Consider the following 243,972-nt stretch of genomic DNA (forward strand, 5'->3'; position numbering starts at 1 on the left):
CCGTTTGAACTTTTGGTGACAGTTCATACAGCGATGACTTCTGAACGATTCGTTTAGTAATTACTATTTCGCTGCCCATTACAAATTGAACGCAGTCTGTGGGATGAGAAACGCTGTCATAGATTACTCAATAAAATGATCATCGATCAACAATCACTTGCATCGAGTACAGTTTTTACAGACTGGTTTATTTTTTATACAAAATCCATATAAAATACGAGGTTTGGGGCTCCGTAGCACGTGCACCTTATAAATACGTTATTATTTACATTGCATTATATTATATTATATTATATTATATTATATGTATATTTATATATATAAATCGTGTTTTTGGGCCGTCAAAATTTTTCGAAAATCTTGCCGCCTCCTGCTTGTGGGGTAAAGTAGTCCGTTCATTGTGAATTCATCTTCTCAGTCTGTTTCAAACAGCCGCATAATTCTCAAGACAAGTATGTTAAATAATTACTGTACAGTGTTTATTTCGTAAGTCATCGTGACTTTTACGTAACGAAGATAATCGCGATCGCGATCGTCAAGAATGCCGTGAGATCCGCGAACGAGATTCTCGTCGAACCGGATGGAATTCCGATCTCCTTGCACGTCGTCTCGTTCACTTCCGGCAGAGCCGTGTAATTCGGGAACGTCTGAATATCCGCTGGCTGCGAATAAAAATACCAATCAGGTTAGATCAGACACAGCGATTGCATAGAATCGTTCAAAGTTCAATTTACCAGGGCTAATTTGTCGTCCCTTTTCCTGCAGAAGGTCATATGCCTTCCGTGATAAAGGCTCCACTCAATGGACCTCGAAAGAAGCTCTTCGGTCCAAGGTAACGCCAATATATGTTCCGCCAGGGTTCGACCTGTTCGAACGATCATAACTTGATAATAATTTCAATCGACTACGTGTTTGTATTTATTCAACCGGATACAAAACTAAATTCTTAAAATTGATGATTAAGATAAATGTGAATTTGAGAGGACGAAGAAAGTCTTTGTTACGAAAGAAGTTCTTCGGTCCAAGGTAATGCCAATATATGTTCCGCCAGGGTTCGACCTGTTCGAACGATCATAACTTGATAATAATTTCAATCGACTACGTGTTTGTATTTATTCAACCGGATACAAAACTAAATTCTTAAAATTGACGATTAAGATAAATGTGAATTTGAGAGGACGAAGAAAGTCTTTGTTACGAAAGAAGTTCTTCGGTCCAAGGTAATGCCAATATATGTTCCGCCAGGGTTCGACCTGTTCGAACGATCATAACTTGATAATAATTTCAATCGACTACGTGTTTGTATTTATTCAACCGGATACAAAACTAAATTCTTAAAATTGACGATTAAGATAAATGTGAATTCGAAAGGATAAAGAAAGTCTTCGTTACTTGCCTCTGAACTCTTCAGGTTCTTCGATGACGAGTCGAGTGAAAACATTATCATTTTCGTGTTCCACCGTGTAGTCCCTCATCGCTCTCAATGCTGACTTTGCTTCTTTGAGAAGATCCTCGTCAACTTCTTCGCTAGGCCTTGTCGCAGAGTAAATTGGCAATTGTTGCTGGCCAGTCGATGCTATCGTTGGAGCATCCGTTCTGAAACAGCCACATATATCAGTTCATTAATTGTATTAATCATTTGATACGATTGTATTGATCAACGTACTATAGTGTCACCTTTTTCCTAAAATACAGAGTGTTCCGTAGCATGTAGGAATCGCTTCAGTAATTTCAATAATTGATTTCGCATGAAAAGTAACAATAAAAAATACGCATGCAAACATATCTTCTGTTTTGACCCTGTCTTCGAATCGCAATGTGTTTTATGTTGGAATAATTCTTTCGTTAGATGAAAATAGTCGAGTTATCACATCTAACTTTTTAAAAACAGAACACGATATCAGACGGTGAATTTTATATTCTAATTCTGTAAACGCTTACTCTCGCAAGGATTTTTATGCGAATAACCTCACAAATAAAATTTAGTTTTTCACTGGCTCTACGGAAACCTGTAAATATTCTATTAGATTTGTTTTGTGACTGTTAATGGAAGGTTTATATTTGCTTATTTCGTATACTGTTTATATTACTTCTATCAGATTTGCAATTGTGCATTACTTGCCCGTTACTTTGATTAAAAAAGAGAACTCGTTATAATTCGCAAAGAAAATTCAATATATGTTTGATATTATCGCTGAAGTTGTTCTCAGATGCTACGGGATGTCTTGTATTGTAAATGTACGAATCCCTCACCTGGTAGTTAGGAACAATTTCTCCAAGTGATCCATGGTGACGCCCTTGAAGCTATATACACCGAGAGTTTTGAATAGATCCTTTACAGGTGTCATGCTGTAGCAGGTTGCCAGAGGCGTTCTTGGATAATGCACAACGAAAGCTAGGCACATCTCTTGCGACGCAGCGTATCCTCCTAAAGTTGGTTTCGTCCTGTCCAAGGTACCGTAGACGCACTCTGCAACTAACTCATCGCCCGGAAGGATCTTCACTTCCTTCTCGAGTGTGTGAGCCTGTTGGTACTCGAAGTCGAAGTGATTGTCCTGGACAATTCGGGGCAATTCCTGGCCCTGACGTATGTGCTTCAGGCTCAAACGACGACCAGCCAGATGGGAGTGCAACGCCACGGAAACCACATTTATTCCAGTTTCAGGGAACATCTACGAGAAGAACATTTTACAGTTCAAAAAGATTCATCGAACGACAACTTTCAGATGTCATAATCAACATACTTCGTATTCACTTATTCGAATTACGTAACATTTGTATTGAGTAATGCATTGCAAATCACCATTGGAGAGATACACAGTTGCTCAATGCTCGTTGATATTATTAAAATGTTCAACTCGAACAATGTTTCGACCAACAGAATTTGCAATTTACTGTTTAGTGAAAAGCTTCGAAGCTATTGATAAGAATCCCAATTTATCGATTTTACAACATTCTCAAACATTTGACATTTCGCAGACTTCTGCGTAAATTCTGATTTTATTAACACTTTACCGACCGGTAGCGGTTGATTAATCGGCTATCGGTCGGTAAGCGTTGGTCGGTAAAACAGTTGATTGATAGGCTCTCAGCCGGTAAGCGTTGGTCGGTAAAACAGTCAATTAATAGGCTATCGGTCGGTAATGTGTTAAAAAAATTAACCTCAACGACGAAGTTCATTTTTGGATGGATGACTTGTACTCATCAAACATTACTGTGTGGTGTGATTGGTTGGTGGAGTTATGTTTTGATTTGCCCGAAATGTAGTTTTAACAAAACGTTAAAAACAATTTTATTTTATGAAAAATAAAAACCAACGTCCCTTTTGAATTTTTCAAGCAAAATGGGGTAGCAATGTTGCTTGGAAATTTTGTAAAATTTAATTTCTGGACCAGCAAAAGGATATTTTTTGTTGCTGGAAATTGATCAAATCTAATTTTTGGTCAATCAACAGAAAATTCGTGAATTTTTTTTTTGTTGGAAATTTAATGAAATTTAATTTTTGAACAAGTAAAAGAACTTTTTGTTGCTGGAAATTTAGTGAAATTCTATTTTTTGGAGAAGCAAAAGGTTATGTTTTGCGAATTTATTGTTGCTGGAAATTTGGACAAATTTAATTTTTGCAAAAACAAAAGAACGTGTCTTGTGAATTTTTTGTTGCTGGAAATTTAATGAAATCTATTTTTTGAATAAGCAAAAGGATATGTTTTGCGAATTTATTGTTGCTGGAAATGTAGTCAAATCTAATTTTTGCAAGGACGAAAGAAAAGGGTTTGTGAATTTTTTGTTGCTGGAAATTTAGTGAAATATCTTTTTTGGACATGCAAAAGGATATGCTTTGCGAATTTATTGTTGCTGGAAATTAGTCAAATCTAATTTTTGGACAATCACGGAATGTGTTTCTTGAATTTTTTGTTGCTGGAAAATTAATGAAATCTAATTATAGGACAATCGATAGAATGTGTTTTGTAAATTTTTAGTTGCTGGTAATTTAGTAAAATCTAATTTTTGAACAAGCAACAGAATGTATTTTGTGAATTTTTTGTTGCTGGAAACATGCTACACTTCTGCTGAAACTATTGCTTCATTCAGATTAACACATTACCGACCGATAGCCCATTAATCGACTTTTTTACCGGCCAACACTTACCGACCGATAGCGTATTAATCAACTTCTTTACCGACCAACGCTTACCGACCGATAGCCGATTAATCAACCGCTACCGGTCGGTAAAGTGTAAAAATTCAATGAAAAGATTATTTCGAGGAATGTAGCTGTCAACTGTTTGCCAATATCTTGCAATTTGACGCCATAAGACAAATTTTTTACAAATAATGTATATGTATCGTGATAATTAAAAAACTACAAGAAGTACAATCATCATTATACGTGGGCTGATTATGCTTAAAGTTTAATCAGATCGTGAAATGAGAACGTAAAACTAAAATGTAAAGTTTCATTGAATTCATTCAAACTTTTAGACGTAATCATGTTAACACTGTACCGACCGGTAACGGTTGATAAATCGGCTATCGGTCGGTAAGCGTTGGCCGGTAAAACAGTTGATTGATAGGCTCTCAGCCGTGTAAGCGTTGGTCGGTAAAACAGTCAATTAATAGGCTATCGGTCGGTAATGTGTTAAAAAAATTAACCTCAACGACGAAGTTCATTTTTGGATGGATGACTTGTACTCATCAAACATTACTGTGTGGTGTGATTGGTTGGTGGAGTTATGTTTTGATTTGCCCGAAATGTAGTTTTAACAAAACGTTAAAAACAATTTTATTTTATGAAAAATAAAAACCAACGTCCCTTTTGAATTTTTCAAGCAAAATGGGGCAGCAATGTTGCTTGGAAATTTTGTAAAACTTAATTTTTGCACCAGCAAAAGGATATTTTTTGTTGCTGGAAATTGATCAAATCTAATTTTTGGTCAATCAACAGAAAATTCGTGAATTTTTTTTTTTGTTGGAAATTCAATGAAATTTAATTTTTGAACAAGTAAAAGAACTTTTTGTTGCTGGAAATTTAGTGAAATTCTATTTTTTGGAGAAGCAAAAGGTTATGTTTTGCGAATTTATTGTTGCTGAAAATTTGGACAAATTTAATTTTTGCAAAAACAAAAGAACGTGTCTTGTGAATTTTTTGTTGCTGGAAATTTAATGAAATCTATTTTTTGAATAAGCAAAAGGATATGTTTTGCGAATTTATTGTTGCTGGAAATGTAGTCAAATCTAATTTTTGCAAGGACGAAAGAAAAGGGTTTGTGAATTTTTTGTTGCTGGAAATTTAGTGAAATATCTTTTTTGGACATGCAAAAGGATATGCTTTGCGAATTTATTGTTGCTGGAAATTAGTCAAATCTAATTTTTGGACAATCACGGAATGTGTTTCTTGAATTTTTTGTTGCTGGAAAATTAATGAAATCTAATTATAGGACAATCGATAGAATGTGTTTTGTAAATTTTTAGTTGCTGGTAATTTAGTAAAATCTAATTTTTGAACAAGCAACAGAATGTATTTTGTGAATTTTTTGTTGCTGGAAACATGCTACACTTCTGCTGAAACTATTGCTTCATTCAGATTAACACATTACCGACCGATAGCCCATTAATCGACTTTTTTACCGGCCAACACTTACCGACCGATAGCGTATTAATCAACTTCTTTACCGACCAACGCTTACCGACCGATAGCCGATTAATCAACCGCTACCGGTCGGTAAAGTGTTAAAATTCAATGAAAAGATTATTTCGGGGAATGTAGCTGTCAAGTGTTTGCCAATATCTTGCAATTTGACGCCATAAGACAAATTTTTTACAAATAATGTATATGTATCGTGATAATTAAAAAACTACAAGAAGTACAATCATCATTATACGTGGGCTGATTATGCTCAAAGTTTAATCAGATCGTGAAATGAGAACGTAAAACTAAAATGTAAAGTTTCATTGAATTCATTCAAACTTTTAGACGTAATCATGTTAACACTTTACCGACCGGTAACGGTTGATAAATCGGCTATCGGTCGGTAAGCGTTGGCCGGTAAAACAGTTGATTGATAGGCTCTCAGCCGTGTAAGCGTTGGTCGGTAAAACAGTCAATTAATAGGCTATCGGTCGGTAATGTGTTAAAAAAATTAACCTCAACGACGAAGTTCATTTTTGGATGGATGACTTGTACTCATCAAACATTACTGTGTGGTGTGATTGGTTGGTGGAGTTATGTTTTGATTTGCCCGAAATGTAGTTTTAACAAAACGTTAAAAACAATTTTATTTTATGAAAAATAAAAACCAACGTCCCTTTTGAATTTTTCAAGCAAAATGGGGTAGCAATGTTGCTTGGAAATTTTGTAAAATTTAATTTCTGGACCAGCAAAAGGATATTTTTTGTTGCTGGAAATTGATCAAATCTAATTTTTGGTCAATCAACAGAAAATTCGTGAATTTTTTTTTTGTTGGAAATTTAATGAAATTTAATTTTTGAACAAGTAAAAGAACTTTTTGTTGCTGGAAATTTAGTGAAATTCTATTTTTTGGAGAAGCAAAAGGTTATGTTTTGCGAATTTATTGTTGCTGGAAATTTGGACAAATTTAATTTTTGCAAAAACAAAAGAACGTGTCTTATGAATTTTTTGTTGCTGGAAATTTAATGAAATCTATTTTTTGAATAAGCAAAAGGATATGTTTTGCGAATTTATTGTTGCTGGAAATGTAGTCAAATCTAATTTTTGCAAGGACGAAAGAAAAGGGTTTGTGAATTTTTTGTTGCTGGAAATTTAGTGAAATATCTTTTTTGGACATGCAAAAGGATATGCTTTGCGAATTTATTGTTGCTGGAAATTAGTCAAATCTAATTTTTGGACAATCACGGAATGTGTTTCTTGAATTTTTTGTTGCTGGAAAATTAATGAAATCTAATTATAGGACAATCGATAGAATGTGTTTTGTAAATTTTTAGTTGCTGGTAATTTAGTAAAATCTAATTTTTGAACAAGCAACAGAATGTATTTTGTGAATTTTTTGTTGCTGGAAACATGCTACACTTCTGCTGAAACTATTGCTTCATTCAGATTAACACATTACCGACCGATAGCCCATTAATCGACTTTTTTACCGGCCAACACTTACCGACCGATAGCGTATTAATCAACTGTTTTACCGACCAACGCTTACCGACCGATAGCCGATTAATCAACCGCTACCGGTCGGTAAAGTGTTAAAATTCAATGAAAAGATTATTTCGAGGAATGTAGCTGTCAACTGTTTGCCAATATCTTGCAATTTGATGCCATAAGACAAACTTTTTACAAATAATGTATATGTATCGGGATAAATAAAAAACTACAAGAGGCACAATCATCATTATACGTGGGCTGATTATGCTCAAAGTTTAATCAGATCGTGAAATGAGAACGTAAAACTAAAATGTAAAGTTTCATTGAATTCATTCAAACTTTTAGACGTAATCATGTTAACACTTTACCGACCGGTAACGGTTGATTAATCGGCTATCGGTCGGTAAGCGTTGGTAGGTAAAACAGTTGATTGATAGGCTCTCAGCCGGTAAGCGTTGGTCCGTAAAACAGTCAATTAATAGGCTATCGGTCGGTAATGTGTTAATAGTGTGTAGCCCTGTGGAAAAAGATGGAAAAGGAAAGGAATGGATATTTTCAAAAAAATCAATCTTTTTTATTTCATTTTTTGAAAATATATATACTTAAGAATATTCTTTTAAATTTTGCCTGATAAATGTCAAGTATTATTGTAGGTTTACAGGATTATTATAGGATTCACCGGATTTCCAATGTTACCAACAGTACTTATTGGGAAACTCAACGGTAAAAAAACTATGACCTAATAGAATAATTGTTAGTGTTGCGACGCAACAAACTAAAATTCAAAGCAAACTAATGTATTTTGAAGGATGTTCGACAAATTTCTTTAACACTTATTTACACTTCAATTAAAGTATTGACTGTACAGATGGCGTGGTTGAGTTCTGAGTATTTCTTAAGCGTTGTTTGTTTGCTCGCTGACTGTTCTTGAGTTCTGCGTGATGGAATTGTGTTTGCTTGCTCGAGGATTCAGTTAAGGATGTAATCGATGGATGCGAGTTTTGGGGAAAGGTAAACCGTATGAATTTTGATCGTTACCCTCGTAACACAACCGATTGGGGGTGTGTTGGGGCGAGGCTTAGTTATTTAAACATTCTGAGTAATGTTGGGTAGCTAAACTGGCAGTTAATGGTTTATTGCAGTGACGTGCAGATGTTGAGATGTTCTGGTCTTCAAACTTTGTAATTGCAGAGCCTAAAACTGCTCTATCGCTGCGAGCATTTTGCAGCTACTTGCAATGGATCTTAATGTAGTTAGAGAACATAGTTTACCGTATTTGTGCAATGAGGTGTGCAGTATCCAGCCGTGGCGTACTCCCTCTGTCTCGGAGGTATCAGATGCAGAGGACTCACAGCGACGCCAGCGACAAGAATGCCCGCTTCTTCGGGACGATGTTTCGGTGTCAGGTGGAGTCTCACTCCGCTACTATCCATCACCTCCTTCATGCCCGGGTTGTTGTAATGTATCTCCAGCATATAATAAGAACCCTCGCTGTGTTCCGCGATGGGAATACCGACGTGTTCCGGGAGCCATTCTCCTGCAAATACGCATCACGCCGTGTAGTTCGCGCTCTCGCCGTCCGCGTCGCGCTTAGCGTTATTGCGAACTTACCCGTACTGCCGCGAGCCCAAGCCAGCACCGGCTGCAAACAGGACTCCCACTCTCGGGGCATCGTAAGACTGTAACAAGGCGCACCGACGATTCTAGCGTGACGTCCCAAAATTGGCAGAGTTGACGCGCACTCGTACAATATTATGTGGTGGACCAGGTCCTCGTTTGCCTTCTCCACCAACGGTGTATACTGAAACCAAAATTTTGTGAAAATATCTAGCTTTCGCTGGGTTGGTATGAATGATGAGTTGGTATGATTGGTGGGAAGAAAAAAAATGTGTGCGCGATTGGACAAAATAGAGAAGGGTTTTTGTAAGCGAGGTGCGATGTACCAATTACAATAAAGAAATCCAACAAATTTAGACAAAATTGAAATTATGATCGCCCATTACAGTATTTCCGGGTTTATTGTAACCTTCTTTCCTTCTAGTAATTGTAACGTTTTCGTCTCTTTCTCCAGACTACTTCCTCGAATCCAGTCGAGTCGACCATAAATTTATCAAAGCGATTTTTATTTTCCATGAAAATGGTATTAACAGACAGATGAGGTTCTTACGATAAAAATGACTCCAAACACGATCATATTCGGACAAAGTGCACACGTACTGCTATTTTAACACATTACCGACCGATAGCCTATTAATCAACTTCTTTACCGACCGATAGCGTATTAATCAACTACTTTACCGACCAACGCTTACCGACCGATAGGTCGTTAAAGTCGGTAAAGTACAAAATAAATTATAAACAGTCCGTACTAATTTTTTATATTTGTAATAATTTTCGTGTCAGGAAAATTATGCAACAACTGTAAACAGGCTTTCCTCGCCTTGTGATTTGCAAAATTTTGTAGAAGTTAGGCAAGTTTTAAGTATTAATAAATATAGGCAGCCCTCCTACAACACGGGATCCTGTAACACTGAATTTCTACAGCACTGGATAGCATGATTTTTGCTTAACACTTTACCGACCGACTAGCGTATTAATCAACTACTTTACCGACCAACGCTTACCGACCGATAGGTCGTTAAAGTCGGGTAAAGGTTAAGGTCGGTAAAGTGTTAATACAAATTTTCATTTCTTTCGTTTTCGGTTGGAATGTTGAATAATTCCGCTTGCACAGATAACTCGATATATGTGTATTTGGTTATCACACATAATACAAATAATAAGCATCAAATTTTTTAATTTTGTCTAAAAACCTACTCGGTACCTACTCGAATTTTTTTCTCGAAAGTGGGTAGGATTTCGAGGTTATGTCTATTCACCAAAAATGATTGCAATTGAGCCCCGCATCCAAAAATATTTTTTACTGAATGATTTGAAATTTTTTAATAACTTTTTAATTAATCCTCCGTGAAGAAATTGATAACAATTAATGAACACCCTGTATAGACGCAAACTCAAAACCGTTTACAGAATGTGATGTGAATTAAGATCTCATTGTTCCTGTGGCGCCATCATCGCCCTCTATTCGATTCATCGCGGATAACCATCTCGTAGAAATTCAATTCGCGGAAGAAAAAGCATCATGGCGCCGTATACCATTAGCGTACGTTATTTGATGGAATTTTCTTCTCAGGAGATACCTTCCCGATTCGATTGACAATCGGGGAACGTTTCGGACACGGAATGACATCATTCGGAGGCCCTTCTTTATTCTAATGACGTCTGTCTACACGTTGCCACGTCCGGCATGGATAACCGTGATTCGTGGAGCACATACGAATCAGGCCCAACCTCGCGGCATTCCTGCGCAGTGCGGCCAGATTTGGCATAATTTAGCGCATCGACGGCGAACGCTAGTAACGACAAACTTAGCTCGTAACAGAATGGCGGGGGAAAGCAGACACATGCTACTGCGCATGCGCATGTACCGTGAACTTCACACTTCGTGCAACTTCGGGGAATCACGAACGGTGAAGGAAAAAAAAAAAAAAAATAAAAATAAAAAATTTCGAAAATATTTATCAACGAAAATACACGTTTTAAAACCTTTTGATCATATTGTGACTATTAGAAACCAAAAAATTTGGTTATCTTGTCTATATATGTACGCAATACATACGTGTATATGTACGTATGTTATTAACATGATTGTGTCTAAACAGCTGAATCAACTTCAATAAAACTTTATATTTAAGTTGTACGCTCCAATTTCAAGGTTTGATTAGACTTTGATAGACTTCGATTAAACTTTGTATTTAAGTTGTACGCTCTAATTTCAAGGTTTGATTAGACTTTGATAGACTTCGATTAAACTTTGTATTTAAGTTGTACGCTCTAATTTCAAGGTTTGATTAGACTTTGGTAGACTTCGATTAAACTTTGTATTTAAGTTGTACGCTCTAATATCAAGGTTTGATTAGACTTTGATAGACTTCGATAAAACTTTGTATTTAAGTTGTACGCTCTAATTTCAAGGTTTGATTAGACTTTGATAGACTTCGATAAAACTTTGTATTTAAGTTGTACGCTCTAATTTCAAGGTTTGGTTAGACTTTGAGCAAAATCAGTTCATCGATAATGATGATTATACCTCTTGTAATTTTGTATTATATGTAGTTTTTCAATAACCATATCAATTTGTTGCGCAGAATCAAATATGTATATTTGACTTAACGAAATAAAAAAGTATTCTATATATTGAACCGCAGAGATGATTGTTGAAGTTTTCAAAGACATCGGGCAAGATCCTGATATTTTGAAACACATGTGCCGTTCAGTCGATGTTCTGTAGTTAATAATTCTTTTGTTTGAATCATATCTTCAAAAAATATTTGCTATTGAAGGTTATTACAGCGTGCTCGGTGCTAAGAGTGAATTTTCATTTTAATAAATTTTACTTGTTTTCAATTTCTAAATATTTATTTCTTAGATTAACTTTTGCGAGTGAGACTGCTTCGAGCAACATTATTCTAAAATATTTATGGTATTTTAACACATTACCGACCGATAGCCTATTAATCGACTGTTTTACCGACCAACGCTTACCGACTGATAGCCTATCAATCAACTGTTTTACCGGCCAACGCTTACCGACCGATAGCCGATTTATCAACCGTTACCGGTCGGTAAAGTGTTAACATGATTACGTCTAAAAGTTTGAATGAATTCAATGAAACTTTACATTTTAGTTTTACGTTCTCATTTCACGATCTGATTAAACTTTGAGCATAATCAGCCCACGTATAATGATGATTGTATTTCTTGTAGTTTTTTAATTATCACGATACATATACATTATTTGTAAAAAATTTGTCTTATGGCGTCAAATTGCAAGATATCGGCAAACACTTGACAGCTACATTCCTCGAAATAATCTTTTCATTGAATTTTAACACTTTACCGACCGGTAGCGGTTGATTAATCGGCTATCGGTCGGTAAGCGTTGGTCGGTAAAACAGTTGATTAATACGCTATCGGTCGGTAAGTGTTGGCCGGTAAAAAAGTCGATTAATGGGCTATCGGTCGGTAATGTGTTAATCTGAATGAAGCAATAGTTTCAGCAGAAGTGTAGCATGTTTCCAGCAACAAAAAATTCACAAAATACATTCTGTTGCTTGTTCAAAAATTAGATTTGACTAAATTACCAGCAACAAAAAATTTACAAAACACATATCTATCGATTGTCCTATAATTAGATTTCATTAAATTTCCAGCAACAAAAAATTCCAGAAACACATTCCGTGATTGTCCAAAAATTAGATTTGACTAATTTCCAGCAACAATAAATTCGCAAAGCATATCCTTTTGCATGTCCAAAAAAGATATTTCACTAAATTTCCAGCAACAAAAAATTCACAAACCCTGTTCTTTTGTCCTTGCAAAAATTAGATTTGACTACATTTCCAGCAACAATAAATTCGCAAAACATATCCTTTTGTTTATTCAAAAAATTGATTTCATTAAATTTCCAGCAACAAAAAATTCACAAGATACGTTCTTTTGTTTTTGCAAAAATTAAATTTGTCCAAATTTCCAGCAACAATAAATTCGCAAAACATAACCTTTTGCTTCTCCAAAAAATAGAATTTCACTAAATTTCCAGCAAACAAAAAGTTCTTTTACTTGTTCAAAAATTAAATTTCATTAAATTTCCAACAAAAAAAAAATTCACGAATTTTCTGTTGATTGACCAAAAATTAGATTTGATTAATTTCCAGCAACAAAAAATATCCCTTTGCTGGTCCAAAAATTAAATTTTACAAAATTTCCAAGCAACATTGCTTGCCCCATTTTGCTTGAAAAATTCAAAAGGGATGTTGGTTTTTATTTTTCACAAAATAAAATTGTTTTTAAAGTAACGCTTTAACGTTTTGTTAAAACTGCATTTTGGGCAAATCAAAATATAACTCCACGAACTAAACAATCACACCACACAGTAACATTTTACGAGTACAAGTCATCCATCCAAAAATGAACTTCGTCGTTGAGGTTAATTTTTTTTAATAAAATCAGAATTTACACAGAAATCTGCGAAATGGCAAATTTTTGAGAATGTTGTAAAATTGATGAATTAGGATTCTTGTCAATAGCTTCGAAGCTTTTCACTAAACAGTAAATTGTAAATTCTGTTGGTCGAAACGTTGTTCGAGTTGAACATGAAGTTGAGACTGCTTCGAGCAACATTATTCTAAAATATTTATGATATTTTAACACATTACCGACCGACAGCCTATTAATCGACTGTTTTACCGACCAACGCTTACCGGCTGAAAGCCTATCAATCAACTGTTTTACCGGCCAACGCTTACCGACCGATAGCCGATTTATCAACCGTTACCGGTCGGTAAAGTGTTAATGTGGCGTTTTTAAAGTGGGTTATGTTGATATGTAATGCATAAGATTTTGATTAATTTTGTCTTTTCTAGAAAAGATAGAGAAAAAGTTTACTCGATCTTAATCCTTCTTAAGATTCATATGAAACGTTTTAAAATTTTTTTATAAATAACGTATATGTATGCAAATGAAAAAGAAATTCCTCTGTTATTTCCATGCGATTTTGTATTCATATTTTGGGTATATGATGTATAAATCTGAAAACAGGAGAAAGCACATGCTTTATTCTAAATGTACCGAAATCTGCCATAATAGCCCATTGTGACCTAAAAGTTGCAAAACTGCTCTCACCTAATCTAGAAAAATTATTCGTTCGTATATGCCGGAGAAAAAATTCAAAGCAACTTATAACAATATTAGTTTGAACAGACATTTAAGATATGTGTTGACAATATACCAGCATTCTTTGCTGACGATATCACCATATATGTCCATTCTTTTGATACAATAGTAACAACGAAACAAATACAAACACACATCAATAGTTTGAAGAAATACTACGGCAAATGCAAAATAAACATAACTCTGGAACAGAATCATAATCTTTAGCAAAGAAAGCTCATAGTAATATATTTATCTCAACAGTTTATACAACGCCAGTAGAAATGTGTGAAATACTTTGGAGTTCGCCTTGATTCTAAACTAACCTACCAAAATTATATTACACGTGCACTCATAAAATCATATTCAGTTTTAAAGAAAGTATATTCGCTTATGGTTAAAAACCTAGTACAAATTAAAAACAAAAAATTTATGTAATACAGCCATTCGAAGATCAATATTGATGCATGTTGTTTTTGTTTGAGGCTTATACTAAATATAGATGGATACGCAAAAATAACAGACTGACACGAACCATCGCAACTACCATTAATATCAAATTATATAGATAAAATAGCTCAAGAGATTTAAACATCAAAATTGTACAATTGAAATAATGAAATGAGATCACGTAACGAACCATTTAGTCTTTCGTTATTCCATACTGAATTACGATACATTTCCCAATGCTTTGTCAAAACATGTTACCTATGTAAACTGTGAAAACATTACGATGAAGTGAGTTTAAGATTTATCAAAATTTTAACATCATTTCTTGAAAGAACGATCAAGTTCCAACCTTCATTAAGTTTCCTTTGACATTTTTTATTCTCTTGATGGGTGGAATACGATGCAATTATAAAAAAACTTTTATCTTCAAAACCTTAAAAAACTCAATCAAAGATAATTTTGTGGGTAGTTTTTTATCATGAGATAGATGTAGAATCACGCTACGGTGGTTGCGACATATAATTTTTATACACCCTGTACAAGTATACATAACATAGTTATGAGTAAAATGGTACCGAAATCAACATTTTCAATAAGTACAATTCTTAAAAATTGGTTCGTTTAACTAGAAGTAAAACTAGTTTTACTTTGTTAAATAGAACATATATAGTTTTGGATATCACGCTGTGATAATTTAAAAAAAAATAACATATTTTTGTCTACATTGTTGTTGAAAAGTGGAGTTCCTACGTGTTGGGCCTAAGTTCAAATCTGAGGCAAATGGACAATTTTTTTCAATTCTTTCTTACTTTTTATCAATGTTTTATGTGTAAAGATAAATAATGAAATGCACTTATTAGAATACTTATAAAAACTTTGTTCGTCGTAGTCATTCGTACAAGTATCGAATATATTTATTACAAAATAATGCTTGCGCAGTAAGAACGAGATTGAATTACCTTACATTGAAAAGTAAGACCAGAATAGCGATTATTAACTTGATTTGTATGTTTGGATGTAAACAAAAACAGTATAAATTTTGTTTAATGAATCGATAACCAAGGAACCATGTAGTTTTATTTGACAACGCAATAAATGGAAAGTCACTGTGCTTTTCTTATATTCTTTTTGTGTAACATTGTCATTATTTTGTAATAAAAACTTTTATAAGTATTTTAGTAGAGATATTTTATTTGTAATATCCATTATGTATTTTTATATGTTAAAAATTGATGAAAAATAGAAAAAGTCATCGCCATTTGCCTTGGATTCGAATCTGGGCCCAATAGCGTAGGAAGTCTGACTCATTGTTAGGTTAGGTGATCATCTCGAACAAAATCGTATTTATGGAATGATGAATCTTTAATTGCAAATATTTGATAAACTACAGGGTAATAGTGGTCCATATAACCACATATAGTTTCGTAAAAGGAGGACCAAAAATATCAGTCTGCAAGATTTTTACCAAATCGATATTCCCAAGGCCTTTTATTTATAATATCCATTATGTATTTTTATATGTTAAAAATTGATGAAAAATAGAAAAAGTCATCGCCATTTGCCTTGGATTCGAATTTGGGCCCACAGCATAGGAAGTCTGACTCATTGTTAGGTTAGGTGATCATCTCGAACAAAATCGTATTTATGGAATGATGAATCTTTAATTGCAAATATTTGATAAACTACAGGGTAATAGTGGCCCATATAACCACATATAGTTTCGTAAAAGGAGGACCAAAAATATCAGTCTGCAAGATTTTTACCAAATCGATATTCCCAAGGCCTTTTATTTATAATATCCATTATGTATTTTTATATGTTAAAAATTGATGAAAAATAGAAAAAGTCATCTCCGTTTGCCTTGGATTCGAATCTGGGCCCAATAGCGTAGTAAGTCTGACTCATTGTTAGGTTAGGTGATCATGTCGAACAAAATCGTATTTATGGAATGATGAATCTTTAATTGCAAATATTTGATAAACTACAGGGTAATAGTGGCCCATATAACCACATATAGTTTCGTAAAAGGAGGACCAAAAATATCACTCTGCAAGATTTTTACCAAATCGATATTCCCAAGGCCTTTTATTTATAATATCCATTATGTATTTTTATATGTTAAAAATTGATGAAAAATAGAAAAAGTCATCGCCATTTGCCTTGGATTCGAATCTGGGCCCAATAGCGTAGGAAGTCTGACTCATTGTTAGGTTAGGTGATCATCTTGAACAAAATCGTATTTATGGAATGATGAATCTTTAATAGCAAATATTTGATAAACTACAGGGTAATAGTGGTCCATATAACCACATATAGTTTCGTAAAAGGAGGACCAAAAATATCACTCTGCAAAATTTTTACTAAATCGATATTCCCAAGGCCTTTTATTTGTAATATCCATTATGTATTTTTATATGTTAAAAATTGATGAAAAATAGAAAAAGTCATCGCCATTTGCCTTGGATTCGAATCTGGGCCCAATAGCGTAGGAAGTCTGACTCATTGTTAGGTTAGGTGATCATCTCGAACAAAATCGTATTTATGGAATGATGAATCTTTAATTGCAAATATTTGATAAACTACAGGGTAATAGTGGCCCATATAACCACATATAGTTTCGTAAAAGGAGGACCAAAAATATCAGTCTGCAAAATTTTTACTAAATCGATATTCCCAAGGCCTTTTATTTATAATATCCATTATGTATTTTTATATGTTAAAAATTGATGAAAAATAGAAAAAGTCATCTCCGTTTGCCTTGGATTCGAATCTGGGCCCAATAGCGTAGGAAGTCTGACTCATTGTTAGGTTAGGTGATCATCTCGAACAAAATCGTATTTATGGAATGATGAATCTTTAATAGCAAATATTTGATAAACTACAGGGTAATAGTGGTCCATATAACCACATATAGTTTCATAAAAGGAGGACCAAAAATATCAGTCTGCAAAATTTTTACTAAATCGATATTCCCAAGGCCTTTTATTTATAATATCCATTATGTATTTTTATATGTTAAAAATTGATGAAAAATAGAAAAAGTCATCGCCATTTGCCTTGGATTCGAATTTGGGCCCACAGCATAGGAAGTCTGACTCATTGTTAGGTTAGGTGATCATCTCGAACAAAATCGTATTTATGGAATGATGAATCTTTAATTGCAAATATTTGATAAACTACAGGGTAATAGTGGCCCATATAACCACATATAGTTTCGTAAAAGGAGGACCAAAAATATCACTCTGCAAGATTTTTACCAAATCGATATTCCCAAGGCCTTTTATTTATAATATCCATTATGTATTTTTATATGTTAAAAATTGATGAAAAATAGAAAAAGTCATCGCCATTTGCCTTGGATTCGAATTTGGGCCCACAGCATAGGAAGTCTGACTCATTGTTAGGTTAGGTGATCATCTCGAACAAAATCGTATTTATGGAATGATGAATCTTTAATTGCAAATATTTGATAAACTACAGGGTAATAGTGGTCCATATAACCACATATAGTTTCGTAAAAGGAGGACCAAAAATATCAGTCTGCAAAATTTTTACTAAATCGATATTCCCAAGGCCTTTTATTTATAATATCCATTATGTATTTTTATATGTTAAAAATTGATGAAAAATAGAAAAAGTCATCGCCATTTGCCTTGGATTCGAATCTGGGCCCAATAGCGTAGGAAGTCTGACTCATTGTTAGGTTAGGTGATCATCTCGAACAAAATCGTATTTATGGAATGATGAATCTTTAATTGCAAATATTTGATAAACTACAGGGTAATAGTGGTCCATATAACCACATATAGTTTCGTAAAAGGAGGACCAAAAATATCAGTCTGCAAAATTTTTACCAAATCGATATTCCCAAGGCCTTGCAATCTCTTTGTAAGTATTATTCCAAGAACCGTAGACCTTAGGAGAATTTTAATCGGTTCGAATGCTATTCAAAGCCATAGAATCTTTGAAAAGGACTCGATACGTGAAAGGATCGAGTAAGAAAGACCTCCCGTCGGTTGCACCGTCGAGGGGAATTCTTTAATGCCGCCTTGGCTGTCACAGAGGGCGCGACAGTATTCAATGAAAGTACCGAATGGACTGAAATAGCGGGGGACTTCCGTTCGTGAATCTTCTTCTCCTAACCGAGTCGATTCTTTCTCACGATAGACCTTAATACTAGGTTTACGGACAGTCATTGCGCATATTTTTATTGCAATTCGCTGTGTTAACAGTTACATTAAAATGCAATTTTTCTTTTGATCAGAGTGTATATTCTTATCATTACATCAATTAAATCAAACATAAATTGCTAACAAATAATATTTATGAGTTCTGTAACGTTAGATTTAGAATCTTAATGCGTCAAATTTACGTATTCCGTAAATCTAGTGTTAAATACCTCGATGGGACCGAAACCAGTTTGCGTTTCGCACCAGATTTGTTAATTTACGACAAAGACGCCGCACAGCGGGCCAGATAAAAAATTCTAGTGACATTTTAGTGACATTTTAGTGACATTTTAGTGTAACTTTTGAACCATTAAAGATATAGTGCGGTTTGCACAGAAAAATATTACGAAATTCTCACGCTTTAATAATGTATAGAATATTTTGTAATTACTCTTACTAGGTCTAATTAATTTTATATTTATGTTTATTTCATTGGTCTTTGCAATGTTTTGAATGTAATTGTAACTCACACAAATGTAACAAAATAAACCAGAAGTGTATTCCTTATTTTCTTAGATAATTTCTATTGGAAAACAATTAGTTTTTGGATTATGTAGAAATATAAAATTCAATATTATTAAACACTGTAACAAAATGGCCGAACGTTTGAAGTCCCGCCCTTACTGAATTTTTTTCTCGAAAATGCGTAAGATTTCGGGGGTATGTCTGTTCACCAAAAACAATCGTAATTGACCCCCGCAATCGACAATAATTTTTCCAGAACGATTTGAAATTTTTTTCTTTTCGTTGAAAAATTTAAGCATTTAATTGGATTTTCGGTAAGGAATTTTTTTCTCTAAATTGCATAAGATTTCGAGGGTATGCGTAATGACCAGAAATGATTGTAATTAACCCCCGCAACCAAATATAATTTTTCCAGAATTATTTGAAATTTTTCAAATTTCTCGAAAAATTTGTCCACCTGTTCGAATTTTTTTCTCGAAAGTGGATAGGATTTCGAGAGTATGCGTAATGACCAGAAATGATTGCAATCGACCCCCGCAAACGAATATAATTTTTCCAGAATGATTTGAAATTTTTCAATTTTGTCGAAAAATTTGTCCACCTGTTCGAATTTTTTTCTCGAAAGTGGATAGGATTTCGAGGGTATGCGTAATGACCAGAAATGATTGCAATCGACCCCCGCAACAGAAAATAATTTTTCCAGAATGATTTGAAATTTTTCAATTTTGTCGAAAAATTTGTCCACCTGTTCGAATTTTTTTCTCGAAAGTGGATAGGAATTTCGAGGGTATGTCTATTCACCAAAAGTAATTGTAATCGACCCCCGCAACAGAAAATAATTTTTCTTACCCCGATCATGTGGTGTTTCTCTTTGTAGGGCGCCTTGAAGATCTTGCACCAGTAAGTCGTGTCCGCGTTCTGCGACACCGGGGGCTACACACGTGAAAACAGAATGTAATCAATCACGACAAATAACGGGGATCATTTGGAAAAATAATCCGTATACTCGGGTAGAACCTACTTGATGCAATTTTACGTCCCAGTGTTTTATATCCTGCGTGTATCGCGGCGGTGAATGGGGCGCGGCAGTTTTTAGCCTCAAGGCTCTGCCACCGCGCTTGTCCCCGGGCCAAATCGCAGTGTTTAGTTCGGGATCGGTCTGGTGCAACGCCCAGAGGACTCTGATGGTGTCTCCCTGGAACAACAAACGATATTTCCGGTGTAGCGTGTCGCGTTACTTTTTTTTTTTTAACGAACGTTTATTGTGCCAAGAAAACAGTTATAAATATATATACAAAGGGGTACAATAAACCTAAACGTACAAACGGCTAACTTATAACCAGGACTACGATTTAGACTAATGGCTCGACATAGAGCTCGCGTAATCTTAACATTAAATAATGTCCGTCGCACTTAATGCTACTTTCAGGATATTTTTAAGAACAGTTCCTTATACCAGGGGCAAAATTTAATATTTTGTATATGTAAGGATCACTTTCTAATTCAGCTGGGTGGAATAAATGCTAACACATGTGGATGTAGTTTCACAACTGAATCCACAAAATTGTCGATCTTCAGTCTCTTTATTATTTAACCTTTCATACACTGCTCTCCTCTACACTTATTCTCGAGCGTTCTCCTAACCTCACCTCACCCGTCGCTGCGCATCAGTCGCTCCCCTCCGTCTTCCCATGTGACTCCCGTCACATGGTCAGTTTGGCGGGACCGTTCAAACTTACATATAGAAAAATGGCACCAAAAAAAACTATACAAAGCGAAATTTAATCCAGTTACATCCAGAGGGGGAGAATGTTTACGATTAAATAAAAGATGATATACTTGAGATACTGGGGATCATTTAAGTTCCCTGCAACCACCAGTACTTGCCAATGTTGAGTCTATTGTTTATCTTTTTCGTCGATGCTTGAGAGTCTGTAGTGGTTGACGTATGTTCGCGTTATCTTGTGATAAGTTTCTGTCGTAGAGTATTGTCTTGTCGTTTTTGTTTCGTCATATATTAGTGTTATATTAGTGGGATGTTGTCTTTATTCTGTATACAGGGTGTTCGGCCACCTCTAGCAAAAATTTTAATGAGCGATAGTAGAGGCCAAAATAAGACGAAAATCAAGAATACCAATTTGTTGATGGAAGCTTCGTTAAAAAGTTATTAACGTTTAAAGCGCCGGCCTTACTGAATTTTTTTCTCGAAAATGCTCAAGATTTCAGGGGTATGTATATTCACCAAAAATGACTGTAATCGAACCCTACAACCGAAAATAATTTTTCCACAACGATTTGCAATTTTTTAATTTTCTCGAACAATTTCACACCTTCTCTATTTTTTTTCTCGAATGCGGGCAGGATTTCGTGGGTATGTCTAATGACAAAAACTGATTGTAATTGACCCCCGCAACCGAAAATATTTTTTTCAGAATCTTTGAAGTTTTTTAATATCCTCGAAAAATTTAGGCACCCTACCCCTGTCGATTTTCCTTGTTTTTAATTTTTATTAATTTTGTTTGACGCCCTATAGAAAAGTTATCTAATACTTTATCGTAGATACGCATGAACTCTACTTTAGAAAAAAGTTTCATTTAAAGATATCCACCCTTGTAGGAATTATGGCAGTTTGAATATTGGACCATTTTTATGGAGGTTTTTTTAACTTTACGGGGTCAAGAAACAACTTCTTCAATATTCTTAGAATTTCTATATATTCTTTATCAAACTACTCGCTGTTTGCCGCTTGAAACATTAAAATCCTCTGATCCGTTCAGAAGTTATGATATTTTAAAGATTCTAAGACTAAGGAATTTTTTTCTCGAAAGTGAGTAGGATTTCGGGGATATGTCTGTTGACCAAAAATTATTGTAATTGACCCCCGCAGGCGAACATAATTTTTCCAAAATGATTTGAACAATTTTTTTTCGTCGAAAAATTTCAGAATTTTTCTCGATTTTTTTCTCGAAAATGGGTGGGATTTTGGGGGTACGTGTAATGACCGAAAATGATTGTAATCGACCCCCGCTACCGAAAATAATTTTTTTTAAACGATTTGAACAATTTTTTATCGCCGAAAAATTTCAGCATTTACACGATTTTTTTTCTCAAAAATGCGTAAGATTTCGAGGGTACGTGTAATGACCGAAAATGATTGTAATTAACCCCCGAAACCGAAAATATTTTTTCCAAAATTATTTGAACAATTTTTTTTCGCCGAAAAATTTCAGCATTTACATGATTTTTTTTCTCGAAAATGCGCAAGATTTCGGGGGTATGTGTAATGACCGAAAATGATTGTAATTGACCCCCGCAACCGAAAATAATTTTGTCCACAACGATTTGCAATTTTTTTTCTCCGTTGAAAAATTTAGGCACCTAATTGGATTTTCAGTAAGGAATTTTTTTCTCGAAAGTGCGTACAATTTCGGAGGTATGTGTAATGATAAAAAATGATTGTAATTGATCCCCGCAACCGAAAATATTTTTTTCAGAATCTTTGAAGTTTTTTAATATCCTCGAAAAATTTAGGCACCCTACCCCTGTCGATTTTCCTTGTTTTTAATTTTTATTAATTTTGTTTGACGCCCTATAGAAAAGTTATCTAATACTTTATCGTAGATACGCATGAACTCTACTTTAGAAAAAAGTTTCATTTAAAGATATCCACCCTTGTAGGAATTATGGCAGTTTGAATATTGGACCATTTTTATGGAGGTTTTTTTAACTTTACGGGGTCAAGAAACAACTTCTTCAATATTCTTAGAATTTCTATATATTCTTTATCAAACTACTCGCTGTTTGCCGCTTGAAACATTAAAATCCTCTGATCCGTTCAGAAGTTATGATATTTTAAAGATTCTAAGACTAAGGAATTTTTTTCTCGAAAGTGAGTAGGATTTCGGGGATATGTCTGTTGACCAAAAATTATTGTAATTGACCCCCGCAGGCGAACATAATTTTTCCAAAATGATTTGAACAATTTTTTTTCGTCGAAAAATTTCAGAATTTTTCTCGATTTTTTTCTCGAAAATGCGTGGGATTTTGGGGGTACGTGTAATGACCGAAAATGATTGTAATCGACCCCCGCTACCGAAAATAATTTTTTTTAAACGATTTGAACAATTTTTTATCGCCGAAAAATTTCAGCATTTACACGATTTTTTTTCTCAAAAATGCGTAAGATTTCGAGGGTACGTGTAATGACCGAAAACGATTGTAATTAACCCCCGAAACCGAAAATATTTTTTCCAAAATTATTTGATCAATTTTTTTTCGCCGAAAAATTTCAGCATTTACATGATTTTTTTTCTCGAAAATGCGCAAGATTTCGGGGGTATGTGTAATGACCGAAAATGATTGTAATCGACCCCCGCTACCGAAAATAATTTTGTCCACAACGATTTGCAATTTTTTTTCTCCGTTGAAAAATTTAGGCACCTAATTGGATTTTCAGTAAGGAATTTTTTTCTCGAAAGTGCGTACAATTTCGGAGTTATGTGTAATGATAAAAAATGATTGTAATTGATCCCCGCGACCGAAAATAATTTTTTTAGAACGATTTGAGAAATTTTTTTTCGCCGAAAAATTTCAACACCTACTCGATTTTTTTTCTCGAAAGTAGATAGGATTTCGGAGGTATGTGTACCCACCAAAAATGATTGCAGTTGACCCCCGCAACCGAAAATAATTTTTCCAGAACGATTTGAAATATTTGAATTTAATTGTTAATAACTTTTTAACGAAGCTTCCATCAACAAATTGGTATTCTTGATTTTCGTCTTATTTTGGCCTCTACTATCGCTCATTAAAATTTTTGCTAGAGGTGGCCGAACACCCTGTATAGCCTTCGCTGTCTAGGTGGATGAATGATTCTGGGGGATGTATCGCGTTACTGGTCGCATGGCGGATTCGAGGTTGGTTTCGTCAAGAAATATTTTGATAGTTTAGTATGCGTGAGTCGAGCCTCGCTGCGGATGGGAAATCTCGGAGACGCGTTAGGGTCGCGGTTGGCATGCTAAACGCCTAAATATCGCCGCGGGAATTCGGCGGGTCTCTTCGTGCCGAGCATAAATCGAAGACAACCTCTCTGCGAATTCTACGGGCCACCTAAATCTACACTATAAATCTTCTCGAGTATTTTTGATTCCCAGACTCTGCAGGTATATTGGATATTCGATAGTCTAATCATTTAAACCAGAATTATCGTCGAAATTATTCACGATGCATGGTGGACAATGGACAAAGGTCGAGAAATGGATGTCAATGTTTTATAAATTCCTGTATCTCAAAATACTCGTAAAGGAATATAAATTTTAATATCATCGATCATTTTTACTGAATATGTCAATTATCATCGAAATTATTCACGATGCATAGTGTGTCGCTCGATGGACAAAGGTCGAGAAATGGATGTCTATGTTTTATAAATTCCAGTATCTTAACACATTACCGACCGATAGCCTATTAATCGACTGTTTTACCGACCAACGCTTACCGACCGATAGCCGATAAATCAACCGCTACCGGTCGGTAAAGTGTTAAAATACTCGTAAAGGAATATAAATTTTAATATTATCGATCATTTTTACCAAATTTGTCAATTATCATCGAAATTATTCACGATGCATAGTGTGTCGCTCAATGGACAAAGGTCGAGAAACGGATGTCTATGTTTTATAAACTCCTGTATCTTAAAATACTCGTAAAGGAATATAAATTTTAATATTATCGATCATTTTTGTGTTAGAGGCATTTTTAATGAAAATAACTAACCATAAACACTTATAATATTAAAAAATTTGTTGTCCATTGTTTGTCCAGTTCGTAAACACTCCACGTAAGAGCAAAATAGCCTCACAGAGAATTTCATGGTATTTTAATCGGCGCTGAATGTGTTCGCGCAAAACTCAAGACCTATTGAACCGATCTTCCTCAAATTTTGACACGTTATTTCTGCATACTCTAGGACGGGCATAGGCTATGTAGCATGTCTCAGAAGCGCGTTATTAACATGTAATTTATATGCAAAGATTTCATGTGTACGACTGTTTGGCAGACCGCGCGACCCCTGTATACGACAGTCTACTTGCGCGCGCATGCGCGTATTCGGCCCGCGCGATACCTCGCCCGTAATGGAATAGAAACTGCTCCATAATTGTTTTTGCAATATATTTTAGTTGAAAATATTTTTTAAATATTAATAAACAAATAGTTTTTCACTGTCGTTTAGTTAGAAATTGAAAAAAAAAACAAAATTAATATAATAAAAAAAATGTACTTTAGCAGGGCGCGAACGCGTATCAAAAAGATTGCAGCAGTCTCACAGTCAAGCATCTTAGTTACTGCACCATCGCAACTCTTGAAACTACCGTTGATACTTCTCAATATATCGCGCATAGCACTTTTTTTTCGTGACTTATTTTTGCTTTTCTTCTTGTATACAATGTTCTGCTCAACAAAGAAATGTTTAAAACCATACGATATAGTTATTTATTAAAGAGAATACAAAAATTCAAAGTATAAGATGCTTTTTCACGCGAAGAAACGTCGAAAAAATCGGTTTTTGATTTTTCCTACTACGGCGCACCCTACCAAAAAATCTGAAAAAATTCAGGGACATAACCAATGACAATACGCATTTACAGTAATTATATAAATCTGGTGTCTCGAAATCTTCAATACGAAATTCGTATTTTTCTGTGTTTTTTTGCGTTTTCAATTTTTCACACCTAGGATTTGGAATCGAAAAATCGGAAAAAATTCTTAAACACGTATCTCGATAACCACAATGCACCAGATTTTTTTCATAATTTTTCTACTCGATTAAATAGGGGAAATAGGCAGAAATTCGTTAATCCGAATTTTCTGAATAACTACCCTTCCAAACAAGATAGAGGGTTAAAATTTGGCACAGAACGTTTTTTCTTGATGCTCTGTCGATGGATCCATCGTATGTCTCATTTCGTTCAAGGGCACATTTGACCCCCTTATTCGGTTATACCCTTTCCTTCTACAATTTTATTTTGAACAAACAAACGTATATATGTACATATGTTAATTATACCTATGTTGTATCTATGTTCGTATACCTATTTATATAAAACTATCGGTATCTATTCGTAACTATCGATGGCTGGTGACCCAACAATCGAAAACTATCGATGGTGTCAACTATCGATAAATCTCCACCACTAGCTGGAACGCGCGCTAACGCTCGACGCCTCTCTTCTCGCCCCGCTCCCCCGGAGAGCCAGGAGCTACTCGATCCACCCATGGTGCTCGCGGGGTCTGAGGGGGAGAGGCGCTGAGCCCGCGGCAGCGCACGCGCTGTCGGTCAACCCGGTGACATTTATTTAAGTTATGTACAGTTCGGTAAAACGTTAATAAAGCTATATATCGTCAAATGAGTAAATTAACTGTTACGGTAATTTAAGAGAAAAGGAGAATTCCGATGAAAAGTGAGTTTATTTATACTGCTTTGTAAATACAACCGCTCGCTATCGCTTTTGAAAAAGAAGCGACGAATATTAAGCAGACGTCACGCGCTCGTCGCGCTCGGAATCGCGTTGCCCCACTTCCTTGGAAGAGTTCGCGCGCGGAATTAGAACGTTTCGGACCCTTTTTTCTCTCAACATTAACCAAACCCGAAACCACAATGATTGAAACCGTCTACAACAATTAGTAATTTCCAATGTAATTACCATCGATTACCTGTTTTCTAATAAACGTATCATAACTTCTCTTTACCTTCCTCTTTCAAATTTCAAAATCCTTTTCAAATTTTACCGCCATAATCTCGAGACTTCCATCTTCCTATCGACATCTACTTGTCTCAGCAAATTGCTTTAACCGTTTGACTGCGGCGCGTCCTAGGAAGAATCCATCAACATAGATGGCGCGATCGTCACATGCCTGTCGCTGCGACTGGTGACCAAACCAGTACCCGGAGATTTAAGAGACCATTCTTACGGTTTAAAAAAATAACAAATGCAAATAAATTAAAATATCCAATTTTTATCCAATTCCATATCGAATCAATTGGTAAAACAGTAAAAGGTGTTATAGTAAAAAAAAATGCAGAGGGCGTAAATTTACGTCTTTCGTATATATTGATAGACTTGTGAAAGCGTATATATACACCGTTAGCAATCAAAGGGTTAATGCACATTATTTCGGGTATTCAAGTTTGCATACGTAAGTAATACGTTCCGCTTACCGTGAGCCGATGATCCTGCGGATCGCAGGTTTGCCAATTCCGCGAGAACACCACGCTAGTGTGCGTCTCGTTTTGCGAACCTCCGAGCACCTTGACGTCCTGGGACGCGTCCGTGACCAGAGTCGCGTCTGGCTCCCCGATCCCGTGCGAGTCCTGCAAGACAGAGAGAAAAAAAAAAGAATTGAAATCGCTAGTAGGGTCAACGGACGCGGGAAAGAGGCGGAGGTCCCGAAATTCGCCGCTGGGCGATCGAGAACGAGGAGTTTATCAGGTCAGATGAGCGCCAGGTGTTTGTGTTCGAAACTTTCTGTACAATTCGTTCCCCTCCCTCCCCCTCTGTACTTTCTCTTATACCTGCGGATCAGTCGAGACGTAGCACGCGATCCTGCGAATTCACGCAGAGATTCGAGCATAATGATTCCCGAACGCGTATCGTCAAGTTTAACACTTTGACTGCCACGTCACCCATATTTGGAAGAACTTTTAACAGTGGAACTAAAACAATGAATTATCAAGTTTAAATGTCAAAGAAAATCAATTTTAATTGGCTTCGTAAATTTTAATGAGGTTAGAAAAGTAACTGTTACAACTTTTATGTTGTGCAGTTTAGGTTTGGGTTAGGTCTGGATTAAGTCTGGGTTAGGACTGGGTTAGGTCTGGGTTAGGTCTGGATTAAGTCTAGGTTAGGACTGGGTTAGGTCTGGATTAAGTCTGGGTTAGGACTGGGTTAGGTCTGGATTAAGTCTGGGTTAGGACTGAGTTAGGTCTGGATTAAGTCTGAGTTAGGACTGGGTTAGGTCTGGATTAAGTCTGGGTTAGGACTGGGTTAGGTCTGGGTTAGGTCTGGATTAAGTCTGGGTTAGGACTGGGTTAGGTCTGGATTAAGTCTGGGTTAGGACTGGGTTGGGTCTGGGTTAGGTCTGGATTAAGTCTGGGTTAGGACTGAGTTAGGTCTGGATTAAGTCTGAGTTAGGACTGGGTTAGGTCTGGATTAAGTCTGGGTTAGGACTGGGTTAGGTCTGGGTTAGGTCTGGATTAAGTCTGGGTTAGGACTGGGTTAGGTCTGGATTAAGTCTGGGTTAGGACTGGGTTAGGTCTGGGTTAGGTCTGGATTAAGTCTAGATTAGAACTGGGTTAGGTCTGGAATAAGTCTGAATTAAGTCTGGGTTAGGTCTGGATTAGGTCTGGGTTATTTTATTCTTTTATATATATATATATATATAGATATATAACACCGGTGTTAAACGGTGTTTACGAATAAAATCCCATCCCTTCTAATCGTTATTCGTAACCTAACCCAGACTTAATCCAGACCTAACCCAGACTTAACCCAGACTTAATTCAGACCGAACCCAGACCTAACCCAGACTTAATCCAGACCTAACCCAGACCTAACCCAGATTTAATCCAGACTTAACCCAGACCTAACCCAGTTCTAACTCAGACCTAACCCAGATCTCACTCAGACCTAACCCAGACCTAACCCAGACCTAACCCAGACCTAACCCAGACATAACCCAGACCTAACCCAGACTTAATTCAAACTTATTCCAGACCTAACCCAGACTTTATTCAAACTTATTCCAGACCTAACCCAGACCTAACTCAGACTTAATCCAGACCTAACCCAGACCTAACCCAGATCTAACGCAGACCTAACCCAGACCTAACCCAGATTTAATCCAGACTTAACGCAGACCTAACCCAGACCTAACCCAGATTTAATCCAGACTTAACCCAGACCTAACCCAGATCTAACTCAGACCTAACCCAGATCTCACTCAGACCTAACCCAGTCCTAACCCAGACTTAATCCAGACCTAACCCAGACATAACCCAGACCTAACCCAGACTTAATTCAGACCTAACCCAGACCTGACCCAGACCTAACCTAGACTTAATCCAGACCTAACCCAGTCCTAACCCAGACTTAATCCAGACCTAACCCAGAGCATAACCCAGACCTAACAAACCTAACCTGAGAGATCGTATTATCGCTAAGTGTAATAGAAGAACAGTTTAATAAATCATCATTGTCATCTACAAACACTTAAATATCGACTAAATAAGAAAATGGTAAAATGTAAAAAATGTCAGACGATCTTTAGACAATTAATGAAATTATATTCATAGACGAAATAAGGTGAATATATGAATTTAACTACGATTAAGAAATACTGTTTGTTACAAATACTAAAACAAATTGTACTTTTTAAGAATAGACTAATATCGCTAAGTGTAATAAAATAACACCGGTTACATTCAGAAAATGTCGCGATGTAAAAACGGTCGTCATTTTGAATTTTTCAAGTAACTAAAAGCATTCCAATATTAATAAAGGAATCATGATTTCCTAATAACGTCGAAATTAAAATATCTCAAAACTAATGACTTTTTAACGTAAATAGGTTCATACTTTTTTGTAAAGAATATAAAGGTGTATCAACCGATGCAATAAAAGAATACACATATGTAAGGAAGGCATCCTTAGTCTGTTTGAATGTGGCGCGTGAGTAGTATGTCGCGATCTCCGTAGGTGGCGGTAGAGTGCCGAGTCGAGGGAGATGTGCCACGTGGGTAAATGCGACATTTATTTGAAAGACTGATTAGTGTACAAGAAGGGTGCGAATAAGAACATCGAATGTTGTTTCTTTGTTTTTACAGGTAGAATTGACTGTCAATTCATTAACTAGTCATATTGCATTGCGTTGTATTTAATAAAAGTCTTTGTTTTTACAGAGAAACACTTCTACTTATTTTACACCACCAACCTACCGATAAATAATACATTATACATATATACATACAATGACCTTTATATATTCTCTGTTCAACTTCGTCCGAAACATTTATCGCTACGCGTAATAGCAATGGCGGAAATCTACTACGTGACCCAACTTGCATATTAATATATCATCACACATGTTGTAAATGTATAAATAAATCGAAAATATCGAAAATATCTTATGTATCACAGTAACTTAATGTAAAAAGCGTAAATTAGTCAATGATTTGATAACTTTTTAACGAAGCCTCCGTCAACAAATTTGTATTCTTGTATTTTCGTCTTATTTTGGCCTCTGGAATCACCCATTACAAAACACCCTATATACAAAACAAGAACTTCCTTATCACTGGAAATAGTTGATATAATTAATTAAGACGCGAGTAAACACTTGTACAGAATTCACAAAGTATAGACCAGAATTTTTATTTTCACCTAGCCAGTTCCTCTAGTTAACTAACAGTCTTGGACACTTACGGTTTTTCGTTCAATTTTTCCGCGATGCGTCCAATTTCATTGCCATTTCCTCTTTGCACGTGCTCGTTACAAAACACAAAGCGAGCATGACGACGCACGACCAATTATTTTGATTCATTACGAGCAGGAAGGGAACTTCCCTTGGTATCTTACGAACTTTACCGCCCGACCATAATCGGAATCCAACGAACCCAAACGCCTGCGGCCCTCTACACTTCATGGCGACGGTCCCATCAGATACGGAACATTTTAAGACATTACTATCATTATTATTATCGAGTCTTTATTATGCATATTAAAAGAAAGAACGTGTATCGTAATAGAGGGATTATCTAATCGCGTAAAGGCGAGGTATAACTGCAGGTTGCTTTGAAACCTAACCTAAATGACTACCATTATTCAATATGGCTTCCCTTCTTACATCTCTTGCTGATATTTCAAACAGTTTAAGAAATAAATAACATGTACATAATAAACGTATTGATACAATAACTGTTTCGTGTTTATATGAGACTATGACTTAGAAATACACATACAGGGTGTCCACGGTAAAGTGTGCAAGTCGCGATATTTCAATAACTATCGACGATACGAAAAAATTGTTTATATGTAAATTGCAGGATAAAATGGGATCTCTATTTTGGCACAAACGAAAATTTTATTTATGTTATTAATTCAGACGATATGATGGTGAAGTTTCGTTTTTTTAATGGAACTATATATTTTTCTTTTGGACCACGAGATAGTGCTTCTCAAGACGAATTCATTAAGTTGCAATTTATTCACTCGATTTTTATTGGTTTTCAAGATATAACGAAAGTTAGTCCAAAATTTCATGCGAATCTTTAAAACGTCATAACTCCTGAACGGATTGGACGATTTCAATGTTTAAAAATGCAAACGACGCGTATTTTAACCTAGAATATGTAGAAATTCCAAGAATATTCGAAAACTTGTTCCTCGACCACGTCATGCGAGAAAACCCCCATAAAAGTGGTCCAATATTCAAACGACCATAACTCCTACAATAGTGAGTATATTTCAATAAAACTTTTTTGTTAAGTAAAGCTGATGAGTATCTACAAAAAAGTACTGAACAAAATTTCCGTTGGACGTAAAACAAAATTACTAAAAATAAAAAACGAATTTTTAAGAAAAATCGACAAGGTGACTAAATTTTTCGGCGAAAAAAAATGTCAAATCGTTCTGGAAATATTATTTTTGGTTACGGGGATCAATTACAATCATTTTACCAAATTTTCCAATTGAATTTTAATTTATTTTATTCCATTCTTCTTTTAAAGAGTTACTCAACCTGGGAACTGAGCTATGCTTCAACAGAGACTTCAACAGTGAGCCTGGGATCGTATTGAAACGCAAAATTGACTCCAAACAATCGTAGTCCAAATAGAAATGCATTCTTTCGTAGGATTTCTAAACACATTTCTTTACTTTGTTTCTTTTCGAACTTTAAAGGGTTAAGAAATAGGGTCTTTTTTTCTTAATGAAACTGTATTCAAAATGTTTATTATAAATATCGTTATCATGGACGTCTTTAAACGTACACCTAACGCTATCCTTTTTAATAATACCTACAAATCTAAACAATCTTCACTTTCTTTATCAAGAGGGCCCCCCAATCGTTCTTCAGCTTTAACACGTTGACTGTCAGTCTAAATTCCTAATATTAAATAATAACCCAGACCTAACCCAGTCCTAACCCAGACTTAATCCAGACCTAACCCAGTCCTAACCCAGACTTAATCCAGACCTAACCCAGACCTAATCTAGACTTAATCCAGACCTAACCCAGATCTAACTCAGACCTAACCCAGACCTAACCCAAACCTAGGTTTGTTAGGTTGGGTTAGGTCTGGGTTAGGTCTGAGTTAGATCTGGGTTAGGTCTGAGTTAGATCTGGGTTAGGTCTGGGTTAAGTCTGGATTAAATCTGGGTTAGGTCTGGGTTAGGTCTGCGTTAGATCTGGGTTAGGTCTGGGTTAGGTCTGGATTAAGTCTGAGTTAGGTCTGGGTTAGGTCTGGAATAAGTTTGAATAAAGTCTGGGTTAGGTCTGGAATAAGTTTGAATTAAGTCTGGGTTAGGTCTGGGTTATGTCTGGGTTAGGTCTGGGTTAGGTCTGGGTTAGGTCTGGGTTAGGTCTGAGTGAGATCTGGGTTAGGTCTGAGTTAGATCTGGGTTAGGTCTGGGTTAAGTCTGGATTAAATCTGGGTTAGGTCTGGGTTAGGTCTGCGTTAAGTCTGGATTAAATCTGGGTTAGGTCTGGGTTAGGTCTGCGTTAGATCTGGGTTAGGTCTGGGTTAGGTCTGGATTAAGTCTGAGTTAGGTCTGGGTTAGGTCTGGAATAAGTTTGAATAAAGTCTGGGTTAGGTCTGGAATAAGTTTGAATTAAGTCTGGGTTAGGTCTGGGTTATGTCTGGGTTAGGTCTGGGTTAGGTCTGGGTTAGGTCTGGGTTAGGTCTGAGTGAGATCTGGGTTAGGTCTGAGTTAGATCTGGGTTAGGTCTGGGTTAAGTCTGGATTAAGTCTGGGTTAGGTCTGGGTTATGTCTGGGTTAGGTCTGGGTTAGGTCTGGGTTAGGTCTGGGTTAGGTCTGAGTGAGATCTGGGTTAGGTCTGAGTTAGATCTGGGTTAGGTCTGGGTTAAGTCTGGATTAAATCTGGGTTAGGTCTGGGTTAGGTCTGCGTTAGATCTGGGTTAGGTCTGGGTTAGGTCTGGATTAAGTCTGAGTTAGGTCTGGGTTAGGTCTGGAATAAGTTTGGATTAAGTCTGGGTTAGGTCTGGGTTAGGTCTGGGTTAGGTCTGGGTTAGGTCTGGATTTATAGATAACCTTATTCCCCCAGGGAATAGATTTATTTTGTTTTAAATAGATTTAACCCAGACCTAACCCAGACCTAACCTAGACCTAATCCAGACCTAACCCAGACATAACCCAGACCTAACCCAGACCTAACCCAGACTTAATCCAGACCTAACCCAGACCTAACTCAGACATAACCCAGACATAACCCATACCTAACCCAGACCTAACCCAGACCTAATCCAGTCCTAACCCAGTCCTAATCCAGACTTAATCCAGACCTAACCCAGACATAACCCAGACATAACCCAGACCTAACCCAGACATAACCCAGACATAACCCAGACCTAACCCAGACTTAATCCAGACCTAACCCAGACCTAACTCAGACATAACCCAGACATAACCCAGACCTAACCCAGACCTAACCCAGACCTAATCCAGTCCTAACCCAGTCCTAATCCAGACTTAATCCAGACCTAACCCAGACCTAACCCAGACATAACCCAGACCTAACCCAGACATAACCCAGACTTAATTCAGACTTATTCCAGACCTAACCCAGACCTAACCCAGACCTAACCCAGACCTAATCCAGACCTAACCCAGACATAACCCAAACCTAACCCAGACATAACCCAGACCTAACCCAAACCAGGTGTCTACGCGACGGTCTGTAATCATTTACATAATCTCCCCGCGGTGATCAAGGCGTTCCCGCGCGTTGGCGTAATCCGTTTGGGGAAAAGGGAAGTTTCACGTGTGTTCGACCAATATAAATTACACGCGCCGGCAATTAAAAGTCGACTTCGACGAGTCGATTCGTCGGTACGTGAAATCACCGCGGAATCTACGACTTTTCTTTTTAATCGCCATCCAGCAATGCCAGGGTCGTGCTAATTAGCACGGCGACGATGAGAATATCCGGGTGCCATGAGAAAACCCCCGCGAACTTCGTGAGAACACGACTCGAACCCCACCCGAATAACAAGCAGCGAACGATCGTGATTAACAAGTCGGCTGCCAGACCAAATCCCTCGAATTGTCTACGAAAAGGATAATTTTACTCTTTTTTTGGATAATTGGAAACCAGCGTATCCACGATTTGTCATGGAACTTATTTTTACAGGATCGTTAAAATTTAAGTGTCCTGTCAAGAATTTATTTCCTTTAACGTGTAATCTTGAGAAATAATTTTTGTTAGCTGATCGATGAAAATTCATGTCACCCATATATGGCAGTCAATGTGTTAAAAAAGAGCAATCGTCTGGTGTTTTTATTTTCTGTGGCAACTAGCAGGCCAACATAGGGTCCTCTGAAGAGTTTTGAGTTTAACATTGAAACTGTTAGGGAATAATCTTCCAGTCCTAACCAAGACTTAATCCAGACCTAACCCAGTATTAGAGGACCAACCCCAGACCTAACCAAGTATTAGAGGATGGAAAATTAAAAAAAAAAACGAAATAATAATAAAAACAATAATAATAATAATAACAATAATACAAACGAAATTTCATTATTTTTTCAGTGACTGAAAGATAATAAGGCCAAATCAATAACAATTCTTTCAAACTTGTAGTCATTAAAATTTTTTTTTATTGGGACATTTAAAGTCTGTGAAGGTTAGGAAATATTTGAAAACGTAAAAGATAAATTGGCAAGAAAATGTGGAAATGTTCAAAAGGAAACTCAGAAAAAAGTGAAAAATGAATGCTACAACAAATTATTGCACATAATTGCTTTTTGTATAAATCAGGATTTGGAATCGAAAAATCTGAAAAAATTCAGGGACATAACCAATGACAATACGCATTTACAGTAATTATAGCAATCCAGTGTCTCGATAGCTTCAATACGAAATCGGTATTTTTCTGCGTTTTTAATTTTTCACGCCCAGGATTTGGAATCGAAAAATCTGAAAAAATTCAGGGACATAACCAATGACAATACGCATTTACAGTAATTATAGCAATCCAGTGTCTCGATAGCTTCAATACGAAATCGGTATTTTTCTGCGTTTTTAATTTTTCACGCCCAGGATTTGGAATCGAAAAATCTGAAAAAATTCAGGGACATAACCAATGACAATACGCATTTACAGTAATTATAGAAATCCAGTGTCTCGATAGCTTCAATACGAAATCGGTATTTTTCTGCGTTTTTAATTTTTCACGCCCAGGATTTGGAATCGAAAAATCTGAAAAAATTCAGGGACATAACCAATGACAATACGCATTTACAGTAATTATAGAAATCCAGTGTCTCGAAAGCTTCAATACGAAATCGGTATTTTTCTGCGTTTTTAATTTTTCACGCCCAGGATTTGGAATCGAAAAATCTGAAAAAATTCAGGGACATAACCAATGACAATACGCATTTACAGTAATTATAGAAATCCAGTGTCTCGATAGCTTCAATACGAAATCGGTATTTTTCTGCGTTTTTAATTTTTCACGCCTAGGATTTGGAATCAAAAAATCCGAAAAAATTCTCAAACACGTATCTCAATAACCACAATGCACCAGATTTTTTTCATAATTTTTCTACTCGATTTAGTAATTTTTTATGTTTCTTCAAAATCGAAGTCTCCATTACTTCGATTTCCATTTCTGTGAATATGCAATGTTTTCAGTAAAAGTTTCTTGCAATTTGTCTGGTAAACGCTGTTGAAAGTAGACCGTCTAATAATAGTGATTGTACCAGTCGTTCAACAGTTCGATATCCTTGGATGAAGCGGGTCGCGGATGCATGAGAAAAGAAGCACACGTGCGTGGATGCGGAAAATTAATTCGACGGATGTGACGTCATGGATCGGTACTCGCGTTTCCTGTGGGAGTCTCCTGAGAAACCTGTACATTTCAGAAAGACCCTTGCTATATCCCTTCCGATGAGCATTCATTAAGCGTTGGCCCGAACACGAACGAACCGCGATCCTGTGCAACGCGACTCGAGAAATGGCGGACAGAGAAACACATTAAGGTAAATGCACCAGTAATTGACCTCGTATCAGAAGTTGACCACTTTTCACTAAAGTTTGTAACAAAGACTAGAAAATTTATTCGTGTAATAAATATTGCAATATTTGATACAAACTAATAACTAACACTTTTATTTTATTTTTTTCTCGAAAGTAAGTAGGATTTCGAGGGTATGTCTAATGACCAAAAATGGTTGTAATTGACCCCTGTAACGAAATATAATTTTTTTAGTATGATTTGAAATTTTTTAATTTTGTCTAAAAATTTTAGGATCTACTCGAATTTTTTTCTGGAAAGTGGGTAGGAATTCGAGGGTGTGTCTAATGACCAAAAATGGTTGTAATTGACCCCTGTAACGAAATATAATTTTTTTAGTATGATTTGAATTTCTTTAATTTCGTCTAAAAATTTCAATATCTACTTGAATTTTTTTCTCGAAAGTGGGTAGGATTTCAGGGGTATGTGTATTCACAAAAAATGCTTATAATTGACCCCCGCAACCAAAAATAATTTTTCTCTGTATGATTTGAAATTGTTTAATTTAATTTTTTAATAACTTTTTAATGAAGCCTCAGTCAAGAAATTGATATTCTTGATTTTCGTCCTATTTTGGCCTCTAGAATCTCCTATTAAAATTTTTCCCATAAAAATAAATATTGCACTATTTGATACAAACTTTCCGAACATGATTATTAAAACATTGTTTTTGCGATGACTATTAAAAGACAACGATACATTTACGAAAAATAATTCATACTATATGCGGTTTTTTCTATATTGATTATTTATAAACTTTTATTTGTTACTTTCATTTCAATGGGCCTCAAAATATTTCAAATATCTTGAAGTTTACGAATATATTTTAGTTTTCACTAAAATTGCAATTTAAACTGCAAGTTGCCACTACTTATTACTCATGACGAATATACTCGTCATAACACATAATTTTGCATTTTTATTTCATGGCCTCAAAATATTTCAAATATCTTGAAGTTTTCACTAAAATTGCAATTTAAACTGCAATTTGTCACTACTTATTACTCATGACGAATATACTCGTCATAACACATAATTTTGCATTTTTTTCATGGCCTCAAAATATTTCAAATATCTTGAAGTTTACGAATATATTTTAGTTTTCACTAAAATTGCAATTTAAACTGCAAATTGTCGCTACTTATTACTCATGACGAATATACTCGTCATAACACATAATTTTGCATTTTTATTTCATGGCCTCAAAATATTTCAAATATCTTGAAGTTTACGAATATATTTTAGTTTTCACTAAAATTGCAATTTAAACTGCAAGTTGCCACTACTTATTACTCATGACGAATATACTCGTCATAACACATAATTTTGCATTTTTTTCATGGACTCAAAATATTTCAAATATCTTGAAGTTTACGAATATATTTTAGTTTTCACTAAAATTGCAATTTAAACTGCAAATGGTCACTACTTATTACTCATGACGAATATACGCGTCATAACACATAATTTTGCATTTTTATTTCATGGCCTCAAAATATTTCAAATATCTTGAAGTTTACGAATATATTTTAGTTTTCCCTAAAATTGCAATTTAAACTGCAAATTGTCGCTACTTATTACTCATGACGAATATACTCGTCATAACACATAATTTTGCATTTTTATTTCATGGCCTCAAAATATTTCAAATATCTTGAAATTTACGAATATATTTTAATTTTCACTAAAATTACAATTTTAACTGCAAATTGTCGCTACTTATTACTCATGACGAATATACTCGTCATAACACATAATTTTGCATTTTTATTTCATGGCCTCAAAATATTTCAAATATCTTGAAGTTTACGAATATATTTTAGTTTTCACTAAAATTGCAATTTAAACTGCAAATGGTCACTACTTATTACTCATGACGAATATACGCGTCATAACACATAATTTTGCATTTTTATTTCATGGCCTCAAAATATTTCAAATATCTTGAAGTTTACGAATATATTTTAGTTTTCACTAAAATTGCAATTTAAACTGCAAGTTGCCACTACTTATTACTCATGACGAATATACTCGTCATAACACATAATTTTGCATTTTTATTTCATGGCCTCAAAATATTTCAAATATCTTGAAATTTACGAATATATTTTAATTTTCACTAAAATTACAATTTTAACTGCAAATTGTCGCTACTTATTACTCATGACGAATATACTCGTCATAACACATAATTTTGCATTTTTATTTCATGGCCTCAAAATATTTCAAATATCTTGAAATTTACGAATATATTTTAATTTTCACTAAAATTGCAATTTAAACTGCAAATTGTCGCTACTTATTACTCATGACGAATATACTCGTCATAACACATAATTTTGCATTTTTATTTCATGGCCTCAAAATATTTCAAATATCTTGAAGTTTACGAATATATTTTAGTTTTCACTAAAATTGCAATTTAAACTGCAAGTTGCCACTACTTATTACTCATGACGAATATACTCGTCATAACACATAATTTTGCATTTTTTTCATGGCTTCAAAATATTTCAAATATCTTGAAGTTTACGAATATATTTTAGTTTTCCCTAAAATTGCAATTTAAACTGCAAATTGTCACTATTTATTACTCCTGACGAATATACTCGTCATAACACATAATTTTGCATTTTTATTTCATGGCCTCAAAATATTTCAAATATCTTGAAGTTTACGAATATATTTTAGTTTTCACTGAAATTGCAATTTAAACTGCAAATTGACACTACTTATTTTTCATGTCGAATATACTCGTCGTAATACAAAATTTTGCACTTTTTACACGACTTTTAAGCGTCGAGTAGTGAATGATATTATTCATTAAAAACTGTCTGCCTTTATCCTATCGTACACTTATTTAGAAGCGAGGATGTAAAGTTAAGTGAAACTGGTAATGTTCGTATGCAGGCAGCCTATCGGCGTGATCTATCTTGAGAAATAGTTTCCGATCTATATACACCGGGCAAAAAAGAAACGGTTCCCTTTGTGGCCATGGAGAATCGTCGTGGTTCCCATAGGCCCCGAGTTCCGACGAAAAAGAGAGAAATTCTCTCATGAGGCGCCACTAGGAGAGGACGATGCTTGCCAGGTGTTTTGGAGGTAGCCTTCCTCCCCTCACCTCCGACCCTCCTCCAACGAAGCATTTGGCCCGTATTCCTTTCCCTTTTTTCTCCATCCTCCTTCCACGCCTCGCTTCTTCTCTCTCGCGGTTTTTTCTCGTCTCTTTCCAAGCGGCACGTCGAGAAACCCGACCACTCCAGTCCCCCTCCGCTTCCTCTGTCTCTTCCTTCACCAGTCGTTCTAGACTACCTCACTCTCTCTCTCTCTCTCCCCTCTTTCTAGTGGGCTCTCTTTTTTACCACCTGGTAGAACAGCAGCTGGTAACGCAAGAAGATCCCTCGAAGGGGATAAAGGACCTTCCTATCGTCCTCAGGGAACTCCGAGGAACTACCTACCCGGTCAATGAAAGAGAATCGACCGAACAGTCCCGCCGAGTCCGACGTCCACGTCCCCCCTAATCGCACAGAAAATGTTTGTATACCGAAGCGCGTGTCCTTATTAACGTCGTATACTGTGTCGAACAAATAGTTTCTTGAGACGTACGAAAGCTTGCTAATTGTCTTCGTTAGGACAAGAACGGTTCACAGGCTACGGTACGGCGATGAATAAGATGTAGAGGTTAGGGTGGAACGAAATATAGGGGCAGACTTTTTATGTAGAATTCATTACTTTTGATAGGAAGCAAAAGTTTTATTTTAGAATGGTATTTCAGATCTCACGATCTAAACTTCAGGTCTCAAATCATTCAAACATTATTTTATAATTTTATTATCGTCTGAAATTTCTAACCAGATAACTGTTTCTAACGAGAATACTCGTCGTGAAAAAAGTGCAAAATTTTGTATTATGACGAGTATATTCGTCATGAATAGTAGTGACAATTTGCAGATTAAATTGCAACTTTTGTGAAAACTAAAATATATTTGTAAACTTCAAGATATTTGAAATATTTTGAGGCCCTGAAAAAAATGCAAAATTATATGTTATGACGAGTATATTCGACATGAAAAATAAGTAGTGGCAATTTGCAGTTTAAATTGCAATTTCAGTGAAAACTAAAATATATTCGTAAACTTCAAGATATTTGAAATATTTTGAGGCCCATTGAAATGAAAGGAACAAATAAAAGTTTATAAATAATCAATATAGGAAAAACCGCATATAGTATGAATTATTTTTCGTAAATGTATCGTTGTCTTTTATTAGTCATCGCAAAAACAATGTTTTAAAAATCATGTTCGGAAAGTTTGTATCAAATAGTGCAATATTTATTTTTATGGGAAAAATTTTAATAGGAGATTCTAGAGGCCAAAATAGGACGAAAATCAAGAATATCAATTTCTTGACTGAAGCTTCATTAAAAAGTTATTAAAAAATTAAATTAAACAATTTCAAATCATACAGAGAAAAATTATTTTTGGTTGCGGGGGTCAATTATAAGCATTTTTGGTGAATACACATACCCCTGAAATCCTACCCACTTTCGAGAAAAAAATTCGAGTAGATACAGTAATTTTTAGAAGAAATTAAAAAATTTCAAATCATACTAAAAAAATTATATTTAGTTACAGGGGTCAATTACAACCATTTTTGGTCATTAGACATACCCTCTAAATCCCACCCACTTTCGAGAAAAAAAATCGTGTAAATGCTGAAATTTTTCGGGCGAAAAAAAATTGTTCAAATCATTTTGGAAAAATTATGTTCGGTTGGGGGGGTCAATTGCAATCATTTTTGGTCAACAGACATATCCCCGAAATCCTACTCAGTTTCGAGGAAAAAATTCCTTAGCGAAATTATAATTTCTGGCCCAGAAATGTCTGCTCGAATTTTCATGCGAATCTTTAAAATATCATAACTTCTGAACGGATTAGAGGATTTTAATGTTTCAAACGGCAAACAGCGCGTAGTTTGATAAAGAATATGTAGAAATTCTAACAATATTGAGAAAGTTGTTCCTTGACCCCGTAAAGTTAAAAAAAACCCCATAAAAATGGTCCCAATATTCGAACTGCCATAATTCCTACAAGGGTGAATATCTTTAAATGAAACTTTTTTCTAAAGTAGAGTTCATGTGTATCTACAATAAAGTATTAGATAACTTTTCTATGGGGCGTCAAACAAAATTACTAAAAATGAAAAACGAATTTTTAAGAAAAATCGATGGTGCCTTTTCTCGACGAAAGTAGAAAATTTCAAATGGTTCCGGAAAAATTATTTTTGGCTCTGGGGGTCAATTACAATCAGTTTTGGTCATTAGACATAACCCCGAAATCCTACGCATTTTCGAGAAAAAAATTCAGTACGAGCGGAACTTTAAACGTTAATAACTTTTTAACGAAGCCTCCATCAACAAATTAGTATTCTTGATTTTCGTCTTATTTTGGCCTCTAGAATGTCTCAGTAAAATTTTTCCCAGGGGTACCCGAACACCCAGTATAGGATGCTTCACGCATGCGCATAATTTCCAATAATGCATTGCACAAAAAAATTTCGTTTAAAATAGTTGCGTGGTTTGCAAGAGTACGCTATATATGTATAGTGCAATTGTTTCTATCATTGGTGATAGCATTTCGAAGATCGACGCTAAACTTTGTTATTTTTAATTGTAATACTATATTTTTTTATATCAAATTCTGAGTAAAATGAACTTGGAGATCGCTATTCTTAATCCTTAATTCTAAGATTTCCCGCTATCGAAAGATTAATGAATGCACATGTCACTAAATGATAGTTTACATTCGCGTTTTCTCGAACGGTTGACGCCATCTTTTATTTTCATAAAGGCGTGCAGGTATCTTTCAGCGTGTCAAGGTGCAAGTCGATCCGGTTCTCACGTGTCTTGGTCGTCGAGAAGGGTTCGCGGTTACGCGTAATTACGCTCGCTGGCTCGTTACAGCTCATCGTGCCCCGTTTTACGATCGTACGCGGAATAATAATCGAATTAAAACGTAGTAGAAACGCCGATGTCAAGGCCCTGTGCTTCTTCGCCCTCAGAGGCGAAATAAAACACAATTTCTTATGAAGCCTTAACGACATCCCACACTTGAACGCTTCGATTCTTTCTGGTTCCACGCTAATCAATGAGAAACTTCAAAAGGATCTCGAATTGCATTCGTATGTTTGCACAATGCGTTTAAACATTCCACGCAAAACGAGCTTCTTCGTTGCATACACGCTCAGATTTCAAATAATGATCGTTTCTATGAGAGCTCTCGGAATCTCAACAACGATCACTACGGCGGGAATATCTATAAAAAATCAAGTTTTGTTTTCATTTGCTGAAAAATTGGAGGTTAGAAAATACTTTCCTTTTTATTTAAATCTGACAGAAATGACGAAGCTATACTTTCCGTGAATTAATAACGAAATTATAAACGCGATATTTTGAAATCATGTTTTCCAAAACAGTACAATCAATCGACTTAAAATTTTAGGAGATAGTTCGTTATATATGTAAATATTGTCAGTGTCATAAGTATTATATTTATAACCTCGCTTAAATCGACTTGAAATTTTAAGAGATAGTTCGTAATATATGTAAATACTAGCATACCCCGTCACGGCTTCGCCCGACCTTGTGCAAAAGCAATTTTTGACAAGACGATCGTCCTGACATATATGTCCGCGATAATGCAATTCTCTCGCGGGAAAGCGTTCGAGAAGCTTCGCCACCTGGCGGTAACATCGCAGGTACTGCTACGGGCGAGGTATCGCGCGGGCCGAATACGCGCATGCGCGCGCAATAGACTGTCGTATACAGAGGTCGCGTGGTCCGCCAAACAGTCGTACACATGAAATCTTTGCATATAAATTACATGCTAATAACGCGCTTCTGAGACATGCTACATAGCCTATGCCCGTCCTAGAGTATGCAGAAATAACGTGTCAAAATTTGAGGAAGATCGGTTCAATAGGTCTTGAATTTTGCGCGAACATAAAAATCGGCTCTCCCTTTATATAATATAAGAAAAAAAATACATTTTATGTAGGGAAAACACACCATCGTAAAAGTGCGCGTATGACGCATATTCGTAGAAATTTTTCGATGTTTTTTTTTTGTAAATCATCAGTGAAAGTAGACCTTTCCAACGCATGTACTCGTTTGAAAATCGGTTGAGTGGTTCTCGAGTCATAAAATCACGAACATAGGACAACTTATTTTTATATATATAGATTGTCAGTCTCATAAGTATTATATTTATAACCTCGCTTAAATCGACTTGAAATTTTAAGAGATAGTTCGTAATATCTGTAAATATTGTCAGTCTCATAAGTATTATATTTATAACCTCACTTAAATCGACTTGAAATTTTAAGAGATAGTTCGCAATATATGTAAATATTGTCAGTCTCATAAGTATTATATTTATAACCTCGCTTAAATCGACTTGAAATTTTAAGAGATAGTTCGTAATATATGTAAATACTAGCATACCCCGTCACGGCTCCGCCCGACCTTGTGCAAAAGCAATTTTTGACAAGACGATCGTCCTGACATATATGTCCGCGATAATGCAATTCTCTCGCGGGAAAGCGTTCGAGAAGCTTCGCCACCTGGCGGTAACATCGCAGGTACTGCTACGGGCGAGGTATCGCGCGGGCCGAATACGCGCATGCGCGCGCAATAGACTGTCGTATACAGAGGTCGCGTGGTCCGCCAAACAGTCGTACACATGAAATCTTTGCATATAAATTACATGCTAATAACGCGCTTCTGAGACATGCTACATAGCCTATGCCCGTCCTAGAGTATGCAGAAATAACGTGTCAAAATTTGAGGAAGATCGGTTCAATAGGTCTTGAGTTTTGCGCGAACATAAAAATCGGCTCTCCCTTTATATAATATAAGAAAAAAAATACATTTTATATAGGGAAAACACACCATCGTAAAAGTGCGCGTATGACGCATATTCGTAGAAATTTTTCGATGTTTTTTTTTTGTAAATCATCAGTGAAAGTAGACCTTTCCAACGCATGTACTCGTTTGAAAATCGGTTGAGTGGTTCTCGAGTCATAAAATCACGAACATAGGACAACTTATTTTTATATATATAGATTGTCAGTCTCATAAGTATTATATTTATAACCTCACTTAAATCGACTTGAAATTTTAAGAGATAGTTCGTAATATCTGTAAATATTGTCAGTCTCATAAGTATTATATTTATAACCTCACTTAAATCGACTTAAAATTTTAAGAGATAGTTCGCAATATATGTAAATATTGTCAGTCTCATAAGTGTTATATTTATAACCTCACTATTTATAAAAGAAATTTGTTGAAATCATACGCTGCGTTTAAGATTTTGTATCATATTTTTTATTATAAATGGATATATATATATGAAGATTATTTATACGAAATTTTGATAAAATTGAATAACAAATAATGAAAATATTTGAATTTTAATTCACATGGTACAATTTTATTTTGTTTAAAATTATTGTTTCAATCGATGATCACTGATATAGGTCATGTTCGATTGAATCAGTCTCAGCGATCTTTATTCAATTAAAAACTTTGTCCAAATGACACTAATAATTAGAAACCAGACGAAATAAGTCGCAGATTAGTATTTGGGAAGTACAGAAATGAAATTAATATGTTTTGACAAAATTAATTTTCTTTTGTCGAAATTAGATATTTTTCGATGCAACGGAACAGGAAAAATTTGATGAAAACCGAACAAAGAAATAGAATTAAAAAATTCATATTGGCTGTATTAGTTTAATGTAGATAATTAGTTTAATATTAGCTTATACGACAAAATTCAAATTGTTAGCAAAAAAAAATAGTTCCAAATCAATTTAAATGGAAGATTTATTATTAAAAATTTCATTGAAAACATTTTATCACGTATACACTCTGTTTTTAAAATACATTTAGCAAATTTTTCCCCAACGATGGCAACCCTACGTAATTAGATGTAAAATAAATATCAATTGAAATGCCTTTCACAAATAAATATTGAAATTATCTTGGCGGACCAAATTATTTGACAAAAAATTGATTTTACAAAAGTATATTACTTCACCAAAATGCTCCGTTTCTTTTGGCCTCGGCTAATTAATATATTAACAAGATCGAACATGAATCTTTACGCATTAGGTGTTTCTAGAACTCTCGCAAGAACTTTGTTCATGTAAATCATAAATTTGATGCGTTTAAAACAATTAATCGTTGAATCATTTTTTGAGTTTAATTGACCTTTCGCAAATAAATATTGAAATTATCTTGGCGGACCAAATTATTTGACAAAAAATTGATTTTACAAAAGTATATTACTTCACCAAAATGCTCCGTTTCTTTTGGCCTCGGCTAATTAATAAATTAACAAGATCGAACATGAATCTTTACGCATTAGGTGTTTCTAGAACTCTCGTAAGAACTTTGTTCATGTAAATCATAAATTTGATGCGTTTAAAACAATTAATCGTTGAATCATTTTTTGAGTTAAATTGACCTTTCGCAAATAAATATTGAAATTATCTTGGCGGACCAAATTATTTGACAAAAAATTGATTTTACAAAAGTATATTACTTCACCAAAATGCTCCGTTTCTTTTGGCCTCGGCTAATTAATATATTAACAAGATCGAACATGAATCTTTACGCATTAGGTGTTTCTAGAACTCTCGCAAGAACTTTGTTCATGTAAATCATAAATTTGATGCGTTTAAAACAATTAATCGTTGAATCATTTTTTGAGTTAAATTGACCTTTCGCAAATAAATATTGAAATTATCTTGGCGGACCAAATTATTTGACAAAAAATTGATTTTACAAAAGTATATTACTTCACCAAAATGCTCCGTTTCTTTTGGCCTCGGCTAATTAATAAATTAACAAGATCGAACATGAATCTTTACGCATTAGGTGTTTCTAGAACTCTCGTAAGAACTTTGTTCATGTAAATCATAAATTTGATGCGTTTAAAACAATTAATCGTTGAATCATTTTTTGTGTTAAATTGACCTTTCGCAAATAAATATTGAAATTATCTTGGCGGACCAAATTATTCGACAAAAAAATTGATTTTACAAAAGTATATTACTTCACCAAAATGCTCCGTTTCTTTTGGCCTCGGCTAATTAATATATTAACAAGATCGAACATGAATGTTTACGCATTAGGTGTTTTTAGAACTCTAAATAAGTACCCTGGTAACGCTGAATAATCAGCTAATTAATTATAAAAGTGAAACTTACAGAGTGCGCTAAATTACACAACAAGAGGCGCAGTTAGAAAAACTATTTTATTTTTGTTAAACTGCAAAAATATTGAATATAGATGTAATTTAAATAATTTAATTCGGATTAGGGGTCGTTGATAGATTAATGAAATCTTAAAAGAAATGACATTTTACATTCAATCCTATAAACGTTTTAATTAGGGATTTGTTGGATCCCGTGTTGCGGGATTAAGAACAACACTTTACCTATCACTGGGATGTTTTGTGTAACGATGATTCTAGCGCGGTATCTATGTTGGCTTATGAGTTGGTCATACAACAGATTTATGCGATATTTTTGTGATTAAAAATTCTCGAAACCCAGGCAAACAATAATTTGTATAAATAATGTACGAGACTCTATTAAAGGTATAACACTGATAGCAGTGCGTGGTTTAAAGGTATAACCCGAATGGTGTAACAAAAAGTATAGCACCGACAAAACTTTATTATATGCTGGAACACAAGAAGTACGCAAAGAGACAATACCGTAAAAGGCGCACGCATCATAAGACCCGCAGACTAGCATGCGTTGCCAGCTCACATGTCTCAACAGACTCTTACAATTATATGAATTTATTTCTATTCGATTAATAATAATGGAATCGAGTTTGTATTTAAACTCACTTTAATTGGTACAATTTTACCAATAATATCGAGAAAAAAACTCAAAAGATATGTAATTCAAATTTTATTTTAGTCATTTTTAAATTCATACCTGGCGGCCATTTCTCCACAACTCCTTCCAATGTTGGATTTGTTGCCGATAATTATCTTCGGTTATTCATTTATTTACATTATAACTAACGTTTAATTATCACGTAATTACACCGAATAAATAATTGAATTTTATTAAACAAATTTCAAGAGTTTCGAGAATGTTGAAATCGTGAAGTCGATGAAAGTTTTCGATTCAAGTTTTGCAAAGCTAAAAATCACGGTTCGAGCAATCTCTAGACTTGATTATTTGCTTAAAATGCCGTTGTAAGAACTGTTAATAAATAAATTTAAGATTGTAGAAATTAAGGTGGAAAAGAATACTTTTACACGAGGCTTCTGGGTCCAGGTCCGCCCTTGTCTCTTTGGTAGCCATGGAAACTCTTTAACCCTTTGGGCTCCACTGGCGCCGCAATGGCGACAAACATAATACGTAAGTACCATAGCTCGATTAAAGTTTCATTTAAGATGACATGAACTGAATTTAGAAAATATATAAATAAAATTTAAATTATAAGTATTCGTATAGATGTTTGTGGAAAGAAGAATATTTTTTTAGTTTTAGAAATCACAAAAATTTAATTTGGTATTGCTGGTCGTTCATGTTAATAAATACTCTCGGAGTACAAAGGGTTAAACGAAGAGAGGCGAAGCGAGCGTATGCGTGGCGAGGCGAGGCGAGGCGAGGCGAGAATAGCGAGCGGGCAAGGCATGTAGGTTAAGGCTAGGTTAAGAGTAGGTTATGCGGAGGGAAGGAGAGGGGAGGATGGGGTGAAGATAGAGAATAAGATAGTGTAAGGAGGAATTGTAAGGGAAAGGAGAGGAGATATGTAACCCTAAGGGGAACATTAAATACATACTACTACCACTACTACAAAGGGTTAAACGTTCCAATAATCGTCAATCACTAAGTTTGGCACCAGTGTAAGTAAGTACTTGGATACGCAGGCAACGTCTCAATACTTGGATAATTGCATTCCGGTAAAAACCGTTTCGTGAGAATTCAATTCGAGAGAAACTCGCCGCTACCGCGCGCTGCTGTCTGCTCAAGTAACCCCAAACAGGGTAAGTTCATCAATAATGTATCTCGAAATTTGTTGACGATAGGAATACACTGTAGTAGTGTCTTATCCGTCGGAGTCGGTTTACAAGCAGGAGAAAACGCGGAACGGTATCGCGAGGAAAGAACGATTGCAAGAAACGTCAGGTATACGTGGTTATGAACTCTCTCGAGCTTCCACCGAATAAATAATATGAACGATACCCAGTATAACGTCCGTGACACTTAAAAAAACGCAACAGTATTTTTACAATATAACCTTGAACTCAAATTAATTTATTCTATTTTTCTACAATAATAAGCTCCATTTAATGAAACTATTGATGCATTTGTTTTGTACAATTATTTAGTATAAACATAACCATGTTCTATAGAAGAACGCATGAATTCTTGCGACACTACAATAAAGTGAGTTATACGTCATTCGATTCGTCTAATTCAATACATTATTGATATGCATTTCATTATCTGCGGAAATTCGTTATTTTTTTATTAACTTGTCGTAGAGTTACGGTAAAAAAGTAAGGTTAGGTATATTTTGACAAGTCCACAGGTGGAAACAAGCGACTGTCGTTACTCTGTTCAAAATGCTAGCTAGTCGAATGCTAATTTGTTAAACATTTGTCGAATGAAATTTCTACTATTTCTGCTAATATTTCATCGAATAAATCACCATTTTTCTGTTAGGTACATTTACTAAATACATAACGGCTCAGGCATTCGATGAAGTTACTCTTCTTAAAAATATAAAATATCGATAGTATTATATGTTATAAAAAAGATTAAAAAATGTGTAGCATGCCTCCGAGTGGTTTCAATTTAATTCGTGTAAGCATCGGTAATGGGATCTTCGAAACTGACGCCGTGATTAATTTTCAAGCGACCTCTGTGATATTTTCTACGACAAAATGTTGATTCATCGATCTCGACGATCTACTCTACTCTTCCAATCGCTGAGCAGTATTTTTATTTAATTTTAGTTATATAATAATATGACATTGCTCATAATTATATGTTAGTATATATGTTAATTTTAAAACATCTACAGCTGAGTTTGTTTTTAGAAAACCCACGTTCTTTGCTTTGCAAATATCTTTATATTACGATGTCTTTTACGTTTAGTTTGATCGACAGATCCTGGAATAGTTATCCTGCATTGCCAATTTTCATAACATTTTCACATCACAGATAGTACAAGAAACAGAAGAAAAGCAGAAATTGTTTCAGTAATCATTTGTTTCGACTGTCATTTCTGATTTTCTTCTATTTCTTGTACTTTATGAATTTTGTTCAACTGTGCTATAAAAATGACCGAATCAGTAGTTCCAGATGTGTGGACCTTATTTAAATTGCACGAATTTTGTAAAAATAAAGAAACTTTATTAAAATTTTTGCAAGATAAAAAGTTGATTGCCAAAAATCTTAATTGTGCACTGTTATATCTAATCCAGACCTAACCCAAATCTAATCCAGATCTAATTCAGACCTAACCCAGATCTAATCCAGATCTAATTCAGACCTAACCCAGATCTAATCCAGATCTAATCCAGACCTAACCCAGATCTAATCCAGATCTAATCCAGACCTAACCCAGATCTAATCCAGATCTAATCCAGACCTAACCCAGATTTAATCCAGATCTAATCCAGACCTAACCCAGACCTAACCCAGACCTAATCCAGACCTAACCCAGATCTAATCCAGATCTAATCCAGACCTAACCCAGATCTAATCCAGATCTAATCCAGACCTAACCCAGACCTAACCCAGACCTAACCCAGACCTAACCCAGTTCTAATCCAGATCTAACCCAGATCTAATCCAGATCTAATCCAGACCTAACCCAGACCTAACCCAGATCTAATCCAGACCTAACCCAGATCTAATCCAGATCTAATCCAGACCTAACCCAGATCTAATCCAGACCTAACCCAGACCTAACCCAGATCTAATCCAGACCTAACCCAGATCTAATCCAGATCTAATCCAGACCTAATCCAGATCTAATCCAGACCTAACCCAGACCTAACCCAGACCTAACCCAGATCTAATCCAGATCTAATCCAGATCTAATCCAGACCTAACCCAGATCTAATCCAGATCTAATCCAGATCTAATCCAGACCTAACCCAGATCTAATCCAGATCTAATCCAGACCTAACCCAGACCTAACCCAGATCTAATCCAGATCTAATCCAGACCTAACCCAGACCTAACCCAGATCTAATCCAGACCTAACCCAGATCTAATCCAGATCTAATCCAGACCTAACCCAGATCTAATCCAGATCTATTGATAAATTGCAATTTCTCAATAAGCTAAAGTAGTACTTGTTATTCGAATCTTTATGCAGTGATACTTGTTCTAACAAGTTGTTTATTTTATTTCTGCGCCCTAAATTCGTAATATTATAACATAATATTAAAAATTAATTTTAAACAAATTTCTTTACACATTAGTTAGTCTTTCACAATGCAGTCATTTTGACTGCTTTTGGGCAATATAGGTATATACTAAGTTTCAGTCTTTCTAGCGTTAATTGTCCACAGTGTGGAAACGTAATGAAATTAGACAATGAAAATTGGCGTTGTAGAAAAACAATTGCAGCATCTCTTAGTGCTTGCAAACGAAAGCGAACTTGTGATGCAAAAATATGTGTAAAACGTGGAACGTGGTTTTCAAAAACAAAGCTTTCTTATGAAATGGTATTAAAATTAACTTACATGTTAGTCCATAATTTTGATCAATATCAGATTGTACGAGAATTACAATTGAATAAAAATACTGTTTCTCGATGGAATTATTTTGTAAAACAAGTTATGACTGATTGGCTACAACATTCGTGCGAAGTACTTGGCGGACCAGGCAAAATAGTAGAAATAGACGAATCTAAGTTCGGACGAAGAAAATATCACAGAGGTCATCGTGTAGAGGGACAATTGGTTTTTGGAGGAATAGAAAGAGGAAGTGGAAAAATATTCCTGGTGCCTGTTGAAAGTAGGGACACAGAGCCCCTGCTTTCAATAATTAAACAATGGGTGTTGCCTGGCACATCAATTATTTCAGATTGTTGGAAAGCCTATAACATCTTAGAGAAAGAGGGGTACAAACATCTTACCGTAAATCACAGCTTACATTTCAAAGACCCAGAAACAGGCGCTCATACAAATACGATAGAAACTACGTGGAGGCATAGTAAACACTTTTTTCCTGAATATTGTCGGTTAGTATTTGTAATTTTGCACGTTTTTAAATATTTTCTGTAACATACAATACCATAAAATTTTCTATTTTTAGCAAAAAGGATAATTTCATTGGGTATTTAAGCCACTACGTATTTTACAAATTTTCCAAGCAAGGAAAGGATGTATTTAACCAGCTATTAAAAGAAATTGCAGAAATTTCATTTGATTCTACGGAAAACCAAAATATACCAGACCTAGATGATAATGAAATTTAACATTCGGCCATCTTTGTGAAAAATTGTAATGGGAGATTCTAGAGGCTAAAATAAGACGAAAATCAAGAATATCAATTTGTTGATCGAGGCTTCGTTAAAAAGTTATTAGTTATTTTTTCTCGAAAATGCGCAGAATTTCGAGGTTATATCTATTCACCAAAAATGATTATAAGTGACCCCAACAACCGAAAAGAATTTTTTCAGAACGATTTGAAATTTTTTACTTTTGTCAAATAATTTCACATCTTCTCGAATTTTTTTCTCGAAAATGCGTAGGATTTCGGGGGTATGTGTAATAACCTAAAATGATTGTAATTGGCCCCCGCAACCGAAAATAATTTTTCCAGAACGATTTGAAATTTTTTAATTTTGTCGACAAACACAAATAATTCCTAATAATTTTAAACTTTTTAATAACATCAATGGCATTGAAAATACTGTAAAATAATAAATACACCATGAAAATATCGACGGTGTTGTACCTATAATTCTTTCTGTACATTTTGCATTTTTGTTTTTTCTGATTAGAGTCGTTAAATAAAAAAACAAAATGTATATATAAAAAAGGAAGAACAGCGACGATAAGTGTACATATGTACTTCGAGAAGATAACAAAGGTGAAAACCATCAGTCGAGTAAATACGACGATTATGAAAGAAAGAAAGTCATCCAGCGCAATTTAAACGCAACGTTTTTACAACTTTTTGTTGTTGATAATTCGCTGGCGGAGAATGGTCCGTTAACTTGGCGAACATTTCTTTGATTTCTCACGAGAAGTTTCACCGTGTTCGACGGCACAAGTAGTCAGTTTCTGAGGACCGTGAATACGCTTATTAACCGTGAAAGAGGCTTAGAAAGCGCTTGTAAAAAGAGAATGACCTACGAACTACGACCTGCAGTTGCACAATGGGGATATGCGTCGCCGAGACCACGGGACTAATCTCAATCCGTGAAATATTCTCCGTGCTCGGCTGAAATCGCGCTTCCACTTCTCTCTTGGTCTGCACATGGGGAGGGAACGATAGTTCACTCGTGGATCGAGACAAAGTGGTAAAACCACTTCGAGGAGTCGGGGAACGGAGGAAAAGCTGTATGATTTACGCGCGAAGGCGCAACAGCGCGGTCGAATTTTTTACCTCGTGAAGACATCGACACCTTTCCCAGAACTTTGAAAAAGGGTATAGCCGAATAAGGGGGTGAAATGTGACATACGATGGATCCATCGATAGAGCATCAAGAAAAAACGTTCTGTGCCAAATTTTAACCCTCTATCTTGTTTGGAAGGCTAGTTATTGAGAAAATTCGGATTAACGAGTTTGTGCCTATTTCCCCTATTTAAACGAGTAGAAAAATTATGAAAAAAATCTGGCGCATTGTGGTTATTGAGATACGTGTTTGAGAATTTTTTCCGATTTTTCGATTCCAAATCCTAGGCGTGAAAAATTAAAAACGCAGAAAAATACCGATTTCGTATTGAACCTTTCGAGACACTAGATTTCTATAATTACTGTAAATGCGTATTGTCATTGGCTATCTCCCTGAATTTTTTCAGATTTTTCGATTCCAAATCCTGGGCATGAAAAATTAAAAACGCAGAAAAATACCGATTTCGTATTGAAGCTTTCGAGACACTAGATTTCTATAATTACTGTAAATGCGTATCGTCATTGGTTATCTCCCTGAATTTTTTCAGATTTTTCGATTCCAAATCCTGGGCGTGAAAAATTAAAAACGCAGAAAAATACCGATTTCGTATTGAAGCTTTCGAGACACTAGATTTCTATAATTACTGTAAATGCGTATTGTCATTGGTTATCTCCCTGAATTTTTTCAGATTTTTTGATTCCAAATCCTAGGCGTGAGAAATTAAAAACGCAGAAAAATACCGATTTCGTATTGAAGCTTTCGAGACACTAGATTTCTGTAATTACTGTAAATGCGTATTGTCATTGGCTATCTCCCTGAATTTTTTCAGATTTTTTGATTCCAAATCCTAGGCGTGAGAAATTAAAAACGCAGAAAAATACCGATTTCGTATTGAAGCTTTCGAGACACTAGATTTCTATAATTACTGTAAATGCGTATTGTCATTGGCTATCTCCCTGAATTTTTTCAGATTTTTCGATTCCAAATCCTGGGCGTGAAAAATTAAAAACGCAGAAAAATACCGATTTCGTATTGAAGCTTTCGAGACACTAGATTTCTGTAATTACTGTAAATGCGTATTGTCATTGGTTATCTCCCTGGTATGTCTGATGACCATAAATGATTGTAATTGACTCCCGCAACCGAAAATAATTTTTCCAAAATGATTTGAAATTTTTTTTTTTTCGATTTTTCGATTTTTCCTAAAAATTAGTTTCTCATTTTTAGTAATTTTGTTTGACGGCTTACAGAAAAGCTGTGTAATACTTTTTTGTAGGTACCCATGGGCTCTGCTTCAGAAAAAAATTTCAGTGAGACACCTTCACTATTGCAGGAGTTATGGCGGTTTGAAAATTGCATCAGTTTTAGAGATTTTTCCTCGTTTTACGGTGTCAAGGAACAACTTTTTCAATATTGCTAAAATTTCTATATATTCTCCGCTAAAATACGCGTTGTTTGCATTTTGAAAAATTAAAATCCTCCAATCCGTTCAGGAGTTATGGCCGTTTGAAAATTTGATCAATTTTAGGGATTTTTCCTCACTTTACGGTGTCAAGGAACAACTTTTTCAATATTGCTAAAATTTCTATATATTCTCCGCTAAAATACGCGTTGTTTGCATTTTGAAAAATTAAAATCCTTCAATCCGTTCAGGAGTTATGGCCGTTTGAAAATTGGATCAGTTTTAGAGATTTTTCCTCGTTTTACGGTGTCAAGGAACAACTTTTTCAATATTGCTAAAATTTCTATATATTCTCCGCTAAAATACGCGTTGTTTGCATTTTGAAAAATTAAAATCCTCCAATCCGTTCAGGAGTTATGGCCGTTTGAAAATTTGATCAATTTTAGGGATTTTTCCTCGTTTTACGGTGTCAAGGAACAACTTTTTCAATATTGCTAAAATTTCTATATATTCTCCGCTAAAATACGCATTGTTTGCATTTTGAAAAATTAAAATCCTTCAATCCGTTAAGAAATTATGACGATTTAAAGATTCGCATGAAATTTTGGACTAACAATTCTGGCTAGAAATTATATTTTCGGTAAGGAATTTTTTTCTCGAAAATGGTTAGGATTTCGAGGGTATGTCTAATGACCAAAAATGATTGTAATTGATCCCCACAGCCAAAAATAATTTTTCCGGAACGATTTGAAATTTTTTTTCGCCGAAAAATTCAGGCACCTTGTCGATTTTTCTTAAAAATTCGTTTTTCATTTTTAATAAATTTGTTTTACGTCCTACGGAAATTTTGTTCAGTACTTTTTTGTAGATACTCGTGAGCTTTACTTAGCAAAAAAGTTTCATTGAAATATATTCACTATTGTAGGAGTTATGGTCGTTTGGAAATTTACGAGTGACATTTCTGGCCCAAAATTACATTTCCGGTGATGTAACGTTCGGGTATGTGTAATGACCAAAATTGATCGAGTTAGAAATTGTTTAATTTAATTTTTTAATAACTTTTTAACGAAGCCAAGAAAGTTAGCGAGGTCAAGAAATTGATATTCTCGATTTTCGTCTTATTTGGGGCCCCAGAATCACCCAGGGGCGGCCAAACACCCTGTATAACGATAACGGTGAGCCTCGAAGAATTACAAGAGAGAGAATCAAGAGACAAGAGAGAATCTCAAGGGGGATGAAGTTGGCTCGCTCGCGAACGAAAACTGGATGTGTTGGGTAGAAAAAGGACAGGCAGGATATGTCGAAGATAATGAGAAAAAAATCACGGCGAAATGAACGACGGGAGATGTGTGCGCCTAAGTCTATGCACGCACTGGTCGTGCCTGTGTCTCGGATGGGGGCTTCACGGGCCACGGGGATGGACGGATCGCAGATTACCTGCATTTCAGATTCACTTTGCGAAACGCGCTCCCCTGGCTGTAATAAATTACGATCGTAATCGCCGTACGTGCGCATCCCGTTCAACGCGGTGAATATCTTACGCGTTGCTAAATTTTCTGCGCTTTTGTCATTCGGGGATATTCGTTCGGTGCGCATTCTACTGCGCATTCTACTGCGCATTCGCAATAACTTCTGCCTCGCGAAGGAAATCGATATTCTTTACGTTACATACAGTTAAGGACAGAAGTTAGAGGACAGATGATAGTTACAGATTCGAGCTTTATTTAACATTTATGTAAATAACATATGAAATAAATATTAATTATCTATGCAAACCGAAATTAAGTTTAAACGAAAAATTAAACAATTTCAGAGAGACAGAAGTAAGTGGACATTGAGTTGATATATTTTCGTGAGATAAGAAATGTATACAAACATTATATTGTAAGATATTTTCCCTTCAATATCTAAATTCAATGTTTTGTACAGAAAGCTGGCTCGAAACGTAACTAAATTATTATTAACAAACGATTAACTAATAAAATGAACAACTTCTAATACATACTTCACGCGAAACACACACACATAGTTGGCAATGCCTTCGATCGAAACTCTCACATAATATAACCGCATTCATTCATTACAAACAAAACTCACTAACGATCTTACGAGAAACAGATCCCTGCAGAAAAGTTTTAAACTTCTTAAAAGACATCAATGTATACCAATTGCTCTAAATATGATTAGCCCCACTAAGTAACCCAACTGTGGTCACTAATAACCTAAAAGGTGCATGTGACCTAAAACGCTCAATAAAAAAAAGAAACTTAAAGGTTGCTTACAATATAATTATCGAACTAATTTTCCAGGAATTGTTCAGGCATTATACAAGTAAGATTAAGCGTTGAACAATAGAAAAATGCCAAAAATGGCAGAAATTTCATATCAATGGACAAAAGTCAGAAAATTAAAGTCTATGCTTTATAAATTCTTATATCCTGAAATATTCTATCTTTTCTGGATTGGCTTCCATGATATCTCAAGATTTACACGGCCGATTTCATTCTTTCAAAAAAGCATTTCTGGCCGGATATTATATTTTCAATAAAGAATTTTTTTCTCGAAAGTGGGTAGGATTTCGAGGGTATGTCTAATGGCCAAAAATGATTGTAATTGACCCCTGTAACTAAATGTAATTTTTTTAGTATGATTTGAAATTCTTTGATTTCGTCTAAAAATTTCAATATCTATTCGAATTTTTTTCTGGAAAGTGGGTAGGATTTCGAGGGTATGTCTAATGACCAAAAATGATTGTAATTGACCCCTGTAACTAAATGTAATTTTTTTAGTATGATTTGAAATTCTTTGATTTCGTCTAAAAATTTCAATATCTATTCGAATTTTTTTCTGGAAAGTGGGTAGGATTTCGAGGGTATGTCTAATGACCAAAAATGATTGTAATTGACCCCAGTAACTAAATGTAATTTTTTTAGTATGATTTGAAATTCTTTGATTTCGTCTAAAAGTTTCAATATCTATTCGAATTTTTTTCTCGAAAGTGGTTAGGATTTCGAGGGTATGTGTATCCATAAAAAATGATTGTAATTGACCCCCGGAACCGAAAATAATTTTTTCAGAATGATTGGAAATTTTGTTTTTTTCGCTGAAAAATTTCGCAACTTTTCAAATTTTTTTCTCGAAAGTGCGTGGGATTTAGAGGGTATGTCTAATGGCCAAAAATGATTGTAATTGACCCCTGTAACTAAATGTAATTTTTTTAGTATGATTTGAAATTCTTTGATTTCGTCTAAAAATTTCAATATCTATTCGAATTTTTTTCTGGAAAGTGGGTAGGATTTCGAGGGTATGTCTAATGACCAAAAATGATTGTAATTGACCCCAGTAACTAAATGTAATTTTTTTAGTATGATTTCAAATTCTTTGATTTCGTCTAAAAATTTCAATATCTATTCGAATTTTTTTCTCGAAAGTGGTTAGGATTTCGAGGGTATGTGTATCCATAAAAAATGATTGTAATTGACCCCCGGAACCGAAAATAATTTTTTCAGAATGATTGGAAATTTTGTTTTTTTCGCTGAAAAATTTCGCAACTTTTCAAATTTTTTTCTCGAAAGTGCGTGGGATTTAGAGGGTATGTCTAATGGCCAAAAATGATTGTAATTGACCCCTGTAACTAAATGTAATTTTTTTAGTATGATTTGAAATTCTTTGATTTCGTCTAAAAATTTCAATATCTATTCGAATTTTTTTCTGGAAAGTGGGTAGGATTTGGAGGGTATGTCTAATGACCAAAAATGATTGTAATTGACCCCTGTAACTAAATGTAATTTTTTTAGTATGATTTGAAATTCTTTGATTTCGTCTAAAAATTTCAATATCTATTCGAATTTTTTTCTCGAAAGTGGTTAGGATTTCGAGGGTATGTGTATCCATAAAAAATGATTGTAATTGACCCCCGGAACCGAAAATAATTTTTTCAGAATGATTGGAAATTTTGTTTTTTTCGCTGAAAAATTTCGCAACTTTTCAAATTTTTTTCTCGAAAGTGCGTGGGATTTAGAGGGTATGTCTAATGACCAAAAATGATTGTAATTGACCCCAGTAACTAAATGTAATTTTTTTAGTATGATTTGAAATTCTTTGATTTCGTCTAAAAATTTCAATATCTATTCGAATTTTTTTCTGGAAAGTGGGTAGGATTTCGAGGGTATGTCTAATGACCAAAAATGATTGTAATTGACCCCAGTAACTAAATGTAATTTTTTTAGTATGATTTGAAATTCTTTGATTTCGTCTAAAAATTTCAATATCTATTCGAATTTTTTTCTCGAAAGTGGGTAGGATTTTGGGGGTAGGTCTATTCATCAAAAATTATTGTAATTGACCCCCGCAACCAAAAATAATTTTCTCAGAACGATTTGAAATTTTTTCATTTAATTTTTTAATTACTTTTTAACGAAGCCTCAATCAACAAGTTGATATTCTTGATTTTCGTTTTATTCACAAATTTTTACAACGAGAAATAGTCAAAATTAGTGGCAATACAAAGCCTCATGATTCCAGCTGTTTGTCAAAAGATTAATTAGAATACATTTTTCTATATGAGATACTAAAAGAACAGGAAAAAATTGATAATTTAAAAAAAAATGGCAGCATTTTGAAGTTGAAAAAAATTGAAAGAATAATGATTTTGACTTCATTCTAGTACGATCTATAGCGACGCATATATCGAAGCTATACACGTTACATGCAAATGTTTAAAAAATTATAACTTCTGAACGGATTGGAGGATTTCAATATCTCAAAAGCCAAACAACGCGTATTTTAGTGAAAAATATGTAGAAATTCCAAGAATATTCGAAAAGTTGTTACCTAACACCGTAAAATGAGGAAAAACCCCATAAAAATGGCCCAATCTTCAAACGCCCATAACTTCTACAATAGTGAACGTATCTCGATGAAATTTAATATGGAAGTAGAGCTCATGGATACCTACAAAAAAGTACTGAACAAAATTTCCATAGGACGTAAAACAAATTTATTAAAAATGAAAAACGAATTTCTAAGAAAAATCGGCAGGGCCTAAATTTTTCGGCGCAAAAAACATTTCAAATCGTTCTTGAAAAATTATTTTCGGTTGCGGGGGTCAATTACAATCATTTTTGGTGAATACACATAACCCCGAAATCCTACTCATTTTCGAGAAAAAAATTCGAGAAGGTGTGAAATTTTTCAATGGGAAAAAAAAATTTCAAATCGTTCTGGAAAAATTATTTTCGGTTGTAGGACTCAATTACAATCATTTTTGGTCATCAGACATACCCTCGAAATTCTACTCATTTTCGAGAAAAAAATTCGAGAAGGTGTGAAATTTTTCAATGGGAAAAAAAAATTTCAAATCGTTCTGGAAAAATTATTTTTAGGTTCTTGGGTTAATTACAATAATTTTTGGTGGATACACATACCCCCGAAATCTTACGCATTTTCTAGAAAAAAATTCGAGTAGGTGGACTTTGTCTTCAAAATTAAAAAATTTCAAATCGTTCTAAAAAAATTATTTTTAGATTCTGAGGTCAATTACAATCATTTTTGGTCAACAGACATATCCCCGAAATCCTACTCAGTTTCGAGGAAAAAATTCCTTATCGAAATTATAATTTCTGGCCCAGAAATGTCTGCTCGAATTTTCATGCGAATCTTTAAAATATCATAACTTCTGAACGGATTAGAGGATTTTAATGTTTCAAACGGCAAACAGCGCGTAGTTTGATCAAGAATATGTAGAAATTCTAACAATATTGAAAAAGTTTTTTCTTAACCCCGTAAAGTTAAAAAAAACCCCATAAAAATGGTCCAATATTCGAGCTGCCATAATTCCTACAAGGGTGAATATCTTTAAATGAAACTTTTTTCTAAAGTAGAGTTCATGTGTATCTACAATAAAGTATTAGATAACTTTTCTATGGGGCGTCAAACAAAATTACTAAAAATGAAAAACGAATTTTTAAGAAAAATCGATGGTGCCTTTTCTCGGCGAAAGTAAAAAATTTCAAATGGTTCTGGAAAAATTATTTTTTGCTGTGGGGGTCAATTACGATCAGTTTTGGTCATTAGACATAACCCCGAAATCCTGCGCATTTTCTAGAAAAAAATTCAGTACAGACGGAACTTTAAATGTCAATAACTTTGCAACGAAGCCTCCATCAACAAATTAGTATTCTTGATTTTCGTCTTATTTTGGCCTCTAGAATCTCCCATTAAAATTTTTCCCAGGGGTTGATACCTCGCCCGTAGCAGTACTGCGATGTTACCGCCAGGTGGCGAAGCTTCTCGAGCGCTTTCTCGCGAGAGAATTGCATCATCGCGTATATACATGTCAGGACGATCGTCTGGTCATAAATTGCTTTTGCACAGGGTCGGATAAGGTTATATTTTTGCATATTAAGTGCACTTTGTAGTTTTTGGAAAATTATAAAATTACCCATAAATGCATAAACATCCGTAGTCTAGTTTATCAATAATTTAACTGTTCGATCGAACGATCGAGTGAACAACGTAAACATTTAATGAAATCGTGGTCAAGAAACAATAAACCAAAAAAAGTCAACAATTGGTAAACATCTGTCAAAAAAAAAAGGTAATTTCCGAAACAACAGAAAGCGAATCAATTTCACAATTTCGCGTAAATTCTTTACTGGTGCATTTCCGGACACCGGATGGGTTCCCATGCTCAAAATACTTGCCTATGAGACCTCCTCTATTTACCCTATGATTTTTGCCAAAGTTATCGTTTACACCCTGTATAAAGTGGTTGGATGGAAAGCGAAGAGAGGATCTCGGATGTAAATTTATCACGACTTTATCTCGGCCGCTGGAACGCCTGGACGGTTCGTTAATTTTCTACCAGCCGTTCCAAACCGCCTCTTCTCCCACCTGCCTTCGCCATTCGGTTGCGTTCGGGCCGTTTCTTTTTGTTCGTCGTCGCCGTGGACAAGGGCCAGGTAAGCCCGAATAACTGGCGTCTCGTTCCCTCCGCGTCGGCGGTTTAGATTTCAAATAATTGCCAATTTGACTTTACGACGGAGCGCAGCCATCTTTCAAGTGGCGACTGATTTACTGAAATTCTTCGCTCTATTTATCTGTCTGCCCCCAAGAAGGTGAACCAAACTCGATTCTTTCTCTGTTGGTCTCTAGACATTGAGAACACCTGTGATAGTTGACTCATTTTACAACTAATTCCCCTCTAATGGCCTCTGAAGCTTTGATGTCAGATTTTTTAGGCGTCCATTAGATCCTCGATCACGTCTTCGTTTAGAAATCGCGAGGACCACATAGAGCGTTCTTTATTTTAAGCACTAGATAGTGGAAGTTGGACAAAATTCGAATAATAGATGAAGAGTGAAGACATGAGGGCACTAATTTGATTCTGTGATCAAAATTCTAATTTTTATGTAACGATTAATGTTGGAAGGTCTATTCAAAGTGCGCACGCGCCTGTAGAACTTTCTGGCACGTTCCATCCGTTGGGGCCCTCGTGGCCTGCGCGCGCTGGTGTGTTCGCTCTCGGCCTGCGCGCGCATGTGTCCGCTCTCGGCCCGTCCGCGCAAACCGCACGTTAACTACACGCGATATTACAAATGTAATCCATATATATTCTTAAGTAAACGTATCCATAGTTCTATAACCACGCTCTGCTACCTTCATTGCTTTACCCTCACCCCAAATAAACAATTAACACGTTCAAACTTGGGTTTTTTTCCGGTTATTCGGAATTATTTTTTCAGACAAGAATATTGTCGATCTTGAAAAACTTAATTTCGTGACTCTGTATCGAAAATTTTTGTACAGCAAAAATGTGGATACATATATTAGGTTGGGGAAAAAGAAATCCATTACTTTTGTCGGTAGATGTATGTAGTGATCGATATCTCGTAAAGTATCGATCAAACAATTTTAGATTTATGCTCTTCGCAAGGTGACATTTCACACTAAAAAATTTCTTTTGTTGTTTTTTATTTGGTCTGTTCAGTTGTGAGTTACAGGGTGTTAAAAATGGAAGTCAAGAAAGAGAAAATTCGGTAGATTTTAAGCTAAACTTACAAGGAACCATCGCGAACGGTCCGGCTTCGATTTTGATGAAACTTTGTACACTTATAAAGCAGCCAAAAATAATCGACACGTATATTTTTTTAGCTGCGGTAACTCGAGTTTAAGGGGTGAAACCACCCCTTGAAGTTTCGGCTCGAAACGGCTATCTCGAAAACGGAAAGACATAGAAAAAAATTGTTAATGGGCGAGGTTGATGGTTTTTTATGTACAATAACATGGTGTTAAAAAATTTAAAAAAATACAATTTGTTTATAACAAAAAAAAATTTATTAACTTAATTTTTCATTTTATTGAAATTTTCATAATGACAAAAAATGACGAGCATTTTATTCCAAATCCACTGGTATGCGATTTTTTCAAATTGCCTCCTACATTTTTGCAGATTTTGATGATTTACATCTTGCGCGCACATCCATTATGGTAGTAGCCGTTCTAACTTTGATTTTAATGAACCACTGTAGGCTTGCACTACTTCTAGAGGAGAAAATCGGGAAAAATACAAGAATACCAATTTGTTGATGGAGGTTTCGTTAAGAAATTATTAACGTTTAAAGTTCCGCCCGTACTGAATTTTTTTCTCCGAAATGCCCAAGATTTCGGGGGAATGTGTAATGACCAAAAATGATTGTAATCGACCCCTGCAACCGAAAATAATTTTTTCAGAATGGTTTGAAATTTTTTAATTTTGTTGAAAAATTTCACACATTCTCGAATTTTTTTCTCAAAAGTGTGTAGGATTTCGGGGGTATATATATTGACCAAAAATGATTGAAATTGACTCCCGCAACTGAAAATAATTTTTTTAGAACGATTTGAAATTTTTATTTTCGCTGAAAAATTTAGGCACCTACGCCCTGTTGATTTTTCTTAAAAATTCGTTTTTCATTTTTAATAATTTTATTTGACGCCCTACAAAAAAGTTGGCCAATATTTTTTTGTAGGTACCTATGAGCTCTACTTCAGAAAAAAGTTTCATTGAAATATATTCACTATTGTAGGAATTATGGCTGTTTGAAGATTGGACCATTTTTATGGGGTTTTTCTCATTTTGCGGGGTCAAGGATCAACTTTTTGCATATTTTTGCAATTTTTACATATTCTTCATCTAAATACACGTTGTTTGCCGCGTGAAACATTAAAATCCTTCAATCCATTCAAAAGTTATGACGTTCCAAAGAGTGACTTTTCTAGCCTGAAATTATATTTTCGATGAAGAATTTTTTTCTCGAAAATGGTTAGGATTTCGAGGGTATGTCTATTCACCAAAAATGATTGTAATTAATCTCCCTAGTTAAAAATAATTTTTTTAAAACGATTTGAAATTTTTTTTCGCCGAAAAATTTAGGCACTTGACAATTTTTCTTAAAAATTCGTTTTTCATTTTTAACAAATTTGTTCGACGTCCTACGGAAATTTTGTTTAGTACTTTTTTGTAGGTACCTATAAGCTCTACTCCAGAAAAAAGTTTCATTGAAATATATTCACTATTGTAGGAATTATGGCTGTTTGAAGATTGGACCATTTTTATGGGGTTTTTCTCATTTTGCGGGGTCAAGGATCAACTTTTTGCATATTTTTGCAATTTTTACATATTCTTCATCTAAATACACGTTGTTTGCCGCGTGAAACATTAAAATCCTTCAATCCATTCAAAAGTTATGACGTTCCAAAGAGTGACTTTTCCAGCCTGAAATTATATTTTCGATGAGGAATTTTTTTCTCGAAAATGGTTAGGATTTCGAGGGTATGTCTATTCACCAAAAATGATTGTAATTAATCTCCCTAGTTAAAAATAATTTTTTTAAAACGATTTGAAATTTTTTTTCGCCGAAAAATTTAGGCACTTGACAATTTTTCTTAAAAATTCGTTTTTCATTTTTAACAAATTTGTTCGACGTCCTACGGAAATTTTGTTTAGTACTTTTTTGTAGGTACCTATAAGCTCTACTCCAGAAAAAAGTTTCATTGAAATAGATTCACTATTGTAGGAATTATGGCTGTTTGAAAATTGGACCATTTTTATGGGGTTTTTCTCATTTTGCGGGGTCAAGGATCAACTTTTTGCATATTTTTGCGATTTGTACGCGTTCTTCGTCTAAATACGCGTTATTTGCCGTTTGCAACATTAAAATCCTCCAATCCGTTCAGAAGTTATGACGTTTTAAAGATACGCATGAAATTTCAAGGTACCATTTCTGGCCTCACAATAGATTTTCCGTAAGGAATTTTTTTCTCGAAAATGCGTTGGAATTCGGGGATATGTATAATGACCAAAAATACTTGTAATTGACCTCCGCAACTAAATATAATTTTTTCTACGCATTCTTGATTAAAATACGCGTCGTTTGCATTTTTGAAAATTAAAATCCTTCAATCCGTTCAGAAGTTATGACATTTTAAAGCTCCGCATGAAATTTTCGGACAACATTTCTGGCCATAAATTACATTTTCGATTAGGAATTTTTTTCTCGAAAGTGCGTAGGATTTCGAGGGTATATGTATTGACCAAAAATGATTGTAATTGGCCCCCGCAACCGAAAATAATTTTTTCCTGGAGGATTTGAAATTTTTTAATTTAATTTTTTAATAACTTTTTAACGAAGCCTCCATCAACAAATTGGTATTCTTGTATTTTTCCCGATTTTGTCCTCTAGAAGTAGTGCAAGCCTACAGTGCTTCATTAAAATCAAAGTTAGAACGGCTACTACCATAATGGATGTGCGCGCAAGATGTAAATCATCAAAATCTGCAAAACTGTAGGAGGGAATTTTAAAAAATCGCATACCAATGGATTTGGAATAAAATGCTCCTCATTTTTTGTCATTATGAAAATTTCAATAAAATGAAAAATTAAGTTAATAAATTTTTTTTTGTTATAAACAAATTGTATTTTTTTAAATTTTTTAACACCATGTTATTGTACATAAAAAACCATCAACCTCGCCCATTAACAATTTTTTTCTATGTCTTTCCGTTTTCGAGATAGCCGTTTCGAGCCAAAACTTCAAGGGGTGGTTTCACCCCTTAAACTCGAGTTACCGCAGCTAAAAAAATATACGTGTCGATTATTTTTGGCTGCTTTATAAGTGTACAAAGTTTCATCAAAATCGAAGCCGGACCGTTCGCGATGGTTCCTTGTTAGTTGTATCCAGGGAAGTCCCGAGATTCAATTTCGATATTCATTTGTTATTTCTGATGGAAGTTTGTCACACATCCCGGGTAGCGTGCGCGAGTGAGTATGCGCAGAGTAGTGTGCGCGCATGAGCGTTACGTCGCTTTCCCACCGAGTTCGTTGCGTGGTCGTCGGTGCGTTGTTGCGTGCACCAACATGTATCACTTCTGTATCGTTCATTATTATTAAACCGTTATATATATATGTATCCAACAATCTAACAATTTCTTACCAAGTTTGCCTGTAACAAAGCGAACAACAGAACGATGTATCGAAAAGCACGAGAAACGACAATTTCAGAGAGAAAAATTCTATTAAAATTATCAAATGATACACCAATTAACGTACGACGCGTGAGAATAATCGATGATCGAACCGGTGAAGTCTATTAGCCGGGTGTCGATCGCGTGGGAAGGACTCGTTTCAATCTTATCGATCCTATCCTTGATTTCTCAAGCATTTTACGATTCTATTAATATAATTCGCGACAAATCTTGGAGTACAGTCACGAAATTAAGTTTGAAAGTTAAGTTCTTGTCTGAAAAAAATAATTCCGAATAACGGAAAAAAAACCCAAGTTTGAACGTGTTAATTGTTTATTTGGGGTGAGGGCAAAGCAATGAAGGTAGCAGAGCTTGGTTATAGAACTATGGATACGTTTACTTAAGAATATATATGAACTACATTTGTAATATCGCGTGTAGTTAACGTGCGGTTGCGCGGACGGGCCGAGAGCGGACACACATGCGCGCGCAGGCCGAGAGAGCGAACACACCAGCGCGCGCAGGCCGAGAGAGCACACACCAGCGCGCGCAGGCCACGAGGGCTAAATCTTGGAGTCCAGGCGTTCTCCGTGGACGAGATGATATTTAATGGACTGGCAAGTTTTTCGCGATAGTTCTCCCCCCCCCTGGGGATCCAGACAGCCGGGAGATCTATCGACGTGGGATCCCCGTTGTCGTGAATCGAGCGAAGAAAAGAAGGGAACGCGAAGCAAGGGGGGCAGGGATCGAAAGAGTACAAAAAGGTGGGGGGCAACAAAGAAGACGACGACGAAAAGGAGGGACGAAAGAAACCGGGATGAAAACGGAGCGAAAGAAACGAAAAGCCAAGGAATTAAAGGAAGATTAAGAAGACAAAAAAAGGAACAGCGGTCTGAAGGACCTGCGAGAGCTGAAGGAAGGACGAGCCGGATAAGAAAAACAAAAGGGGCTATCGAACCCTTCTTCTGCGAGAGGGAACGACGAAATCCTGCACGCTTCGGTTCCATTCGCACGATCCGTATTAACGAGGCTCGTTTAATTAACGGCGTCGTGAAAGATCCGAGTCGATTTCCCTCTCGTCGCGATGCGTAATGGCTAACAGGATCTCCTAACATTTTTGGACCCATTCTCGACCATTTGCCTATTCATGATTCCGTCAATCTTGACTCGGATATCGCATAAATTAACAACGGGAGATAACTTTGTTAACCATGGGAAGAAACTCGGGTGTATTTCAGGGACGAAGAGACGCAACAAGGGGATTAAAAGGGAACTGGTTATAGGAACCTGATCCGTTCCGCTTCTTCGAATTCCTAATCTTAATTAAATTTATATCCACCGAGGCGTCCGACGATTGTTTATGGGATTTCGTCGAACGACTGGATCAAGTTTAGACTTCGAATCGAATCAAAAGTTCGATCGAGTAAAGTTGATTCGTTTGGATTTTAGGTTAATAGCGAATGGTCAGATTGGGGGGGAGTTGGGTCACTGTTTACCCACGTTTACAGGTTTAACAACGAATATTGTATTTTTATATTGAAATACTCATATTTAGGAAATATAAATATACAGAATTATAACTTTGAGTTTAATAGCGAATTGTTTTTTAAACAATTTGAAATTTTTTAATTTCGTCTAAAAATTTGTCCACCCATTGAATTTCTTTTCTGAAAACTGGATAGGATTTCGAGGGTATGTCTATTCACCAAAAATGATCGCGATTGACCCCCGCAATCGATAATAATTTTTTCAGAACGATTTGAAATTTTTTTTATTCGTCGAATTTAGGCACCTAATTAGATTTTCGGTGAGGAATTTTTTTCTCGAAAATGCGTAGGATTTCGGGGGTGTGTGTAATGATAAAAATTGATTGTGAAATTTTTCAATGGGGAAAAAAAAATTTCAAATCGTTCTGGACAAATTATTTTCGGTTGTAGGACTCAATTACAATAATTTTTGGTGGATACACATACCCCCGAAATCCTACGCATTTTCGAGAAAAAAAATCGTGTACATGCTGAAAGTTTTCGGCGAAAAAAAATTGTTCAAATCATTTTGGAAAAATTATGTTCGGTTGCGGGGGTCAATTGCAATCATTTTTGGTCAACAGACATATCCCCGAAATCCTACTCAGTTTCGAGGAAAAGATTCCTTAGCGAAATTATAATTTCTGGCCCAGAAATGTCTGCTCGAATTTTCATGCGAATCTTTAAAATATCATAACTTCTGAACGGATTAGGGGATTTTAATGTTTCAAACGGCAAACAGCGCGTAGTTTGATCAAGAATATGTAGAAATTCTAACAATATTGAAAAAGTTGTTTCTTGACCCCGTAATGTTAAAAAAAGCCCCATAAAAATGGTCCAATATTCGAACTGCCATAATTCCTACAAGGGTGAATATCTTTAAATGAAACTTTTTTCTAATGTAGAGTTCATGCGTATCTACAATAAAGTATTAGATAACTTTTCTATAGGGCGTCAAACAAAATTACTAAAAATGAAAAACGAATTTTTAAGAAAAATCGATGGTGCTGTGGTATCGGGAAGATAATGACTCCGCTCTGTTCCGTTCCGCACAATTTTATTGTTGCTGTCGTACAACGACGTGACTCGTGGTGCGGGTTACGCTCGACTCTCTGGTACGATCATCGCCACCGTACCAAGAGGCCTTCAAAAACAAAAGACGGTCAGAGACGACGACAACGGCTTTTCGGCTCACGCGGCTCTGGTCGTCTCGTGTGCAACCATCGTCTCGTGTGCAACCATACATTGTAGCGGCTTCGAACGGCTAAGGCGTATGTGGTGCCTTGGCCGCCACACTACCCCCCTGCCAGTAATTGGCACAATTACGAAAAATTGACCGACTACATTACCACTACCATTTACTCTATTATATAAAATACGTTATCCTAACTAAGATTTACATTACAGTATTTGAACAGAGTTGAAAAAAAAAGGAATTTACATGGAGTTTAATATATAATACGTAATACCTAAAAATACATGAAAGTACATAAAAGTGATGGAAAAAAATAAATGGTATATGATACTTATTATAATAATGCGCAAGCCTTAAGTACTACCGCGTAATTTGAAATCGCTCGGGAAAACGTACGCGTCTACCTGAACGCGTGACACGTTGCTGTATAACCGGCGCATTGTCAGGTACGTTTGTTTGTGTGACCGGCTGATTTTCTATGCTCACGGGATCCGGTCTGTTTTCTGCTAGCATATAAGCAGGCTTTAGCCTTTCAATTGATATATTTATTTCCTTACCTCTAATGTTTATTGTAAATGTTTTTTCGCCTCGGCGCACTACGGCGTATGGACCTTCATAAGCGCGTTGTAAAATAGTTTTGGCTGAATCTGTTCGGATGAAAACATGTGTTGAACTGCTAAGATCTTTGAAAACGAATGTACGATTAACGGAATGGCGTGATGCATTAGAGGGACTCAATTTAGAAAAATGGTTGCGTAGTCTATTAGTAAAATCGGAAGCATTTTCTGTGCCTTCCGCTGAATGCGAAGACAAGAACTCTCCCGGTAATCTTAATGGCTCGCCATAAACTAATTCCGCTGAGGTAGCGCCGAGGTCTTCTTTCCAGGCGGAACGAATACCGAGTAGAACCGTCGGAAGTATTTCTGTCCACCTGTCGGATCCGTGGCACCTTATAGCCGACTTGAGCTGTCGGTGAAAACGCTCTACCATCCCATTGGCCGCTGGGTGATACGCCGTTGTGCGAAGGCGTGTGGATCCAATTAAATTGTTCAGCGCAAAAAATAATTTGGATTCGAACTGCCTACCCTGATCGGTGGTAATCCGTACGGGAGCACCAAACCGCGCTACCCAACCGTCATAAAAGGTTCGAGCTACGGTTTGGGCCTCCTGATCGACCATGGGGAAGGCTTCCGGCCACCGCGTATATCTGTCTACACAGGTCAGACAATACCTGAAACCTTCGGACACCGGTAAAATTACTATGTCTAAATGAATGTGTTCGAATCGCGCAGAAGGTTTAACAAATGTAGCCAATGGTGCAGTCACATGACGGGAAATTTTTGATCTTTGGCACGGTATACAGCAACGTGTCCACGTGCGAACATCTCTTTTAATCGACGGCCAAACATAACGTTGCGTTATGAGCTTGATCGTCGCGTTAATACCTGGATGTGATAATACATGTAACATATTAAAAACTGCACGTCGGAAAGGAGGGGTGACATAAGGTCTTACATTCTTAGTCGAAATATCGCAAAAAATTTCGGAAGACGTGCCAGGCAACGAGACTTTGCGTAATTGCAGGCTAGATTCGCTATTCAACAACCGCTGCAACTCCTCATCCTGGGCTTGCGATTTTGCCAATTCTTCGAAATTAATCGAGTGGTTAACCGTTTCCACTCTGGACAGTGCATCGGCAACGACGTTGTCTTTACCGGAAATATGTTGAATATCTGTAGAGAATTGCGCAATGTAATCTAGGTATCGGAATTGTCGAGGAGAGCATTTATCTAATTTCTGTTTGAAAGCGAAAGTTATGGGTTTATGGTCTGTAAAAATCGTGAAATGTCTGCCTTCGAGCATATGTTTGAAATGTTTTATTGCTAAATAGATAGAAAGTAGTTCCCGGTCGTAAGCTGAATACTTCTTTTCGGCAGATCCTAATTTCTTAGAAAAGAATGCTAATGGTTGTCGTTCGTTGCCGACGCACTGATGTAAAACAGCTCCTACGGTGTAATCAGAAGCATCGCAGGTAACCGACAATGGAGCGTTGACCGCAGGATGAGAAAGCAGGGTTGCGTTTGCTAAACTATTTTTGGTATTTTCAAAAGCCTGACGCGCTTCCGAAGTCCAGGCTATCGAGGTCTTGCCCTTTAAATTGCCGGCTAGAAGGTCGTTCAAGGGTGCTTGAAAGCGAGCGGCATCTGGGATAAAACGGCGGTAAAAATTAAGCATTCCCAAGTACTGCCTCAAATCCTTCGCGTTTTTCGGAAGGGGAAATGACTTTATGGCTTGTACCTTGCCGGGCAAAGGTTGAGTGCCGCTTTCATTTACCCGATAGCCTAGAAATTTAACTTCTTCCTGTCCGAACGTGCATTTATTCGGATTAACAACAATGCCATAATCTTTTAATCGTTTAAATAATAATTCTAAATGGCGCAGGTGATCGGCTTGGGATTCTGAGGCGACCAAAATGTCGTCTATATACGCGTAACAAAAATCGAAACCGCGTAAAATTTCGTCGATAAAGCGCTGAAATGTTTGCGCGGCATTTCGTAACCCGAACGACATGTACGGGAATTCAAAAAGCCCGAACGGCGTTGTAATGGCCGTTTTTCCGACGTCTTCCGACGCAACCGGAATCTGATTATAAGCTCGGACGAGATCTATTGTGGAAAATACCTTTTTGCCACTCAGTTGTTGCGCAAAATCCTCAATGTGACGCACGGGGTATCGGTCGGGAATTGTCCGTGCGTTTAACGCTCTATAGTCACCGCAAGGCCTCCAAGCTTCTTCGCCCTTCTTCGGAACCATATGAAGGGGTGCTGACCACGCGCTCTTCGAAGGACAAGCGATGCCCATCTTCACCATCGCGTCGAACTCCTTCTGGGCAGCCCTGAGCCGGTCCGGTGCAAGCCGCCGCGGCTTGCTGGAAACGGGTGGTCCAGGGGTTGTCTCGATGTAATGCACCGTTTGGTGCGTAGTCCTCATCGGGGTGCCGCTAGGCCGTGTAAGTTCCGGCATCTGCATCAGGAGCTGGTGGTAAACGGTAGTCCCTGCTACTGTCTTCACCGACGGCGTTTCATCCTCGGCTCGTGTTCCGCGGACCGTTAACGACGTGGTCCGATCGACGAGGCGACGATTGCGGATGTCCACCATAAGATCGAAGTGATCGAGAAAGTCTACCCCGATTATGGGTTTTGTAACATCCGCAACCACGAATCGCCACACGAAATCCCGTCGTAGGCCGAGGTGCAGGTTTAACGACACTGTCCCGTAGGTGTTAATTACACTCCCATTCGCCGCCGCCAGCTGGTACTCCGATCTTTCTCGCAATCCGCCTAGCAGGCGGCGCGGAAAAACGCACAAATCGGCCCCGGTATCCACTAAAAATTCCGTCTTCGAGCTGTTGTCTAAGATGAAGAGGCGGCGTGATGCTGGATTTGTGTCGCTGGCCGCCATCAACGACTCCCCAGGTCGTTTCCCTGATCCGTGGCGTTCCAATTGCACGGTGCAACGCACCTCTGCGCGGCCGGACCGAACCGCCAATGGTACCAGCATTTCCCTAGATGGTCCATTTGTCCTCCCGCGGGCCGCTCTCGCGATCGCGATAGAGATCGTCTGCGGTAGCGCGAGTTTGGATGATTTCGGTGGGTCCACCTGCGACGGGAAGATTGCCCCTGGTCCACCAAGGATTCACGGATGGCAGAAATTTCCTGCCTCAAGGAAAGAGCCAATTGCGACATTTTAATGTTTAACATGGCCTCGATGCTCGGGCCCGGCGGGGGTATTTGGCAGGATGCAGATACGCCCGTAGTCGCGGCCTCCGTGACGTGTACCCGCGGTGTCATCGTATCCGCGACAGCGTCTGCCAACTCTGCTACCTTATCCAGCGGGGTGTCCCGCTGCGTGGATAAAATCACCTGCATATTAGCAGGTAGTCGGCCCATCCAAAGCGTCCGCAATACACCGTCCGAAAAAGCCGTACCGGCCAATCCGCGCAGGTGACGAAGAAATTGGGACGGTTTTCTGTCCCCGATTTCCTCGTGTTCCAATAACCGCCGCGTTTTCTGTTCCTGCGACGCACTAAGCCGGCGAATGAACTCATTTTTTAGCGTCGTGTACGGATCCGCGGCCGGGGGATTCATGATAATGTCTCTTACTTCCGCGGCGTGTCGCGCACTTAACGCGCCGAGAATGTACCCGAATTTCGTGGTCTCCGACGTTACATTGGATACCTCAAAACTTCTCTCTACCATTGAAAACCACATCTCCGGGTCTCCCGGACAAAACTCGGGTATCCGTACAGCGACGCGATCAACTGCCAACGGCACACCCGCGGATGTCCCTGCGTTAACGTTAGGGTCAGTCATTTTACCAGTCTTGGTCACAAAAAAAAATAGTTTCACCGCACACACACACCGCGCTTACTATTTGTCAGACCGTGTCCTTTTCTTATGTCCTTAACACTATACACTTATTTCTCTACCCTAACTAATATTGTCCGTATACGAAAAATGTCCAAATTTTCTTAAAAAAACTTTACTTGCGCGGCGAGATCACGTCGGGGTCACCAATGTGGTATCGGGAAGATAATGACTCCGCTCTGTTCCGTTCCGCACAATTTTATTGTTGCTGTCGTACAACGACGTGACTCGTGGTGCGGGTTACGCTCGACTCTCTGGTACGATCATCGCCACCGTACCAAGAGGCCTTCAAAAACAAAAGACGGTCAGAGACGACGACAACGGCTTTTCGGCTCACGCGGCTCTGGTCGTCTCGTGTGCAACCATCGTCTCGTGTGCAACCATACATTGTAGCGGCTTCGAACGGCTAAGGCGTATGTGGTGCCTTGGCCGCCACAGTGCCTTTTCTCGGCGAAAGTAAAAAATTTCAAATGGTTCTGGAAAAATTATTTTTGGCTGCGGGGGTCAATTACAATCAGTTTTGGTCATTAGACATAACCCCGAAATCCTACGCATTTTCGAGAAAAAAATTCGAGAATGTGGACTTTGTCGAGAAAATTAAAAAATTTCAAATCGTTCTAAAAAAATTATTTTTAGGTTCCGAGGTCAATTACAATAATTTTTGGTGGATACACATACCCCCGAAATCCTACGCATTTTTTTAGAAAAAAATTCAGTACAGACGGAACTTTAAATGTTAATAACTTTGCAACGAAGCCTTGATCAACAAATTAGTATTCTTGATTTTCGTCTTATTTTGGCCTCTAGAATCTCCCATTAAAATTTTTCCCAGGGGTGATACCTGTAAACGTGGGTCAACAGTGACCTGACTCCCCCAATCTGACCATTCGCTATTAAACTCAAAATTATACCTAATTAGAAATTTTCTTTTACTTTGAATTTCAAGCAAATGCTAGAAATATTTTCAATTTTGAAATATCTTCAAATATACCTAATTCGTTGTCTGCCATACGTAATAATCATTCATCTTTCGCGTGGTCACGGATTGGAAATCACCGGACCGAATTAGAGGACGCAATCTATTTTTTTTTTCTGTCTCGGAGCCTATCGATCACCGATCGAAATACCTGCGTCGTCCAGGTCCCCATCGATCACGAAGATCAAGATCGAACGTAAGAAAAAGACTCACCAGTAGATAGGCAGTGTGCGTGTGATCGTCCACCCAGGCGAGAAGGATATCAGCCCCCTTCATGTGGTTCTTCTCGTTGAAGCCAATGCTGACGTAGCCCAAGGTCTTCGCGGTGACTTTGAACGTGACCATCTCCTCGTCCGAGGGATCCCATTCAAGGATAACCTCGCCATCGTCGTCGAGCATCTCGTATCTGGTGAACTTTGGCTCCCCGACGCTTCGTTTGGGCCTGTTGTTCACGATCTCATCAGAATCTAAGTATTTAAACCCTCGAAACAGCTTCACCAGCTTGTCCATGGGGGGAACATACTTCTTCGGGACGCGATCACGCGTTTTCGGGATCCTTTTCAAAATGGGATCGTCTGGGAGGCTCGGGGGCACTGTGTCGGGGTCACCAATCATCTCAAACTGAGAATTTCCTTCAATTTCAACGTCACTTTGGAGATCCTCCGTCTCTTGGGGCTCCTTTCTAGACTCTAGAACAGTTTCCAAACTTTGTCTATCAGTTATTAACACAGTATCGTTGGATTTGGATGATTCTTCTCTAGAGAGCTCAATGTCGAACATGTCTAACCCTGAGTCTAACTCTGAGTCTGAGTTTGAGCCCAAAGTCTCGTTGCTCCTCGTTATTGACATCGTCGTTTCCTCGGGATCTTTGCTAGAAACGCGAGTTCCGTTCTTCAGGAACTCGTAGTGGTTCGGGTTGAGGTTCTCCTCCCTAGAATTCGGGTAGTCGAGACCGTCTTCTTTGTAAGGAATCCTCCTTTTGGTCTTCCATTGCGCGTACCAGTCCTCGTCGACGTCCAAACGTTGTTTCTTGAACGTGCCTACTCTGAGCACAGGCTCTTCACGTAAACTTCTTTTCACTTTGGACGCGATGTTCCTCGGGTGATACCTGTTCCTGTAGGCCAGGGTCCTCATTGTCTCGTCCATGTGCTGGACGTAGAGGTCCAGCAAGTCGCACCCGGCCATCCAGCAGACGGTCAACGTCACTATCAGCCTCAATATCAGCATCTTCCACTTCTTCCGCTATTTCTTGCTCCCTGAACCTTCATACGATTGCTTGGGGGCCAGATTTCCCCTAGTTCGTCAGCAGTCCATTCGAGCTTCTCTTTTTAACACTGAAGATTCAACTTGAACAACTGTGATGCATAATTATAGAGTCCTCGCGAAACTAATACAATTGATTCCCTCAAAAGTGGACTGTTTTCATGGTTTTCGCTTTCACGCTTCGTTAACAATTATTCTGACCACGTTTGATGAAAAAGAAATAACGATTGATGAATATTTGTTTCTGTTACTGAATTTCTCACTCGATGCGCGCAGGACTCGCGAACGAACTCCTTACATGTTACGCGAACGACAGTTGTGCCGGGACTAATTTAAGCACGCGGTTGCTGTTGCCCCTGCGGACGCTTGCAGCTGCTTGTTTGCCCCGGGGCCCCCTTCCACGGGCCCTCGCTCAGGCCCGTATCGACTCTCCACGGAGGCCCTTTCATAAATATTCTTCGAACAGGTAATATTCCAAATTTTTTCTTTGTAAGTGCTCAAATATTATCTTTGAATATTTTGTACAACGATGTGGGATATTTATTAACCCTTTTAGTGACGAATATATCGTTGTGTATGCGATGGTGTCTTATTCTTCGTGTTAGATGAAATTAAAATATTTAAAATCGCACTGAAAAAATTATATTCAGTTACGGGGGTCAATTACAAGCATTTTTGGTCATTAGACATATACCTGAAATCCTACGCATTTTCGAGAAAAAAATTCAGGAATCTGGACAAATTAATCGTCGGAATGGAAAAATTTCAAATAATTCTGAAAAAATTAGTTTTAGTTAGCGAGGTCAGTTGCAATCATTTTTTATTATTACACATATCCCCGAAATCCTACGCATTTTCGAGAAAAAAATTCGAGTAGGTACTGGAAATTTTTAGATGAAATTAAACTATTTAAAATCACACAAAAAAAATTATATTTAGTTACAAGGGGCAATTACAAGCATTTTTGGTCGTTAGACATACCCCCGAAATCCTACGCATTTTCGAGAAAAAAATTCGAGTAGGTACTGGAAATTTTTAGATGAAATTGAAATATTTAAAATTACACTAAAAAAATTATATTCAGTTACAGGGGTCAGTTACAAGCATTTTTGGTGAATAGACATACCCTCGAAATCCTACTTACTTTCGAGAAAAAAATTTGAGAAGTTGTGAAATTTTTTAACGAAAAAAACAAAATTTCAAATCATTGTAGAAAAATTATTTTCGGTTGTGGGGGTCAATTGTAATCATTTTTGGTGAATATGTATATCCCCGAAATCCTGCGCATTTTTGAGAAAAAAATTCGAGAAAATACTAAACTTTTTAGATGAAATTAAAATATTAAAAATCACACTAAAAAAATTACATTCAGTTACAAGGGGCAATTGCAATCATTTTTTATCATTACACATACCCCAGAAATCCTACGCACTTTCGAGAAAAAAAATCATTACTGTAAAATCTAATGTGAGGCTTTCCTGAAATTTCATGCGTATCTTTAAATTGTCATAACTACCGAACGGATTGCAGGATTTTAATTTTTCAAAGTGCAAACAACGCGTATTTTAGTGGAGAATATGTAGAAATTCTGACAATATTGAAAAAGTTGTTCCTTGATACCGTAAAATGAGAAAAACCCTGTAAAAATGGTCCAATTTTCAAACGACCATAACTCCTAGAATAGTGAATATATTTTAATGAAATTTTTCCCCGAAGTAGAGCTTATGGATACCTACAAAAAAGTATTAGAGAACTTTTCTGTAGAGCGTCAAACAAAATTACTAAAAATCAAAAACGAATTTCTAAGGAAAATTGACAAAAGTACCTAAATTTTTCAGCGAATAAAAAAATTTCAAATAGTTCTGAAAAAATTGTTATCGATTGCGGGGGTCTATTGCGATCATTTTTGGTGAATAGACATACCCTCGAAATCCTATCCAGTTTTCAGAAAAAAAATTCAATAAGTGGACAAATTTTTAGACGAAATTAAAAAATTTCAAATTGTTTAAAAAAAATTATATTTAGTTACAGGGGTCAATTACAATCATTTTTTATCATTACACATACCCCCGAAATCCTACGCATTTTCGAGAAAAAAATTCCTTACCGAAAATCTAATTAGGTGCCTAAATTCGACGAAAAAAAAAAATTTCAAATCATTCTGAAAAAATTATTTCCAGTTTCAGGGGTCGATTACAATCATTTTTGGTGAATACACACACCCCTAAATTCCTACCCAGTTTCTAGAAAAAAATTCGAGAAGGTGTGGAAATTTTTCAACGGGGAAGAAAAAAATTTCAAATTGTTCTGGAAAAATTATTTTCGGTTGATCCGTTCCACTGAACTCTTCTCTCATTATACATACATTTTTCGTTAATAATTCAAAAACTCCATCCGACATTTTTGCAAAGGAAATTGTTGCTCAGAATCGTCTCAGCTACCCCCCATTTCCGGTTCTTATACTATTTACGGGACACCCTGTATATCGGAAAAAATTTCAAAGATACAAAACAATCGAAACATATTTTTAATTGAAATTTTTCAATTTACTTTTGTCAGTCGCGAATTCGGAATAAATTAATGGTCCGGAAGGGGAGGGGGGGTGAAGAGGTTTAACCCTTTGCACTCCTTTGTCGAGTCCCATTCGACAGTTTTTCAAATCCAAACCAGAGAGATATCTTGAAAATTACAAAATGCAACAACCAGTGTAAATAAAACAGATAAATTTCAAATAAAACACTTAAAAGCGTTGGGGTGCTGCTGGTAACAAAATTGAAATATAATTCGGAGTGCAAAGGGTTAAGAGTCGTTTGGTATAATTTATTTATTCCAAAAGATATTAATAAAGAGTATCGTAACGAATTAAACGAGTTGTACAAAGTGTGATTTCACTTACGTTCCGGTGACATCTGCCTTTTTCTCATTCGCGATGTATCAAGGAAAATTCAGATGCTTTATCCTCCCTTCCAATCAGCCCCTAGTGCAACGCCTGTGGAGGGGGAAACCGTGTTATAGGAGTGCAACCGTCACTGGAGGACGTTAGAGAAAGTATCCGTTTTTGCAGGTAATACTTTCTCTCGAGTTCGAATTCGAAGGTTTATGGTAGGGCTGTGTGCCCAGCAGATGTGAGAATTTTGACCTTGCACGCGGTCGAACGATATTTGCCCTGCCATAAACCTAGCCTAACAACGATTCTACGCGGCGAACTGCTACTGCGCACAACGCATGCGCAGATGGTATAGAAACGATCTTGACACAAGTAAACCAAGTGTTTTAAAATCACATTTAATTCGAAATGAACGTTTAAAATGGAAAATTATTACGAATCTTACAATGATTTGAAATTTTGTTTTTTTCGCTAAAAAATTTCACATTTTCTCAAATTTTTTTCTCGAATGTAAGCAGGATTTCGAGGGTATGTCTAACGACCAAAAATGGTTGTAATTGACCCCTGTAACTAAATATAATTTTTTTAGTGTGATTTTAAATATTTTAATTTCATCTAAAAATTTCCAGTATCTACTCGAATTTTTTTCTCGAAAATGCGTAGGATTTCGGGGTTATGTCTATTCACCAAAAATGATTGTAATTGCCCCTTGTAACTGAACATAATTTTTTTAGTGTGATTTCAAATAATTTTGAACCGCTACTGCGCACAACGCATGCGCAGATGGTATAGAAACGATTATATCGTCCAATCTTGACGCAAGCAAATCGAGTGTTTTAAAATCACATTTAATTCGAAATGAACGTTTAAAATGGAAAATTATAACGAATTTTACAATGATTTGAAATTTTGTTTTTTTCGCTAAAAAATTTCACATTTTCTCAAATTTTTTTCTCGAATGTAAGCAGGATTTCGAGGGTATGTCTAACGACCAAAAATGGTTATAATTGACCCCTGTAACTAAATATAATTTTTGTAGTGTGATTTTAAATATTTTAATTTCATCTAAAAATTTCCAGTATCTACTCGAATTTTTTTCTCGAAAATGCGTAGGATTTCGGGGTTATGTCTATTCACCAAAAATGATTGTAATTGCCCCTTGTAACTGAACATAATTTTTTTAGTGTGATTTCAAATAATTTTGAACCGCTACTGCGCACAACGCATGCGCAGATGGTATAGAAACGATTATATCGTCCAATCTTGACGCAAGCAAATCGAGTGTTTTAAAATCACATTTGATTCGAAATGAACGTTTAAAATGGAAAATTATAACGAATCTTACAATGATTTGAAATTTTGTTTTTTTCGCTAAAAAATTTCACATTTTCTCAATTTTTTTTCTCGAATGTAAGCAGGATTTCGAGGGTATGCCTAACGACCAAAAATGGTTGTAATTTACCCCTGTAACTAAATATAATTTTTGTAGTGTGATTTTAAATATTTTAATTTCATCTAAAAATTTCCAGTATCTACTCGAATTTTTTTCTCGAAAATGCGTAGGATTTCGGGGTTATGTCTATTCACCAAAAATGATTGTAATTGCCCCTTGTAACTGAACATAATTTTTTTAGTGTGATTTCAAATAATTTTGAACCGCTACTGCGCACAACGCATGCGCAGATGGTATAGAAACGATTATATCGTCCAATCTTGACGCAACCAAACCGAGTGTTTTAAAATCACATTTAATTCGAAATGAACGTTTAAAATGGAAAATTATAACGAATCTTACAATGATTTGAAATTTTGTTTTTTTCGCTAAAAAATTTCACATTTTCTCAAATTTTTTTCTCGAATGTAAGCAGGATTTCGAGGGTATGTCTAACGACCAAAAATGGTTATAATTGACCCCTGTAACTAAATATAATTTTTGTAGTGTGATTTTAAATATTTTAATTTCATCTAAAAATTTCCAGTATCTACTCGAATTTTTTTCTCGAAAATGCGTAGGATTTCGGGGTTATGTCTAGTCACCAAAAATGATTGTAATTGCCCCTTGTAACTGAACATAATTTTTTTAGTGTGATTTCAAATAATTTTGAACCGCTACTGCGCACAACGCATGCGCAGATGGTATAGAAACGATTATATCGTCCAATCTTGACGCAAGCAAATCGAGTGTTTTAAAATCACATTTGATTCGAAATGAACGTTTAAAATGGAAAATTATAACGAATCTTACAATGATTTGAAATTTTGTTTTTTTCGCTAAAAAATTTCACATTTTCTCAATTTTTTTTCTCGAATGTAAGCAGGATTTCGAGGGTATGCCTAACGACCAAAAATGGTTGTAATTTACCCCTGTAACTAAATATAATTTTTGTAGTGTGATTTTAAATATTTTAATTTCATCTAAAAATTTCCAGTATCTACTCGAATTTTTTTCTCGAAAATGCGTAGGATTTCGGGGTTATGTCTATTCACCAAAAATGATTGTAATTGCCCCTTGTAACTGAATATAATTTTTTTAGTGTGATTTCAAATAATTTTGAACCGTTACTGCGCACTACGCATGCGCAGATGGTATAGAAACGATTATATCGTCCAATCTTGACGCAAGCAAACCGAGTGTTTTAAAATCACATTTAATTCGAAATGAACGTTTAAAATGGAAAATTATAACGAATCTTACAATGATTTGAAATTTTGTTTTTTTCGCTAAAAAATTTCACATTTTCTCAATTTTTTTTCTCGAATGTAAGCAGGATTTCGAGGGTATGCCTAACGACCAAAAATGGTTGTAATTGACCACTGTAATTAAATATAATTTTTGTAGTGTGATTTTAAATATTTCAATTTCATCTAAAAATTTCCAGTACCTACTCGAATTTTTTTCTCGAAAATGCGTAGGATTTCGGGGTTATGTCTATTCACCAAAAATGATTGTAATTGCCCCTTGTAACTGAACATAATTTTTTTAGTGTGATTTCAAATAATTTTGAACCGTTACTGCGCACAACGCATGCGCAGATGGTATAGAAACGATTATATCGTCCAATCTTGACGCAAGCAAATCGAGTGTTTTAAAATCACATTTGATTCGAAATGAACGTTTAAAATGGAAAATTATAACGAATCTTACAATGATTTGAAATTTTGTTTTTTTCGCTAAAAAATTTCACATTTTCTCAAATTTTTTTCTCGAATGTAAGCAGGATTTCGAGGGTATGTGTAATGACCAAAAATGGTTATAATTGACCCCTGTAATTAAATATAATTTTTGTAGTGTGATTTTAAATATTTCAATTTCATCTAAAAATTTCCAGTACCTACTCGAATTTTTTTCTCGAAAATGCGTAGGATTTCGGGGTTATGTCTATTCACCAAAAATGATTGTAATTGCCCCTTGTAACTGAACATAATTTTTTTAGTGTGATTTTAAATAATTTTGAACTGCTACTGCGCACAACGCATGCGCAGATGGTATAGAAACGATTATATCGTCCAATCTTGACGCAAGCAAACCGAGTGTTTTAAAATCACATTTGATTCGAAATGAACGTTTAAAATGGAAAATTATAACGAATTTTACAATGATTTGAAATTTTGTTTTTTTCGCTAAAAAATTTCACATTTTCTCAAATTTTTTTCTCGAATGTAAGCAGGATTTCGAGGGTATGTCTAACGACCAAAAATGGTTGTAATTGACCCCTGTAACTAAATATAATTTTTGTAGTGTGATTTTAAATATTTTAATTTCATCTAAAAATTTCCAGTATCTACTCGAATTTTTTTCTCGATAATGCATAGGATTTCGGGGTTATGTCTATTCACCAAAAATGATTGTAATTGCCCCTTGTAACTGAACATAATTTTTTTAGTGTGATTTCAAATAATTTTGAACCGCTACTGCGCACAACGCATGCGCAGATGGTATAGAAACGATTATATCGTCCAATCTTGACGCAAGCAAATCGAGTGTTTTAAAATCACATTTGATTCGAAATGAATGTTTAAAATGGAAAATTATAACGAATCTTACAATGATTTGAAATTTTGTTTTTTTCGCTAAAAAATTTCACATTTTCTCAAATTTTTTTCTCGAATGTAAGCAGGATTTCGAGGGTATGCCTAACGACCAAAAATGGTTGTAATTGACCCCTGTAACTAAATATAATTTTTGTAGTGTGATTTTAAATATTTTAATTTCATCTAAAAATTTCCAGTATCTACTCGAATTTTTTTCTCGAAAATGCGTAGGATTTCGGGGTTATGTCTATTCACCAAAAATGATTGTAATTGCCCCTTGTAACTGAACATAATTTTTTTAGTGTGATTTCAAATAATTTTGAACCGCTACTGCGCACAACGCATGCGCAGATGGTATAGAAACGATTATATCGTCCAATCTTGACGCAAGCAAACCGAGTGTTTTAAAATCACATTTGATTCGAAATGAACGTTTAAAATGGAAAATTATAACGAATTTTAAATCAGTAATTTAACTCTTAAACTCTTATAGAAAAGAGTTCAGTAAATATGCGATATTTTATCATTGTAACCTATAATAAGTAGACTGCGGATCTTTATGCAAATTCATATTTTTATTAGAGACTAACTATTCTTATTATTGAATAACTTTTTTTTATACCGTAAGGCTATTTCATAAGAATTTCATTGTGATTCATTTTGAGATATGACTATAGTCAATTTTTACTATCCTATTAATAGAATTGATGAAATCAGAGCTTTATAGAACTCCGTCTGAACCCTTAACCCCTTAACGCTCATATTTTTCGGGTTAACCAACAATGATCAGTTTTCTTTTATGGATTTGTTTCTAAAAATACGGTCTTTGTTAATTACAATGTTGTATCTAACGTATAATTTAAAGGAAAGCAAATATTATCATCCCTTAAACCGTTGGGCTAAACAAATATTGTTTTTCAAAGCAGTCAGGCTCGGGCATGAACGTTAAGGGGTTGAATATAGTAATTCGTATCTTACTTTAAGTATTTCTTATATTTTTGCATATTAAGTGCGTTCTGTAGTTTCTTGAGAATTAATATTCCCCACAAATGCATAAACATCCGCTACTAATAAGGTATGAAAGTGTCGAAGCTATTTTATACAAAAATATTATCAAAATGGTGGCCAAACTGTTAGAATATATAAAAAATAGATCAGATAATAAGGTATGAAAGTGACGAAGCTATTTTATACAAAAATATTGACAATATGATGGCCAAACTGTTAGAATATATAAAAAATAGATCAGATAATAAGGTATGTTAGTGACGAAGCTATTTTGTACAGAAATATTGACAAAATGGTGGCCAAACTGTTAGAATATATAAAAAATAGATCAGATAATAAGGTATGTTAGTGACGAAGCTATTTTGTACAAAAATATTGACAAGATGGTGGCCAAACTGTTAGAATATATAAAAAATAGATCCGTTTACGCTTGTAATTATTCTTTTGCTTATCGAAACAATGAAAAAATAAAAGAATACTATTTATGAATGAAAAGTAATGTCAATCATTCGTTTCAGTATAATATTCAAAATTAAAATTATATTTCGTTATAGGGGTCAATTACAACCATTTTTGGTAATTACAGATACCCCCGAAATCCCACCCACTTTCGAGAAAAAAAATCGTGTAAATGCTGAAATTTTTCGGGCGAAAAAAAATTGTTCAAATCATTTTGGAAAAATTATGTTCGGTTGCGGGGGTCAATTGCAATCATTTTTGGTCAACAGACATATCCCCGAAATCCTACTCAGTTTCGAGGAAAAGATTCCTTAGCGAAATAATAATTTCTGGCCCAGAAATGTCTGCTCGATTTTTCATGCGTATCTTTAAAATATCGTAACTTCTGAACGGATTAGAGGATTTTAATGTTTCAAACGGCAAACAGCGCGTAGTTTGATAAAGATTATGTAGAAATTCTAACAATATTGAAAAAGTTGTTTCTTGACCCCGTAAAGTTAAAAAAAAACCCATAAAAATGGTCCCAATATTCGAACTGCCATAATTCCTACAAGGGTGAATATCTTTAAACGAAACTTTTTTCTAAAGTAGAGTTCATGCGTATCTACGATAAAGTATTAGATAACTTTTCTATAGGGCGTCAAACAAAATTACTAAAAATGAAAAACGAATTTTTAAGAAAAATCGATGGTGCCTTTTCTCGGCGAAAGTAAAAAATTTCAAATGTTTCTGGAAAAATTATTTTTGGCTGTGGGGGTCAATTGCAATCAGTTTTGGTCATTAGACATAACCCCGAAATCCTACGCATTTTCGAGAAAAAAATTCAGTGAGGGTGGAACTTTAAACGTTAATAACTTTTTAACGAAGCCTCCATCAACAAATTGGTATTCTTGATTTTCGTCTTATTTTGGCCTCCAGAATCCCCCATTAAAATTTTTCCCAGGGTTGATACCTCGCCCGTAGCAGTACTGCGATGTCACCGCCAGGTGGCGAAGCTTCTCGAGCGCTTTCTCGCGAGAGAATTGCATCATCGCGGATATACATGTCAGGACGATCGTCTGGCCATAAATTGCTTTTGCGCAAGGTCTAACGAAGAACGATTAGAAGTTTTTGAATTTAATTGTTAATAATTTTAACAAATTCAACAAATTGGTATTCTTGATTTTCGTCTTATTTTGCCCTCCAGAATCCCCCATTAAAATTTTTCCCAGGGGTGGTCGAACACCCTGTATGTAACACGTTCGTAACTTATCAGAGATTTTTTTCCATATAATGTTGAGGCAATGAAACTCAAATTTTATCCCATAAATACTTGTATATTATTGCTTACATTTAATCGCGTGAATGAAGTTTAATACATTCCAAAGATATATACTGAAAAGTTAAGCCCATGTAACCACAATGAAACGTAATAACAGTCTATCGATAATTTTGTGTCTTCTGGCCGAGGTAGCCACGAAATACACACTTTTATAATCTGAATATAAAGGTATATTTAACACTAGATTTACGGAAGCCGTCAATTTGACGGATTCCATATTTAAAATTGCAGAACGCGTAAATATTACTTTTTAACAACTCATGTTCAATTTGTTCGATGCAATGGCACGAATACATATTCCAATTAAAAGAAAAATCGCATTTTAAGGTAATCGTCAACATGAAAGGTATCAATAAATATGCGTGCGATCAGTGCTCGTAAATCTAGTGTTAAACTCGAAACACAATTAATTATTCAACTTACAACGGACAAGACATAACCTAAACAGTTGCTACTCTGCTAACCGCCATATAGCACACTGCTTGGCTCTACTCCCCCCTCCCCGCCGCCCCCCAGGCGTTGCCAGATTCTTGGCAGTGTTGCCAATGAAAACAATACAACGAAGTCGTAGCTAAAATCGTTTATCGTTTAGGTGACAGTAATTGGTTAGGTTATTTCACCGTGGTAACAGAAGGACGTTTTCTGTGCAAAAACTTGCAGAAATTCCAAAGAAAATAATGATTGAAACTGCTATGGTGGACAGTTAGTCGCGAATTGTGTGTCGATTTTTGGAATATTCAATTTAAGGTTAGATTTCGTTCCGTGTGTGAGCACGTTTTAACAAAAATACTTTAACGATACAAATCGACTGCTGAAGCGAGGAGAAACAGGAATAAATAATTAATAAGATTATTTATGCATACCTCGCGCACACGCTCTCTCTTTCTCTCCTTCTCTTCGCGTGCGCGCGCACGCGTTGCTACACGGTACATATGCATTTATCCCGCCACAAAAACTCAAATTTTTGTTTAAGCTATTGATGTTACGGCAAAAATGTATTGGACTTTTGTGCTCCCCTCTTCGAGACCTACAATTTACGTCGATCCGACAACTTCGAAATTTTAAACTTTAAGGCCATTTTTTTAACAAAATGGCTGGCCATAAACGTCTAGTATTTTACAGAATGCGTTTGGACATCAGCCCCAATAACTCTGCCAAATTTGGTTGAAATCCCAGGTTGACAGGGTATGACCTCCCCTTGTTAGTCTCTAATCGCGCGAATATTCAAATTGTTCGTTCGCAGCCTTTCGCCACACGCGAGTGGTGAATTATTTTCGTATCGGGAAGGAAGTAAACGGAACGATCGCGAAGGCTTGGGTACTGCTTCCTGCGGAAGCCTTTTTTTGAAACCCGGAGACGCATTTATCAATTGTGGTGGTGGTAGTGGTGTTCCAGAAAGAAACGAGGGGCTGTGAAAACAACTGCGGCAGATGTGGACTCTTGGCACGCGCCCTTCTGTTCATCAGTGGTGCTCATTCCTCCGCAGGAGCCACGAACTACGTTTACTTCGAGGTAAAATCAACAAAATTATTATTATGTTGACTCCAAGTTCTCTGTACAATGGTTTATGCATTTACGTGGGCACGAAAATGTATGTTAAACTTTTGCAAAACACAGCATCACGGTATTATTTTTTTTTTTTTTTTTATTGATATTAAATTACATTTACAACTAGCTTCATTGAGCTAACCAGCAAAGGGTATAGCCAAATAAGGGAGTCAAATGTGCCCTTGAACCAAATGTGACATACGATGGATCTATCGATAGAGCATCAAGAAAAAACGTTCTGTGCCAAATTTTAACCCTCTATTTTGTTTAGAAGGGTAGTTATTGAGAAAATTCGGATTAACGAATTTCTGCCTATTTCCCCTATTTAATCGAGTACAAAAATTATGAAAAAAATCTGGTGCATTGTGGTTATCGAGATACGTGTTTGAGAATTTTTTTCGATTTTTCGATTCCAAATCCTAGGTGTGAAAAATTGAGAACGCAAAAAAACACAGAAAAATACCGATTTCGTATTGAAGCTTTCGAGACACTAGATTTCTATAATTACTGTAAATGCGTATTGTCATTGGCTATCTCCCTGAATTTTTTCCGATTTTTCGATTCCAAATCCTGGGCGTGAAAAATTAAAAACGCAGAAAAATACCGATTTCGTATTGAAGCTTTCGAGACACTAGATTTCTATAATTACTGTAAATGCGTATTGTCATTGGTTATCTCCCTGAATTTTTTCCGATTTTTCGATTCCAAATCCTGGGCGTGAAAAATTAAAAACGCAGAAAAATACCGATTTCGTATTGAAGCTTTCGAGACACTAGATTTCTATAATTACTGTAAATGCGTATTGTCATTGGCTATCTCCCTGAATTTTTTCCGATTTTTCGATTCCAAATCCTGGGCGTGAAAAATTAAAAACGCAGAAAAATACCGATTTCGTATTGAAGCTTTCGAGACACTAGATTTCTATAATTACTGTAAATGCGTATTGTCATTGGCTATCTCCCTGAATTTTTTCCGATTTTTCGATTCCAAATCCTGGGCGTGAAAAATTAAAAACGCAGAAAAATACCGATTTCGTATTGAATCATTCGAGACACTAGATTTATATAATTACTGTAAATGCGTATTGTCATTGGCTATCTCCCTGAATTTTTTCAGATTTTTTGATTCCAAATCCTGGGCGTGAAAAATTAAAAACGCAGAAAAATACCGATTTCGTATTGAAGCTTTCGAGACACTAGATTTCTATAATTACTGTAAATGCGTATTGTCATTGGCTATCTCCCTGAATTTTTTCCGATTTTTCGATTCCAAATCCTGGGCGTGAAAAATTAAAAACGCAGAAAAATACCGATTTCGTATTGAAGCTTTCGAGACACTAGATTTCTATAATTACTGTAAATGCGTATTGTCATTGGCTATCTCCCTGAATTTTTTCAGATTTTTTGATTCCAAATCCTGGGCGTGAAAAATTAAAAACGCAGAAAAATACCGATTTCGTATCGAAGCTTTCGAGACACTAGATTTATATAATTACTGTAAATGCGTATTGTCATTGGTTATCTCCCTGAATTATTTCCGATTTTTCGATTCCAAATCCTGGGCGTGAAAAATTAAAATCGCAGAAAAATACCGATTTCGTATTGAATCATTCGAGACACTAGATTTCTATAATTACTGTAAATGCGTATTGTCATTGGTTATCTCCCTGAATTTTTTCCGATTTTTTGGTATGGTGCGCCGTAGTAGGAAAAATCAAAAACCGATTTTTTCGACGTTTTTCGCGTGAAAAAGCATCCTATACTTTGAATTTTTGTATTCTCTTTAATAGATAACTATATTGTATGGTTTTAAACATTTATAATTATATATCTAATTATACTTCAAAGTATAAGTTGCTTTTTCACGCGAAAAACGCCGAAAAAATCGGTTTTTCATTTATGCTACTACGGCGCACCCTGCTAAAAAATCTGAAAAAATTCAGGGACATAACCAATGACAATATGCATTTACAGTAATTATATAAGTCTAGTGTCTCGAAAGCTTCAATACGAAATCGGTATTTTTCTGCGTTTTTTTGCGTTTTTAATTTTTCACACGTAGGATTTGAAATCGAAAAATCGGAAAAAATTCTCAAACACGTATCTCAATAGTCGCAATGCACCAGATTTTTTTTCATAATTTTTCTACTCGATTAAATAGGGGAAATAGGCAGAGATTCGTTAATCCGAATTTTCTCAATAACTACCCTTCCAAACAAGATAGAGGGTTAAAATTTGGCACAGAACGTTTTTTCTTGGTGCTCTATCGATGGATCCATCGTATGTCACATTTGGTTCAAGGGCACATTTGACCCCCTTATTCGGCTATACCCTTTGATGAAAATCAACAAAATTATTATTATGCTCGATGGTGACCCCAAGTTCCCTTTACAATTGTTTATGCATTTACGTGGGCACGAAGATGTATGTTAAACTTTTGCAAAACGCCAGTATCACAGTATTATTATTTTGTAGTTGTAATTTTTAATAGTGAAGTTTTAATAATTATAATAATGAAGGCACTACGAAGCACATTTCTTATGTTATCTCATTCTTGTTTCTTAACACGTATTCTGTGCTACATGTACTTACGTATGTCAGCGCTGCTGCCGTTCGATGGGTTTATATACAACGTGATACAGTACTATATCATAACATAATTTTAATTCTTACTTCAACACATTACACGTGTTAATTTATGGGAAAATTGATTTAACACGGGACGGTAACTTTTTGGTAACTTTCAGCGCTCGTTGCTCGTAAGTCGAAAACCAATCGAGTAAAAGTGTCTTATTTCGAATCGAGGAGATATTAGATTCCTCCATTTTGATATCTTGCAGTTTTTTACTTCAATGTTTAACGTGGTAACGGAGAATTAATTCACAGTAAAACAGTGGATCTCAGTTAAATTGGACCACTTAAATATTTACCTTGTTTATTATCATTTGGAAAAATTTTTTAGGACAAAGTTGTAGTATTTCGAGCGGCATATACGTACGTATAATGACGGAATTAATTTTTTCGCGAGATTATTTTTCAAGGTTATCGGAATTTTACATTTATTTCGACATACAGCATAAATAAACAAATTTGAGCTTAATAATCGTATACTTTAAATATCGAAAAATGAATTACAAACTCATGATAAATTGTTGTATTAGTTCTACATATATTAACTTATTATATTACAGTAGAACGTCGATTATCGAAACTAATAGGAAAACTTTTTCAGGCAAACCAAAATTACAACTATGAAATAAAATAATTTTGATTGTATGAAAGAACATATAACAACATAACAGCAAACATAATATAAAAAGTAAATTAAGAATTCTTGAATTTATTTAAGTTTTGTATTACTTGTAAAAGAAATATTTGAAAGGCTATACTATATTTCTTTTATTTTTTTCGATCTAATTGTTTGTTCTTTGCTGCTAATAACAAAATTGAAATATAATTCGGGGTGCAAATGGTTAAATTGTTGTTGCACTGAGAAACACAGAAACAGATAAGAAACGAAATTTGTTTACATAGATTATTACACATTTTTACATTTTACATATTCTGTCATACGCTTATATTAATCTATTTAATTTAATAATATTCTATACATATATATATACAGAATTGTTAATGCTAAATGAGTGTAATCATAGTTTCTCACTGTTCTACGATTGTATTCACTGTATAAAGTTTCGGTTGGTATCACAGGATGTAACTCGATACAGTTGACTTCCGCGCACGCGCGTGGACGCTCGGGAATAATAATCTGTTGCGCGCGCAACCATCGACCGATCGAAATTCAATAAATGAAATGAAAAACAAACGATTCCTTCAGGCAAAAGTGGTCAGAATTTTATTCGAACCATAAACGATGAATAAATAACTCACTTTAGCAATTTATTCGCAATTTTTATCCAATCGAACAATTATTCATTATTGGAACAATTTTTATTTTTAGAGATGCGTTGAAGCCTGATTTTTAGCTTCGTGAAGGTCGAATCCAAAACTTTGCAGTCTCAAAATTCTTGAAATTCGAAATTCCCAAAACACGGAATGCTTATTTTAAAAATTCTTTTCTAAAGAGTATCTTGTATTTTATCAGGAATAAATAACTCACTTTAGCAATTTATTCGCAATTTTTATCCAATCGAACAATTATTCATTATTGGAACAATTTTTATTTTTGGAGATGCGTTGAAGCCTGATTTTTAGCTTCGTGAAGGTCGAATCCAAAACTTTGTAGTCTCAAAATTCTTGAAATTCGAAATTCCTGAAACACGGAATGCTTATTTTAAAAATTCTTTTCTAAAGAGTATCTTGTATTTTATCAGGAATAAATAACTCACTTTAGCAATTTATTCGCAATTTTTATCCAATCGAACAATTATTCATTATTGGAACAATTTTTATTTTTAGAGATGGGTTGAAGCCTGATTTTTAGCTTCGTGAAGGTCGAATCCAAAACTTTGTAGTCCCAAAATTCTTGAAATTCGAAATTCCCAAAACACGGAATGCTTATTTTAAAAATTCTTTTCTAAAGAGTATCTTGTATTTTATCAGGAATAAATAACTCACTTTAGCAATTTATTCGCAATTTTTATCCAATCGAACAATTATTCATTATTGGAACAATTTTTATTTTTGGAGATGCGTTGAAGCCTGATTTTTAGCTTCGTGAAGGTCGAATCCAAAACTTTGTAGTCTCAAAATTCTTGAAATTCGAAATCCCCGAAACACGGAATGCTTATTTTAAAAATTCTTTTCTAAAGAGTATCTTGTATTTTATCAGGAATAAATAACTCACTTTAGCAATTTATTCGCAATTTTTATCCAATCGAACAATTATTCATTATTGGAACAATTTTTATTTTTAGAGATGGGTTGAAGCCTGATTTTTAGCTTCGTGAAGGTCGAATCCAAAACTTTGTAGTCCCAAAATTCTTGAAATTCGAAATTCCCGAAACACGGAATTTAACACTTATTTTAAAAATTTTTTTCTAAAAAGTATCTTGTATTTTACCAAGAACTAAAATCTTAACAAAGTAAAATAATTACACAAAAATTAAATGAAAATTATAATGTAAATGAACGAGTAACCAAAGAAAATTTCATGCAATAATTATTTTCAACAAATCCAACATTGTCAAAATATCTTATTTTCCTAGATAACCAAATATAGCGGATGTCAAAAATATTACAGCAGTCAATTCCAATAAAAACTTTATAAAACTTCGTTTATATTCGTTTCATATTCTCAGAAATTTCATTAAAAATAAATTGTTTATTTATATTTTCTATGAAAATATTAGCAAAAGTCTTGAATGTGTAATAACTATTCGTTACAAATAAATTAAAAAATTTATATGAAAAATATGACTTACAAATTGTATTTTGAGACTGCAATAGTTTAATCTTATTTTTAAACTTGCAGTATGTGTTTTTGAAATATACATCGATTTCTTAATGATTACAACATCCACCGTATTCACCGGATCTAGTGACTTTTTTTTTTTATTTCCAAACTTTAAAAAATGGCTCGTCACCGCCCAAACAGATACCCATTTTGAGGGCTTTCCAGAAATTTTATTTTTCAGATGGCTCAAAACAGTTGTAAAAACGCTTAAAAAACTATATACAACTAAAAGGAAATTACGTTGTAAAATAACGAAAAAAAATCTACCTAAAATAATTTGATTCAGTGACTTTTTTTTATTTCCAAACTTTAAAAAATGGCTCGTCACAAACAGATGTCCATTTTGATAACCTCCAAAAATTTTATTTTTTAGATGCCTCGAAATAGTTGTAGAAACGCTTAAAAAAAGTGTATAGAACTAAAAGGAGATTATGTTGTAAAATAACAAAAAAAAATCTACCTAAAATAATTAGTTTCTCTATCTTTTTCTAGGGATTTCTTAAACGACCCTTGGTATCGAAACGCGCATGCGCCATCAGTTTCTGGACCGCGAGCGTAGAATTTAGGTAAGTGCTTCTTAATAACCCATAAATCGGATCATCGCCTGCCGCGATGTTTTCTCTTGATCGAATTAATTGGCCCTCCTCCGAAAACCAGTTTCACCGGATGGGCGTCGAGTTCGCGTCGAATTCTACTCGTTGGTCCTCCGTGTATACATATACATATACATATACTTCTTCGATAAAGACATTTTTTGAAAATATCTCGAGATCTGATAATTTTTTTGCCATGGTACCCCAATCATTTTTTACGCAGAATGAACGGAAGAATCGATCTGTGTAAAAAAAAATATGCATTTCTATTTAAAGAAATGATGCAATTGTTAATTGCACATGCATCGCTGCATTTGAAAAAAATTTAAAGGCCTACGGATGTAGTGCTCTTCGAACCATTTATCTTTCTCCTTTTGGAATTTTTTCGTAAATGCAATAATAACGGGGTTATGACTTGAAACAATTGCGTGGACCACCCTATACATATAGATATACTTCTTCGATAAAGACTTTTTTTTTAAATATCTCGAGATCTGATAATTTTTTTGCCATGGTACCCCAATCATTTTTCACGCAGAATGAACGGAAGAATCGATCTGTGTAAAAAAAAATATGCATTTCTATTTAAAGAAATGATGCAATTGTTAATTGCACATGCACCGCTGCATCTAAAAAAAATTCAAAGGCCTACAGATGTAGTGCTCTTCGAACCATTTATCTTCCTCCTTTTGGCATTTTTTCGTAAATGCAATAATAACGGGGTTATGACTTGAAACAATTGCGTGGACCACCCTATACATATAGATATACTTCTTCGATAAAGACATTTTTTTTAAATATCTCGAGATCTGATAATTTTTTTGCCATGGTACCCCAATCATTTTTTACGCAGGATGAACAGAAGAATCGATCTGTGTAAAAAAAAATATGCATTTCTATTTAAAGAAATGATGCAATTGTTAATTGCACATGCACCGCTGCATCTAAAAAAAATTCAAAGGCCTACAGATGTAGTGCTCTTCGAACCATTTATCTTTCTCCTTTTGGAATTTTTTCGTAAATGCAATAATAACGGGGTTATGACTTGAAACAATTGCGTGGACCACCCTATACATATAGATATACTTCTTCGATAAAGACTTTTTTTTTAAATATCTCGAGATCTGATAATTTTTTTGCCATGGTACCCCAATCATTTTTCACGCAGAATGAACGGAAGAATCGATCTGTGTAAAAAAAAATATGCATTTCTATTTAAAGAAATGATGCAATTGTTAATTGCACATGCACCGCTGCATTTGAAAAAAATTTAAAGGCCTACGGATGTAGTGCTCTTCGAGCCATTTATCTTCCTCCTTTTGGCATTTTTTCGTAAATGCAATAATAACGGGGTTATGACTTGAAACAATTGCGTGGACCACCCTATACATATAGATATACTTCTTCGATAAAGACATTTTTTGAAAATATCTCGAGATCTAATAATTTTTTTGCCATGGTACCCTAATCATTTTTCACGCAGAATGAACAGAAGAATCTATCTGTGTAAAAAAAATATGCATTTCTATTTAAAGAAATGATGCAATTGTTAATTGCACATGCATCGCTGCATTTGAAAAAAATTTAAAGGCCTACGGATGTAGTGCTCTTCGAACCATTTATCTTTCTCCTTTTGGCATTTTTTCGTAAATGCAATAATAACGGGGTTATGACTTGAAACAATTGCGTGGACCACCCTATACATATAGATATACTTCTTCGATAAAGACTTTTTTTTTAAATATCTCGAGATCTGATAATTTTTTTGCCATGGTACCCCAATCATTTTTTACGCAGAATGAACAGAAGAATCGATCTGTGTAAAAAAAAATATGCATTTCTATTTAAAGAAATGATGCAATTGTTAATTGCACATGCACCGCTGCATCTAAAAAAAATTTAAAGGCCTACGGATGTAGTGCTCTTCGAACCATTTATCTTCCTCCTTTTGGCATTTTTTCGTAAATGCAATAATAACGGGGTTATGACTTGAAACAATTGCGTGGACCACCCTGTATACATATATTTCAACATTGAGCAGGAAATCGTACAGAGGAGTCAATTTTCTCGGAATTCCCGTCGTTCAGGTATCGCGTATTGTCGGAGCGACGAGAATTCTTTTATACGAAAAGATACGCGCGTACAGATGCAACCGTCGTCCAGGTCGCTGCATTATTTCTTTGTTCGCGAGAATCCAAGGATCGATAGGGATTCGTGCCAAAAGGGACCTTCCGTTTTCTACAACAATAAATTGTAAATTCCTCGGGAACGACTAGAATGGCGAAAACACGCTGGCCGCCATTTTGTAGGTTTCTAAGGTTTTGCGTTCTGGTCGGAATACTTAATGGTTGTACAGGGTGTTGCAAATTTGGTTCGAAGTTTTGAGAAGTAATTAGGTCGTTAGATACCATTTCATTGTTGTTATTTTGTTATTAAATGCTTTGTTACTTGAAACGTTCTATTTCTATTGTATGTTGAGCACATAACCTTGTTATTATAGACGGTGAACAACACTTTGTTATTATATGTATAAAGAAAAAATCTTCATAACAGTGACCTTGACAACACATTTCAAGGTCATCGAAATCGGTGAAGAAAATATTTTCCACTTCTTTTTCGTGCAATAATAGCTAAATTGGAATAAATTAAAAAAGTACATAAATTAAAACATGTATTGTAATGCCTTTTACAAACACCAGAACAGATTGAAACAACAATAACATAACCTTACAAACGTGATTCAAAATGGAGGGAAGGCATCCACCAAATACATGTCGAAACGAAAAGATATTTTTTTCCTAACCTAGATACGACGTCAGTTTTTAACTGAAATAAACTCTAAATAAGGAACATTCTTTCAATTTTTAGTCGTTTTTACTTAAAAATCTGAGACCCAAAGAAGAGCAAAATTTTATCTAACCTTATTCTTATTACAATGTATGTATACATCACATTCATCATTAAAAATTTTAGGTTAAATCGTTATTTACTCATTGAAAAATATTTAACTCCGTAATGTAAATTTTCGTTCTTATTCGTTGAGTAACGGATAAATAAATGTTGATTGTAAATAGGAATCAACAATTCTAAACTTGAAATTAATTGTAATTAATCGCCCTTTGTTTCTTATTCTAAATATAATGTTTCTATTATACGTATTGATGAGATATTTACTGCAAAATTGAAATAAGAAAAATAAAATAAATTGCTGTATTATTTTCTTTTCAATTGCAAATTAATTAACAGTTATAACAACTACTTCAAATAACAATTGTAAATTGAAACTCATAAACAACTAAAAACAGATCTTCCACACTCGTTACCATACGTTGTTGTTATACTTATTTTACATTGCATTCAATACTTCATCGTTCAAAATACACTTTCAAATGCAAGAGCGTTGCTAGTATGACTTTGTCAGATACTGAACGTGAGAAACATTTTGTTAGAAACTTCTACGGTGGACTTTTTTGCATGTAGATTTAAAAATTATGCAGGTTTGCAAGTATTCATATAACGTACCAGGTACGAGTTGGTCCACAAACATAGCAACTAACGTATCTTGCAACTTTCCAGCACTGACTGTGATACGATTCAGTAGTTGTTCCAATCTTTTACGTTTATCAAACTTTTGATCATTTATTTGTTGAATATAAATATACTTTCCTATCGTAAATGTGTATTTTAAGGATGACTTTTGTAGGATTTAACGAAAAAGAATTGTATTTGGAAGAAATGTACAAATAATATAACTAAATGAATTTTAAATATAACAAGCACGCAATCTTTTTACACAAATCAAAATCTCAATTATCCACACAAATTCAAATCACTCGTTACTCTCTCTCCGTTGTCTCGCTGTCCCTGGCAACCCCTTCTTTTTTAACAAAACGCTCTCAACCCTTTTGCGCATAAGTTAACATTACTCCAAACTACAGCGTTACACAAATATCCTACATATATCAACCGCCTCCATATTGACTTTCTTCGCTAACAAATGCAAGGATATCGTCTAATCGCAACATAAATTACATTAAAAATTCATTTGTTTTTATTGTAACTTTGTGAAATTGTAAAATCGTACACTGTTGGTAACATTGGGAATCTGGTGAATCCCCAATTGTGTTTTAATTTGATCTATTTGATCTAGCAGCATTCTGACTGTTATATACGTTGTTCTGCCACAAAATCAATAAAAAATTTAATCTCAAACTTAAACACAAATCTCCGAACCAAACTACAGCGTGACACAAATATCCTACACTTTGTAGCATTTCTGTCAGGTCAGCGCTTGATTAATAGCATTAATAACATTGTAGTCGACTAGTTCTTCTAAACTTGGGAAATATCGAGGACTATTCTGCAATCAACATGGTCGAGACGCATAACAGGGTGAAACAAAACATAGGGGGAGATGTTTCTTGTATAATTTTATAATTATACTTTTTTAGATATCGTAAGTCATTTAAATATTAATTCTAATATTTTATAACTCCATTTTCTCTTTTAGAACTAATTGAAACGTCGAACATGAAATATTTTATTAAGAACTGTTTGCTTTAAACTGTTTCTCTGTTTCAAAAGCAGACGTCAGTTTTTCTGATTCGATTATAAATTATAAAATTAAATTGATGAAGTTTTACGATTCTTTCTACCACTCGAGTATGGTGAATCCATTAATTTTACAAGGAAACATGAAGCATGATTATTTTTAATCATTACTTTCAGCCTTAATACAAAAATTAGTAGATAAAATATTTAAAAAATGTGTTTAAAATAGAAGAAAATTAAAACTTCAAAGTTTCTGCGCCATCTCAAAAATTGTTAAGACAGAAACCAGCTTTTGCCAAGCCTAATTTAAGAGAATAAAAATAAGTTTTGTTCGCTGTTCATGAACAGTTAGAGAATTTTTATTTCTTCGTTTTAGTTTAATGTACTGTGTGTTTTATTCAAATGTGAGTAGTACATTTCGTAAAAAAATTTAATTTAATTTGTATACATTAGCAATAAAAATTGAATTTTAAATAAAATTCACATCTAAATCCACCCATCAATAATCAGTTATTTTGTTGCTGGATTTTAGACAACTATTCCATAAACATATTTTTAAACAAATTCCTTCGTGACAGAAAAAATTCAAATTTTGATTGCAAATCAATGATTTTTAAACATTTTGGGAAAAATATAAAAAAAAAAAAGAATTTTTAAGGATCCACAAAGAAAACATATTTCTTACGTTTATTTTAATTAATTTGCAATTACGATGTATTTATGAATCAGTAAATTTTTATTTTCGTTCCTTGAGGCCAAATAAAATTATTATTATTATTTTTGAGCTGTAAAATTTCTCAAATAAACATATAAATGTCATTCATTCGGATTATCGTTTAGCGAGTTAATGAAACGGTAAGAAAAATTCTTTTTTTTATCATTTTGGTTCTCAACATAATCACGATCATACTAATGAAAAATTCTTTTGATTTTTTCGTTTCAGATAAGCAGCCAGCCAATGGGGACGGTTTTTCTTAAAAATAACATCGTTCAATTACGTGTAATTAAGTAAGCTTTGATTATTGAAAAAAATTTTGAAAAAAATTTCGTAAAACATGAATAAATATGCAAAATGTCGAAATTGAGTTCGTAAAACATAAATAAATATGCAAAATGTCGAAATTAAGTTATATATAAGATATATATATAACTAATAATAATAAATAAGACGAAAATCAAGAATACTAATTTGTTGATGGAAGCTTCGTTAAAAAGTTATTAACAATTAAATTAAAAAATTTCAAATCGTTCTGGAAAAATTATTTTCGGTTGCGGGGGTCAACTACAATCATTTTTAGTCAATATACATATCCTCGAAATCCTAACCATTTTCGAGAAAAAAATTCCTTACTGAAAATATATTCTGTGGCCAGGAATGTCACTTCAGCGAATCTTTAAAAAATCATAACTTCTGAACGGATCGGACGATTTTAATGTTTCAAACGGCAAACAACGTGTATCTTAGTGAAGAATATGTACAAATTCTAACAATATTGAAAAAGTTGTTCTTCGACCTCGTAAAATTAGAAAAACCATCATAAAAATGGTCCAATTTTCGAACAGCCATAACTCCTACAATAGTGAATATATTTTGATAAAACTTTTTTCTGAAGTTAAGCCCATAGGTGCCTATAAAAAAGTATTAGTCAAAATTTCCGTAGGGCGTCAAACATAATTAATGAAAATCAAAAACCAATTTTTAAGAAAAATCGACAGTCTAAATTTTTCGGTGAAATTGAAAAGTTAAAATCACTCTGGAAAAATTATTTTCGATTACAGTAGTCGCTTATAGTCATTTTTGGTCATTAGACATACCCTCGAATTCTTACAAACTTTCGAAAAAAAAATTCGAGAAAGTGTGAAATTTTTCGACAAAACTAAAAAATTTCAAATCATTCTGAAAAAAAATATTTTTAGTTACAGGGGTCAATTACAATAATTTTTGGTGAATAGACATACCCACGAAATCCTACGCATAATCGAGAAAAAAATTCGAGAAGGTATGACATTTTTCGACAAAATTAAAATTTTCCAAATCGATCTAGAAAAATTATTTTCGGTTGCGGGGGTCAATTGCAATAATTTTTAGTGAATAGACATACCCCCGAAATCCTACGCATAATCGAGAAAAAAATTCGAGAAGGTATGACATTTTTCGACAAAATTAACATTTTCCAAATCGATCTAGAAAAATTATTTTCGGTTGCGGGGGTCAATTACAATAATTTTTGGTGAATAGACATACCCCCGAATTCCAACCCATTATCCAGAAAAAAATTCGAGAATATGTGAAATTTTTCGACAAAATTGAAAAATTTCAAATAATTCTAGAAAAATTATTTTCGGTTGCGGGGGTCAACTACAATCATTTTTGGTGGGTACACATACCTCCGAAATCCTATCTACTTTCGAGAAAAAAAATCGAGTAGGTGGTGAAATTTTTCGGCGAAAAAAAAATTTTTCAAATCGTTCTAAAAAAATTATTTTCGGTCGCGGGGATCAATTACAATCATTTTTTTATCATTACGCATACCTCCGAAATTGTACGCACTTTCGAGAAAAAAATTCCTTACTGAAAATCCAATTAGGGGTGCCTAAATTTTTCAACGGAGAAAAAAAATTGCAAATCGTTGTGGAAAAATTATTTTCGGTTGCGCGGGTCAATTACAATCATTTTCGGTCATTACACATACCCCCGAAATCTTGCGCATTTTCGAGAAAAAAAATCATGTAAATGCTGAAATTTTTCGGCGAAAAAAAATTGTTCAAATAATTTTGGAAAAATTATTTTCGGTTTCGGGGGTTAATTACAATCATTTTCGGTCATAACACGTACCCGCGAAATCTTACGCATTTTTGAGAAAAAAAATCGTGTAAATGCTGAAATTTTTCGGCGATAAAAAATTGTTCAAATCGTTTTAAAAAAATTATTTTCGGTAGCGGGGGTCGATTACAATCATTTTCGGTCATTACACGTACCCCCAAAATCCCACCCATTTTCGAGAAAAAAATCGAGTAAATTCTGAAATTTTTCGGCGAAAAAAAATTGTTCAAATCATTTTGGAAAAATTATGTTCGCCTGCGGGGGTCAATTACAATAATTTTTGGTCAACAGACATATCCCCGAAATCCTACTCACTTTCGAGAAAAAAATTCCTTAGTCTTAGAATCTTTAAAATATCATAACTTCTGAACGGATCAGAGGATTTTAATGTTTCAAGAGGCAAACAGCGAGTAGTTTGATAAAGAATATATAGAAATTCTAAGAATATTGAAAAAGTTGTTTCTTGACCCCGTAAAGTTAAAAAAACCTCCATAAAAATGGTCCAATATTCAAACTGCCATAATTCCTACAAGGGTGGATATCTTTAAATGAAACTTTTTTCTAAAGTAGAGTTCATGCGTATCTACGATAAAGTATTAGATAACTTTTCTATAGGGCGTCAAACAAAATTAATAAAAATTAAAAACAAGGAAAATCGACAGGGGTAGGTGCCTAAATTTTTCGAGGATATTAAAAAACTTCAAAGATTCTGAAAAAATTATTTTCGGTTGCGGGGGTCAATTACAATCAGTTTTTGTCATTAGACACGCCCACGAAATCCTGCCCACTTTCGAGAAAAAAAATAGAGAAGGTGTGAAATTATTCGAGAAAATTAAAAAATTGCAAATCGTTGCGGAAAAATTATTTTTGGTTGTAGGGTTCGATTACAGTCATTTTTGGTGAATATACATACCCCCGAAATCTTGCGCATTTTCGAGAAAAAAATTCAGTAAGGGCGGCGCTTTAAACGTTAATAATTTTTTAACGAAGCTTCCATCAACAAATTGGTATTCTTGATTTTCGTCTTATTTTGGCCTCTACTATCGCTCATTAAAATTTTTGCTAGAGGTGGCCGAACACCCTGTGTACAAGTTTCTATCGTTACAACAGGTGGCCATCTTGAATAATACCATTATTTGTTCATTCGTCATTCGCAGTGAAAATAAACTCAGACAAATTAAAAATTTTGCTCACAAAAGAATAAAAAGCATGAAAGTAAAAATCGTTATTTAATATTTGACTTTTATATTTCGAAAAATGCACTTTGGTTACCAAAGCACCCAAACTTAATGAACAAAAATTAGATTAAATTAAATTTAAAGCGTACTTCCTTCTTGCTGTGCAGTGTAACGAATTTGTAAAATTCTATTGTAAAATAGCGAAAAATACTTGGTAAAAAGATCGTGCTAAAATACTTGGTACTCCCATCGCGAAGAACTATGGCGCCCGGCAGGAAATTAGACGGAAGAACTCGACTGGCGTTTTAGTATTCCAGCAGCGAAATTATTCGTCCTCTGCGTGGGTTATTTACCAGAAGAGACACACACACACACACACACACACACACACACACACACACGGTATCGGCTTAGAAATCTCGTCGTCCTGGGAAAAACCAAAGCCACGCGATGTGTACGAGGCATAAGAAGCGAAACGAGTAATTTTTATCGCAAGCACGAACTACGTGCGCCTGTACAGTGACCGTAGTGAGGAATCGTGGATTCCGGGCTCGTACGACTCCGCGATTGAGATTCAATGCGAACCATTTAGAAACGTTTTACAGTTATTACCGTCGATATGTAACGCCTGTTTCCTCGTTGCTTGTCTCCTCTTTCACGGTCTCGACATTTTCGGGCTCGACACGTTCACTGCCGGATGAAAACTGTACAATATTCTGCAAGATTAACATTTTGATTTTAAACCATCGTAAGCTACATAACCTAAAATTTGTTTCACTACTTACTTTCGTAACCTCGTAAGCTACATAACCTAAAATTTGTTTCAGTACTTATCTTCGTAACATTGTTAAAATTCACAAACTATTCAAATCCATTTCCCTCTTAACTTGAGAATTAATATTTCAAGTATCATAATGGGTAAATCCTGTCACCAATATATGGTAAAATAACACTCTTATTTCAGACCATCGTAAGCTACATAACCTAAAATTTGTTTCTCTATTTATTTTCGTAACCTTGCTAAAATTTTGATTTTACGCCATTGTAAGCTACATAACCTAAAATTTGTTTCGTTACTTATTTTCGTAACCTCGTTAAAATTCACAAATTCCATCCAAATTTATTTCCCTCTGCGTCTTAACTTGAGTATTAATTTTTTCAGTGTCATAGTGATAAATCCTGTCACCCACATATGGGTGACGTGGCAGTGAATGTGTTAAAAGCGACAGAAGCGATACGTGGTCGCTGCGTTCACCTGTCGCGTGCTTCGCTACACCTGCTAAGTGACTTTCCATTACGTCCACGCCATCTGCCTTTTCAAGTTTCGCTGCCCGATTGGCAGATGCGACAAGTTAACCGGTTAAAAATGTTCGTGCGACTGTCTAGCCGCGTTGGTTGCGGGCTCTAGGTTGCTCGAACAGGGCAGATGGTTCGAATTTGAACGAAACACGTTCGAATAATTTCAATCTTACTTCGTCTTTGTTAAAACTTTTTTATTAGGTTTTTATTATTTTAGGCGACAAGCAAATTACTTTGTTCCTGTTACCAACGGCTCACGCTTTACTTCGAGAGCATTCCTCGCGACGCGATGCATATTTATATGCATACATACAAGCATACATACATACATACATACATGCATACATACATACATACATACATACATACATACATACATACATACATACATACATGCATACATGCATGCATACATACATACATACATACATACATGCATGCATACATACATACATACATACATACATACATACATACATACATACATACATACATACATACATACATACATACATACATACATACATACATACACATACATACATACATACATACATACATACATACATACATACATACATACATACATACATACATACATACATACATACATACATACATACATACATACATACATACATACATACATACATACATACATACATACATACATACATACATACATACATACATACATACATACATACATACATACATACATACATACATACATACATACATACATACATACATACATACATACATACATACATACATACATACATACATACACACATACACACATACACACAGACACACATACACACAGACACACATACACACAGACACACATACACACATACACATACACACATACACCCACACCCACACACACACACACACACACACATGCACACATACACACATACATACACACATACACACACCCACACATGCACACATACACACATACATACACACACCCACACATGCACACATACACACATACACACATACACACATACACACATACACACATACATACACACATACACACATACACCCATACACACATACATACACCCATACACACATACATACACACATACACACATACACACATACACATACACACATACACACATACATGCATACATGCATACACACATACACACATACATACATACATGCATACATGCATACATACATACATACATACATACATACATACACACATACATACATACATGCATACATACATACATACATACATACATACATACATACATGGCAGATATATTTGGACAATAGATGTCACGAGTCTGTTTATTTCGTGCGTAGATCGCGTACTGCCTTACCGATTTCAGTTATTCTCAACAGTCTTGACTTTAAAGGGGCTCTATAATTTTTCAAAACCGACAAATCTTTAACAAAATAAGAATGAAGTAGAATCTGACATTGCAATCAGTAAAATATAAAATACGAATGAAAAAGAAAGTTGTGCATCTGTGACGAGTGAATAAAGTCACCGAACGTATGTAACAATGATTTCAGTGTATTATTCCAGTCGTGCACGCGTACCGGAGATGCGTTGGCATGCGAACGTCGCTGAATCGAGCTGGAAATTCCCGTGAATAAGAAACAACCAGGCTCGCTCAAGGTTCCTGTCGTTTAATTAGAATACGATCCAAACAAAAGAATTTCAATAAGTATAGTAGCAAAACTTTAACCAACGGAGTGCAACTAAAAATTAATCGCTCGACGTACGATTTAACACTTTGACTGCGATGTCACCATATATTGGTTTAGGGCTAATAAAGTACAACACTTTTTTCCTTGGAATTCGATATTATTTCATATTTCGATATAAAAAATTTTAATGGAAGATTCCAGAGGCCAGAATAAGACGAAAATCAATAATATCAATTTCTTGACGGAGACTTCATTGAAAAATTATTAAAAAATTTCAAATCATTTTGAAAAAATTATATTTAGTTGCAGAGGTCAATTACAAGCATTTTTGGTCAATAGACATACCCCCGAAATCCTACGCATTTTCGAGAAAAAAATTCGAGTAGGTATAGAAATTTTTAGACGAAATTAAAAAATGTCAAATCATACTAAAAAAATTATATTTAGTTGCAGAGGTCAATTACCAGTATTTTTGGTCATTATACATATCCCCGAATTCCAACGCATTTTCGAGAAAAAAATTCCTTACAGAAAATCTAATGTGAGGCCCAGAAATGGTACCTTGAAATTTCATGCATATCTTTAAAACGTCATAACTTCTGAACGGATTGGAGGATTTTAATGTTTCAAGCGGCAAATAACGCGTATTTAGACGAAGAACGCGTACAAATCGCAAAAATATTCGAAAAGTTGATCCTTGATACCGCAAAATGAGAAAACCCCCATAAAAATGGTCCAATTTTCAAACGACCATAACTCCTAGAATAGTGAATATATTTGAATGAAATTTTTGTCTAAAGTAGAGCGCGTGGATAACTATAAAAAAGTATTAGACAACTTTTTTGTACGACGTCAAATAACATTACTAAAAATCAAAACCGAATTTGTAAGAAATTTAATTTTTCGACGAAATTGAAAAGTTTCAAATCAGTCTCGAAAAATTATTTTCGATTGTAGGAGACAATTACAATCATTTTTGGTTAAGAGGTATATCCGCGAAATCCTAACCATTTTCGAGAAAAAAATTCGATGAGGTGCCTAAATTTTTCGACGATATTAAAAAGTTTCAAATCATTTTGAAAAAATTATTTTCTGCCGCGAGGTTCAATTACAATCATTTTTAGTCAATACACATACCGTCGAAATCCTAACCATTTTCGAGAAAAAAATTCCTTACTGAAAATATATTCGATGGCCAGAGGAATGTCACTTCAAAATTTCATGCGAATCTTTAAAACGTCATAACTTCTGAACGGATTGGAGGATTTTAATGTTTCAAACGGCAAACAACGCGTATTTTGGTGAAGAATATGTAGAAATCGCAAAAATATTCGAAAAGTTAATCCTTGACCCCGCAAAATGAGAAAAACCCCATAAAAATGGTCCAATTTTCAAACGACCATAACTCCTAGAATAGTGAATATATTTCAATGAAATTTTTGTCTAAAGTAGAGCTCGTGGATAACTATAAAAAAGTATTAGACAACTTTTTTGTACGACGTCAAATAACATTACTAAAAATCAAAACCGAATTTGTAAGAAATTTAATTTTTCGACGAAATTGAAAAGTTTCAAATCAGTCTCGAAAAATTATTTTCGATTGTAGGAGACAATTACAATCATTTTTGGTTAAGAGGTATATCCGCGAAATCCTAACCATTTTCGAGAAAAAAATTCGATGAGGTGCCTAAATTTTTCGACGATATTAAAAAGTTTCAAATCATTTTGAAAAAATTATTTTCTGCCGCGAGGTTCAATTACAATCATTTTTAGTCAATACACATACCGTCGAAATCCTAACCATTTTCGAGAAAAAAATTCCTTACTGAAAATATATTCGATGGCCAGAGGAATGTCACTTCAAAATTTCATGCGAATCTTTAAAACGTCATAACTTCTGAACGGATTGGAGGATTTTAATGTTTCAAACGGCAAACAACGCGTATTTTGGTGAAGAATATGTAGAAATCGCAAAAATATTCGAAAAGTTAATCCTTGACCCCGCAAAATGAGAAAAACCCCATAAAAATGGTCCAATTTTCAAACGACCATAACTCCTAGAATAGTGAATATATTTTAATGAAATTTTTTTCTGAAGTAGAGCTTATGGATACCTACAAAAAAGTATTAAACAACATTTCCGTACAGTGTCCAACAATTTTTCTAAAAATCAAAAACTAATTTGTATGAAAAATCAGCGAGGGGCTAATTTTTCGGCGAAAAAAAAATTTCGAATCGTTCTAAAAAAAATATTTTTAGGTTCTGGGGTCAATTGCAATCATTTTTGGTGAACAGACATACCCCCTAAATCCTGCGCATTTTCGAGAAAAAAATTCAATACGAGCAGAACTTCAAACGTTAACACATTACCGACCGATAGCCTATTAATCGACTTTTTTACCGACCAACACTTACCGACCGATAACGTATTAATCAACTTTTTTACCGACCAACGCTTACCGACCGATAGCCGATTAATCAACCGCTACCGGTCGGTAAAGTGTTAATAACTTCTTAACGAAGCCTTCATCGACAAATTGGTGTTCTTGATTTTCGTCTTATTTTGGCCTCTAGAATCTGACTGCCATACCGACCTGAAAATTCGGAGCTGCTTTTAGCGACCTCTTCTCATGGATGGCGGTAAATTGAGAAACTATTCGCTGAATTAGCATTTATAGGCAGCAGCTGTAGTGTGTGCGTGCGCCTTCCTCTCTCGACTCCCACGAGGCGGTCCGAACTTACTTCGGGCAGCTTCGGAGAATCGAGAGAGAGCGCATGCGTCAGTTTGCCTTCGTCGACTCACCGAACCTCCACGAGCTCACGCATGCGTGATCTGGCGTAGTGTGAGTAGGGCACCGTCGGTGCTTTTCTGGCACCTCTGAACGCAAAGCCAATTTACTATCGCTTGACTCGTGCTGCCACCAATTACATACTGGCTCCCACATGCAATTTCCAAGCATGGTATTACAGTTTTCATGCTTATCCACCACGGTTTGCTTCTGGAATAAGTTCGGAAAATGATAATTACATAAATTGTAGTATTTTTTAACGGAATGAAAGCTACAAGACCCAGAATTGAGCATCGATCGATTAATCTCATTGGAGTAATCAATCGATTAAGATTACTTAAAGATTTCAAGGTTAGGTTGGAATGTATAAGGATGTATCTCATTGATACGTACACCGCAAATCCTTTATTTTTTATTTTAAATAGTAATACATCATTTATTTAAAAAATAACTCGACAGTCAGATTGTGTCATCATATACCTAGTGTGTGTTTCGCTTAGCATCAAAAGAAAAACGGTAGCTTGGAATGTTTGTTGTAATTCTTTTACAATCGCGATTCCTACCTAGAATAACATCGACAAGAATTTTTTTCTCGAAAATGCGTAAAATTTCCAAGGTATGTGTATTCACCAAAAATTATTATAATTGACCACTGCAACCGAAAATAATTTTTTCAGAGTGATTTGAAACTTTTCAATTTCGCCGAGTAATTTAATCACCTACTCTTGTCGATTTTTCTTGGAAATTTATTTTTGATTTTTAGTAATTTTGTTTGACGCCCTTCAGAAAAGTTGTCTAATACTTTTTTGTAGGTATCCGTGAGCTTAACTTCAGAAAAAAGTTTCATTGAAATATATTCACTATTCTAGGAATTATGATCGTTTGAAAATTGGACCATTTTTATGGGGTTTTTCTCAATTTGCGGTATCAAGGATCAACTTTTCGAATATTTTTGCGATTTCTACACATTCTCCACCAAAATACGCGTTGTTTGCCGTTTGCAACATTGAAATCCTCCAATCCGTTCAGAAGTTATGACGTTTTAAAGATTCGCATGAAATTTTGAAGTGACATTCCTCTGGCCATCGAATATATTTTCAGTAAGGAATTTTTTTCTCGAAAATGGTTAGGATTTCGACGGTATGTGTATTGACTAAAAATGATTGTAATTGAACCCCGTGGCAGAAAATAATTTTTTCAAAACGATTTGAAACTTTTTAATTTCGTCGAAAAATTTAGGCACCTCATCGAATTTTTTTCTCGATAATGGTTAGGATTTCGAGGATATGCCTCTTAACCAAAAATGATTGTAATTGTCTCCTGCAATCGAAAATAATTTTTCGAGACTGATTTGAAACTTTTCAATTTCGTCGAAAAATTAAATTTCTTATAAATTCGGTTTTGATTTTTAGTAATGTTATTTGACGTCGTACAAAAAAGTTGTCTAATACTTTTTTATAGTTATCCACGAGCTCTACTTTAGACAAAAATTTCATTGAAATATATTCACTATTCTAGGAGTTATGGTCGTTTGAAAATTGGACCATTTTTATGGGGTTTTTCTCATTTTGCGCGGTCAAGGATCAACTTTTCGAATATTTTTGCGATTTATACGCGTTCTTCGTCTAAATACGCGTTATTTGCCGCTTGAAACATTAAAATCCTCCAATCCGTTCAGAAGTTATGACGTTTTAAAGACTCGCATGAAATTTTGAAGTGACATTCCTCTGGCCATCGAATATATTTTCAGTAAGGAATTTTTTTCTCGAAAATGGTTAGGATTTCGACGGTATGTGTATTGACTAAAAATGATTGTAATTGAACCCCGTGGCAGGAAATAATTTTTTCAAAACGATTTGAAACTTTTTAATTTCGTCGAAAAATTTAGGCACCTCATCGAATTTTTTTCTCGAAAATGGTTAGGATTTCAAGGATATGCCTCTTAACCAAAAATGATTGTAATTGTCTCCTGCAATCGAAAATAATTTTTCGAGACTGATTTGAAACTTTTCAATTTCGTCGAAAAATTAAATTTCTTATAAATTCGGTTTTGATTTTTAGTAATGTTATTTGACGTCGTACAAAAAAGTTGTCTAATACTTTTTTATAGTTATCCACGAGCTCTACTTTAGACAAAAATTTCATTGAAATATATTCACTATTCTAGGAATTATGATCGTTTGAAAATTGGACCATTTTTATGGGGTTTTTCTCAATTTGCGGTATCAAGGATCAACTTTTCGAATATTTTTGCGATTTCTACACATTCTCCACCAAAATACGCGTTGTTTGCCGTTTGAAACATTAAAATCCTCCAATCCGTTCAGAAGTTATGACGTTTTAAAGATTCGCATGAAATTTTGAAGTGACATTCCTCTGGCCATCGAATATATTTTCAGTAAGGAATTTTTTTCTCGAAAATGGTTAGGATTTCGACGGTATGTGTATTGACTAAAAATGATTGTAATTGAACCCCGTGGCAGAAAATAATTTTTTCAAAACGATTTGAAACTTTTTAATTTCGTCGAAAAATTTAGGCACCTCATCGAATTTTTTTCTCGATAATGGTTAGGATTTCGAGGATATGCCTCTTAACCAAAAATGATTGTAATTGTCTCCTGCAATCGAAAATAATTTTTCGAGACTGATTTGAAACTTTTCAATTTCGTCGAAAAATTAAATTTCTTACAAATTCGGTTTTGATTTTTAGTAATGTTATTTGACGTCGTACAAAAAAGTTGTCTAATACTTTTTTATAGTTATCCACGAGCTCTACTTTAGACAAAAATTTCATTGAAATATATTCACTATTCTAGGAGTTATGGTCGTTTGAAAATTGGACCATTTTTATGGGGTTTTTCTCATTTTGCGCGGTCAAGGATCAACTTTTCGAATATTTTTGCGATTTGTACGCGTTCTTCGTCTAAATACGCGTTATTTGCCGCTTGAAACATTAAAATCCTCCAATCCGTTCAGAAGTTATGACGTTTTAAAGATACGCATGAAATTTCAAGGTACCATTTCTGGCCTCACAATAGATTTTCCGTAAGGAATTTTTTTCTCGAAAATGCGTTGGAATTCGGGCATATGTATAATGACCAAAAATACTTGTAATTGACCTCCGCAACTAAATATAATTTTTTTAGTACGATTTGACATTTTTTAATTTCGTCTAAAAATTTCAGTACCTACTCGAATTTTTTTCTCAAAAGTGCGTAGGATTTCGGGCATATGTATAATGACCAAAAATACTTGTAATTGACCTCCGCAACTAAATATAATTTTTTTAGTACGATTTGACATTTTTTAATTTCGTCTAAAAATTCAGTACCTATTCAAATTTTTTTAGACGAAATCGTACGCCATTGGGGTGAGAACGAATTTCAGTTGTCCAAGAGCGAGAACGCAAATGCGTGCCTTTCTCTCTCGACGCCCACGAGTCGGTCCGAACTTACTTCGGGCAAGTTCGTAGAATCGAGAGAGAGCGCATGCGTCAGTTCGCCTTCGTCGACTCACCGAACCTCCACGAGCTCACGCATGCGTGATCCGGCGCAGTGTGCGTAGTGCACCCGGTGCTCGATCTGGCACCACTGTTTGCGTTTGTAAACGAAAGGAAGTTGCATCGTGTATTTCGTGATAAAATTGGGAAGGAAACAGAGATACATGTTCCTGTAATATAGACTGTCAAGTGTTAACGATAATCGCTTGCGATTAAATAGTACCTAGCTAGTCATGGTTCGAAGTAGCGACAAGTAAGTGTAACACCGTAGTTGATTATTATTCTAGGTTAGCTTTATTACGTTTACTCTCACGATTCCTATATTTACACTTGCTAATTATTCGGTGTTGTATGCAATATATGCGATTGTAATTTGTTTTCCAGGGACAGGCATCACAGAAGGCGATCCAGATCCAGATCGAGATCGCGGTCGGCCACGCCGGAGAAAAAACGTCGCCGATCTAGGAGTAGAGATAGAGACAGGGAAAGGGATAAGGGACGTCACAGAGAAAGAAGAAGTCGTTCCAGGGAAAGGGACAGAGAAAGGAGCGACAGGAGGGACCGGTCCGAAAGGGACAGAGATCGTGACAGGAAACGGTACATTATAATTTAAAATAAATTATTTTCTAGGTGCGTGCGTTTTAAAACGCAGCTTAGAACGTACCGTCTTGACATTATTATAACAAAATTTTCAGCTTATGAAAGAATATCGTCGGTTATCTTTTTAAGAAATCATCGAAATGTGGGTTAATATGTTAACGTTGATTGTTCTCGGTAAACTAGTGGAGACAGTAAAGAAAAGCGTCTTACAGGATCGAAGTCTTCCCGTTCAGGCAAAGATCGGTCGAACAGATCACGATCGAGAGAGCGCAAGGAGAAGGAAAAGGGTGACAGCGATGAACTGCCGTTCGACCATACTAAGCTGGACAAGGTAATTTGCAAAGCATTTCATATGAACTATTTAGACAAACTTTGTAATATAATTTTTACAGGAGGAGGAACAAAAGAGATTGGAGTTAGAAATGCAGAAGCGAAGAGAAAGAATTGAGCGGTGGCGCGCAGAAAGGAAAAAGAAAGAGATGGAGGCAACGAAGAAGGATGGTAAAGCGTCCATCTTGGCGAACCTTCAGCTGCCAATGAAAAAGTGGTCCCTGGAAGATGACAGCGACGAAGAGACACCTGTTGTTCAGAACAGCAACAAAGAAATCAAAGAGGAAGGAGACGTGAAAGAAGAAGTCGAGGAAGTTAAGGAAGAAACTAAAGGCGAGGAAGAGGAAGAAGTGGATCCGTTGGATGCTTTTATGGCAGAGGTGTGTACGCAGATTCTATTATAATTATTCTTCCAATCGATTACAAAATTTGTTACCGTAGGTTCAGGAAGAAGTACGCAAAGTGAACAAATTAGATAACAAAGGTGCAAAGAGTGCGAACAATGGTACAGGTACAGGTGGTACGCAAAGTGGAGGTGTCGTTATAGTAACCGGCGTGGCCAAAAAGAAAGTTCAAAAACAGAAGGGAGAGTTGATCGAACAGAATCAAGACGGTTTGGAATATTCCAGCGAAGAGGAGGGTGAAAATTTGCACGAAACAGCCGCTGGTATAGCGAACAAACAGAAACGGGAACTAGCCAAAGTTGATCACGCGACCACCGAATACCAGCCATTTAGAAAATCATTTTATGTCGAAGTACCTGAAATTGGTAGGATATTCGCTAAAATTCTTACTAAAATTCAAGCATGTTATTTCTATTTTTCATGTTTCTTTTACATTCGCAGCGAGAATGACATCCGAAGAAGTGGAGGCGTACAAAGAGGAATTGGAAGGGATTCGCGTGAAAGGGAAGGGTTGTCCCAAGCCTATCAAGTCGTGGGCACAGTGTGGCGTGACGAAGAAGGAGCTGGAAGTGTTGAAGAAGCTTGGTTATGAGAAACCAACTCCCATTCAGTGCCAAGCTATCCCAGCGATCATGTCTGGTCGTGATCTGATTGGTATAGCGAAGACAGGCAGTGGAAAAACGTTAGCATTCCTATTACCGATGTTCAGGCACATCCTCGACCAACCACCACTGGCAGACGGCGACGGTCCAATCGCGTTGATTATGACGCCGACCAGGGAACTGTGTATGCAGATTGGAAGGGATTCGAAGAAGTTTACGAAGTCGTTGGGATTGTCGCACGTATGTGTCTACGGTGGAACTGGTATATCTGAACAAATAGCGGAGCTGAAGAGAGGCGCTGAGATAATTGTCTGCACGCCGGGAAGAATGATCGACATGCTCGCTGCCAACAGCGGAAGAGTGACAAATCTACGCAGAGTGACCTATGTAGTGCTCGACGAGGCGGACAGAATGTTCGACATGGGTTTCGAGCCCCAAGTGATGCGCATCATGGAGAACGTCAGGCCCGATCGGCAGACTGTTCTGTTCAGCGCGACGTTTCCCCGACAGATGGAAGCACTGGCCAGAAGAATCCTGACCAGACCAGTGGAAGTCCAAGTCGGGGGACGGTCCATCGTTTGCAAGGATGTCGAGCAGCACGTGGTGGTGCTCGAGGAGGACCAGAAGTTCTACAAGTTGCTAGAGATACTCGGCCATTACCAAGACAAAGGTTCCACTATAATATTCGTCGACAAACAAGAGAACGCTGACACTCTTCTGAAAGACCTTATGAAAGCTTCCTATTCGTGTATGTCCCTTCACGGCGGTATCGATCAATGCGACAGAGATTCGACCATATTAGACTTTAAAGCTGGCCGGACGAAATTATTGGTCGCGACGTCCGTTGCTGCGAGAGGTTTGGACGTGAAACAACTCGTACTCGTGGTGAATTACGATTGCCCGAATCATTACGAGGATTACGTGCACAGATGCGGACGAACGGGAAGAGCTGGGAACAAAGGGTAAGTTTTCATGTAATCAAGTAAGTTTTTCAATGTAAATACGCCTTGCAAAGAGGTTTACAGCGTAAGGGAGGCGCGAAAATACTATAAATTGTTCTTAAAGTTTAGTAATCGTAGGACATATCGTCCTTTACATCCCCAATCTTGCTGCAGTCCGCTGATTGGCTGTCGCCGAGCTTCGACACAGTTTTCGACCAATAGCTGCGAGTCAGCGGACTGTATCAGGAGTGGGGATGTAAACGCGATGTGTTTTCTCGTGGAAGAATGATAGGTAAGTGATATTTCATTCGAATAAAATGAAACGTGTAACGATATATTCGTGATGTTTATTAGATTCAATATTTACTTCTAACCTCAATGCTTACGACGCTTTTCGTCAAAAATGGAACAACACCGTGGAAAAGAATCGTACACTGACTTTTAGAGAGTTTATTAGAAAGAGGAAGCTTCTATCTTAACACTTTACCGACCGGTAGCCTATTAATCGACTGTTTTACCGGCCAACGCTTACCGATCGATAGCCTATTAATAAACTGTTTTATCGGTCGGTAAGTGTTGGCCGGTAAAACAGTCGATTAATAGGCTATCGGTCGGTAATGTGTTAAAACTTATTATGGGTTCGTGAAAAATGGTATATTCCTAGCAAACGGCCCGTTCACCGATCGGGGTGAGTTATACGTCTAATTCAATACATTATTGATATGCATTTCAGTATCCGCGGGAATTCGTTATTTTTTTATAAACTTGTCGTAAAGTTACAGTAAAAAAGTAAGGTTAAGTATATTTTGACAGGTCCACAGGTGGAAACAAGCGACTGTCGTTACTCTGTTCAAAATGCTAGCTAGTCAAATGCTAATTTGTTAAACATTTATCGAATGAAATTTCTACTATTTCTGCTAATATTTCATCGAATAAATCACCATTTTTCTATTTGGTACATTTACTAAATACATATTGGCTCAGGCATTCGATGAAGTTACTCTTCTTAAAAATATAAAATATCGATAGTATTATATGTTATAAAAAAGATTAAAAAATGTGTAGCATGCCTCCGAGTGGTTTCAATTTAATTCGTGTAAGCATCGGTAATGGGATCTTCGAAACTGACGCTGTGATTAATTTTCAAGCGACCTCTGTGATATTTTCTACGACAAAATGTTGATTCATCGATCTCGACAATCTACTCTACTCTTCCAATCGCTGAGCAGTATTTTTATTTAATTTTAGTTATATGATAATATGACATTGCTCATAATTATATGTTAGTATATATGTTAATTTTAAAACATCTACAGCTGAGTTTGTTTTTAGAAAACCACGCTCTTTGCTTTGCAAATATCTTTATATTACGATGTCTTTTACGTTTAGTTTGATCGACAGATCCTGGAATAGTTATCCTGCATTGCCAATTTTCATAACATTTTCACATCGCAGATAGTACAAGAAACAGAAGAAAAGCAGAAATTGTTTCGGTAATCATTTGTTTCGACTGTCATTTCTGATTTTCTTCTGTTTCTTGTACTTTGCGAATTTTGTTCAACCGTGCTATAAAAATGACCGAATCAGTAGTTCCAGAAGCGTGGACCTTATTTAAATTGCACGAATTTTGTAAAAATAAAGAAGCTTTATTAAAATGTTTGCAAGATAAAAAGTTGATTGCCAAAAATCTTAACACTAGATTGCCCAAGGAAGACATTTTGACTGCTTTTTAATTTCAATTAGAAAAACAATTATGTATATGATGACACAATTTCTTAGAATTTTGTGACTTTTTGCGCAACATATAAATGCGTTTATTAATAATTGTAGTTACCTCCCCCTCCTTCATTTCCGGTATATGTGTTATACCTATATTGGTCAAAAGCAGTCATTTTGACTGCTTGGGAAATTTTAAATAATCAAATCACTCTTATTATTGAATTGAGTAAATTTCTTATATGACCAGTTCGACTCTGTATTGAAATAACAGTTTTCATTTTTTTTCGATTACCAACACATGATAACATACAAGTACATGATAAATTGTCGATTTGGGCGTACCTAACCCAGACATAACCCAGACTTATTCCAGACCTAACCCAGACTTAATTCAGACCTAACCCAGACTTAATTCAGACCTAACCCAGACCTAACCCAGACTTAATTCAGACCTAACCCAGACCTAACCCAGACTTAATTCAGACCTAACCCAGACCTAACCCAAACTTAATTTAGACCTAACCCAGACTTAATTCAGACCTAACCCAGACCTAACCCAGACTTAATTCAGACCTAACCCAGACCTAACCCAAACTTAATTTAGACCTAACCCAGACTTAATTCAGACCTAACCCAGACCTAACCCAAACTTAATTCAGACCTAACCCAGACCTAACCCAGACCTATTGATAAATTGCAGTTTCTCAATAAGCTAAAGTAGTACTTGTTATTCGAATCTTTATGCAGTGATACTTGTTCTAACAAGTTGTTTATTTTATTTCTGCGCCCTAAATTCATAATATTATAACATAATAATAAAAATTAATTTTAAACAAATTTCTTTACACGTTAGTTAGTCTTTCACAATGCAGTCATTTTGACTGCTTTTGGGCAATATAGGTATATACTAAGTTTCAGTCTTTCTAGCGTTAATTGTCCACAGTGTGGAAACGTAATGAAATTAGACAATGAAAATTGGCGTTGTAGAAAAACAATTGCAGCATCTCTTAGTGCTTGCAAACGAAAGCGAACTTGTGATGTAAAAATGTGTGTAAAACGTGGAACGTGGTTTTCAAAAACAAAGCTTTCTTATGAAATGGTATTAAAATTAACTTACACGTTAGTCCATAATTTTGATCGATATCAGATTGTACGAGAATTACAATTGAATAAAAATACTGTTTCTCGATGGAATTATTTTGTAAAACAAGTTATGACTGATTGGCTACAACATTCGTGCGAAGTACTTGGCGGACCAGGCAAAATAGTAGAAATAGACGAATCTAAGTTCGGACGAAGAAAATATCACAGAGGTCATCGTGTAGAGGGACAATGGGTTTTTGGAGGAATAGAAAGAGGAAGTGGAAAAATATTCCTGGTGCCTGTTGAAAGTAGGGACACAGAGTCCCTGCTTTCAATAATTAAACAATGGGTGTTGCCTGGCACAACAATTATTTCAGATTGTTGGAAAGCCTGTAACATCTTAGAGAAAGAGGGGTACAAACATCTTACCGTAAATCACAGCTTACATTTCAAAGACCCAGAAACAGGCGCTCTTACAAATACGATAGAAACTACGTGGAGGCATAGTAAACACTTTTTGACTGAATATTGTCGGTTAGTATTTGTAATTTTGCACGTTTTTTAATATTTTCTGTAACATATAATACCATAAAATTTTCTATTTTTAGCAAAAATGATAATTTCATTGGGTATTTAAGCCACTATGTATTTTACAAATTTTCCAAGCAAGGAAAGGATGTATTTAAGCAGCTATTAAAAGAAATTGCAGAAATTTCATTTGATTCTACAGAAAACCAAAATATACCAGACCTAGATGACAATGAAATTTAATAATAAAAAAAAGTTAATCCAACGCACTGCATACAATAGTAATTTATTATATTCTCTACCCGTAAACACTGTTTGGGGGGGGGCAACATTTTTTGCTCTTGCTGCGTACACTGTCTACCTACAAGTACTGTCTGAGTTGGTCTGCATTATATGGAATTGTTGCGGCACATATTGTCTACCTGACCGACTCATGCAAAGTCTATCCGTAACAAAATGATTTTTATGCATACGCATTCTACAAATTCCCGGTTCGGCAATGTAGCATTATCAAATTAGATCAATCATTTATATTTGTAACATGGACATAGCAACGATAGTCACTTCTATCTGTGAACCTGCCAAAAAATGTACCTAACCTTACTTTTTTTACTGTAACTTTACAAGTTTATAAAAAAATAACGAACTTCCGCAGATAATGAAATGCATATCAATAATGTATCGAATTAGACGAATCGAATGACGTATAACTCGCCCCGATCGGTGAACGGGCCGTTTGCTAGGAATGTTCCAAAAAACCATTTTTATTTTCTCACATTTCTCCAAGTGTAAAAAGTCACTTGAAAGAAATGAATTTAAGAATACGAAAGTATAAAATTCAACCTTTAAAATGACTCTATAAATGTTGTATGATTATCTTGTACGAAGTTATCGTAGTTTAAAATTTGTGAACTTTTCAGTTTAGCGTTTGAATATTTATGATCGTTAATGCATCAAGAGGGTATATACAGGGTGTAGTCTAATAAAAACATGTATTCTATTTGATCTTGTTTCCAAGTTACCTCCATTTTTATACTCTTAGTAACGGGGCAACTTATCTTTATAGAAAGTACTTAAAATATAACTTTTGGTCCGTAAGCAAGTCTGCAATCATCGTGTCGTAGATCTTCTCGGTCTTTCGTAGATTACAAAAATGAAAATCCATAGAATTTAATAATTTTAGCAAGTTCTAGCATAATCTACTTATTTATTAGTAGACTGCGGATGTTTATGCATTTATGGGAAATTTTAATCCTCAGAAAACTACAGAATGCATTTAATATGCAAAGATATAAGAAATACTTAAACTAAGATACGAATTATTATATTTAGGGCTCTGCGAAGCTTACGTTTCATTAATTCTATTAATAAAACTGTGAATTTGCATAAAGATCCACAGTCTATTTAATAAGAAGTCGTATAAGAAGTTTCACTCTTTTAATTTACTATTTACGTATATTTATAAGTAGAATAACTAAAAAATAAATTGCGAAGCCAATACGACACAAAAATATTTCGTAACACTGATTAATTCACCGATAAAAAGGTTAATAAATTAATTTCTAATTTTTTATACGAGAAGGTTATACAAATATGTTATTTGGATTTTTGTGACTTTTAATTCGACCAGAGGTTTCATTTAAGTAACCTTTTATATTCAGCGAGCAAAAATTAAATGTATCGTAATCAATTGAAACAAACGTAACAAACCTTTTGTGCCGAGTGCAGAAATTCTGTCCTTTTGTCAGCGTAACACCTTCGAAGAAACTTAGAACCAATTGTTCGACAGCTATAAAATGTACACAATTTTTTTACAGCTACGCATACACATTCATCACATCGGAACAGGAACGATATGCTGGCGACATCCTTCGTGCCCACGAACTGGCTGGAGTCCCCGTACCAGAACCACTGCGCCACCTTTGGGAGGGTTACAAAGCCAGACAAGCAGCCGATGGGAAGAAAGTGCACACAGGTGGTGGTTTCAGTGGCAAGGGATTCAAATTCGACGAGTCGGAGGCAGCCCTGGCGAACGAGAAGAAGAAGTTCCAAAAGGCAGCTCTGGGACTGCAGGACTCCGACGACGAGGACATAGAAAACGACATAGATCAGCAGATAGAGAGTATGCTGGCGCCGAAGAGAACCGTTCGCGAGATCGCCAGACCATCCACCGCAAATATCGCTGTGCCTGGCCAACCAGTGCCCAGTGCAACCGACAAACTGGAGCTGGCCAGACGATTGGCGTCCAAGATCAACATAGCCAAGAACTTGGGGGCCGAAGCGAAGGGCGCGACCCAACAGGCTGCTGAAGCTATTCTGAAAGGAGCTGGACCCACCAATCTCATCACAGCAAAGACTGTCGCCGAACAACTGGCTGCGAAGTTGAATACCAAGCTGAACTATCAGCCTCGCGAGGAAGATCTCGTGGAGAGCGACGCAGAGACTGGCGAGCAGACGTTCCGCAAATACGAGGAGGAATTGGAGATCAACGACTTCCCGCAGCAGGCTAGGTGGCGCGTCACTAGCAAGGAAGCCCTCGCACAAATCTCCGAGTACTCCGAAGCTGGTCTCACCGTCAGAGGAACTTACATTGCCCCTGGCAAAGCTCCACCGGAAGGCGAGAGGAAGTTGTATTTAGCCATAGAGTCTACCAGCGAGCTGGCGGTGAGCAAGGCCAAGGCGGAGGTCTCGCGGCTCATCAAGGAAGAGCTGATCAAGTTGCAAGCGTCGGGGACCCATACCGCGTCACGCGGCCGATACAAAGTTTTGTAAAGACGCTCTCCGTTTTCTCCGTTGTACATGCAATCTTTACCGCACTACATTGATTTCACCGAAACTGCGTTAAAATTTAGAGATTTATTATTAAACTTACAAATGACTATACAAAAAAAAAAAAAACACTTTGTATTTAACGATACAATAACGAAGTATACTTAACGCTTTATGGAAGTATCGATCCTGTCAGTAATTCGTCCGCGAGCGATTCAAATTTCGCGCCGCGTCGTTGGTTCCAGTTTCGAGCTACAGAGGGCGCGCGCGCGGCGCGAAATTTGGATCGCTCGACAAGAGCATTTTCCATCGACTAATTTGTATAAGAATACACAACGGGAGATTCGGCGGACACGTTGTTTGGTAACATAAGTTAGGAGGACTTTTTATTTACAACTCGCATAATCATTTACAAGCGATTGTGCGTTTTTTTTTTTGTACACGTTCCACGTACTCCCCTTTTCTTTGGCAATATTAAAAGATCGACGAGAATACATTCTACTTTCCTGTATATTACGTAGGCACTAGAAGAATCACAGTCATGAAATTGGCGGCGCCGGACGGCGCCTTTAGGTAAATGAACAATGCTCTCTCGGCACCTTTGAAAATACGCGCGATCGAGGATGTCTCGCAATTGGGCCTCATAATTGGGTCCCATAATTGGGCCTCATAGTTGGGTCTCATAATTGGGCATCATAATTGGGTCTCGTAATTGGGTCTCATAATTGGGTCTCGTAATTGGGCCTCATAGTTGGGCCTCGTAATTGGGCCCCATAATTGGGTCTCATAATTGGGCCCCATAACTGGGTCTCGTAATTGGGCCCCATAACTGGACCTCATAATTGGGCCCCATAACTGGGCCTCATAATTGGGCCCCATAATCCCATAATTGGGCCCGCGTACCTCTCACCTTCCCTTTTCTCCATTACAGTTCTCACGAGATAAGTGTACGGACAAGGGTAGCAAGGAAGACCTTCGCGAGACATCCTCCAACCGTGATGGCACTGGATACGTAACTATGAGCAATCTCCGCTCCCGTGAGCGCTCCCAAGGGCACCTCGATCGCGATCTTAGGGCTCCTCTCCAAAATTCTGGTAACTAGCTTCTCAGTCTCCGTCACGCATGCGCGCAGCTGCAAAGTGGAAGGTCTCTTCGACGTGGGCTGAACGACGATGAACACGTCACGGTCAGGCGTCATCATTCCGCGAAGCGCGCACTGCGCCACCTGGATTTGTCGCCCCAGAGCGGTCAGCAGGGCCTCCAACGTGACGGAATCCTTGTCCACCTCCTCGTCCATCGTGTAGTATATCCTATCCAGCTGTAAACCGAAAAGAACAGTGTTTGTGATGTTAGAATGTTGACGAAACAGCGTTCCATATAGAAGAAAGATCGCGTACCTGTTTCTTGGAGTAGAACAGCTTCGCCGCGCCTGCGCAGACCGGACAACAGGCACCTGGCGGTGTCACCGCGACGCAGTAGGGCTTTATCAGCTGGGGGCACTGCACGAGATCGCCGCAACGAGACTTGGCTTGCTCGTCGATCAAACCGACAGCGACGCAAGGGCCAAAGTAATCGACGACGGTCCTCTCCGCCCAGGCGGCGCACTCGTTCGCGTAAACTTCGCCGTTCGCGCCGCAGACAGGACCCCTCAAGGTACATCCCTCCAAGCAGCGCCCTCTGTAGCCTAACGTGGCTCCAGCGCGGATCATGGCGCACACCGAGCGATGCTGACGGTTCTCTCTGTCGCAAACCGGCCTGCCGGACTCCTCGCGAGGATCACAGTCCAGAGGAACGCATTCGTACTGGCGACAGGGCTTGTGGAGCCTCGACAAGCATACTCTCGTCTTCCGGACGCACTTCTCCGTGCTGTCGCAAGTATTGGACGCGCATGGGTCGCGGGAAGAGCAGCTGCCAAACTCCACTTCGTTCGCTGACAGGTCTGCGCACTTCGCTAGACAGCCTGAGGCGAATGTGAAGCCCAGTCGTCCGCAGACAGGCACGTAGTGGGCGGGACAGTCGCAGGGCAGCGAGGGAACCCGTACTTCCCCGCAGCTCCTCTTAGCGCACGTGAATTCACCCTCGAAACAGTGACAGGGATTGCATTCCAGGTAGAAGTTGGCCTTGTGAGCGATGAAGCGATCGTGCACCCAGCAGGAGTGAAATTTGAAGCAGTTCAGCGTCTTGCATCCCACCATACCGCGCGGAGAGCACTGACAGATCCTGAGACATCCCTGCTGATCAAACCTAGGTATCTGCACCCAGGATCCAACCGGTACCAACTGCTTCGACATTTCCCCCAGGGAACAGCCTGGCACGCACCGGTAGATCTCACGCCCGTAGGGGAGCAGCTCGCAGACCTCGCCCTGGGCGCAGGGATTGCTTCTGCAGGGTGTCATGATGTCCTCCTCGAGGCGTATGGGTACAGACTCGTTCTCCTGAGGATCCTCCAGAAATGGCCTTAAGGAGACGCATGGAGCGTCCGATCTACCCGGTGACAACTTCGCGCACAGCGTGCTGGCTGTATGAGGACCTGTGATGGCGGACCAGTCCACGCAGCTGGCCATCAACTCCAGACAGTCCTCACGACAGAGTCTGGTCTCGTGGATCCTGGTCTCGCAAGGTCTCAGCTGCAGCAGACAAGCAGCTACGCGTAGCGTCTCTGGTGGGCAAGAAGCTGCAGCGCGGACAGGCACACCCAATCCTCGAACGATTCCTCCTCTGGACCAGTGATCCGCTTCCCATTTGGCTGCTTCGTCAGCTGCTGCTGAACAAGTCCTGGAAAAGAACGCAAAATGAGAGATAGAGATTACAAAAGTAGACAGGGTTGCATCGTTGCCCATGGAGTTGAGTCTCCAGTGAACATCTGGGCATTTTATGGCGAAGCAAGAGGTTACGGAGTGGGGATCAATTGTAGCAGTGGGCGATACAGGACATATACAAGGTGTATCTTGTGGGATTAATGATAATTTGAAGACTTTACCTAACCTAGACTTTGAGAATAGCAGTGGGGGGATTTGTCGATGACTTTTCTTTTTAATTTTCATAGTTGTCGGTACGGGGTTTGAACTGACCCAGACTTTGTACTCGATTAGTTCATGTTTGGTGATACGGTGGAAACGAATACGTGGACTCTGTGAATTTCAATAAAAATAATAGAATTATGGAGACGATTCGATGAAGTATGGTCCATATGGGATAACACATACGATACGGGACATATACAAGGTGTATCTTGTGGGATTAATGATAATTTGAAGACTTTACCTAACCTAGACTTTGAGAATAGCAGTGGGGGATTTGTCGATGACTTTTCTTTTTAATTTTCATAGTTGTCGGTACGGGGTTTGAACTGACCCAGACTTTGTACTCGATTAGTTCATGTTTGGTGATACGGTGGAAACGAATACGTGGACTCTGTAAATTTCAATAAAAATAATAGAATTATGGAGACGATTCTATGAAGTATGGTCCATATGGAATAACACATACGATACGAGACATATACAAGGTGTATCTTGTGGGATTAATGATAATTTGAAGACTTTACCTAACCTAGACTTTGAGAATAGCAGTGGGGGGATTTGTCGATGACTTTTCTTTTTAATTTTCATAGTTGTCGGTACGGGGTTTGAACTGACCCAGACTTTGTACTCGATTAGTTCATGTTTGGTGATACGGTGGAAACGAATACGTGGACTCTGTGAATTTCAATAAAAATAATAGAATTATGGAGACGATTCGATGAAGTATGGTCCATATGGGATAACACATACGATACGGGACATATACAAGGTGTATCTTGTGGGATTAATGATAATTTGAAGACTTTACCTAACCTAGACTTTGAGAATAGCAGTGGGGGGATTTGTCGATGACTTTTCTTTTTAATTTTCATAGTTGTCGGTACGGGGTTTGAACTGACCCAGACTTTGTACTCGATTAGTTCATGTTTGGTGATACGGTGGAAATGAATACGTGGACTCTGTAAATTTCAATAGAAATAATAGAATTATGGAGACGATTCGATGAAGTATGGTCCATATGGGATAACACATACGATACAGGACATATACAAGGTGTATCTTGTGGGATTAATGATAATTTGAAGACTTTACCTAACCTAGACTTTGAGAATAGCAGTGGGGGATTTGTCGATGACTTTTCTTTTTAATTTTCATAGTTGTCGGTACGGGGTTTGAACTGACCCAGACTTTGTACTCGATTAGTTCATGTTTGGTGATACGGTGGAAACGAATACGTGGACTCTGTGAATTTCAATAAAAATAATAGAATTATGGAGACGATTCTATGAAGTATGGTCCATATGGAATAACACATACGATACGGGACATATACAAGGTGTATCTTGTGGGATTAATGATAATTTGAAGACTTTACCTAACCTAGACTTTGAGAATAGCAGTGGGGGGATTTGTCGATGACTTTTCTTTTTAATTTTCATAGTTGTCGGTACGGGGTTTGAACTAACCCAGACTTTGTACTCGATTAGTTCATGTTTGGTGATACGGTGGAAACGAATACGTGGACTCTGTGAATTTCAATAAAAATAATAGAATTATGGAGACGATTCGATGAAGTATGGTCCATATGGGATAACACATACGATACGGGACATATACAAGGTGTATCTTGTGGGATTAATGATAATTTGAAGACTTTACCTAACCTAGACTTTGAGAATAGCAGTGGGGGATTTGTCGATGACTTTTCTTTTTAATTTTCATAGTTGTCGGTACGGGGTTTGAACTGACCCAGACTTTGTACTCGATTAGTTCATGTTTGGTGATACGGTGGAAACGAATACGTGGACTCTGTAAATTTCAATAAAAATAATAGAATTATGGAGACGATTCTATGAAGTATGGTCCATATGGAATAACACATACGATACGAGACATATACAAGGTGTATCTTGTGGGATTAATGATAATTTGAAGACTTTACCTAACCTAGACTTTGAGAATAGCAGTGGGGGGATTTGTCGATGACTTTTCTTTTTAATTTTCATAGTTGTCGGTACGGGGTTTGAACTGACCCAGACTTTGTACTCGATTAGTTCATGTTTGGTGATACGGTGGAAACGAATACGTGGACTCTGTGAATTTCAATAAAAATAATAGAATTATGGAGACGATTCGATGAAGTATGGTCCATATGGGATAACACATACGATACGGGACATATACAAGGTGTATCTTGTGGGATTAATGATAATTTGAAGACGCAGAAACAGTGAAAGAAGTTTGTATAAACGTGTGTTCTATTTAACCTTGTTTCCATGTTAAGACAGTTTTGTAGCCCGATAATGTGCTATTATTTAGGTACCTCCACAGATGGCGCTTTAAAATGTAGCCAAAATGCATGTTTATAGATGTCCTGTCGCATAGTTTATTAATATTCAAATACTCCAGGTATTTTGTCAGATTTGTAGCAACCTTATCGAATACAGTCATATATTTACATTTTAATAGGTTTTGGAACAGTCGACGTAAATAAAGGAAGTACGTACAGTGGTCCCTCGCTAATATTATCTATAACTCGCAATCATTAATGATTGCAACAACGAATAAATCACCAAAAGAACAAAAACAAAATTGTTATACTTTCCAAGTCATAACTATCAAATTATTTTAATCGCTTAGCTGAACTTGACACCAAACAAGGCCATGTTTGTTTTCACGGTTAAGAATTAGAAAAGGAATGGAATTATATACTCTTTACGATAGTAATATAAGTAAAATGAAAACTACTAACTATAAATAACATTATTTTTGATAATAATAACCTATCGAAGCCTTGAAAACACTCTTAAAACCAGTACGAATGTATGAAATTCGTACCGAATGGGTTAAATAGTTGAATTCGTTGTTCGGCTATCATAATAACCGTGTCACACTTTTTTCTGATTCTTCGTTAGATACACGTTACATATTCAACTCAAAATCATTGAAACCTGTTTGCGTGTTGGTATTAGTTTCATATCTCGTACATTTGATCGAGCCAGTGTTATAACGATAAGCCACCAGAAATATAGGACCAAACGTTAATTGTGAAAAAGAAATTGTTTCTTAATTTTATACAGGAAGTAAAATCATAAACTACTGTTTCTTACAATTCACCATTTTAAATCATTATCCACTGTTTTCCATTAGGTCAATATTAATTTTTCTGTGATTTGTAACTTTACGTTACTTAAGGAATTTCTTGTAAAATTTTAAACATATTTTGAAGGGACCACAGACGTGAAGATTTATTGTACAATTAGTTTGTACAACTATCATTGCACCTCGTTGCATCGACTTTTTATATAACAAATAGTCACGTTTGTAACTATTTTTATTAATTTTATTCGCTATGATTTCCTTAATTTTACTGTCATATTAACCCTTTGCGGTCGTATGTCTACTCTCAGCCACCAAAGCCTTTTTACAGCAAGGAACTATACGAATCGTATACCGTACGCATTCATGTATCAGTTTACACTTTTCCTATACGAACCTCAATGCCTGAAGGACCTATTCACGAACCAATACGATGCTCCATCAATTGGAGATAACGTAATCTAATGTACACAAAAGTTGTAACTCGTCGTGCAAGACGCAGTGGCGAGTCAGTCGTCTTTTGAACGTAGTGAAATCGACAACGTTCGACGATACCTTGTAGAATTCCAAGGAATATTTTATAAATTGTATTTAACAGCAATTAGACATTCTCTCTTCTTAAAATATTCGAAAACAATTCCCCAAAATGCGATACATGCACTCGAAAACCTGGGGCCTGCATGTTGGAGAGTGTTTTGAAAAATATCACAACGAAGGAGAATTATAAAACATAATTTTTATAGAAAAACATATCGCAAGATGAGTGTATCGAATAAAGATATATCTAAAGTTCACAAAAGAATTACTAGAACTCGTTTATACATCGTAAACTTGCGTGTTATGTATCCCTGCTCTATCGACGGGAATTAATTCCGACCAGTACCGATACCCATCTCCAAATTTAATCCGACCGCAAAGGGTTAAGTGTACAACTTCGCTTCCGCCATTTTTTCCCGTGGCTTTGTGGCGTTTTGAAATGGCTTGTTGAGTTACTCCCAATGATTGTGCCAATTCTTCTCGAGTTTGACAGCGAAATTGATGAAATTGTTTCGATATTAATATACACGCGCGAGAGACTCAGCGACCGCCACTTGGAAGGGAATTCCCCTACGGTCGACCAGTGCTCTCGCGTAAAGCGCCATCTTGCGGCCACATGCGCGCCATCTTGCGGTCACCATTCTTGAAGCGTTGAGACCACTCGCGACACGTTCGTTCGCTAAGATTTCTTCATATCGAAGCAGAAAATCAAAACCTCCCGTGAATAACAAAAATTTGGCTCGTAAATTGACATTTTCGATCGGGAATAACTTTACGACACAGACACAAATCGACCAATATTTCTATGGGGTTATAAAGGTTCTATGATCAAGTTAATTACTAACACTTATGATCCATTTATTTCGACCACCATGTACCACTAAAACCAGCTATTGGAAAACAGCGGAAGCAAAGTTGTACACTTAATAGTCAATCATGTCAATTATTTTGATCAATTAGTAGATGTACAAGTATTCAAACTGTCAGACTGCGTCAAACATCGCTTTTGCATTCTTAAGAAAGTGTCTGTACAGGCAAATTTGGAGCGAAGCAAGAAAGGAACATGTGAAATTGAATTTAAATTTCATTCGTAGAGACTTTACCTAAACAGTGTTGTCGATCTGTCGTTGAATCGAGCGCAGTACGAGAGTCCGGAGCAGCCCATCTCGCAGGGGTCCTCTGCATCCTCGAGACACCTTCTCAACTCTCCCTCCATGTTGGAAGACAGACATTCCGCATCAAGCTGTACCCAAGCGAACTCCCAATCGGCCTGGAACGCTCTCCAGCACAAATTCTGGCAGGACGGTTTGGTTGCCTTCGTGCAGCATGACAGCTTGCCTGCGTCCAGAGGCAAACGTGCTGGTTTCGAGGATCCTGACTTCAACAGACAACTCCAGATCGGCGTCTGTGGCAAAACTGGTCTACACTTCTCCGACAGAGCATCCATGATCTCCTGCTCTGTCGTCGCAGTGTGGAGGACCCTTTTGCAAGTCTCCAGGCATGCCGGTGTCATAGCTTCGTTGCAGCAATGCAAATCTGTCGTGGAAAGGAACTTATACTATTCGACACGATGAAGATGCTGCTTAACTTCTATTTACAAGGGATTTTAATCATTTTTGCAGGGTTTGAACAGTTAAAAATGTTATAATTGTTACGAATATATCGGTTCTAGCCTATATTGGTTTCAGTTACGGTTTTGTAATCGTTATTCTTCAGTTCTAGTTCGTAACGGTTCGTGGTTCTTGTTGAATTTGTGAAAATGTTAATGCGTAGACATAAAATGTTATAAGTGTGATGTTAAATGTTATAAAAGAATTTATGTTTTAAAAATGAATTCTTAGTTATTTATAATTTTGTTATAATTTAATCTTATGTGTTAATAGTTACATTTTTACATGATCTTTTCATTCTGAAGCATTTCACGTTACTAATATATTTAAAATCATTAAGATTTTGAATTATTATATTTAGGGCTCTGCGAAGCTTACGTTTCATTAATTCTATTAACAAAAATGTGATTTTGCATAAAGATCCGCAGTCTACTTTTGCGCAATTGTACAAATGATTTTATAATGATAATAACGTTCCCTTAAATGGGTAAACAATGCATTTATTATTTAATAAAAATTTCATCCATCTCTGGTTTCACTTACGTTGTTTGGGATCTTCTGCGTGCTTCACCTCGGCGACAGTTTTCAAGCACTTTGGAACCTGATGGAAGCAACCTTTGCTGCTGTACATCTTCAGGTTCGAGATCTTCCCGGGTTTGTAGAACAAATCCCTGCATATGGACCTGCAGGTGTCGTTGGACACATTGTTGCAGCAATGTTCCGCTTCTGCTCGCCTCTCCAAGCACGAGAAGAATTCTGGCTCGTCGCTTGGCCTACAAGACTCGCTCAGGTGTCTTCTGGATCCTGATATAGCGCACGTGGATCGACATATAGGGTTAAGCGCCAAATAACAGCAACCCCTTCCTGTCCAATTCCCATGTTTCCTTATCTCTGCAAGAGAGGCAACGTTGGTTAAATATATATAATTGGAAAAAAATCGGGAACATTCCTAGCAAACCCGTTCACCGATCGGGGTGAGTTATACGTCATTCGATACGTCTAATTCAATACATTATTGATATGCATTTCATTATCTGCGAAAATTCGTTATTTTTTTATAAACTTGTAAAGTTACAGTAAAAAAGTAAGGTTAGGTACATTTTTTGGCAGGTTCACAGATAGAAGTGACTATCGTTGCTATGTTCATGTTACAAATATAAATGATTGATCTAATTTGATAATGCTACATTGCCGAACCGGGAATTTGTAGAATGCGTATGCATAAAAATCATTTTGTTACGGATAGACTTTGCATGAGTCGGTCAGGTAGACGCATGTGCTGCAACAATTCCCCCCCAAATATAACCCAGACCAACTCAGACAGTACTTGTAGGTAGACAGTGTACGCAGCAAGAGCAAAAAATGTTGCCCCCCCCACAAACAGTGTTTACGGGTAGAGAATATAATAAATTACTATTGTATGCAGTGCGTTGGATTAACTTTTTTTTATTATTAAATTTCATTGTCATCTAGGTCTGGTATATTTTGGTTTTCTGTAGAATCAAATGAAATTTCTGCAATTTCTTTTAATAGCTGGTTAAATACATCCTTTCCTTGCTTGGAAAATTTGTAAAATACGTAGTGGCTTAAATACCCAATGAAATTATCCTTTTTGCTAAAAATAGAAAATTTGATGGTATTGTATGTTACAGAAAATATTAAAAAACGTGCAAAATTACAAATACCAACCGACAATATTCAGGCAAAAAGTGTTTACTATGCCTCCACGTAGTTTCTATCGTATTTGTACGAGCGCCTGTTTCTGGGTCTTTGAAATGTAAGCTGTGATTTACGGTAAGATGTTTGTACCCCTCTTTCTCTAAGATGTTACAGGCTTTCCAACAATCTGAAATAATTGTTGTGCCAGGCAACACCCATTGTTTAATTATTGAAAGCAGGGACTCTGTGTCCCTACTTTCAACAGGCACCAGGAATAGTTTTCCACTTCCTCTTTCTATTCCTCCAAAAACCCATTGTCCCTCTACACGATGACCTCTGTGATATTTTCTTCGTCCGAACTTAGATTCGTCTATTTCTACTATTTTGCCTGGTCCGCCAAGTACTTCGCACGAATGTTGTAGCCAATCAGTCATAACTTGTTTTACAAAATAATTCCATCAAGAAACAGTATTTTTATTCAATTGTAATTCTCGTACAATCTGATATCGATCAAAATTATGGACTAACACGTAAGTTAATTTTAATACCATTTCATAAGAAAGCTTTGTTTTTGAAAACCACGTTCCACGTTTTACACACATTTTTACATCACAAGTTCGCTTTCGTTTGCAAGCACTAAGAGATGCTGCAATTGTTTTTCTACAACGCCAATTTTCATTGTCTAATTTCATTACGTTTCCACACTGTGGACAATTAACGCTAGAAAGACTGAAACTTAGTATATACCTATATTGGCCAAAAGCAGTCATAATGACTGCATTGTGAAAGACTAACTAACGTGTAAAGAAATTTGTTTAAAATTAATTTTTAATATTATGTTATAATATTATGAATTTAGGGCGCAGAAATAAAATAAACAACTTGTTAGAACAAGTATCACTGAATAAAGATTCGAATAACAAGTACTACTTTAGCTTATTGAGAAACTGCAATTTATCAATAGGTCTGGGTTAGGTCTGGATTAGATCTGGATTAGATCTGGGTTAGGTCTGGTTTAGGTCTGGGTTAGGTCTGGGTTAGGTCTCATTTACACTGTTGTTGTATTTTGTAATTTCCAAGTGTATGATTTGGTTTGGACTCGAAAAAATGTCGAATGGGACTTGACGAACAATGCTTTTAAGTGTTTTATTTGAAAATTACCTGTTAAAATAATTGTTTTATTTACACTGTTGTTGTATTTTGTAATTTTTAAGTGTATGATATCTGTTTGGTTTGGACTTGACAGAATGTCGAGTGAGACTTGACGAAGGTGCTCCTGCGATCAAAATTGATGTCGAATCACACTCGACATAGGAGTGCAAAGGGTTAAGATAATTTGAATTATTAACTAACCCAGACCTAACCCAGACCTAAACCAGACCTAACCCAGATCTAATTCAGATCTAATCCAGACCTAACCCAGAGCTAACTCAGATCTAATCCAGACCTAACTCAGATCTAATCCAGACCTAACCCAGACCTAACCCAGACCTAACCCAGACCTAACACAGATCTAATTCAGATCTAATCCAGACCTAACCCAGAGCTAACTCAGATCTAATCCAGACCTAACTCAGATCTAATCCAGACCTAACCCAGACCTAAACCAGACCTAACCCAGATCTAATTCAGATCTAATCCAGACCTAACCCAGAGCTAACTCAGATCTAATCCAGACCTAACCCAGACCTAACCCAGACCTAACTCAGATCTAACTCAGATCTAATCCAGACCTAACCCAGATCTAGGGTCTGGGTTAGGTCTGAGTTAGGTCTGGGTTATGCCTCGGTTAGGTCTGGGTTAGGTCTGGATTAGATCTGGGTTAGGTCTGGGTTAGGTACGCCCAAATCGACAATTTATCATGTACTTGTATGTTATCATGTGTTGGTAATCGAAAAAAAATGAAAACTGTTATTTCAATACAGAGTCGAACTGGTCATATAAGAAATTTACTCAATTCAATAATAAGAGTGATTTGATTATTTAAAATTTCCCAAGCAGTCAAAATGACTGCTTTTGACCAATATAGGTATAACACATATACCGGAAATGAAGGAGGGGGAGGTAACTACATTTATTAATAAACGCATTTATATGTTGTGCAAAAAGTCACAAAATTCTAAGAAATTGTGTCATTATATACATAATTGTTTTTCTAATTGAAATTGAAAAGCAGTCAAAATGACTTCCTTGGGCAATCTAGTGTTAAGATTTTTGGCAATCAACTTTTTATCTTGCAAACATTTTAATAAAGCTTCTTTATTTTTACAAAATTCGTGCAATTTAAATAAGGTCCATGCTTCTGGAACTACTGATTCTGTCATTTTTATAGCACGGTTGAACAAAATTCACAAAGTACAAGAAACAGAAGAAAATCAGAAATGACAGTCGAAACAAATGATTACCGAAACAATTTCTGCTTTTCTTCTGTTTCTTGTACTATCTGCGATGTGGAAATGTTATGAAAATTGGCAATGCAGGATAACTATTCCAGGATCTGTCGATCAAACTAAACGTAAAAGACATCGTAATATAAAGATATTTGCAAAGCAAAGAACGTGGTTTTCTAAAAACAAACTTGGCTATAGATGTTTTAAAATTAACATATATACTAACATATAATTATGAGCAATGTCATATTATTATATAACTAAAATTAAATAAAAATACTGCTCAGCGATTGGAAGAGTAGAGTAGATTGTCGAGATCGATGAATGAACATTTTGTCATAGAAAATATCACAGAGGTCGCTTGAAAATTAATCACGGCGTCAGTTTCGAAGATCCCATTACCGATGCTTACACGAATTAAATTGAAACCACTCGGAGGCATGCTACACATTTTTTAATCTTTTTTATAACATATAATACTATCGATATTTTATATTTTTAAGAAGAGTAACTTCATCGAATGCCTGAGCCGTTATGTATTTAGTAAATGTACCAAATAGAAAAATGGTGATTTATTCGATGAAATATTAGCAGAAATAGTAGAAATTTCATTCGATAAATGTTTAACAAATTAGCATTTGACTAGCTAGCATTTTGAACAGAGTAACGACAGTCGCTTGTTTCCACCTGTGGACTTGTCAAAATATACTTAACCTTACTTTTTTACCGTAACATTACGACAAGTTTATAAAAAAATAACGAATTTCCGCGGATAATGAAATGCATATCAATAATGTATTGAATTAGACGTATAACTCACCCCGATCGGTGAACGGGCCGTTTGCTAGGAATATACCAAAAATCGTTCGAGATCTCACCGTTCAAAGTAGAGTTGGCGCAGGCCCAGAATTCCGTCTGAAAAAAAAACAGAACAGAGGCGTGGAATAGATAAAAAGTGAAAACCGAGGCGGAACGTAAGAACGTATCGTCAAGAGTCTCTCGTAACGCGAGCCCATTGAACCTCGTCCCTTTCATCGAACCGCTTAAAAGTATTGTCGGCGGATGACGGCTCCGCTTGTCAGGCTCGAATACGGATTAAAAGGATCGATTAAAGGCGGCTTACCAGCTCCAGGGAACAGAACTCCATCAGCCGTCGTGTCGCGTTTTCCCTCGCCTCCGCTTCTGCGCCCAGCGCGACCAACGAGATCTGAAAGCAATCATTTTTTTTCTCTCTTTTCAATTTTCGCTCGAACGTCGATCTGGCGTAAGAAAAGCCGTTGGCACAAAAAAAAAAAAAAAAAAAGAAAAAGAAGGACCCGTAAGGTATAAAATATAAAATGGCACAGCTGTGTATCTCCACCGATGGGAATTTCCACGATTTCGAATGCGTGTCGCGACGCGTTCGAGGTTATTAAGAATCAAGGACGCGAGTACGCCACCGTCAACGATTTCCTGTTGCTCGTCGCTGAATGACAATAGACCCCGCGCGGATATCGACTGCTCGGCCATTTGGGGGCTTCATTTTCGATTCGATCAGCGTCCACGAGGACGCGTTCATTCCGTACTCTCGTCACGATCGCGAGTTACGACCATCCCATCGGGGTCTGTGCGCGGTGGGTCCTGTTAGGTCTTCGACGTTCTTGCCTCGGGTCAGAGGTAGCTTTCGTTTTAACCGAATAATAATTTACAGAGCTGGGTGAAATAGTATTTTCAATAGTAAATAGTAAATAATCCTATTTATTTTAAATTATAAGCACAACTTTACGAAAAATAAAACATTTTATTCGATGCTGTAATTTTTTAAAGTACAGGTAGCCCTCCTATAACACGATTTAAAAATTGCGAGAACCTTTCTACGACACTGTACTTTTACAGCACTGGATAATATGATTTCTAACATATTTATAAACTAAATTACCTCAAAGTATATAATTTATTGAATTAACGTTGTGTTCAATTAAAATAATATCTTTTGTTTTTTTTTTTAGCGTTTTAGGTTAAATGCACCTTTTGTTGGTTATTAGTGAGCACAATTAGGTTACCTAGTGGAACTGATCATATTTAGAGCAATTGGTATACTTTAATGTCTTTTAATAAGTTTAAAATCTTTTCCCCCATGAGTCTATTTCTCGTAGGATCGTTAGTGAATTTTGTAGCGTTGGTCGGTAAAGAAGTTGATTAATACGCTATCGGTCGGTAAGTGTTGGTCGGTAAAAAAATTGATTAATAGGCTATCGGTCGGTAATGTGTTAATATTGTATTTAGGGCAAATTGTCGTTTTGTGTTATACTGTTGTTATATTGGAATACAATGTTGGTACCACTTGTATGTCGTTATATCGAAATACAATGTTGGTACCACCTGTATGTTGTTATATTTGAATACAATGTTGGTACCACTTGTATGTCGTTATATCGAAATACAATGTTGGTACCACCTGTATGTTGTTATATTTGAATACAATGTTGGTACCACTTGTATGTCGTTATATCGAAATACAATGTTGGTACCACCTGTATGTTGTTATATTTGAATACAATGTTGGTACCACTTGTATGTCGTTATATCGAAATACAATGTTGGTACCACCTGTATGTTGTTATATTTGAATACAATGTTGGTACCACTTGTATGTCGTTATATCGAAATACAATGTTGGTACCACCTGTATGTTGTTATATTTGAATACAATGTTGGTACCACTTGTATGTCGTTATATCGAAATACAATGTTGGTACCACTTGTATGTCGTTATATTTGAATACAATGTTGGTACCACCTGTATGTTGTTATATTTGAATACAATGTTGGTACCACTTGTATGTCGTTATATCGAAATACAATGTTGGTACCACTTGTATGTCGTTATATCGAAATACAATGTTGGTACCACCTGTATGTTGTTATATTTGAATACAATGTTGGTACCACTTGTATGTCGTTATATCGAAATACAATGTTGGTACCACCTGTATGTTGTTATATTTGAATACAATGTTGGTACCACTTGTATGTCGTTATATCGAAATACAATGTTGGTACCACCTGTATGTTGTTATATTTGAATACAATGTTGGTACCACTTGTATGTCGTTATATCGAAATACAATGTTGGTACCACCTGTATGTTGTTATATTTGAATACAATGTTGGTACCACTTGTATGTCGTTATATCGAAATACAATGTTGGTACCACCTGTATGTTGTTATATTTGAATACAATGTTGGTACCACTTGTATGTTGTTATATCGAAATACAATGTTGGTACCACCTGTATGTTGTTATATTTGAATACAATGTTGGTACCACCTGTATGTTGTTATATTTGAATACAACGTTGGTACCACTTGTATGTCGTTATATCGAAATACAATGTTGGTACCACCTGTATGTTGTTATATTTGAATACAATGTTGGTACCACTTGTATGTCGTTATATCGAAATACAATGTTGGTACCACCTGTATGTCGTTATATCGAAATACAATGTTGGTACCACCTGTATGTTGTTATATCGAAATACAATGTTGGTACCACCTGTATGTTGTTATATTTGAATACAATGTTGGTACCACTTGTATGTCGTTATATCGAAATACAATGTTGGTACCACCTGTATGTTGTTATATTTGAATACAATGTTGGTACCACTTGTATGTCGTTATATCGAAATACAATGTTGGTACCACCTGTATGTTGTTATATTTGAATACAATGTTGGTACCACTTGTATGTCGTTATATCGAAATACAATGTTGGTACCACCTGTATGTTGTTATATTTGAATACAATGTTGGTACCACTTGTATGTCGTTATATCGAAATACAATGTTGGTACCACTTGTATGTCGTTATATTTGAATACAATGTTGGTACCACCTGTATGTTGTTATATTTGAATACAATGTTGGTACCACTTGTATGTCGTTATATCGAAATACAATGTTGGTACCACCTGTATGTTGTTATATTTGAATACAATGTTGGTACCACTTGTATGTCGTTATATCGAAATACAATGTTGGTACCACCTGTATGTCGTTATATCGAAATACAATGTTGGTACCACCTGTATGTTGTTATATCGAAATACAATGTTGGTACCACCTGTATGTCGTTATATCGAAATACAATGTTGGTACCACCTGTATGTTGTTATATCGAAATACAATGTTGGTACCACCTGTATGTTGTTATATTTGAATACAATGTTGGTACCACTTGTATGTCGTTATATCGAAATACAATGTTGGTACCACCTGTATGTTGTTATATTTGAATACAATGTTGGTACCACTTGTATGTCGTTATATCGAAATACAATGTTGGTACCACTTGTATGTCGTTATATTTGAATACAATGTTGGTACCACCTGTATGTTGTTATATTTGAATACAATGTTGGTACCACTTGTATGTCGTTATATCGAAATACAATGTTGGTACCACCTGTATGTTGTTATATTTGAATACAATGTTGGTACCACTTGTATGTCGTTATATCGAAATACAATGTTGGTACCACCTGTATGTTGTTATATTTGAATACAATGTTGGTACCACTTGTATGTCGTTATATCGAAATACAATGTTGGTACCACCTGTATGTTGTTATATTTGAATACAATGTTGGTACCACTTGTATGTCGTTATATCGAAATACAATGTTGGTACCACCTGTATGTTGTTATATTTGAATACAATGTTGGGTACCACCTGTAAGAGTGTCAATCTTGACATCACACATTTGTATTTTTCATCAAAATTAAGTTGCTCATGTAGAATTGAAAAAAAATATTTGTTTTTAATCAATTTTAGGAACGTAACTCCACTTTTTGTACTGGCTTTGGGTCTCATATAACACGGTTTCACACAACACGGTATTTTCTGGGAACCTATCTACCGTGTTATAGGAGGGTTATCTGTATTTTAAATAGTAAATAGTAAATATGAGTACAACTTTATGAATAGAATATTTTATTTGATGCAGTAATTTTTGAAAGTACAGGCAGCCCTCCTATAACACGGTTTCGCTATAACACGATTCATAAATTGCGAGAATCATATACATACATTTGTATTTTTCATCTATACATACATTTGTATTAGGCTTTGTCTATTCACTAAAAATGATTTAGAACAATTTCAAATTTTTTTTTTTCACCGAAAAATTTCGCACATTCTCGAATTTTGTTTCTAGAAAGTGGGTAGGATACCGGCAGTATGTCTATTGACAAAAAATGATTGTAATGGAACCCCGCAACTAAAAATATTTTTTCCAGAACGATTTGAAATTTTTTTTTTTTCGTCAAAAAATATAGACGTCCGAATTTTTTTCTCGAAAGTGCTTAGGATTTCGGGGGTATGTCTATTCACCAAAAATGATTGTAATCGACCCCCGCAACTAAAAATATTTTTTCCAGAACGATTTGAAATTTTTTAATTTAATTTTGTTAATAACTTTTTAACGAAGCCTCGATCATGAAATTGATATTCTTGATTTTCGTCTTATTTTAACCTCCGGGATCTCCCATTAAAATTTCTGGAACCTTTGAAAGAATAATTGTCTTCTCTTATCATTGATATATTTAACAATAAATCGTTTCAAAATTCCAAGTATTCGTGGTAGTCAAAATTTTGTGCAAAACGTTCAATTTTCTTCTTGAGCTTCGAAATATCTTGACACGGTCGGAATACGTTTTCTACGGACCACCTTGTGAAAGGAAATCACGTAGAAATGCTCTTTACCCAATATTTCATGTGTCGAAGCGACAGGCGTCGGTGGAATGTGACGTATAATACAACTTCGAGGTGCAGAAACAGCTCGAAAAAGGCTGTCTGGTCGTCTTGACTACCGGATGAGCTCCTTTGTGAATTTAGAAGCAAAGTCACCGGAAACGTTAATGTGGAACCCTATGTTTAACACACTGTGCCAACAATATTTTCCACGAATGAACATACTTTCAGTTTTTTAAAGTCGCTGAATCGGTAGATCGTAATTTTTCATTTAAATTTGTTGCTTTTGGGACGAGAATTTCTCGATGTTAACACATTACCGACCGATAGCCTGTTAATCGACTTTTTTTACCGGCCAACGCTTACCGACCGATAGCGTATTAATCAACTTTTTTACCGACCAACGCTTACCGACCTATAGCCGATTAATCAACCGCTACCGGTCGGTAAAGTGTTAAGTATTGGCTCAGAGTACTTTCTACTTCATTAATATGCAGCATCCGATGAAACATGATCCTGACCTTTTATGTAACACTATTTGACACGATTTGCCAATAGATCTTCTTTTTAAATTGAGAACCACTTTATAAAATACACAAATTTGTACAAACTTGCAAGTATTTTAATAAGTGAAGCTTTATGGATAAATTTAACACCGAAAAATAAAAGAAGTTCATATAAAGGTATGATTTACTTTGCTTAGTTCCTGAATTATAGTCAATTTTATGTTCTAATGATTAAGTTTAGGAACGTCATTTTATATTTCATGTATGATCTTGCTAACAAGTAGAAATGCTACCTCGTAGTGTTCTACGAGAATTGACAATTTCTTTCCTTCGGAAGGACGCAGTTTAGTTATGTAACTGAATAATTCTCTAATGACCAATTTGTTGACAAATTGAATACGTCATGCAGACCTTATTGCTTCATCTACTTAACCTCTAGATTTGGGCATTGAAACACTTTGTTAACGTAATCAACATGTTAATTAAAATAATTTTTGGAATTGTCGACTGCATCTTAACACATTACCGACCGATAGCCTATTAATCGACTTTTTTACCGACCGATAGCGTATTAATCAACTATTTTTACCGACCAACGCTTACCGACCGATAACCGATTAATCGACCGCTACCGCAGGGAAATTTTCGCGAGAAAAATGCAACCCCTTCAAGATGGCGGCGGGTACGCATACCTCCCAGAATACACCGCAACAGAAATACATGCGTCGTCTCCTCGGTTCGGTATCGTTTTCTCCCTTAAAGTTTACGACAATTCAACTGAAAAGTTTTATCATCGATCATTATTATTATTTTATTTTTTATAACATTTATTCAAACATTCAAAATTCTTAAAACATTCAAACTCGAACAAATGCAACCGTTACATCGACAATTCTTATAAATCAAAAATTGTTTTACATTTTTTAAATGTTTAATATATATATGATAACCGTGAGTATTTTGGTTATTGAAAGCAACTCAAAGCTATACAGGGTGTTCGGCTACCACTGGGAAAAATTTTAATGGCAGATTCTAGAGGCCAAAATAAGACGAAAACCAACGATACTAATTTGTTGTTTGAGACTTCGTTAAAAAGTTATTAAAAAATGAAATTAAAAAATTTAAAATCATTCTGAAAAAATTATTTTCGGTTGCGAGGGTCAATTGCAATAATTTTTGGTGAATAGACCTACCCCTGAAATCCTACCCACTTTCGAGAAAAAAATTGAAATAGGTACTGAAATTTTTAGATGAAATTAAAAAATTTCAAATCGTACTAAAAAAATTATATTTAATTACAGAGGTCAATTACAAGCATTCTCAGTGAATAGACATACCCCGAAATTCTACGCACTTTCGAGAAAAAAAAAATCTAACGAGAGGCCAGAAATGCTTCCCTGAAATGCTAATGTTTAAACAGCCATAACTCCTATAATAGTGAATATATATTATTGAAATTTTGGGAGGAAGTAGAGTTCATGGATACCTACAAAAAAGTATTAGACAACTTTTTTGTAGATAGTCAAACAAATTTATTAAAAATGAGAAACAAATTTTTAAGAAAAATCGACAAGGGGCCAAAAAAAAATTTTCGAATCGTACTAAAAAAATTATTTTTAAGTTCTGGGGTCAAATACAATCATTTTTGGTGAATAGAGATACCCCCGAAATCCTGCCCATTTTCGAGAAAAAAATTCAGAACTTGTGGAAAAAGATCAGTACGGGTGGAATTTTAAACATTTTACTATATTTCCTATTAAAATATCAATTTAAGATTTTAGAGGCCAAAATAAGACGAAAATCAAGAATACCAATTTGTTGATTAAGGCTTCATTAAAAAGTTATTAACGTTTAAAGTTAAAGTGTGCAGCGCGCACGGTTCCCGTCTCACAGACGCAACTATAAACGTTAATAACTTTTTAAGGAAGCCTCCATCAACAAATTAGTATTCTTGATTTTCGTCTTATTTTGGTCTCTAGAATCTCGCATTAAAATTTTTCCCAGGGTTGTCCGGAACACCCTGTATATATTCTTGATTTATTTGAAAATTTGCAAGCAAAAGTATCCAAGTACCATCACTAATGGTACTTGATAGTTCATCGATGGTAACGCCAGCAAATTCCATGAAAATTGATACCGATGAGGCTCATCAATTCCAGCGTTAAAGACCACGGAGGACCACCCTGTTTCCAAGCGATTCGTCGACGATTTCGATGGAATTTCATAGAGACAGAGGCTTCGATCTACAACCTCTTAGATCTTATGAAAAGTAGAAGTTCGCATTCTCAGCTACAAATTGCAAGGAAACACGATATCATTGATACGGTGCTCGCTTCACCGGAGTGGAGTGCGTCAATTCGTAACATTTGCGTATGAATGAGCTTACCGGGGGCCTCCCCCCAGAGGGGGTCCCGCGTAAATCTCTCAGCGGGCCCCAGTGTCTCCGATATTATCTCGAGAGGGGCCCCTGCAGCCACTTTTAAAGAAGCTACAACCACGCGTGCGCCCCAGGTCGCTCCGTCGAAAAACCAATGTGCTCCCTCTCGTTTCTTCTCCTCTCTCTTCTCTTTCTCTCCTTTCACCTTCGCCCCGCCGTTCCATCCTCGCCGCGCAGTTTCCTTTTTATCCGCAGAGAGATCCTAATATATCCGTGGACACGGCATATTTTGTACCCTTTATCGTTCCCGGGGTCGGGCCACCGATATTTATCAGCCGTGCGATATTATATTCCCTCGAAATTGTCTTTTTAAAATTCCCACGATGATCCTCAGCGCTCATAATTAATAGATATAGCAGAACGATTGTTATCCAGGCGATTCAGAGAGGACAACTTGACTCGATAAATCGATAATAACGCGTAACGACCGTCAGCTTTTTAACACGTTCATCCTAATCAGAAGGTTAGGGAAAACTGAATCGTTGCGTTCTCGAGAAATCAATTAAAACGATCAATTTTATCATCGATCCTTTTATATTTATTTCTGCAGCATGCAATTTCTATTATACATTCCTTAAGTTAAAATAAATGAATCGTTGGAATATTCAGGTTTAAATTTCGCGCCTTTCTTTTTGTTATTAAGCAACGCCGCTAGGTAGCACCGTGATAGGTTAAGTTTTTTTCCGCCCTTTCTTTTGTTTTTTTTTTGTCCTGAACGAATTGGACGATTTTAATGTTTCAAACGGCAAACAACGCGTATTTAGACGAAGAACATGTACGAATCGCAAAAATATTCGGAATGTTGATCCTTGACACCGCAAAATGAGAAAAACCCACATAAAAGTGGTCCAATTTTCAAACAGCCATAACTCCTACAATAGCGAATATATTTGAATGAAATTTTTGTCCAAAGTAGAGCTCATGGATAACTACAAAAAAGTATTAGACAAAATTTCCGTACAGCTTCGAACAAATTTATTAAAAATGAAAAATGAATTTATAAGAAAAATCGACAAGGGGTGTCTAAATTTTTCAAAAAAAGTTTCAAATCACCCTGGAAAAATTATTTTCGATTGTAGGGGTCGATTACAATTATTTTTGGTCAATAGACACACCCCTGAAATCCTACGCACTTTCGAGAAAAAAATTCGAGTATTTTTCGACAGAATTAAAAAATTTCAAATCGTTCTGGAAAAATTATTTTCGACTGCGGGAATCAATTACAATCATTTTTGGTGAATAGACATACATTAATAACTTCTTAACGAAGCCTCCATCAACAAATTGATATTCTTGATTTTCGAACTATTTTCTTTCTCAAAAATGCGCAGGATTTCAGGGGTATGTCTGTTCAACAAAAATGATTGCAATTTACTCCCGTATCCAAAAATAATTTTTTTAGATCGATTTGAATTTTTTTAATTTTGTCGAAAAATGTCACATCTTCTCGAATTTTTTTCTAGAAAATGGGTAGGATTTTGGGGTTATGTCTATTGACCAAAAATGCTTATAATTGTCCCCCGCAACCGAAAATAATTTTTCCGGATCGATTTGAAATTTTTGAATTTAATTGTTAATAACTTTTTAACGAAGCCTCCATCAACAAATTGGTATTCTTGATTTTCGTCTTATTTTGGCCTCTGGAATCTCCCATTAAAATTTTTCCCCATTCTCGTTTCTAATACATATATAGTAATATATTAATTTATAGTTTAAATCAAACTTCTTTGTTTCAAGTTGAACGTCATCACAATATAGTGGATCTTCATTACTAAATTTAGAACAAGGTATTCTATTTTCTAGAAAAAGTGTTCATTACATTCCACTTCATTCGAAACAAAGTTCTTGGTCGCATTGGTGACCATTTTTACTAAATTTAAAACGGTTCGTTTCATTTTATTTTTTTCTAGAAAATGGGTAGGATTTTGGGGTTATGTCTATTGACCAAAAATGATTGTAATTGACCCCCGCAACCAAAAATAATTTTTCTAGAATGGTTTGAAATTTTTTAATTTTGTCGAAGAATGTCACATCTTCTCGAATTTTTTTCTAGAAAGTGGGTAGGATTTTGGGGTTATGTCTATCCACCAAAAATGCTTATAATTGTCCCCCGCAACCGAAAATAATTTTTCCGGATCGATTTGAAATTTTTGAATTTAATTGTTAATAACTTTTTAACGAAGCCTCCATCAACAAATTGATATTCTTGATTTTCGTCTTACTTTAGCCTCTGGAATCTCCCATTAAAATTTTTCTCCATTCTCGTTTCTAATACATATATAGTAATATATTAATTTATAGTTTAAATCAAACTTCTTTGTTTCAAGTTGAACGTCATCACAATATAGTGGATCTTCATTACTAAATTTAGAACAAGGTATTCTATTTTCTAGAAAAAGTGTTCATTACATTCCACTTCATTCGAAACAAAGTTCTTGGTCGCATTGGTGACCATTTTTACTAAATTTAAAACGGTTCGTTTCATTTTATTTTTTTCTAGAAAATGGGTAGGATTTTGGGGTTATGTCTATTGACCAAAAATGATTGTAATTGACCCCCGCAACCAAAAATAATTTTTCTAGAATGGTTTGAAATTTTTTAATTTTGTCGAAAAATGTCACATCTTCTCGAATTTTTTTCTAGAAAGTGGGTAGGATTTTGGGGTTATGTCTATCCACCAAAAATGCTTATAATTGTCCCCCGCAACCGAAAATAATTTTTCCGGATCGATTTGAAATTTTTGAATTTAATTGTTAATAACTTTTTAACGAAGCCTCCATCAACAAATTGATATTCTTGATTTTCGTCTTACTTTAGCCTCTGGAATCTCCCATTAAAATTTTTCTCCATTCTCGTTTCTAATACATATATAGTAATATATTAATTTATAGTTTAAATCAAACTTCTTTGTTTCAAGTTGAACGTCATCACAATATAGTGGATCTTCATTACTAAATTTAGAACAAGGTATTCTATTTTCTAGAAAAAGTGTTCATTACATTCCACTTCATTCGAAACAAAGTTCTTGGTCGCATTGGTGACCATTTTTACTAAATTTAAAACGGTTCGTTTCATTTTATTTTTTTCTAGAAAATGGGTAGGATTTTGGGGTTATGTCTATTGACCAAAAATGATTGTAATTGACCCCCGCAACCAAAAATAATTTTTCTAGAATGGTTTGAAATTTTTTAATTTTGTCGAAAAATGTCACATCTTCTCGAATTTTTTTCTAGAAAGTGGGTAGGATTTTGGGGTTATGTCTATCCACCAAAAATGCTTATAATTGTCCCCCGCAACCGAAAATAATTTTTCCGGATCGATTTGAAATTTTTGAATTTAATTGTTAATAACTTTTTAACGAAGCCTCCATCAACAAATTGATATTCTTGATTTTCGTCTTACTTTAGCCTCTGGAATCTCCCATTAAAATTTTTCTCCATTCTCGTTTCTAATACATATATAGTAATATATTAATTTATAGTTTAAATCAAACTTCTTTGTTTCAAGTTGAACGTCATCACAATATAGTGGATCTTCATTACTAAATTTAGAACAAGGTATTCTATTTTCTAGAAAAAGTGTTCATTACATTCCACTTCATTCGAAACAAAGTTCTTGGTCGCATTGGTGACCATTTTTACTAAATTTAAAACGGTTCGTTTCATTTTATTTTTTTCTAGAAAATGGGTAGGATTTTGGGGTTATGTCTATTGACCAAAAATGATTGTAATTGACCCCCGCAACCAAAAATAATTTTTCTAGAATGGTTTTGAAATTTTTTAATTTTGTCGAAGAATGTCACATCTTCTCGAATTTTTTTCTAGAAAGTGGGTAGGATTTTGGGGTTATGCCTATCCACCAAAAATGCTTATAATTGTCCCCCGCAACCGAAAATAATTTTTCCGGATCGATTTGAAATTTTTGAATTTAATTGTTAATAACTTTTTAACGAAGCCTCCATCAACAAATTGGTATTCTTGATTTTCGTCTTATTTTGGCCTCTGGAATCTCCCATTAAAATTTTTCTCCATTCTCGTTTCTAATACATATATAGTAATATATTAATTTATAGTTTAAATCAAACTTCTTTGTTTCAAGTTGAACGTCATCACAATATAGTGGATCTTCATTACTAAATTTAGAACAAGGTATTCTATTTTCTAGAAAAAGTGTTCATTACATTCCACTTCATTCGAAACAAAGTTCTTGGTCGCATTGGTGACCATTTTTACTAAATTTAAAACGGTTCGTTTCATTTTATTTTTTTCTAGAAAATGGGTAGGATTTTGGGGTTATGTCTATTGACCAAAAATGATTGTAATTGACCCCCGCAACCAAAAATAATTTTTCTAGAATGGTTTGAAATTTTTTAATTTTGTCGAAAAATGTCACATCTTCTCGAATTTTTTTCTAGAAAGTGGGTAGGATTTTGGGGTTATGTCTATCCACCAAAAATGCTTATAATTGTCCCCCGCAACCGAAAATAATTTTTCCGGATCGATTTGAAATTTTTGAATTTAATTGTTAATAACTTTTTAACGAAGCCTCCATCAACAAATTGATATTCTTGATTTTCGTCTTACTTTAGCCTCTGGAATCTCCCATTAAAATTTTTCTCCATTCTCGTTTCCAATACAGATATAGTAAATTACTTCGTTCCATTTTATTTTTTCCAAGCGCGTCTGGGAATCGCGTGTCGTTCTAATTGTAGCTCATTTGGTGTCGTAGGTCGAATTCTTAGGGAAGCATACCTTGGAGCAGAGACTGCGACAAGACCCGGCCGCCAAAGAACAGCAGGACATCTCTGGAACAAATAAAACACAGATACTTTAGAGGTCTTTCGTTCCATGCAAAAACACATGGGCGACTAGAAAACCCCCCTAAGACAGGACGCACATTGCACGGGGGGAGGGATCCTTTCTCCGATTTTCTCTAGACACGAAACAGACGCGTGTCCTGTGTTACATCAGTTACGTGTAGGAAGAGAAAGGGGCCGCCTTTACGGGGCCGGATGAGGGTACGCGGGACACGTCAAAACTGAAGGACCCCCTCCAACCATTTTTTTTCCAGCCCCCTTTTCGTGCAAGAAGAATGGGAAATTTATGGGAAAAGTCTTGGAAAGTCCAACTCGAAGATAATTGGTAGCAGCGAATTATGCAACATTTGCAAGCGAGCGCCGTGATTGGTTAAATTTTTTAAATCGAAATCATGAACTTGTAATTGCGGTAATCGACTTTCTAATTTATCGATAAAAGCTATCGTTTCTAAATTGAATTTATCGGTATTGGTTGAATCTATTTTCATTTTTTACTTGAAACATATACAATGGCTGAAACCATGAAAACCACGAAACGATGTTTTTTTTTTTTTATTTTACCACGTCCTAGAACATAATGATCAATTATTAATATTTTACATTGAAAAAGTTTGTATATAATTTGACAAATGGCAATAAATATTTTTGAGTTATAGAAATAAAAAAAAGTCGTATAATTCCCTGTTAAAAAATGATAAAAGAGACCTAAAAATAGGCGTTTTACAGTAGAATGCCCCCTAATGAAATTATTAACTTTACGTAAAACGGAAAAGAGGTAATTTAAAAGTTAAAAGATTACCAAATACACATCCGACATTTTTGCAAAGGAAATTGTTGTTCGGAATCGTCTCAGCTACCCCCCCTATTTCCGGTTCTTACACTATTTACGGGACACCCTGTATATTGTCTCGACAAAGGTGATTTTTCGTATTTAAACTTTAAAACGCCATATTTCTGGTTCTGTATTGACGTAAAAAGTACCGCAGGATTTCAATTCTTTATTTAAAAAAAAAGTAATAAATTTCGAAGATATATGGTATAATATAAAAATTGAAAAAAATGTAATTTTTCAACTAATTTTCACTGTTCTACAAAATAAAATATATTCAATTTAATATCATCAATAAAATCGTTTCAATAATTAACTTATTTTGCCGTCTTAATTCAAAATTTCAGTATTCATAAATAAACATACCTAAATGATAAATCTCTAATGAAATTAGACACCCTGTAGACAAAAAATTAACGTTGGGATGACACATTATGGTCTTTCATGCCCCCTAGAATAATTTTCTATATAAACAAATAGAAAATAGCTTGTTTTATGAAGTTGTCATAATTTTTGTAAAAAAAATTTGGTATTAATATACAGTGACGTGCAAACGTATCTAGATTGTTTTTTTTCGCTTTTTTTCCAATAGTGAAGCCTAATAAAGCTTTTATTATTGTTAATATGTGAAAGTAGTTTAATTGAAAAATTACAGGAATAACATTTTCAAGACTTTTCCAGCCAGTTTCTGTTTGAAGTCGTTAGACAATGTCTGTGTACGAATAATGTCACACAAAATGATTGCAATTGATTGATATTAAGAAATATAAAATTTAATGAAGCTGTTGTGAAAACAGTAAATGATAGGACTAAAATAATTAATGTAAAATGAACGGTCCCGGAAGGCAAAATAAAGAATCGGTTGCTTTATTGAGCATAATTCAATTGCAGATCCAAAAAAGATTTGTTGATGGAAGCTTCGTTAAAAAGTTATTAACAATTAAATTCAAAAATTTCAAATCGATCCGGAAAAATTATTTTCGGTTGTGGGGGACAATTATAAGCATTTATGGTGGATAGACATAACCCCAAAATTCTACCCACTTTCTAGAAAAAAATTCGAGAAGATGTGACATTTTTCGACAAAATTAAAAAATTGCAAACCATTCTAGAAAAATTATTTTCGGTTGCGGGGGTCAATTACAATCATTTTTGGTCAATAGACATAACCCCAAAATCCTGCCCATTTTCTAGAAAAAAATAAAATGAAACGAACCGTTTTAAATTTAGTAAAAATGTTCACCAATGCGACCAAGAACTTTGTTTCGAATGAAGTGGAATGTAATGAACACTTTTTCTAGAAAATAGAATACCTTGTTCTAAATTTAGTAATGAAGATCCACCATATAGTGATGACGTTCAACTTGAAACAAAGAAGTTTGATTTAAACTATAAATTAATATATTACTATATATGTATTAGAAACGAGAATGGAGAAAAATTTTAATGGGAGATTCTAGTGGCTAAAATAAGACGAAAATCAAGAATATCAATTTGTTGATGGAGGCTTCGTTAAAAAGTTATTAACAATTAAATTCAAAAATTTCAAATCGATCCGGAAAAATTATTTTCGGTTGTGGGGGTCAATTACAATCATTTTTGGTCAATAGACATAACCCTAAAATTCTACCCACTTTCTAGAAAAAAATTCGAGAAGATGTGACATTTTTCGACAAAATTAAAAAAATTCAAACCATTCTAGAAAAATTATTTGCGGTTGCGGGGGTCAATTACAATCATTTTTGGTCAATAGACATAACCCCAAAATTCTACCCACTTTCTAGAAAAAAATTCGAGAAGATGTGACATTTTTCGACAAAATTAAAAAAATTCAAATCGTTCTAAAAAAATTATTTTTGGATACGGGAGTAAATTGCAATCATTTTTGTTGAACAGACATACCCCTGAAATCTTGCGCATTTTTGAGAAAGAAAATAGTTCGAAAATCAAGAATATCAATTTGTTGATGGAGGCTTCGTTAAGAGGTTATTAATGTATGTCTATTCACCAAAAATGATTGTAATTGATTCCCGCAGTCGTAAAATAATTTTTCCAGAACGATTTGAAATTTTTTAATTTTGTCGAAACATACTCGAATTTTTTTCTCGAAAGTGCGTAGGATTTCAGGGGTGTGTCTATTGACCAAAAATAATTGTAATCGACCCCTACAATCGAAAATAATTTTTCCAGGGTGATTTGAAACTATTTTTGAAAAATTTAGACACCCCTTGTCGATTTTTCTTAAAAATTCGTTTTTCATTTTTAATAAATTTGTTCGACGCTGTACGGAAATTTTGTCTAATACTTTTTTGTAGTTATCCACGAGCTCTACTTTAGACAAAAATTTCATTCAAATATATTCACTATTGTAGGAGTTATGGCTGTTTGAAAATTGGACCACTTTTATGTGGGTTTTTCTCATTTTTGCGGGGTCAAGGATCAACTTTCCGAATATTGTTGCGATTCGTACATGTTCTTCGTCTAAATACACGCTGTTTGCCGTTTGAAACGTTAAAATCGTCCAATTCGTTCAGGAGTTACGATGTTTCAAAGATTCGCTCGAAGTTTCGAAAAACTATTTCTGGCCAGAAATTAAATTTTGGGTATGAATTTTTTTCTCGAAAATGCGTATGATTTCGGGGGTATGTGTAATGACAAAAAATGATTGTAAATGACCACCTGCAACGAAAATAATTTTTCTAGAACGATCTGAAATTTTTGAATTTTTGAAAAATTCCACACCTTCTCGAATTTTGTTCTCGAAAGTGGATAGGATTTCGGGGGTATGTGTATTCACCAAAAATGATTGTAATCGACCCCTACAACCGAAAATAATTTTTTCAGAATAATGTGAAAGTTTAAAAAGTATTGCAATGCATTCGTCCCTGTTAATTGTTCGTTATTCGTGAATTTTGGTCAGCTGAACGAAACATTTTGTTGGGGTTTTGAATAATTCCACTTGCACACATAACACAATATACAGGGTGTCTCACCCGATTTTGACATCTTGATTTTCTCGCTATTCGTGGACGCGTAAAGATCTTATAAAGGTCAACTTTGTTTTTTTAAATGGAATGAGGTATTTTTTAATACATCGATCGATTCAGCTGGACAATCGTTATAAAAAAGTACTAACAATGTAACGTCGAAAAATTAGTAGTTCAGGAGATATCTCAATTTAAATAATTCTAAAGCGCCATTACTGTTGTACTAAGACTTTAAGCGTTTATTTACAGGAATTGTTCAACGTAACGACCATTTACATCACGGCATTTTTTAAATCGATCAAATAATGACTGGTTTACGTTGTATTTGCTAGTCTAACGTTGGTAAACAGAGCTAACGTCTTAGCGCGGTAGTAATGACGCTACAGGACGCAGATACACGTCATCGTTTGGGGCTCTAAATTTTCAGCAAAAACATTGTTCCGACACCGAGACCTCTCGCATAATGTCTTTAAGGCTTCAAACTATTGTTTAAGCCAAGAAAATCGAATTTTTCAATATTCTAGTGTTACCAGACCCCTTAAGAATTTAAATAATTTAAATTGCAATATCTCCTGAACTACTAATTTTTCGACGTTACATTGTTAGTACTTTTTTTATAACGATTGTCCAGCTGAATCGATCGATGTATTAAAAAATACCCCATTCCATTTAAAAAAACAAAGTTGACCTTTATATGACCTTTACGCGTCCACTCACGAAAAAACTGATAACATCAGGATATGCTCCGCTCGATACCATTCAAGACTCCGCTGAAACATTTTTTGTTTACGAGTAACAATAGCGGGAAAATCAAGATGTCAAAATCGGGTGTGACACCCTGTATATTTAGTTATCACGCACAATACAGATATATAATAAACATAAGAAATACAAACTGAAAATAAGCGTACGCCTGGGCACGACTACACGTGGGCGCGTACAAAGATGGCGCTGCGGTGGTACGGGCAAACGAACTTCACATTTTTATCAAACGGTCGCATGACGGAGACGTAAACACGCGGACGGGGCGTCATATTTTTGTCCCCGGCAGCTTCTCGAGTAAGTGATCTTTTACGACTTCACGGGCATAATATGCGGGTCCAGTCAAACTGGCTTTTCGACGGGGAGAAAAATTGCGAACGCCCGGCCACAATGAACGCGCCGGGGCACAGAGAGAAAGAGAAACCGGAGACAAGGGGTCTCGAAGCGTGTTACAATTAAGTTAATAGATACCATTCAGGCACAAATTGCGGCTGACTATGTTTCTCTGCGCGACTCGGCTCGTGTATCGTCGTTTTCCATCGCAGTCTGGCCGCTGCGATCGTTTTACGATTTAAAATTCTAATTCACATTATCTTGTTTGGTTTTAATAATGGAAATATCGTATATTATTCTTCGAAATGTTTTCCGAAACGCTCTGCAAACATCACATAAACATTTGCTTCTCTAATAAGTCAATTGTAACTGCAAATCGAATAATTTAGAAAAATATTTTACAAAAAAAAAAATCAAATAAAAATCGAAAGGTTTTGAAATTACTTAAAATCAATTTAAATATAGATAAATCTATTTTTATTCTTTTTTTTTGTTATTCAATAATTTTCTTTAATTTTTTTACAAAAAAAAAGCAAATAAAAATCGAAAGGTTTTAAAATTACTTAAAATCAATTTAAATATAGATAAATCTATTTTTATTCTTTTTTTTTGTTATTGAATAATTTTTTACATAAAAAAATCAAATAAAAATCGAAAGATTTTAAAATTACTTAAAATCAATTTAAATATAGATAAATCTATTTTTATTCTTTTTTTTTGTTATTCAATAATTTTCTTTAATTTTTTTACAAAAAAAATCAAATAAAAATCAAAAGGTTTTAAAATTACTAAAAATCAATTTAAATATAGATAAATTTAATTTTATTCTTTTTTTTTGTTATTGAATAATTTTCTTTAATTTTTTTACAAAAAAAAATCAAATAAAAATCGAAAGGTTTTAAAATTACTTAAAATCAATTTAAATATAGATAAATTTAATTTTATTCTTTTTTTTTGTTATTGAATAATTTTCTTTAATTTTTTTACAAAAAAAAAGCAAATAAAAATCGAAAGATTTTAAAATTACTTAAAATCAATTTAAATATAGATAAATCTATTTTTATTCTTTTTTTTTGTTATTCAATAATTTTCTTTAATTTTTTTACAAAAAAAAAGCAAATAAAAATCGAAAGGTTTTGAAATTACTTAAAATCAATTTAAATATAGATAAATTTAATTTTATTCTTTTTTTTTGTTATTGAATAATTTTCTTTAATTTTTTTACAAAAAAAAATCAAATAAAAATCGAAAGGTTTTGAAATTACTTAAAATCAATTTAAATATAGATAAATCTATTTTTATTCTTTTTTTTTGTTATTCAATAATTTTCTTTAATTTTTTTACAAAAAAAAATCAAATAAAAATCGAAAGGTTTTGAAATTACTTAAAATCAATTTAAATATAGATAAATCTATTTTTATTCTTTTTTTTGTCATTTAATAAACGTTTTGAGAGAGAAAAAATATTTATTACAATCAACTGAGTTGATATGAAACGTGAATAGTGTAAAATACACCTTTTTTATTTTTATTTTTATTTTTCACAGTGTTGTGATTAGAAACGTAACATTCAGACGAAACGAAAATTATTTCTGACTTTTGTAGAGCAAAAATTTGTACAGTTGCGTTTTAAAAACAATAATAATACGGTCCCATACATGTTTCAATTTTAAAAATTAGATTATTAGCTTTGAACCATTTGGACTTAAAATTTCGCTACAATTTTCGATTGAAACGTCGTGTATATTGCTAAAAATAATTAAAAAATCTTGAAATCAACAGTAAATATTCTATTAAATTAATAAAAATGTTTCGAATTCATTTTTGAATCACAAATTTAAAGATACCAATTTCCAACGATTAAAAATTCTTTCAAAGGACCACTTTTGGTTATTTTGTTCTTTACTTAGGTGCTTGGAAAATTCTGATGTAATAATAAATATTCTATGAACTGATAAAAATGTTTCGAATTCATTTTTGAATCACAAATTTAAAGATATCAATTTCCAACGATTAAAAATTCTTTCAAAGGACCACTTTTGGTTATTTTGTTCTTTACTTAGGTGCTTGGAAAATTCTGATGTAATAATAAATATTCTATGAACTGATAAAAATGTTTCGAATTCATTTTTGAATCACAAATTTAAAGATATCAATTTCCAATGATTAAAAATTCTTTCAAAGGACCACTTTTGGTTATTTTGTTCTTTACTGAGGTGCTTGGAAAATTCTGATGTAATAATAAATATTCTATGAACTGATAAAAATGTTTCGAATTCATTTTTGAATCACAAATTTAAAGATATCAATTTCCAATGATTAAAAATTCTTTCAAAGGACCACTTTTGGTTATTTTGTTCTTTACTTAGGTGCTTGGAAAATTCTGAGACTCAATTTATTTCATTTTCGAAGCTACTGTGAGAGCTCGTGTCGTGAAATTCGCAGTGGGAAGTGACTTCTCTCGCGAACGACACAAAAATAGCCGACGTCGCGGCCATTAGACTTTTACCCCGATCTAAGCGGTGAAGTCCCCTTAATTTCATCCGTCCGGATGAAATGAAACGACCAGGACCTCCTTTCGTCTCTTTGAACGCGTTATTAAAAGCAGTTCAAACGTTTCCAGACGTATCTTTGCGTACGCACTTCAAATACATTTCTGAAAATCTTCGTCAATAAGAAACTGTTTGTCGTCGGAAACGGGGGAAAGAAGAAAGCTTCTGCGGGAAATCAGACGTAAAACTACACTGTGGAGCATAACTATAGCACCACTATAAATTTCAAGAGTTTTGTAGTTGTAACTAACGATTTCTAAATGTTAATAATACCACGTGAAAAGGACTAGAAAAAAATTTTTTCGGCGAAATTAAAAAGTTTCAAATCACCCTGGAAAAATTATTTTCGAGTGTAGGGGTCAATTACAATTATTTTTGATGAATACACATACCTCCAAAATCCTACCCATTTTCGAGAAAAAAATTCGAGTAGATGGACAAATTTTTCGACAAAATTGAAAAAAATTCAGATCGTTCTAGAAAAATTACTCTCGTTGCAGGGGTCATTTACAATCATTTTTTGTCATTACACATACCCCCGAAATCATACGCATTTTCGAGAAAAAAATTCATACCCAAAATTTAATTTCTGGCCAGAAATAGTTTTTCGAAACTTCGAGCAAATCTTTGGAACGTCATAACTCCTGAACGAATTGGACGATTTTAAAGTTTCAAACGGCAAACAACGCGTATTTAGACGAAGAATATGTACGAATCGCAAAAATATTTAGAAAGTTGATCCTTGACCCCGCAAAATGAGAAAAAACCCCATAAAAGTGGTCCAATTTTCAAACAGCCATAACTCCTACAATAGTGAATATATTTGAATGAAATTTTTGTCTAAAGTAGAGCTCACGGATAACTACAAAAAAGTATTAGACAAAATTTCCGTACAGCGTCAAACAAATTTATTAAAAATGAAAAACGAATTTTTAAGAAAAATCGACAAGGGGTGTCTAAATTTTTCAAAAAAAGTTTCAAATCACCCTGGAAAAATTGTTTTCGATTGTAGGAGTTAATTACAATTATTTTTGGTCAATAGACACACCCCTGAAATCCTACGCACTTTCGAGAAAAAAATTCGAGTATGTTTCGACAAAAATAAAAAATTTCAAATCGTTCTGGAAAAATTATTTTCGACTGCGGGAATCAATTACAATCATTTTTGGTGAATAGACATACATTAATAACTTCTTAACGAAGCCTCCATCAACAAATTGATATTCCTGATTTTCGAACTATTTTCTTTCTCAAAAATGCGCAGGATTTCAGGGGTATGTCTATTCAACAAAAATGATTGCTATTTACTCCCGCATCCAAAAATAATTTTTTTAGAACGATTTGAATTTTTTTAATTTTGTCGAAAAATGTCACATCTTCTCGAATTTTTTTCTAGAAAATGGTTAGGATTTTGGGGTTATGTCTACTGACCAAAAATGAAATGAAATTAGGAACAAAATAATAAAAACTGTTGGAATTATTAAATTTTTCTAATATGATGTTAAAAAGTAATAAAATGTAATACGATTAATGAAAGGAAAAATATAAAAAGATAAATAATACATGTCATGGGATTCAAAACCCGGGACAAAATATTACTCGTTAAACCGATCTTTTCAAGCATTGCACTTATTTATTTCATAATTAACTGGTCATTCGCGGCTATAACTTCGGTTACGATTGTTGTACATGAGAATCTACCTGCAAAGTATCATTAAAATCGATGAGGATCGGATCTGATATTCTCCTTGGAAAACATACACAGTTCTCGATATATATAATTTTTTCTTCAATTATTTTTTTTTATATCACGGAACCATAAACTATTTACGTACCGAGAGCGAAGACGTCCTTGTAGTATTTACAGGCACAAAAAACTTTCACGTTCTTTTTTTAATTAGGTTCTAAGTAATATACTCGTTATGAATTTATCGTGGACTGGAGTGTCCTTTGTTTCCCATAAAAATTTTAATGGGAGATTCTAGAGGCTAAAATAAGACGAAAATCAAGAATATCAATTTGTTGGTGGAAGCTTCGTTAAAAAGTTATTAACAATTAAATTCAAAAATTTCATATCGATCCGGAAAAATTATTTTCGGTTGCGGGGGACAATTATAAGCATTTTTGGTGGATAGACATAACCCCAAAATCCTACCCACTTTCTAGAAAAAAATTCGAAAAGATGTGACATTTTTCGACAAAATTAAAAAATTTCAAACCATTCTAGAAAAATTATTTTTGGTTGCGGGGGTCAATTACAATCATTTTTGGTCAATAGACATAACCCCAAAATCCTACCCATTTTCTAGAAAAAAATAAAATGAAACGAACCGTTTTAAATTTAGTAAAAATGGTCACCAATGCGACCAAGAACTTTGTTTCGAATGAAGTGGAATGTAATGAACACTTTTTCTAGAAAATAGAATACCTTGTTCTAAATTTAGTAATGAAGATCCACCATATAGTGATGACGTTCAACTTGAAACAAAGAAGTTTTATTTAAACTATAAATTAATATATTACTATATATGTATTAGAAACGAGAATGGAGAAAAATTTTAATGGGAGATTCTAGAGGCTAAAATAAGACGAAAATCAAGAATATCAAATTGTTGGTGGAAGCTTCGTTAAAAAGTTATTAACAATTAAATTCAAAAATTTCAAATCGATCCGGAAAAATTATTTTCGGTTGCGGGGGACAATTATAAGCATTTTTGGTGAATAGACATAACCCCAAAATCCTACCCACTTTCTAGAAAAAAATTCGAAAAGATGTGACATTTTTCGACAAAATTAAAAAATTTCAAACCATTCTAGAAAAATTATTTTTGGTTGCGGGGGTCAATTACAATCATTTTTGGTCAATAGACATAACCCCAAAATCCTACCCATTTTCTAGAAAAAAATAAAATGAAACGAACCGTTTTAAATTTAGTAAAAATGGTCACCAATGCGACCAAGAACTTTGTTTCGAATGAAGTGGAATGTAATGAACACTTTTTCTAGAAAATAGAATACCTTGTTCTAAATTTAGTAATGAAGATCCACCATATAGTGATGACGTTCAACTTGAAACAAAGAAGTTTGATTTAAACTATAAATTAATATATTACTATATATGTATTAGAAACGAGAATGGAGAAAAATTTTAATGGGAGATTCTAGAGGCTAAAATAAGACGAAAATCAAGAATATCAAATTGTTGGTGGAAGCTTCGTTAAAAAGTTATTAACAATTAAATTCAAAAATTTCAAATCGATCCGGAAAAATTATTTTCGGTTGCGGGGGACAATTATAAGCATTTTTGGTGGATAGACATAACCCCAAAATCCTACCCACTTTCTAGAAAAAAATTCGAAAAGATGTGACATTTTTCGACAAAATTAAAAAATTTCAAACCATTCTAGAAAAATTATTTTTGGTTGCGGTGGTCAATTACAATCATTTTTGGTCAATAGACATAACCCCAAAATCCTACCCATTTTCTAGAAAAAAATAAAATGAAACGAACCGTTTTAAATTTAGTAAAAATGGTCACCAATGCGACCAAGAACTTTGTTTCGAATGAAGTGGAATGTAATGAACACTTTTTCTAGAAAATAGAATACCTTGTTCTAAATTTAGTAATGAAGATCCACCATATAGTGATGACGTTCAACTTGAAACAAAGAAGTTTGATTTAAACTATAAATTAATATATTACTATATATGTATTAGAAACGAGAATGGAGAAAAATTTTAATGGGAGATTCTAGAGGCTAAAATAAGACGAAAATCAAGAATATCAAATTGTTGATGGAAGCTTCGTTAAAAAGTTATTAACAATTAAATTCAAAAATTTCAAATCGATCCGGAAAAATTATTTTCGGTTGCGGGGGACAATTATAAGCATTTTTGGTGAATAGACATAACCCCAAAATCCTACCCACTTTCTAGAAAAAAATTCGAGAAGATGTGACATTTTTCGACAAAATTAAAAAAATTCAAATCGATCTAAAAAAATTATTTTTGGTTGCGGGAGTAAATAGCAATCATTTTTGTTGAATAGCCATACCCCTGAAATCCTGCGCATTTTTGAGAAAGGAAATAGTTCGAAAATCAAGAATATCAATTTGTTGATGGAGGCTTCGTTAAAAAGTTATTAATGTATGTCTATTCACTAAAAATGATTGTAATTGATTCCCGCAGTCGAAAATAATTTTTCCAGAACGATTTGAAATTTTTTAATTTTGTCGAAACATACTCGAATTTTTTTCTCGAAAGTGCGTAGGATTTCAGGGGTGTATCTATTGACCAAAAATAATTGTAATTGACCCCTACAATCGAAAATAATTTTTCCAGGGTGATTTGAAACTTTTTTTGAAAAATTTAGACACCCCTTGTCGATTTTTCTTAAAATTCGTTTTTCATTTTTAATAAATTTGTTTGACGCTGCACGGAAATTTTGTCTAATACTTTTTTGTAGTTATCCACGAGCTCTACTTCAGACAAAAATTTCATTCAAATATATTCACTATTGTAGGAGTTATGGCAGTTTGAAAATTGAACCACTTTTATGGGGTTTTTTCTCATTTTGCGGGGTCAAGAATCAACTTTCCGAATATTTTTGCGATTCGTACATGTTCTTCGTCTAAATACGCGTTGTTTGCCGTTCGAAACATTAAAATCGTCCAATTCGTTCAGAAGGTATGACGTTTTAAAGATTCGCATGAAATTTTGAAGTAACATTCCTCTGGCCATCGAATATATTTTGAGTAAGAAATTTTTTTCTCGAAAATGGTTAGGATTTCGACGGTATGTGTATTGACTAAAAATGATTGTAATTGAACCCCGTGGCAGAAAATAATTTTTTCAAAACGATTTGAAACTTTTTAATTTCGTCGAAAAATTTAGGCACCTCATCGAATTTTTTTCTCGTAAATGGTTAGGAATTCGAGGATATGCCTCTTAACCAAAAAATGATTGTAATTGTCTCCTGCGATCGAAAATAATTTTTCGAGACTGATTTGAGAATTTCAATTTCGTCGAAAAATTAAATTTCTTATAAATTCGGTTTTGATTTTTAGTAATTTTATTTGACGTCGTACAAAAAAGTTGTCTAATACTTTTTTATAGTTATCCACGAGCTCTACTTTGGACAAAAATTTCATTCAAATATATTCGCTATTGTAGGAGTTATGGCTGTTTGAAAATTGGACCACTTTTATGGGGTTTTTTCTCATTTTGCGGGGTCAAGGATCAACTTTCCGAATATTTTTTGCGATTCGTACATGTTCTTCGTCTGAATACGCGTTGTTTGCCGTTCGAAACATTAAAATCGTCCGATTCGTTCGGGAGTTATGACGTTTCAAAGATTCGCTCGAAGTTTCGAAAAACTATTTCCGGCCAGAAATTAAATTTTGGGTATGAATTTTTTATCTCGAAAATGCGTATGATTTCAGGGGTATGTGTAATGACAAAAATTGCTTATAATTGACCCCTACAACCGAAAATAATTTTTCCAGTACCAGATTTGAAATTTTGTAATTTAATTTTTTAATAACTTTTTAACGAAGCCTCAATTAAGAAATTGGTATTCTTGATTTTCGTCTTATTATGGCCTCTAGAATCTCCCATGAAAATTTTTCCGAGAGGTATACCACACATATCGCGCAACAGTGTCGAGACGTATGGAGCGAGGGAGTGCAGTATAGTTGCTTATAAAAGGACCATGACTGCGACTACGGGTCGCAGCTGTGCCTCGCAATGGCGTATCGTGCGCGAATGGTGACATCCACGTCGCTGCACTCGTAAAACTCGCGCGATTGTCCCACGCCTCGCGATAGTAATCCTTCTTCCAGATGCAAGATAAGCCAGGAAGTCGGAAAACGTTCCGCGAATTCGCGACGGACCACATGCAACGAGTAAGAATTCGAATCACTGAAATTCAAACGAACACCTCAACAACTGTGTTGGAAATGTTTCTCATTCTTATGTTGTCAAACATGCACCTATTAGAGGTTTTTCTTCTACCTCGTTGGCAGGCGTGCGCGGCGTCTTTTGTTTTTAGTATTTTAGTATTGGTATTATGTATGCAACGTGGCGTTCCCAGATAAATAAAGTAACCTGAAATACATGTGTCGTTCGTTGTCTAATCCTATAACCCTTTGCAACAAACTGATTGTGAAATGGTAAAATACAGAACAAAAGACATAAAAAATGACCAAAACTTTTTAAACTCGTCGAGCACTGTTTAAAGTATCTGTCCCAAAAACGATTTAAAACGATTTTAAACGTCTTTATCTTTAAATTTGTTCATTTTCATATTTGCAAAACCTGATTTGTTACAATTTAATCAATTGAAATTGTCCTAACATTATTCTAAAGGGACAAAACTATCTTAATTATGTTGGAATGTTCAAAATTTAGCGCCATTCAAAAGAATTCGTGAGCTCTTATGTTTTCGTTTTTGTACGGTAGGCGGCGCGACAGTCGAATAAGTGTAACTTGGTTTTTGCTATTTTTCAATGCTATTTTGTAAGAATTAATAAATAAAATACCTTTGTTACTCAAGAAATCTATCAAATTAAAAAAATATTGATCTTTGAAATCTTGGACTCCTAAAATTCAAATAATCGTTTATTTCTACAAACGAATAAGTAAAATTAAATAGCAGACAAGATTAAAAGTCATACTATAGTTAATCAATTTTCATTTGGACAAATAAATATTACTATTTTTAAACATTGATATTTTCAACAATTAAATTGATCACATTTTGATGCATAATATAATACAAATATTTAAACGTCTAAAAAGATGTAATTTCCATTAAAAAAGGAAAGAAGTAATAATTTTTTAAACGAAACTAGTATACAATCGAGTGAACAAGTTTTAAAAGTAGATAGTAACTTGAAACGTGTTATTAATGGTCGCGTAGCCTCAACGATAACCATAACCTGTTCCTTTTTCTCCGAGCATACATATTTACGCCAGAGCTTGTCCAAAACAAACTAAAAACTATACCATCGACAATTTCTAAAACATATAAACATAGTTTAATTTAACTTAATCTCTGTGTCTGGCGTACCTTATATTTCTATGTTAAACGTATAAAATTCATTTTGTTAAAACAAGTGGATGTATGGTAAACACGAGCGAACGCGAGAAGACGCGAGCGAACACGAGAAGACGCGAGCGAACACGAGCGAACACGAGCGAACACGAGCGAACACGAGAAGACGCGTCGTCGGTTTTTGATTTTTCCAACATTGCTCCCCCATTTCTAAAAATCTGAAAAAATTATAGACCAATAATCATAACAAGACACTAACGCTGTAAAAATATAAACGTGGTCGTTTAATAATTTCTATTAAAAAAAAATATTTTTATAATTTTCGAATTTTTTAAAAGTCCATTTCGCGGTGAAAAATTCTGAAAAAATTCACAAACACGTACGCCGTGGAGCGAAATACCCCCAATTTTTTTTTCAAAATCTTTGATACAATACAACAAAAGATATACAGCTTAAACTGAAAATTGCGTTACGCCCTGCAACTACCCTCTGAGTAAGGGTACGGGGTTGATATTTTACACAAATGGTTTTCTTTTAATGGTCTATTAACTGATATGTTCACTGATCAGTTTGGCTCAAGGGCACTTTTTACCATCTTATCCGGCTATACCCTTTCAATGCAATTTACATCCCTGATCAATTTTACAATCGAAATCCTTCGTGTTTACAAATAATAATATTCATTTGTAAATGTACAATATTCACTTGCTTGTACGATCAAACTTTAGTGTTTATTAAAACGTATAAACAAGCAGTTGCCAATTGAAGAAAATTATGAATGTAGTAATAGGTGAATCATTGGTTAGTTTAGGAATTACAATTGACAGCACAAGACGAAAGAATGTCACGCCGGACTTAAATTGCCAGAACTTATGCTTCTAGTTATGTATAACGATTACACAAAATGGTTGCTGTAATATTCTATGCATTACTATATCGCGTGTATATTTTCCTCGTTATCGAATATTTAAGATTTTTGGTGGCTTCTAATGTAATTTATAATGTTTCTTTATTTGATACATAACAACAATATAAAACAACCTTTAATAGTAAATAGTAAAAAATAAATAAAATTTTAGGTTATTTATTGAACTTAGCTGTCAGTAAAAATCGTATAAAGGAAATAGGATAGTTCTACTTCGATTAATAATTTTACTAATTTCATTACAACTTTTCTTGTTTTTATAGTGATTTTGAATTTTTTATTGATTCTGTGGCAGAACAACGTATATAACAATCAGAATGCTACTAAATCAGCTGGATTTAATTAAAACACAATTGGGGATTCACCAGATTTCCAATGTTACCAACAGTGTACGATTTTATAATTTCACAAAATTACAATAAAAACAAATGAATTTTTAATGTAATTTATGTTGTAATTAGACAATATCCTTGCATTTGTTAGCGAATAAAGTCAATATGGAGGCGGTTAATATATGTAGGATATTTGTGTTGAATATTTGTGTCACGCTGTAGTTTGGAGTAATGTTAACTTATGCGCAAAAGGGTTGAGACTGTTTTGTTAAAAAAGAAGGGGTTACTAGGGGCAGCGAGACAACGGAGAGAGAGTAACGAGTGATTGGAAAAGACAGACGTGAATTTGTGTGGATAATTAATGAGATTTTGATTCGTGTAAAAAGATTGTGTGCTTGTTGGATTTCAAATTCGTTCATTTAGTTATATTATTTGTACATTTGTTTCAAATACAATTCTTTTTTTTAAATCCTACATTTTTATTTTTATTTTTATTTTTATTTTTGTTGTGCTGTGTGCTGTGTTTGTGCTGTGTTGCGCTGTGTTGTGCTGTGTTTGTGCTGTGTTGTGCTGTGTTTGTGCTGTGTTGTGCTGTGTTGAGCTGTGTTTGTGCTGTGTTGTGCTGTGTTGTGCTGTGTTATGCTCTTGGCTTTTGGCTTTGTAATTTATCCACGCTTTCTCAGGTCCAGCGTGGGAATTTCATCTATTATCAATTTGTCACGCAACTGTTTAAATACTTTCGCGCGCAACTGTACATGTTCAAAATATGTTGAAATTTTTCACACCCAGGATTTGGAATCGAAAAATCGGAAAAAATTCAGGTACATAACCAATGACAATATGCATTTACAGTAATTATAGAAATCTAGTGTCTCGAAAGCTTCAATACGAAATCGGTATTGAAGAGATTTTGATTCGCGTAAAAAGATTGTGTGCTTGTTGTATTTCAAATTCGTTCATTAAGTTATATTATTTGTACATTTGTTCCAAATAGAATTCTTTTTTTTAAATCCTACATTTGTATTATTATTTTTGTTGTGCTGTGTGCTGTGTTTGTGCTGTGTTGCGCTGTGTTGTGCTGTGTTTGTGCTGTGTTGTGCTGTGTTTGTGCTGTGTTGTGCTGTGTTTGTGCTGTGTTGTGCTGTGTTGTGCTGTGTTGTGCTGTGTTATGCTTTTGGCTTTTGGCTTTGTAATTTTATCCACGCTTTCTCAGGTCCAGCGTGGGAATTTCATCTATTATCAATTTGTCACGCAACTGTACATGTTCAAAATATGTTGAAATTTTTCACACCCAGGATTTGGAATCGAAAAATCGGAAAAAATTCAGGTACATAACCAATGACAATATGCATTTACAGTAATTATAGAAATCTAGTGTCTCGAAAGCTTCAATACGAAATCGGTATTGAAGAGATTTTGATTCGCGTAAAAAGATTGTGTGCTTGTTGTATTTCAAATTCGTTCATTAAGTTATATTATTTGTACATTTGTTCCAAATAGAATTCTTTTTTTTAAATCCTACATTTGTATTATTATTTTTGTTGTGCTGTGTGCTGTGTTTGTGCTGTGTTGCGCTGTGTTGTGCTGTGTTTGTGCTGTGTTGTGCTGTGTTTGTGCTGTGTTGTGCTGTGTTTGTGCTGTGTTGTGCTGTGTTGTGCTGTGTTTGTGCTGTGTTGTGCTGTGTTGTGCTGTGTTATGCTTTTGGCTTTTGGCTTTGTAATTTTATCCACGCTTTCTCAGGTCCAGCGTGGGAATTTCATCTATTATCAATTTGTCACGCAACTGTTTAAATACTTTCGCGCGCAACTGTACATGTTCAAAATATGTTGAAATTTTTCACACCCAGGATTTGGAATCGAAAAATCGGAAAAAATTCAGGTACATAACCAATGACAATATGCATTTACAGTAATTATAGAAATCTAGTGTCTCGAAAGCTTCAATACGAAATCGGTATTGAAGAGATTTTGATTCGCGTAAAAAGATTGTGTGCTTGTTGTATTTCAAATTCGTTCATTAAGTTATATTATTTGTACATTTGTTCCAAATAGAATTCTTTTTTTTAAATCCTACATTTGTATTATTATTTTTGTTGTGCTGTGTGCTGTGTTTGTGCTGTGTTTGTGCTGTGTTGCGCTGTGTTGTGCTGTGTTTGTGCTGTGTTGTGCTGTGTTTGTGCTGTGTTGTGCTGTGTTTGTGCTGTGTTGTGCTGTGTTTGTGCTGTGTTTGTGCTGTGTTGTGCTGTGTTGTGCTGTGTTGTGCTGTGTTATGCTTTTGGCTTTTGGCTTTGTAATTTTATCCACGCTTTCTCAGGTCCAGCGTGGGAATTTCATCTATTATCAATTTGTCACGCAACTGTACATGTTCAAAATATGTTGAAATTTTTCACACCCAGGATTTGGAATCGAAAAATCGGAAAAAATTCAGGTACATAACCAATGACAATATGCATTTACAGTAATTATAGAAATCTAGTGTCTCGAAAGCTTCAATACGAAATCGGTATTGAAGAGATTTTGATTCGCGTAAAAAGATTGTGTGCTTGTTGTATTTCAAATTCGTTCATTAAGTTATATTATTTGTACATTTGTTCCAAATAGAATTCTTTTTCGTTAAATCCTACATATATGCACAGAAATTTAATAACATATCCATAACTTTATTATTTTATGAAACGAAAACATTTGCTTATCAAATGAACGGTTAATCAAATCTTTAATTTGGCACCAGATTCGTAACCAACCATCTTGAAAACCCTGATATACTAATTTTCATACAAATAAAATCACACTTTTCTATTTTTCTATATTTGGTTATGTGTTTTATATTTTATTTTTATATTTTGATACGTTTAAACACACCATTTTGCAAATCGCTATTTTATACCGGTTTGATCGCTTCTGAGAAACAAAGGACACTCCAGTTCACTACTTTTTTTGTTTTTATAGTGGTAAATAACGAATTCACGCTCCGCCATTGTTGTTCGTGGCACTTTAAGTCTTTTTCATTGATTTTGTGGCAGAACAACGTATGTAACAGTCAGAATGCTGCTAAATCAGATAGATTCAATCGAAACACAATTGGGGATTCACCAGATTTCCAATGTTACCAACAGTGTACGATTTCTAGTGACAGTTAAGTTTCATACGTAACCTCAAATTTTATTCAATTTACTGAGCACTGCTAAAGGCTTTTCTGTATTGTTGTTATATATCAAATTGATGGAAGTTTGACACACACCCGTAGCGTGCGCCTGTGTGTATGCGCAGAGGAACATGCGCGAGAGAGAACGCGCGCACGAGCGTTGCGTCGCTTTGCCATCACGTTTTTGTCGCGTGTACCATGTATCAATTCTGTATCATTAATCATCATTAAACATTTACATATATATGTTCCAACAATCCAACACAAATGAAGAAATATTACACTATATACGATTTGCAATAATTCAGTACAATTTTCATCGTTTTATTGAAAAAATAAAATTGTTCCAATAATTACATTTTACTCTTCCATCGATGTACGCACAAACGCCTCGAACAATCCACGAATCAAATTGATCAATTACTGCTTTCTATTCGCTTGGAACCTGCTGGCCCAATTAACTTGGTTCACTCGTCGTTTTTCTTCGAAGCGAGGATCCTCGGTGGTTCGATACGTCGTTACGTCACACTTATCGCGCACCACCAACCGGCTTTCGTCACACCACGCTGGATAACATCGGTCCAAGAATGTTTCCGTTGTACGCCGTGCGCGCGCAAAAAAAAGCACGCGTATCGCGTAGGTTGATGAGAACGTAATTACACAGCGCTCGGCACGAAAAACGGTGGAAGGAAGCCGGCAAGGATACTGTATTACACCTAATTAATACAGTCATCAAACTTACGAGCGGTGTGCCTGCGTCGGAAGCCGGTGTATTTCACGGCGCATGCGAGTGACAAGGAAGGAACGCGCGATAGAGGCGATTGGGAGAAGGACAGACGATTGTAGAAAGGGGGCGACACCGTCGACATGTTTTTACCCGGTGTTGAAGCTGTCACGCCGTTTTATGTGTTTATTTATTGCTCGACTCTCTCCACACGTCGCGAACATGTGTCGGGGACCAGATTCTACGCGCATTTTCACGCACGAGACACTGTCGATTAAAAGTTACGTTCTCCTTTAACCCCCCTCGACCGTTACCCCCCTTTTCTCACGATTTACGGGCGACTAGTAATGGATTTCATTGAAATTTAATTTGGAAGCAAAGCTCGTGGATACCTACAAAAAAGTATTAGACAACTTTTCTGTGGGAAGTCGAACAAAATTACTAAAAATCAAAAACGACAGACAAAATTGAAAAGTTTCAAATCGTTCTGGAAAAATTATTTTCGGTCGCGGGGGTCAATTACAATTATTCTTGGTGAATAAACATACCCCTGAAATCATGCGCATTTTTGAGAAAAAAATTCAAGACTGAACTTTTTCGACAAAATTGAAAAGTTTCAAATCGTTCGGGAAAAATTATTTTTGACTAGGGAGGTCAATTACAATCATTTTTGGTGAATAGAGATACCCCCGAAATTCTGCGCATTTTCTAGAAAAAAATTCAAGAATGGAAATTTTTCGACAAAATTGAAAAATTTCAAATCGTTCTGGAAAAATTATACTTAGTTGCAGAGGTCAATTACAAGTATTTTTGGTCGTTATACATATCCCGGAATTCCAACGCATTTTCGAGAAAAAAATTCCTTAGAGAAAATCTAATGTGAGGCCAGAAATGGTACCTTGAAATTTCGTGCGTATCTTTAAAACGTCGTAACTTCTGAACGGATTGGAGGATTTTAATGTTTCAAACGGCAAACAACGCGTATTTTGGTGAAGAATACGTACAAATCGCAAAAATATTCGAAAAGTTGATTCTTGATACCGCAAAATGAGAAAAACCCCATAAAAATGGTCCAATTTTCAAACGATCATAATTCCTAGAATAGTGAATATATTTTGATGAAATTTTTCCCCGAAGTAGAGCTTATGGATACCTACAAAAAAGTATTAGAGAACTTTTCTGTAGAGCGTCAAACAAAATTAATAAAAATCAAAAACTAGGAACATCGACAGGGGTAGGTGCCCAAATATTTCGACGATATTAAAAAATTTCAAATCATTCTGAAAAAATTATTGTCACTTGCAGGGGCCAATTACAATCATTTTTGGTGAACAGACATAACCCTGAAATATTACGCAATTTCGAGGAAAAAAATTCTGAACCGAAAATATAATTTCAGGCCAGAAATGGTTCCTCGAAATTTCATTGATATCTTTAAAATATCATAACTTTTGAACGGATTGGAGAATATTAATGCTTCAAACTGCAAACTACGCGTATTTTGGTCAAGAATATTTAAAAATTCTAAGAATATTCGAAAAGTTGCTCCTGAGCCTCGTAAAATTCGAAAACCCCCATAACAATGGGTACAATTTTCAAACAGCCATAACTCCTACAATAGTGAATATATTTTAATGAAACTTTTTCCCGAAGTAGAGCTTACGGATACCTACAAAAAAGTATTAGAGAACTTTTCTGTAGAGCGTCAAACAAAATTAATAAAAATCAAAAACTAGGAACATCGACAGGGGTAGGTGCCCAAATATTTCGACGATATTAAAAAATTTCAAATCATTCTGAAAAAATTATTGTCACTTGCAGGGGCCAATTACAATCATTTTTGGTGAACAGACATAACCCTGAAATATTACGCAATTTCGAGGAAAAAAATTCTGAACCGAAAATATAATTTCAGGCCAGAAATGGTTCCTCGAAATTTCATTGATATCTTTAAAATATCATAACTTTTGAACGGATTGGAGAATATTAATGCTTCAAACTGCAAACTACGCGTATTTTGGTCAAGAATATTTAAAAATTCTAAGAATATTCGAAAAGTTGCTCCTGAGCCTCGTAAAATTCGAAAACCCCCATAACAATGGGTACAATTTTCAAACAGCCATAACTCCTACAATAGTGAATATATTTTAATGAAACTTTTTCCCGAAGTAGAGCTTACGGATACCTACAAAAAAGTATTAGAGAACTTTTCTGTAGAGCGTCAAACAAAATTAATAAAAATCAAAAACTAGGAACATCGACAGGGGTAGGTGCCCAAATTTTTCGACGATATTAAAAAATTTCAAATCATTCTGAAAAAATTATTGTCACTTGCAGGGGTCAATTACAATCATTTTTGGTGAACAGACATAACCCTGAAATATTACGCAATTTCGAGGAAAAAAATTCTGAACCGAAAATATAATTTCAGGCCAGAAATGGTTCCTCGAAATTTCATTGATATCTTTAAAATATCATAACTTTTGAACGGATTGGAGAATATTAATGCTTCAAACGGCAAACTACGCGTATTTTGGTCAAGAATATTTAGAAATTCTAAGAATATTCGAAAAGTTGCTCCTGAGCCTCGTAAAATTCGAAAAACCCCATAACAATGGGTACAATTTTCAAACAGCCATAACTTCTACAATAGTTAATATATTTCAATGAAACTTTTTTCCGAAGTAGAGCTCATGGATATCTACAAAAAACTATTAGACAATTTTTCTGTAGAGCGTCAAACAAAATTACTAAAAATCAAAAACAAATTTCTAAGGAAAATCGACAAGGGGCCAAATTTTTCGGGAAAAAAAAAATTGCGAATCGTTCTAAAAAAATTATTTTTAGGTTCTGGTGTCAAATACAATCATTTTTGGTGAATAGAGATACCCTCGAAATCCTACCCATTTTCGAGATAAAAATTCAGTAAGGTTGGAACTTTTAATGTTAATAACTTTTTAACGAAGCCTCCATCAACAAATTAGTATTCTTGATTTTCGACTTATTTTGGCCCCTAGAATCTCCCATCAAAATTTTTCCCAGGGTTGTCCGAACACCTAGAACCTACTGATTTAAAGAAAAAAGTTTCCAAAGGAAATAAACAAAATGGCCGTCTAGACTCATTATGATTATCATCGCCATACTAAACGATACGACAAAATTATTACGATATATGGAGGAAGAAGTCCGGATCGTTAAACTGAAACTCTGCTCGTAAATGACTTGGAAAATAATATTTCAGGGTTCTGCTAATTGTCGATTGGTGTAATTATACCGTCGTCATTGAATCGAGCGTATTGCCGTTGACTTTCGATCATAAATGCCTATGCTTGCGTAGTTAAAAATTAATAAAGACGATTTATTGTGTCTCGGTTCATAGTAAATACAAATATGGCGTAATTTATGCTAGTACAAATATCATGATGTAATTAAAGAGTCAGGGATTACTTTGAATAAATAAAAAGTTGAAAAAAGTCCAAAAAAGGTTTATTATTGTGCATTTAAAAATTGTTATTTGTTATATCCCGTTATATGTACCATTTCATTCCTAATTTTCTAATTCCTTATTTTGTATTCCTAATTTAATAAGTATTTCTTGCGAAATTAGGTTATGTAACATATATTTTAGATACATTTCACTTTTTATTTTTTGCTTTTCTCCTTATTACTGTACGCACTTATATATATATATATATATTTTTAAAGAAATTGTTTCTATTCATGTATTAGAAAATCCCCATATGGTAAACAATGTACCCTATATGTATTGGAAATTCTATAATTTCACAATTCTACAATTCATATAATTTTGACTGATCAAACAATTTTCACGAGTTTGGTATGTTATTACAAATGGTCATTTTTATTATACATTTATTTTGTGTTTTTAAACCTTCCATTTCTCGCAAATCAATTATAATTAACAATTACAGATATTAACAATTATATCTGATAATATAAACACTGTAAAAATCGACGAATACGCGGAGAAGTATCGAGCGGACACCCATCCTGCGCTGCACGCGACCCAATGATGCTGCACGTCGATGATCGAACAAGAACCGTCGTTTCCAACGTAGCAACACACCACTGTCTCGATATTTTATTATAATATTCTATAAAATGGTAAATATTGCATACAAATAATTTAGTGAAATCTTTTACTAACAGAGTCTCCAATTTAGAATTATTGGAATCTAAAAATGGTTATAACTTCGTCCAAATAATTCGTACAATTGATCACTCGAGCAACAAATTATAACACTGACCAGTTAATCTAACATTAAGGAAAAGAATAGTTTAGTTTATCATTAGAGCCCTCTATGGCTGTGACGGTTAGACGCTTGTCTTCGATTCTCGAGGTCTCGAGTTCGATCCCTCAAATCTGAAAAAAATTGTTTGTTCATTTTCTTTGGATTTATTGAACCGTAGATGGTTTTCTTGATATAAATTATATAATAAGCGTGTGTGTGTGTAATTATTATATATAATTTAGAAATTAAATATTGAAAGAGGTTTGTATATATAGAAAATCAATCTAGTTTATGATTATAAATTGGTATAAATTGGGAAGGTCAAGAAGGTTATATATTTACATGAATTTTTTTTTCATTGTTTTCGTGTCTATATTTTGCTGTTTCGTGTTTATATCCTTTCTCAATTGTATCATTGCGATTCATAATCAAAACGATTAATTGTATCCATGCGATGGGGACGTAAAATAACGATAAATAAATGAATAAAACTTGTCAGCTGTTAATAGGTTTGACCTAACCTCAATCTTCGTATACCTTGAGGAACCATTGTGCTTTCGAGTGACATTACGTTCGGAGTCGGAGAGATTGGACGTTTTAACGAGCTTCTGAGAATTCCAAAGCGAACCCAATTGGAAGAGAATGGGGTTAAAAGGTAGCAAGACGAAAGGACGACACACAGTTGGAATATTTGCATTCGAAAAGTAGAAAAAAAATCATTCATTTCAACGTTCCCCCAAAATGAACAATTTTCATTATTTTCTATGATCTTTTTTACTATTTCTTTACTAAGGTTAGGATTACACAGCTTTGAAATAATTATCTCCAAATCATCAGGAATTTATAATTGTTTTTTTTACATTCAAAGTGATGAGCGAGTTTCTTAACATAACCTCAAATAACTCTTAAGGTATTCGTTGTACGAAAAAATGTTTCAAACAAAAGTTGCATGGTATTAAGGGGTACATACACTGCTCTAATCTGTTTTTTATTATCTTGCTTTTTTATCGAGATATTAGGCTAACCTTCGGTTTTTTAAACGAAATGACTAATATTTTTTTTCGAATTCGGATAGATCGTCAAATTTTGCGTAAAAAAGTATTATACAATGTGGGACTTTAAATGAGTAATTACTGAGATTTAGAAGCTTCCTTATTTTTTGGGGTGTCTCCTAACATAACCTCAAATAACTCTTAAGGCATTCGTTGTACGAAAAAATGTTTCAAACAAAAGTTGCATGGTATTTAGGGGTACATACACTGCTCTAATCTGTTTTTTATTATCTTGCTTTTTTATCGAGATATTAGGCTCACCTTCGGTTTTTTAAACGAAATGTCTAATATTTTTTTTCGAATTCGGATAGATCGTCAAATTTTGCGTAAAAAAGTATTATACAATGTGGGACTTTAAATGAGTAATTACTGAGATTTAGAAGCTTCCTTATTTTTTGGGGTGAGTCTCCTAACATAACCTCAAATAACTCTTAAGGCATTCGTTGTACGAAAAAATGTTTCAAACAAAAGTTGCATGGTATCTAGGGGTACATACACTGCTCTAATCTGTTTTTTATTATCTTGCTTTTTTATCGAGATATTAGGCTCACCTTCGGTTTTTTAAACGAAATGACTAATATTTTTTTTCGAATTCGGATAGATCGTCAAATTTTGCGTAAAAAAGTATTATACAATGTGGGACTTTAAATGAGTAATTACTGAGATTTAGAAGCTTCCTTATTTTTTGGGGTGAGTCTCCTAACATAACCTCAAATAACTCTTAAGGTATTCGTTGTAAGAAAAAATGTTTCAAACAAAAGTTGCATGGTATTTAGGGGTACATACACTGCTCTAATCTGTTTTTTATTATCTTGCTTTTTTATCGAGATATTAGGCTCACCTTCGGTTTTTTAAACGAAATGACTAATATTTTTTTTCGAATTCGGATAGATCGTCAAATTTTGCGTAAAAAAGTATTATACAATGTGGGACTTTAAATGAGTAATTACTGAGATTTAGTAGCTTCCTTAATTTTTGGGGTGAGTCTCCTAACATAACATCAAATAACTCTTAAGGTATTCGTTGTACGAAAAAATGTTTCAAACAAAAGTTGCATGGTATTTAGGGGTACATACACTGCTCTAATCTGTTTTTTATTAACTTGCTTTTTTATCGAGATATTAGGCTCACCTTCGGTTTTTTAAACGAAATGACTAATATTTTTTTTCGAATTCGGATAGATCGTCAAATTTTGCGTAAAAAAGTATTATACAATGTGGGACTTTAAATGAGTAATTACTGAGATTTAGTAGCTTCCTTAATTTTTGGGGTGAGTCTCCTAACATAACATCAAATAACTCTTAAGGTATTCGTTGTACGAAAAAATGTTTCAAACAAAAGTTGCATGGTATCTAGGGGTACATACACTGCTCTAATCTGTTTTTTATTATCTTGCTTTTTTATCGAGATATTAGGCTCACCTTCGGTTTTTTAAACGAAATGACTAATATTTTTTTTCGAATTCGGATAGATCGTCAAATTTTGCGTAAAAAAGTATTATACAATGTGGGACTTTAAATGAGTAATTACTGAGATTTAGTAACTTCCTTATTTTTGGCGCTCATTGTGATGCAAATTATGATTTTTTATTAAACCAAAATTAAGCTGAGAATTTACAAAAAGCTGTGAAACAGAAATAGAAGAAAGACGAGATTCTCCCAAAATTTTCAGTTTTATTGGTATATTTCGTCAATATAAATTTTCTTTTCTTTGTTTAATTTTTTATGTGAAAACAAAAATGAAGGAAAAACAGATGAAATTCCGTTTCATCTCTGAAACAAATGAATTACTTTGATTGTTATAAATAATATTGTAAGTTTTCAATTTTGTTTAATTTTTTATGTGAAAACAAAAATGAAGGAAAAACAGATGAAATTCCGTTTCATTTCTGAAACAAATGACAGTTACTTCGATTGTTATAAATAATACTAGTTTTTAATTTTGTTTAATTTTTTAGTTAAAAAATGTGTTTTTAAAATGGTATTTTTTATTATTTTACATCATATATTGACTATATAAGATACCAAGAATTAATTATAACCTCAAAATAAAAGACTATATAGGGTTTTTGTCGTTACACGTTTTTCCCGTTTTTTTTTTAGGTTAGAATACTGTGCAACGTCGTCGATTAATAATCTGGGGGCTTTTTTTCTCCGACGAGCGACCAGTGAAATGCTCGCGATTAATTAACAAGATCAATCTCTATCGATGTGTGCTCAAAGTGTTGCCATAAATCGCTTACGCAATCCGCGTTCCGATTTCCAGCTGAAAGACAGGCGAAATTGCATACGCGTGACGGGGAAAGGATTTACGCGCGTGGAACGGGCGTTAAAATTACTATGATCCGCTTAGTTTCGCGTATTAACGCGGTCATACGGCAGAATACACAGGACAATGTCCTTTTACCTTCAATCTCGTCCTTGACAAATTATTTCGTGGCCCACGATGACGATTCATTAACCTCGAAATCATTGCAATCGAATATCATCGTAAACATCACGAAAAACACCTAATTTCAACCTCTATTTCGACTGGAAGTTTTCAATTTTATTCTTCCATTTTCTAAGAAATAAAATTTCATATCAACTTAATGGAAATTGTTAGGGAATAATCTTCCTGTAAGTTGGCAATGATGCGGAAGTGAAAAAGTGTAAAAGAGAGTACTGGAAGAATTCAAAAGAAAGGAGAATGTCACTTGAAATTGTTTTTTTGTATCAATCAAGTTCATTGAATTTAAATAAAGTATTATTTGTGTTAAAAGATAATTCCGGGATCTGTAATTATTTGAACCACGTGCTAACGCAACAGAAATAATTTATTTTATTTAAATTTGTTGGGAATGTTGGCAAACATGCATGCGTTGGAGGGATTTTATTTTTCCTTCGTTGGCAGGCATGCGCAGTTGAGAGTATCGTGTACGAAAATGATCCATGTTATATAGAAATAAACATAACCTTAAAAACGTATGTGTCGTTGGTTGTTTTAAACTCTGTAACCTCTGGTACAAAGTTACTAAAGAATTTTATGCATTTTTTAACGGAGTATTTTTGTTTTAGTTTTGATTTTTAGTCGAAGACTCATATGTATGTATTTTTTGGTTTAATTAATAACAACCGTAAAAAAAGTGGTGTAGAATCGTGTTGATGTTTGGTTTATGACTCAAAAACGATTCATCAACCTCGAAATTATTGCAATCGAATAGCACATCGTACACATCACGAAAAACCCCCATTTTTGTGTAATAAATTGACCATTTCCGACTGGTTGGTTTCAATTTTATTCTACCATTTTCTGAGAAATAAAATTTCATATCAACTTAATGGAAATAATTTATTCTATTTAAATTACTAAAGAATTTTATTATATATATATTGAATTTTTTCCCTGAAAACTGGATAGGATTTCGAGGTTATGTCTATTCACCAAAAATGATCGCAATTGACCCCCGCAATCGATAACAATTTTTTCAGAATGATTTGAAATTTTTTTTTATCGCTGAAAAATTTAGGTACCTTTGTCAATTTTCCTTAGAAATTCGTTTTTGATTTTTAGTAATTTTGTTCGACGCTCTACAGAAAAGTTCTCTAATACTTTTTTGTAGGTATCCGTAAGCTCTACTTCGGGGAAAAATTTCATTAAAATATATTCACTATTGTAGAAGTTATGGCTGTTTGAAAATTGTACCCATTGTTATGGGGTTTTTCGAATTTTACGAGGCTCAGGAGCAACTTTTCGAATATTCTTAGAATTTTTAAATATTCTTGACCAAAGTACGCGTAGTTTGCCGTTTGAAACATTAATATTCTCCAATCCGTTCAAAAGTTATGATATTTTAAAGATATCAATGAAATTTCGAGGAACCATTTCTGGCCTGAAATTATATTTTCGGTTCAGAATTTTTTTCCTCGAAATTGCGTAATGTTTCAGGGTTATGTCTGTTCACCAAAAATGATTGTAATTGACCCCTGCAAGTGACAATAATTTTTTCAGAATGATTTGAAATTTTTTAATATCGTCGAAAAAATTTGGGCACCTACCCCTGTCGATGTTCCTAGTTTTTGATTTTTATTAATTTTGTTCGACGCTCTACAGAAAAGTTCTCTAATACTTTTTTGTAGGTATCCGTAAGCTCTACTTCGGGGAAAAATTTCATTAAAATATATTCACTATTGTAGAAGTTATGGCTGTTTGAAAATTGTACCCATTGTTATGGGGTTTTTCGAATTTTACGAGGCTCAGGAGCAACTTTTCGAATATTCTTAGAATTTTTAAATATTCTTGAACAAAATACGCGTAGTTTGCCGTTTGAAACATTAATATTCTCCAATCCGTTCAAAAGTTATGATATTTTAAAGATATCAATGAAATTTCGAGGAACCATTTCTGGCCTGAAATTATATTTTCGGTTCAGAATTTTTTTCCTCGAAATTGCGTAATACTTCAGGGTTATGTCTGTTCACCAAAAATGATTGTAATTGACCCCTGCAAGTGGCAATAATTTTTTCAGAATGATTTGAAATTTTTTAATATCGTCGAAAAATTTGGGCACCTACCCCTGTCGATGTTCCTAGTTTCTGATTTTTATTAATTTTGTTTGACGCTCTACAGAAAAGTTCTCTAATACTTTTTTGTAGGTATCCATAAGCTCTACTTCGGGGAAAAATTTCATTAAAATATATTCACTATTGTAGGAGTTATGGCTGTTTGAAAATTGTACCCATTGTTATGGGGTTTTTCGAATTTTACGAGGCTCAGGAGCAACTTTTCGAATATTCTTAGAATTTTTAAATATTCTTGACCAAAATACGCGTAGTTTGCCGTTTGAAACATTAATATTCTCCAATCCGTTCAAAAGTTATGATATTTTAAAGATATCAATGAAATTTCGAGGAACCATTTCTGGCCTGAAATTATATTTTCGGTTCAGAATTTTTTTCCTCGAAATTGCGTAATGTTTCAGGGTTATGTCTGTTCACCAAAACTGATTGTAATTGACCCCTGCAAATGACAATAATTTTTTCAGAATGATTTGAAATTTTTTAATATCGTCGAAAAAATTTGGGCACCTACCCCTGTCGATGTTCCTAGTTTTTGATTTTTATTAATTTTGTTCGACGCTCTACAGAAAAGTTCTCTAATACTTTTTTGTAGGTATCCATAAGCTCTACTTCGGGGAAAAATTTCATTAAAATATATTCACTATTGTAGGAGTTATGGCTGTTTGAAAATTGTACCCATTGTTATGGGGTTTTTCGAATTTTACGAGGCTCAGGAGCAACTTTTCGAATATTCTTAGAATTTTTAAATATTCTTGACCAAAATACGCGTAGTTTGCCGTTTGAAACATTAATATTCTCCAATTCGTTCAAAAGTTATGATATTTTAAAGATATCAATGAAATTTCGAGGAACCATTTCTGGCCTGAAATTATATTTTCGGTTCAGAATTTTTTTCCTCGAAATTGCGTAATGTTTCAGGGTTATGTCTGTTCACCAAAAATGATTGTAATTGACCCCTGCAAGTGACAATAATTTTTTCAGAATGATTTGAAATTTTTTAATATCGTCGAAAAATTTGGGCACCTACCCCTGTCGATGTTCCTAGTTTTTGATTTTTATTAATTTTGTTTGACGCTCTACAGAAAAGTTCTCTAATACTTTTTTGTAGGTATCCGTAAGCTCTACTTCGGGAAAAAGTTTCATTAAAATATATTCACTATTGTAGGAGTTATGGCTGTTTGAAAATTGTACCCATTGTTATGGGGTTTTTCGAATTTTACGAGGCTCAGGAGCAACTTTTCGAATATTCTTAGAATTTTTAAATATTCTTGACCAAAATACGCGTAGTTTGCCGTTTGAAACATTAATATTCTCCAATCCGTTCAAAAGTTATGATATTTTAAAGATATCAATGAAATTTCGAGGAACCATTTCTGGCCTGAAATTATATTTTCGGTTCAGAATTTTTTTCCTCGAAATTGCGTAATATTTCAGGGTTATGTCTGTTCACCAAAAATGATTGTAATTGACCCCTGCAAGTGACAATAATTTTTTCAGAATGATTTGAAATTTTTTAATATCGTCGAAAAAATTTGGGCACCTACCCCTGTCGATGTTCCTAGTTTTTGATTTTTATTAATTTTGTTTGACGCTCTACAGAAAAGTTCTCTAATACTTTTTTGTAGGTATCCGTAAGCTCTACTTCGGGAAAAAGTTTCATTAAAATATATTCACTATTGTAGGAGTTATGGCTGTTTGAAAATTGTACCATTTTTACAGGGTTTTTCTCATTTTACGGTATCAAGGAACAACTTTTTCAATATTGTCAGAATTTCTACATATTCTTCGCTAAAATACGCGTTGTTTGCACTTTGAAAAATTAAAATCCCGCAATCCGTTCGGTAGTTATGACATTTTAAAGATACGCATGAAATTTCAGGAAAGCCTCACATTAGATTTTCGGTAATGATTTTTTTTCTCGAAAGTGCGTAGAATTTCGGGGGTATGTCTATTCATCAAAAATGCTTGTAATTGACCCCTGTAACTAAATATATTTTTTTTAGTGCGATTTTAAATATTTAAATTTCATGTAAAAATTTCCAATACCTACTCGAATTTTTTTCTCGAAAATGCGTAGGATTTCCGGGGTATGTGTAATGATAAAAAATGATTGTAATTGACCCCTGTAACTAAATATAATTTTTTTAGTGTGATTTTAAATATTTTAATTTCATCTAAAAAGTTCAGTATTTTCTTGAATTTTTTTCTCGAAAATGCGTAGGATTTCGGGGGTATGTGTAATGACAAGAAATGATTGTAATTTACCTCTGCAACGAAAATAATTTTTCTAGAACGATCTGAAATTTTTTAATTTTGTTGAAAAATTTGTCCATCTACTTGAATTTTTTCCTCGAAAATGCGTAGGATTTCGGGGATATGTGTAATGACCAAAAATGATTGTAATCGACCCCTGTAACTAAATATATTTTTTTAAGTGTGATTTTAAGTACTTTAATTTCATCTAAAAAGTTCAGTATTTTCTTGAATTTTTTTCTCGAAAGTTGGTAGGATTTCGGGGTTATGTCTAATGACCAAATATGCTTGTAATTGCCCTCTGTAACTAAATATAATTTTTTTAGTGCGATTTAACCGCCAATATAACGTATCGAATTGACTTATTTTGACTTTTGGGGCCCCTTTTTCAGAAATCCCCTCGATCGTACATTTGCAGAGTGCAAATTGACTCTGGAGGTAAAAATGAGTTCACCACGACTGCTATAAACGATGCTTTACAACGGCTACCAACCGTCCACGGAGCTTTTCCGTGATTTATCGCGGCGGGTTTAACAGCGACAACTTTCACGATCGCGCGCCTAAGTGTGTATCGTTGACAGAGATAAGCGGCGTGAACCGAGATACATCGAAACACGAACGCCGTTCGAACCGAATCGACGCCTTTCGATCGCCGATAGAGCCGAGATACGCTGCTTGTCTAGCGCATTAGCATTGTATGGCATAAATATCGGAGCTGGTTCCGCGGCAGCGAGAACAACGTTTAACATTCATTCTTGAGTCTTGCAACGATACACGCGCCAGATTGATCGACGACGGAACATCGAAGCTTCCGGACCCATTCAACTCGTCCATTTTTCTCGAATCCACTTGCAAAACTCAACTTCGAAATATGGCTTTTTCATGTGATTAGTGATATAGTTTTTCTTTAGGTAACAAAGGTATTTTATTTATTAATTGTTGGAATGTTAAAAATTTAGCGCCATTCAAAAGAATTCGTGAGCTCTTATGTTTTCGTTTTTGTACGGTAGGCGGCGCGGCAGTCGAATGCGTGTGACTTGGTTTTTGGTTGTGCCGCATGCACCCAATGCTATTTTGTAAGAATTAATAAATAAAATACCTTTGTTACTCGAGAAATCTATCATTAATTCTTACACAAGTGTAAGAAATAGTGGATACATGTGTGTGTGTGCGTCCGGAGAGAGCGGAAATGACCGAAGGTGGTCGAGAGGAGCCGAGCGGAAAAACGACGAGCGGAAAAAAACGAAGAAGGGAAAAAGGATTGAAAAGGAAAGCGTGCACTTCATTAATTTCAAAAGTTTTGCCGTAAGATTTTGCAGATATATTTTCCAAACTATAGTTTTCAAGAAAATACAAAAACCATCGTTTTTTCTTTAAAGGTTCACACTAGAATACCCTTTTAATAACATTGGACTTAGGTGTCAGAAAAACATTCAAATACTTTGATTCCAATCACATTCGGTAAACTTTAATTGTACGAGTATACAGGGTGTTCAAAAATAACACGAAAATCAAGAATACCAATTTGTTGAAGGAGGTTTAATTATAAAGTTATTAACATTTTAAGTTCCACCGGTACTGAATTTTTTTCTCGAAAATGCGCAGGATTTCCGGGGTATGTGTAATGACCATAAATGATTGCAATTGACTCCCTTAACAGAAAATAATTTTTTTCGAACGATTTGAAATTTTTGAATTTCGTCGAAAAATTTCACAAATTTTCGAATTTTTTTCTTGAAAATGCGTAGGAATTCGGGGACATGTGTATTCACCAAAAATGATTGTATTTAACCCCAAAACCTAGAAATACTTTTTCCAAAACGATTTGAAATTTTTTTTCGCGTCGAAAAATTTCACACATTTTCGAATTTTTTTCTAGAAAATGGCTAGGATTTCCGGGGTATGTGTAATGACCAAAAACGATTGCAATTGACTCTCGTAACTGAAAATAATTTTTTTCGAACGATTTGAAATTTTTGAAATTCGTCGAAAAATTTCACAACTTTCGGAATTTTTTTCTAGAAAATGGGTAGGAATTCGGGGGTATGTGTAATGACCAAAAATGATTGCAATTGACCCCCGCAAATGAAAATAATTTTTTTCGAACGATTTGAAATTTTTGAATTTCGTCGAAAAATTTCACTTTTCGAATTTTTTTCTAGAAAATGAGTAGGAATTCGGGGGTATGTGTAATGAACGAAAATGATTGCAATTCACTCCCCTAAATGAAAATAATTTTTTTCGAACGGTTTGAAATTTTTGAATTTCGTCGAAAAATTTCACAAGTTTTCGAATTTTTTTCTAGAAAATGGGTAGGAATTCGGGGGTATGTGTAATGACCAAAAATGATTGCAATTGACCCCCGCAAATGAAAATAATTTTTTCGAACGATTTGAAATTTTTGAATTTCGTCGAAAAATTTCACTTTTCGAATTTTTTTCTAGAAAATGAGTAGGAATTCGGGGGTATGTGTAATGAACGAAAATGATTGCAATTCACTCCCCTAAATGAAAATAATTTTTTTCGAACGGTTTGAAATTTTTGAATTTCGTCGAAAAATTTCACAAGTTTTCGAATTTTTTTCTAGAAAATGGGTAGGAATTCGGGGGTATGTGTAATGACCAAAAATGATTGCAATTGACCCCCGCAAATGAAAATAATTTTTTTCGAACGATTTGAAATTTTTGAATTTCGTCGAAAAATTTCACTTTTCGAATTTTTTTCTAGAAAATGAGTAGGAATTCGGGGGTATGTGTAATGAACGAAAATGATTGCAATTCACTCCCCTAAATGAAAATAATTTTTTTCGAACGGTTTGAAATTTTTGAATTTCGTCGAAAAATTTCACAAATTTTCGAATTTTTTTCTTGAAAATGCGTAGGAATTCGGGGACATGTGTATTCACCAAAAATGATTGTATTTAACCCCAAAACCTAGAAATAATTTTTCCAAAACGATTTGAAATTTTTTTTCGCGTCGAAAAATTTCACACATTTTCGAATTTTTTTCTAGAAAATGGCTAGGATTTCCGGGGTATGTGTAATGACCATAAATGATTGCAATTGACTCCCCTAACTGAAAATAATTTTTTTCGAACGAATTGAAATTTTTGAATTTCGTCGAAAAATTTCACAACTTTCGGAATTTTTTTCTAGAAAATGGGTAGGAATTCCGGGGTATGTGTAATGACCATAAATGATTGCAATTGACCCCCGCAAATGAAAATAATTTTTTTCGAACGATTTGAAATTTTTGAATTTCGTCGAAAAATTTCACTTTTCGAATTTTTTTCTAGAAAATGAGTAGGAATTCGGGGGTATGTGTAATGAACGAAAATGATTGCAATTCACTCCCCTAAATGAAAATAATTTTTTTCGAACGGTTTGAAATTTTTGAATTTCGTCGAAAAATTTCACAAATTTTCGAATTTTTTTCTTGAAAATGCGTAGGAATTCGGGGACATGTGTATTCACCAAAAATGATTGTATTTAACCCCAAAACCTAGAAATAATTTTTTCAGAACGATTTGAAATTTTTGAATTTAATTGTCAACAACTTTTTAACGAAGCCTCAATTAAGAAATTGATATTCTTTATTTTCGTCTTATTTTGGCCTCTAGAATCCAGGAGTGGATATAAATGGATATCTCATCATACAGATATAATTGCATATCTCATCAAACATCATAACTTCCATAATGCCAAATAAAAATTGATCAACTATACCCCATTGTCCCTAACACCCGGTTAAAACGTTAAAGCAATTGTTTATCTCAATATTTAGATTTCTAACCTCAATTCCAGGTGCCTTTCTGCGAGAAACAGCTGTTCGATCGAGAATTTCATATGAAAATTGAATCTTTTTGTCGCGCGGACTCCGTGAGAACCAAAGTCCTCAATCGTACGAGCATACTTCGCGCGGAAGCATGATAGCCAAGCCTCGTCCCGCGTCTCGAGTGCGACGATAACGCTCGAGAAGGGAAAGCATTAAGATCGCCGCGCGAATCGAACGCCGGGAGGGGGGGCGGAAAAAAAGCGAACACAAAAGCGACGGGAATTAATGCGGAACGAGAGAGAGAGCGAGAGAGAGAGGGGACGAAGAGGGCAGAGCGCACATGTGGCCCAAGAAGTTGTCGTCGATATCTTCTCCCGTCGGATGACAAAGACCCGTGGCGACTGGCGTGGACGAATCCGTTCCACGAGCTTGTATTTTCGCGACAAAACGATCGGTTGGCATCGGGCATTTTAAAAATAATCGCTGCTCGGTCGACCGCCACGATAAGGGACCGGGGTCTCGAGACGATGTCGCCATTTTTTGTCAGAGATGTCTGTTAGGCTTGAAATATTTACGTTACTTGAAATATATGGCAAAATTGATTTTTTTCAAACTGAGTCGAGTGTTTTATTATGCTAGTGTATTATAAAGACAAAATTCATTATTTCAAACTAAGTCAAATATTTGATTATCCCACAAGCTCGAATATTATAAAGGCAAAACTCATTATTTCAAACTGTCGCGCAGCGAAATCATTTTTAAGAACGGGATATTTTATAACAACGAATATTTGCGTCCAACGCAGGTAGCTTGGAAAAGGGTCGCCGTAAGCAGACCATAGAAGCAAGGCAATTAAGCATTTTAGCGACTAAAACCGTCCCCATAAACATAGACTCCTCGACAGCTGCACCTCACGTGCAAACACCCCCAATAAACCATACCTGCCCCAACGACAAACATTTTCCCAAAATATTTAAACATTTAAGACACGCCTCAAGAACATTCCTGATACACCCTCCTACCAAGCACCACCAATAAGAAGCCATCCATCTCGCCCTTTCCACTAATGAATCCAACCAACCACAACTTCACCGAGTCGAAAAGCGCTAAAAGATACCACTGTTAGACAGATATCAAGCAACGCTCAGTCAGAATACAACTCAAGAGTCTCGTCATCTACTTGTTTCAAAATAAAGACTTAACGAACAACCATCGTCTTTGCTTCTGTAAAGCACCCTAAATACTCACACAATTTTAAGTAGGCGTGTGAGGTATGCGTACAAAAAGGCAAACGCGCAAATAGTTACGCGTACAAACACAAACTAAGTTAACTATTGGATTAAGTGTTGGGAAACACGCACTTTTGGCTCAGAACGGTAGGCGTAGCTCGCTGGAGAGAAAACGTATGGAATCGGTGACGAAACGAAATTACAGGAAAAGAATGATTCGCGACTGGTCACTGGCCTGACCACGTGGACGGAGATTCACGTGCTTCGAAATGTCCCTCTCGATACTAATTACTTTCTATCTATAGGTCACGCCTTATCTCATTTCTGGTTACAGATTGAAAGGAAGCTGTAAAAGAAACCGTCTTTAATTTCACAGAAAGCCACGACTGGTAACTGCAAGCCTAGAAAGAGTTACATAAATCTAACGCTGTAACGGTTAAAGGGTTAAAGGGTTAACGAGAACACTTGGAAAAAGGTCACTCAAAGGGGAAGTGTTTTCTTAGAAACTACATTTAAGTAACTATTTTTCTCGATAATATAAAACTTGAGAAACGTAACAACTATTGCAATCCAAACCTATGAGACAAAAACTCTATTCGAAATTTAACATCGATTGATGAGAAACAAATTATTTGCTTTTTCGTAAACACTTATATAGTTTAGCAATATTAACACTAGATTGCCCAAGGAAGTAATTTTGACTGCTTTTTAATTTCAATTAGAAAAACAATTATGTATATAATGACACAATTTCTTAGAATTTTGTGACTTTTTGCGCAACATATAAATGCGTTTATTAATAAATGTAGTTACCTCCCCCTCCTTCATTTCCGGTATATGTGTTATACCTATATTGGTCAAAAGCAGTCATTTTGACTGCTTGGGAAATTTTAAATAATCAAATCACTCTTATTATTGAATTGAGTAAATTTCTTATATGACCAGTTCGACTCTGTATTGAAATAACAGTTTTCATTTTTTTTCGATTACCAACACATGATAACATACAAGTACATGATAAATTGTCGATTTGGGCGTACCTAACCCAGATCTAATCCAGACCTAACCCAGACATAACCGAGACATAACCCAGACCTAACCCAGACCCTAGATCTGGGTTAGGTCTGGATTAGATCTGAGTTAGATCTGAGTTAGGTCTGGATTAGATCTGAATTAGGTCTGAGTTAGCTCTGGGTTAGGTCTGGATTAGATCTGAATTAGATCTGGGTTAGGTCTGGGTTAGGTCTGGATTAGATCTGGGTTAGGTCTGGATTAGATCTGAATTAGATCTGGGTTAGGTCTGGGTTAGTTCTGGGTTAGGTCTGGGTTAGGTCTGGGTTAGGTCTGGGTTAGGTCTGGATTAGATCTGAGTTAGGTCTGGGTTAGGTCTGGATTAGATCTGAGTTAGATCTGAGTTAGGTCTGGGTTAGGTCTGGATTAGATCTGAGTTAGCTCTGGGTTAGGTCTGGATTAGATCTGAATTAGATCTGGGTTAGGTCTGGGTTAGGTCTGGATTAGATCTGAGTTAGGTCTGGGTTAGGTCTGGATTAGATCTGAGTTAGATCTGAGTTAGGTCTGGGTTAGGTCTGGATTAGATCTGAGTTAGCTCTGGGTTAGGTCTGGATTAGATCTGAATTAGATCTGGGTTAGGTCTGGGTTAGGTCTGGATTAGATCTGGGTTAGGTCTGGTTTAGGTCTGGTTTAGGTCTGAGTTAGGTCTGGGTTAGGTCTGGATTAGTTAATAATCCAAATTATCTTAATAAAATTATCTTTTACAAAATACAACAACAGTGTAAATGAGACCTAACCCAGACCTAACCCAGACTTAACCCAGATCTAATCCAGACCTAACCCAGATCTAATCCAGATCTAACCCACACCTAACCCAGATCTAATCCAGATCTAATCCAGACCTAACCCAGACCTAACTCAGATCTAATCCAGACCTAACCCAGATCTAACTCAGATCTAATCCAGACCTAACCCAGATCTATCTCAGATCTAATCCAGACCTAACCCAGACTTAACCCAGATCTAATCCAGATCTAATCCAGACCTAACCCAGATCTAATCCAGATCTAATCCAGACCTAACTCAGATCTTATCCAGACCTAACTCAGATCTAACCCAGACCTAACCCAGACCTAACTCAGATCTAACTCAGATCTAATCCAGACCTAACCCAGACCTAACCCAGACCTAACCCAGACCTAACCCAGATCTAATCCAGATCTAATCCAGACCTAACCCAGACCTAACCCAGACCTAACTCAGATCTAATCCAGACCTAACCCAGATCTAATCCAGACCTAACCCAGACCTAACTCAGATCTAATCCAGACCTAACCCAGACCTAATCCAGACCTATTGATAAATTACAGTTTCTCAATAAGCTAAAGTAGTACTTGTTATTCGAATCTTTATGCAGTGATACTTGTTCTAACAAGTTGTTTATTTTATTTCTGCGCCCTAAATTCATAATATTATAACATAATATTAAAAATTAATTTTAAACAAATTTCTTTACACATTAGTTAATCTTTCACGATGCAGTCATTTTGACTGCTTTTGGGCAATATAGGTATATACTAAGTTTCAGTCTTTCTAGTGTTAAACTTCAAATAACCTGTTGAAGAATGCCTCTGTCATAACCCGAAACGTCGACCAATAAATCTTCGTTATTTCGCTCGATAATATAAAACTCGAGGAAAGCAACAACTATTTCAAACGAGACAAGAACTCTATTCGAGATTTAACATCGATAGATTTGATGAGAAACAAACTATTTGCTTTTTCGTAAACACTTATATAGTTTAGCAATATAACGTCGATAAATTTGATGAGAAACAAATTATTTGCTTTTTCGTAAACACTTATATAGTTTAGCAATATTAAACTTCAAATAACATGTTGAAGAATGCCTCTGTCATAACCGGAAACGTCGACCAATAAATCTTCGTTATTTCGCTCGATAATATAAAACTCGAGGAAAGCAACAACTATTTCAAGCGAGACAAAAACTCTATTCGAGGTTTAACATCGATAAATTTGATGAGAAACAAATTATTCGCTTTTTCGTAAACACTTATATCGCCAACACTTCTATAGTTTAGCAATATTAAACTTCGAATAACCTGTTGAAGAATGCCTCTGTCATAACCTAGAACGTCTCGCAATAAATCTTCGTACGGCTCTCACGGCCGTAAGGAATTATTACTTTCTTAGTATCCTCTTACTTTCCACTTAATACGCGAACATATAAATTACAAGTCCAAGCTTACTGAATTATGTTTTATCGTTACCTTGCGCTGCGTCGAGGAAAGGATTGGCGACGACGACGATCGCGTACAACGCCGTCAGCAGGCCCACAGACAGCATGGTTGATAACCCACAGGTTCTATCGGATCTCGGTTAAATCCTGATTATTCACACGACCGGAGTTGACATGTCGAACTCGCGCGAGAACGATGCGCAGTGGAGCGCGGTCCGCGAGCGACTGAGCTTTCCGTGCCTCCGTTAAGCTTTTTACTCGAGTGGGCGAGACGGAGACGGAGCGCCGCGCGTGAGAGGGAGAGGGGTGGGAAAGACAGGGGCCGAGAGATTGCGCGTGGGTGGAGGGAAAAGACGCGTGGCGCGTTGTCACGCAGTGCAACTGCTATTGTGACATCTTCGAGCGTACCCACACGTTTCTCGGTATGCCTTTTTTCCTCCGTCTCCGTCTTCCTCGCCCGTAGCTCCCTCTTTATCGTCCCGTACGCCACCGGGAACGTTGCAAGCGTGATTTCAAGCGTTTCGTGAAATATTTCTACTTTGCTGCAACGTGACTATGTGCAAGTTTCTTCAGAATAAATCGTTGACATTTTTGCGGATATGTTTCGTTAAATATTTTAGAAACAACGGTAAACCTACCGCGACCGGTCAAATGACCATGTCAAATTTCGTTTAAAATTTCGACATTATCTAAGCGCCATCTAACTTCATGACTTTTTTTTATGGGATACGTGTAATATATTTTTCAATATTTACTTCTTTTCTTATTGTTGTCTGTCTTACCAACCACGAATATGTTTTTGTAAGAAACTGGACTATTAAATTTTGGTTAGCCTGCAATGTATTATAAATAGCATATAACAAAGATGAAAGATGTTGTATTGGGTTGGAAAATAGTTCTCTCTGTAGCGTGCCACGTACTGAATAATAGAAGTGTCTTTAATTGTAATTATAAAGCAATGCATTAACTCTCCCTCGTTTATGCACACGCTTCCACTCGCTTGTCCGTCTAACACTGCCACTGCGCAACTCTGCTTGCGCATCCCCGCTTCCCGCTCTCTTGTTTTCTCACGCGCGCGCAGAAGAGAATCTTCAGTTCCATTTTGGGAGTTACTACGAAATTAGTGAAAGAATAAAAATAGTCATATCATTCCTAAATAAAAGAAACTATATTTTTTTACCCGTCAAATTGCCTATTATCTATACAGGGTGTCCCGTAAATAGTGTAAGAACCGGAAATGGGGGGTAGCTGAGACGATTCTGAACAACAATAATATTCTATATTATGAAATATGTGTTTCTTTGAAAATTGATTATGGTAAAAATGGATAGATATACAGGGTGTGTTGACAAGTTTGGTATTAAAGGGGGATTTTCATGTAGCTGATTAAAAAAATTGATTTCTCGTTATGTAAATTAAAAATAAGCTACCAACAATTTCATCGAAATTCAAAATAATCGAATTTCGCAAAAATTACAGAATTATGAGCTATTTTGTAGTATGTATACCTTGAAATTTTGTTAAAATTTTTGAACATTTTTTTTTAAACCACATTCTTCGAATTGGAGTCTAAAATAATTAAACATCGATTAATTTCAAATCGATAGCTTATTTTATTCGTTATACGTATGAACCTAAAATTATAATTTTTATTTTCATAAAAATAATGTAATATCTTTTTCCGGTCGATATAAAGTTTATTTAAGGAAAAAAGTGTGTTTTCTTTCAAACACTGTACACTTTACAATTGTTTATTTTTTTTAATTTAAAAACAAGTTTAATACTAGAATGAATTTTCTAATTACGAGGAAATTGTTTTTTGTGATCGAATGAATGTGACATATGCTACATTAAATGCAAAGGTTACAACAAAATTGAAAATTGAATAATAAATAATAAAACAAATCGAAATACAAAAACCGTTTTTTGCAAATTTAGAGGGTTTTCTGATCTGTAGTGGGTAGGATTTCGAGGGTATGTTTAATGACCAAAATTGATTGTAATTGACCCCCACAGCCAAAAATAATTTTTCCAAAACGGTTTGAAATTTTTCAATTTTGTCGAAAAATTTCACATTTTCGAATTTTTTTCTCGAAAGTGGGTAGGATTTAGAGGGTATGTCTAATGACCAAAATTGATTGTAATTGACCCCCACAGCCAAAAATAATTTTTCCAAAACGGTTTGAAATTTTTCAATTTTGTCGAAAAATTTCACATTTTCGAATTTTTTTCTCGAAAGTGGGTAGGATTTAGAGGGTATGTCTAATGACCAAAATTGATTGTAATTGACCCCCACAGCCAAAAATAATTTTTCCAGAACGGTTTGAAATTTTTCAATTTTGTCGAAAAATTTCACATTTTCGAATTTTTTTCTCGAAAGTGGGTAGGATTTAGAGGGTATGTCTAATGACCAAAATTGATTGTAATTGACCCCCACAGACAAAAATAATTTTTCTAAAACTGTTTCAAATTTTTCAATTTTTTCGAAAAATTTCACACCTCGAATTTTTTTCTCGAAAGTGGGTAGGAATTCGAGGGTATGTCTAATGACCAAAATTGATTGTAATTGACCCCCGCAACCAAAAATAATTTTTCTAGAACTAGATTTGAATGTATTTCATACTTTTGGAAAAAAATCATTTTCATTTTCTCACATTTCTCCAAGTGTAAAAAGTCACTTGAAAGAAATGAATTTAAGAATATGAATGTATAAAATTCAACCTTTAAAAGTGACTCTATAAAGTTTGCTGTGTGATTATCTTGTACGAAGTTATCGTAGTTTAAAATTTGTGAAATTTTCAGTTTTGCGTTTGAATATTTATGATCGGTAATGCATCAAGAGGGTATATACAGGGTGTAGTCTAATAAAAACATGCATTCTATTTGATCTTGTTTCCAAGTTACTACCATTTTTGTACTCTTAGTAACGGGAAACTACTTATCTTTATAGAAAGTACTTAAAACATAACTTTTGGTCCGTAAGCAAGTCTGCGATCATCGTGTCGTAGATCTTCTCGGTCTTTCGTGGATTACAAAAATGAAAATCCATAGGATTTAATAATTTCAGCAAGTTCTAGCACAATCTATTCATTTTTCAATAGACTGCGGATGTTTATGCATTTATGGGAAATTTTAATCCTCAAAAAACTATAGAATGCATTTAATATGCAAAGATATAAGAAACTACACCTTATGCAAAAGCAATTTATGACCAGACGATCGTCCTGACATACATATCCGCGATGATGCAATTCTCTCGCGAGAAAGCGCTCGAGAAGCCTCGCCACCTGGCGGTAACATCGCAGTACTGCTCACGGGCGAGGTATCGCGCGGGCCGAATACGCGCATGCGCGCGCAAGTAGACTGTCGTATACGGGGGTCGCGTGGTCCGCCAAACAGTCGTACACATGAAATCTTTGCACATAAATTACATGTTAATAACGCGCTTCTGAGACATGCTACATAGCCTATGTCCGTCCTAGAGCATGCAGGAATAACGTGTCAAAATTTGAGGAAGATCGGTTCAATAGGTCTTGAGTTTTGCGCGAACATAAAAATCGGCTCTCTCTTTATATAATAGTATAGATAGATAGATATCGGGGGTATGTAAATTCACCAAAAATGATTGTATTTGACCTCAGAACCTAAAAGTAATTGTTTTAGAACGATTCGAAATTCTTTTTTTTGCCGAAAAATTTAGCCCCTTGTCGATCTTTCGTAAAAATTCGTTTTTTCATTTTTAATCAATTTGTTTGACGCTGTACAGAAAAGTTGTTTAATACTTTTTTGTAGGTACCCATGAGCACTAGTTCAGAAAAAAAATTTCATCGAAATATATTCACTGTCGTAAGAGTTATGGCTGTTTTTATGGGGTTTTTCTCATTGTACGGGTTCAATCTATTGTCATTGTTGCGAATGTAAACTTCTGAACCGAGTAAACTTGAAAACTATGGTTCGTACGGTTCCCAGTGAGGAATGTAACGGGGAAGGCGACGGCTGGCATTGTTAATGCAGATCGTTGTTGACAAAGGACATTCCTTTGGCACGATGCAGACGGATTCCCGCGAGAAACTCGATTTCCAGCGACGCATGCGCAGCGGACGCGCTCTGCGATCGTAGCCCTCAATTTCTGCCGCTGTTCGATACCAGTTCATTGGCATGCAGCCGACGATTGACGGAGGATGCGACGTTCACGGAACTATTTCGTCTTTCCCCTTGGTCGCGTGCTCGCTCTCTCGCTCTCACCATTCGGTTGAAGGGTGCGTGAGTCAAATACTTGAAGCGTGCATGCGCGGAAAATAAATCGCCCGCGAATTTATGTCAACGACAAACGCCTCTACGCGTTTCCATGATAATCGATACGTTTTGCAACGGCAGACAAATGGATTTACGGGGATCGTTTGAAAAATTTTGAGCCTCGACGCGAAGGTAGATAGGACAAAAATTAAGAATACCAATTTGTTGATTGAGGCTTCGTTAAAAAGTTATTAAAAAATTAAATTAAAAAATTTCAAACCATTCTGAAAAAATTATTTTTGTTTGCGGGGATCGATTACAATCATGTTTGGTGAATACACATATCCCCGGAATCGTACCCACTTTTGAGAAAAAAATTCGGATCGGTGCTGAAATTTTTTGGGAAAAAACAAATTTGTCAAATCGTTCTAAAAAAATTATTTCTAGGTTTTGGGGTTGAATACAACCATTTTTGGTGAATACACAAATCCCCGAAATCCTACGTGCTTTCAAGAGAAAAATTCAGAAAGTTGGACAAATTTTTCGGCGAAAAATAAAATTTCAAATCGTTTTGGAAAAATAATTTTCGTTTGCGGGGGTCAATTACAATCATTTTTGGTGAATAGACATACCCTCGAAATCCTGCACATTTTCGAGAAAAAAGTTCAGCAAATGGACAAATTTTTCGATGAAATAAAAAATGTTTTCGGGCTATAAATCTTTTGAGTTTGTCTCGAATGTTTCGTTGCGACGAGCGACCGTCGCATTACATCGTTACATGCCCAACGGAATGTTTGTGTACAGCCATATTTTTGCTTTTGTATAAATTCCTATTTTGTTCGTTTTTGTGCCCGAGTTTATTATTTTATATCCTGACCTCATCAACAATATACAAAGCGGGAACATTGTACTACGTGTGGCTGAAACTCTGATCGTCGGAGCACAGACGTCGCTCTCCGTTTAAACGATGCCCTCCTCCGGATAATTAATAACCATTGCGACTACTTGAATGAGTTAAGCCGGGTCGAGCGAAGTCCTCGTTGTAAAACTGCTTCTGACCACGATCTTGTCGCGTTGGAAAGCAACGTTGCGATTTCTGAAGCATTTGAGAAGACCTGACGAATTCAATCGTTATAATCTGGATGCAAATTGAAATAGTAATTTATTAGACACGGTAGTATCTTCAGAGGGCGATTATAAAAGCGTACATTATTCCTATAGTCGATGAGTCTACGTTAATGTTAACACTTTACCGACCGGTAGCCTATTAATCGACTGTTTTACCGACCAACGTTTACCGGCTGAGAGCCTATAAATCAACTGTTTTGCCGGCCAACGCTTACCGGCCGATAGACGATTTATCAACCGTTACCGGTCGGTAAAGTGTTAAAAGTGCTACGTTTGGATCATAGTCATCCCCAAGGTAATGTCATCACTCGTACATTTTGCAGGCTAGTAACGTTAATAATAATGCACAATGGCGGATCTATACTTACGAGTACTTGTTAAGGTTGGATTTTGTTGTTAGTAATTAAACATAGGAAAAATATAAATTAATTAGTACTACGTTTTTAACATACATATACATATTTAAAAAATGCGAGATATTTATTGATAAACTTAAATTTTAAACAAGATAACAATAATTAGAGTCTTTTTCGCGTTTCGTCTTTACGGATATTATACTTACAAACAATACATGGTGTTCGGCTATTTCTGAGAAAAATTTTAATGGGAGATTCTAGAGGCCAAAATAAGACGAAAATCAAGAATATCAATTTGTTGATGAAGGCTTCATTAAAAAGTTATTAACGTTTAAAGTTAAAGTGTGCAGCGCGCACGGTTCCCGTCTCACAGACGCAACTTCAAACGTTAATAAATTTTTAACCAAGCCTCCAACAACAAATTAGTATTCTTGATTTTCATCTTATTTTGACCTCTAGAATCTCCCATTAAAATTTTTCCCAGGTTTGTCCGAACACCTTGTATATTTACAGGAACTAAACATATTATATTTATCAACGTTTAACTGGAAACTGGTTCCCTGCATTAATAATTCGACGAATTTTCTCAACAAACCTTCGCGTTTTCCCTTGAAGGCTTCGAGAATCGTCTTTAGGGCAATAATTACGCCACGATATGCGTCGTGTGATAATCGACGGTGAAATTGTTGGAGCGAAGGACGATCGATGGTGTCGATTGCGCGTATCTACAACGAAATAACAAGGCTGCTCTAAGAAAAAACGAACGAGAGGAAGAAAGTGGATAATGACGCAGAGGCAGAGACTCGAGTATCATTCGTAACGTACGTGCGAACTGAGCAAGATTTATCGTACGGAATAAATTAATAAATTACACGTTCATCGAGCCGATTGACAATAGCAATGGCGAGGACGCAGGGCTCAGCGGTCTCAGATACGAAATCAAAATTTCTAGAGAATTTTCGTCTGATCTAGTAACTTTAGATTTCTCATTTTTGTTTCGTCGATGCTGGATATCGTGTTTCGCAAATTCGATTAGCTTGCACGCCTACGCGAATGCAACCTGATCTGCTCATATTGTACGGAGAGTTGCATTATAAATAGAGAGTCGTTTTTTATGTTCGCGCAAAACTCAAGACCTACTGAACCTATCTTCCTCAAATTTTGACACGTTATTCCTGCATACTCTAGGACGGGCATAGGCTATGTAACATGTCTCGGAAGCGCGTTATTAACATGTAATTTATATGCAAAGATTTCATGTGTACGACCGTTTGGCAGACCACGCGACCCCTGTATACGACAGTCCACTTGCGCGCGCATGCGCGTATTCGGCCCGCGCGATACCTCGCCCGTGGCAGTACTGCGATGTTACCGCCAGGTGGCGTAGCTTCTCGAGCGCTTTCTCGCGAGAGAATTGCATCATCGCGGATAATGTATGTCAGGACGATCGTCTGGTAATAAATTGTTTTTGCACAAGGTCAGACGAAACGGCGCGTTCTAGTATCATATATAAAGTAAAATAATATACTTTTTACAAGCAAAGGACCATTCACAGATCTTATAGAAAATGGCCCCCCGGTTAAGTTAGCTAAAATTTTGATATGATTAGGTTCATAATGTTTTGATGAAAATATCCAAAGGATTCAAACTCGTAAATTGGTGCTCAAAAGTCAACAATAGTGCACCTTATTCTAGACTACCCCGTTTAAGTATATTTAAGTATAAAAAGCACTATTGTACACTGTCCATTTATTTGACTATTCATCCACGACCATTTTGTCCATTAAACTTATCACGATAACTGTTCAATCGAATAAACTTTGACGATACATCAACAGACAGTATTTTCGTTCATCATCATTTGAAAAAAATTTGCCTATCATTGCGTAATACTACTCTTTTCCTTGTATTGCTCATTTCGTAACGTGCATTACAACGTCAAAGTTAATATGATGTATACACGACGGTAAAAAAAACTTTCACTCCACGGGCATACACCTGTGCACTTACTGTGAGGTCATGGGTTATAAGAAACACATAAGTCCCATCTTGTATATTTTTCTCGCTTGTTATTAAATAAATACAGTTATGTATTTGGTTTTGCAATGAACGCTCCATCCTTCTCGAAAGCCTTCTCCTCTTTCACTTTAAACGCAAAAACATATGTATTATACATATACGTTACATAGAAATGTATTCAAATTGTTTGAAACGTGTTAAGAATGACACAAAAACATAATTAATTTGACCAATTATTGATTTAATGGATTTTTAATTATTATGGATTTTTTTGCAACAAAGATACGTAATCTCAATATTAAGAAGCCTCCAAGATTGAACAGAAAACGCGATAATTAGAAATAAACATTTTATTGCATTAATGGGCGTGTCAAGATATGAATTTAATATATTTCAGTTTGCAAACAGGGAATTAGAAGAAAGTCGAAAGGGATAGATTTTTTTAAAATAAAAAATAATACAAAAGTCATATAAAACAAAAGGCATATAAAAATTCAAATTTTACCAAAAGTGTTAGATTGTTGGATACATATATATATATATATATAACGGTTTAATAATAATGAACAATACAGAAGTGATACAACGCACGACGACCACGCAACGAACTCGGTGGAAAGCGACGCAACGCTCATGCGCACACTCCTCTGCGCACACTCCACTGCGCATACTCACAGCGCACGCTACGGGATGTGTGACAAACTTCAATCAAAAAGTATGCATATGTACCATTGATACATACTATTATTCCTGACTACTGATTCATTTTGATAATTTATGCATAGTGAAACTGATATTGAATTTGAAATACATCGAACTCACTATTAAATACACCTATTGATGCAACACAATTTTTACTTTTAATTATTACATTCAATATGATATAAAATTACCATATTACGTCATGAATACATGTATGTGGATCATTCCAAATCGATCACTTCTTTCTCCAAATGTTTGGGATTTTATTCAAAATTGAATATTGTAATTAGTCTACGCGATATTCGTAGTACTTTAAGTCATTATTTTACTAGTTTCGAATTTGTTTGAGAAATACAGGCCCCTGAAATTTACGTCTTTTTATCGTAATTTATTTATTTTTATCGAAATGCATTTTGTTCGAGTTTTATTAGAAAAGGATTGACTTTTCTGTAATAAATTTTGCCCCGAATGAAAAGTAAATTTTACAACGCCCGAAAATTATAAATGAATTTTTATTTTTTAAATACAGGTTCGAGGTTGTATTAAAACTGTGGGGGGAAAATATTATCGTATTTCTTGGATTTTTCTCATAAAATGGTACAACACTTATTAACACTTTACCGACCGATAGCCTATTAATCGACTGTTTTATCGGCCGACGCTTACCGACCGATAGCCGATTAATCAATCGCTACCGGTCGGTAAAGTGTTAACACGTTCACTGCCAGATGAAAACTGTATAATATTTTGCGAGATTACAATTTTGATTTTGCACCATCGTAAGCTACATAACCTAAAATTTGTTTCGGTACTTATTTTCGTAACCTCGTTAAAATTTTGATTTCACACCATTGTAAGCTACATAACCTAAAATTTGTATCTCGAGAATTACATGCAGTTGCTCCCACTCGTATTTGCACAATATAATGATAATTTATTATAAACGATGAGAAGCTTGTTTCTTACGAATTGCTCTTAAAACTGGTATACGTCCATTTTGTTACACATTGAGACACAAGATTAAGAATAAATTGAAAAAAGAAACTTGTCAAGGGTTGTGTCGCGTTGAAAACATCGCTTCTCCTTCGATCATCGACGTTAAGCTGCATTGGTCGCGGTCAGTGCTAGGATGGGTGACCGTTTGGGGAAAACGCCACGTATTGTTGATTTCTTTCTATACTATTTGCATTATTTACACCTCTCTATCAGTTTTCTAATTACTTACTATTAAAAAAAAGAGCAAAAACAAGCTACACTTCGTAAATAGAGAAAAATAACACAGTGAAATATAAAACAGAACATTTGGTAGAAATAAATAGAAAAATTCATAAGAAACACACAACTCTATGTTCGTTTATAGCGAATCACTGTATTCTAGTGTACAAATACGAAGTAACTGTAACACGAAATAACAAAATAATAATAAAAATTCAAATACAGATACACAACACAGTTTCAAGAGACAGGAACCGAAAACATTCCACAAGAAAAACACAATCAACGCTTGTCTGTTGATTCTTGTTTCTTACGAATTTGGTCTTAAAACTGGTATACGTCCATTTTGTTACACATTGAGACACAAGATTAAGAATAAATTGAAAAAAGAAACTTGTCAAGGGTTGTGTCACGTTGAAAACATCGCTTCTCCTTCGATCATCGACGTTAAGCTGCATTGGTCGCGGTCAGTGCTAGGATGGGTGACCGTTTGGGGAAAACGCCACGTATTGTTGATTTCTTTCTATACTATTTGCATTATTTACACCTCTCTATCAGTTTTCTAATTACTTACTATTAAAAAAAAGAGCAAAAACAAGCTACACTTCGTAAATAGAGAAAAATAACTCAGTGAAATATAAAACAGAACATTTGGTAGAAATAAATAGAAAAATTCATAAGAAACACGACTCTATGTTCGTTTATAGCGAATCACTGTATTCTAGTGTACAAATACGAAGTAACTGTAACACGAAATAACAAAATAATAATAAAAATTCAAATACAGATACACAACACAGTTTCAAGAGACAGGAACCGAAAACATTCCACAAGAAAAACACAATCAACGCTTGTCTGTTGATTCTTGTTTCTTACGAATTTGCTCTTAAAACTGGTATACGTCCATTTTGTTATACATTGAGACACAAGATTAAGAATAAATTGAAAAAAGAAACTTGTCAAGGGTTGTGTCGCGTTGAAAACATCGCTTCTCCTTCGATCATCGACGTTAAGCTGCATTGGTCGCGGTCAGTGCTAGGATGGGTGACCGTTTGGGGAAAACGCCACGTATTGTTGATTTCTTTCTATACTATTTGCATTATTTACACCTCTCTATCAGTTTTCTAATTACTTACTATTAAAAAAAAGAGCAAAAACAAGCTACACTTCGTAAATAGAGAAAAATAACACAGTGAAATATAAAACAGAACATTTGGTAGAAATAAATAGAAAAATTCATAAGAAACACGACTCTATGTTCGTTTATAGCGAATCACTGTATTCTAGTGTACAAATACGAAGTAACTGTAACACGAAATAACAAAATAATAATAAAAATTCAAATACAGATACACAACACAGTTTCAAGAGACAGGAACCGAAAACATTCCACAAGAAAAACACAATCAACGCTTGTCTGTTGATTCTTGTTTCTTACGAATTTGTTCTTAAAACTGGTATACGTCCATTTTGTTACACATTGAGACACAAGATTAAGAATAAATTGAAAAAAGAAACTTGTCAAGGGTTGTGTCGCGTTGAAAACATCGCTTCTCCTTCGATCATCGACGTTAAGCTGCATTGGTCGCGGTCAGTGCTAGGATGGGTGACCGTTTGGGAAAAACACCACGTATTGTTGATTTCTTTGTATACTATATGCATTATTTATACCTCTCTATCAGTTTTCTAATTACTTACTATTAAAAAAAGAGCAAAAACAAGCTACACTTCGTAAATAGAGAAAAATAACACAGTGAAATATAAAACAGAACATTTGGTAGAAATAAATAGAAAAATTCATAAGAAACACGACTCTATGTTCGTTTATAGCGAATCACTGTATTCTAGTGTACAAATACGAAGTAACTGTAACACGAAATAACAAAATAATAATAAAAATTCAAATACAGATACACAACACAGTTTCAAGAGACAGGAACCGAAAACATTCCACAAGAAAAACACAATCAACGCTTGTCTGTTGATTCTTGTTTCTTACGAATTTGGTCTTAAAACTGGTATACGTCCATTTTGTTATACATTGAGACACAAGATTAAGAATAAATTGAAAAAAGAAACTTGTCAAGGGTTGTGTCACGTTGAAAACATCGCTTCTCCTTCGATCATCGAGGTTAAGCTGCATTGGTCGCGGTCAGTGCTAGGATGGGTGACCGTTTGGGAAAAACACCACGTATTGTTGATTTCTTTGTATACTATCTGCATTATCTATACCTCTCTATCAGTTTTCTAATTACTTACTATTAAAAAAAAGAGCAAAAACAAGCTACACTTCGTAAATAGAGAAAAATAACACAGTGAAATATAAAACAGAACATTTGGTAGAAATAAATAGAAAAATTCATAAGAAACACGACTCTATGTTCGTTTATAGCGAATCACTGTATTCTAGTGTACAAATACGAAGTAACTGTAACACGAAATAACAAAATAATAATAAAAATTCAAATACAGATACACAACACAGTTTCAAGAGACAGGAACCGAAAACATTCCACAAGAAAAACACAATCAACGCTTGTCTGTTGATTCTTGTTTCTTACGAATTTGCTCTTAAAACTGGTATACGTCCATTTTGTTATACATTGAGACACAAGATTAAGAATAAATTGAAAAAAGAAACTTGTCAAGGGTTGTGTCACGTTGGAAACATCGCTTCTCCTTCGATCATCGACGTTAAGCTGCATTGGTCGCGGTCAGTGCTAGGATGGGTGACCGTTTGGGAAAAACGCCACGTATTGTTGATTTCTTTGTATACTATCTGCATTATCTATACCTCTCTATCAGTTTTCTAATTACTTACTATTAAAAAAAAGAGCAAAAACAAGCTACACTTCGTAAATAGAGAAAAATAACACAGTGAAATATAAAACAGAACATTTGGTAGAAATAAATAGAAAAATTCATAAGAAACACACAACTCTATGTTCATTTATAGCGAATCACTGTATTCTAGTGTACAAATACGAAGTAACTGTAACACGAAATAACAAAATAATAATAAAAATTCAAATACAGATACACAACACAGTTTCAAGAGACAGGAACCGAAAACATTCCACAAGAAAAACACAATCAACGCTTGTCTGTTGATTCTTGTTTCTTACGAATTTGCTCTTAAAACTGGTATACGTCCATTTTGTTACACATTGAGACACAAGATTAAGAATAAATTGAAAAAAGAAACTTGTCAAGGGTTGTGTCACGTTGAAAACATCGCTTCTCCTTCGATCATCGACGTTAAGCTGCATTGGTCGCGGTCAGTGCTAGGATGGGTGACCGTTTGGGGAAAACGCCACGTATTGTTGATTTCTTTGTATACTATATGCATTATTTATACCTCTCTATCAGTTTTCTAATTACTTACTATTAAAAAAAAGAGCAAAAACAAGCTACACTTCGTAAATAGAGAAAAATAACACAGTGAAATATAAAACAGAACATTTGGTAGAAATAAATAGAAAAATTCATAAGAAACACGACTCTATGTTCGTTTATAGCGAATCACTGTATTCTAGTGTACAAATACGAAGTAACTGTAACACGAAATAACAAAATAATAATAAAAATTCAAATACAGATACACAACACAGTTTCAAGAGACAGGAACCGAAAACATTCCACAAGAAAAACACAATCAACGCTTGTCTGTTGATTCTTGTTTCTTACGAATTTGCTCTTAAAACTGGTATACGTCCATTTTGTTATACATTGAGACACAAGATTAAGAATAAATTGAAAAAAGAAACTTGTCAAGGGTTGTGTCGCGTTGAAAACATCGCTTCTCCTTCGATCATCGACGTTAAGCTGCATTGGTCGCGGTCAGTGCTAGGATGGGTGACCGTTTGGGGAAAACGCCACGTATTGTTGATTACTTTGTATACTATATGCATTATTTATACCTCTCTATCAGTTTTCTAATTACTTACTATTAAAAAAAGAGCAAAAACAAGCTACACTTCGTAAATAGAGAAAAATAACACAGTGTAATAAAAACAGAAACATTTGGTAGAAATAAATAGAAAAATTCATAAGAAACACACAACTCTATGTTCATTTATAGCGAATCACTGTATTCTAGTGTACAAATACGAAGTAACTGTAATTTCGATAATTATCAGGATTTGTTTGTTTAGATCGTTCGAGCGGAGAATTGCGGACCAACCAAACGTGGAATGGCGCGCATGCGCGGTCACCGCGACGAGCTGAACGCGCATTAATGCTCGCTGTGTTTTGCAATTTGGATAATACGGCATGTCGATCCTCTCTTCACGCTCGCCGACTTGTCATTATGGAAAACTGCAACGTACAGGGACAATAGAATACAATGAGAGAAATTGGAACGCACCGAGCCAGCAATAAGTACCACTCGAAAAATTAGACGTTGGTTCGAGACTTTCCACGAAGTCACGGACGGAGAAAACGTCCATTTTGAAAGGTCAATAAATATGATCATCGAATAAGATTATTGGCAAAAGATTTTTTACCCGAATACTACTGTGTTACAAAATGTCGATAAACTTCCGAAAAGGACATATATACCTCCTATTTTTTTTATACTTCCGATTCTTACGTATGCTGATTACGAGTATGATAGTGAAAATAGGCGTAAATTTTATTTTCATAGCGAACACCATGAAAACATAAGAATTTAAGTTTTTTTTATTTATTTCTGTAAATAATGGGAATTTTGAAAAATACTTCGGATAAAGGTTGTAGACCTCATCAAAATACACGTTTCATGTTCTATTGAATTTTGTCATAGAGACAGTAGTTTTTGAGAAAAACGATATCAAATGTTCGAAACTTAATTAAGTACGATTTTTAATTTTTTAATTTTGTCAACAAGTTTCTCCTGAAATTTGAAACTTGAATTTGAAAAAAAAATGATTGTATTTGATCCCTGCAATCGAAAATAATTTTTCCAGAACGATTTGAAATTTTTTTTTTCGTCGAAAAATTTAGGCACCTATCCATATTTTTTTCTCGAAAGTGGGTAGGATTTCGGGGGTATGTCTAATGACCAAAAATTATTCTAATTGACCCCCGCAAGTAAAAATAATTTTTTCAGAATTATTTGAAATTTTTCCATTTCGACGAAAAATTTGTCAACATTCCTGAATTTTTTTCTCGAAAATGCGTAGGATTTCGGGGTTATGTCTAATGACCAAAACTGATTGTAATTGACCCCCACAGCCAAAAATAATTTTTCCAGAACCATTTGAAATTTTTTACTTTCGTCGAGAAAAGGCACCCTGTCGATTTTTCTTAAAAATTTGTTTTTCATTTTTAGTAATTTTGTTTGACGCCCTATAGAAAAGTTATCTAATACTTTATTGTAGATACACATGAACTCTACTTTAGAATAAAGTTTCATTAAAAGATATTCACCCTTATAGGAATTATGCCAGTTCGAATATTGGACCATTTTTGGTGGGCTTTTTTTAACTTTACGGGGTCAAGAAACAACTTTTTCAATATTGTTAGAATTTCTACGTATTCTTTATCAAATTACGCGCTGTTTGCCGGTTGAAACATTAAAATCCTCTAATCCGTTCAGAAGTTACAATATTTTAAAGATTCGCATGAAAATTCGAGCAGACATTTCTGGGCCAGAAATTATAATTTCGCTACGGAATTTTTTTCTCGAAACTGAGTAGGATATCGGGGATATGTCTGTTGACCAAAAATGATTCTAATTGACCTTCCCAACTAAAAATAATTTTTTCAGAATTATTTGAAATTTTTCCATTTCGACGAAAAATTTGCCCACATTCCTGAATTTTTTTCTTGAAAATGCGTAGGATTTCGGGGGTATGTCTATTCACCAAAAATGATTCTAATTGACCCCCGCAACTAAAAATAATTTTTTCAGAATTATTTGAAATTTTTCCATTTCGACGAAAAATTTGTCCACATTCTTGAATTTTTTTCTTGAAAATGAGTAGGATTTCGGGGTTATATCTAATGACCAAAAAGGACTGTAATTGACCCCTGTAACTAAATATAATTTTTTTAGTGTGATTTGAAATTTTTTACTTTCGTCGAGAAAAGGCACCCTGTCGATTTTTCTTAAAATTTCGTTTTTCATTTTTAATAATATTGTTTAACGCGCTACAGAAAAGTTGTCTAATACTTTTTTGTAGATAACCATGAGCTCTACTTCAGAAAAAAGTTTCATTGAAATATGTTTACTATTGTGAAAGTTATGGCCATTTGAAAATTTGTTACAATTTCATGCGGTTTTTTTCACTTTACAGGGTCAAGAAACAACTTTTTCAATATTGTTAGAATTCCTAAATATTCTCCACCAAGATACGCGTTGTTTGCCGTTCGAAACATTGAAATCCCCCAATCCGTTCAAAAGTTACGATATTTTAAAGATTCGCATGAAAATTCGAGCATACATTTCTGGGCCAGAAATTATAATTTCGCTACGGAATTTTTTTCTCGAAACTGAGTAGGATTTCGGGGATATGTCTAATGACCAAAACTGATTGTAATTGACCCCCACAGCCAAAAATAATTTTTCCAGAACCATTTGAAATTTTTTACTTTCGTCGAGAAAAGGCACCCTGTCGATTTTTCTTAAAATTTCGTTTTTCATTTTTAATAATATTGTTTAACGCGCTACAGAAAAGTTGTCTAATACATTTTTGTAGATAACCATGAGCTCTACTTCGGAAAAAAGTTTCATTGAAATATGTTTACTATTGTGAAAGTTATGGCCATTTGAAAATTTGTTCCAATTTCATGCGGTTTTTTTCACTTTAAAGGGTCAAGAAACAACTTTTTCAATATTCTTAGAATTCCTAAATATTCTCCACCAAAATACGCGTTGTTTGCCGTTCGAAACATTGAAATCCCCCAATCCGTTCAAAAGTTACGACATTTTTAAAATACACATGAAATTTCAGGGTAGCATTTCTGGGGCCTCAGATTAGATTTTCGGTAAGGAATTTTTTTTCTCGATAATGCGTAGGATTTCGGGGGTACGTGTAATGACCAAAAATGATTCTAATCGACCCCCGTAACTAAAAATAATTTTTCCAGAACGGTTTGAAATTTTTTAATTTATGAGGCGAAATTCGTATTGAAAAATTCCATTATAGCAAATCTCTGCAATTAAAATTATATTTAACCCCTTTAAAACTTGTAACTTTACCCTCTGCGATGTGAGAAATTATAAAAAATTGCTATTGCAAAGAGATATATTTTTAAGTCATACTATTACTTTACAATCACAATTATTATTGATAATAAGATTTAGATTTACAAAATGACGGTCAAAGCAGAATTCTGGTTCGTTTGGATAAAGAATTAACCATTTTTAAATAGCATTTTCTAAAAATTTGAGATCTCAAAACGATGTACTTAAAATTTTATGGCGATATTCGAAAAATTTAAAACAGTATAATATTCGAAATATAATAAGATACTACATTGGTCAAAAATATAAGTTTCAAAAATTTACAGCCATTTTTGTCAAAATAACTTTTACAATGCACGTTCAAAATATGTCTATTTACAGTTGATATTACAATTATTGAAATATCAATTAATGTTTCTGTTTTATTAAGCAAAATTAGTTAAATTTTGGTTCGAATATTTCTCGTCCAAAAGCTGCCATTTTCTAACTTTTCTATTTTTTTATGTAATTCCAGTTCGAACGATATTTTTCGTCCAAAAGCTGTCATTTTCTTACTTTTCTATTTTTTTATAAATAATTCCAGCTCGAACGATGGCCATTGTTTGTATAGATTAAAATCTAAACGTCGTTTTCATTGACACCAACCATCTTTCATTTTTTTTATAGAGACTATCAATAATCGTTTAATCGTATTTAGTACCTAGAGTTTACACACGTAAATAAATTAATGTTACTATTGTTATCGACAACTACGATCAACGCTTGAATCGTTCACCATTCCCCTATTCTCCCGGTGTTTATGCAGTCAGCCAGTTAGCAACGCGTAAAACGCCAGAAAAGGCGGCCTCCGTAACCCGGAAACGCAGCTATCATAAATAAGATTCAAATATCTCGCGCATGCGCGCTAAAGGCGCTTCCATTCAGCGCCATTGTCACAGCAGCCTGATATATGTGGTATTTGTTCTCCTGAAAATTTGCCTTCGTTCATGCGATTCGAGATTCGAATTAAACCGAACTATTGTCCGCCAACAATTTTTCGAAACACTCTAATTAAACTTGAAAACACAACGTCGAAAGTCACGCGAAAAGTTCGAGTCAAATCGAGAAAAAAATTCAGGAAGAAAATTTTAAATCAATCTGAAAAAATTATTTTTAGTTGGGGGGGTCAATTTGGATCATTTTTGGTCATTAGACATAACCCCGAAATCCTACGCATTTTCAAGAAAAAAATTCAGGAATGTGGACAAATTTTTCGTCGAAATGGAAAAATTCCAAATCATTCTGAAAAAATTATTTTTAGTTGGGGGGGGGGTCAATTACAATCATTTTTGGTCATTAGACATAACCCCGAAATCCTACGCAGTTTCGAGAAAAAAATTCCTGATCGAAGATATAGTGTATGGCCTTGAATGTACTGTGATTTCATTTTCTGTCTCGTTTCCTCTTGTGTTCGTTTGTGTAACCTGTCGGTAATGTAGCGAGTGACACGAGAATGGTAATGGGGCTCTGGTGTCGCTCGCGACATTACCAACAGGCGAGAGAAAGCGACCATAGCGCCTCTTGCGGTAGGAAATTAAATTACAAGAATTTTTCTGTTTCCCAACGAAGTGAAAGAAGATACTCAGGCTGCGTTGATTCACAGCTGATTCCTGGACCCTGGAATATCAAATGCGATGAAATAGGAACAACACTAAAGACAATTGCGATCAAATTGATATTAATTGCAACTTGCAACTTGCAACGCGATTGATATTCGTATTTCGTAACGCTGCTGCAATTCGAGGTTACCACTTTACCGACCGGTAGCGGTTGATTAATCGGCTATCGGTCGGTAACCGTTGGTCGGTAAAACAGTCGATTAATAGGCTATCGGTCGGTAATGTGTTAATGTTCACAGGAAGTATTTAAAGAATTAAAATATAAGATTCAACATTAGATACTGGGTTCTGTTTGTAAATAATTGAGCAGTGTTAGTTAAATTATTCTCATCTTACAAAAGAATTATTCCAACACAGAACTCGTTATTTTTGTTATTATTTTCTTGCGTAGAATTCATCTTTGAAATGGTTCTCATATGCTACGGGGCACCCTGTATATTGCAACATCACATCGACTGAATTGTGAAGAAATAGTTTGCACCGATTGTTAACCGTTTCAATACAAATTATTTATTTTAACACTTTACCGACCGGTAGCGGTTGATTACTCGGCTGTCGGTCGGTAAGCGTTAGTCGGTAAAACAGTTGATTAATACGCTATCGGTCGGTAAAACAGTCGATTAATAGGCTATCGGTCGGTAATGTGTTTAATGTTTATACGTAACTCTATACTGGGAAAAGCAAACGTGAAAATTTTCATTATTCGCAATTCTAAAGTTAACTATATAAAATTAATTATAACACTAATGCAAATTTGCCCCAAAATACTGATTGTTGTAATATAAATACCATTTGAAAAATTAAAAATTACAACAAACTGCTTCAACTACAGTCAGATACAGTCACAGACAAGGTATATGAATAGACCTTTCACCTAATGCATTTTTTTGGCCCGTTTCTCTGGGGTCCCGGAACCCCATTACCATTTCCGTGTCACTCGCGACGTTACCAACAGATTCAGAAATTAACACAAGAGGAAGTGAGACAGAAAATAAAATTACATAAATTTTATTATTTTTTAACGAAATTAAAGCTGTACGGTCCATCATTGGGCATTAATCGATTAATTTCATTGGAGTAATCAATCAAATAAGAGTATTTAAAAATTTCAAGACTATTAACACTTTACCGACCGCTAGCGGTTGATTAATCGGCTATCGGTCGGTAAGCGTTGGTCGGTAAAACAGTCGATTAATACGCTATCGGTCGGTAAAACAGTCGATTAATAGGCAATCGGTCGGTAATGTGTTAATGTTTATACGTAACTCTATACTGGGAAAACCAAACGTGAAAATTTTCACTATTCGCAATTCTAAAGTTAACTATATAAAATTAATTATAACACTAATGCAAATTTACCCCAAAATACTGATTGTTGTAATATAAATACCATTTGAAAAATTAAAAATTACAACAAACTGCTACAACTACAGTCAGATACAGTCACAGACGAGGTATATGAATAGACCTTTCACCTAATGCATTTTTTTGGCCCGTTTCTCTGGGGTCCCGGAACCCCATTACCATTTCCGTGTCACTCGCGACGTTACCAACAGATTCAGAAATTAACACAAGAGAAAGTGAGACAGAAAATAAAATTACATAAATTTTATTATTTTTTAACGAAATTAAAGCTGTACGGTCCATCATTGGACATTAATCGATTAATTTCATTGGAGTAATCAATCAAATAAGAGTATTTAAAAATTTCAAGACTATTAACACTTTACCGACCGCTAGCGGTTGATTAATCGGCTATCGGTCGGTAAGCGTTGGTCGGTAAAACAGTTGATCAATACGCTATCGGTCGGTAAAACAGTCGATTAATAGGCAATCGGTCGGTAATGTGTTAATGTTTATACGTAACTCTATACTGGGAAAACCAAACGTGAAAATTTTCACTATTCGCAATTCTAAAGTTAACTATATAAAATTAATTATAACACTAATGCAAATTTACCCCAAAATACTGATTGTTGTAATATAAATACCATTTGAAAAATTAAAAATTACAACAAACTGCTACAACTACAGTCAGATACAGTCACAGACGAGGTATATGAATAGACCTTTCACCTAATGCATTTTTTTGGCCCGTTTCTCTGGGGTCCCGGAACCCCATTACCATTTCCGTGTCACTCGCGACGTTACCAACAGATTCAGAAATTAACACAAGAGAAAGTGAGACAGAAAATAAAATTACATAAATTTTATTATTTTTTAACGAAATTAAAGCTGTACGGTCCATCATTGGACATTAATCGATTAATTTCATTGGAGTAATCAATCAAATAAGAGTATTTAAAAATTTCAAGACTATTAACACTTTACCGACCGCTAGCGGTTGATTAATCGGCTATCGGTCGGTAAGCGTTGGTCGGTAAAACAGTTGATCAATACGCTATCGGTCGGTAAAACAGTCGATTAATAGGCTATCGGTCGGTAATGTGTTAATGTTTATACGTAACTCTATACTGGGAAAAGCAAACGTGAAAATTTTCATTATTCGCAATTCTAAAGTTAACTATATAAAATTAATTATAACACTAATGCAAATTTGCCCCAAAATACTGATTGTTGTAATATAAATACCATTTGAAAAATTAAAAATTACAACAAACTGCTACAACTACAGTCAGATACAGTCACAGACGAGGTATATGAATAGACCTTTCACCTAATGCATTTTTTTGGCCCGTTTCTCTGGGGTCCCGGACCCCATTACCATTTCCGTGTCACTCGCGACGTTACCAACAGATTCAGAAATTAACACAAGAGGAAGTGAGACAGAAAATAAAATTACATAAATTTTATTATTTTTTAACGAAATTAAAGCTGTACGGTCCATCATTGGGCATTAATCGATTAATTTCATTGGAGTAATCAATCAAATAAGAGTATTTAAAAATTTCAAGACTATTAACACTTTACCGACCGCTAGCGGTTGATTAATCGGCTATCGGTCGGTAAGCGTTGGTCGGTAAAACAGTTGATCAATACGCTATCGGTCGGTAAAACAGTCGATTAATAGGCTATCGGTCGGTAATGTGTTAATGTTTATACGTAACTCTATACTGGGAAAAGCAAACGTGAAAATTTTCATTATTCGCAATTCTAAAGTTAACTATATAAAATTAATTATAACACTAATGCAAATTTGCCCCAAAATACTGATTGTTGTAATATAAATACCATTTGAAAAATTAAAAATTACAACAAACTGCTACAACTACAGTCAGATACAGTCACAGACGAGGTATATGAATAGACCTTTCACCTAATGTATTTTTTCGTCCCGTTTTTCTGGGGTCTCGAAACCCATTACCATTTCCGTGTCACTCGCGACGTTACCAACAGATTCAGAAATTAACACAAGAGGAAGTGAGACAGAAAATAAAATTACATAAATTTTATTATTTTTTAACGAAATTAAAGCTGTACGGTCCATCATTGGGCATTAATCGATTAATTTCATTGGAGTAATCAATCAAATAAGAGTATTTAAAAATTTCAAGACTATTAACACTTTACCGACCGGTAGCGGTTGATTAATCGGCTATCGGTCGGTAAAACAGTTCATTAATAGGCTATCGGTCGGTAAAACAGTCGATTAATAGGCTATCGGTCGGTAATGTGTTAAAATACCTAAGGATGTACCTCATTTATAAGTACACCGCAAATTCTCTATTTTTTATTCTAAATTGTAATGCATCATTTATCAAAAAAATAACTCGACAAAAACGTATTTGCGACTCGAAGTGTTATTAGACCGTCACACCAGGACGAAGAAACTATACTAAACTATATGAGTAGAATCGCAGCCATTAGCTCATATTATTTGCTATGAAATTAATAATTATATTAATTACATAGTAAATAATAATCCCCGGGGTCTCATCGAATTCGAATACCTATCCGAGGGAGAAGCTATCGAAAAGTTAGAAACGAGCTGGAAAAGGAGCGTTCTTAAAAGAACTGCCCGATCAAGAGACGAGGAACCTAACAAAATGTCGCGACACATGTGAGACGATACACATGTTTCCTGAAAACGAAATTGTAATGTGCAACTGCACGCGCGAACTCTGACCGATGAAGAGATCGAAAACCTAACGAAATGTTGATACGTGTGAGATAATCCATCGCGTGTTTTCTAGAAACGAAATTGGAATGTGCAACTGCACGTGTGAATCCTGATTACTGAAGTATCGATATCTACTTTATTATTGATTGTTCCTTCTTAAATAAATACTTGCGTTATGACAGTACCTAACAAGACACTTGTGCAGAACGAAGAAAGGATCCTGAAGATCCAACCAGAAATGTGCAACTGCGCGTATGGACCTTGCATATTAGAATACTATTATGTATCTTAATATCAATCATTCCCACTTAACACATTACCGACCGATAGCCTATTAATCGACTTCTTTACCGACCAACACTTACCGACCGACAGCGTATTAATCAACTTCTTTACCGACCGACGCTTACCGACCGATAGCCGATTAATCGACCGCTACCGGTCGGTAAAGTGTTAAATTTACGCACACGTTTCGGTAATATTTAATAAACGGCAGGAGAACGCTCTTTTATCTTATAATCTCTACACATTTGTACTTATATTCTAACGCAATCTGTAGAAACACGAAGAAATACGAGGAAATATTTTTATTCTACATCGTGCACGATACACTAGCATTGTCAGTCGCACGGATAAATTATTATTATAAATGTTACGAACTAAGTCATCGTGCCCCGTTGCCTTCGCTCGTGCAAATAACAATTGGGCATGTGCACGAACTTAGGCAACGAACACGGGAAAGTATCCTGAAAATCCTGACCAGAACAACTGGTTATTGATAATTAACTAAACGGTATCTATTCTCAGTTAAAATGACTCGACTTCTTATATGTAATATATCAACAACAGAGTACATTAATATTAAAAGATATTATTATTCAAGAAAAATTTGTGACTGAAATTTAATTGTGTAAAATGTAAGACTTTAATAAAGATTTCATGATAAAATAATTTACTTTGCAAATTGAAATAAATTTGTTAAATTATTGTTCAAAATATTCAATTAACCTTGGTCGATTCTGTCGTCAAAGTAAATTTTTTTAAAAATATAATCGATATGCATGTTCCTTTGAGTTGAAAATCGACCAGTAGCGAAACGCCTTCTTGCACGTAAAATACATCATATGATGTATCAATTGATAAAACGAATATTTAATAATTATATTAATAATGTAAGATATTTTACTGTATCGTTAATGTTTTCACATTATATTAATTCATATTCTGCTCGATTATATAATTCATATAAAGTTAATAAACATATTTCATATATTTTATCAAAATTGTGTAACAATCATATTCCGTAATATTTATTGATAACATTAAAAAACGCGAGTGCAAGAAGACCCTAACCTGCGCTAAAAAAATATAACTCATGGGTATTTTTCATACCCGCGGTCACTTAACTCGTCAAAAATACCAAGTATACAACTGGTCACCCGTGTTGATTCGGATCTTTCATCCTACAACATGATTGGGGACCAGAGGAACACAAATAGCATGCGACTCACGAATGATGAACTTGTGCTTCCAGGATGACTGCATAATGACGCTGCTGCTGCCCAGTGGAAGTCATCAGAAGCCCCCTGCATGCTCCTCCTATAAAGAATAAGAAAGCAATTATAATCTATTGTTAAAATTACAGAGATTTTTAATTAACAAATTTCAAAGTATAAATTTACACTTACGTTGTTCGCTCGTGGTCCACCGCCCGATACCCCCCCCCGGGTACTGCTGCTGGTTCCCAGGATCATGTTCAGAAACTGTAAGAAAACTGTAAGAAAACGATTAGAATCTATTGTCAAAACTGTGGAGATTATTAATTAACAAATTTCAAAGTATAAATTTATACTTACATCCTTAGTTTTTTTATCCCCTCACTCTCTTCGCTCCTTCTTTCTTCTTGTCCCTCCAGTCTCCTCCCTCCCACCAAACTCGCCCCTCTTACTTCCTTCTCTCCCCCTCCAGTCCCTAAGTACTTCCCTCCTCTCGTCCCAGAACCACATTGCTCCGCCCACCACTATCTTCCCGTACCCTACCCATACTCTCTTTCCCTTCGCTACTTCCTCCTCTCCTATCCTCCTTAACTGCCATTGCATCCTCCTCTCCTTCCACGTCAGGTCATCTTCTACCCACTCCTTCCTTCCCCTTAATTTCCCTTTGTTCCTCATCACCTCCCTCTTTACCTCCATTGACACCAACCTCACCACCAGAATCACCTCTCTCCTTTCCTGCTTTCTTCCTCCCACCTCCCTCGCCCCCACAATTGCCAATATTTCTCTAGCCCTTTGTATCGCCGTTCCCTCCCCCCCTACCCTCTTTATTATTATGTTTTTCCTTCTCTCTTCCCTCTCTTTCACTTCTAATTTCCTCTCCAGCTCCTGTACCCTTGTTTCCCGCTCTTCCCCCTCCCTCTCCCAGCCCGCCTTATCTCCTCGCCCCTCCCATGCCCTTCCTGTCTCCAACGCCTCTATCCTCTCCTCTACTCTCTTCAACCTAACTTCCTTCTGCTCCACCTCCCCCATCCTTCTCTCTAATCCCTCCATTCTATTCTCCATCTCCTCTCTTTCCTTCCTCCACCTCTCCTCCATCATCCCCCTAGCACTTTCAATCTCCTCCCTCGTCTCCCACCCCTGTTCCTTCACCTCCTCCCTCATTTCCCTCATTTCCCTCATCAGCATAGCCAGCTTCCCCTCCACACTCGCCCTTCCCTCCTCCGGCGACCTCAGCACCTTCCTGCTCCTCCTGAACGCCTCTTCCCCCCCTCCCCCTCTCTTTTACTCTTCCACATCTCCGCTAACTCCAGTTTGCTTCCTCCACTCAGACTCCTCTCTCTCCCTAGCCTTTCCGCATTCGTCTTCCTCCCTCTCTTTTTCACATCCCCACCCCCCTTCGTCACCCCTATCCCCTTGTCCTCACCCTTTCCACCCTTTCTTCCTCGCCCTCCTAACCACCCTCAAACGCACCTTTCCCTTCCTTACCTCCAGCTCCTAGCTTCCTTTCTCTCCCAGCCGCCCGATGTCGCCACCTACCTCTCTCTCGCCGCGCTTTACCGCCTATCCTTCTCCCGCTCTACTCACTCTCTCCTCGCCCTAACCTCAATTTGCTCGCTCCCTGCCTGCCTTTCCCTCTTTCCCGCCCAGCCCTTTTCCACGCCCTTTCTCACCCTTCGCAGCCTGCTCACCTAGGTAGGTGGCGACATCGGGCGGCTGGGAGAGAAAGGAAGCTAGGAGCGGGAGGTAAGGAAGGGAAAGGTGCGTTTGAGGGTAGATAGGAGGGCGAGAGAGAAAGGGTGGAAAGGTGGAGGAAAAGGGTGAGGACAAGGGGATGGGGGAGACGAAGGAGGACGATGTGTAAAGGAGAGGGAGGAAGACGAATGCGGAGAGGCTGGGGAGAGAGAGGAGTACGAGTGGAGGAGGTAGACGGGAGTTAGCGGAGATGTGGAAGAGGAGTAGAGAGGGAGGGAGGAGGGGGAGGAAGAGGCGTTTAGGAGGAGCGGAAAGGTGCTGAGGTCGCCGGAGGAGGGAAGGGCGAGTGAGGAGGGGAAGTTGGCGATGCTAATAAGGGAAATGAGGGAAATGAGGGAGGAGGTGAAGGAACAGGGGAGGGAGACGAGGGAGGAGATTGAAAGAGCTAGGAGGATGATGGAGGATTGGGAGGAGAGGTGGAGGAAGGAAAGAGAGGAATTGGAGAATAGAATGGAGGGATTAGAGAGAAGGATGGGGGAGGTGGAGCAGAAGGAAGTTAGGTTGAAGAGGGTAGAGGAGAGGATAGAGGCGATAGAGACAGGAAGGGCATGGGAGGGGCGAGGAGATAAGGCGGGCTGGGAGAGGGAGGGGGAAGAGCGGGAAACAAGGGTACAGGAGCTGTAGAGGAAATTAGAAGTGAAAGAGAGGGAAGAGAGAAGGAAAAACATAATAATAAAGAGGGTAGGGGGGGGGGAGGGAACGGCGATACAAAGGGCTAGAGAAATATTGGCAATTGTGGGGGCGAGGGAGGTGGGAGGAAGAAAGCAGGAAAGGAGAGAGGTGATTCTGGTGGTGAGGTTGGAGTCAATGGAGGTAAAGAGGGAGGTGATGAGGAACAAAGGGAAATTAAGGGGAAGGAAGGAGTGGGTAGAAGATGACCTGACGTGGAAGGAGAGGAGGATGCAATGGCATTTAAGGAGGATAGGAGAGGAGGAAGTAGCGAAGGGAAAGAGAGTATGGGTAGGGTACGGGAAGATAGTGGTGGACGGAGCAATGTGGTTCTGGGACGAGAGGAGGGAAGTACTTAGAGACTGGAGGGGGAGAGAAGGAAGTAAGAGGGGCGAGTTTGGAGGGTGGGAGGAGACTGCAAGGGACAAGAAGAAAGAAGGAGCGAAGAGAGTGAGGGGATAAAAAACTAAGGAGGATGGAGGATAGCCTTTTGGAACATAGCGGGGGCGACGAATAAGGACGAAGAATTCTGGAAGGGGTTGGAGGAATGGGAGGTGGTAGTTCTGATGGAACGTATTAAAACATATTGAAAGGAATAAGTTAAATATATATAAAAATTAATGTTTCAAGAAAGATGAAATTAAAAAAAAATCATTGAAAATCTGTTAAGGAATTCATATTCGCGCGCTTCAATAAGCACACAACCGAGTGGCCTCATGGTCGGCGTGAGTCGCGTCGTTTTTGGTTCGTTACCTTTTTGTTCGTTACTCTGTTGTTCATGTGAAACTATGTGATATCTAATAAATAATTAAAGTGGTTGTGTTCAACATTTAAATATATAGTTATTTAATCAGTTTAGAATATTCCTTATATTTTCTACAGACCGTTCACCGATTAGTATGGATGTTGTCAACCATTTTCAATGGCTTTGCAATCAAAACAGGACTGAAGACATGCAGGTTGATTGATGAAGGCACCATAGTGAGGAAATACACTACCTTTAGTTTGATTCTATATTTGCTTATGGGCAAGAACCAGGTAGTAGAATGCTGCATAGCCAAAGTAGGAGATGACACTAACAGATTTTTGTCATCTTCAGGATCTACACTGTGTACAAGCGCTGGAGAATACTCTATATGTACCAGATCTACATGAAGATTACATCTTCACTACTCGCTGGATGTAAACCGTTCTACGACCAGCTCATATAGCAAAAAAAGTGAACAATGGTCGTTGATCGCTGGGACCTTGGGTATGCAAACAGAGGAGCAACTATTTCTGTCAAAATAGTCCATATACCATATCTCAACAACTGCAATTATAAAACATAGCGACATAATATTCTAATATAAACATTCTCGTCCCACAAACAGGCATCGCCAACATAAGAAACACGCTTTCAGAGGAGGAGCTATCTCCACAATTATTGAGATACCTACGTCAACGCAAGCACCACCAAGGTGGATAACTGTTTTCAAAGCGAGAATTTATGATCAAGACGTTGAAATTGAATCTGTATCAACGATGATCGATGGCAAAACATTTGCAACAGTAACGGGGAAACATCCGACACAAACTTGTCCGCCATTTGTAAAGCAACGAATAGTTTGGAAAAACTTGGCAGACTTCCTAAAAGCTACGGCTTATCGCCACTGCGTGCCTGGATAGAATGTTTCGAGTGTCTCTTACATACAGCTTATACGCTGGAAATAAAAAAAAATGGCGGATCAGAAATCCCTAGGATAAAGTAAAATATGATAGAAAGAAAAGGGTGCAACAAGAATTGAGAAACCAAATTAAATTTGATAGCGGATGCCCCTAAAACCTGGTTTTGGGATTGTATGCGATATATAATCATTATTTTATATTAAACATATATATTTTTCTGCCACGCCTGTAGTTTCGTTGAATGTTAATTTATCTGCGAAAGGGTTGAAAACGTTTTGTTCAAGAAGGAATACTAGGGACAGCGGAGACCGTGATTATAGTTTTTGTTGCTAATTATTAATTTGCGTGCTCCATATTCGTTTGTTACAATTATATGATTTGTACATTTGTTACTCAAGTAAATTCTCTTCGTTAAATCCTACAATTGATAGTATCTATCTACGTTGAATCAAGCTAAAATCTCATGACTGTCGCTCATTTATCTTTATTAATTGTTGTTGAATTAAAGACCTTGTTAATCATTTCCACCGTATTCATTTTTTGCGAACCATTCCACACCTAAACGGGCATTTATACTTTTACAATCTCACGATTCTCAAACAATTACGATTCAAAAATAGATGAGCTGTACCAGACCGCAACAGGAATCGGCGCATATCATGGAAACCCAGACAGATATAGTTAAAAACGGCTCACATGAATTTCACCAAAGATTGGGGAACACTGAATTAATTCTGGGAAATCGCGATAGACTTAACGAAGTTACTGAACGGTGTTACCGGCCGGTGGCGCGGCACGAATGCCGCGTTCCTATTGGTCGACCGCACGGTCGACTGCGCATGGTCAGTGGCGCGGACGGCACCCACGCATATAAAGCCGTGTACCTGCCTAGCAGCTTCATTCGAACGCCACCATGCGCTTTAAGAACACTTTCGAAGGCAGGCCAGAGGTCCTGGAGAAACTAGTTACAGCGATGCGACCTTTTTTACCGAGGTTGGAGGCCGGCGATGCACTGAGGATGCCGGGCATCAATGCACTTTGTGCAGAGGTGTTCGTCTTCTCAGTGACACCGAAAAGAAAGGAGGAATTGCGTCTTTTTATAAGACACAGGCGACAATGGCTGATACAGCAGCTATCAGCGTTGCCTGATGACCCTTCCCCTCCCCCTTCCCCTGCCCCTGCTCGTAAGAGGAAGCGGAAGAGGGAGGTAGAAATCCTCCAAGAATCTACCGTAATCCAGACGGGAAAGAGGGTGAGGCGTGGTAGGCTTTAAGTTTTAGTTAATAAGGACATGTGGGACATTCCCACGCATAATAAATCTAATAAAACGCGTTTTCAAGTGGTCAGTTTTTTGACCTGCGAAATTCGAATTCGGCATGTAATGACTTCGTTCTTGTATCTTTCTTCACGGTCACAAACCCATACCTGAAGAGGATAGTCGGGTCCTACCTTAGCGACAGGTGGATTAGTTGCACCGGCCGGGATGGAGTAATGTGAGTACGTGACGGCAGGAGTAGCGGGGGCCTTGGCTTAACCGCCTGGGCCGCGAGGATGGTAACTCTATAATTGGCCCTGAATCCTAAGTTATGGTGCGCGGCGATGGGATGCATGGTTGGGAGAGAAGGCCCAATCCCGAGCGACCACCTCCGGGGTACCTGCCGAACCCCCGGAGTATTTAGGCTTCCCCAGGTAAGGCGGCTCTGCCTGGGGTGAGCTCCGTTCCGACCACACTCGTGGGTTTAATATGGAATTTAATGAATCGTTAAAAACAAACAGGACTGGAATTACGGATTACGGAAAGGCAAGTGTTTCTTCGGCAGACGAGAAGGGTTTAATGGACAAGGAATTGGTTGGACCATCTCCTGGTGGGGTTATGCCTGCGGTCAGGAGCGTGGAGGTGGCTAGTCCCCCGCTGGGGATCCACCTGGGGGGGGGGGGGGATGTGGACCTTTTCAGGGTCAGCGCCACTCCAGTGGTTTCGTTGGAGCGGCGTAAGGCCTCTGTGAGGATTAAGACGGGAAGGGAGTCGCCACCACGCAAGAGGCTTGATTCCGAGGGCCTACGGTCATTGGTGGGCGACGCTGCTCCATAAGAAGAGGAGGCAGCGACTGGTGTCGGGGACACGTTTACTTTCCTTGACGACGACTCTCAAGATGACGGCGAATGGGCGCCCCCAAATCCGCGCACCGCCGAGGCGGAGAGTGTCGACACGAGCGAGGAGAGTGGAGAACGTCTGGGACCCGGCAAGAGAAAGAGGAAGGGTTCCCGGCTGGGAAGACCGAAGGGAATCTTTGTGGGCCCAACGAAGTTGGGTCCTGGCATGAAGCACCTGCCGAAGCAGGGGGAGTCATGAAGCTAGACGAGCTCTTGGGCCGGCTCAAGGTGCAGCTGGAGGCCGTCGTCAAGGTGGCGGATACCGCGAGCCACCTGAAGACGACGGACGTCCGGGGACTGCGCTTGGCTGCCCGGGTCGCCATGGTCAGCGCTGAGGAATTGCACGGCAGGGTTGGCCGTGCCGAAAACCCGGACAGACCGGCCCGGGAGGTCGTGATCTGGCAAGGCGAGTGGGAGAAGAGGGACAAGGCCCTGGAAAAGAGGTTGGAGGTGGCAGATGCGGCTGCCACCACCATGTCCGAGAATTTGAGGGTCAAGGACAGAGAGTTGGAGCACCTCAGGCGGGAAGTTGGCCGCCTGAGGTATAAGGACGAGCGTCGTAGACTACGGCGTGCGGAAGAGGAGGTGGCCGGGGAGTTTCCCCCGGACCATGAGCTGCCTTGTGTCCCTCGGCCTCGGCGGAGGGATCTCCTTCCGTCCACATTTGCCGAGGGGGACTCGAGTGTAGCGGCTGAGACGGCGGTTCCTGGGCCGTCGTCGGCAGCGCAGCCCAACCCGGCAGGGGGGGAGTGCCTCGCGGCCGTAGGCCTTTTAATGGTCATGATGACCGAGGCAGTGAAAAGGGTTTCCGACATTGCGGGTCACATCTCTGCCGTCGAAGACTGGGTTGAGGCCCGTCTACAGGCGGTGTGGCGGGTTGTTTCTCGCCCGCCGCTGGGGAAGGGCCCGGTGTCCTCGCATCCATCCGTGGAAGTGTCCCGGCCGGTCGTGGCGAGGGTGCCGGGTGCACCGAAAGGGAAGGGCGAGGGGGGGCCGCGATGGCGACGCCCGGGGGCATGTCTGCCCCCGTGGTTGCGCCCGCGGTGCCGCCTGAGTCAATCCCGGTGAAGAAAGGAGTTGGCAAGGCCCATGGTCCCACGCCAGCGGCTGGAGTGGTAAAACCACCTGCCTCGAAAGCTAAGGGGGCAGCAGGGGATGTGCTGGGTCCCGCTTTGCCACCTCCCAAGGCGCCAGACCTAACCCAGATCTAATTCAGATCTAATCCAGACCTAACCCAGACCTAACCGAGACTTAATTCAGACTTATTCCAGACCTAACCCAGACCTAGGTTTGGGTTAGGTCTGGAATAAGTCTGAATTAAGTCTGGGTTAGGTCTGGAATAAGTCTGAATTAAGTCTGGGTTAGGTCTGGGTTAGGTCTGAGTTAGGTCTGGGTTAGGTCTGAATTAAGTCTGGGTTAGGTCTGGGTTAGGTCTGGAATAAGTCTGGGTTAGGTCTGGGTTAGGTCTGGATTAGATCTGAGTTAGCTCTGGGTTAGGTCTGAATTAGATCTGGGTTAGGTCTGGGTTAGGTCTGGATTAGATCTGGGTTAGGTCTGGATTAGATCTAAGTTAGGTCTGGGTTAGGTCTGGAATAAGTCTGAATTAAGTCTGGGTTAGGTCTGGAATAAGTCTGAATTAAGTCTGGGTTAGGTCTGGGTTAGGTCTGAGTTAGGTCTGGGTTAGGTCTGAATTAAGTCTGGGTTAGGTCTGGGTTAGGTCTGGAATAAGTCTGGGTTAGGTCTGGGTTAGGTCTGGATTAGATCTGAGTTAGCTCTGGGTTAGGTCTGAATTAGATCTGGGTTAGGTCTGGGTTAGGTCTGGATTAGATCTGGGTTAGGTCTGGATTAGATCTAAGTTAGGTCTGGGTTAGGTCTGGAATAAGTCTGAATTAAGTCTGGGTTAGGTCTGGAATAAGTCTTACACCCGTACTCACACGTGTGTCCTGAGCCGGGGGCACAGGGTACGGGGAATGAGGATAAGGGGGTCCATAGGTACCTAGAGGGGGTTTTCTCAGTAGGAGACATGTACATATCATGTCTAGTCTTTGTCTTGTTATAGGTCTGTGTAGTTTACATGTGTGTGCTGTTCTTGTGATGTCATATTGACGAGGCCACTTGGCTGAACAGGGCGTGCGAGCCCAAGGGGTGCTACCCCTTATACTGCGAGCCCCTAGGGGGTTTTGTGCGACATGTACCCTTAACCTGCGGGTTAGGGTAGTGGTGACGAAGTGGGTGGGGGTGATTGGTACCCCCCCCCCCTACTGTCCAGGAGGATACCCAGGAGGGGTCACCAGTGGGGTGGCTCCTCCGGAGAGGAAGAGGGTGTCGCTGCCGCCGCGTAACATCGGGCGGCCACTGCCCCGGGAGCGAAGTAATGTGGTAAACAATGCCGCCCCGGGGACAGTGCGGCGGAGGGGTTTTAGTCGGTAGGAATCCGACACTACCCCGGGGTGTCTTATGGAAGATTTGGAATAAGTCTGAATTAAGTCTGGGTTAGGTCTGGAATAAGTCTGAATTAAGTATGGGTTAGGTCTGTCTGGCAATACGTATTAAACGATTACATCAACATCACTATTAATTATCGAAAATTATGTTCAATTTCACGTTTTATCAAACACCTTGTACACACTATCCATCTACGTTTCTTTCTCCATTTTGATATCACATCGTCGGTAGAAAGCGCAACAAGATGGTTATCGATCATCGATTGAATGCATCATGATCGAGCGAAATGAATTGATCCCAAAGGCAACCACAGGAATAAAAACACCGAAGGCAGGAAGTTGGAACAATACTCGATTGTTTTCCCGTGTAAGAGTCGAGACTCGAGACGAGGTCGATCGGGACCCAAATGGTCAGAATCGATATTCACCCTAATTGTTGACCCTGTAGTCTCAAGTTGTTTATTTTATTTCATTTTGACTGCTTTTGGGCAATATAGGTATATACTAAGTTTCAGTCTTTCTAGTGTTAAAAGTGTGCCTAATTCCAGAAGTTCATTGCGTACACTGACAAAATTGGCTCCATTGGAGTATATACCGTGACATAGTCCTCGGCGCGAAACAAATCTTCGTAAAATATTTAACCCCTTGACATACAATGAGAAATCCGACTCGTCACAAGTTCTTGACCTCAAGTTTCACAATCATGAAGCTACACACTCATCATCGAGTCTTATATAATAATATAAACAGGTGTTCATAAAATAAATCTATTCTTTTCCGTGGGCATTCCTTGCACGAACAAATTTAAATAATATCGAATACGTATACGTTTGAGAAATTGTTTGGAATCAAATGGTACGTGAAGGGGTCAAGAATGCATCGGTACTTGAATCTATAGCTCAAATCTTACGATAAATTTATAGCTAGCCTGAAGTGAATTGCGTTCGTAACAAAGCAGATAAAAATAAATCTTATATATATAAAAATAAGTTGTCCTACGTTCGTGATTTTATAACACGAGAACCACTCAACCTCGATTTTCAAACGAGTACATGCGTTGGAATGGTCTACTTTCACTGATGGTTTATAAAAAAAAAAAAAAAACATCGAAAAGATTTCTACGAATATGCGTTATACGCGCGCACTTTTATGACGCGCGTATTCGGCCCGCGCGATACCTCGCCCGTAGCAGTACTGCGATGTTGCCGCCAGGCGGCGTAGCTTATCGAGCGCTTTCTCGCGAGAGAATTGCATTATCGCGGATATATATGTCAGGACTATCAAAAATGTCAGGAGATTAAAAATAATAGGCCTTTGATGCGTGCCTTGTGCGAATCTTTTCTTTTATGAATACCGAGCCTGCACGATCCACGCTGCAGACACAAAGTTGGGGTAATTCCTACGGCAGGTAAATTCCCCACTCTTGGAGTCACAGGTTTAGTCCCAAAGCATCGAACGCAATTTCGTACTGTGTTCTTTACGACATTTTCAGCTGAATGTGGCCATTGACGTCTGCGTAACGACGATAGAGTGGCTTGACAGCCCCCGGTGTAGTAATCTTGAACGTTCATGCGAGACGAGAAGTTTCGTGAGATGATGCTTCGATGGTAATATGACGGGATGCCTTCGATTAAACGAAATCTGGGGTTTCTTTGGATTCAAAGGAGCATACTGCACTGGATTTTGACAGAGATTGTCAAAAGACAATCCGATTGTGCAGTTCGAAGAAGAATTTCGGTATGCTTCAATTCTTCTGGCGACAGATAACCTGGCGTATTGTCAGTTATTTTAAGACAAAACCCGTCCAGGAATAATAATGTTATTAATTGCTCCAAATTCCTTACGAAATGGAGATGTTGAGGCAATGATTCGTCCCAGCTAAAGCTCTTGCTGCCATAGTTCTTGCAATAGTATATTTCCTCGAATGGTAGCTGGCCCGATCAGTCCTGGAAGGATCGAAAATTTGAGAAACATCCGATAAAATTGTCCGGTTTTCTGACACAATACCAAAATGGTGTTTGCACTAAGAATCGCAGTACGTCTGTCTGCGATTTCCAGAGAAATCCGAGCGTTTTTAAATCTCTGCCGACTGTAACATGTCCGTTGAGTTTGTGGCGTCGCCTCCCATGCTCGCCACCAGAGGGGTCGCGCTCTCACAAGCGCTCGACCGACCCCTCCGTTGCTATATATACACTCCTCGAACGACTTCCCAATATCCCAGTCGTCTAAGGCAGGGCCTGCTAGAAAGCCTTACTGATGAGTCCACTGGCAGGCCCGGACGAAACGCGCCCCCTCCTTTCCTTTTCTGTCCTCCTACGAATTCTCACGAGATCCCCTACCCGCAGCGAAGCAGCGCCACAAGTTGTAATCCATCCAATGAATAAAAAATACCCGACTCGTTCGTTGCCCATTTCCGGGGGTTCAAAACCTGACATCGCCAGAATTGACGATACATTTGTTTCTTAACTTGATCGCTTCCTTCAAACGTCTACGCGAAAGCCGTCCAAGATTACACGACTGGCGGCAGGAGAATCATCCGCATGAATTTCTCAAATTCGTCGCAGCGTTCTGGCCGCCAGGAAAGGTGCGGATGTTGTCCCATAAGTGGCAGTATTTAATTCGTACTACAAGGTACTATTTTCTCGCTGCCATATTTTTTGGAAGCGACGATCTTCCTTGCGTGCGCGTATTTGGCGATACATTTTCGCGATGTTTGCGGAAACGTAATAAAATCGAACGTAGATCCTCTTGTACCACTGCTCCAGACATTTGTACATCGTTCAAGGATAGCCCGGATGTAGTTTACGCGGATCCATCGAAGACTACGCGTCATTTTGTGGCGCTGCTGTTCTCCTTGATGCGGTAAGTAGAATCTTAACACTTTACCGACCGGTAGCGGTTGATCAATCGGCTATCGGTCGGTAAGCGTTGGTCGGTAAAACAGTTGATCGATACGTTATCGGTCGGTAAGCGTTGGTCGGTAAAACAGTCGATTAATAGGGTATCGGTCGGTAATGTGTTAATTGTCCATTTTCACGATGCTCGTTCAGTTCCATCGTGCGTCCAAGTTGCTCATATTACCTCATAAATTCGATATATTTCCGCTTGTTGCCACCAATGTCCTAGCCCTTTGATTTCTTTTCTGAAAGGAATTCCGACCACGTGTCGTCCGTCGTTGTCCCGAGTCACAGTTGACACGGAATCTTTCTCGCGGTAATTGTTTTTATCGACGGGACGTCCTTCGTTGATACAATGTTCGATTTCCCCAGAAACATATTTCGATATTTCCAATAACAATCCAACCGAGTTTTGTCTTCTAACGGATAATTAGGTCCTAAAACATATCTGCTCCAATAATCATATCGATTTCCCCGAGTTGATGGAAACGGGGATCCGTCAGCATGATATTTGCAGGAATCGGTAATGCAAATATGTCGATAAGAGTGTTCGGAATATTCTCGGTTATTTTTGACGGTAATGAACATGAAATCGATTTGCTGAGTCCGTTGAATCTTGAAGTGATGGTTACGCATGCCTGATACAGTAGATTTACATACCACATTTCCTATTTCTAAGTCCTAGCCTTTTATAATGAACGCTTCAGTGATGAAGTGAGACTGGAGATCTTGAATCTAACGATACGATACATTTTTCTTTACGTTCTTTATAATCATTTATGTATACTAACGCAGTGAATAACGTGGTGCAATTGTTATCCCTTGAATGTGAAATTTGCGTTCGTCCGTGTGAAATCCATATTTTCGTGTCCTTGTTGTAAACAATTGAAACATGCACGCTATTCTTGAATTTTCGAAATACGGTCGCTCGGAGACAATTTCAAGAACCAGAGTGCAATTATATAACGGGTGTTCGGTTCTGCAAAGAATACATACCGTCCGCGTGTTTGTAACGTGCGTTGCTACGTTCTCAACAGGGTCTTCTGCTGTAAAACGCCGTTTTTTATGTTCTCTTGGGAATTTTTTTTTTTTATGAAGAATCTGTGCAACTTCTTTTGTATACACGTTTGTTACTCTTTCGGTGATATTCGCAAATTTCTACAACGAGAAATAGTCAAAGTTGGTGGCAGCGCAGAGCCTCGCACGCAATCGCGTACCGAAAACGTGTTCTAATGGCTTCCATGATTCCAACCGTTCTGTTTGTGTAAGTCAAAAAAATGAAGAAGATTCTTAATTAAAATACATTTTTCTATAGCCGGTACTAAATGAACAGAAAAAATTGATAGTTAAAAAAATAGCCGCATTTTGAAGTTGAAATATCGATTTTTGTCTGGTTTTTAATTGTAGCAGGCTAAAAAAAAAAATAGAAACAATAATGATTTCGAACTTCATTCAGTACAAACTATAGCGACGCATGTACTGAAGGTGCATGCCAAATTTGAACGATATCGGTCAAGTAGATCTTGAAATATCATGGAAGCCAATTTAGAAAAGATTGTTTTGAGAAAACCATATTTAAACAGAAGACTCGGGACCGTTTAAATAGATGTAGGCTCAAGCGAACGATACATATACCTTCGTTAATTTTAGGAGGTCGGCGATATGCTTTTTGCACACATATTTCTGAGACTATATCTTTTAGGAAAATGCAAAAAAAAATCGAATTTTTTTGGCGGTTTAGAGAGTAGAAGACCCCTTTAAATCGAGTGTTTCGTGTTTCGTGTTTCATGAAATACTGCAACGTTATTCGACGATACTACCTTGGCATTTGCAGTTTTTTCAAGGTATTTACAATGTTTCTCTAAAAAGTCCGTCATCGCTCGCAATGTTTGATTGCTTGCACTCTCGCTCACGTATCGTTACAGTGTCCAATTTCGACGATAATAAATACACGATTAAACTACTCCAATACTCCGTTGGTTCTCTTAACATATCGAGTGCGATTAAGCTACCTTTCATATTAACTAAGAAACGTCTATATACAGAGAAAGATATTTTCGTTAATACTAGCACGTCCCATAACGTACGAATGTCCTTTAACGCTTTCCACGCAAGATCGTAATTTATTTCAGAAACTCCTAATGACTAAATTAACACTTTACCGGCCGGTAGCGGTTGATTAATCGGCTATCGGTCGGTTAGCGTTGGTCGGTAAAGAAGTTGATTAATACGCTATCGGTCGGTAAGTGTTGGCCGGTAAAGAAGTCGATTAATAGGCTATCGGTCGGTAATGTGTTAAGCGAGCTGCGATCACTCTTTAACACTAGAAAGACTGAAACTTAGTATATACCCATATTGCCCAAAAGCAGTCAAAATGACTGCATCGTGAATGAATAACTAATGTGTAAAGAAATTTGTTTAAAATTAGTTTTTAATATTATGTTATAATATTATTAATTTAGGGCGCAGAAATAAAATGAACAACTTGTTAGAACAAGTATCACTGCATAAAGATTCGAATAACAAGTACTACTTTAGCTTATTGAGAAACTGTAATTTATCAATAGGTCTGGGTTAGGTCTGAGTTAGATCTGAGTTAGGTTTGGGTTAGATCTGAGTTAGGTCTGGGTTAGGTCTGGATTAGATCTGAGTTAGGTCTGGGTTAGGTCTGGATTAGATCTGAGTTAGATCTGAGTTAGGTTTGGGTTAGGTCTGGATTAGATCTGAGTTAGGTTTGGGTTAGGTCTGAGTTAGGTCTGGATTAGATCTGAGTCAGGTCTGGGTTAGGTCTGGATTAGATCTGGGTTAGGTCTGGGTTAGGTCTGGATTAGATCTGAGTTAGGTTTGGGTTAGGTCTGGATTAGATCTGGGTTAGGTCTGGATTAGATCTGAGTTAGGTCTGGGTTAGGTCTGGATTAGATCTGAGTTAGGTTTGGGTTAGGTCTGGATTAGATCTGAGTTAGGTCTGAGTTAGGTCTGGGTTAGGTCTGGATTAGATCTGAGTCAGGTCTGGATTAGATCTGGGTTAGGTCTGGATTAGATCTGGGTTAGATCTGAGTTAGGTCTGGGTTAGGTCTAGATTAGATCTGAGTTAGGTCTGGGTTAGGTCTGGATTAGATCTGAGTTAGATCTGAGTTAGGTTTGGGTTAGGTCTGGATTAGATCTGAGTTAGGTCTGGGTTAGGTCTGGATTAGATCTGAGTTAGATCTTAGTTAGGTTTGGGTTAGGTCTGAGTTAGGTCTGGATTAGATCTGAGTCAGGTCTGGATTAGATCTGGGTTAGGTCTGGATTAGATCTGAGTTAGGTCTGGATTAGATCTGAGTTAGGTCTGGATTAGATCTGAGTTAGGTCTGGATTAGATCTGAGTTAGATCTGAGTTAGGTCTGGATTAGATCTGAGTCAGGTCTGGGTTAGGTCTGGATTAGATTTGGATTAGATCTGGGTTAGGTCTGGATTAGATCTAAGTTAGGTTTGGGTTAGGTCTGGATTAGATCTGGGTTAGGTTTGGGTTAGGTCTGAGTTAGATCTGAGTCAGGTCTGGGTTAGGTCTGGATTAGATCTGGGTTAGGTCTGGATTAGATCTGAGTTAGATCTGAGTTAGGTCTGGATTAGATCTGAGTCAGGTCTGGATTAGATTTGGATTAGATCTGGGTTAGGTCTGGATTAGATCTAAGTTAGGTTTGGGTTAGGTCTGGGTTAGGTCTGGATTAGATCTGAGTTAGGTTTGGGTTAGGTCTGAGTTAGGTCTGAGTTAGGTCTGGATTAGATCTGAGTCAGGTCTGGGTTAGGTCTGGATTAGATCTGAGTTAGATCTGAGTTAGGTCTGGATTAGATCTGAGTCAGGTCTGGGTTAGGTCTGGGTTAGGTCTGGATTAGATCTGGATTAGATCTGGGTTAGGTCTCATTTACACTGTTGTTGTATTTTGTAATTTCCAAGTGTATGATATCTGTTTGGTTTGTACTTGAAAGAATGTCGAGCGAGACTTGACGAAGGTGCTACTGAGATCAAAATTGATGTCGAATCACACTCGACATAGGAGTGCAAAGGGTTAAGGGGTAATGCCACTCTAGAATCTTAAAAAAATGCTAAAAATTTTTTTTGTCTTAAATGATGGCTTAGGGCCTTAGAAATAAGGCACAATAAGTTTTATAAGGGGGAAAATGTTTTCAGTGCTTATTCCGTGACATGTGGCTGGAACACGTTGCAGCGCGCTCCGAGCTCCTTCCAAGAGCGTTTGTGTGACGCACTGCTTTTATTACTATACTGCCTGGAATAATAAAGGAATTCTATGCTTCAAATTGGAGACCTAGATGGCGCAAGTGATTAAAAAACAAGTGAGTAAATAAAACCCAAATATATTTGTGTAGCATCAGTTCAAACGCTGAATTGCTATTATAAATGAAACGACATGTTTCGCGACGCACCACAAATAACGAACCGAGCAATGAAATTCATACAACGATTCAACAAAAAGCAACTGATCGAATATATCAAAGAGACGACCGTTGAATCGATTTGAAATGGAGTCGCCGCGGCTCGAAAGCGTTAGCGGCACATCTGCCAAAAAAACTGAAACTGTCCGAAGATTGTTACAACGTTGAAGTCGATGGAAGCATTCGGTTACCGTCTATTGAACTTTATCGCTGTTTTCTCTGCTATTTCAGAAGTCGTAGCGTGTAAAACGTGCAAATCAAATGTGAAATTTACAAGCTATAGAAATATTCTCAAAGTTTCAAGTAGAAAATTTTAGCAAGTATTAATGCAATATATTAATAATTATATTATAATATAAAATTTAACCAAAAATATAATTATAGGAGTGAAATAATGGCTGAAGGGTCGAGTTCTGTTGCTTATCCTGAAGAAAGCAAGCCGACAAAGCAGGAACTAACAGACGCAGTTCAGTGTTTCCTGAATATTTTACGAGAGCAAGATATAATCAATGACAACTCAAGTGATGTCTTCAAGCCTCGTGTAAAAATTATCGCCAACAAACTATTTAATTATTTCTGCGAAATGGACTCCACGAAGAGTATGAAATGTCTGACGACACTGATTCGTCTACGGTGGTATGGCAGAGGTTGAAACATGTTCTATCTCATCGTCGAGGCCATGGATGCTGTGTATGAAGATATCGTCCGTTTAGAACAACTCGATAGTGATGATACATTTCGATGCAGCATCCATGAAAAGGATTGTTTTTTCAAAAAAAAAAAAAGAAAGAGTTGCGCATTACAAAATGTATTCAAATTATATAATTGGTGGTTAAAAGATCAGAAATAAACGTATCTTTTCAAAGCAATTTACTTAATTATTGTCAATTTGCTTCATTTCTGGAAGATATAGAATGCGAATACACCGAATTAATTGAAATCCAATGTGATCCAGATTTTTATGTTTATCTGTAGATCGGTTTCCTAAAATCTTATTGTTTGTTATATACTGGCTATGTTCGGAAGCACTTATTTATACGAGCGACTATTTTCTTTAATGAAAAATAACAGAAATTCAGTAAAGTCAAGATCAACCGATTTATCATCAATTTTAAAAATTGCATCGGCTGAATATATTCAATGATGTAGAAGGAGTCGGCAAAACGTTTCCAACGCCAGACTAAAAATGTTATAATTGCAGGATTTTATTATAAATGCAGACCAGACGGGATGCGAGTATCGCGCTAATATAAAGAGAAGGCATTCCTATACAGCTCAATACTCCGTCACTCTTGCGGACAAATTAATACCTAAAGTATTCAATTTACGTTGCCAAATAGCAACATAATCACAGTATAAACGTACATACAGTATTAAGTACATGACCGGAGTGACTCCTGGCGTTCTTATACGTTTTATAAGTAATATATATGGTGGTAGAACTTCCGATAATGTAATTTTTGAACAAACATCATTAATTATTTAAAAAATGACACTATCACGGTCGATAGAAGACTTACAATTGATAAACTGTGTAAAGACAATGACATAAAATTGATTCGTTCTCCTTTCTCGAGAGAAAAAACACAATTGTCGAAGGAAGAAGCACTTTTTGGCGCCGAGATTGCCAAAGCTTGAGTGCACATAGAGCAATCTAATCGGAGGCTCGAAACATTTAAAGTTTTAAGTTACGGAATGCCTTCGGGCTTAGTCAAGAAGGGCGAACAAATGTTTACCATTATATGTGGAATTGTAAATTTGAGCTCACCGATTTTAAAACGATAAATTTAATGAATACACGTGTTAATAAAAAAAGCTTGGTGTTCTTCGTTGACGTGTTGAATTTGTGAATTCCAATGGACTATTTAGCGACAAAGACATTACTTTTTCGAAACACCTTTCTTTGGAAGAATATACAACTGTTTACGTCAGGATTCTATCGGCATTGATAAAGGAAAATTTCTCCGGGCTTACTTGGTTCATTCCGCTTCGGAGGGGGGCAGTGTGGCGGCCGTACAAAAGAGCTTCAGGTAGCACTTCCGGCGTGGATCTGTGGCGTCCAACGTGGGGCTGGATCGCCTGTAGCCTCATGTCGACAATTTGTTGATCCGGCTCTTGTGTCCACACGATAAAGCTGCGGCCAAAGGAGGAGAGCGTCAAGAATGCTAGGGGTGCTAGGTTATCTCAATGAGAAGCGGTATTACACGACAGTTGGTTAACAATTTTAATTATTTGAAACGTATACAGTAATTAGTACGCACAACCTGGTCTTTGTTCGGTGAGGTGTTACGCCACGATGTTCCACACGCGGTGGACAGACTCGGAATGGCGACACGCCACGATGCTGCGCGCGCGGCAAATAAACTCAAAATGGCGGCACGCCACGATGCTGCGCGCGCAATGAAACAGAAGACGGAATATCGAATAACGCGCGGTTCGCGGTACAGCGAATAGAAACACAGTATCGCGATTGTCAACTCACGCGCGAGAAACGAACATCAACGTTTTTTGTCCCTTATGAGAAATAGTACTGTAACGTCCGCGTAGCGTACGTCCCCCCACTCTGGCCCCTCGGCCGTATATTACGAATAGTTACTTACTAGATACTAAGTAACTAGATACTAACTACTAGATACTAAGTAACTAGATTGCGGAAACCGCTCGCATCATAAAATATTTATAACCATTATGTTCATTCTTTAATAATTATTATATTCAATCACTAAAAAGGAATTTTTTTTCTCGAAAATGCCTAGGATTTCGAGTACATGCCTATTCACCAAAAATGCTTGTAATTGACCCCTCTAACTAAATATAATTTTTTTAGTATGATTTGAAATTTTTTAATTTCGTCTAAAAATTTCACACTTTCTCGAATTTTTTTCTGGAAAGTGGGTAGGAATTCAAGGGTATGTTTATTCATCAAAAATGCTTGTAATTGACTCCTATAACTAAATATAATTTTTTTAGTATGATTTGAAATTTTTTAATTTCGTCTAAAAATTTCACACTTTCTCGAATTTTTTTCTGGAAAGTGGGTAGGAATTCAGGGGTATGTGTATTCACCAAAAATAATTGTAACTGACCCCCGCAACCGAAAATAATTTTTTCTTAACGATTTGAAATTTTTTTTTCCGTCGAAAAATTTAGGCATCTTGGTCTTGGTTAGGTCTGGGTTAGGTCTGGGTTAGGTTTGGGGCAGGTCTGGGTTAGGTCTGGGTCAGGTCTGGGTTAGGTCTGGGTTAGGTCTTGGTTAGGTCTGGGTTAGGTCTGGGTTAGGTTTGGGTCAGGTTTGGGTCAGGTCTGGGTTAGGTCTGGGTTAGGTCTAAATTAAGTCTAGGTTAGGTCTGGGTTAGGTCTGAATTAAGTCTGGGTTAGGTCTGGGTTAGGTCTGGGTTAGGTCTGGAATAAGTCTGGGTTAGGTCTGGGTTAGGTCTGGGTTACGTTTGGGTCAGGTCTGGGTTAGGTCTGGGTTAGGTCTAAATTAAGTCTGGGTTAGGTCTGGGTTAGGTCTAAATTAAGTCTAGGTTAGGTCTGGGTTAGGTCTGAATTAAGTCTGGGTTAGGTCTGGGTTAGGTCTGGAATAAGTCTGAATTAAGTCTGGGTTAGGTCTGGGTTAGGTCTGAATTAAGTCTGAATTTCGATTTGGGCGTACCTAACCCAGACCTAACCCAGACCTAACCCAAACCTAACCCAGACCTAACCCAGACTTAATTCAGACTTATTCCAGACCTAACCCAGACCTAACCCAGATTTAACCCAGACTTAATTCAGACCTAACCCAGACCTAACCCAGACCTAACCCAGACCTATCCCAGACCTAACCCAGATCTAACCCAGACTTAATTCAGACCTAACCCAGACCTAACCCAGACCTAACCCAGACTTAATTCAGACTTATTCCAGACCTAACCCAGACCTAACCCAGATCTAACCCAGACCCAACCCAGATCTAACCCAGACTTAATTCAGACCTAACCCAGACCTAACCCAGACTTAATTCAGACCTAACCCAGACCTAACCCAGACCTAGGTTTGGGTTAGGTCTGGGTTAGGTCTGGAATAAGTCTGAATTAAGTCTGAGTTAGGTCTGGGTTAGGTCTGAATTAAGTCTGAATTAAGTCTGGGTTAGGTCTGGGTTAGGTCTGGGTTATTTTATTCTTTTATATATATATATATATGGGTGAACTTTTAACAGTGGAACTAAAACTATGAATTCTCAAGTTGAAATGTTAAAGAAAATCAATTTTACCTCGCCCGTAGCAGTACTGCGATGTTACCGCCAGGTGGCGAAGCTTCTCGAGCGCTTTCTCGCAAGAGAATTGCATCATCCGCGTAGCGTACGTCCCCCCCACTCTGACCCCTCGTCACTATATTACGAATAGTTACTTACTAGATACTAAGTAACTAGATTACAGAAATCGCTCGCATCATAAAATATTATAACCATTATGTTCATTCACTAATAATTATTATATTCAATCACTAAGTATAATATTTAATCCTATTCACGTATTAATCGTTATGTTTATTCATTGTTATTTATTATACTCATTTAGGTCTTGTAAAAATTCATAAAAGTTAGTTAATTAATGTAACAGAGTTTGAGCACATGTAGGGTTAAGAAATATAGATTTTATATACCTTTGAAATTAGCTGGACGTGAGATATTAGCCGAGCGTGATCGCCAGTAAACAAATCAAAGAATGTTATTTACATCCGGCGTCACCGGAGATTTCGATGCACTTGTAGGGAGCATGAAGTAACTCCCTAGTTACTCCCGCAGATGGCGCGATGGCCGCCGATGCCAACCGTTGAGAGAGGCCGGGATGCTATAGGGAATTTGTCCCTAGGTACTCCCTGTGGGGTTATTTTTATTATGTGGTATGCCTGGCGAGTGAGTGTGGATGTTGGCAACGCTGGGGCGCGAGAGGGGGACGCGCGGAAGTCCCATGTATGGAGAGAGTGTGATGCACACGTGGAGAGAACATTGTGAAAAATATATATACGTTAATTTGTTAAACAGAAAGAGGCTCATTTAATTTGACTACCAAATTCCTCCCACACTCCCTGGGCCTCTAGAGACACGAGACAATCGAGAGGTCTTCCCCGAGCAAGCCTGAGAGACAGTCCAATAAAGCACTCGTCCGCTATGCCACGTGTAATTATTGTGTACAACCCTGTGCCCACATACGTAGGCCAGCGCCTACACACTCAATTATGCCAGATCTGGCCACACCGCCAGATTTGTCTCCCTAGAGACAAATCCCCTAGTGCACCCCAGCCCCTCTAGTGGTTTGTATTGAACTGCTGCACTAAATAAAACTCTTTATTCTTCCGTGCTACACGTCTTTTTTTCTAACTGACGATACCGAGAGGAAAGCTCGAACTAACTCTTCCTTTTGTTTCTTACGAGGCGCGAGTCTTATTATCTAAGCTTACCAACTACTTATTCTAAAATCCCTAACATGTGACTAGAAACTAACTAACCTAACTTGACCTAGTTGACTTAAGATGGCGCGTCGATCGCCGGCAACACTGGCCGCTGGTCGCTACAACCTCTGCGGTGGATAGGTATCTGCTGGGAGAGTCTTCAATATATACACTTAATACGATTGCGTTCACAAAGACTTTTATTTCGAATACACGCTTCGGTTTTTATGTGCTTCTGTCTTCCCGAGGGCGTCGAACAGAACTGGGCCCTTTTCATCCCTTGGGCCATGTACCAAGGGGGGCGCGCCAACTTAAATCTAAATACTACAAACTAGTGACTTTTACTTAAACTAACTAAAGCTAACTAGACTAGGGACTTGACTAGATGGCGCTTGTTACTACTGTGACGTTAGCCGCCACAACCTCTATCTCAACTGCGCCATCTGCGGGAGTAACTAGGGAGTTACGTTATACTCCCTACAGTAGCATAAAGAGAACTGTGATCGGAAGAACGCCTAGTTTACAAGTGCCCTTGACCGTTTTGACGTTTACGGCGCTGTCGGTCGCTCTGACATTCAACATGGCCACCTGATAATGTAGCAGACGATATAGGTGGTATGAAATATTGTAAATAAAATTCGTTTTTTAGCTTTAATTATGAGTGGACGTGTGCAAAAAGATGGTAACGATGATTCTGATCGTATTGACGATGCAGTGGATCCTAGAGTGCAGGTAAACCAGTACGTGATTCGGGGAATAATTTATTTCAGAAGCCAGCCACTTGTGATATTGACATTTACACGTTGCGTCTCGTAAAATGCTTAATTATACTTTATTCGTTGTTAACATATGATTATCCTGATTTTCAAATCTTTCCCAATTCCTGGTAATGTTTAATGCTTTTACGATTGTCGGTTTTATTTACCGTTTTACCAAATATTTTCCATTTTTCTTTGAACGTTAATTTTCTATTGCAGCACTATACCAATTCATCTTGTTAATCCAGATGTTAATGAACGTAAAGCAATTCTTTTATACAGTAATATTTTTTGGAATCCACAGCGAATAGAATTTAATTTTTTCACGGTCAATTATTATTTCAGGTCGAACTCGAAATATTGAATACTGCTACCGACGATATCAACAAGCTTGAAGTTGATTTGGATGTAAGTACGATTAAACAACTAATATTTCCTCTCGAAGGACCTAAATTAGCAATAAGTTTTGAAACGGATAATGTTTTTAAAGATTATTTTACAGTTATTTACAACGTTGTCTAAAAAAAACCATTTCGCGACTCGAAATGTTATCGAATTGAAATCCATCGAATTTATCGTTAGAAATTTAGATGTACGAAACCGCAAACTGCATTTTAAACTTTGTTTTTCAAGATTCTACGAATTTGTAAATTATACGTTCTCCGTTTAGGAAGCGAGAGCAACTTTCAGGGAATTACTTTGCGAATCTACGTTGAAAATTGACACGTTAGCCAAGAAACTTGGCACTTGCATTGAAAAGTCTAGACCGTATTACGATGCCAGGTTCAAAGCGAAAGAAGTAAGACAGGTTAATTAAATTACTCGACAACGTATAAATAACAATTTAACGCGTAAACTGTTTCTCCGAGGCTTTACAAGAAACGCAAAAAGCTGCTATTAGATTCGAAAGAGCCAATAGCCAGCACGCGGCTGCTAAAGAAATGGTTTACTTGGCCGAGGAAGGTTTGAGAACCGAAGGCAGATGTTTCGACCATGCTTGGCAGGTATTTGAAACAATGTTAATTTAGTTAGAAGAAATTAATTTGATCTTGAGCGATTTAAAGATTGTTCGTTTCGAAGGAATGTAGTTTGATGACTTTTGTAGGAAATGTTGAACCACGCAACTTCCAGAGTCAATGAATCTGAACACGAAAGAGCATTGTCAGAGGCGGAGCACAGGCATACCACTACGTTGTATCATAAAGCAGAGCACGAAGTTCAGAGATTGCAGAACGAACTAAAACGTACGATTGCTAAATCTAGGTACGCACCTGATACACGTTTCGTTACTAGCTTTGTTTCTAGCTAGCGACATCGAATGATTTTCTAGTTTCTATGACAACGCATGGAATGTAACGCATTTAATCAATACATACGACAGTTTTAGATACAGGTATTTCGACGATACCACGTTCAGTTTTTATCCCATGATTTTTGACATTTACTTTCGCCCCCCCCCCACATGAGTATTTGATAATTTATTTTTTGAATGTTTACCATGTTTATGTTAAGTTTGTATAGATATTAGAATATTTATGTCTTTTGGTTATATTCATGTTGGCAGTATGGGTGCACGTCGCAGCTTGCTTCTGATAAACAGTATCGCCTACAGGCACAACTTGCTCATGTTGTAAGTAGGATAGATATTATTTTTTTATTTTTCTCACCCCCGATAGTCATTTTGTGTGTGTTCTGTTCTATTCCACCTCGAACCATCACCCCTCTTTGCACACGAGTTATATTTTTAAAAAATATTTCATTGTCGAATACATGAACATATAAATTTGCTTTATCAAAGAACGCTTCTTATAGTATACGATATAATACAACATTTTTGAAAGTAGTAAGCTTCTGTCGAAGAGAAAAAAACGTGGTACGTATTTAAAACTCTATGAAGAAATTAATTATCAAATAATTTATTATACAGGCCGTACTACGAAATGAAAGCGCATTTTAATCAAATGTTGGAAGAACAAAAATTAAGAGTAAGTGCGTTAGAAAGATCAGTCGGTGATGCTAAAATGACCTACGCAGAGGCATTGAGAAACTTAGAAAAAATTAGTGATGAAATTCATAGGGTATAATTATTTTTCAATCCCTTTTGAAACTATTTAAACGTTAAATATGAAATAATCTGCAATTATTTTTATATTCTCAATTCGCAGACTAGAAGATACGATGGGTCGGATGAATTTGACAAGCAATCGAGGGACATGATTAACCAGTCCGTTGCGCAACCTAATGCAACAAATTCAACAGATTCCAGCGTGACTGGATCACCCGATAGTACAGATTATACCAGTGATGAATATTTACGCCTTCCTGATAAAATGAGCCCTAGTACACCGTGTCCTGTGCCTACAAGAGTAATTATTTTATATTACTTATACAGGGTGGGGTGTTCGACCAACCCTGGGAGAAATTTCAACGGGAGATTCTGGAGGCCAAAATAAGACGAAAATCAAGAATACTAATTTGTTGATGGAGGCTTCGTTAAAAAGTTATTAACGTTTAAAGTTCTGCCCGTACTGAATTTTTTTCTAGAAAGTGGGTGGGATTTCGGGGGTAGGTCTATTCACCAAAAATTATTGTAATTGACCCTTGTAACTATATATAATTTTTCCAGAACGATTTGAAATTTTTTACTTTTGCCGAAAAGTTTTATTTTTAACAAATTTGTATGACGTCCTACGGAAATTGCGTTTAGTACTATTTTGTAAGTATCCACGAGCTCTATTTCCATACTAAATTTCATTGAGATACGTTCGCTATTCTAGAAATTATGGATGTTTGAAGATCGAGCCAATTTTTTTGAGGTTTTTCTCACTTTACGGTGTTAAGGAACAACTTTTTCAATATTGTTAGAATTTGTACATATTCTTCGCTAAAATACGCGTTATTTGCATTTTGAAACATTAAAATCGTCCAATCCGTTCAGAAGTTATGAAATTTTAAACATTCGCATGAAATTTTCAAGTGACATTCCTGGCCATAGAATATATTTTCAGTAAGGAATTTTTTTCTCGAAAATGGTTAGGATTTCGAGGGTATGTCTATTGACCATAAATGATTGCAATCGAACCCCATAACGGAAAACAATTTTTTCAAAACGATTTGAAATTTTTTTTTCGTCGAAAAATTTAGGCATCTTGGTCTTGGTTAGGTCTGGGTCAGGTCTGGGTTAGGTCTGGGTCAGGTCTGGGTCAGGTCTGGGTCAGGTCTGGGTCAGGTCTGGGTCAGGTCTGGGTCAGGTCTGGGTCAGGTCTGGGTCAGGTCTGGGTCAGGTCTGGGTCAGGTCTGGGTCAGGTCTGGGTCAGGTCTGGGTCAGGTCTGGGTCAGGTCTGGGTCAGGTCTGGGTCAGGTCTGGGTCAGGTCTGGGTCAGGTCTGGGTCAGGTCTGGGTCAGGTCTGGGTCAGGTCTGGGTCAGGTCTGGGTCAGGTCTGGGTCAGGTCTGGGTCAGGTCTGGGTCAGGTCTGGGTCAGGTCTGGGTCAGGTCTGGGTCAGGTCTGGGTCAGGTCTGGGTCAGGTCTGGGTCAGGTCTGGGTCAGGTCTGGGTCAGGTCTGGGTCAGGTCTGGGTCAGGTCTGGGTCAGGTCTGGGTCAGGTCTGGGTCAGGTCTGGGTCAGGTCTGGGTCAGGTCTGGGTCAGGTCTGGGTCAGGTCTGGGTCAGGTCTGGGTCAGGTCTGGGTCAGGTCTGGGTCAGGTCTGGGTCAGGTCTGGGTCAGGTCTGGGTCAGGTCTGGGTCAGGTCTGGGTCAGGTCTGGGTCAGGTCTGGGTCAGGTCTGGGTCAGGTCTGGGTCAGGTCTGGGTCAGGTCTGGGTCAGGTCTGGGTCAGGTCTGGGTCAGGTCTGGGTCAGGTCTGGGTCAGGTCTGGGTCAGGTCTGGGTCAGGTCTGGGTCAGGTCTGGGTCAGGTCTGGGTCAGGTCTGGGTCAGGTCTGGGTCAGGTCTGGGTCAGGTCTGGGTCAGGTCTGGGTCAGGTCTGGGTCAGGTCTGGGTCAGGTCTGGGTTAGGTTTGGGTCAGACTTAATCCAGTCTTAATCCAGACCTAACCCAGACCTAACCCAGACTTAATCCAGACCTAACCCAGACCTAACCCAGATCTAACTCAGACCTAACCCAGACCTAACCCAGATCTAACTCAGACCTAATCCAGACCTAACCCAGACCTAACCCAGACTTAATCCAGACTTAATCCAGACCTAACCCAGACCTAACCCAGATCTAACTCAGACCTAACCCAGACCTAACCCAGATCTAACTCAGACCTAACCCAGACCTAACCCAGACCTAACCCAGACTTAATCCAGACCTAACCCAGACATAACCCAGACCTAACCCAGACCTAACCCAGACCTAATCCAGACCTAACCCAGACTTAATCCAGACCTAACCCAGACCTAACCCAGACCTAACCCAGACTTAATCCAGACCTAACCCAGATCTAACTCAGACCTAACCCAGACCTAACCCAGACTTAACCCAGACCTAATCCAGACCTAACTCAGTCCTAACCCAGACATAACCCAGACCTAACCCAGATTTGTTAGGTTGGGTTAGGTCTGAGTTAGATCTGGGTCAGGTCTGGGTTAGGTCTGTTTCAGGTCTGGGTTAGGTCTGGAAGACCATTTCTGGCTAGAAATCGTATTTTCGGTAAGGAATTTTTTTCTCGAAAATGGCTATGATTTCAGGATAGGTCTATTCACCAAAAATAATTATAATTGACCCCCGCAACCGAAAATAATTTTTCCAGAATGATTTGAAATTTTTTAATAACTTTTTAAGTCAACCTCAGTCATGAAATTGATATTCTTGATTTTCGTCTTATTTTACCCTCTAAAATCTCCAATTAAAATTTTTCCCAACACCCTGTATAGTTTAATAAAGGTAACTGTAAGTTAACCTTAACAATTACTGTTGTGTTACCATTCAGATTGACAGAGAGCCTTCCGAATATTTGGGCCTAAATAATTTGAACCTTTCATCCACGGAACCTCGAAAATACATAAAGCGGGACCGTCCAAAAAGCATTGCAACAACCGACACAAAACATATCATATTATTAAATCAAACGAGTTCATCGACATCGCAATTGTCCGATTTGTCAAACGTTATTTCGCCTATAGAAAAACGAGTAACGATTCAAACACCGGTGGTAACAAACAGTAGTAACACTACCGTACAAAATGGCGAGGAATGGACGGAGATTAGCTTAAATAATTCTCCGGATGAAGTTTACTACAATAACGAAGTCTATTCGGACGAGGAGGATCAAATTCCTTACAAACCGTTACCGATGGATCTGAGTCCGGATAGTAGCAATCCAGTAGCCAATGGCGCGAATGTTCAACCATTTGGCGAAGGTTCTAGTCGAAGAAAATTGATAACTCAAAAGTCGCTGCCTGCCATCTCAAAGGGAAACGAAGTTACTTTGAGCGCTGAGAAGAAGGCAGAAGTTACGAGGAGTCCATCGATAAAAAATAAGAACAAAATTGATAGCAGTTTAGCTAATTGGATAACTCGAAGTTCAGCGGGCGGTGAGATCAGTGGAGGTAGTTCAGGTAAGCAGTTTTAACTAGCAATTTTGTATCGTTTCGTATGGAAATGTAATATTTTGTTAAATATTGTAGCAAACTCGAGCAGAAGACAGTCACTTGATATGTTGTGGAGTGCAGGAACCGGAGAACGAGTGAAAGAATTACTGAACCATGGTATGATGATGCTGAACATATCTAGCCTGACGGAGGGGCGTTCTAGCGAACAAAAAACGGCTGAGAGAGATAAGGAGAAGTCTGAAAAATCCGAGAAACTAGAGGGAAAAGGAAAGAAGGTTCCTAGCCCGTTAGAAAAGACATTAACCTATCTGAATGCAGACGAAGAGACATCCGACAGTGAAAGTTTGGCAAGGTATGTTACTTTTCTCAGATATTCGATCACACCAATTACTTTATTCATTGTACGTGTTCGATTATGCAAAACTTAGCGTGGAAATGTTAACGGAGGATCAAATCTCTTCGCTTATGATGGAACCCGATATGAATCAAGTATGCCAAGAAATCCTAGGAACTCCTTTAGTCGAAGTGTGCCCGTTATTGCAACAACTGCAACAACAACAATAGCATTCCTTTCCATAACGACATTGACTCAATTTAATTGAAACGACAACAATAGAAAGTGTTCAAAAACTACGATAAAGGAACGAACTAGTTAAGACCGTAGCTTAATCTTTAATTTAATTCATCGTTGCAATTTAGTTACAGCGCTTTCATTATTCCCATAGAGAAGTAAGATTCGAAGGATCTTTCTGCGCAGTTTTTAAAAATCTGATTGTAATTCGAATTAATTCGCTAGAAATGATTTGTACATACTCGGTAGAAATTTTTAATATAATATACAAATATTTAATTATCATTTACGGAGCTGGATGGCAGAATGTTGCGTCCTGAAGCCTAATGAGAACCTTTGGTGCATACGTTCATAGAAATATTTTAGTCGTTACTTGGAACAGAATATCATTCCATTAAATTCGTTTAGCACATAGTGTCTAGTATACATCGGGGAACTTACTCGGTAAGAGAAGCAATACGTAGTGAATATTATATGGTCCTATCGTTTGTTCATCTTGCTCGTACCTATTACGTAGGAAAAATAAGAAGAAGAAAAAAATCGACATTTTTCCACGGAGTACTAAAACTTTACTATTTAGAAACTGTTTTGCCTGTCTACGTTAAGAGCACGACTATACAAGCAATTCGTTTTTTATATTGCTGCGAAAGAAGTACAACGCCAGCCAATAACAATTATAATCTTGGTAAAGTTGCACGCTCTTCGAATCGCTAAGTAGAACTTGTTTAAATAAGAACAAAATGATTCTAAATGAAAAAAAAAATTTGGCAGCTTTGATAAACATAATGTTTCACGTACCAAGCTTTAATATACTTACTGATCGTAATAGTGTTCATCTGTCGAGCTCAACAGAACATTTTTAACTTTTCCTCAACTCTGACGAGATATATAGATAATATTTATCAATTAAGTACTTTGTAGTTGTCGAAATATGTATTTAAAATATAATTAATATAATCAAGTAATTATTACGCGTGAATTTAGACAATCCAATCGGTTATAATATTAATGGTTGGAAAATATTTAATTTAACGAGTGAAACACTAAAAGTCATAACATATTCTTAAGTTTGAATCATTTTTATTACTATATACAGAGTGTTCAGGCCAACCCTGGGAAAAATTTTAATAGGGGACTCTAGAGGCCAAAATAGGACGAAAATCAAGAATAGCAATTTGTTAATTGAGGATTCGTTAAAAAGTTATTAACGTTTAAAGTTTTAATCGTAATGAATTTTTTTCTGGAAAATGCGCAGGATTTCGGGGGTAGGTCAATTCACCAAAAATGCTTGTAATTCATCCCTCTAACTAAATATAATTTTTTTAGTATGATTTGAAATTTTTTAATTTTGTCTAAAAATTTCAGTACTTTTCCAAATTTTTTTCTCGAAAATGCGTAGGATCTCGGGGCTATGTGTAATGACGAAAAATGATTGTAATCGACCCCTGCAACCGAAAATAATTTTTCGAGATTTGAAATCTTTCGTGAAAAATTTGGTCGATTATTTCTTAAAAATTCGTTTTTCATTTTTAATAATATTGTTTAACGTCCTACAGAAAAGTTGTCCAATACTTTTTTGTAGATAACCATCAGCTCTACTTTAGAAAAAAGTTTCATTGAAATTTGTTTACTATTGTAGTAGTTATGGCCACTTGGAAATTGGACCATTTTTATGAACTTTAAGAATTTTTTTTCTCAAAAGTGCGTAGGATTTCGGGGGTACGTGTAACGACCAAAAATGCTTGTAATTCATCCCTCTAACTAAATATAATTTTTTTAGTATGATTTGAAATTTTTTAATTTTGTCTAAAAATTTCAGTACTTTTCGAAATTTTTTTCTCGAAAATGCGTAGGATCTCGGGGCTATGTGTAATGACGAAAAATGATTGTAATCGACCCCTGCAACCGAAAATAATTTTTCGAGATTTGAAATCTTTCGTGAAAAATTTGGTCGATTATTTCTTAAAAATTCGTTTTTCATTTTTAATAATATTGTTTAACGTCCTACAGAAAAGTTGTCCAATACTTTTTTGTAGATAACCATCAGCTCTACTTTAGAAAAAAGTTTCATTGAAATTTGTTTACTATTGTAGTAGTTATGGCCACTTGGAAATTGGACCATTTTTATGAATTTTAAGAATTTTTTTCTCAAAAGTGCGTAGGATTTCGGGGGTACGTGTAATGACTAAAAATGCTTGTAATTCATCCCTCTAACTAAATATAATTTTTTTAATATGATTTGAAATTTTTTAATTTTGTCTAAAAATTTCAGTACTTTTCGAAATTTTTTTCTCGAAAATGCGTAGGATCTCGGGGCTATGTGTAATGACGAAAAATGATTATAATCGACCCCTGCAACCGAAAATAATTTTTCGAGATTTGAAATCTTTCGTGAAAAATTTGGTCGATTATTTCTTAAAAATTCGTTTTTCATTTTTAATAATATTGTTTAACGTCCTACAGAAAAGTTGTCCAATACTTTTTTGTAGATAACCATCAGCTCTACTTTAGAAAAAAGTTTCATTGAAATTTGTTTACTATTGTAGTAGTTATGGCCACTTGGAAATTGGACCATTTTTATGAATTTTAAGAATTTTTTTCTCAAAAGTGCGTAGGATTTCGGGGGTACGTGTAACGACCAAAAATGCTTGTAATTCATCCCTCTAACTAAATATAATTTTTTTAGTATGATTTGAAATTTTTTAATTTTGTCTAAAAATTTCAGTACTTTTCGAAATTTTTTTCTCGAAAATGCGTAGGATCTCGGGGCTATGTGTAATGACGAAAAATGATTGTAATCGACCCCTGCAACCGAAAATAATTTTTCGAGATTTGAAATCTTTCGTGAAAAATTTGGTCGATTATTTCTTAAAAATTCGTTTTTCATTTTTAATAATATTGTTTAACGTCCTACAGAAAAGTTGTCCAATACTTTTTTGTAGATAACCATCAGCTCTACTTTAGAAAAAAGTTTCATTGAAATTTGTTTACTATTGTAGTAGTTATGGCCACTTGGAAATTGGACCATTTTTATGAATTTTAAGAATTTTTTTCTCAAAAGTGCGTAGGATTTCGGGGGTACGTGTAATGACTAAAAATGCTTGTAATTCATCCCTCTAACTAAATATAATTTTTTTAGTATGATTTGAAATTTTTTAATTTTGTCTAAAAATTTCAGTACTTTTCGAAATTTTTTTCTCGAAAATGCGTAGGATCTCGGGGCTATGTGCAATGACGAAAAATGATTGTAATCGATCCCTGCAACCGAAAATAATTTTTCGAGATTTGAAATCTTTCGTGAAAAATTTGGTCGATTATTTCTTAAAAATTCGTTTTTCATTTTTAATAATATTGTTTAACGTCCTACAGAAAAGTTGTCCAATACTTTTTTGTAGATAACCATCAGCTCTACTTTAGAAAAAAGTTTCATTGAAATTTGTTTACTATTGTAGTAGTTATGGCCACTTGGAAATTGGACCATTTTTATGAATTTTAAGAATTTTTTTCTCAAAAGTGCGTAGGATTTCGGGGGTATGTGTATTCACCAAAAATGCTTGTAATCGTCCCCTCTAACTAAACATAATTTTTTCAGAATGATTGGAAATTTTGTAATTTAATTTTTTTAGAAACTTTTTAGCGAAGCCTCGGTGAAGAAATTGATATTCTTGAACACCCTGTATAATACCATATAAGCGTGCGTCAGCAGTTTTAGATAGTGAATTGGATTGTCTAATCGCGGTAAGAAAGAAATTTAAATGAGAAATGCATGCGATATGCCATTTACCAAGAACAATACATATGTACATATATATGGAGATATTATTTATTTTTATTGTATTATTTTCCAGTAAGCAATATTTGATAATATTTTGAATAAGCTGTTGATAAAATTTTTATGTGAAAAGTCGCGAGTCAGATAAAAATATAATGGCTTTTTTCATGATGTATACAAAAGTCTATACCAAAGGTAAATAAAGTACAATTTCAGAGCAAGTAAATAAAAATGAAAATTTCTAATAGTTTTGTACAATCGGCTGGGTTCTTTTGTACGCGAACGTGTTAGCAAATTGTTTAAAGTGAAAAATGTGATAGCGTTAGTGTGTTTTAATTTTTTTTTTTTTTTTTGTAGGATTTTAAAATATATACACATACATGCATAAATTGTACAAATTGCAAAAAATGTATATCTTTTAACAAAAAAAATATTTTTTTAAAACTATAATTTTTACGTTTCTTTCGAAATTAATTTTAACCGTATACGATTGTTTAACAGAAGAAATGCCATTGTGATACAATCGCGTGATTTTATATAAATCGAGACGACTCGATGAGAATTTTCACGTGAAATTATGCGACTCCGGTATTACAAACAAAACTATACCGAACTGTGAAACTATTGCCGTCGAAAATTTGACATAATCATGTTGTTATCTCCGACGTTAGTCAAAAGTGGCCATGCTCCTAAATATTATCTTGGCTAAACTATAATGATAATGACGTTACATATAATACGAGCGCATAAATTATTAACAATGATTGTAAATATTTATTATTGTATATGTGACTGTAACTATGTATATATCGTCATCTTCATTAAAATACGGTTGCAAAAATATTTTATTGAAAAGTGAAATGTTTCCTCGTTCCGAGTTTCCAATTTGAAATGTTTGAAACGGTTTTTTAAAAACCATGGAAGAAGAATATCGGTGTCGATAATAAAGATTAACATGTGTTGCGTAGATTCTAGACAATTTGTACACGAATTAATTAATAATTGTACTTAAAATGTATTTAGTTTCTAGTAAATTTCTAGTAACTATTTGAAACGGTTTCGCCGGATGCGTCTAATCGTGATTCGCGCGGCGTCCGTTCGAACTAATCGGCGCTGCGATCGCGAACAGTGTGGCCAGATCGGGCATAATTCAGTGCATCGAAATCGACAATAGAGACAACGAACTTAGCATCTAACGGAGTGGTGGGGATAGCAAGCATATACTAACGCACGAGGCACGTATACGTGAGCTCGGTAATTCGCATAACTTCGGGAAATCGATAAAGAACGCTAGTGTCAGCCTTTCCTTCTTGCTCTTGTAACAACTGAGATACTACCTCGTGTAAGCAAAGTACCGCACTGAAAGAAAAATTTCGATAATTTTTTTTTAAGACACCCTGGTAATATTGTGACTATCAAAAAAAAAAGAAATTTATTTTTCGTCAAAAAATGTAGGCCTCTTTTTGAATTTTTTTCTCGAAAACGCGTAGGATTTCAGGGTTATGTGTATTCACCAAAAATTATTGTAATTGACCCCCTCAACTAAAAATATTTTTTCCAAAACGATTTGAAATATTTTAATTTTGTCGGAAAATTTTTCGACCTATTCGAATTTTTTTCCCGAAAATGCGTGGGTTTTCGGGGTTATGTGTATTCACCAAAAATTATTGTAATTGACCCCCGCACCTGAAAATAATTTTTCCAGAACGATTTGAAATTTTTCTTTTTCGCCAAAAAATTTGGGCACGATTTTTCTTACAAATTCGTTTTTCATTTTTAATAAATTTGGTTGGCACTGTACAGAAAAGTTGTTTAATACTTTTTTGTAGATACCTATGAGCTCTACTTCAGAAAAAAGTTTCATTGAAATATGTTTACTATTGTAAAAGTTATGGCTATTTGAAAATTTATTCCAATTTTATGGGGTTTTTTTCACTTTACAGGGTCAAGAAACAACTTTTTCAATATTGTTAGAATTCCTAAATATTCTCCACTAAAATACGCGTTGTTTGCCTTTTGAAACATTAAAATCCTCCAATTCGTTCAAAAGTTACGACATTTTAAAAATACTCATGAAATTTCAAGGTAGCATTTCTGGGCCTCAGATTAGATTTTTGATAAGGAATTTTTTTCTCGAAAATGCGTGGGATTTCGATGGTATATGTAATGACCAAAAATGATTGTAATCGACCCCTGCAACCGAAAATAATTTTTCGAGAACGATTTGAAATCTTTCGTCAAAAATTTGGTTGACTTTTCTTGAAAATTCATTTTTCATTTTTAATAATATTGTTTAACGTTCTACAGAAAAGTTGTTTAATACTTTTTTGTAGATAACCATCAGCTCTACTTTAGAAAAAAGTTTCATTCAAATATCTTTACTATTGTAGTAGTTATGGCCACTTGAAAATTGGACCATTTTTATGAATTTTAAGAATTTTTTTCTCAAAAGTGCGCTGGATTTCCATGGTATGTTTATTGACCAAAAATTATTGTAATTGACCCCTGCGACTAAAAATAATTTTTTTAAAACGATTTGAAATTTTTACAATTCAAATTAAATTGGA

The 243,972-nt window shown here is 36.0% G+C and overlaps 4 protein-coding genes and 1 long non-coding RNA gene across 10 annotated transcripts; 3 read left to right on the plus strand and 2 right to left on the minus strand.

Annotated features, from left to right (window-relative positions):
* Positions 1-387: 387 nt before the first annotated feature.
* On the minus strand, positions 388-75,708 carry LOC122397358 (MOXD1 homolog 1). Its single transcript, XM_043396481.1, has 10 exons — positions 74,275-75,708; positions 27,257-27,409; positions 20,060-20,233; positions 19,888-19,971; positions 8,732-8,921; positions 8,392-8,657; positions 2,254-2,672; positions 1,397-1,596; positions 735-865; positions 388-662 (listed from the first exon to the last, which is right to left on the minus strand). Exons 1-10 carry the CDS (start codon positions 75,286-75,288, stop codon positions 504-506), a joined length of 2,790 nt encoding a protein of 929 aa, XP_043252416.1. The 5' UTR covers positions 75,289-75,708; the 3' UTR covers positions 388-503.
* On the plus strand, positions 48,172-98,102 carry LOC122397359. Its single transcript, XR_006259105.1, has 4 exons — positions 48,172-48,429; positions 86,416-86,543; positions 92,487-92,560; positions 98,082-98,102. It is a non-coding gene; the product is annotated as an uncharacterized LOC122397359 (long non-coding RNA).
* A 12,196-nt stretch (positions 98,103-110,298) lies between these two features.
* LOC122397409 (probable ATP-dependent RNA helicase DDX46) lies at positions 110,299-119,398 on the plus strand. Its single transcript, XM_043396559.1, has 7 exons — positions 110,299-110,672; positions 110,804-111,016; positions 111,203-111,350; positions 111,412-111,729; positions 111,791-112,118; positions 112,195-113,317; positions 118,444-119,398. The coding sequence occupies exons 1-7, from the start codon at positions 110,653-110,655 to the stop codon at positions 119,396-119,398; spliced, it is 3,105 nt and encodes a 1,034-aa protein (XP_043252494.1). The 5' UTR covers positions 110,299-110,652.
* A 924-nt stretch (positions 119,399-120,322) lies between these two features.
* LOC122397410 (reversion-inducing cysteine-rich protein with Kazal motifs) lies at positions 120,323-209,404 on the minus strand. Of its 3 annotated transcripts, none has more exons than XM_043396561.1 (8): positions 209,317-209,404; positions 145,146-145,198; positions 132,837-132,920; positions 132,592-132,628; positions 128,208-128,555; positions 127,158-127,590; positions 120,793-122,170; positions 120,323-120,713 (listed from the first exon to the last, which is right to left on the minus strand). In XM_043396561.1, exons 1-8 carry the CDS (start codon positions 209,348-209,350, stop codon positions 120,330-120,332), a joined length of 2,751 nt encoding a protein of 916 aa, XP_043252496.1. In that variant the 5' UTR covers positions 209,351-209,404; the 3' UTR covers positions 120,323-120,329. The 3 variants fall into 3 exon arrangements, with proteins under 3 accessions (XP_043252496.1, XP_043252495.1, XP_043252497.1); XM_043396560.1 differs by lacking the exon at positions 209,317-209,404 and adding an exon at positions 185,274-186,392; XM_043396562.1 differs by lacking the exon at positions 209,317-209,404 and adding an exon at positions 147,353-147,396.
* A 21,910-nt stretch (positions 209,405-231,314) lies between these two features.
* On the plus strand, positions 231,315-238,784 carry LOC122397201. 4 transcript variants are annotated; one of them, XM_043396197.1, is made up of 12 exons: positions 231,364-231,484; positions 231,730-231,770; positions 231,856-231,918; positions 232,181-232,309; positions 232,380-232,514; positions 232,616-232,773; positions 233,075-233,140; positions 233,438-233,588; positions 233,676-233,876; positions 236,441-237,068; positions 237,138-237,414; positions 237,491-238,784. In XM_043396197.1, the coding sequence occupies exons 2-12, from the start codon at positions 231,759-231,761 to the stop codon at positions 237,624-237,626; spliced, it is 1,956 nt and encodes a 651-aa protein (XP_043252132.1). In that variant the 5' UTR covers positions 231,364-231,484; positions 231,730-231,758; the 3' UTR covers positions 237,627-238,784. The 4 variants fall into 4 exon arrangements, with proteins under 4 accessions (XP_043252134.1, XP_043252130.1, XP_043252133.1 ...); XM_043396199.1 differs by lacking the exon at positions 231,730-231,770 and having other exon boundaries at positions 231,315-231,367; XM_043396195.1 differs by lacking the exon at positions 231,730-231,770 and having other exon boundaries at positions 231,340-231,484.
* The last annotated feature ends 5,188 nt before the right edge of the window (positions 238,785-243,972 follow it).

The sequence above is a fragment of the Colletes gigas genome, unplaced genomic scaffold, assembly GCF_013123115.1.
Source record: "Colletes gigas isolate AHSC1104 unplaced genomic scaffold, ASM1312311v1 Colletes_gigas_Sc00009, whole genome shotgun sequence".
NCBI classification, from domain to species: domain Eukaryota; kingdom Metazoa; phylum Arthropoda; class Insecta; order Hymenoptera; family Colletidae; genus Colletes; species Colletes gigas.

Coding starts and splice junctions, on each gene's coding strand:
- LOC122397358 (XM_043396481.1), bottom strand. CDS start 75,288: ATGCTGATATTGAGGCTGATAGTGACGTTGACCGTCTGCTGGATGGCC. Junction 8,922..19,887: donor AGAAACACCACATGATCGGG/GTAAGAAAAATT, acceptor TTTTGGTTTCAG/TATACACCGTTGGTGGAGAA. Junction 663..734: donor GGGACGACAAATTAGCCCTG/GTAAATTGAACT, acceptor TTTTATTCGCAG/CCAGCGGATATTCAGACGTT.
- LOC122397409 (XM_043396559.1), top strand. CDS start 110,653: ATGGTTCGAAGTAGCGACAA. Junction 111,017..111,202: donor AGAGATCGTGACAGGAAACG/GTACATTATAAT, acceptor TCGGTAAACTAG/TGGAGACAGTAAAGAAAAGC. Junction 113,318..118,443: donor GGAAGAGCTGGGAACAAAGG/GTAAGTTTTCAT, acceptor ATTTTTTTACAG/CTACGCATACACATTCATCA.
- LOC122397410 (XM_043396560.1), bottom strand. CDS start 185,349: ATGCTGTCTGTGGGCCTGCTGACGGCGTTGTACGCGATCGTCGTCGTC. Junction 127,591..128,207: donor CGCAGAAGATCCCAAACAAC/GTAAGTGAAACC, acceptor TTTCCACGACAG/ATTTGCATTGCTGCAACGAA. Junction 120,714..120,792: donor TGTTCTACTCCAAGAAACAG/GTACGCGATCTT, acceptor TTCGGTTTACAG/CTGGATAGGATATACTACAC.
- LOC122397201 (XM_043396195.1), top strand. CDS start 231,410: ATGAGTGGACGTGTGCAAAAAGATGGTAACGATGATTCTGATCGTATT. Junction 231,485..231,855: donor CAGTGGATCCTAGAGTGCAG/GTAAACCAGTAC, acceptor TTATTATTTCAG/GTCGAACTCGAAATATTGAA. Junction 232,774..233,074: donor CGTACGATTGCTAAATCTAG/GTACGCACCTGA, acceptor TCATGTTGGCAG/TATGGGTGCACGTCGCAGCT.